Here is a 288,358-nt window from a genome sequence, read left to right as displayed (position 1 = left end):
CTGCATTCTTCCGGATTTGGTCTTCCGAGCCGCTTCACGGCCTCTTTGTAGCCTTGTCCATCTATATAGCCACTACGCTGCCGCCTGGTCACAAGTAACTGAACCTAAGTCTCTGTCTCTTGCTTGGGTCTAGCTACCTCCGAACAGCGGGGAAGTCAATCTTCACTTCTCCCACCCGCGGTCCTCGGCCCAGTGCTACGGAGCGTTTGGCCGAGGTCCGAGACCCCCACTCTCATTCCCTCTTAGGAAAAATCTGCTCTACTCTCCTCGGTGGGAGCATCTCCATCCCAAGCTTGGTCTTGGTGCCTCCAAGGCGTCTTGGCCAAGGAGTCCCCTATCAATCTCTGCGCTGCAGCCGGGACAAGGCAGACACCTGCCCCGCGGCGCTTGTGGGCTGTTGGAAAAGAGCTCTGCTTGCCGGGTTGCAGCTGATCTTCCCAGAAGTTGTCAAAAAGGGGACTTTTGTGCCTCATCCCTTGTCTTACTGCCCTTGTCCGGCTTTGACTGCCCTCCTGGCAGCTGTGGACGAGGCTCCAAACAGAAGAGATCATTGCAGCCCCCTCAGAAAACCGAATGAGCTGCCCTCAAGATGTTTTTTTTTTTTTTAAGCCGTTAGCAGGGTCTAAGGGATCAAGGAGGGTACCAAACTGTGCCTTCTCTGGACTTGAAGGCCAAGGGCTTTCCTTTCAGCCTTCTCTGTATTTGAGAATGGGGGCAAGGATAGGGTAGTGAGCCTTTGAACAGGGTTGTGGCCTTTCTACGCTTAAATGTTTGACCCTGTGATTGCTTCTGTTGCTCCTGTTGGAGAAAGGGGCAAGAGTCAGAGACCCTCAAAGGGAGTTTCAAGGCTTAGCGAAACTTGCCAGACTTGGGAATTGTGTTGTTGAACTGAAATGTACAGGAGTGTGAGTGTGTGCGTGTGCGTGTGCGTGTGTGTGTCCCGCCCTTGTGTTTGGGGCTGGGTACCTTTGGGGGTACATTCTTGACAAAGCTTTTCCCTACCCGCTACCCAGTGCCTAGGCTGACCTCAGTTTCCCCAGTCTCCAAATCTAAGAATCAAGTTAATCACCACCCCCACCCCCACCCACGCCACGGGGTCTCGCGCCCCCTGCCAGCAGGTTCCAGATGCACTAAGAGACCGGTCCAAACAAGCCCAGGGCAGCGTAACGCTGAGTTCTGATTGGCTGCCTCTGACTCCTCCCCTCATCCCGCGTTTGGCTCAAGAGCGCGGTGCAGCTTCGCCAGCGCTGGGTAGGCGCTCTGGTGCGCGCCGAGGACACTTCCTCGGGCGCACCGAGCTCTCCGATTCTGCCTTTGGAGCGGCTAGATTGCTAGCCTTGGCTGCTCCATCGGCCTGCCTGCCCCTTACCTGCAGATGGCACATGAACTTTTCTTCTTTCTGCACACCGTTGTCGTCGGAGTCGTCGGGATCGAGATCGTCGTGGCGCTCATGTGATGGCTTTCGTCCGTTTAGAGTAGTGTAGTTAGTTAGGGGCCTTCAAAGAAGAAAGAAGACGCGATTGGCGCAGAGATGCTGGAGGTGGTCAGTTACTATGTTAGGATCTGAGAATAGGCAAAAATAAAAACCTAGCCAAACCTAGCCGGGGGCGCACGGTCGCCCACAGGAGGTCGACTCGCCGGCGCTTTCCATCGCGCCGAGCTCCCTCCGTCCCTCTCGCCCTCCGCTGAGACGCGAGATTGCGGCGCGCAGCGCAGGCAGCGCACTGACTGCCGCGGGCTCCGCTGGGCGATTGCAGCCGAGTCCGTTTCTCGTCTAGCTGCCGCCGCGGCGACCGCTGCCTTGTCTTCCTCCCGGACGCTAGTGGTAAGTTGGAGCCCCGGGCGGCATTGCTAGCCGAGACCCTAATGATTTAGACGGGGGATGGGTGGGGAGCAGGGACAGGTCCCGGATGGTTGCAGCTTGCGGGACCGCACTGGCCGGGGCGGGGGGTGGGGTGGGACTCTGAACGCGCAGATCGCGAGGAGACTGGGGTCTCTGGAAGGAGACAGGAGCTTAGGGTTCACGGGAGAAGCACCGGAGTCTCTAAGGAGGTGGGGAGCCGCTGGGACTCCAGATGAAAGCGCTGGGCGGAGGCGAGGGTCTGGAGAACCCTGCGCAGGGGAAGCCAAGAAAGAAATGGAAGGCGGGGGTGGGGTCTCAAGAAGTGAGGGGAGGGGAGGAGAGAGATTGAACGCGGGTGTCTCGGGGCGAGGATTGGACTAAGGAGGGTGCTACTGAGTTGGGGGATATGAATGAGCCACATTCTTAAGAAACCGGACTGGGGCCAAGTGGGTGGGGGCTCAGAGCTTGGGATAGTGGGATCAGGTGGGGGGCTAAGGACCTCTGTTATGTTTTCATTGAAACCGACTCTAATTTTTGGTGGGTCTCAATGAACACCCGTAACTCTGAAAGATAGACACTGCGGATCTGTGTCTTGGTCTAACAGCTCTTGGCTGAATTTGAACAGCGCTGCTGATGGTCACGTAAGTTTAAGAGGGGAGTATAAGCGCACCCAACAAGCCTTTTTATTAGCCTACCTAAGTCATTTGGTGACAGTTTTATATTTTGAAAAGGATTGCGGAAAAGTCTCCAGCGCTGCCTCTTATTCCGGTTCCTTTGCTCAGTTTAACCTGACAAGCAGTCTTAACAGCGTACCTCGGAATTGCTAAACATGAGAACAGGTTGCCGTTCCTGATGCCATATAAAGTTCATCACTGCAAAACGTGTCTGTGTGTCTGTTCATTTACTGCGCCGTGCCCTTTGCCTTTGCTTCCTGTTGGGTAGTATGCGATTGAAGTGACAACATTGCATTGTGTTCTAGACCCCCGTATTTTAAGCGACACTGCTCCCCAACTAAATTTTGGCCGACGACATTCAGCATTTAGAGGATGTCTAATTTGGTTGAGAATCATTGCCAGTACAGCGCAGCATCTTCATTAATATTTACCAGCACAAGCCCCATCAAAGGAAGCCTCTGATCACTGAGCAGCTAAGTGCATGTCCCTACCACATACATACATTTTAGGTAGGCTAACCGAGGGAAGCTCACTCTAGGGTGAAATAGGATTGAGCTAAAATGGTTGGGGTTGGGGGAGACGCTGCGCAGTGAATAATCTCTGAGCTCCCCAGTTTTCAGACATTTGTGACCTCACATACGCAATGGTGAAAAATGACAACTGGGGCTGGGGCTGTAGCCCAGAGGCAGAGCACTTGCTTAGCATGTGTGAAGCACTAGATTTGATCCTTAGCACCACATAAAAAATAATAATAATAAAATAATTTTAAAAAATGACAATTGGATTCCAGAGTTTAAATTTTTCCATTAAGAAGTTTACATATATGCCAGCCATTCTGGTAATAAATATACAAATGCAGTAGAAAGGAGGTATTACTGTACTTGGCTACATATTTGTAGACAATATGAAAGGCCAACTGACATGCCCCACAGGAAATTATTTCTACCATGGTCATTGCATCTCTTTTTTCATTATTTAAATCACACTGAATATTGCCCTTTGGGAAGTGTATACTTTCATTGGCACCTTGTTGTTTGGAAATTATCCATCTACAATTCCCCACCCCACCCCGTGGGTAAGGGGAATTTATTTTTTCTATATTTTGTGGAGGTAGGTTATGGGGTATTTAATTACATTTTCACTCCCTAAATATGTTCTTCTGATCCTCTTGGGGAGGGAAGGAAATATTTGTTTCACCGCATGATTTCTTTCCTAATAGCATCTATCATCTACAGCAACAAGCCCAACGCAAGTCCTGAAATTCGGAAGGTGGGTAAGGCTTGTGATTGCAATGTCAAGGTAGGAATTGGGGTGCTTAAGCCAACAATGACAGTGCTGTTCTATGTGCATCAGGTAGAAGAGGTTAATAACCCTTCCTATGCTTTCATGAGGGGTTTATCTCCATCTAGAGTTGTCATGGATGACAGCAATGACTTTTTCAGAAAATAACATGACAGGTTTTGGTGCAGTATGAATTCAAGGTGATAACTAATATTTTTGTGAATCTCCTAGGTGCTTGGCATAAATCCAGGAGCATTTCATATATATCTATTTCACATAGTCTTTGTACCAGCGCAAGACTAGGAAGATAGTATCTTCCATTTTACTTGTAGCATTGGATTTTCCCTCCATTTCTCAAGATATTCTTGTAGATTAATTTAAGGCAAAGGAAGAAGAAATTTTTCTTTGTGCTTGCAAGGCTAACCAAGAAGAATGTATTTCTTTAACAGTAAAAATAAGATCTAAAAAGCCAGTGCTAGGGGTGTAGCTCAGTGATAGAGCATTTGCTTAGCATGTACAAGGCCCTGGGTTCCATTCCCAGGACCACCAAAACAAACAAAGAATTTAGCAGCCATCATATGCAAAGCTGAATGCTAGATGACGCTGCAAAATATGAAAGAAAAGAAAAATTTAATTATGGCTCATTAACTGCCAGGGTAGCCATGAGCAGACTAGGAACACTTGACCATAAATGGGTTAATCAGATATAAAATAAATAGTAATCTAGTGTATTGAGCCTACCTGGTTGTTGTGAAACAGATGAGAATAAAGCACTTTTGTAAAATTTTAAATTATTGCACAAAGAAATATTTTATATTGTATTATTGATCTGTCGGCATTCCAGAATACCTGTTATTTTGTCTACATATTGTACTATCAGACCTGAGAAAGAAATCACTAATGATCACCATCAAGCATCAAAACATTTTAAGAAGAATTGTTCATATACTGAGTGCATTGCTGCAAAATAGTCTAGCAATCTTCATTTTAGACAAATAACATTAGCAGCATTACATTACAAATAACATTGAAACCTACCAAGACATTAAGCTGCACCTTAACCAGTTGCTAACAGGTTTAATATTTTAATGCTGTTTCCTTCAACAACTCATTGGCAATCACTTCTGACATTTTAATGCACGCATGACACAGTTAAAGCAGAATTTCAAATAAAATGCCAGGAGAGGAAACTTAAATCTGTTTTTTTCCTCCCTCTACCCAGCATCTCTACTTCTTCCTGCTTTTAATACCTCTTTTCATCTATGGCTAAGATGGCCATCTGTAGTTTCCTATCATACTATGCTTGTAGCTGACATTAGATTGTATCAGTCTTGAAAATTAGAGTTAACCTGATTTATAGATGACCACTTACATGGCCTAAGCTTTTTGATCACCAAACTTGTCATCTTCATGTCTTTCCACGACACTTGAAATCCTGCATTCAGGGATTTCCTACTTCAATTTTAGTCATTTCTCCTTTAAATACAGATACCCCTTAGAGGAGTAACATATTGTTATTATTGCCTATTAACAACTAAGCATAAAGGTACTGGCAGCTCTCAGGAAGCCTTTAGAACTGCATTGTCCAATATGACAACACCAGCCACATGTGGGTAAATTTAAATTTAATGAAATTTACAAATTCAGTTCCTCTTGTAGGCCACATTCCAATAAGTGGCTACTTATTGGACAGTGCAGACACAGATCACCTTTATCACTGCAGAACATTCTACTGAACAACAGTGTCCTAGAAAGCACAGACCCTTGGCTTTTTCACTGAACATTTTCTCCACCTCCTTGCTGTAAGCCAAACCTGATTTTTTTCCAATTAGCTTTCTTACTTCCTGACAGATCTTTTAAATGGAGTTCAATTCTAATCCTCTTTCTCTTATCCTCTTATCCTCTTTCTCTCCCTACTTCATGAATCTTATTCCTCCTTATACATAAAGGCTTACAGTGTTGATTGAAACTCTTTTTTTTTTTTTTTGGCTTGCAAGACACTGAAATGTAGATTACTTTTATTCAAATAACTCTCTATTGAAATACCATGCCAACATTTCTTTCTTTCTTTCAGTTTTCTACACCTTCATGAAATTTTCTACACCTATTTCTCTAAAGACTTTGGTATCTGGAAAAATTGCCAAATCATGGTCTAGCCTCATAATTCCTTGACCTCTTCTTTTCCATTTTTCTCAGTTTCAGGCTCACGACCACATGTGAAGTGCACAATTTCTAAAATTTTATGTGCAGAAATATTGCTGTCAGATTATGACTCTCGGTATCTCCCCTTCCTCCTCCACTGTAAATGCTCCTTAAGCCCATCAAGACTTCTGGAGCTCTTCTAAAAGCTTCTAGTAACAATACCCTCTCTTGGCTTCACTTCCTATTTTTTCCCAGTCTGACTCTTATTCCAGTCATGTCATTGTTTCTGATCATCAGCCAGAATGCACACTCCTCAATGTCCTACTGCCTCCAATTTATGCCTTCCCCGTTTGGGTTTAATATACCTTATTTTTTACTTTGATTGTTAAGTATTAATGCAGAAAAACTAACACTGCACACTGTTGTCTCCAATCCCAGCTGAACCCTCAGAACTACTCAGCAGTCCTTTTGTGCTCTTGGTCAGTTCCCTTTCCTATGTTTCTACCACTCCTATTCCACATTTTGCTGCTTTTCTCAATTTCTCAATTCCACTCCTGTATCTGCTACTCTCAGCAATCTTCTTGCACACTTCACAGAGAAAATAGGAAGAAAGGAGATGTACAATGTAAAATTTTTCCAACTGCTTAACTCAACCAAGGGCACTTGAGCTTGAGTTTGGAAAATTTATAGTCACATCCTAAATTGTTGATAGACCTGTTTGGTAGTCCCATAATTTTATGTGGAAAATCTATCTTTAGGCTTTGAGGGAGAGAAAAAGCAATTCAACTGTAATAATTCAGCCACAATTTCATCATGTCATTGAAAGGAAATACACACCAGGGATTTCTAAGTATTCCCTTAAAGACATTCATATTCATCTTTACTATGAAATGACAGCCATTGGGAATTTGAAGCAAAAGACCTAATGTTATCACTCCTATTCTTCTGATACTCTAGCTTTAGACTATAAATGCATATTAAAATGTATATCCAATGCTATGAAAAAAATAAGATGGTGATTTTATAGTGCTGCAAATGATAATCTCATTAATACATTTCAGAAAGCTAGTTATTAAAATAACAAAGCTTTCCTTCTGACTAATCAATCACTCAATGTCTTCATATACATGATCTTTATTTTACCCCAAACCACTTCCTAATATGAAAGTTTTTTGGGGCCCCTGGGAAAAGTTTGAAAGTATAGAAGTGATCAGCCGTGGCCATTTTGTCTGCTCCAGGCTCTTAAATATGTTTTTTCATTATTCAGGACTGTAAAAACAAGACATCTTCTGGTGACTAAGAAAGGAAATCCATTTCTGATCAAAGGAGTGGACAGTAGAGAAAGCAAGGGGGAGAAAGTGAGTTCAAGGTATCTCCGGGGCAACCTGTACTACTATACTAGGTAGTTAGCCCAGCCTGGGAAGAAAGAAGGTGAGGAGTATGACCTACAGAAAATGAAGCAGCTTGATTCAGAGTGAGGCAAAGAGGATGAGCATTTGGAATTGAATTTGAGTGTTAATGGCAATAGAAAAGTAAAATAGGAAAACCAAGCATCACTAAAACCAAAGTCAATGTCCACAAATGTCTAGATTAGAATAGCAATGAAAGAACTGACTAGGTTTGTTTTTTTAAAAAATTGATTTCTTCATTAAAGTCATTCATAAATGCTAAGGAGTAAAGGTCACGTGTTCACATCTTTTGGTTTTTTTTTTGTTGTTGTTTTTGGGTTTTTTTTGTACCAGGAATTGACCCCAGGGGTGCTTAACCACTGAGCCACATCCCCAGCTCTTTTTAATATTTTATTTAGAGACAGGTTCTTGCTGAGTTGCTTAGAACCTTGCTAAGTTGCTGAGGTTGGCTTTGAACTCCTGATCCTCTTGCCTTGGCCTCCCGAGCTGCTGGGAGTACAGGTGTGTGCCACCAAGCCCAGCTTGTAAGTGTATTTTAAACTACCTATCTCCCATTTTTAGCTTAGGAATACAGACTCATATAGTACAGCTTTTTGAAGCACAGCTTCTTATAATCAAGGCAAGAAGACTTGTCCAAGTTAGCAAGTAATTATTCTTTATAAGAGAGGAATAAAAGATTATAATAGCCATTTTTAATTGAAAGTTACTCTAAGATACATATTTCTAAGAGGTTTGCTTGTACTTACACATACACCATGAGAAGGTAACACTATTATCCAGTTTGCAGATGGGGAAATGGAGGCATACAAAAAAGTTGAATAACCTGCTTAAATTAAATGAACAAGGCCAAGCATGAAAGCAGGTAGTTTTGATTTCAGAGGCCTTGCTGTGAAGCAATAAACTCTCTTGTTTCTGTTTAGGAATTGGCTAATTTTTCTTTCATACTATAACTGCTAGTCTTTGGACAGAACAGATTTGCATGTGAATGTGAGGATATTATTTCTGACAATGTCCATTAATCCTTAACATGATGCTTGGCAAGGCAATATGATAGACATGCAATATTTCATCTGGAGTTTCAGCTGTCAATAAAAAAAAGTACAGCAAATGAGATGGTACTGTTAATGCTGGGAGACTGAGGGACAAGAGGCTGAGTGAGGCTCAAGGCAACTTATTCAATAAAGATGAAATGAGGGAAGTAACATATAGAAAGATGACTGGACAGGGCACATGGTACTATAGTGAGTTGGACTCATAAGTGTGTGTGATTTGGACTATTTGTGTCACCACAAAGGCCAGTTATATCTCTGGTCACTTAAATGAGGTTGCCCATTTGAAATTCAGACAGGAAAATTGAAGTCCTAAAAGTCAGACTGGAGTGACAGAAGGTTCATTAAAAATTGCTTATCTTGCGTCAGAGAGGTCTGAAGTACTGTCTGATCCCATTTGCCATGTATGACCTTTCTACAGGGCAATTGGGAAAAATAATTTGAGAACTCATTTGGAAAATAGGTACTGTTAAGACTTACTGTCGTTTTTGTTTGTTTGTTTGTTTGTTTGTAGTTTACTGATTTTGAGCTCAGGTACAGAATACAATACTTTAACTAAAATCCCTGCAGGATAAGAACATACTTAGGAAAAATCTGTATGTGTGAAGCTTATTTTAGTTGATTACTTCTATTTATTACCTCAGTTTTAAATGACACAAAATTTATGATTTGTGATTCTAAAATAATTTATTGCTAGACATTATTAGCGTAAGATAAGAAAAGTCAGTACTTTTTAGCTGAGGTATATAACTGTCTCTCCCAAACCTCCTTAAAGTATACCTGATCTTCAAGGTCTGGTTGAAACCCCTTGACTTGAACAGAGCTTTTGCTGACTAACCCACATACATGCAAACTCCTTTCCCATAGTAGGTAATCAATGAACCAATCTCGATTGATTGAATTGCCATTCTTACAAATGTAAGTCCTAATGCTTACAGGTGAAGATAAAAGAAGACCAAAAGTAGAATTTTAGTACACTTGTTCATTCAAGGCATAAAACAGAATTACAGATTACTCTGAAATCATTTCAGGTAAGCTCCCTGGACATATTCTAGGGCAATTAAGAAATTACAAGGCACACATCTGTAATCCCAGCAATTTGGGAGGCTGAGGTAAGAGGACTGCAAGTTCAAGGCCAGCCTCAGCAACTTGGTGAGACCCTGTCTCAAAATAAAACAAAAAGGGTTGGGAATGTGGCTCAGGGGTTAAGCATCCCCAGGTTCAGTTCACAGTACCAAAAGTAAGTAAGTAAATAAATAAATAAATAGAATAGAATAGAATAGAGTTAGAAGTTGATGACTTTATTATTGGTGGAGTTAAACAAGAAGAGCCTGCTAATTCTCTAACAATTTTTTAAAGCCTACTCTAGTTCATTCAATCATGCTTCTGTGAAAAAAAATCACCATATAATTCTACCATATATATACCTCCCGACTCACTTAGGACAACTCTCCATGTCACATTTGAACTTTACACTTCCCTCATTCCTACCAGAATGAACGAATAAAAGTGTCCAACTACTAGGCAGAGCATCTGCCTATTATTGCTTGTGCATAGGCAGAGCATCTATAGGGTTAATAGTAATGAGATGCTAAAGCAGTTGTCAAATGCTAAGATGAAATAAAGGGACTCTAAGGTGGGTTATGGAGTAAAGATCTTCAGATGATGGGAGACATTGGAAAATAACTGCTGGAAATTCTTGTGCTTAATTCATAGGGAAATTACCATTTTATTTGAGGGAATAGGGAAAAAAGGTATTGTGAAAACTATAAAGCCAAAAAGTAATGCTTAAAATTCAAATGTGTTATGATTTTATATGGGCAGGGTAAAAATCGACTAGCTGTATTAAAAAATCATCTAATTATACTCACATACATAAGAAAACTAGTATTTCTATTTCAAATTTTAAAGAAAATATTGCTTGCACCATTTACCTGGCACTGAGCACATTGTGTTGTAGTTTATTAATGTTCTTTGGTTTTTATTTACTCCAAATTTTAGTGCCTCCTATCTTCCCAGCATGGTGTTAAAGGTTTTATATACATCATCTCACTCATTTTAATGTGAGTGTTATCTTTCCTATCAGATTACAAATTCACATAGACAACCCCCAACTACCCTTTGCATATATCATTTCAGTATGTATTTGCTGAATAATTAATACATAAAAATTCACAAGCACTGTGGAAAAGGTTTTTATACTGAAAAGTTAGAGTTAAAGGAGCTGGGGATGTGGCTCAAGCGGTAGCGCGCTCGCCTGGCATGCGTGCGGCCCGGGTTCGATCCTCAGCACCACATACCAACAAAGATGTTGTGTCCGCCGAGAACTAAAAAATAAATAAATATTTAAAAAAAATTCTCTCTCTCTCTCTCTCCTCTCTCACTCTCTTTTTAAAAAAAAAAAAATAGAGTTAAAGGACCTGAGTTCTAGTCTTTTATGACCCTTTATATTCAGGGTCATAAAACTTCCTGTTATGCTAATTCCTCCAAGAAGAGTAAATATATATAACATTTAGAGAATTCCAAGTTTCTTGATTTTGCTCTGATTTTCCTGTATAGATACATTTTTGAGAGTCATCCTAATGTTTATTTTATATCGTCCTTTAACTCTGTTTTCTACTTTATATATTTTTATTTTTTATTGATTTATTTTTTGGTTCTGAGGATTTAACCCAGGAGTGCTTAACCACTGAGCTACATCTCCAGTCTTTTTTATTTTGAGATAGGGTCTCATTAAGTTGCTTAAGGCCTCGCTAAATTGCTGAGGCTGGCCTCAAAATTACCTTCCTTCTGACTCAGCCTCCCGAGCTACTGGGATTACTGGTATATGCCACTGTGCCCAATTTTATATATTTCTTAAATTTTTGCTATTTCCTATTATAATTTTTTTCAGTCTAACAGCCTATTCTTATGTTTTCTTTTCTCCTTTTTTCCTTCTCATTTATCTTATTTTCTAACAAAAGTCATGTATGGCTGAAAACATTTAATAAAATCACAGAACAACCTTATTAATATAAATACTTTTTATACCATAATGAAATTTACATTTATAGATATTTTAGAGTTTAGAATTTTCATATATCTTTCTCATATTTACAATTGATTTTTAATTAATTAGGGCCATGTTATTACACTGACTAAACAAATGAGAAAACTAAAGGTAAGAAAGACGAAATATCTTACCCATGGTCACACAGTTAATTTTATAGCCAGATTTAAACAAAGATTCCATACTTTTTCAGTACTTCTCTCCTCCCTTCATATCATGAATATTTAATTCCAAAGAACTTTAGATGCTCATATATAAATACACAATTTACAAATTATGGTTGGGGGTCTAGCTCAGTGGTAGAGTGCTTGCCTAACATGGCCCTGGTTTCCTTCCTGGGCACTGTGAACAAACAAAAAAAGTTTCATGTAGATATATATGTGGTTGTGAGAGAGAGACAGAAATATTACTCTAAGATGATTTTTAAAAATATGATTCTTTTTCTACAGAGGAGCAGATATTCATTTGCATATGATCAAGCCTTAAATAAAAATAGGCTAATTGATAAGCCTACGACTTTGGTGAAAACCTTAAAAAAAATCCAAATCACTTTCTGTAAAAAACTGGAAGGCTAGTTATCCAGTTGTACTTTAGTGGAACAAGATTTTTTGAAAGTCAGTCAAGCCTGGTTTGACTTCCGCTTCAAATTTTCCAAGAGTGCTTCAACTTATTATGATTTTTTCTCCTTCCTTTTATAACTATTAGCCTTGCCTCTGTTCACATTTACTATGATATCCAGAGCCCAGGTAACAGGGGGTAGCGTTCCTGCTTCAAAAAATTTTCCAATATCTTTCCTTTAAAATAACATTGTGTGAGTGGATAAAGTAGCAATTTTTGTATTAAATACAAGAATTGAAAAAGACTTTTTTTTTTTTATTCAGGAGAAACTCTAACTGGCATAAAGTGATCCTATTCTTTGCTTTAAAAAACTGCTAAAGCCAGGTGCAGTAGTGAACACCTGTAATCCCAGTGGCTCAGGAGGCTGAGACAGGAGGATCCCAAGTTCAAAGCCAGCCTCAGCAACAGTGAGGCACTAAGCAACTCAGTGAGACCCTGTCTCTAAATAAAATACAAAATAGGACCAGGACTGTGGCTCAGTGGTCGAGTGTCCCTGACTTCAATCCCTGGTAACTGCCCCCCCCAAAAAAACTGATAAAATATTAAATTATTTTATCCCGAAGTCAACTTTCAGAGACTAATTTGAAATAAAAATTCATTAATATCTTGTGTCAGTGCTGTCAACTCTTACTTTATGATTGAGCTTCTTGATTAGAAATTGTCTTATTCTTTTAATGTACTCATATTTAATTGAGTGTATCAGCTATTATTTTATAAAAGCCTCAGAAAATATCCATCTAGCAGCCTTTAATTACATTTCATATGATCTTTTTTGCCCCAGCCTTGGAACCTGTCTTATGAGTATTCTGTTTCCTGATTTTATAATCAGAACTCATTTGAGCCTTTGGGGGGTGACCCCAGATTATAGAAAGGAGAAAAGGAAAGGTCATTTATAGCTTGTTCATAACTCCTATCAGAGTTCCCTTTTGATTTCTAATTACTTTCCCTGAAAATAATATCTAGATTCTTTATCTCCATTTTTAACGAATTTAAAGCTGTACCATTTGTGTTGGTAGAAAATAATTTCAAAGGAATTATTCAAACATTGTCTGTAGCCAGATCTTAACCCATAGCACTCAAGCCTACTCTTGATCTGTCTGAGTAGTCATATAGATTTCTATCATCATCATCATCATTGAAGAAATAGTTTGAGGTTTAATTATACCTCACATTGTAAAAGCATGGCAGAGAAGATAGCATTTGTTCTTAGAGTAACAGAACTGTCAAGCCAGGATTTAATGAGCATTTCCTGTATAGTATGATTCCTATCATTGAGAAGCTTGCATTTTATTTGGGAAGATAAGGTATATTGACATGCTGCAAAAATCCAGACATTATAGGGGCTGGGACATAGCTCACTTGGTAGAGTGCTTGTCTTGCATGCACAAGGCCCTGGGTTCAATTCCCAGCACCACAATAAACAGATAAATAAATAGTTTTTTAAAAATCCAGACATTATATAATGTACTAAATTGTGTGCCATATACAAATGAAGAAAGAGAAACAATTAAAGGGATATTTTTTGGAATAGATAGAAACTGATCTGGAGCCTGAGGACAAGTATGATTTAGATTGACACAGAAGAAGGGCAGCATTGCAAAAAGCTGTAGGACTTTCAAGTTCACAGTGTGAGAGATAAATTAAGAACTAGTGGGGCTGGAGATGTGGCTCAAGCGGTATCGCACTCGCCTGGCATGCGTGCGGCCCGGATTCGATCCTCAGCACCACATACAAAACAAAGATGTTGTGTCCGCCGAATACTAAAAAAATAAATATTAAAAAAATTCTCTCTCTCTAAAATAAAATAAGATAAAATATCGTGGCAGTTAGTTTGCCCATATCATTACTGTAATAAAATATTTCCTTTTTTAAAAAAGAAGAACTAGTTAGTTGGGGTAGGAGAATGACCTTTGATTTAGCCATATTTAAGGTAATGGTGAGATATACAACATTGGATGTTCTTTAGATAGCTGAAAATATGATATTTTATCTCTGGAGATAGGTCCTCTGTGATGGTAAAAGAATTTGGAGCGATTCAAGCCATGTTGATATAGATGAATTTCAAACCTTTACAAGGAAGAGAAGGTTATGGAGAGAAGAGAACTGAGGTCCAAAGATAAAGCATTGATTACTTAAAGCTTTGGGAAATGTTTAAGGATTGCATTTGTCTCAGAATTTTCAAAATGAACAGTGTTTTCCCTAACTTTATGAATTATTACACTCAATGTCTGTTAAGGTTCTGCTCTGTGCAAGATATTTATTTGACAGGGCACTTTAGAACCTTCCAGAAGAGGAAACAATACGTAGTTCTGACATTCAGTGGTCTGGAATCTGGTTAGTACCTCAAGATTCAGTTTATGAGCTCTACATAAAAAAAAAAAAAAAAAATTGAAAGAAAAGAGTCACTATAATTTAGAGAAAATTCAAAGAGTAGAGCAGATTTAAAAAAAAAGACATTGAATGAAATGAAAATACTGCTTCTGTTCCAGAGCCCAAAGAAGGAATATCAATTTGAATCAACTCTCTCAGGTGCAATTTTCACTAACACCTATAAATATGGAGTGACCAAATCTTTTTTTTTAAAGACAGAGATTCTCATATGGAAAAGACTTTTGTTAAAAAAAAAAAAGAAAAGAAAAGCATATCTCCATGAGTCTGGACTCATTTGTGCTCTATCCTATTATTCTGCTCATAACTATATTTTAAAATATCAGCTACCAGGAATTGATCACCTTCTGTCTGTCCAGCAATGAATTAGGTTCCTTGAGCAATGTAAACAGAAATAGTAAAATTTGCTACAGGCAGGAGTCATGTGAATTCTTTATTAGCAAGCCCTTAGATACCTGAATTATACCTTGATTTCTGCTACAGGTAAGTAAATAGTGAGCTGTAGGTTAGACTCCCTTATAAAATCAATTACCTGAATATCATGTGACTGTTAATTCCCAATGCCAAAAAAGCCACTTGTTTTTATTAGATTATTTTAGGAGTATTAGCAAAGTTCTTTAATTCATAAATACACTGATAATGTTATGAAAGCAATAACACATTAAGTACTGAGTAGTCTAATAAAGTCATATAACTGAAATATAAAAGTACCATAAATATAAATAAAATAAAGTAATATAACTAAAGTATTGATCCACTTAATATTACTTATGTTTAGAAGAAAACTAAATTAAAGTTTAGAGAGGGCCTCTAACTTCCAGTCATGCAACCAAGTATTAGTAAAGCTACAGAAAGAACCCAAATCTCACTCCAAAGTCAGGTTCTTTTCCTCCATGGTCCACTGCCTCTTGAAGGCTATGTGGCATATTAAATGAAAGCTTTTAAAATTTTGACTGCCCTTGAGTATCATGTCATGCTTAATAAATTCAGAATAAACAGAAAGCACATTTGCATTCTTGGCTTTGAAAATTAGAAAGTTAGTACATGTGTGTAAGTACTTTCATTTTATGACTTTTATCCTTACTGCCATATAGGTAGCAGATATATATGGTGTGTGCGTGTATTCACAAAGGTAAAACACATAAAAGGCAAAAAAAGAAAAAGTATTTTCGAGGTTTAAATTAGATGACTGACCAGCTGACAGTCTGTGTGCACTTATTTATGTTAGCTTTTATTTCCTAATTTGTTTGAGCAACTGAAGTCTGAAACAGCTCAAGGCTGGATGCTTCCTTTCTATAAATTACATCTCTTAAAATGTACAAGTGCAAGCATGAGTCACTAGCTACAGAATTCCAGCTTTAATCCATTATGTCATTTTTATAAGGAAACAAACCAGTGACCTTCATGTACTTTTAAGGACATGTAGTTCACAGAGTATATGAAAGATGAAATCATAACACCAACCATCAAATGAGCTCAATGGGATGATCTCAAAGGTAAAAAAGAAAGGTGCATTTTTACAGAATGAAATCTGTTCATTTCTGTGACTCTTCTTCCTTTATTCATTTGCATGTGTGCCTTGCACATACCAGATTGGTTTGAAACTAAATTGGAACATTCACCTTTCTCCCAATAAAATTTTAAATAATTCACTTTAATTTAGGTGTGCACAAGAAGAAATAGGTCTGAAAAAAAAAATACGTAGTTCAAGATCATCCTCAAAATCTGTTTTGATCAGTGGTTTAAAGTTTGTTTATTTGACCTTATGTTCAAACTTTTAAATTGTAGTATTACTGAAATTGTTTTTTGTGTTTACTGTTTGACCTAGTAGCTACAGGGCAGAATCTCAGAGGTAAGAAGAGGTTCAGGCAAGAACTCATGGGTGCTTCTAATAAAAACAAGAAGAAAAGGGAAAGGAATTAACAGATATTGAGCCCCTACTATACCCTAGACTTCATTTGGCAGAGTAAATCTATAATTTCATGTAATTCTTACAAATGTTAGAAATAGGAAATGGAGACAGAGGTTAAATTGCATGTCCAAACACACAGTAGCTAAGGAGCTGAGCCAGGATTCAAATCCAGTTCTGTCTGACTATAAGGGTAGTGTGTGCTTTTTTCATGTCACTCTGATTAATAGCCTTAAGTTTCAAAAATATGGCAAAGAGTCATGAACAAAACACACTCTTACTATAACATTTACTTAGTCCTTGACATTGTTGTCAAAGTACTAAATGGAAGATGAAGCATATATCTGCTCTACACGTCAAAAATAAGCATATTTTCAAAGATCTTAGTTCATTTATAAAAGTGAGTCAATAGCTATTTACTAGTATAAATAATAGTGGAAAATGTGCAAAATGTCATATAATAATTGGCAATGAAACAGGAAAATGGAAGAAATGAATCATAATATTTTTAAAAGGCCAGAGAGATTCACCTTGAGTTCCCCAAGATCACATTTACTAGGAAAGAAAAAAACAACTATAACTGGAAATATTTTGACTGCATATTCTGTGAAATTCCTCTACCTTTATTTGTTGTAACATAATAAATAATTCTATTTTAATCTAGTTTCATGTATAATAGTCATATATTTTCATAATTTAACAAGTTCTAATCTAAGCATGGCACTTGCATTTTAAATGCAAAGCATATTTAAGTCAAATTTAAAAGCTCCATTTTATGTATTTTTCTAAATTTTAAAATGTTTTCTTCTGCTATTTAACTTCACAGTAATGATATATTTTGCACTGAATTTTTCCTATGATTTTTAGACTGAAACTTATCATTTTAAATTGAGTAAATATAAAAATTCAATGATTTTTCATAAAAATAATGAATATCAAACAACTCCACCTGGTATCTAAGAGTACTTTAAGAATTTATTTTCATATACTATTCAGAGCAAAAGCTTATAGATTATTCAGAAACTGTCACTACTTTTTTCACTCAGTTCTGAATTCATTAGCTTTAACTTTTTAAAAATGGAAATCATAGCCCAGTGCAGTGGCACATGGCTATAATCCCAGTGGCTTGGGAGACTGAGGCAGGAGGATCTCAAGTTCCAAGCCAGCCTCAGTAATAGTGAGTCACTATGCAACTCAGTGAGACCTTATCTCTAAATAAAATAAGTAATAAGGTCAGGATGTGGCTCAGTGGTGGAGTGCCCCTGAGTTGAATCCCCATTACCAATAAATAAATAAACGGAAATCACTAGTTGTATGTATGTCAGTACAATTTAAATAAAAGGAGAGTTGAGAGGAAGAGGCTTGCATAAGAAATTATAGAACCCTCTAAAATAATCTTTAATTATTATCAACCATAAACAGAGAAGTTAAAACAAAGTGTCAAATATAATTTTTACTCATGATAAAGATAGTATGGAGTTTCTTCAGCTTGACCATTTACTAGCTGTTTATCAACCTGACATCTATCTCACCAGAGAAATCACTGGAACATATGGTTCAGGATTAAGATCAGTGATTGAAAAGTTATCCTAAACAAAAAAAAGTTTTCATCATTTAAATTGTACATGAACAGTATGTATTTGCTAGTGTGAGAAAAATAGCAAGATAAAAATTGACCTTTAAATGTATTGAATTAAAAAAAAAGATTTCATAATAATTCAGTTTTCTTTATTCAACATAACTTGAGCTTTTCTTTTTAATGTTCTGCTCCAGCTTTCATGTCATTATACTTGTTGGTACATTTTGTATATACATGTAGAGCATCAGGTATTAGGATTTTCTTAAAATCCATCCTTTCATGAATATCAGATTTCTGAAATGTTCACACAATTAAATGTGAAATCAATGTATTTCCTATGTATTTTATAGCAATACAATCAATTTGTCTTTCAGTTTTTTTAATTATTTATTTTTTGTACCGGGGACTGAACCTAGGGGTACTTTACCACTGAGCTATAGTCCCAGCCCTTTTTATTTTCTATTTTGAGACAGGGCCTCACTAAATTGCTGAGGCCAGCCTTGAACTTGTGATCCTCTTGCCTCAGCCTCCCAAGTCAATGATTACAGGCATATGCCCAGCTCTAAAAAATAAGACCTTTTTGGGAGGCTGAGGCAGGAGGATCTCAAATTCAAAGCCAGCCTCAGCAATTTAGTGAGGCGCTAAGCAACTCAGTGCGACCTTGTCTCTAAATAAAATACAAAATAGGGCTGGGGATGTGGTTCAGTGGCCAAGTTCCCCTGAGTTCAATCCCCAGTACCCACCCACCCCCCAAAAAAATTAAGATCTGTTTTTTCATTTGAAGTCATAGATTCAACCCCAAATGACTTTTGTAGCAGTTTTATTGAGATAGAATTCACATACTATACAATTCACACATTTTAATGTGTATGATCCGGTGATTTTGAGTGTACTTACAGAATTGTACAACCATCGTCACAATATAGAACATTTTCATAACCCCCCACCCAAAAGAAACCCTATCTATAACCATTAGCAATGACTCCCAGTACTTTTTCCACACCCAGATCTAGGCAACCCACAACTCTCTGTCTCTGTTGTTTATTTTAAGAACCTGCAAACTTTTAACAGAGGTGCTTTATTAGGACATCAGAGAGGCAGCTTTATATTAAGGGCTGGCAAATAAAAGAAAATCTATGGTCAGGTTGGAGCAATAGGGTTTTGATCTATCTGGCTAAATCCTTAATTTTTACACATTTCTGAAAGTAATGAAATGAGCTTCTATCATCTTTTGTTATTCAACTTTATTTTAGTACTGCAGAATCAATAAAAAGGAAGTCATCCTCCTGCTCAAAATAAATTGGTTAGGAAAACCTAAGTTTCAGACTCAGGAAAGTTCAATTTCCAGTATGATTATTTTATTTGTTTCCATTTTTCCTGATGAAGATTTCCCCAACACAATTACCTATTCCAGAGAGCAGGCATCTGCCCCAGAAATCTTTTTGTATACATGCTATTTGCCATCCATCGAATGCCATAAAAATCAGTTGATTGGAGCCTGCCACCTGTTTCTTTTCTAAATCTGTAATGAGGAAGACACTTTTTAAAAATTACACCTGCTTAGGGGATTCTTATGAAATAAAATTGCCTGAGATTCTGTTGGGCTTTGCATTATTCTTATGCCATAGTAGTATAGTAATATAACACATTACCAGGAACTTTGAATTGATGTACATTTTAGCTGCCATCACTAATTTTAAAAATATGCAAAATCTGAATATGAAAACTTGGGCCTTCTACCTAAAATGTGGTATCTTTTATTTAATATCTTCCCCATAAAAATAATCTCATATCTAATAATATAAATAGATCTTATTAATAACATCAAAATACAGATTTTAATAGTTTTTTGGCTTAAATGTATGTACTCTATACACAGCAGAATAATGTGTCTGTTATCTGTATCGTCCTAAATATAAGGAGGTGATGGGTAAAGCACCATTTTGTATTTGAAAACTTTCTCCAATGATTTTGTGTTTTGTAATTGCTTCTTTGGTTTGTCAGGTTTCCTTGAACTTCTGTTCCAATGACCAGATAATCAGAAGTATCACTGATAATCCACTTTATTGCCCTTTTGACATGACACTGGACAGAGTAAGTTTAAAGAGCAGGATGTTACACAAAAGTTGAGGTTTTAAGAAGAAATGGTAACTTGAAAAGAAAGTTAAGACAATTTAAGTTAATAAATCAACACAAGGGGCTAGGGATGTGGCTCAATAGTAGAGTGTGCTTGCCTAGCAGTATAAGGCCACACACACAGGGGAAAAAATAAGAAAAAAGAAAGAGATTGTCACAATAAGGCAGGGGGATATATGCCCCTAATAAAATCTACAAATAATATTCAGTTTAAGAAAACACAAATGTCTGGAATGAATAAAGAAGGAAATGAGCCTACCTTATCGTCCCATTTCAATGAACTTCTAAAACTGGGAAAAATAATGGTGATAGAGGTCTGAAAGGCTTTTGGGGGTCAAGGAGCAGGAGAATGGAAATGTGTTATATCTTCATTGGAGTGAGTGCAAACATCTATCAAAACTGACCCAACTCTACATTTAAAATGTGTTTATTGATTTATATTTAAATTGTACTTCACTAAAATAGCTTCTTAAAAACCCAAAGTAGGCAAAGTTACCCCCATACCCTGCATTGTTCCACACCCTATCCATCTGTGATCCAGTTTTAATCCTGAATAATCCTGAACACAAGAAGGCCCCTTCTTTTTAATGAGTGTGCCTATCCATGAATATCCAAAGAAGTATATTAAGCTCTTTCGTAATGTTAGCATTTCCTCATCCTGCTCAGGATTGAGTACCAGCATTTTAATGATGACTCAGCAACAGTAAGATAGGCATTTCTGGAGCTGGGGTTGTAGCTCAGTGGTAGAGCACTCTCCTAGCATGTATAAGGTATTGGGTTCAATCCTCAGCAGCACATAAATTGAAATAAAGGTTATTTTAAAAAAATGATAGACATTTCTTTGATAGACTTCCCACTTCAAAAGCTGCCTTTTCCCCTATTTCAATTGAAGGAGAAATAAAGTAGCAAACCTATCCATTATTAATTTTTCACTGGGTTCTCAGTAGTTTCAATTTATAATTGTGCTTTTTGAAACTACTGTTTTATACCCCCCCCCAGGGTAGGCTGGAAGCAAAATAGCATTTTTTTTTTTTTTTTTTTAGGAAAAGTAGGGTTGAATCTGTCTTAAGTAATTGTAAACTTACCCTTAATGTCACTTTACAAACCAATTATAAATAGTGTCAAAGGTAATAGGATTGCACATGTGAGATTAAAAAAATATGCACAATTTTTTTTTTTTTTTTTAAAGCAGGGCATTACATAGTGTGGATTGACATATAGGATAAGGTTGTGATCAGAGTTATCTTTCTTTTCTACAGCCACTGGTCTACAAAGGAGAAAAATCAAAGTCATTATAGGAATTTTTAAAATGATAGTTCAGTAAGGTGGTGAGAAACTTAAAATGACAGAACATCAATAATGACATCTCAAATTTACATATAATTAGCTGAAAGGAGAAATAGACTGCATGACCGCTTCAGAATATTAATATAAACAATGTCAGGAGGGAGAGACAGATTGAGGAGGTATTTAGTTTTACTTAAGGCATTCCACAGTTTTTCAAAAATTAAGTATGATTTTAGAAATATACCTGAAAAAGAGACATGGGGAAAATATTTGGTTGATAAATTTGGGGGAAATTTTTTTCAAAACTACAAGATTGGACGATTTTTAATTTAAAAAAAAAAAGCAGGAATGCTTAATCCTGTTGCAAAGGGTGGAGGGACACGCATAAACCCTAAATGACAAATGATACAATCATAGTCACATTCTTCTGACTGTGGTAATCACAATTGACCACTAGGGGGCCGTAATTCCGTTCGCACCGGTTTTCTGGCGAGGACCATTTTATTCCCTCCAAGGATATTTGCATAGTTAGGTAAAATTAATGGGAGCTACAACAGGTAGAGTGGATCATTACAGTTTATTGAGATGATATCCGGCTTTATTGCAATGCCATCTGTAATTCTTATTGTACCAATTACTAACTTAGCCACCAACTTCACCAACCATGGAGTCTCTTTGCACCAACGTTACTAGTAATTTTGTTTTTGTTTTGAATCTCTGCTGCTTGAAACATGTTAGGTAGAACCAGTTTTACATCCGGTTACCCCTGGAGATTATTTTTATTTACTATAGGCTCCTTACCATTTTATGAAAATAGAGATGTAATGTTGACCATTTGTTCTCACACAGTCATTTCAATAAATTTTTGCACTATTTGGAGTGGCAAGAGCAGCAAGAAAATACTGGTGTACATTTATAATACCAAATGCGTTTTATAAAATTTAGGTTAAACAGCAAAGTTTTAGCTAAGTTGTTTTCACTAATTTGAAGCCAGAACTATTTTTTACTGTCTTAAGGATTGAAAAGTATAATATTTTTTTGTAATTGTACATTTTATCCTGGATGAGGTAGGAGAAAGTCACATTAAATTATTTAAATTGTGGTTTTAAAATTTATCATATAAACATTTTAAATAAATTTTCAATAAATACAAATACATTAATAAGTATGTGAGCAATAAAATTATCTTAATTTCCTCCAGTAATATAATAATTGACATTTCCTGTGTATTTCTCACAATGTCAATGGCCTTTACATTACTCCATTTTACTTGAGCCAATAGAATTGTTTGCTTTAGAAGTTCAGAAAATTCATTTTTAAGATATTTTGGTCATGTTTTGCATGTTTTGGGAATCTTCTCATGCTTAAATATGTTAAATATTAATTTTACTACATCAAATTTATTTTTCGGACAACAAAAATGTGGTTGGCTAATATTTGTCTCAATCTTATGTTTACATTTTAAATAGATACTGGCAACTGATACTGTTACAATAATTGATAGTAAAATGGTGATTTTCAAATGTTATTTTCCCTTCCAGAGTCTAATATAGCTTTAATACCTATGGGTGAAATACCATTTAACTACACCTGCTCTGTAAAATGTTTTATCTGAAATAATGTTTTGATGTTCTATTTGATTTAGAATTATTTTTCTTTTTTCAGTACTGGGGATTAAACCCGGGGGATATTTTACCACTGAGCAATATCCCTAGCCCTTTTTATTTTATTTTGAGACTAGGTCTCCTTAAGTTGCCAGAGGCTGGCCTCAAACTTGCTGTCAGCTTCCTTCTGGAGTCACTGGGATTACTGGTGTGGGCCATAACACCCAGAATAATTTAAAATTTGGCTGATGTATTCTGGATACTTAATTGATATTTAATCTCTTTAGCAAAAGGACAGTCACTGCCATATTTGCTGTATCAATATTTCAGTTTTTTTTTTTTTAATTTTGTGTATGTTAGACTGTCTTTCTTTGGGAACTTATGGATAGTAGCCCAACTATTTTCAGTCATGTTTTATATATGAAAATAATATAAATACCCAAAGCAACACCTTACTTACAGTGTTCTTATTGCATTTTTCTCAACATTTGCTTTTTAGGGTTATCAGCTAATACCTGCGAGCACAGGCCAACGAGCATGATTCTTTAAAAATAACTGTAAGTATACCCATAAGCATGCTTCAGAACTCTTTATTTTTGCAGTAGTATTCAACTATTACATATAGGTGATTCCTATTATTTTGCTAACTTAGTCCTGATCCTGAGCTACTGCAACATATCTCATTAATGGTTTCCATATCTGAAGAATATTATTAATTGGTAAACAGCATTTTGATGCAACCTAAAAAAATCTGCTTATTTTAATTAACAAATATTGTGCAATAGACACCCTTACCAAGTTAGTTAACCATCACCCCAAATTTATAGTAAACAAATATAAAATAAGACTGTATAAATTGAGAGAAAATATGAATATATAGTGAAGGCAAAATATGAATGTTTCATTTTCTCCTTCAGTGACAAAGTCATATCAATGATGAGGGGTAGGGTAGGAAATTCAAGTATTGGTTTCCTATGATAAATTTTAGAAAATAAAGCTCTTCAAAATATTATAGATGGAAGGGGGCTGGGGTGTAGTATGAGGCCTTGGGTTTGATCGCCAGCACTGAAAGAAAAAAAAAAAAAAAGAAACAAAGAAAAAAATCTTGATGAATAAAACTAAAAATCTCAGGATAAAAGGGAGAGGAAACAATGAACTTTGTTCCTTAAAAAAGGAAAAAAAAAAGGATTATCAGTCATAAATGATAAAAAGTCAAGAATGGGGCTGGGGATGTGGCTCAAGCGGTAGCGCGCTCGCCTGGCATTCGTGAGGCCCGGGTTCGATCCTCAGCACCACATACCAACAAAGATGTTGTGTCCGCCGAGAACTAAAAAATAAATATTAAAAATTCTCTCTCTCTCTCTCTCTCTCTCTCTCTCTCTCTCTCTCTCTAAAAAAAAAAAAGTCAAGAATGGACAACTCCACATTCTATAGAATAATTTTTTTAAAAAAATAGACGGACACAATACCTTTGTTTTATTTATTTTTATGCAGTGCTGGGGCTTAAACCTAGCAGCTCACACATGCTAGGCAAGCGTTTTACCACTGAGCCACAACCCCAGCCCCATAGCATAATTATTTGATTGAATAAATATATACAAGTTAGGCAAAGTGGGTCAAAATTGGATTCTTTATTTTAAAGACGGTGCAGGAACTTCTTAATTAAATTTGTAATTATTCACATAGTTATGTATAATTTTTAAAAATTTTTTTAGCTGTAGATGGACACAACACCTTTATTTTATTTATTTATTTTTATGTGGTATTGAGGATCAAACACAGTGCCTCACATATGCTAGGCAAGTGCTCTACCACTGAGCCACAACCCCAGGCCTCAATGTACACTTTTAATATAACAATATATACTCAAGAAATTAAGCAACAAAAACATAAAATAAAATGGAACTTGGAAACGTATCAAAATTTAAGAGAAGTTAAGGATGGAATTGGGTTAGGAGTGTCTGTTACACACATGATCAAACACTAAAAGAAAGGGAAAAAGAGCTGATTTTGCATAAAGACAGGTGCATCAAAATGTACCCATAGTCAGAATGGTCAACGTCAGACTGTCCTGCTTTCTTATTTAACAAATCACCACTTAAAATGATGAAAAAGGTAACACTTCCCTTATTGAATATGTATGAGGAGTTCTTGATGCTCTAAGCAGCTTTCCTTGGGGGAAAAAATTCAAAAAGGGAATCCACAGGGAAAATTCAAAAAGTGTATAGTATAAAATTTTTAACACCCCAGCAGCTGTATTGAGAGTGCATAGCAGGTAATTTATTGTAAATTTATGAAGATCCAGTGTGCCTACAGATGTTTTCACTGCATTGGTGAAATAGGTCAACATGATGTGCAGGTAAGTTTACACTCTCAAGTTTTAAACAATGCTTACACAAAATCATCTCACCTGTATCCATGGCTTTGTAAGCCCTGTCCTGAGGTGAAGACCAAGGTCAGCCTTACTAGAATGTGAAGTCAGCCAACTTCATCTTCAGCATCTGCCTTTGAACACTACTGTCTTTACCACTTTGTCTCTCCACCTCCGTGTACCAAATATCCACAACTTCATAATGAGTGCTCTTTGCTTCTCTCCCAAGCCTTATGTACCCCTCTTTGTACACATACCTTTTGACATTTGGTTCTTATCCAGCTTGTCAGTTAGAGATCTGATACACAATTTTTTTCCTAAAATGGCAATGTTTGACAAGGCCTATCTCCTCCAGATGGAGACACATTTCAACATTAAAATGTAGCTTCAGTAATTGAACCCCTTGATGGATACAGAGGAAAGATACATCTAAAATCTCCTTATGTACGTATGTAAGGTTTTTGTCTCCTTCACATCTCTGTAAGGCTGGCCTTGTCAGGGTATGATAGTGACATGAAAAATACCCGTGAAACATACCAGAGACTGGCTATGGATTGTAAATAATATTAAATGTATTATTTTTTCACTGTGTATAGAAGAATAATAAGAGTTTTAGTTATAATATGTAAATATCCACAATCTGATATTCTATGAAGCGTTTTGTTTTGTTTTGTTTTGTGGTGTGGGGATTGAGCTCAGGGCTGCTACTCATGTGCTCTAAGCAGCCCCTCCTTTGAGTTTTTAAAATGTGGATCCCTGGTGATTTCTGTGGCTACTTTAAGCTGTACATGATTCGATGGATGTGAATTAAAAAAAAAAAAAGTAATGGGGCTGGGGTTGTGGCTCAGTGGTAGAGTGCTTGCCTAGCATGTATGAGGCACTGGGTTCAGTTCTCAGCACCACAAAAAAATAAAGGGCCATCAACAACTAATCAAATATTAAAAAAAAAAAAAAATCAGTTGACTTTGTTTGTCTCTACTGTCCTTCAAATTTAGTAATAACTTCCCTAAAGCCCTACTTATGCATATACATAGGTATATGCTACTGTAAGATATATTTGTATTTATATTGTGATCAAGGTAACAATTTAGGTAATATGTTCAATGTCTCCTGTGAAAAAATGATCATTTGGACAACTGTGCTCCTCCTGAGCTGGATAAGGTTTGTAATATCAGTAAGTATTAAAGGTAAACATTTTTTTTTCTGTAAAAACATCAGCATTTAAAATTTTTCACAAAATGATTCATGTAACGAAGAAATAGCGTACACATAGCAGCTCTCCACCATCATGGCAGGATTTATACTTTTCACTCTCTTGAAATCTATATCCATAATTCAAGAATATTTTCTTTCAATTATGGGGACTTGTGTTGCTACAAATAAATACAAACTCAATTAACAGAATTTTTTTCTATATGAGTTCTCTGATGTATAACTGAGTACTGTATTTCAGAGTTATTTATTCTAGGTAACCAGAGTACTTTTTTATTATTTTATTTTATTTATTTATTTTTTGGTACTGAGGATTGAACCCAGGGGCACTTTACCACTGAGCTACATCCCCAGCCCTTTTTGTTTTTTATTTTGAGACAGAGTCTTGCTAAATTTCTGAGGTTGGCTTTGAACTTGGGTCCTCCTGCCTCAGCCTCCCAAATCACTAAGATTACAGTCATGTGCCACTACACCTGACTACCAAATTACTTTAATAAAAATATAAATAGACTGTAACAAATCAGTTATTACCTACAAAGATAGTTCCATTACTTCACTTTGCAGTTTATTGTTATTTTTTTATTTACAAATATTCTCATTTTCTATATTTCATAAAATTACTATGTATTTTTCTCTTCAACTCTTTTCTAGGTTAAATTAAATAATATATAATCAAAAACCTATGAAAGGAGCACAGGATTCCTTGTTAAGTAATGGAATATCGGTTGTACTATGTAGAAGTACAGACATTTTTATCACCTGCAGGAATTAACAGAGTGTCTTGCACATAAAATGTTTTTAATAATCCATTTAATAATGACTATTAAATTTATAATTATAAAAATAGTAGCACCTCCAGAATAGAGATATTCAATCAGGCATGCTGTTAATAAATGAATACATACATTTAAAGCAGAAAAACCTGAGACAACAGTTCCACATTCTGAATAGTTTTTTACTTTTATTAATAATCTAAAAAAGGTTTTGTTTGTTTGTTTATTTGTTTATTTGGTACTGGGGATTTAACCTGGGGTGCTTTACCACTGAGCTACATCCCCAGTCTTTTTAATTTTATTTTTAAATTTTGAAACAGGGTGTCACTAAGATGCTTAGGGCCTCACTACATTGCTAAGGCTGGCTTCAAACATGCAGGCCTCCTGCCTCGGCCTCCTGAGTCCCTGGGATTACAGGTTTGAACCACTGGGATTACAGGCATGTATCACTGTGGTAGGGTGATAAACTAAAATTTTGACTGGCCTTTTATAATAACCAGTTGAATTCAAAAAGACATGAGACTATCAAACACTTAAGGAAGTGATTATTGCCTCAGAAATATGTATAATTACATAAGAACAGTTTTTAAATTATTATTCATGAAAAAGTAATTATTTTATATTCAATAATCTAATTGAGCTAGCTGATAACTTGAAAGACTGTATATATACATATACATCTTTACTTGAAGTGGCCTGTGCCAAAATCCAACAAGGCTAACAACAGAATTTAGAATGCATACATTCAAAAATATTTCAAATTCTGCAAAATAAGTGAAAGTAACTTTGTTGTGGTAAAGGAAGTAGCCAAACAGTTTCAAAATAAAATTGAAAGTCTATCCATACTACTGACAATACTATAATAATTTTATATATGTGTTTTCTGTTTTTGAACATACATCTTTCAGAAATATGCTTGGACTTTTAAATTATGCATTTTCAGAACATATAATAGTATTCCCTTAAGTGTAAAAATAAAGGTATACCTTCAATAAGTACAAGTAAATTAATGCATGCCATGTAAGAGGATATCATGATCAAAGAGTTCATGACAAACAAATACTTTTTATTTCACTGTTAAAATATTTATTCATCTTAGGCATACATTACTTCAATTTAAAAACAGTATATATCTTTTAAATAAAATGGAGATATTTTAGTGGCATAGAAGTGAGCGTGTTTTCAAGAAGCTGGAAGTAGACCAATGTAGTGTTAGCATTCATGATGAGGGTGAAAGGGTGCTGTTGAAAAGAATACTTGAATATTGTATCATGTTCCTGTCCCAAAACTTATTTAAAAATCATTCTTCCCCCACACCAAAATAAACATATGGCTCAGACACATAACATACGACTCCTAACAATTGCTTTCTGAGATATTTCCTTGCATAAATGTAGGTACAATTTTCCATTTGGCTCTCTCAAAACCAATCTTTTTTTTTTTTTTTCTTTTGTCAGTGCTAGGACTCAAACCCAGGACTCAGTGCTATATCCCCAGCCCAACACAGATTTTTACAGATACTAATAAACTTGTTTGTTTGGTACTGGGGATTTAACCCTGGGGTGCTTTACCTAGGGGTCTTTACTCATGGTAAAGACACTAGTAAAATATAAAAATCAAATCATATTTGTGGCACATCCATTGAAAGTACACATCAATTAAAATTATTGTAATCAATTACTATTCCATTGAGTAGTTTTATTGATTTCATAGGTTTTCATTTGTTGTTGTTTTTGCAGTGCTGGGAATGGGACCCAGGGCCACATGCATGCTAGACTACTGAGCTACACCCCTAGCCCCTTCATAGAGTTTTAATTATGAAGAAAATAAAAAATAGTCTCATTGCATTGCAAGTTTCTTAGCATCACGGGAAATGATGCCATCATTTGGATAGTTAAATTAAGCAAGGAACTATGAGTCATCCTTGAACATCTTGATGTCTCTTATCCTCCATAACCAAATTTATCACTAACACTTGTCAGTTTTAGCTCCTGAGCATCTTCACTCCATTTCAACAATTGTTGTATCAGTTTGACTTTCCATCATCTCTTGCCTGAGTACTGCAATTGACTTCTAACTAGTTTTCCAAATGATATAATTGCACTCCCAAATCCATTCTCCTGGTTTGTTTTGTTCTTAGGATATGTACCCAAATCTGTATCATGGTTTATAAGAAGCAATCTGATCTACCCCATGTCTATCTCTTTGTCAAATTTTACCCTTTCACCCCCATCATGAATTCTTCCACTACATTGGTACTCTTCCAGTTCCTTGAAAAACACACTCCCTTTAATCGAAGATTCTTGTTGGAAATCATGCCTTCTTTCATGCATACTACCTTGAATTTCCTACTTTTTGGAACACTTATGTCACCAGTAAACTCATATTAAGCCTTCAGAGCATTAGGTAAAAGGCATTTCTTCAGAGTACAGGGAAAGCCTCCTGCTTGCTTGACCCCCTGAGACTAGCATCCTGTTATATACTGTCATGCATAACACCAGCTCACTTTCCACCCCTGCACTTATAGCAGTTGATAATTATACTTTTATTTTTGTAATTCCTTGAGTATTGTATTCTTCTCTCTGAGACGTAAATTTCATGATATCAGGACAGTATTTGCTTTTACTAAATGTTGTATTTTTAGCATCTAGCCCAGTATCTCACATATATCAATGATTCAATAAATATTCACTGGTTGAATAATAAAATGAACAAGTATTCATTATTTGTTAAAAAGTCATTTGTTCAAGGTGCTGTTGCACATGCCTACTATACATCCCAACTACTCAGGAGGCTGAGGCAGGAGGATGGCAAGTTCTGGGTTAGCCTCCACAATTTAGCAAGACCCCATCTCAAAATTTAAAAAATAAAATAAAATAAAAAGGGCTGGGAATGAGGCTCAGTGATAGGGAAACCCCGGGTTCAATCTCCAGGACTGAAGAAAAAAAATCATTTGGGTAACTTATAGTTGATTAGTCTGAGGCTGGTCAATTGTAGAGAATGTTTTTCTACTCTCTCCCCAGTGGCAACCAGTATTGAAACCTGATGAAAAAAATGAAGCCTTGAGCTTGGTCTGTGGCTCAGTGGTAGAGTACCTGCCTTGCTTGTGTGAGGCACTGGGTTTGATCCTCAGCACCACATAGAAATAAATAAAGATATTATGGCCATCCACAATTAAATTTTTTTTTTTAAAATTAAGCCTTAAGGGACTAAGACCTCAACATAGGGTTACACATGTGAGCTATCAACCAATAAATGTGAGAGCAGCAAAACCATTATGATGATTTCAAATATAATGTTAGCTACACAAGCAGCCACTTATAAATGCCGAATACCACATTTGAATTGTGGAAAAGGGATTTTTGAATAGGTCTCTCTTGCCCTGTTTCATGTACTAAGAGTTTCACATTCACATTTTAAGACATCAGATGATGAAATCATATCCCTGCTGTACTTAATTAAGCAAATTCGAATTTCTGACGGTATAAATTGTAAAGTATTAAGGATTATTGCTAATGGGGCTTATATTTTCACACCAGAAAATAGAATATATATACATGCATAAAGTATGAATATATGTAATATATGTTGAATATATATGAATATGATTAAAATGTGATGCTATTAAACGAGTACACTGCACAGTGATATAATTCATATTTTCTCCTGATTAACTAAGCTTTCTTATTGTTTCATTTTACATTGTATTTTTTTGTTGTTTTTATCCACAGAATTGTGCTTATCTATTTTGTAATGACCCCACAAGTGTCTCATGTCATGTTTTCATTTTTCATTTGCTAAAATATCGACGAACAATTTTAAGAGAGCATGATGAGTGCTAGACTAGTGTAACACTTACTGTGGCTGAATCTTCTGCAGATTCTGTTAAACTGCGGATTCTGATTTAGTTGTTCCTGGGAGGGGTCTGAGACTCTGCATTTCCACCAAGCTCCCAGGTGTTCATAGACTACATTTGCAGTAGCAAGGTCATAGAGCAGGGGTTAGCAAACGCTTTTGTAAAGAGCCAGTCAGTAAATATTTGGGGTGTTGTGAACAGTATGGAAGCTACTACTCAGCTCTGCCCTTGTATCTTGAAGTCAGCCACAGACCACATAAATGAATGGGTGAGGCTGTGTTCCAATAAAACTTTATGAACACTGAAATCTGAATGCTTTCAGATTTTCACAAATCATGAAATGTTAATCTTTTGATTTTTTTTTCCAACTGTGCAAACCTGTAAAATCCTTCTTGACTCCTGGATCATACAAAAACAGTCTATGGGGCTGGGGATGTGGCTCAAGCGGTAGCGCGCTCGCCTGGCATGCTGCGGCCCGGGTTCGATCCTCAGCACCACATACCAACAAAGATGTTGTGTCTGCCAAAAACTAAAAAATAAATATTAAAAAATTCTCTCTCTCTCTCTCTTTAAAAAAAAAAAAACAGTCTATGGTTTGCTAGAGTAAAGGTACTGGTGGTTAACTTTGCCACGGGCTGTGTAGGGCAGGGTTGGAAGGTTAGGTTCTGTAGAAAAGATTGCAGTTGAACTAGAAATTGAAGATATGAATCTTTTCTGGACACCCGAGTGGGAGACGTGGAAATGTGAAAGGAAAAAGCAAGGGATGGTATTAGTGTGTTATCTCAACTGAAAGCTTGGAGGGCTGCAGGAGAAAAACAAGACCTTCAGGGTTGAGAAGGCTCAATACAGTGGGATTTCCTTATGTGCATATTCAAATAGTTTTACATTTTAATGAGTAGTGTTATCAGGTGAACCTGTAGAGTGAGCAGTGGGGGATGCTATTAAGTTCTGCATTTTGGAATTTCAAGAGAGGACTTGGTCTGTTGGGAGGGAGAAAGAGAATAGAAATGATGGAGGAAAGCAGGAAAAACTATCTTTGAAAGGTCAGGACTCTCGGAAAGTGGCTGCAAACTGTTCTCAAATGAAAGCTTTGTGGAAGCATTTATATAAATGATCAGGGTTTGCAAATTCATTGATGAAACGTAAAATGAGTATCCTACAGCCAGGCAGAGCAAACCCGCCAAGCCTTTTTCCTATTGTTACAAAGCACACAGCACATGAAAAGGGAAACTAAGAACTGAGGACTGAAGATTAAAAAAAAAAAATGATCTCTACATATGCTTCAGCATCTGCCTGACTTTGCTGATGAGCTACAGAGTAGGCACACATGCTGAGGGGGAAAAGGAGCATATAGATTTTATAGATGATGTTTCTATTCACTCTCTGAAGGTGACAGTGAAGCAAGATGATCGAATATTTTTTTAAAAAAACAGGAAGTATGAAAAAATGGGACATCAAGCACAAAATTAACACTTAACATGATGCCAATACTTTCTGGTACTCTTTTTCCCCAATTCTCTTTCCGTGTTCCATCTCATGGCCCCACTTCCCAAAGCATTTTGTCTTGCTGCTTTGTGGGTGTGTTTTATTGGAATCACTGGAAGTGAGTTAAGATTTTCTGAGAACTTATACACAAGGCACAATTTTTAAAAATTCTCTCCAGAATCTAATAAATGGTGAATTTTGATCAAAATTTAATAGCTGAAGTGAGACTTGGAAGCCTAGTATATTTCTCCAGCTCTCCCTTAAAATAGGCAGTACATTTACCATAGCTGTGGCTTCCTGTAGTAAGCCAGGGTAGAAAAGTGGGAGGTAAAGCAAAAGGTTGATTTCTGTTTTTCCACAATGGGGGGCGGGGGGGGGAGGGATAGAGTTTCTTCTAGATGTAAAGGAAAGATTTGTGTCCAGCTTTGTTCAGATCAAAAACAATCATGTGCAAATTTTGGTTAGAAAATTGTAGGTGACTTTAAAATATTAGGAAACCATGAGAGGAAAGGCAGCATAGCTTTATTAATGAAAGTTAAGAGGAGTAATAAACATAGATGTAGGAAACTTAGAGGTTTTCTTTTGTTTTGACAGTCAAAGTGTTAGAGGGCTGGGGCCTTCTGGAAAACTGAGGCAGCACAAAACCCCTGATTCTTACCATCAAATTAAAAAGATTTCAGATATGTCACTCAAAGTAATAGGCATGAGTTTATTAGAAGGAATAGGAAAGGGCAAAGGGGACACTCTCAAGGGAGAGAGAGAGTTCTTTCAAGAGAGGGGAAAGTACACCTCTCCTGCCCTCCTGTTTGATTAGGTGTCCCAGTAGACATTGATAACTTTCAGCTCTTAAGTAGCATGCACTGGGTAATGAACTTGTTTGTTTACCTTCAGAAAATAGGGCTTGTCAAGAAAACGACTATGGTACAAGCGCCTCTAATCAGCAAGTTAGAGTTTGTGACTGGAAATATTTGGCACATACCCCATAGTTTGTGAGTTTTGTTCTGCCTCATGTACTACTTCCTTTTGCTATTGACCTATAATTTGTCTAAGGACTTAAACCAACTTTTTTTTTTTTTGATACCAGAGATTGAACTCAGGGGTACTTAATCACTGAGCCACATCCTGAGCCCTAGACATTTCTTAATGTTTGTAATTTAAAGAAAATAGCATTACTCATAATACTAAAAGAGTCTACTTCATTCATTTGTTTCTCAGTTCAAAAGTTGACTCTTAATAGTTAAAGCAATGTTCATTGATAATACAGAAATGCTCAACAAATATGTTCAATAAGAATTAGATGAGAGAGCGAATGAATGACTCATTTCCACTATTTGTAATTTTCATATCTATAAACTTCTGCAATGAAAGCTTCCTTCAAATCAGATTTAAACTTAGCTCTGCAAATTTATTTTAAGAAACCACATCATATTCTCTTGGATATAAAAGCACCAATTAATTGGTCATTATTACACTTTATTTTTTACAATTATATTTAAAATTGAGTTGAATACCAGATGTGCACAACTTCCTTACATGTTTGCTTCTCTTTATTTAATATTCACTTTGAAGAATTCTGGCACTCTCCGTGCCTTTAAAGGGTAAGCCACATTTTCAGTCTACAAGCAGATCTTTATGTTATTGGCTAACAGTAATCTCTGATTCTACAACAAAAAAAAAAAAAACATGACTATGTATCTCTAGCATACTGGAAAACCTGCTATTTCAAGGTCTTCTCCAGATTTATCAACTAAAGACAGAACTACAAAATACATTTTTAGAGATAGTGATTCTATGGGGGGAAATTTTCTTGAGTTGGATTTAAAATGAGGAAAGATCAGGTGAAAGAATATTTCAAAGCGTGTTTTGGGTGTAGGGGGAGCACTTCTTGGAAACCAGTGAGCATCTAAGGAGGCAGGGTTGATGGGGCCCTTTTGGCTTATATTCAGAGAAGATAATGTGGGGAAGGTAAGGTGAGGTCAATGTGGAAAAGAAAGCAAGAGGCAGATGCTTATTAGGGGGGCTTGATAATATTTATGGTAGTTCTTCCAAAGGGAAACTCCTGTAAGTAACTGGAAATACAGGACTGGATTTCTCATCTTTGTCTCATAGTTGTGATGTTTTGGTTTAGTATTCAGGTTATTACACCTGCAACAGATATTCCCTACCACCAGGGGGCGACAGAGTCAGGCCTTGCTAGGGAGGTTTTCAGATGTTTGGGACTGGTGTTGGTGAGGTTTTCCAAGTCAAAAATTTTGTAAACTGACAAACTATTTAATGTCCTATCTACCATCTAGATAACCTTTTAGAAAAAGTTTAATTGAGTTCACCCCTTCTCAATATCCACAGGTTTAGGGAATTGATTTATATGTTAGATTCCCAAAAGAGGCACTAAAGCAAATGAAATGGAAGGAATTAATAGGATTTGTATCTAGTTTCTATGTACCCTACATTATAATCCATGACCTGTTTTCAGACAATTTTCTCTGTTGTCATTGTTATCCTGCCAGCAATGACTTCTGTTGTAAGAATAATTTTTATTCCTCTCACAATTCACTGATTGAGATTTCCCATGGCAGAGTTATCACTGTGAGAAGGAATATCATCAAATTAGAAGAAAAGAATAACAAGGCTCTTTGAAGTCTTCAGGGGAAGGTCAGTGGCAATTTGGATAGTAGTAGTTGGCAGAATACAGGTCCAGAGGCTCTGTCTTCATTATACTTTATGATATCATGTTCCAAAGAACATGAATTTTTCTGTTTATTTTTTGGGAAAAATTATATAAATCCAAGATCATTATTTTTGACACTTCATATTAATAGGTAATGCGTTAAGTTTACATTAGAACTAAAAATGATGTAACCTAGTTTTAAAAAGCAAAACACTTGCAATTAGCATATCAAAATACCCCTGTCACAGGGAAAGTATGCTGTTTATTGCTCTAAATTATTCAGAAATTTTCACACAATTTGCTCTAAACATCTGACTGATAGAAAAGTCCAGAACTAGTAGTTGGCGTTGATATACTAAATTTTATCTTTTTTTCTATTTGTGTTTGTGGAGGTTATAATAAAGAACGAGTGAACTAAAGTATCAGAATAATATATTCTTGAGTATTATCAAAACTTTTATGGAGAACTATTATATGATTGTCAGTATCAGGAATTACTGAGGTTGCAGTATTGGCCAAAATCTCTGATTTCTCAATTTACTGACAATATGATTGGTGAGTTAAGATTGATTAACACAAGGCAAAGGAAAGGGAGAATAGTGTGCTTTGAGCAATAAGAATTATGCATGTGGGGCTGGGGATGTGGCTCAAGCAGTAACGCGCTCGCCTGCATGCACGGGGTGCTGGGTTTGATCCTCAGCACCACATAAAAATAAAATAAAGATGTTGTGTCCACCAAAAACTGAAAAATAAATATTCAAAAATTAAAAAAAAAAAAAGAATTACGCAAGTACAAAGAGGTGAGGAATTAATGAAGCCTGCATTTCAGCAGAAGATCATTCAGGAAGTATACATAATAGTCGGGACTTTTTGGCAGGGTGAGACTGCTGGGGTTGCACCTAGGGGTCCTGCAAGCAAGGCAAGCGCTCAAAAACTGAGCTAGACAGTCTACTTCCAATTAGGATGTATGGTATTTCTATTTTCCATCATCAACTTTTCCATCTCATTAAGCAGTCTGTTTTTCTTTCTTTGCTTCATCCAAGCCCTTGCAACTGTACTTTGCACATGGTAGGCACTCCACAAATATTTGTTGCTTGATAAAATAATTTTGTGACAAGTAAGAGCAAACAAAAGAGACATATTCTGGTTTTCTGTCAAATACATAGTTGTCTTGACAAAAGTTCTGTGTTGACCAGGATAGCGTACCTTATCAAAGCTCACAGTGCCCATCTGAAAGTAAAGCTTACAGATCTGCTTCTTGAAAAGTCCATTGCCTGGTGCTATCCTCTCCCAGCTTTGAAGAATGAAGGTCAAAATTAAATGTTTATTGGATTTTGGGAATAATTTTTGTTAACTGGTTTGATCAATTAGTCATGATCTGTAATATGAAGGTTCTATAAAGCCAATAGCTAACTCTTCAGCAGAAATATTTTTATAATATTTGGTATATCCAAAATCTCTTGTAAACATTTAAATAATGTAAATTTACTCTCTTTCTTAGGAGCAGTACTTAAGTTGTATCTACTTTATGCCAAAGAAAAGCAAGAATCTTTTATCTTCATCTCCTTATTTTAAGGAACTATTGTTGGTTAGATATGCTCCTCTAAATTTTTATCCTCCAAATAAATGAAAGACATTGAATGATATTGTTGCGATAGTGTTAAGCAATTACATAATTTTATTAGGACACAGACATAATTAGAAAATGGCACATCATCAAGTGCAGGGATAAAATGACATCCATTAATCAAATAAAAGCCTTGGCTGAACTTCTTGTAGGTGAATTATCTCTACTACAAAGTTGCATTGTGATGTATATGCAAATTGAAAACAATATTATAATTTAGGATTACAGCTGCTAAAATCAGACTTGCATATGAAACAATTACTTTGGGAACTGCAAAAGCTTTTCAAAACTGAAATAATGAACATGTATTTTCTAAATGATGAATTAGGCCCATAAGTTCATAAATGAGTGGTCTTCTAAATGAGATGTAAACTATTCAAATCAACAATTAACAAACAATTAGTCATGTTATTTTCCACCTTTCCATATTTATACCCACCAAATGATCTGCATATTCAAGAGAGTAATATCTTCTAACTGGTTAACCAGCACTCTGGAAATAGATCTCTTTTACTGGAAAAACAGAAACTAGGTCAGGTGCTGTGGCATGCTCATAATCCAGCTACTTGGGAAACTGAAACACATGGATAGCAAGTTTGAGGGTGGCCTGGGTAATTTAGTGAGACCCTGTCTCAAAATAAAATTTTTAAAAGAAGAGCTGGGCATGTATTTCAATGGTAGATTGCTTGCCTAGCATGTGCAAACCTCTGGATTCAATCCCCAACATTGGGCAGGGGGTGTGGAGCCATGTAAGGTGGTGCACACCCAGTGACTCCATAGACAGAAATAGGCGGATTGGAAGTTCAAAGCCAGCCTCAGCACTTAGTGAGACCATGTCTCAAAATAAAAAATAAAAAGGGTTGGGGATAGAGTTCAGTGGTAAAACACCCCTGGGTTGAAACAAGGGTTGATTCATAGTTTTTTCCTCTAATTTAATTTACCACTATTCTATACTTTTAGGCAGGAAATATCTTTTTTTTTTTTTTTTGAGTCACAGATAAGCCAATGCATTTTAATTCCTGGAATAAACTTTCTTTTTCTACTTTAAAATTGGGTACGGCTTATTTTTAAATTGTGTTCTTCCTCCTATTTTTTTTTTAACTTTTAATCAAGAAGGGACTAGAATATCCCCTGTAGTTCTCCTATTTCTGAGAAAGTTTTGATATTCTATTCTGTTTCAAGTATCTAAGAGAAGTCCCAAACTTAACTTTGGGAAAACATCCTTCATCATACAGGAGGGCAGGAAAGATAGAAATGGAAACATTTTATAAATTTATATATATATGTATATATATATATATATATATATAATATATATATATATATAAATATACAATTTATATTCATAAAATTTTAAAGTTTGAAAGAATCAAGCATTTGTAGGAATGTGAACCAGCTGTATCTCTTTATACATTGTAGGCAGAAGTTCAAAGTTGCCCAACTACTTGGAAAACTGTTGACATTATCTCCTGAAATTGAATTCATAATGCATATACAATGTGTTATTTTAATTTTAATGTTTAAATAATGAAGTATTATATCAAGGGAGTCATGGGTGGTGAGATGCTAATGGTAATTCACATACTATTCTGTGCACTTGAGGCCAGACCCTAAGAATTCAAAGGTAACCAGTCACCCAAATAGGCATCATTTAGCAAAGTAGTATGCAGGGCTATGGCGGAAGTAGAGAGGCATAAAAAAAGGCTTGTTTTGTTGGGAAAACTGTTCTATTAGAATAGTGTTTAGTTCATACAATTTTCAGTGAATATTTGCTGACCTAATGAAGAAAAAAAAATGGAGGAAGAAGTAATAATTATTTGAGAGTGCCTGCTTGAGGTGGCAGAGGCTCAATCGTAACCATGAGAAAATAATGGAAGGTGCATCAAATGGCTAGTTTTCCCGTTTGTCCAGTCAAGAATGTGAGATCTTTCCAGATATACAGGAAAGATGTGTCATCACCTTTCACATAATTCAAGGACAGTGATGTAAAAATTCTTGTCAGGAAATGTTAGCCAATTCTAAATAGTACTTCCACATTTCAGCCCATTTAAACAATTAGGTATAAAGCAACTTTTCTTTTGTAAAGAGGGAATTATAAGGAGAGTAGAAATGTGTGGGCTTATTAACTAAAAAATGATTTAAAAAAAAACCATGTTCCTCACAAATGGTAATTTGAAAAAGAGAAGAGAATTGCCTGTGGCAAGTAAGGAGATGTTCCGTTGTGACAGTCGTGATTCTTCATTAAGCAATACTTAATGTTAGACACTGAACGGAAGGAGCTCTGCAGGCTTTTCTTCTAATTCTCACAACAATCAATAAAGTAATACTGATCTCATTTGACATGAGCAAAGAGAGGCTAAAAGGGCTTGAGTGACTTTTCCAAGGTCCCACAACTACTCAGTGGCAGAGCCTGGATTCTGAACAGAGAGACCTGCCTGATTCTCAATTCATAGTCCCTTTCCTTGAAGTTGGCCCTCATGTGTAGCCACCATGATGAATGAATAAAGCAAGGAATTCTGAGATGTTTGCAGGCTTCTCTCCACTCCCTCCCCCAAACTTATTCCTCTGCATAGAGCAAGGGTCCCAACCCCAGCTCTGTTGCCTACAGCACTGGCAAGTGACCCATTGGGCTTCCACCTGACCAATTGGGCATCGAGCAGTGCAAAAGCAAATCCCTCCAAAAGCTGGGAGAGTCACACCGTGGGCTACTCCTGCATGCGGGTGGGTACATATCTCTTGGGTCCTGTGACCCTGCCTAAGAAAATTGAGGGGGTGGAGAAACAAATTAAATCAAGCAGCTCAGTGATTATTACTAGATAAAGATGACTATGTCCATCTCAGGCTAATAGCAAATACTCAATGTTATCCTTGCTATTACATTATTATCATCATTACTAGCTATGAAGCTCTTAGTTTACACAGCCTTTTAGACTCGGTGTTGTAGTCCATAAAAAACGTTTGATGCTTCTGGAATGATCTAATTTCATCATGGTGATTACAAGAAAATATAAACTCATTTAAATTTTCTGACAAATTGCTCATTAAATGTGAGGAGGATAGAGAAAGAAGTGATTTTCTCCTTTTTGATATGATGAAAATAAGATTATAATTATCTTGCAAAAGTTGATTCATATATCTTATCTGTTCCAGATTCCTGACAAATTAGCCTTCCTCACCTTCTTCATCCCCTATAAATAAACAGTAGGCTTAGATCTAGTGCTAACCCAATTCCCTTTCCAATTCTTACAAGTTACAGCTATATCCAAGGACCATTCTTGGCCTCTTGAAGTAAATAAACTTCAAGATACCTTTGAATACTCAAGTCCCCACTAATCTCTCCTTCTAGCACATAGTTTGGTAATGATCAATTTCTCATTTTTAGTATTCGTTTATTATCTTATTAACTAATGGGTAAATTCTTTGAAAGCAGACAGTCTATATTCTCATACATCTTAGCACTTAGTGCTGCACTATCTCAGTGTCTTGCATAAAGTAGCAGCTCAGTAAATCATTATTGATGGATAAATTCATGTTTGTTATCTATGAAGTCGGTCATCAAATTTGTAACCAGAATTAGAGAAAAAGCTCTAGAAAATTAAACGCTATAGTTTTAGCATCATATAAAATAAAACAAGACATTGTTTTGCATGGTAAATAGAGATTAAAAACTCACTTAAAATCTAGGAAAGATTAATTTGTAAAATATGAAATCAATAATAAGTTGTCTAGGTAAAATAGTAATGCTGAAAGGAGACTCACATTTTTCTTGTATTAACTTTCCTTCCTAAGAAATGGCTTTAAGGGTCCTCTATCAGAAAGAATACAGGCTCTTAGGTCTAACCCCAGGTCATATTTATGTCCTGATAACTAAGTCAACATTGCAAAAGATTGCACAACTTGTACCTTTAATAGTAAGATTATGATCTATTATTTTTGGACAATTAGATGAAGTATATCAGTGAAAAATATATGTCTAAATAATTAAACCCTTATTGATCAATATATAAAAACCCAGTAAATATGATACATTTTTCCTAAAAATTGGCAAAGATAAACTTTAATGACTTTTATATCCAGTATCAGGATATATTTTTTAAATCATTGTTCTTTCATCTAAAACCTTTATTAGTACTATTGGATGAAGGACAAAAAGAATTTGAACGTCAAGTTCTTGGGTGATATAAAATGGGAGAAGACAGGCCATATGCCTTCATATAAACCTCCTTGTTCCTGAAGTTCCAAGTCTAGCTTCCTTTTGAGATGAAAATAAATATCTTCTTCCTTAGAAATATGGCAAGGTAGGGTGCTCACATGACCTACTAACTGTGTGAGTAAATGTGGCATATGATAGTTTTATTATTTTACCTTTTTTTAGTATAGAATAAATGCTATTTGAATATCCCCTCTCTCAGCCATACACACAAATATTCCACTGATAACAGCATGTTTTTTAAAACTTAATTTCTTAAAATAATAAACAGATTTTAAAAACTTAATTTCTTAAAATAATATAATCTTGGGGCTTGTCTCAGAGGTCCATGTGGGTAGGTGAGAATCTGTCAACATAATGTCTTTTTCTCAGCATTTTTCCTAAGGGCAACATGCTATTTTGTTTCCCTTGTAATTATTTTTGCTTATTTTTTTTCTTCTGCTGATCTACTTTAATTTCATTTGAAACTTGGAGGATGGAAAATGTGATTATTTAGATAATTTTGTAATATAAGCCGTTTTTGCAATAAAGAGGATGAATTCTCTTTGCTACCAACATCTGCCTATCGTTGAATGAAGTGTTATTTAGTACAGAATGTGATATTCAAAAGAAAGGCCATTTATCTAACAAATGCCTCTTCCCTTGTTGCATCTACCCTATTGCTAGCTTGCTGTATCTGTATGGCCTGTTTTTTTTTTTTTTTTTTTGGGGGGGGGCTGTCAAGTTAGCAAATTTCTATGTGATGCAGATGGTGTAACTGCTATTGTTCAAGTACTTAAAATTCATTCTGCTGCAGGATGTTTTTATCATTAAATGTCTCATTTAACCATATCAATAAATTGAATTTATGGATTATTCTGTCTAGGATGACTAAAGCTTTGTTATATATCTGAACATAAAGTCTATTTATTTATTTATTTATTTGTTTATTTATTTATTTATTTTTGGTACCAGGGATTGAACCCAGATGTGCTTAACCACAGGGTATCACTAAGTTGCTTAGTGCCTTGCTAAATTGCTGAGGCTCACTTTGAACTTTCGAGCCTCCTGCCTCAGCCTCCCAAGCCACTGGGATTATAGGCATGTGCCACCATGCCTGGAAAAATGTATATTTTGATATGAAAATTCTATCAAAAGAACCCCCCCCCCCCTGCAAGATGTGGTCTCACTAAGTTTCCCAGGCTGACCTCAAACTCCTGGGCTCAAGTGATTCTTCAGCCTTAGCGTATTGAGAAGTTGTAACTACAGGTGTGCTCCACCATCATTAAATCTTGGTAGAAAACAATGTTAAGATTTAGATCATTAAGTTTTTTCAAAGGACGGGGCATGGTGTCACACACCCGTAATCCCAGAAATTCTGGAGACTTAGACAGAAGGATTGCAAGTTCAAGGCCAGCCTGGGTAATTTAATGATACTTTGTCTCAAATTAAAAAAAAGAAAAGAGCTAGGGGTATAGCTCAGAGGTAGAGCACCCCTAGGTTCAATCTGCAGCACTTGAAACGAAGAAAAAAAAAAAGACTTTCAAAAGCATTCTCATATAGCAAGATATAGATAATATGATGGTAGATAAATGGCATAGAATTTTAAGTCATTAATTATATATGAATTTATCATAGACTTTAATTGTTTCCTTTGCTAATTCCTCCATAATTTATTTAAAAATAAATTAAAAATCATGATGTGTAATCCATACTTTTTTTAAAATAAGTTGTTTAAATTTAGATATATTTTTAAACTTCAAATTTGGGCCTGTATATCCATAGATCCTAATACTATTCCCCCTCATCCATTCCACATAGAAAGCCATCAGATTTTATATTCTACCATTAGAAAGGAATTAGAGGCAAGGCCAATTTTTTTTTTTTTACTCTCAAGTATATTTTTGATATTGAAATGATTAAAGTTGGACCAACAAAATTTTACATTTGACTTTATCCTTACAGTTTTAAAAATAAGGCAATAATTGAATACTTTGCAGAAATATTCATAATAACTTTTAAAGAAACCATATGTACATATAAGAATTTTATAAATAGAATTCCACAACTTGTCATGACTTTTTTATGCTTACTACCTTAGAAATAATCCTATTCAATATAATACACAATTATAAACAATATCTTATAGCTGGACAATTGTATAATCAACAATGGAATGATTCCAATTTAACATGTGCTGAGAAAGTTCATTACTATAAGAGTGACCATATATTCCAGTTTTTCAAGAAAGGTCCCAGTTTATACTTACTGCACTATTATCAATAGTAATTACTTTGACTCTCAGAAGTATCCTAATTCAGATGCTCAATTACATGCTTATTTTTATGCATCCATATAAAAAGTAGTACATGCTGCCATATATAAAGAAACGGTGAATAAATGACCCTTACCTGGAGGAATATGCAAAACATATTAATGACACTACACACACGCACACACAATATCATTGCATATAATCCCCCCTTTTTTGTAGCAAAACCCTAAATTTGTGGTATAGCCAGTAAGTACTGTCTGTGGGAATTCAGAAAAAAGATGAATGGGTGTGGACTAGTTAGGTAAGGCTAGTTTAATGGAATCATTGTGCTATAGGGTGTTGTAGACATGAAATCAAATGGACAAAGATACAGGGATTGAAATGAATATAATATAATTTTAATTAATATAAAATATACTCTACAGTTGATCAACCAACCGTGGAAAAAGACTGAGTACTCAGAATATATGGTTTCTTGTCCTGGCTTTGCCACTAGTTAACTTTATATCATCAAGTACATTCTTCCTTCATCTGTAAAATGGGGGATTAGACTGGATTTATTCATCCATCATTTTCTTCATGGTGAAACTACTTTGGGCAAGCACAACACTAAGAACTATATAAATGATCTTTAAAGTTCCTTTCCCATTCTAACTTTTATGGCAGACACTTTTGTCACCTGTGTTTCCAGTTTCATAGTTATAAGTCAGTTTGGGATCATGTTCTTCTGTATTTAAGAACATGTCTTGCTGGGTATGGAGGTGCACACCTATAATCAAAGCAGCTCAGGAGGCTGAGGCAGGAGGATCATGAGTTCAAAGCCAGCCTCAGCAACAGTGAGATATTAAGCAAGTCAGTGAGACCCTGTCTCTAAATAAAATACAAAATAGGACTGGGGATATGGCTCCGTGGTTCAATCCCTGGTATTCCCCCCCCCCCCAAAAAAAAAGAAGAACATGTCTTGCAGGTAAGTAACTGTAAAATAACAAATATTTATTGTCTTAAACTGAATGTTTTCATAATTGTATTAGGAACATATTTTCATATTTTCATTCTCTGTCATAGTGATGCAACCCAGAATGGTAGGGGACTCTGTCATGAAAAGTTAGCATTGCATATTTTCATAGTGAAAGCTGCAGTTGTACTACAAGTAACTGAGGTTACAGCCAACTCAGCTGGGAAGCATGAATGTCATGCAATGTTCTTCTTTGTCCCTTTTCACAACTGAGGGCATTTCCCTATTTTTTGGACCTCCCATCCCAGAAATCTTTGCTCTTACTCCCAATGATAATCACCTAACAGGAGAGACCATGCTCTCTGGAGAGGAGTGATAGCAACTGAGCAGCAAGGAACTCTACCAAGTCCAAGAAGTTGAGATGTCGTCTGTGAATCCAGCTGGTTCAAGGCTGCAGGCCCATTTCCCTTGACAGGTTTTTCTATTGCAGGGAGTGGGGAAAGTGGCCCTAAACCATCAAAATGGATTATACATCACTCTTGATGATATGCATGGACACGCCCCTCCATTAACTGGAGAAGTTGGAAATAAATCTAAGGAGCAGGAGATATTATTTTTACTTGTCTGATATTTATTATGTATTTTTAAATTGTGGTGTGAAAAAGTGGCTATATATTTATCCATATATAAAACTAGAGGCTTCTTAATATAGTACATACAAAATACAGGATATTTAAATTGACTCTTTGTTCTTTTACCTTTGTTTTTCAAAGAATAGAGACATTTTGAGAGGCATAGGCAGAACAGAAGTGCCAAAATGTATTGAAGTCCAGCCAGAAACCCACCTCTGACTAATGTTCACTTTCAGTATTGATAGTGGTGGTCCTAGTGCTAGAAATAGGACATTCAGAATTTTATAAAGAACTGCAAAACTATAAGTAAGAAAAGTAGGGTAATAGATGTTGGATCATAAATGATTGCTACAAGGAAAGCAAATGATGGAAATTTAAATCTGAGGATACTTATTTTATCCATATTGCACTTTTATACACAGAACGCTTATAAACATTGCTATAAGAGTTTCTCCTTACATTTGGCATAGTTAGGCAAATGAAGTCCTTTGGGAAAATATTTAAAATCATTCACTAATTTAGAACAAAAGTGAGCTGGGCACAATGACACACCCTTAAAATCCCAGAGACTTGAGAGGCTGAGGGAGGAGGACAGCAAGTTTGAGGCCAGGAATTTAGAGAGACCCTGTCTCAAAATAAAAAATAAAAAGGTCTGAGGATGTAGCTTAGAGTTAGAGCACTTGCCTAGCATGCACAAGCCCCTGACTTTAATTCTCAGCAACACACATAAACACATACAGGTGAATTCTAAGTTATAAGAAATTTCTACTAGTTTTCCACATAGTCCTATCAAAATTTTTAAATTATCAGGTTTTTTTTAGAAAAACTCCAGTACCTACATAAAGCCTTAAATCAGAGATATGAACATCTGAAAATTAACTGATAGCAGCTAGAAATAGAGTTGTAAGTAAACGGCTGGGAATCTGTCTTTTCAAACACACAGCAAGAGAGTTACAAATCCATCTCTGTTTTTTCTGCCAGCTATATTAGACCATTCTACCCCCTCAATTTATAGAGCACTTAAAACTTTGAAAACTTCTAACTAAATTGAGATAAATAGGAAAAGGGCAAGCAACAAGCATATGGACTCAGTTGACAATGTGCTGAAATATTAAGTTGCAGACATTTCTTAAGTATATGTTTAAAATAAAAACCAAATTGAAAGTAGATTATTTATTTTGAAAATGAGCTCAACTATTTCAGGGTCTGAAAGCAAATACAATTCAAATCTCTACTGTGTGTGTGTCTGTGTGTGTATTTGTGTGTGTGTGTGTGTGTGTGTGTGCGCGCGCGTGCGTGCATATGCGCTTAATGTTGTTAAAAATAAGAGTAAGATCCAAAATAAGAGTAAGATCCTAAGGATTGGTGACACCTTACTGAACTATCATCACAAGGGGTCTGGCATAGGAAGGAAAATTAAGATGCTAACTCATACTGGCATCTAAAAGGGGTCAGTCAGCTTTAGAAAACTCAAAGGACTCAGACATTGACCAAAGCACAGTGTTTTAAAATTGTTTTTTAGTTGTAGATAGACACAATACCTTTGTTTTATTTATTTCTATGTGGTGCTGAGGCTTGAACCCAGTGCCTCATACGTGCTAGGCAAGCGCTCTATCACTGAGCTACCACCCTAGTCCCTGCACTTGTTTTTCAAAAAGCAGTGGCTTTGGGTTTTTTGCAGTTAAGAAAGCCAAGATTTCCTAATTACAAAAAGGAAGGAAATTGAATTGAGACCTACAGTATGGTGGGTATTCCCTTTCTTCCTGAAAAGATACTTTTCTAAGACAGAAAGGATAGTAAAAGATAATTTGCACCCATTGTATTACTCGGAGCAACTAACTGGGACCCATAACAAAGTTATAGATAATTTTGCCTTTTTAATATAAAAAGAAATGACTGATTAAATGGAATGCTTCACTGATTTTTCCTAACAACCCTATACATAGAATTTTAGAAACAGGGAGTACTTTCTCAGAGGAGCAAATGTAAACCTACTGGTGTCCCAAATAATGCAGTGAAAACCAACCAAGGGACAACAAGAGTACAGTACAATATAGAAATTCACAAATTAAACAGTGTCCATAAGTAGTGATCTTTTAAGTAGAGATTTAACAACATCTGTCACTCTCCACATTTGAAATGCAGAGACATGAAATGTTATGTTACTAAGACCTTTAGGCTAGTAAACATATAGTTCAAGTATGTTGGCAATGGAATCATTGTACAACCTTACAAAGTGATCATTTGTAATATGCTTTTAACCATTAAGTAATGCTTTATTTGTCAATGGTTTTAGTAATAGTCTACAGGAAGAACAAATATCCTTAATATTTGTGGTTTTGCTTTGCTTGAGTAGCTCCATAAATGAACATTTGATTTGGTATATTTAGTATGAAAAGAAAAATAGCTTTTCTTGTTACAAAAAAAAATAGTTCTACAAATATTTTGATCAAACTTTCTTTGATTTCCATTTATGTGCTAAATCACGGGAAATAAACATTTCAAATACTGTTTATTGATGATTAAATTGTAAATATCGTTAAATTCTATTGACAATTTCTTTGAGGAATTTGGTTTTTAAAGGAAAAACCATATCATGATCATGGTATGGACATGTTGATTAGGCAATTGTTGGTCTTCTCCAGAAGGTTATATTCTGCCATAATACTAGGTGTCCTGGTTTGTTCGGGTAATGTTTTCAATCTAAAAATCTAGGAGGCAGGTGCTCACTTGTCCTCCTCCATGCTTGAAAAATACAGGGAGGAGGCCATAGTGGCAACTGTCACCATGATTGATTTCCTTGGGATAGAAGATTGATCAGCTGGTTGTAATCAATCTCACAACAGTGAAACTGACACACTTAAACTCCTCAAGGCAGAACAAAAGAGTACTGTTTTGAAATTTAAAGATTCATGAAATACAAGATACTTATATCATTTGTTCTAACAACACAATGATCTTTAAGCCATGTGTTGTTCAATGATGATAATGCCGTAGTGATAAAATGTAAACTCCAAAGATAAAAATACATAGTGATAAAAGGACTAACATTCTTTGTTTTAATTTTGTATCCAATCTTGTATAATGTAACCTGAATTTTTTTTGTAAGAGTATAAATAGATCTGAGAAGATTAATATATAACCATGATGTTTTACAATTTCTTTGAGGAATTTGAGTTTGAAGTGTACTATAGGTAAAGCTCAAGCCAAAAAATAAGATCATTTTATGGAACTGTGTGACTCTCAAAATCAACATCTGAAGAGATTGTGGTATAGCATAATATTGAAATCACAATAATTACAAAGTAAATATAATAATAATTAAAATATAAATTTATCATTTATTTATTTGACAAATGTGTATATAACATCTAATATTTTCAAGGTATTTTCTATTCATAATCTATTCTCAATCATAATCATCTCAGCAAATCCAAGAATGGAGGTAGTATTACCTTCAATTGACTGCTGCTTAGTTATTATTAGTGGCCCTTACATGAAAAAATATGCAATCCAAGCAGAAAGGAGAGAATTGGTATAAATTATAACTTCAAGTTTTTAATTAATAACATGTGATATCATTTATATCAAAAGTTCTTAAAAACCTAGGGTTGGGGATGTAGCTCAGTGGTAAAGTGGGCTTAAGATGCACAGGACCCCAGTTTCTTTTTTAAGCACCACCAAAAAGAAAATGTTCCCTTGACTAAATATTTCATTTTGAATCTATTATAGGAATATACAGGTTAGCATTGAGGTTTTTTGTTTGTTTGTTTGTTTGTTTTTTCAGTGCTGGCAATGGAACCCAGCATTTCAAGCATGATAAGTAAGTGCTCTACCTCTGAGCTCCATCCCCAGCCCCACAAGTATAGGCAACATGGATAGATGCCATTCAGATGCATACAGAAAGCATATTGATATATGTTTTTATTTAGCTTTGATACATTTACTTAAGTTTTTCATTGGTTTTACATGGTTTGCTTTATTTGTAGGGCTGCTGTTACTTAACACTTCCTAGCTTCTGTATTTCTTTAGAAAAGTGTAATGTAATTTAGGGCATTGAAGATAGTTTTATAGGAATTAGTTTTGTTTTGTTAAATATTTTTTTAGTTGTAGTTGGACACAATATCTTCATTTTATTTATTTATTTTTATGTGGTGCTGAGGATTGAACCCAGTGTCTTTCGAGTGCTAGGCGAGCGCTCTACTACTGAGCCACAATCCCAGCCTCAGGAATTAGTTTTTAACAAATTATTTTTATAGAGAAAAATTTCTTGGCCTGCTCATGAATTTTCAGTTTATTACTGACAGACACATTCCTTTTCTTGTTAGCAATAAATTTTAGCCCCCAAATTTTTGATATTGAACTCCCAAACTTTTGCATGGTGATATCATTGATGAGTAAATCTAGAAAAAGTTCAATGGATTTTTCAAATAGGATTCATTTTCTAAGAAAATAATTTGAAACAAGGGGACACAATTCTTCAAAAGGAGAAACAATATTATTACTAGTGCATTGGATATGAACTTTGTGTTATCAAATTATTATTGCTTACTTTTTGGTTTATCATTCCATTCTATATAAGTGAAGTTCCTGGATAATGAGTTTTTTCAGTTCACAGAGCACTTAAACAGGTATATCTCTTTTATTTTTCATAAGAGCCTTAGAAGCTAGGTTACTGATTTTGTCTTAGGGGAAGTGAATGCAGCGATATTGATTACTTTATAGTCTTTATTTTGTCTTCTGTAATGTGTTGATATTGTTTATGGAAACTTCTTATTGCCATAATGCTTTGTCAGCTCTTACATAATATTTATTAATATCTTGAGATAACATGAACCGCAAATAAATTGGAAGATTTAAACTGGGCATTAAGGGGGCGGAAACAGGAAGGGGTAGGAGGGAGTCTTTGAGCTCTGACGATCTGTCTTTTCTGCAAAATCCAAGTTAATCAGATTTTGAACAGGCTCAAACCCTCAGTGTGAAAGTACTTTGCTAGGGAATTATCAAAGCACAAGTTAGGTAGAGCCCTGAGCTTCTTGCATGGGCTGACGGTTATTAATTACATTTTCTTGAATTGGCTACATTTTAGGCAATTTACTACTAAACAAACTAAAAACGTTTAAGTTAGTTGTTAGTCTTAAGGAGACATATAATCCCTCAAAGTACCCACCGAGAAATATCTGCTATATAAATTGTAAATAAACCATTGTTTGTTTGTTTGTTTGTTTGTTTGTTTTCGCACTGGGGATTGAACTCAGGAGCACTCAGTCACTAAGCCACATCCCTAGCCCTATTTTGTATTTTATTTAGAGACAGGGTCTCGCTGAGTTGTTTAGCACCTCTCCATTGATGAGGCTGTTTTTGAACTCGAGATCCTCCTGCCTCAGTCTCCCAAACTGCTGGGATTAGAGGTGTGAGCCACCACCTCCAGGAAGAAAACATTTTAGATTTAAATTCTTAGGCCAGTGTTTTTAGAGGTTTTTATTCCCTTTGCTACATATTCCAACAACAATTGTAGTTAGTGGAATAATTTGGAAGTTTGTATACTTTCGTAAGTAAACAGGGATAAATGTGTGTGGCCTCAAACTTGTAATCCTTCTGCCTCAGCCTCTGCAGTTGCTGGGATTATGGGCATGTGACATCATGCCTGGCTGGTTTAAGGTTTTCTTATGTTGAGTTTCTAAATTGTGCTTGGTCCACAGTTGAGATGTAGTGACCCCAGGGCCTCAAATTACCTGGTTTTAGGCAACACACACACACACACACACACACACACACACACACACACATGTATGTATATATGTATATTTATTCATTTATATTTATATATATTATATATTTTTAAGTAATTAAATTTTTGACACCAGGTATTAAACTCAGGGGCATTTTATCACTGAGCTCTTTTCATTTTTTATTTTGAGTCATGGTCTTGCTAAATTACTTACAGCCTTGCTATATTGCTGAGGCCAACTTTGAATTTGTGGTCCTTTTGCCTCAGCCTCCCAAGTCACTGGGATTACAGATGTGCACCACTGCATCCAGCAGCAATAGATATATTTCTGAGAAGTTGTATATAATTAAACTTTTGTCAGTCATATTTTAAGCCCGTAGAAACTATTTAATGAACTTCATGAGCTTCTCAGATTCACATAGGAAGATTACTAGAACTATTGCATTGTTTCCTTTAATTTTTTCCCCTTGAACTGTAATCAGATTAACATTTTATTTTTGAAAAGTAGATAATGTCACTCCTCTCTAGAGGTTTATTAAACTGGCATATCACCTAGCTATGGGATCTGAAGGTTTGGGTACTTGAGCATGTTAGTAAGAGTTGTATGCTTCTGATAAAAAATAAGTGCTGCTAGAGGTTTGGAAATTATTTTCTCAGAATTTGAAGTCTTAGGAATAGGTAGTAACATGTTGTGGAAAATAAGTGAAAAGTAAGAGCATATTAATTAAGGCCTTATTGTTTTTCTTTTGTTCTGTTTTTTGTATTGTTTTATTTTGAGACAGGGTCTTGCCAAATTACTTAGGGCTTCAAATTGCTGAGGCTGACCATGAACTTGCAATCTTCCTGCCTCAGCCTCTCCAGTTGCTGGGATTATAGCCATCTATCTACCACCCCCTCTGGTTAAGGTGTTTTGTTTGTTTTTTGGTACTGGGGATCCAGGGTCACTTCACCACTAAGCTACCTCCTCAGCCCTTTTTATTTTTTATTTTGAGACAGAGTCTTGCTAAATTGCTTAGGACCTCCCTAAATTGCTGAGGCTGGCCTCAAACTTGTAATCCTTCTGCCTCAGCCTCTGCAGTTGCTGGGATTATAGGCATGTGACATCATGCCTGGCTGGTTTAAGGTTTTCTTATGTTGAGTTTCTAAATTGTGCTTGGTCCACAGTTGGGATGTAGTGACCCCAGGGCCTCAATAAGGGCTAGACCTATAGTGAAAAGAAGATGAGTCAACAGAGAATGAAGGCTCCAGAAATTGCCACAGTGCATTCTCTATGAAAAGCAATCCAGGTGGAGAGAAAGGAAGATAGCCTATTCAGGAAAGGACTGTGGGTGAGTTGGAAAGGAAAGACACAAAGGCAGGAATGACTGAAAAAAAAAAAAACAAAAAACCTGAAAGGCCTGTAACATAGCAGTAGTTTTCCTGGGGCCAGATGGGGTGGGGGGGACAGGTTGGTGTGTGGGGTGAAAATAAATGGCAGAGAATTAGGGGAACAATCTGCTTCAGTTAGTTGGAAACTGATTCAGAAGCATAAAGGGTGAAGTCGAAGGGAAAATTTAAGAATTTAGAGAATTTAAGGGAAATCTTGCAAAACTAAAAATCAGACAACCAAGAGCAAACAATTGAAAAGCAGTTGTGGTGGTTAAAGTTCAGGGCAATTAATCAGATTAGCAACGAAGAAAACATTTTTATGAAAAAGGGCAAGATATGAACCAATTCTAAAAGACCTGATAAAGATCAGCCTGGCACAGGGGCACACACCTATAATCCCAGCAGCTTGGGAGGCTGAGGCAGGAGGATTCCAAGTTCAAAGCCAGCCTCAGCAGTTTAGCAAGGTCCTCAGCAACTCAGGAAGACTTGTCTCAAAATAAAACATTAAAAAAGGTTGGGGATGTGACTCAGTGGTTACACACCTTTGGGATCAATCCCCAGAACCATAAATAAATAAATAAATAAATTGAAAGACCTTTATCAATCACTAGATGGGGTCATTTCTTTTCAAAACAAACATGAAGGAGCTATTTAAAATATAGTAAATCTAGGAGGGATAATGAATATTTGTGAATAAAATGACAAACAGAAAAAAACAAAATCAAATTTATGAATATTATATGCCACAAAAGATGAGATAGCCTCATTTTATGTAAAGTCAAAATCCCCAAGAATTTTTATACCTGTTTAAAAAAAAGAATCCTTTAGAATTTTAAAAAAATTTTTGTATGTTATTTGTTTTCAGACCAACTATATTTTATTCTCAAACCATTATGAATATGGGATTGATTAGTTACATTTTTTTATGTCAGTTCAGAGAAGTTCTTCAAAGGTTTAATTCATTGATAACCAATGTTTGAAACTGTTAGAATTGTCTAGGTTACTAAAATTATTTAGACTGTATTTATATTTTTGTGATATTCATAGAGACATGTTTGTTCTGACCATATGTTTGAATATTTTATTTTTAGTGCACACCAGAGATTTGCTAATGAAGAGTAAATTGTCTTTAATTTTGGGTTCCAGTGTCTATCTTATGGAGCTATACTAAATTTAAACTGACTTTGCAATACTTTTCTGAATCCATGCAAGTTTTATTAATTTTTAAATTTTGATTTTTTTGAGACAGAGTCTCTCTTATTGCAAACTCCTGAGTTCAAATAATCCTCCTGCTCCAGCCTCCTTAGTAGCCAAGACTACAGGCGTACACCACACACCCCACTACAATGAGTTAATAATACCATATTTCAAAATAACTTTTAAAAAGTATTTAAAATGTTCTCACCACAAAGAAATAATAAGTATTGGAAGAGATGGATATGGTAATACCTAGCTTAATCATTCCATAATGTATACATGTTATCAAAACAGTACTACATGCCCCATAAAAATATTATTTGTCAATTAAAAATAAAACTATAAAAAAACTTAGAAGGATTCACATTTTCTAAAATGAAAAATAATATTTTAGCACTCAATTTTTAAATCAACTTATTTTCTTCAACTCCACACATCTGTAAATGGTTTGCTTAGCACTGTTCAATTTGCTAACAGTTTAGCCTACAGTGTGCCAGGCTCTGTGCCAAGTGGAACTGAAACAGAATCAATTATAGTTCCCGTTAATTAATTGCTCCCATTCTTTTAGGGGAAGTGGGTGTGCAAATAATTAAAATGAAATTGCAGGAAAGCAACAATGGAAGTTAAGTATGAGGTATGCAAATACTCTAGAGGAGAAAATGATTGGTCTAGTCAGGGTAGGCGTCACAGGAGTTGCTTAAAAACTATTAGGGTTCTGTGTCATAATAAGAGTTGGTCAAGTATAGAAAGAGGTCAAAGTCATTCCAGACTGAATAAATACCTGTGCCAAGGCAGAGATGTGTGGAAACAGTGTGGTCTGTTTAGGGAAGGACAAATATCTTGTCCTTGACCGCCTTATGACATAACTGAGCCCCCCATAATAAAAGATTAACCAAGAAGAAAAGTAAATAAGTTGACTTAATACAGATTCTACATGATAAGGGAGGCTTCATAAAAAAATGGGGACTCAAGGAAACATGTAAGCCTGTGGTATTTTTATCTTAGGATTGGTGGAGAAATGGATAGCAGTGGAGAAGTATGACTAGGTAAAGATGACCTAATGAAATGATCTTATGATGATAACCTGAAGGAATCTCAGCAAGGCCTGTCTGTTCAATACCTCTTGGTGACCTTGTGTCTTCAGAGATAAGGATGTCCCTTTACTTATAGGGAAGGTACCTCTGAAATGAGGGTCTGTTTCAGGGGAGGAAAGTAAGGGGAAGGTGAAAGTGAACTTCCCACTTCTATTTTCTTCAATGTCAATATCAAGGTGCTTTGTTTTGGGGGTGATGTGTCCTGAACCCCATCACTGAAGTACTAGTAGAGCCCTCTTTTGGGGGTTTTTAAAGATATATAAGTTAGCCTGATGCAGTGGCACACACCTGTAATTCTAGCAACTCCATAGGTTGAGGCAGGGGGTGTCAAGTTGAGGCCAGCCTCAGCAGCTTAGAGAGATCCTACTCAAAATAAAAAAAATAAAAAGGGCTGAGGATGGAGCCCAGTAGTAGAGTACCTCTGGGCTCACTCCCCAGTACTACACAAAAATAAAAAATAAAAAAGATATATAAGCTAACAGATTGATGTTATTTATTATTGCTTGCTATGTGCTAAGCTCTAGCATTCTAAAAAGTTTTTTTCCTCCATATTTTCAGCTTTAGGCTAATTTTCAGAGACATGACTGACATACTAATTAGCTCAGTAAAGTTTTAGAATTCTGTCCTTCAACAAATTTTAGATATGCAGTATTTCAAAACTTTCCTTACTAGAATATGCAAACTAATATATACCGAAGAATTCAGTGCAGTGGTAATTTATTGTCTACCGTATACCAGTTTCAGATACTTTAACACAAAAAACCCTTGGCTCCAAGAGAATAATAATACCTCAGTCATTATAGTATTTTCCACATATATTCATGATAACCATAGGACTAAATCTACAGTACCTTTTCAGGGACTTGGGAGGGAATTATACTTTCACCTATCAAATTCAGGGTTTTTCAATATCATTTAAATGCTGTACAGAAAACATTAACAGTTGGCAGCACATTTTGTCTCTGTTTGTTCAACAATACAAAGAATAGTTTTTACCCTTGTGGTTTTTATTTTGATAATTCTAAATAAAATGTGATAGAGTAGGATTTCTTTTAGTACAGAGAAACAGGCAGTATGTATGCTGCTGCTAATGCATTTCTTTTTTCCCTGAAAGAATGCTTTGTTTCTTTGGAATGGGGAACATCAGCAAAGCTTTGAGCTGGAGGAACCTAATGGATTCTCTTGTACACAGTGCAAAGGTGATCTTTCACTCCATTGTCTGTGGTTTTGAAGATTTATTTATGGAACATCACCATCCAATCACTTCCTAATTGAATGGCCGTGAGGAGTAGGAAACATTGTTTTATCCATATACAGAATAACTGTATAATTTGGCCCAACTTCCTGTGAAATGGAAATAGCATGCGCCTGACATGTCATTCTATTTTGGCAGATCTGCAGAATGAGCAGAAAGGGATAGCAGAAGTCTCTAGGTTGACTAAATTAAATGTCAGTCAGTAGTTATTGCAAAGTACCATACAAACAACTAATTAATGCTTCCTAAACAGATGAAAAGAAAATTCCATGTCCCATATACAGATCATTTAGAGGATAAAAGAGGCCCCAGGTGATGCTCAGATGAATGTATTGAAAGGATTCAGAAATTACTCTGTAAACTGTTTATTAATGCTTTTTTTTTTTCCTGGTCTGGGGATTTAACTCAGGGGCACTTTACTACTGAGCTACATCCCCAGCCCCTTTATTATTATTATTATTTTAATTTTTATTTTGAGGCGGGGTCTCACTAAGTTGCTGAGGCTGGCCTGGAACTTGGCCATCCTCCTGTCTGAGCCTCCCAAGTGTCTGGGATTACAAGTGCATACTATTTTGATTGACTTTTAGTGCATTTTAAAATATCATTCCATGGTTAAAACTGTCAATGTCTTTCTACATCTTCATGATCTGATCCAAGACCTCTCTCTCTCTAACCTTCTCTTATACAATAAAAAAAGAAAGAAAGAAAGAAAGAAAGAAAGGGAGGGAGGGAGGGAGGGAGGGAGGGAAAAGATATTGTGTCCATCTACAACTAAAAAAAAAAAAAGTAACTCTGTAGTTGGTATAGATTAATTAGCTCTCCATTTTAAGCTTTTTATTAACCCTGCTTCCAAATTCTAAATTCTACAACCTGGATTCTAAACCCACAACTTGAATTTGCATATTACTTTTATTTTTATGTTTAACTTGTTATTCCTCTTTATATAGATGAAAACTTTGTTAACATTTGTTTAACAGTTTGTTAAAAGTTTGTTAACATTTCACTTGGAGGGTCAAGTTAGCTTTCAGTAGCAATTAGAAACATTTTCTTAGTAACACTATTAAACATATTTGGAAGAATATAGTTCTTATGATTTTTCATCATGTGTTAAAATTTTGTTTGATAACACATCAGATGCATTCTATTTATAATTGATAACTGAAATCACCATAGTATGGTTTTATCCCATGATGATATTGCTGAACTTATCATCTGATAAATCAACTCTCTGATTGTTTCTTTAACCCACTTATTTAAAACTTTCCATAATTTCCACTATTACAATCAGAATCTATTAATTTAACAATTATAAATAGATCATATATCCTTCATCTGAAATAGAAAAAAAAGTTTCCTGAAATATTCGAATGAATTATTTTAGTTTGAAAGCTATGCAATCTTTGCATAAAATTCCCAATATAAAATGGACTTGTGGGCTGGGGATGTGGCTCAGTGGCAGTGTTTGCCTAGTGTGCATGAGGCCCTGGGTTCAATCCTTAGCACCATAAAATAAATAAAAGAATAAATAAATAAATAAATAAAATAAAACTTACATCTGACATTGTCCAGAATTTTTTTTTAAAACAATGTACTTGCATATGCCTGTAATTCCAGACACCTGGAGGCTGAGGAAGTAGGATCGCAAGTTTGAGACCAGCCTCTGCAACTTAACGGGACTCTAAGCAACTTAGAAAAGACTCTGTCTTGAAATTTAAAAATAAATAAATAAATAGAAGCCTAGGGATATAGCTCAGTGGTAAAGTAACCCTGAGTTCAATCCCTAATACCACAATAAAAAAAAAAATTTAGAATTATTTCTTTGCTCTTGTTTGGCATTTTCTTACTTATATTAGAAACCAAAAAGTGAATTTAAGTCACTTAAATACTGTAAATATTTACAAGTACTTCTTTAAAAAAGTTTAGAACATGAATCAAAACTACTATCAATCAAAGGAAAATAACAGAAGTATACTTGGATAAAAATATCCATAGAATGGAGATGGGAAATGGGCTTATGAGAAAAAATAATTTTTGGTGAGGGTTACCAGGGATTAAACTCAGGGGCACTCAACCACTGAGCCACATCATCAGCCCTAATTTGTATTTTATTTAGAGACAGGGTCTCACTGAGTTGCTTAGTGCCTCACTGTTGCTGAGGCTGGCTTTGAACTCACGATCCTCCTGTCTCAGCCTCCCAAGTGGCTGGGATTACAAGGCATGCACCATGGCACCGAGCAAGAAAAAAAAAAATTTAACAAATGCTAATTACAAATACTGGGTCATTTTCTGTAATGTTATAAAAAAAATATGGTCTAATAGTTTTAAAGAAAATGTCAGAACACATTTAACACGTTGTGTTTCCTCATGCCTGGCATATAGCAGGTCTTCAATAAGTATTTGTTGAAAGAATAAATGAACCAACAAGTCTTATTTGAGCACCTGTTATGTGGAGGATCAAAAACTACAACCCAGACAGGGCTTATGATCTATTATGGGAGAGATGAAATACAAGGAAAATACACAAATGACCACCATATAGGAAAGTGTGTGATAAAAATTAGTATATCATAAGAGATCATAAGACAGATCATTTCCCATCCAGTAGAGGGTTTTTTGGAGGGGTACTGGGGACTGAATTCAGGGACACTTGGCCCCTGAGCTACATCCCCAGCCCTATTTTGTATTTGATTTAGATACACGGTCTCACTGGGTTGTTTAGCAACTCACCATTCCTGAGGCTGGCTTTGAACTCAAGATCCTCCTGCTGCAGCCTCCCAAACTGCTGGGATTAGAGGCGTGCACCACTGCGCCTGGCAAGACATGTTCTTAAATACAGACTAAGAGATAAAGAGGTAGTTTTCACAAACTAGTTAAGAGAGGAATAAGTTATAACTAGGAGTCAGAGGGCTTACTAGTAGGATTCCTGGAAGCTTAAGAATTAAAAGGTTGAATGAAATCTAATAGGTGATGGTGTTAAACATTTTTCTTACAGGTTGATAGACTTAAGTAACAAACAAGGGGACTGGAGCTATAGCCCAGTTGGTAGAGTGCTTGCCTTGCATGCACAAGCCCCTGGGTTCAATCCCCAGAAACACACAACAAAACAAAACAAACAAGGCTGACCATTTGAATTGTGTGTATTAGGTTACTCAGACAACTGAGCACTAGGATCAGGCAAATTGCCACTGAACTACTTATTTTAGTTATGTTAAATTGTGTGGTAAAGCATTTGGTTTGTTAGTCAAAATGCGTTGATGTGTTGCAATACTTACTTTATTATCTGTTCTTTTTTTGTGTGTGTGGAATTAAACCCATGGGTGCTTAACCACTGAGCCACATCCCCAGCCCTTTTCTGTATTTTATTTAGAGACAAGGTCTCACTGAGTTGCTTAGTGCCTCGCTAAAGTGCTGAGGCTGGTTTTGAACTCACGATCCTCCTGTCTCAGCCTCCCAAGCTGCTGGGATAACAGGCGTGCACCACAACACTCAGCTAAAATCTGTTCTTAACTAGAATCCTAAAATGTGTTTTCAGCCCATGTTAGGGTATTGTTCATAAAGTATTAATATTTGCTGAATATGCTCATTTTATACTTGTCAGTTACATTTTAAAATGATTCCTCAATTTTTTGTTTTTATATTTTGTTTTATTGTTGTTTGTTTTGGTACTAGGGATTGAACCCAGGAGCACTTAACCACTGAGCTACATCCTTAGTCAGTTATACATAACATTAGGATTTATTTTGACATAATTATAAAAGCATGGAATATAACTTGGTCTAATTCAGTCCCAGGACTTTCGCTTTCCCTCCTCTCCTCCCTCACCCTGTTCTCTTCCCTCTACTCTACTGATCTTCCCAGTCTTTTACTTTTAATTTTGAGACAGGATCTTGCCAAGTTGCAGAGGCTGGCCTCGAACTTGCAACCCTCCTGCTTCAGCCTCCTTCCTGAGTCTCTGGGATTATAGGAGTGCACCACCATACTGGGCCCTTTATCTTCTTATAAAAAATCATTTAACCTCATGTATGAGCCCAAAAAGTCAGTACATGACTTGCCTTATTACATCACTGGAGGAGATACATTTACATTTGCCTATTAGGGGGCTGATAAGGCTACACATGATAGAAATATTTTTTTTATCTCAAATTCCATTGGCTTGTTTAACTGATTCTTTTGGAAAACACTGTACCTAACCAAGTTTTAATGTTGTAAAGCTCTACTCATTTGCATCAACCTGTTAATTATGGTTGCAAAAATGACTGGCTGACTCATAAAACATTTATTTTGATGATTCCTATCCTGGCTTTCTTCATAGTTTCATTATCATTTCAAAAATGCATTTAATTTTTATTTGCATGGTAATTTCAGCCAATTTACCTTCATTTAGGTCACTTTGTGCAAGAAAATGAATTATCTTATTGTTTCATCTACTTGATTGATTTTTGCTTCTGTTACTTTTGAGTAACCTCAAATCTTTTCTGAGTTGCTCTATTATCCTTTTTGAATTTCTTTTATCACAGAATCACCTAATATTTTTTATATGTTCATTTTTTGGCCTTTCATGATTTATTGCCTCACTGTTTATTCTTTAGTGAACTTAAAGATGGGGAAAGAGCAAGACTGCTTAAAATAATCTTTGCCTATACACAGTATTCTTCCCAGAGTTTTGCCTCAACACCAAAAAAATAAATAAAATAAAATAAAGAAATGCTCATTTAATCATCCATCATCCACTTATTCATTTATTTTGTAATTATCTTTACTACAAAATTTCACAAACAGTTGGGCACAAATTAACAGATATGTCCATTATTTTTTTCTTACTTTTTTCTTGTTTTTTCTTTTTTTTGTTTTGTTTTGTAGGGTTCTAAGGATCAAACCTAAAATCTTCTCTACCACTGAACTACATTCCCATTTCTCCATTAGTTTTTATGGTTGCTGTTATTGCTGTTTCGTTCGTTTTTGTACTGGGGATTGAACCTAGGGGTGTTGTATCAGTGAGCTACATCTCCTGCTCTTTTCAATGTTTATTTTGACACAAAGGTCTCACTTTGTTACTGAGGCTGGCCTCAAATTTGCAGTCCTCCTGCCTCAGCTTCTTAAATCACTGGGATTACAGGCATATAGTGCCCAGCCATTGATTTCTTGATGGAATAATAGGTCCTGTTTACATAGTCAGATTCTCTTTTTGTTTTGCCTAGAACTCCTTGTAGTCTAAAATAGGAGAGAGAGAGAGAGAGAGAGAGAGAGAGAGAGCTTAGAATCTAGTGTTGCTAAGAAAGAGTTTGCTAAGGCAAAATCCAGTCTTAGGTGATTTTCTTTCTGAAATAGCCCTTATTTTAAACTAAAATTATCTAGTATAAACAGCCTAGGTTTGACTTTGCCATATGTTGTCATAGACCTTTTATAGAAACCTTTTCATGGAAGGTGAGTAAATTTTTTCAAAGTCACTTTTTAAGTAGCCAATTTATATCATTTCATATAACTTGAATGATGACACACAGATATTTTCATTTGATTTCAATTTTGGACAAAAGACATCTTGATCTAGGAAAGGACATCTGGAAAAGAGAAAAAAAAAAAAAACAACCAAAAGATAAGTATGCTAGCATCATGTTTAACTTGGTAAGGAAAGGTATCGTCCATCTTAAGAAATAAATACTACATAATAATAAAGTAATAAATAATGTTAGCAGTGTGAAGAAGGCAACCTTAACCTTCAAAAATAACTTCTCAAGTTGGGATTATGAAATAATCTTAAAAATATTCAACTGCATCTCAGTGAAATTTAGAAACAGCCTCTTCGGCATAGTTCAATTTGTTGTTTCTTTTGGCACATCTCTTGATCTTCCAAGATGATTACTTTAAAATATTTTCACACTAGTGATGTAGCTCAGTGGTAGAACACTTGTTTATCATGCATGAGGTCCTAGGTTCAATGCCTAGGACCATCAAAAATAAAAAATAAAAAAGGTGGAATATGGTCATACATTTCCTATAACCTGATTGTTCTTTTGTACCAAAATAATGGTAAAAGGAAACCACAAAAACTAGTCTCCCAGAATATATTTAAACCTATGGATTTATTCATTTATTTGCAGTTCTGGCAATTGAACCCAATAACACTCTACCAGTGAGCTAGATCCCCAGCTCTTTTTATGTTTTATTTTGAGACAGGGTCTCCCTGAGGTTGGGCTTGAACTTTTGATTCTCCTGCTCAGCCTCCAGAGTAGCTGGGATTACAGGCATGTGCCACCATGCCTGGTTTGTATGTGGCATTTTATGCATTTATAAATAATTGATGTTTAAAGTACTTACTTTAATTACTTTTTGTCTTTAATTGTTTAAATTGCCTTGAGAAGGACATGACTTTTCTATTTGTTGGTAATTAATAACAGGATGCATGAATACAACCCATAATAAAAAGGATATGTATGCAAGTTTTCCTCTTTATAAATAACTCGTGCAAATTCAGCAATACACCCAAAAATTAATTTTTATAACTTGCATGGAAAACATTTAGTGATATTAAGTAGTAATCAATTTTAATGAATAGAAGAAATCTGTCTTAATAAGATAAATCTACTTCCCTTAGGATACAATTTAACTGGAGCAGGAATGAATGTTTATATACCTCTTGACCCACTTAATCAAATTCAAGAGAGGTAATTATTTTATTTTATGTTCATATTTTCAGGGTTCGTAGTTTCCAGGATAGGAATAGATGATTGGTAACAATAGCTTAAAGCTCTGAAAGAACAAACCAACAGTTTGCTCTTTTCTTTTGCTATCTTCTGTAGAACTATTGACCTGGCCAATTAATTGGTGGTCAGGAAGGCAGTTAATCATGTTATGAAGACCTAATCCATCTACAATAAAACACAACATATCCCAGCCTCAAATCTCTTGGTTATAGGCCAGATACAATGGTGCACACCTGTAATCCTAGTAACTATGGAGGCTGAGGCAGGAGGATCTCAAGTTTGAGGGCAGCCTCATTAACTTAATGAGACCCTGTCTCAAAATAAAAAGAGCTAGGGATGTTGCTCAATGGTAAAGTGCCCCCTTGCTTCAATCCCAGTACCACAAGAAAAAAAAATCTCTTGACTATAATGTAATAATATCTCTGTAAATATTTGGTTATTTGTTTCTGTTCCCTTTATTTAGGACTTAGATGAATAACTGATTTGAAAACATTTTATAGGTATTTTCACATATAATATATTCCAAGGATTTTAAAATACAATGAAAGATACTTTCTTTCTAAATGACTACACAGTCATATACAGAAAGCATTAGGCATTGAAGGGACCAATAACTTCTTTAGCTGGTAATTGTTCACATAGTTTAAAAAACAACGTTAATCTTGCCAGGAAAGATGGACTCTTACTCATTTTGAAATTATCAATAAAGCAGACAATATTTCTATTCTATGCTAGGAATGAGTGAGGAACCAGAGAAGAAGAGACAACTCATCCTAAAATAAAATGTGTACAACTGTATTGTCCTGATTTTAAAGGACTTGCATAAATAATTTTAAAAATTGTGGGTGATGTAAGGGTCCTAAGTTTAATAACAGTGGTTAAATCCAACTACAGGGTCCGCAGTGCTCTCTATAATAGAGAAAGAAAGAAAAAAATATATATATGACTTAATTCTTATAATATATATGAATCATGGATTTCTTTGATTCAGTATTCCACAGGCCTCACTTCAGTTCTTTAACTGTTGTAGATCTTACCTTGCTGATTAGGTTGTAAGCTCTTCTACCTCATCATCTGTCATTTCTTTTGTTTTACCTCCCACATTACCTAGGGCTGTATTGAATTTTTAATCAATAGTCAACAATTACTTGTAGAACCTAAAGAAGGATTTAGTGTATTTGTTCTAGTGTAACACACAGCATGGAGCCGGTTGGATTCATTGTCTTGTGAATTCATGGACAGCAGCAGATGAAAGCACACTATAAGAATTTTATTAAAGCAAAGGAAAGCTTCCTCATCTGGAAGGGGACCTGACAGGGTTGTGAGTGAATGTCCATTGTCAAGGGGTTTATATGGTATCTACAGGTTTAAGAAAGTCAGCCCCAGGTCCAATCCTGGGTAAGGCACTCAGTATCCATGGAATATTTATGCAACCTTTAGTCTGATCAAAATATTGATGAGGGGGGCTTTCCTTCTTTAGAGAATCCATGGACTCCAGGTCACATATGTCCTGATTTTAAAATAACCTCTGTAAGTTTCTCAACAAAAACCTGTAGCTGCTGTTTGTGTTCTGCTTCCCAGGAAGTCACCCAGGGGCCCGTTTCCCTAACTGGCCAGCTTTACCTCCTCCTCCTGACCTCACTAACGACATGTTCAATGTTCCAAGTTTGATTGAAGAGTGGAGATGAAACAGGATAATATGATATAAAACCTTCATTGACATTCATTTTAAGTAAAAGAAGTTAAAATATTAAGTTAACATTTGTATAGGATATGTAGTCATATTCTTTTTTTATTTTTTAGTCATAGTTGGACATAATACATTTATTTTACTTATTTATTTTTATGTGGTGCTGAGGATGGAACCCAGGACCTTGCACGCACTAGGCAAGTGCTCTACCACTGAGCCACAACCCCAGGCCTGTAGTTGTATTCTTTATGAAACTTTTGAGCAAAAGTATGGCAAGGAGATCAGAACTAACTGGCCTTCATCTTGCAATTTTCATTCAAATCTCTCAGTTTAACAAAAACAAAACAGTTTTAAAACTTATTTTCATCCATCTCCTGAAGGTTTTTGTTTTGCTCTTGTTTGGGGTGGAATCATTTTATATGATGCTAAGATCTCTGAAACAACGGGACTGTTTTCCAAATGTAACCACTACCGAGGGAGAAAAAAAAAATGTTTCCAACTTTGTTTGCTTTTAATTATTTATTTACCAGCCTGCCCTTTTTTCCAGAAGACACGCAGGAAGAGCAATCAATGCACTTATTTCTTATGCATTTTTCTCTCTTTTGTCTCTAGCTAGTAGAAAAGGCCCTTGTCTTAGAAGGTAGGTCTCTCTAGGAAGAGGAAGTAGACTGGTGGGAGTTGAATGAAGCAGGCATATACTAAGGTCCTAAGAGTAACTGATAGGAAAACCTCTGACTAGACAGGTCAAGGAGTCTGACAAAAGTGAAGCCCAGACAGGTAGGAAAATTATTTTCAAAAGACCAACCTTTGCATCAGGTATAAGTTACAGTAAGTCAGCAGATGACACCTCTCTCTCTCTCTCTCTCTCTCTCTCTCTCTCTCTCTCTTTCTCTCTCTCAGAAAGGATCCCTTTAGGTTTTCTAGGGTGACCTTCTACTTCTGGGTTTAAGGGATCCACCCTCCTTAGCCTCTTCAGTAGCTGAGAATATAGGTGCACCCCTGTCCCATCTGACAAATGACCTTATTTTGCCCAAGTGCTTCAAGCTGTTCTATAGTTAAAGGTGTAATTTTCCACAACACTGAAAAGTATTTAGTTTTCTGCTGTTGATATTTATGTAGATTTTTGACTAATTTATTTTTTTACAGCTTTATTGAGGTGTCAAAAGACAAAATTACAATACATTTAGTTAGAGATATAATTGGCCTTTATTCATGATTCGTGAAAATTGGGGCAGCCTCCGTACTACAAAACAGAATGAGCACTCCTACTGGGAAATAGCAAAGCAGTGGATTTTATAAAGTGGGGAAAAGAAAAAGGAACAGTAGGAAAAAAAGAAATGGTTTAGTTAATATCAGGTTACTTCAGGTTACTTTTTTTTTTAATAAGGATTAATTCCTGTTTCCAGGAAATTGGTTTGTGTGGGGATAAATCTGCTTTCTTAAAATTTCATTTTGATTATGTGGCATTTAGCATGAGTGACACTATTTTAGTTTTGTCTGTTGAGGCCTATTACAAGAGCTCAATCCAAAATGAAGGTCTCCCATAATTTTTGTTTAGCAAAGGTGTAATTTAAATACTTTCTTTTTGGCATGTATATCATGTAGGAAATTAGTGCCCAATTTCTTCTATTAATATCCATTATATATTATTTCTTCTTTAAGAGAGATTTTTCTTAAAAAATGTTTTCTTTATCTCTCTCTGATGTAACACTGCCCCTCTTCCATCCCTATAATTTATAATGTAATTATTTCTTGGACTAGAAGTTGCTCTTTTGCTTCATTGTTCTTAAAATATTCATAGTTTATGTGCACAATGGAATATTACTCTTTCCAATGTGAATCACAAACCAAAGACAGCTATAGAAGAAATTGGAGTGTGAGTCCTGATTATCAGTCAGAAGTGTGGCCTTTCCTGAAATGCATGACATATTAATTAGATGCTCTTATATTTGTTGAAATCCACAGACTTGGAGCACTAGTGGTGTAATGGGTTAAGTGTGCAGTACTTATAAGAAATCCACAGACTTATTTAATGCTTGAATTAAAATAATCTTAGCAAAATTCATTTATGTACTTTCTTCTTATGTATGGTAAAAAATATTTTTCTCTAAGTGAAGTAAAAATCATCATCAGTATCTGTCATTTCTTGGAAGAAAAAGGATATATGGAAACTTTTATCTCATTAATATAATGTTGAAAAGCTATATGCATATATCCAGAACACAAATATATCTTTGATTTTCTGTAATGGAACTGTTCTGATATAATTGGCTCAGAGACAAGTCCAATGACTTTTTCTTTCTTAGCACTTCTTTCTTTATACAACATACTGCCTTATGTTCTTTCTTTATTTATTTAGGTTACTGGGGATTGAACCCAGGGGTGCTTTACCACTGAGCTATATTCCCAGTCCTTTTCATCTTTTATGTTGAGATAGGGCCTTGCTAAGTTGTTGAGTCTTGCTACATTGCTGAGGCTGACCTTGAACTTGTGTTCCTCCTGCCTCAGCCTCCTGAGTCACTGGCACACATGTGTGCACAGATCTGCCACATCCAAACCACCCTGCCCCACATTTCTAAAGTGAGACTATTACTGGGTTTATTATCCTAGCATAGATGCCTGATCTGTGCTCTTTTTAGCTTAAAATGAATTGTTTCAATAAGAGCTTTGAAGTTTGAAGATACTTTGAGAACATGTCTTAAGTATACCTGAAACTAATGACTAATCATCCTAATTCAAATTGCTGAATGCTAAGAAGTACTATTACACATCACCCACACATTTTTGCTTTAAATTTTTTACTTAGCTCTGTGAGATGCTGTGAGGGAAGCCATCCTCTGAAAGACCAAAAATGCTATAATTATCTTAAAAAGTGTATTTACAGCTAGATTTAAATTCAAAATAGTGGGTGTAGACCTGGAAAAGTATAGGAAAGGGGAATAAAAATAGGTTTTATAGTATATGGTCCATAAGTAAATTCTACTCCATACAATCTCTTGTTACAAATGCTCAAAATATAGAGTCATTTTACTGTATAGTTGTAGTTTATATTTCTCATCACCACTGAAATGATAATATCATCACAAAAATAAGTACTAAGAATTACTTTCTTTGCTTATAGAACTTCATGAAGATACTCCTATATAACCCCTTCTGCTTGGGAAGGTCTAAAATGCAAAATGGAAGGTAGAATGTATATCCACAATTTCTCATGGAATTATTCAGAAATTTCAGAGTGTTATACACCTTGCCACCCCCCCAAAAAACCCTCTATTTCAACTAAAATATTATATATATAAATATATATATATATATATATATATATATATATATAATATAGTTCAAATTATTATCATCATTATTATTTGCGGTGGGGTCATGCTATGTTGTCCAGATGGGTCTTGAACTCCTGGGCTCAAGTGATTGTCCCACCTCAGCCTCCAAGCAGCTAGCACTACAAATCTCTTCCACTGCACCTAGATTGTTTAGGTTAGTTTTGATATAAGTAATTTTCTTGGGTAGTGGCACTGCTGATGTGTCAAGACATGAACAGTTTCTTTCAAATGACTTACTGAGTTCAAAGTAAAAATATATGTTATACTACTGTCTATAATACATTTTTCACATTTGTGTCAATATTTGACATATAAAGGAGAACAAGAATACCTTGTCTTTTTATTGCATTTTCTATCAACAGGTTGTTTTATAAATTTCATTTTAATAGATATCATAAAACTCAATAAAAATGATAGCAGTCATAGGCTAGCTTTTATCTTACAAATTAAGCTGAACTATCTTCACACATAAATAATTTACCAGTAATAAATTAGTTTTCTCAGCATGTGAAATATTACTTTAATTTGATGAGCTGGTTGGTATATTAATGTGCTTTCATTGGAGTAGAAAAACTTCATAAAGCCTAATTCCCTGGTGGTTTATGTAATAGTACCCAAATACTTGCTTATCTCCCTTTGTCTATTAATTAGAATTTTGATGATCAGATGATTAGCAAATCCTTTAATTGAGTATAATAATTATCAGGCAAGGTAGTATTGACTAGACGACTGAATGATTAAATTTATTACCATCAAGAACACAGATTACAACCCTCCCATCCAGTGCTTCCTAACAAAATTCTTTTTTTTTCTTTAATGTTTTCTTTCAAGACAGAAAAAAAAAAGATTATTTCGGTGTAACAATAATTAGTTGTTTCTCACCTCTCCTAACCTAAAGACCATGAATCAATTGAACTTCTGAGCTATCCATTTTTCCGTGCAACACTTATTTCTTCCTCTATTTACTCAGAATCATGTCAAGCAGTTCTAGAGAGATTTTTAGAGTTTATTCCTTATTAGTACCAGAAAAGATGTATTAACCATTTTATTGCATGAGTATATACATTGTTTTGTTGTTGTTGTTGTTTTGTTTTTTTGAGGCTGATTTTGGTTTTGAACTTACAATCCTCCTGCTTCAGACTTCCCAGCCACTAGGATTACAGGCGTGGGCCACCATGCTCAGTTTGTATCTCTAGTTTTTAAAAACTGAATTGATAGAATGCTTTTGGTCAATAAAGTAGGTAGCATTTTACACTGGTAAGAGTATTAATTGAGCCAGGTGTGGTGGTGCATGCCTGTAATCCCAATGGCTCAGGAAGCTGAGGCAAAAAGATTGTGAGTTTGATGCCAGAGTCTCATCACCTTAGTGAGGCCTTGAGCAATTCAGCAAGACCCTCAGCAACAGCAAGGCACTAAGCAACTCAGTGAGACCCTGTCTCTAAATAAAATATTAAAAAGGGCTGGGGATGTGTCTCAGTGGTTGAGTGCCCCTGGGTTCAATCCCTGGTATCCCCCCCCCGCCCCGCCGCCAAAAAGAACATTCATTGAACACTTATTATGTGCCCAGCAACACTCATAAGCATGTATTTCATTGTCTCCAAAAGCAACACTTTGTGGTAAATTTTGTGGCTTTCTCCACTTAAAAAATGAAAGTTACCAAGAGGTCAAGAAATTGGCTCAAGATCACATAGCTTATCAGTGGCAAATCTGAGACAATTCCTTTAGTGGTTTACTCTATAAAGCTTACTATTTTTTTAATATTTATTTATTTTTTTAGGTTAGATGGACACAACACAATGCCTTTTATTTTTATGTGGTGCTGAGGATCGAACCTGGTCCTGCCTGTGCCAGGGGAGTGCTCTACCGCTGAGCCACAATCCCAGCCCCTAAAGCTTGCTATTTTTATGCTAAGAAAATCATTGTTTGTATCTAGTCTTTATTCACTATGTAAATATCCTACTGACTCTTGGCCAAAAGCAAAATGCAAAAATGCATTCTTACTTAAAATAAGTAGTTTAAAAGGAATTGATTTTTTTTTTCTTCTAAGCCTAGCTGCTATTACTAATCTAATAGTGGGAGTTTGATGTGCATAACGAATGTGTACTGATCAAAACTTAAATTTATGCATTACATTAAATTTCTAATTAAATATATAAATTTGTGGCAAAGAGATGATTAATACCTCCTGCAAGCAAGCCTTACACTGTTATAATGAATTTGCTTTTAGGCAGTTTGCCTGAATAAAATATATTCAGGAGAAAAACATTCTTTTCACAATAGTCAGTTTTATAATTAATGCATGAGTTTATCTGAAGAACAGACCTGAATAAAGAATGGACTTAAAGTTCATTCCTATTTAAAGTTACAGGAAATATTCAGTGAATTACCTAGTCTCAGTTTTATAAATATGCATGGTGGCATGCCATGTAAACCATAGATTGGCCTTATAATCAGACTTGTGTCCTTTACTTGACTTGTGAAATAGTTTTCCCCAGTAAAATCTAATGTTTTTCACTTTGCACAACAATTTTTGTATAGTTCTTAATACATGTGTGAGAAATCAAACTGATGTTAATATTTAAATTTTCATGTGTGTGCTTTGGTATACACAGGACAGAAGGAAAATATCTTAGAATGCTTTTTCTACCAAAATTATCTTTACAAATGAATTTCAGCAATTTCAGATGAGTTTAAATGAACACCTACTAAAAACAACAGAAGCAATTACATGTAAATATGGGTACAGGCCTTGTTTTCAGATCCTAGATCCAAGATTAAGTTAAAATTAATATTAATCTCATTAGAAAATATTAAAATAAGCATTTTGCTATTTTACTGGTAAGTTGTACCAGTTTTTAACTAATAGATTGAAAATTCAGAAACTTTTTGGTAACATTTTAATACAAGATTTGGATTTGACATTTCCTTTAACTTTTAATTCAACTTTTTTTTACATTTCTTCCTTGATTGGCATTGCACAATACTTTCATTAAGTTAATTTATGATGACTTTGAAAGTAATATTCCTTAGTGTATAAATATTTCAAAATACCATGAAACTTTCAGAAATTTCTTTGATCATTAAAATTATTATACTATAGTCATTGACTTTATTGATGTGGACTATATTTGTAAGAAACTGGCATGCACAATAATGGGCTAAAGCATTAACATTATTCAGTTGGCAGTTCATTAGAAAGTAAAAGTAAGATATTCAGATACCATTACCATCTCTTCTTTAAAGACAGAAATAGTTGTACTAACTTGCAACTTACTTGAGAATGAATCTAATATGCACTTGTTGAAGAGCCTGTTCTTAAAAATGAATGACATTTCTCAAATATTTATCTTCTTTCTCAATGATAGAAATAAAGAAGGTCACTATAATTTATTTAAATATGTATCAAAAACTCTCAGAATTCCGTTAGATATAAGCAAATTAGAAATAAACAAGGAGGCCAGGTATGGTGAAGCTCCTGTAATCCCAGCCGCTCAGAAGGCTGAGACAGGAGGATCACAAGCTCAAAGCCAGCCTCAGCAATTTAGCAAGGCCCTAATCAACTTAGCAATACCCTCTCTTGAAATAAAAAATAAAATAGACTGGGAAAGTGGTTCAGTGGGTGAGCACCCCTGGGTTCAATCCCCAGTACCAAAAAAAAAAAAAAATGTATTTGCAACATGTACAAATACACACAAACATCCAAAACTTCAAATTCACTTATTCTGTGGATTTTCAAGTAAAATTCTGGGAAAACAGAGCAGCCATATATTATAAATATATTCAGGTTAATATGCAGAAATTGAAATTATTAGACTATGTTAGTTTGTTGTTCTTAACTGTATGGTCAGTGTTTCCTGCCTTAAATTTTCATTATTAAAAAACAGCCCAACTAGGAAGTAAAGTTATCTTAATTTAACTATATCCGGACTAATATGGATCCAGGGATTCATTAGGATTATCAGGATTTGGTTAAAGTTATGCTTCTCCGTGTATAAAAACTGGTCCTTAAAATAATGTGATTCTCTGTTAACCAGACCAGTTTTTTCCCCCCCAGGGTAAAAACTGTTCTACATTTGTTAAATGGATAAATTTGAAACCTGTATGATAACTCTTAAGATTGCTAAAGACTAACTTGCCCAGAGCAATACCATACTCTATCTCACTTTAATAACCTGAATTTACTAGAAATTAATTTCAGTTTGGGGTAACATTTGTATTGAATAATGAATTCCAAGAAAACAAAAGAAAACAAACAAAAAACCCAAATTATTTCACCAAATTATTACATTTTTAAAATTATTACATTGTGTATTTTAAATTTAATTTGTATCTTTGTTTTCCTCTATTTTTAGTGGATTTGATGGTATGGATGTGAATGAATAAAATAGAAATTTATGATATTAATCTAAACCAACAGATTTTGAAAATAAAATTAAGAAATGCAAGTTCATTACACTATGAAACTTCCTTCTTACAAACTTTTTAGAAAAGCCTCTTGAGCACTGACTCTTTTCAGGGTCTCTATCCACAAGAATAGGGATGCAAATAAAATGAGCCAAGAAGAAAGGCATACAGTATTTGCATATGAAGTTTTTTATTTTAATTTTTTTTTTTTTTTGGCAGTGATGGAGATCAAACCCATGGCCCCATGCATGCATGCCAGGCAAACACTTAACCACTGAGTTATGTCCCCAACCCCCATTTGATATTCTCGAATCCTATTGTTCTTTGTAGTATATCCGCCTTCATAGGGCAACATGAAGTTGTATTTTAAATGAAAAACCTTGATATTAAAAACATGAACATAAAACTATATAAATTTGATTTCAGCACTGCAAAAAATATAATATTATCTGTAGGTATATGTGGATGTTAAAATGGCCTGGGGTTTTTCCTTTTCTGTGTTTCCAATTTTATACAATGAATATGTATATTATTTATGAGCAGTGAGAATAATAAATGATATTTTAAAACAGAAACTTCTTTGCTGCAAGTACTAAAAGGAATCTCAAATTCTACTTTAAATTTTTTGGTTTCTAAATCTCTGAAAATACTCACATCAATAATATATTATGTTATAATATATTCTAATGAGAAATCACATCAGCCACTAGCTGCTTTAAGACTATTTGACAAGTCTTTGAACTTCTAACTTGTTATGGACAGTAGCTCCGACCCATGCAGTTGTGTTTTTTCCAAAGATAGTGGCCCAGGTCAGCGTCAAGACACCTCTTAACTCAAGGCTCAGACTTTGCAATCACGGTTCAGCCAAAGCCTCATAATATATCTCTCCACCTATTTCATAGTCTAGTTTTTCAGGATATTCTACTAGCAAAATCTTTAGGGGGAAAAAAAAGGAATAACATATATTCATTCTATCCTGTGTCTGAAGCTGTGTTTCTATGGCAACTGTAACAGCCTAAATGTTAGAATTTGAAACACTCCATAGTTACCATTTTTCATGTTAACAACAAACTTTTTTAGGGAAATTTCTGACCTCGAACAGGTTTATTCTAGAACCTATTTTCCTTAACTATTTCTCCACTTCAAGCCGATTTCTCATTGTGTTTCTGCTCATATTTTCCCAAATTATAAATCTAAAATTTTGAAATAATGTATTGTGATATATAATCAAGGTTGATCAATGCCCTTAAGTCAAAATGCAAAGTATGAGTTACTTTTGCGTAGTGTCTTTAAAAATTATAATATTTATTATTTCATTTAACACTTTCAATGATCCTTTGAAATATGTATAAGAATTATTATATGTTATGGGGGAGTGTCTTACATAAAATCACAGGTGTGTTAAAAAAACAAAAGTGGTTCTAGAACTCTCATTTATAAATTTACGAGTCTACTACCTGATAGTTTTCTTGATGTTATATTCATTACTATGGTCTAGAAAGATGATGAGTCATAGGTCCTGTTTCAGCTTCAATCGTCATTCATAGTAGACCCTGAATGTCAAATTATATTTATCTAAACCTTAAAGAAATATGGAACTGTGGTTAGTTGGATTACAACTAAATATTTCTAGGTGTTGTACCAATTGCCACCTTTTGCTCATACATTGTATCTACAAAACAAGAAAGCTAGAAACTTTGTAAATATTAAATTAACATTTTCTGCAACATAATAATAATATATAATCTAGGAATATAATTACGAGAAAACTCACATATTCAGTAACAAGTGTTCTGTATAATTTATAAAGGGTCATATGCATATAATACAGGTGCAAACATACTCCTTGTTATAAAAATTACACAAGAAAATACCAGCACTTGGTAAATTGGAACACTCTAACAATGGAACTACTGGCTAAATCTTTAGAGTTGTACATTCCTCTAAAATGCATAAATCTTCCATTCTGATTTTAAGTCAAAGATCCAAACTGTCATTTACATTAATGGGAGAATTCCAAGAAATACCAAAAAAGTTACTAAACCTATATTCATGGTTTATTTTTATGTGGTGCTATAAGAGTCATATAAGGTGGTGTGTTCCTGTAGTCCCAGCTACTAAGAGACTGCAGCAAGAAGATCCTCTAAACCCAGGAGTTCAAGGTCAGCCTGGGCAAGATATTGAGATTCTGTCTCCAAAAAAGAAACAGAATAAACTAAAAAAAAGTAGAATGGGACCTTTGACATTGGTGGAGTCTAATTTTTTTTCTTCACATTGTACTTAATCTAATCATACCCATAGAAAGGTTACTTTATATTCTCTACTTGACAGTTCCAAATTAGACACCTTTGACATTTGCATTGTTCTTTTCATTTCCCTGGGGTTTATTGTAGTACAGAGAAATAATGATTCATCATATAATATGTGATGACCTGCAATAGTTGCTGTAGCTTCCCAAAGGTGCCAGACATAGAAATAATTTAAGCTCTGACGTCTTGATTATTTTGTTAAACAAAAATCTAAAGTAGTAGCAGTTGCCAAAAAATAAGAAAAATTCTTGTAATGATTAAGAGATTTTAAAAGTTTTTTAAAAATTGTAGATGGACAGCATACTTTTATTTTATTTGTTTATTTTTATGGGGTGCTAAGGATCTAACCCAATGCCTTACACATGCTAGGCACACACTCTGCCACTGGGCTATAGCCCCAGCCCCAGTCCCAAGAGATTTTAAAAAGTTTTTAAGGGGTAGTTTTGATAGTCACATCTAATGTTGTATAGCTAAATATCAATCCTAAAATTCATTTACTTGCAATCCTAAATTTTGTCTGTAGCTTCCTGACAGATAAAAAAATAAATAAATAATAGATGAGATTGACCAATCTAGTCCAGCAAAATGATTGCAAAAGGCTCCCTCTCCAACATACAGAATTCTCTTTAATCTTTTGATGTAATTACCTTCGATTGTCCATAGCTATTATTCCATTCTGAAAAGGGAAATGCATTCCTCTTTTTGAGATAAGAAAAAACCCACTTTTGATGAGGAAAATAAGAAGACCATTTGGGCTGTAAAATATTTCCATTTTCATGAATATTGAAAAATCTATCAGTAAGAAATCACTTGGAAAGACAGAATTCATTGTGATCTGCAGAAATAACAACTTTTGAATTGCAATATGGATTATTTTTTCTGCATAGGGCTTATCAATTGTCAAAAGAATTACTCATGATTTTTTAAATTGGAATGTGGAGAGTCAAGTCGCAAGTAAAGGGTGCAAATAAGTTGTTATTACAGCCCTATGATGCTCTGTTTTTTTTGTTTGTGTGTTTTTCACTTTTAGACAAAAATAAATAGCTCTGTACAAAGTACTTTTCAATCCTTAGAAAGAACCATCAAATGATCACCCTGAAATTATTTGCTTTTGAGCTAAAAACTATTCAGATAACAGGTGGCCTGAGGGGGTGAGTGTGAAATTCAAGGGACAGAAGGAAAGGAGATTTGCTTACTTGGAATCCTCCTCCAGCTCAGTGAGTGAACTGAATTTAATTCAAACCTGGAGCCATTGTATTTGCTTTTCTCTCTATAGCAATAAAGGCACAGAGGCCTAAAGGTGACTGGCATGCTCAAGGAACATAATATGACTCCTGTTGGATAGGTGTGCATGTGTGTATTGTGTGTTTGCAAGCCAGGCCAGTGTTAGTTGAGGGGGAAAGTGAAAGTAGGCTGTGGGGATTTGGAGAAGCACTAAACAGCTTGGATTTTCCTTTGCTGTCAATATTGCTTTTTTGAGGTGATGGATAACTTGGTTGTATCTCATATAGGAAGTAAACAATGGGCAATAGGCAATGTTGAAGTAGGTAAGAACATAGACGCAGGGAGAAATGTATTCAGACTATTGGAATAATCCAGGTAAAAACTGAACAAGGCAAGAGGGAAAGGAGGAGGCAGATTTAGACACATTTTGGTGAATCAATTCTTTTTTTTTAAATTTTTTGATATTGGGGATTGAACCCAGAGACCCTTTGCTACTGAGCCACATCCTCAGACCATTTTTTCTTCCTAATTTTTAAAATGACAAGGCCTTGCCAGGGGGGTGGCACATGCCTATAATCCCAGTAGCTCGGGAGGCTGAAGCAGGAGGATGGAAAGTTCAAGGCTAGCCTCAGCAACTTAGATCCTGTCTCAAAATTAAAATAAAAAGGGCTGGGGATATGGCTCAGTGGTTATGTGCCCTTGGGTTCAATCCCTGGTACCAAAAAAAAAAAAAAAAAAAACAGGGCCTTGGCCTCGCTAAATTGTTGAGGCTGGCCTTGTACTTGCAATCCTCCTGCCTCAGCCTTGCAAGTTGCTGGAATTACAGACATGCACCACCACACTTGACAAAACAATTTTTAAGTTTAAAACATCTGGGAAAACTACCAGTGTATAACACCTTAATGAAATATTAGTAGCTTTTGTCTTCTCCCTGGAGGATAAACTTCATTTAACTACAAGAATATGATCAGCCTTAAAAAAGAAAAATAAATAATGAAGCACCTCCTGGTATTTTAACCATGATACAATGAAACAGTATACTGGACAGAATTTAGAAAGCTATTTTCAGTCACCAGCTTATTGATGACAAAGCTTTATATCTTAAAAGACCCTAAGACTTGGCAATTTTCAAATGTGAAGAACTCAAAAGGTAATCCCTCATTAATAATAAATCACACTGGCCTTTATGATGCACAAACAATCTTGAGCACTTGCCAGTAAAAGAGAAAAAATAATTACAAGCAGGCTAAACTTTTTGCATTTATTTTCTGACTCCCTAGATAGAATATAGGAGAGCTCAGTCTTAGGTATCCTAGGTCAGGAGAAACGCAATTATTATGTCCATTTCCAACGTCACCACTTTTCCCATTTGTGGCTTGCCTGATCATCACAATGATCCTCTAATGCCACAGCTCAAAAAAGAGGTGTCCTAAAGCACTCTTTGTTTTCTTGTTTTCTGGAACTCTTAGGAAGATAAGGTCATTAGGCACTGCTTTGAAACCATGCCATTTTACAATATAAAATTACTTTTGAACAAGAAAGCCTGATTACTTTCCTCTCCCTTTGTTTCTGGACTTTGAATTATTTTTGGACTCCAGAATAAATCAAGGTAAATAAACCCTCTGTATAGAGTAGGGGCAGAATGATTTTTCCTCTGCACATATAACAAACATTAAAGCTTGATCAGACAGAATATGCTTAAGACCTAGAGACTATTATTTGGTCATACACACCACACACATTCACTCAGAAATGCATTTTTAAAATTTATTTCCGGTGCTGGGGATGAGCCCAGGGCTTGACGCAGGCAGACACTCTACCACTTAGCTACACTCCCAGCCCTCTCAAACACGCTTTTAAAGTCTGATGCAAAACAGACCTCAATTAAAAGGATCAAACTCACCCTTCTCAAGTCCTGTCCATCTTCCTACTGTATTCTTATTTCTGTGTTCTCCCCTCAAACTGGAAAGAAAGTAATAGGGGAAATTATACAATGCTGGTGTTGATGTAGTAGTGAGGGTCAGAGCAATAGAGAGAAACCCAACCTCTAGGATGGCAGTGGTAGCCAAGATTAGCAACCAGACAGTTAAGGGGAATAAACAGAGCCTCAAGTCTAGTTGTTGAATAGGAAAGATGACGTTTCTGCTGCCAACCTCCCCCCACTTCCCTTCCCCCTCCATTAAGATCCTGGTGTTCACCATCTTGTGAGGCTCAAATGTGATAATGAATATCAAAGTGCTTTGCAGACTCTAAAGTACCATCAATTGTAGGACCATTATGCATTTGGGTCTAGGTAACATGTCAAAAGATATAAAAGTTTTCATCTCCCCTCCCCATTTAGTTTTACAGCAACCCACACATCACTTTGTATACGGGGTAAAAGCGGGAGTTCATAATCCACTTGAATCAAACCGTGTAATATGATGTAATAAGAACTATGTAATGTTATGAACGACCAATAAAAAAAATAAATAAATAAATAAAATAAAGATGTCCACCAAAAAAAAAAAAAAGAAAATGTTAGATGTTTTATTTTTATTATGTAACTAGTTAGAAGAGCTATGGATTGAGCTAATAAAATGTTCTTCCTGCCTAAGTAATGTGACAATTAGAAGGGCTTATGTTCACCCACAGATAAGTTATCTTCTTAGACTTCTACAAGAGTTTCCTAAATAAAGGAAGAAATAATAGCAGGGTGTGGTGGTGCACACCTATCGTCTCAGCTACTCAGGAGGGTGAGGCAGGAAGATCACTAGAGCCCAAGAGTTTCATGCCAGCTTGGGCAACATAGCAAGATGTTGTCCCTTTAAAAATAAAATAAAATTGCATATGCAAGGCTCTGGGTTGGATTCCCAGCACCACAACAAAAGAAGACAAGATGTAAAAAGAGAATAAGAAATAAAAACAAAGGCAGACATATAAACTATTAGAATACCCAACCTGCGAAACCACAAATCAGAAACAGAGTCTTAGATGATTTTATGTATGTATGCATGTATTTATTTTGTGATACTGAGGATTGAACCCAGGAGCACTATACAGCTAAGCCACAGCCCCAGCCCTTTTTATTTTTTATTTTGAGAAAGGATCTCACTGAGTTGCTGAGGCTGGCCTCTAACTTGCCTCAGCCTTCCTTGTCGCTGGGATTACAGACAGGTGTAAATCACTATGCCTGGAAGTCAGATGATTTTATGAGCAATTATGAATTGTATCCCTTCTTTAAGCATAGGCTTGACTATTTTCTGTTTCGTTTCATATTTAATGTGCAGTTGTTAAACGTGTCCTTTCTTTTCCTACACAAAAATGCCAGCTTATCCTCAGCAATCTTCAAACAATATTAGTATCAGAATTGGTAAAGTGAAGTCGACCTTGTAAATTGTCAGTGAGAAAATCACATCAATTAGATAGTAAACTCTGTAAATCAGAAGCCATTTCATACTCACAGCTGTACCCCTAAACCTAACAGTATGTGCATAATACATAATAGATATTTATAGAAGGCAAAATTGAATTGTAAAAAAATCTAGATCTTCACTCCTAGCTCAGCCTGCCATCATGACACACACACACACACACACACACACACACACACAACACCACACACATCACAGGGGAGGAAAAATTTACCTGTACCCTAATAGGGCTGGTTTTTTATTCCCCTCCATGAATGGGACTGAGCATTAAATTAACGTAAGATAGAACAACAAAAGAAAAACATACAAGTATATAACACAAACTTTACCTGACATAGGAGTTATCATAAGAAAATGAAGACCTAGTAATCTCAGAAACTCAGGAGGCTGGAACAGGAGGATCATAAGTTTGAGGCCAGCTTTAGCAAACCTAGCAAGGCCTTGTTTCAAAATAAAAAGGGCTGAGGTGTAGTTCAGAGATAAAGCACCAATGGGTTCAATCTCCAGTACCACAAAAAGAAAGGAAAATGAAGACCCCCAAGATGCAGTGAGAGTTGGACACTTACATCCTTAACTAGAGTAGCAAATTGAAAAAAAAAAATGAGATAATGCAGAAAGGCCTGGGCTATGGTAATTGGCTGGGTACAGAAGAGGGCTGGAAGATAAGGGTCAGCCTAACAACATTTGTTAGTACAGATTTCCCTTTGCTTCAATTTCTTGTCCTTAATAATGATACTTTTCTTCTAGGGAGAAAGAGAGGGCATCTTTCACACAATAGTTGTGTCTCCTGATTTTTTTTTAAATTTTTAGTTGCAGATGGACACAATATCTTTATTTTATTTATTTATTTTTATGTGGTGCTGAGGCTTGAACTCAGTGCCTCACACATGCTAGCATTCCACCACTGAGCCCCAGCCCCAGCCCTTGTCTCCTGATTTTAAGAAACAGAAAGAGGGTCATAGAAATGATACTCTTGTATCTGCTGTTTTTCAAATGTCTAACTCAAGATAGTCAATATGAGACCAGCATATTTGGGGATGGCATATCTATAACATCTATGACTCGGAAAGACATGTTCCCTGATTCTTTGTTTAAGACAATCTTTGTTGGTTAAAAAAAAAAAAAAAAAAAAAAGTCTCTTCCTGCGTCTTATTTTGCTCAAAAACTTTGCAATTTCTTTTTTTTTTTTTTAATATTTATTTATTTTTAGTATTTGGCGGACACAACATCTTTGTATGTGGTGCTGAGGATCGAACCCGGGCCGCACGCATGCCAGGCGAGCGTGCTACCGCTTGAGCCACATCCCCAGCCCCTGCAATTTCAAACTTAATAGTTTTCATAGAAAAAAAATGCAGTTGCCTTCTATGGATAAAATACTACCATATAGATCATGGTGCCCTTATTAGACATTTAATTAATTTTTGTGTTGGAACGGAAAGCAATATACTTGTTAATGTTGGTGACAGCGCATGCAAATCTCATTTTGTCTGACTACCGGCCTTGTGCTCCATTCAGAAACACATTTCAATATTGATTAATTTTTTTGCATCTTTCTTTCTTATAACAAAGTAGGTTGTAGCAAAAACTTATCCTCTTTCATATTTCATCCCAAATATAAACTGAGGATAGTCATTGTGTTCTAGTAGAAATTATAATTTATATCTAGATATCATTATCATATTATGTCCCTTGGCCTTTTCCATTCTTAATAATATTTATAATGAACATTTATCGAGTTCTTACTAGGTGCTATGCATTTTGCCTGGTGGGGGTGTGTGGAATATCAGGGATGGAACCCAGAGGCACTTTTCCATTGAGCTATGTCCCCAGCCATTTTTATTATTTATTTTGAGGCAGACAGTTGTTTAGGGACTTGCTTAGTTGCTAAGGCTGACCTCAAATTTGTGATCCTCTTCCTGCCTTAGCCTCCCTAGCCACTGGGATTACTGGTGTGTGCTACCTTGTCTGGCAATGCTTATACATTTTTGCCTACTGGGTTTCGTGTTTCCCACAACTCTTTATTGTCTCTATTTTAAAGATGAGAAAACTGATGCTTCGAGAGAAAGACTTGTCTTAAAGCAAAAAATGGAAGGTCAAGCTTCAGGACAGAGTAACACTGTAAGAAACAATAGAATAAGGGGTTCAAGTTAAGATTTAACATTGGCTTTTCTAACTGCTAGCTGAAAAGAGAAGGAAAAAAAGTATCCAAGTTGCCCTTTTAATGATATTTTACATACATAGAAGAAGTATAACTTGTTCCAATTAGGATCCCATTTTTGTGGTTGTACATGATGTGGAGTTACATTGCTTTTGTGTTTATATATGAAGATAGGAAAGATATGTCTGATTCATTTTACTGTCTTTCCTATTACCATCCCCCCTCCCTTCCCTTCATTCCTCTTTGTTCAATGAACTTCTAATCTTCCCCTCCCTTGTTGTGGGTTAGCATCCATATATCAGAAAGAACATTTTGCTTTTGGTGTTTGGGGACTGGCTTATTTCACTTCGCTCGATGTTCTCCAGTTCCATCCATTTACTAGCAAATGCCATAATTTCATTCTTCTTTAATAGCTGAGTATTATTCCATTGTGTATATATATCACATTTTCTTCAGATAAAGGATTTGAAGATTAGGAAATTTACTTAACAAGCTAACAGTTTTCTTAATAAATAGAACAAGAAGTGAATACATAGAACCATAAGGAAGCAAATGTTAAAAGTATTAATGGAAAAAATATAGTTTAAAATGCTATGGATGAGATTCAATGGTTATAGATTGAAATTTGAATTTTCCTGCCAAGCATAACTTTTTAGATACAATTTTAAAATGAATAGTAGTATTTTAAGTAGAAGTTGCACCCTGTATAAAGCTGGACTACTTAGTATCTATAAATAGTGGGTGGCAACACATTTATATTGAAATTTCGTCATGGTGTTTCCAAGATTATCTTGTTTAATATGCTGTTTTTTAGGATTTTGTCATTCGGAAAAATGGGATTGTCTTGGAACTCAGATTGTGTTTTCTTTCTCTAAAAGGAACATTTAGGGGACTGGAGGTGTATTTGTGATACAGTGCTTGCCTTGCAGAGACAAGGTCCTAGGTTTCATCCCCAGAACTGAAAAATATTTAATTTTTTTTTTTAAAAAATATGAGCAGGGCTGAGGTTGTGGCTCAAGGATAGAGTGCTCGCCTAGCACATGTAAGGTGCTGGGTTCAATCCTCAGCACTACATAAAAATAAATAAATAAAGTAAAGATATTGTGTCCAACTACAACTAAAATATATATATATTTTAAAAAAAGAAAAAAATGAGCAAAAAGAATATTCCATGAGCTTTCTGCTGCTTATTAAGTTTTATAGTAAGGGCTCCTGTCATTCTTATTGAAATAACCCTTTTCTTTTTTCTTTAATCTCAGGAAGGAAGAAAATTCTGCCATTCATTTAGAGAGATGATTTATCTTCCTCATCCCCTCCCTCTTTCATACGTTTTCTTCATGATTCTGAAACCCTATAAGATAACTGTGTATCACAGGTCTCATCCTAAATTTCTCCTTCAGCTTCTTTTAGAAACCACAATAGTCGCCAGGCCTGATGGCACACTCCTGTAATCCCAGAGGCTCTGGAAATTGAGGCAGGAGAATTGTGAGTTCAAAGCCAGCCTCAGCAAAAGCAAGGCGCTAAGCAACTCAGTGAGACCTTGTCTCTAAATAAAATACAAAAGAGGGTTGGGGGTGTGGCTCAAAGTCGAGTGCCCCTGAGTTCAATACCCAGTACCAAAAAAAAAAAAAAAAGAAGAAGACGAAGTGTAAAAGTCTATCAAATATAACTATTCAAAAAGGAACAACTTGTCCTTATTCACTTTAACATTATTCAAATGTTCTTAGAAGAAGCACCCCTTTCTACCAAATTGGAAAATGTGTACCTATATTGATGACACCAGGCAAGCAGAGTTAACTATCTCATTGATGAGATGTCAAAATACAAGATTGTTATTGCAATCCATTATAAAATGATCAGTCCAAGCATGTGGCGATGTCATAACGTTGTATCACTCCTGCAAGTCTGATGAAACACTTGAGCTTAGAAAAGATTGACCTTTATTTGTTTTGTTTTGTTTGTTTGTTTGTTTTGGTACCAGGGATTGAACCCAAGGGCACTTAGCCACTGAGCCACATCCCCAGCCTCCTTTTTATATTTTATTTAGAGACAGGGTCTCACTGAATTGCTAAGTGCCTCGCTAAATTATTGAGGCTGGCTTTGAACTCAAGATCCTCTTGTCTCAGTTTCCTGAGTCGCTGGGATTATAGGCATGCACCATTCACCCGGAAAGATTAAGTTTTAAACTATTTAATCCATCAGTAGTTGTTACATACACAAAAAATAACTGTTCCCTCTCTGATGTTTTTCATAACACATGTTGAAACACAAATGATGAATATAATAGATTGCAGATAGAACCTGTCTTTATAATGCTATTCAATTATGCTAATATGTCACTTAGTTTTCAAAACAAGTACTTTCTCATATGAATGTCTCTGAATGCCATACTTAGATTCAAACATTTTTTTCTGCATTTTTTTTAATCCCTAGAAAATGTAAGTCAAAGTCTCATCTTGGTATTTGAGGAAGGTGAGTTATAGGACTCATCCTCCATCAAACCTGTGCACTGGCAAAGAATAAGCCTTTAGGATTCCCAGAGAGTGGTGACTAGTAAAAGAATTACTTTGTGATAAAACTGCTAGACCTGGAAGAATTATCTTTTTTTTTTTTTTACACTTAAAAATTTGTTTTGAGAATTATCTTTTAAAATAACAAAATTCTCTGTATAAAAGTTCATGCAGCTGCTAAGGCCTATTGGCAACAGTGAAAGTATATGTAATTAGCTGGGTGCAGTGGCTCGGGCCTGTAATCCCAGCAGTTCAAGAGGCTGAGGCAGGAGGATTGAAAATTTGAGGATAGACTCAGCAATTTATTGAGGCCCTAAGCAACTTTGTGAAAATTTTTCTCTAAAAATTAAAGTAAATAGGGCTGGGAACATAGCTCAGTGGTAAAGCACCCATGTGTTCAATATCTTGTACTAAAATGAAAAAATATATATTTAATTAATATAAATTATATTTTAATTTTTAATGACTTAAACAAAGAACTTTATATTGCAAACACTTTGAGATTGATACTGACAAATTTCATAAGCTTCTTAGTTATTGTAACTACTAATTTAGTATCTTTTACATTTTTGCATCGGTTTTCTCTTAGAACTTCACTGAAGTAGCCTAATATATTTTGTATCATAATTATTGCTTCTCATATTTTGTAAAATGGTTTACTAATCAAGATTGGAGAATTCAACAACATGACATTATTCACTGACCTTGAGTAAAGATATTGCTCTAAGGACATCTGGCCAAAAGCTAAATGTAGTTGGATAAGAGTCCAAAGATGATATTTACTTAAAAAGAGGCATTTTCTATTCTAAAATTACAGGTTCTTCAAAGTAGGCTGCTTGTGCTTGGGGTGCAGCTCAGCAGCAGAGCACCTTCCTGCTGTGCAGGAGGCCCTGGGTTCCATCTCCAACACAAAGAGAAAAAAAAAAAGTATGCTTTGAAACATGCCTCATTTTCTTCTTAGAAGCCAGGTATATAATAACAACAATACCTTTCTTATTTCCCAGTCTTAAACCATTTTAAAGATACTCTTATTTAATAGTCATCTTGATTTTTTTTTTTGGTATTTCTAGGAAGGAGGACATGTTTTTTATAAAGAAAAATAGATAATGTCTGTTTTCATGAGACTATTTAAAAACACGCTAAAAATAAGTACAAAAGCTTTTTTGGCATATAAAGTATTGCAGCTTTTTCATCAAAATACCAAATTTATGAAAATGGGAACGGAAGTGGGAGGATTGTATTTCTCCTCACTGTGGTACTTTAAAAATACATCTTTTAAAGAAAAGACTAAAGAAAATACCTTTTTAAAAATAAATGGTATAGGGGCTGGGGCTGAGGCTCAGTGGTAGAGCATTTGCCTAGCATGTGTGAGGCACTGGGTTAGATCCTCAGTACCACATAAATAAATAAGATAAAGGTATTGTGTCCATCTATAACTAGCACTATATATATTTTTTAAAAAATAAATACATAAAAATAAATGGTATAAATTAATTTTCTATTTAAAAAGTTTAATTCAGAATTTCGTGTTTTTATCCAAACCTTCTTCTGTGAAAAGCTTTTTTCTTTAAGGCTAGACAGCTAAGACCTTTATATAAGTACATGAATAGATATAAAGTTTGAATAACTAAAAGCTTTCAATTAATAATGAGATGTAGTCTGATGCATTTGAAAGAATACTAGGTGAACAATAATAGAATTTTTGTACTACAGTCATGATATTTCAATGACCTTCAAATTTGATGGGTATTTATTTTCCAAAGGTTATAATCAAGTTTTTTTAAAAATTGTATTAATTTATACCATAAATACCATTAATTTATATCATTAACAAATACCATCATAATGAATCAGGGATCTTGTTAACATTAGCTATAAGATTGATGAATATTTAAACTTTTATTCAGAGTTCCTAAATGCCCTGAACTAATTAAATGTTCTCATTCCACAAGAACAATGCTTAATTATCTTGACTACACAATTTATAAAAAAAGATATTAATAGAGTATTATTCTCTTTTCACACCTTCAGTGTCATAGGGATCCTATCAATTAAACAATCTCTTTTAACTGGGCACAGTGGCATACTCTTAGTAATCCCATGTCTCTGGAGACTGAGACAGGAGGATCTCAAGTTCAAGGTCAGCTTCAGCAACTAAGCGAGAACCTTTCTCAAAATTTAAAAAAATAATAATAATAAAAAGGACTGGAGATATAGCTCAGTGGTAACTTGCCCCTGGGTTTTATCTCCAGTACCTAAAAACAAACAAAAGTAAAAACAAAACAATCTCTTTGCTTTTGTGACATTTCATTGAACTGAATATGGCTTCTGAATTCATCAATAAAGTGTTAACCTACTAAGGAAACTGGCATAGTTTGTATTTGTACTGTGTGTGCTTTCGTAGGGTGATACACCTTTCAGAACTGGAATTGTTTGCCTAACACAAATAAACCTGAAATTAAAGTATCTCACCTCCAAGGACGTTGTCAATGCTCCAATTGCCTAGGTGTCAGGTATCTCTCTAGCGCCATACCTTTATCTAAAACAGATTATAAATCTTTGTCAGAGATTTGGAAGACTTTAGAAGTAGAAGGAATCTAGTCAAATTGTTTTATTTTCAAGAGCTAATAAAATGAAGATCAGGTTAACTATTTCTACCTGGCCTCTGCTTCTTCATCTGTTAAAAATGTTATTAGGTCAATGGAGCTTAATAATATCAAATCCTCAATAAAGGGCAGTTTATATAGAGCAAATCTATTTCAAAGCAGCAATATAAATTAAGACCATTTTGGTAATTTTCATGGCCCCCTTTCCATTTAGTACTCACCGCTTACTCTAAATATTTCATTATTCTCAGACACAATTTTAATGAATCTTTTATAAAAATTACTTTGTATCTAAAACTAATGACCAGATTAGAGTATGAGAAGGAATACTCTAGGAATATTTTTTAGCTTCCCTACTTTATAGCATATTCTGAAAATAATTCTCCATGGGCTGGCTGTACATTCCTAGAGCTCTTCTTTCATGGACAAATAGAAAGAGAAACAAAGAATGCATGCTGTTTGATGCTACTGAACAAATGCACATTTTAGAAAAAAATTTCTCCCATCAGAAAGTACTTTCATATTCAAAGGGTATTTTCAATCGTAGTTTTTGATGATTTTTTTTTTGTTGTTGTTAGAACATTCATATTCAGTTGAGGCTGGAGTTTCAATGTGAGAATACTTTAATAAGTTATTTCTGAGAGGGCCATGGGTATCTTAGGGTGGGCATGGTTGTTATTTCTAATTAAAAGAATGTTTTGTGAATTATTTTAAGATACAAATTCTTTAAAACAAAGATATAAGTTCTTTAAATGGTCTACAGTTTAAAATATTTCATTTAACTTGGAAAATAGGCAACACACCAAGGGATATAACTGTAAAATAAGTTATGTAGCCATTGTACGACAATATTATATATATATATATATATATACACACACACACACATATATATATATAAATAGAAATAAAGCTTTTATAATGTTTCACATAAGAACAAAATAAATTAAATAATTAAAAACTCATGAAGTTCAATTTGCTTTCATTTTGAAAGAAGGTGGGAAAATTTTTATATTACTTTCTTTTAATATTTGATGTAGCTTCTATAGCTGAAGCTTTTCTTAAGTTAAATAAAATTTGTATGTAAAGTAAGTGACTGAAACATCATTTTGAAAATTACAGTCATGGTGGAGTTCATGACAATGACTTCAGTAAGCTGAGATTTTTAATGAGATTTGTAAATTAAAAAGATTATTCCTGTGATTTACACCACCTATGTTTTCTTGCAGTAAGAGTTTAAAACTTGCTTTGGGAAATGCTGTGCAGAACAGTTACTTAGATATGTCAAAAGATATAAAGTAGGATATATAAATAAAACAATTTTAAAAAATCTTTGTTCAGATGACAATTTGGGCTGTTATGTTGGTACATAAACACAATGATATTTGTGTTTGGGCAACAGACTATGAACATCATTCATTGTTTAATAATGTATCCATTTTATACATTTTATGTCTTTTCATTGATTGGAGAATATGAACATCTTTCAACATCATCATCCTATACCATAGCATTTGATAGTATGTTGCTTATAAACTATCATTCACCCTTTCTTATTTTGTGGTAGTGAGGGTTGAACCCAGAGCCTTGCACATACTAGGTAAGCATTCTACCACTGAGCTACATCTTTCACCTATCACTTAACTTTGAAGGTATCTTTCCTTTTAAAATATTTGTTAATTTTCCATGCGCAGTGACACACACCTGTAACCCCAATGACTCGGGAGGCTGAGGCAGGAGGATCAGGAGTTCAAAGCCAGCCTCAGCAACAGTGAGGCACTAAGCAACTCAGTGAGACCCTGTCTCTAAATAAAATACAAAATAGGGCTGGGGATGTGGCTCAGTGGTCGAGTGCCCCTGAATTCAATCTCTGTCACCTCCCCCAAATTATTTTATCAGAAAATTGGTAAGTGGTTAAAATCTTTGTACTCTATTACCCATTTAAAATTGTTCCCAATTATGATTGGGTTTTTCTAACCTCCAGAACAACCTGGTATGGTTTGTAAAATTTAACAGTATAATTCACAGTAATTACAGTTTTGAAAAGTAGGATTATTTAGTAAACTGTATAACGAGAGAGACAATTCACACATAAATATAAACTGCAATTGAGATTTTTAACATTATGGACTCTTAGTACATAGTTTATTAGCCTTCCTCTATAAATAGTTCAATTCTTGGGCAGTTTTTAGTGTCCCATGCTCTTCCTTCTGGACTCTGCCCCGATCTTCATTAATGTTCTCAGTAGGATGGTTATAAATATTAAAGAGTGGTCATAAATATTGAACTCTGTTCCATTTGCTTCATAAAGCACAGCACTTTTTTAAACCCCAAAAACCTTTGAAAAATGCTGTATTGACACTGTAGCAATTGGCCAATGTTAGCACAAAGCTGCCTAAAATGTGAATTTTGATTATCAGTTAAAGATAAACATATGTAACTAACCCTCACACAGCAAAATGTCATTTTTAAAATTTTAAATCTTACAATTTAAAAGTCAGGTTTAATAAGTTAATACACTTGATTCAGGCAATGTGCATGGGTATCAGCTTTATTTTTGCTACCTGGGACTAGAAAACTTATTTTATCATATTCCTGAATGATGAAAGTGTCACAAAATAGGAGAAATTAAATAATAAATTGGTAAGGAGAATTCAAATTTTAACACATTTTTCTTCCTAGCTATAGAAATGTGGATGTGAATTTCATTCTCAGATGGACTTACTATATGAAAGATAAAATGTTAAAAGGGCAAATACTGAAAGGGCAAAAGAAAAGAAAAAAGAGAAAGGACTGAATTTTCAGGTAATACTCCTTACACTCATCTTAAGTCTCTTTAATAACCAACTCTTATTGGTCCTTTAAAACTCCCCCTACCACAAGGAAGCTTTTCAAAATTTCCTAAGTTTCTGATAGAGCACTTGCCTGGCATGGGCAAGGCCCTGGGGTTGGTTCCCAGAAGTATACAACCAACTGATCATATGTAAATAGAACTACAAATAAAATAAAAATTCCCAAGTCTCAGTGAGACATTTTTTTAAAAAATCTTTATTTTTATTTGTTTATTTTTATGTGGCGCTGGGGACTGAACCCAGGGCCTCATGCATGCGAGGCAAGCACTCTACCACTGAATTACAACCCTAGCCCACAATGAGACATTTTTCTTTTTGGCACTTATGAACAGTTGGTCCATATCTCCATTCTAGAACATGTGTCACTAACTTGCAATCACCCACTTATTTTTGTTTCTCCTTTAGACATTTCCCTAAAACAAGAATCATTTGATCTCCTATCCCCAGAAGTTAATAAATAGAAAACTTCATAAAAATGGCAAAGAACTATTAATTTCTAATAACTAATAACTTACTTTTATTATACAAATTTGTAAAGCAAATACATAGGACTGATATATAGCTTTTGTTAATGTGTCATGGGGTACAATACTGTCCTTACAAACCATGATATCTAGACTTTTCCCAGTTTTCAGTATCTTCCCTAATGATAGTGAATACTAGGAAAAGTCTAGCCATCATGATGCTTCTTGATAAGGTAGTAGAATCTCTGAAGAAACTTCATCAGAGCAAAAGATTACATCAGTCACTAGATCTTTTTAATCAACTCTTTCTCTGAAGTAAAGGATTTTTTACTCAAACGATTGCAAATAGAAAAAAATGATACCTCTCTTTCCTCTCATGAGAGAGCAAGAAACCCAAGAGGAAGGGGGTCACAGCCTTTGAGAATCAGAGCAAGCCTAGTGGTAGTTTATTTAAAATAGTTCTTCTTTGTGTTATAATGGTTGTCTCTCTAAGCCACAAGCACATGGTGTTTGTGACAACTGTTTGTATGTTTGTTTGTTTTAATAATGAATTTAGAAGGGAAAATCTGCAGAAATGCTTATTTTATAAATAGTCTTGAAAATTGAGACAGCTGTACTTTAAAAATAAATATTCCACCAAATAGGGAAAAGAGAAAGAGATAAAGGAGAGAGAGAGAGAGAGAGAGAGAGAGAGAGAGAGAGAGAGAGAGAGAGAGAGAGACTTCAGTTTAAAAGAGCAAGATTTTTGGTGACAACTAGTATGGCAGTATGTATAAACGTGGATGTGTAACCGATGTAATTCTGCAATCTGTATACGGGGTAAAAATGGGAGTTCATAACCCACTTGAATCAAATGTATGAAATATGATATCTCAAGATCTTGGTAATGTTTTGAACAACTAATAAAAAAAGATTTTTGGTGACAAATGTCCTATGGTAGCTCATGATTCAAATTTATCCTCTAAGGTATGGGTAGGATTATAGAATTTCTATCGAAGGTGCACTTTAAGACTAATATAGTGTCATTCTGTATCAGTTAATGCTACATGAATTTGCCTTTCAGGATGACATGAACTTGGATCCTTGAAATAAAGAGATATGAATAGTAAATGGGTTTCTTTCTTTTTTGAGATGGGGTCTTGCTATGTTGCTCAGGCTGGCCTCAAACTTCTGGGCTCAAGCAATCCTCCTGCCTCAGCCTCCTGAATTAGCTGGGACTACAGATGTGTGCTACACTCCCATGTTGAATAGCTTTTTGTTTAACAAATCAGACTCCATGGAATTTTATGGTTCAATTTAGCTGGCACAACTTTATCATTCAAAAGAAAATTAGGAAGACTTGCCTGCCTATGGTGTCCCACACTTCCATTCTGTGCAACTTCAAAGGCAACATCATTTCCTTCCAATGGAGATGAGCATAGGTTTTGTAATATATAAAACAATTCATTATAATCAAAACAATGCAAAGACATTAGGCCATAAATTAGTATTTATTATAATTGTAATACAGCATTAATCCCAATATTAGTAGCCCCAGAGAGTGGAACTACAATATAGTATATGCAGTAATTTTTTAAAGCAAAATTAAGTTTGCAGTTATTGCTGAGAACATTGGCTGTCATTAGTGAGATAACTCATCCCTCATTTTTTTTTAAATCTGTGTTTATAAAAGGTATCAATTTGACAGCTCTGGAGACATGCTTCATTTTTTAAAATTATTCAAATAATAGGAACAGCAATGCTGCAATTTTCTGCGTAATCTCCAACTAAAGCATCTGTCGTGTCTATCACTATTTTGAAAAGTCTGTTTCCTGGGTGAGGGATTATTTTGGTCAGTACATCTGAGCAGCGCTCCCAGAAAGGCCTCCTTTTTCCTCAGAATGCTAAAGATGATCATGACAATTTTTGACTTGTGAGATACAGATAGGCATAGCTGGGGGAACTTGCAACTTGCAACCCAACCATGTCCTCCTCTGTTAGGAGCAAGAATTATATATATTAAAACATGGAAGTTTTTAGCACAGTGCCTGGTATTCAATGCATTAAGTCTGCCTTTCTTTGTTTCTTTTTCCCTCTAGAATATACTAGAAAGAGACTAAAAGTAGCACTACATAGTTTTGATCTCTTGATTGATTTCCATCTGCTTCAATAACCTTCAAGATATTTTCCTTTCTTTAGAATCATTTTCTCCTCTCATTTTCCACTCATCTGTACCCCCAAAAAAATTATGTAGACACTACAACACAATGAAAAAATTTTAATTAAAAGACTACATACATTATAGAAAATAAGTCACAAACAAGAATAAATGATCCATGAGCCATAATAGATTACTTTACTGAGCAAATTAGTAACTAAATAATAAATCATTGATTCTGGTTAATAGAGCATGTGCTGTTTTATTATTTGATGGTTAGCTTAAGATGAGCATTATAAAAGTAGAATGTAGTTAATACAGATTAAAAAACAATAAGCATGAAGTTTTACTTGACTCATACTCTGTAATGAAATCATTAATACTTTAACACAATACTAAGAAAAAAATTTGAGAATGATAAGTTTATTGTGTCAAGAAAAAATAGATGGCCTACAACCTAGACTGATATACTACCTGACATCCTACGATGGACACAAAAGAGTTAGCTCATTAAACAGTTATTCTTACAATGGGTATGGATGCTTTTATTTGATTACCACAATCATATTGATCAAATTAATAATTATAGGTTTTTTGACAGATATCTAATTCTTTTAATAAGTGTTCAGGAATATACAGCATTCCCCTGTAGATTGCTGATACAGAATTTTAGCAATTGTCAGTCATCCACTGTAGGAATGATAATCCATTTCTTTGCTAATGTGATTTCTTTTTATATTAAACCATTTATTTATTCTAATTCATTATATATGATGAAAGAATGCAATTCATTTCATATTACACATATAGAGCACAAATTCTCAAGTCTATGGTTGCACACAAAGTATTTTCACACCATTCGTGTTTTTATAAATGTACTTAGGATAATGATGTCCAACTCATTCCACTATCTTTTCTACCCCCATGCCCTCTCCCTTCCCCTCCCTCCCCTTTGCCCTATCTAATGCTCCCTTTCCCCATAACCATTATGAGTCAGCATCCTCATATAAAAGAAAACACTTGGCCTTTGGTTTTTTGGAGGGATTGGCTAACTTCACTTAGCATCATATTCTCCAACTCCATCCATTTACCTGAAAATGACATGATATTATTCTCTTTTAATGCTGAGCAATATTCCATTGTGTATATATACTACAGTTTCCCTATTCATTCATCCACTGAAGGGCATCTGGATTGGTTCCACAATTTAGCTTTTGTGATTGTTATTGTTATTATTGTGCTGCTATAAACGTTGATGTGCTGTGTCCCTGTAATATGCTGTTTTTAAGTCCTTTGGGTATAAATTGAGGACTGGGATAGCTGGGTCACATGGTGGTTCCATTCTAAGTTTTCCAAGGAATCTCCATACTGCTTTGCCGCAGTCTAGCTGGGCACAAAATCAGGAGCCACTCAAGCAGGAACAAACTTTATTTTTGAAACTGCCACCCATGCCCCGTACGCTCCCGGGGGGGGAAAAAACTGCCAACCGACACACCCGGCGTTCTCCCGGACTCCCACAGAAAGTCCTTCCTCCAGAATTCCCTCCTACCGCACTTCCCCAACCAATGGGAACTCTCCAGGAGTCCCGTAGCAGGCCGAGGTGGACAGCAGGAATCTAATATCCATAAGAATGCAAATCTTAACATAATCATATCATCTCAATGGCTTGCTGGCGTCATCTTTCAACCAAAAATGCCATGCATCATACTGCTTGGCTATGGCTCTTAGCACTGCTTTCCAGATGGGTTGCACCAATTTGCAGTCCCACCAGCAATGTATGAGTGTGCCTTTTTCCCCATATCCTCACCAACACTTATTGTTGTTTGTATTTTGATAGCTGCCACTCTGACTGGAGTGAGATGAAATCTTAGAGTAGTTTTGATTTGCATTTCTCTAATTGCTAGAGATGATGAACATTTTTTCATATATTTGTTGATTTATTGTATATCCTCTTCTGTTCAGTTCCTTGGCCCATTTATTGATTGGGTTATTTGTTGTTTTTGTTTGTTTGTTTGGTTTTTTTGTTTGTTTTTTTGGTGTTAAGGTTTTTGAGTGCTTTATATATCCTACAGAATGACTTTTCTCATAGAAATAGAAAAAGGAATCATGAAAGGCATCTGGAAAAAAAAGAGACCCAGAATAGCCAAAGCAATCCTTAGCAAGAAGAGTTTTGCTGGTGGCATTACTATACCCGACCTTAAACTATACTACAGAGCAATAGTAACAAAAGCAGCATGGTATTGGCACCAAAATAAACCTGTAGACCAATGGTACAGAATAGAGGACACAGAGACTAAACCACATAATTACAGTTATCTCATATTAGACAAAGGTGCCAAAAACATATATTGGAGAAATGATAGCATCTTCAACATTTGTTGTATGGAAATCCACATATAACAAAATGAAATTAAACCTATATCTCTCACCATGCACAAAACTTAACTCAAAGTAGATCAAGGACCTAGGAATTAAACCAGAGACTTGTGCCTAATGGAAGAAAAAGTAGGCCCAAATTTCCATCATGTCAGACTAGGTCCCAGCTTCCTTAATAAGACTCTTATGGCATAAGAATTAAAACCAAGAGTCAATAAAAGGCTTCTTCTCAGCAAAAGAAACAATCAGTGAGATAAGTAGAGAGCCTACAGAATGGGAGCAAATCTTTACACAATAATTATAGTTTTTGTAATTCTCAAACCTCATAACAACACTGTAAGTCTGACACTATTATCAACTCCATTTTGTATAAGAAAAAAAAAACCTCACAATAGGAAAGATAGATATCTTATTTAAAAGAAATATTAGAATACTTCCCTCTAGTTGCCTTAAAAGTTTTTTCTTAGCAGTGAAATACTAATTATAAGGAAATCAATGACAGACACATGTTTGTGAACTAGAAATGAGCTTGTGCCATTCAGTCTTATACAGGACAGGGGCAAAATGGAAATCACACTAACAAATGACTGATGTTTAATGTTAGAAATGACAAAACAGTAGTAGGGATATAGCCAGCTGGACTAAGAAATCAAGCTATTTTGTATTATTATAGACTGACATAAAATGTAATTTAGACAGATTTCTGTATAAAATTAAAGATAGGCACAGTGGTGCATGCCTTGTAATCCCAGAGACTCAGGAGGCTGAGGCAGGAGGATTGCAAGTCGGAGGCCACCTCAGCAATTTAGTGAAGCCCTGTCTCAAAATAATGGAATATTACTCATCTTTAAAGAAGAGTAAAATTATGGCATTGGCCAGTAAATTTTTGGAGTTGGAGAATATCATGCTAAGTGAAATAAGCCAATCCCACAAAACCAAAGCCCAAATATTTTCTCTAATATGCGGATGCTAATTCACAATAAGGCGGGGGGCACTAGGGAAGAATAGTGTTGCCTTAGATTAGGTAGAGGGAGGTGATGGGAGGTGAGGGGAGCAGATGTGGGGATAGGAAAGATAGTAGAATGAAACAGACATTATTACTGTATGTATATATGTGACTTCATGACCAATATGATTCTGCAACATGTCCACTCAGAAAAATGAGAAATTATATCTCATCTATGTATGATATATCAAAGTGCATAAATGCATTCTAATGTCATGTATAACTAATTAAAACAAATAATTTTTTTAAATGGAAGGGACTAGGGATGTAGCTCAGTGGTAAAGAACTCTTGGATTCAATTCCCAGTACCAAAAATAAAATAAAATAAAGATGACCTTGTTATCATCTAACTATTTTTTGTTATTTCTTTATTTTTGGCAAAGCAAGTTTTTGAACAATTATATGAAATTTCTTTTTTATGATTTTGTTTATCTTAAATATTTCTTTAATTCTATATATATTCTTAACAAAATGCTGACTACTCAATAGTTTCTTCATTCAAAAGATACTCACTGAACTATTCTGTCAGGTTCTGTCTTTGGGAATTTAGTATCAAATATTTGCATTGATAGCTAGAGACATAGTTTGTATTCACTTGATCAATTTCATCTGGAATTTTTGCATATTTAAAACAAATTCCCCCCAAACATATTGATACAAAAAAACAGATTGCTTCATAAAATGTGTTTGCCCTGGAGAGCTACTGCTTGTTAGGAAAAAGAACAAAAAGTAACACCTGTGTATCTTGTTGACAGAATTACTGCAAGCTTGGAATTCTTGAAATTTAAGAGAGAAAAATGCTACAACAGAACAATGTTGAGACTTTATTTTCCTGATGAGGAAATATTGTAAATCTTCCCTAAGAGAGAAATATTATATTTTTCCTAAGTTACTGTCTTCATTTTCATAGAGAAAGTACTCTCTCAGGAAAAGTTACTATCAATTTTCTCTCCAAAAGTATTTTTGTACTTCAGAAGTATTTAGTTAGACTATTAGGCAATCCCAGAAAAAGGAATTAATTCATCTCTAAAATCTGATAAATTATAAGTTATATATGTTATTTCCAAAAAAGGTAATTTTAATAGTCACTAGATATCGTTACTGAGCATAATCACTTTGTAGCCAAAAAGAAGGTAGAACATTTTTAAAATACTGACTTCTACCTACTCATTTCATAAGACTTCAAGTAATCCAGGGCCTATTATAGGCAATTAGTTCTATAGTCAGCTATATAGAAAATGTCAATTCTTATGAACACTAGTGAAGAGGATAAAAATGCTTCACTTTTTCTCTTAAAAAAAAATTTAAGTAACTTTACCACATGCTAATGAAAAGATTTAGGGATTGCGGTTGTGGCTCAGTGGTGGAGTGCTTGCCTAGCATGTGTGGGCCACTGAGTTCGATTCTCCACACCATGTGTAAATAAACAAAATAAAGGTACATTGACAACTAAAAAAAAAAAAAAAAATTAAAAAGATTTAGGAATCCAGTATAATGTCTTTTCCACGTATACATTTATTAACTAGATACAAATGACTTGGACATCATGAAAGGAGTTAGTACTCCCATATAGTCTTTTTTTTGTGAAGGGTACTGAGCATTGAACTCAGGGGTACTCAACCACTGAGCCACATCCCCAGCCCTATTTTGTATTTTATTTAGAGATGGGGTTTCACTGAGTAGCTTAGCATCTTGCCATTGCTGAAGCTGGCTTTGAACTTGAGATCCTCCTGCCTCAGCCTCCCAAGATGCAGGGATTACAGGCATGTGCTTCTGCACCAGGCAGTACCTCCATATATTCTTGCAGTTTCCTTTCTCTGCTTTTTTTTCTACTATTACAGTATGGGATATTTTGCATAAACTAAAACTTCTGGTGAAACTTGTTTTTTCAATGTTAATAGTTGTTTTTTGTTTTTTCAATGTTGGGGATAGAACCCAGAGCCTCACACATGCTAAGCATCCGTTTTACCACTAAGCTACACTCTCTGGCCAAAATAGCCTCTTGAGTACTAAATAATATAGGTATTATAAGAATTAGTGTTAGGACTAGAGAAGATCAATGGTCATTCTGCCTAGAAGATAAATTTGAAAAATAAATTCACATACAAACCATTATTAGCCCATTTTCATCTCAAAATACACAGTCCTTTTTTGAAAGCCAGTATCTACAGTAAATTCATCCAGCAAATATTTCTTGAGTTCTTACTATATACAAAGCACTGTACTGAGACTTTGAAACCTAGAAATAAGAGAGGGGAGAATATGAAAAGAACCATGTGAAGAGGCTAAAGGGAGTTCAGTGGTAGGATAGATTATTTCTTGCTCTCAAGCACACATGAATAGAAAGCAGCCTGTTGTTCTGTTATTAGAGATAAAAAATGCAGAATTCCTTCAACTGATTTTTAAATTACTAACAAAAATATAAAAATTTCCGTGCATATGCCAAATAAGGGGAAAAAACATGTTTTTCAGAGTTTTATGTTTGTTAGGTAAGATTAAGGGGACTGAGTGGAATATAGAAAGGGAAGTAAAAAGGATGGACAGAAGGAAGAGATATGGAAGAAAGATAAGAAGAGTTTAGAGAGAAGCATGTCTGTATTAAGGATTTTAAAATAGCCTCAGATGATTAGTATAGTCATGTCCCTGTAGAATGTCCCTGTACTTCCTGTTTTGTTTGTTTATTGCTGAGGATGGAACTCAGAGTCTGCTAAGTAGATGCTCTACCACTGAGCTATACCCCCAGTCAATCCCCCCACCTCTTTATAAAGAAAGTCTATGTTGCCCAGTCTCACCTCAAACCCCTGGACTCAAGTGATCCTCCTACCTCAGCCTCCCAAACATCTAGAACTATAAGTGTGTGCCCCTGGCTAAAAGATGATTCTAAAAAGATGATTACAAAGATCTGACACATGTGAATCATCTAATCAGTACCGACACTGCAGATCCCTCAATAAAGAATTATAATAAAGAAAAAGTCCTTAGGTCACCGGCAAAGTATAACTAAACCAGAACCTTGGCACTACTGACATTTCTGGGCATTATATGTCTGTTGTGGCGGGCTGTCCTGTGCACTGTAGATTGTTTCACAGCATTCATGGCCTTTATCCACCAAATGCCATCAGCAATGACATTTCAATTATGGCAAGCAAAATTGTCTAGACATTGCTAAATGTCCCCCAGGGGCAAAATCATCAACTGAGATCTGCTGACCTAGAAGACAAATATTTCAGGTGGAATGTAGAAGAAATTTAGGGAACTAAGGATGGTCACTAGACCCAGAAGATAAAAACAGAATGAATGCCATAGGAAGACCAGGAATGATTACCTAATCTTGAGATATGCAATTCCTTCATATTCAAGATGGCAAGAATCTAGCAGAGATAGCAAGTTCCCATTTATTGTAGCCCCAAGTTAACTCCCTTTTTAGTGCCAGCCTGACTTGAATCAGGGTGGAAGTGCCAGAAGAATTAGGATGAACTCCTCAAAATATTTAGTTACAATTTGATAAACTAAAATAGTTAAATGTTTTAGTTATTCATTTTTGTCAATTAGTCCTTTTTTCCCTCAACATGAGCTACTAAGATGAATGTTTGAAGTTGCCTGTAAGAGTAAAAGATGTTACAATTAAAAATAAAAACAAGGAGGAATAAGAACCATAATAAGGACATATCATTCTTTTGTGCAGTTTGCAATAACTTACGTGTGAAATTTATATATTTTTTCTACCCATGAAAAGCTAAGCAAATAAGTAAAACTCTAGTCAAGAAAAAAAATGTTATTTTGTGTCAACACATGATTATAATTACCAATCAAATGTGAATACTTTTTTTTTCTTGTATTAAAATTTTAGCAAGGAATATTTTGGGATCTTCTTACCTCAAATTTTGAAGTCTTCTCCCTTGTCATTTCCATGGTAAGATAATGTTGTTTATTTAAAAAAAATAAAATAATTAATAAAATTATTTATTTTCCTTCACTCTTGAAAGTTTGAGGAAGAATAAATTCTATTCCATAATTTTTTTCTTAGCTTCTCTTTATTACTAATTTCCATGTAGTGTAATCCGGATATTTTTTCCATAGATTTTTTTTTCTTTTACTACTATGAACACCCTGAAATAAATTCATCTGCTTGTGTACTATATGGATTGCGTGTTTTCCAAGCCCTGTTCATTTTATTTCACAGCTAAATATTTATTGGACAGTTTTAGTGCAGGAGTGTCCAACAAAAAATATTCAGACACATCAGGGGACATATTGTTTCTCACTAAACACCATTTTGCATACTTAATTACATCATCTATTTTGTTGTTTTATAAACCTAGTCTAACCTAGTCATTGTAAATTTATTTTCATTCCCTTTTCATTTCTTTTAAGCCATCTCCCAAATGAATCACTTCACAAACAACAGCCAACTCAAGGTGATTTATGTGAAATACACAGATTGGAAATAATGTAGTCAGCAAAGTGATTAATTTTAGATGTAATAATTTGCTACTCTTTGAAAGAATTCATTTTCTCAACAAATGCAGTTTTCTTTCTCTGTCAGTTGTGATTGCATTCAACATATCTCTCTTGCAATGTTTATCAATGGTCTAAAAATTTCCATCATGAAATAAAATCACAGTTGTTTGGAAGATTTTTCTTTCCATTAAATGAATTGGTTTTTGTATAGCTGTAGTATTTATTTGGCACTGAATAAGCAAAATTTCTTTCAATTATCCAAGATTGTCTTTGGACATATGTATGTAATGCATATTTCTAGAATTTGCATTTTTTCAATATTTATGAAGTCTCAAAACTTTCCAAAGAATGTCCTTCATCTGAGTGATAGTGTCTTCCCAGTGAGAAAGACTACTGTGAGGTTTTTATAATAAAGTCAGTAGAATATTCAATATTAATAAAATGTTCAATCTTCTAACTCAAGAGTCTAGATTAGAGGTATACTTTGGATTTTCCTCTAGAATATAGGTAAATAATGCTCCTCTTTTTATAAAATGTTTTTATTAGTGCACTATAGTTACACATAAAATATTAAGACTCATTTTGTCATAAAAATACATGTATGAAATACAATTTGCTGCATTTCAGTCCCCAGCACTTCCGTTTTCATGGGACCCCTCCCCCATCTCCTCATTTTTTTCTTCTTATTTTGCTCTAGTTTTCACAGATGAGAGAAAGTGTTAGACCCTTGACTTTCTTATTTCACCTAGCATGGTGTTTTCCAGTTCCATCCATTTGCCAGCAAATGTTATAATTTGTTATAATTTCCTTCTTCTTTATACCTGAGTAAAACTCCACTACATATATATACACCACATGTTCTTTTTTTTTTTAAAAAGAGAGAGTGAGAGAGGAGAGAGAGAGAGAGAGAGAGAGAGAGAGAGAGAGAGAGAGAGAGAATTTTAATATTTACTTTTTAGTTTTCTGCGGACACAACATCTTTGTTGGTATGTGGTGCTGAGGATCGAACCCAGGCCGCACGCATGCCAGGCGAGTGCGCTACCGCTTGAGCCACATCCCCAGCCCGCACCACATGTTCTTTATCCACTTGTCTCTTGACTGGCGCCTGGACTGGTACCATAACTTGGCTATTATGATTTGTGCTGCTATGAACATTGATGTGCCAGTTTCACTATAGTATGCTGATTTTAGTTCTTTTGGATAAAAGGAATTCTCCTCTTAATAAAAGAGTGTTGACCCCCTAATAGTTTTCTCTAAGAAGAATACCAGAATTTCAGCTCAGCTAGAAGAATGTGTCTGCTTTGCAGAAAAATTTAATTATATGTATCATATTCACCACAAAGTCAGCATTAACCATAATTCTATATAAGCATACAAATGTGATATTATCAGAGGCAAATATGTCTTTTCTGAATAGAAAAATTATTTTAAAACTTTCCTGTGACCTTTTATGAAACTAATATTTAGTAAAAATACCATTTATTACTTTTTCTTTGCTTCAGCAGCTTCCTAGGAAGATGTTATCATTCTGGAAATGATAACATCTGTGACGTAGGCACATCATTACAAATTTTCTGATATCTTGGGGTATTCAGTAAACTGTATGTTTAATTTTAAGCTGTTAACAAAATTTCTTCTTTTTATGGTGGACTAAGCTTATGTGAGGAAAAATGGAAGAAATGATACAAATAACTGTACTGCTTTTAAGCAATAATTTCATATCTCTAAATGCTACATCTTCTGATTATTAGCAAAGCCTTAATGAACCATGTTTTTGGAGTTGAGAAAGAATCTAGTTTGTTTTGACTCTCTGTTTTATTTCAACCCAAAGCATGGCCTTCATATTTGTCTCATTACTTTTTTTTTTTTTTTTTTTTTTTGGTGGTGCTGGGGATTGAACCCAGGGCCTTGTGCATGCTAGGCAATGTCTCATTACTCTTATTATTCTGAGAATCATCTTTGTAAGTAAGGAATCTACCAGATATTTTGTCTATTACTTTATTTCTTTACTTTTTTAGTCCCATTTAATCATAATGAATTTTTTTTTTTTTTTTTTGGTACCAGGAATTGAACTCAGGGGTACTCAACCACTGAGTCACATCCCCAGCCCTATTTTGTCTTTTTTTATTTTAGAGACAGGGTCTCACTGAGTTGCTTAGCACCTCACCATTGCTGAGGCTGGCTTTGAACTCGCAATCCTCCTATCTCAGCCTCCTGAGCTACTGGGATTACAGGCGTGCAACACTGCACCCGGCAAAATAGATCATTCTTATATGATGAAAATATAAGTTTAACAGTGGGGAGCAGTGTTTGCTTTATTTTTGATACTATTGATTCAGACCCCTTAGATGAGGGTTGGATTGGGAGGTTTAAAATGTTTAATTATGTGTAAGGACAAGAAACAACAGAGAACAAAAAAGCTCTTCAACTTTCCTAAGGTTGAATATCTGCATTTCCTAAGTAATCAGCTCTCTGTCTCAAATTCATCTTCAACTTCATCATGTTTCTCTTTCTTTACCTTTACAAGTTCATTGTAATAAATACTACAAATTCATTTTAAAAATTTATTCTGTAATTCCAAGCACTGTAATCTTTATTCACTGAAACATTTTGAAGAACTATGAATTTTTAATAGCAGAATTATAAAAATTAATTTCATTCTTCTCCTATTCAGTAGCAAATGTTAAGTGGGAACTACAAATGCTGTGCAAATTATAGCTACAATGAGCAAATAATTCCTTTGAGGTTTTGTAAGCTTTTCACTTGGTTAATTGAACAATTGAGTTATATGCTCACCCTGACTCCCCAAACTCAGTAGGAGAGTTAATATGAGGTCGTTTATTCTTCAAACCGCAAATGTGAAGTGCCATATAAATGCACCCCAATAACAATAATGATGAGTTGCAGTGGAGCTTAATGTTATGCTCCCCACTTAATTATATCTTAAGATTGAATTTAGCAAGTTTTCTTCTTTTCATTAACAGCAGGAATCATATATTCACACTAGGAAATGAATGTCACTAATGAAACAGTTTTGTTCACGTAGTATGTTTTCAATATGTAAGTCAATTTTTCAAAGTCATAAATGAGCATGCTTTTGACAGTATTGAACAGGACTACATAGGCATTAGTCTTTCTCCCTGACTTCAGACAAGACCATAACCTCAGCATATCAGGGAGAGAGAGAGAGAGAGAGAGAGAGAGAGAGAGAGAGAGAGAGAGAGAGAGAGAGAGAAAATATCCATTTTCTAAAGGCTGCAGTCAAATTTCATTTGCTGGTGCCTCTTATTAACTATAATTGTCAGGTCACCCATCATCCCTTGCAACATAGTTCTAGGCTATAGTTGTATCTGCTTTAACTTCTTCCTTCTACCCCTACTTGGAAATAAAATCTATGTCTATTCCATAGCCCATACTAAGAGGATGCTTCAAATTTACTGAGAAGTCAAAATCTATTTGTAGAAACAAAGGAAGTCTTAGGTATGGAACTTAAAATCATGAAATTAAATGGAGCGTTCATCTATACATATGAAAAATAAGATTAAAAACTTGGAAATGTTTTTTGTTCAGCTAAGAAAGACCACAAAGATGGACACAAATAGAAGTTTAAAGAGCAAAATTGAATGAAAGTATACACACAGATTACAGGCTTTTTAGTTTTTTCATCTATCAAACCTGTTGAAAGCAGTTTTATTTTTATTGTCTTAGACTCTGTTAAAGATTTATAACACAGTAACAGGAAAAGGATTTGATAATCATTGACTGCAACAAACAATGTGGATCATACTTCTTATTCATCTTTCTTCTGCTTTCTTCTTAGGTTATTAATTCTATGTGGCTCTTTATTGCATAAATTCTAAAATGAAGAAAATAATGTTCATTGTTGTTTATTAATAGATCTCTATGAAGTAACACTGCAGGAAAAGAATTTAAAAACTTAATAATCCTGCTTGTTCTTTGAGCAGTTTAGATCACAAGAGATGTTTAAAATTTTAGGGCATTCTCGTGGGAAGCCATCATCTCTTTGCCTTTCTTCGCATTGAAGATTTTAATTGCCTCCGTGTCTCAATAACAATTATAGACTATTCCAAAAATTTCCTGTTCATTATCTGACAGCTTGGGGTTTTGATTTCTCAAAGCTTTGCTTAAGCAGGTTATATTCATTATCCAAAGTCTCAGAGGAATTTCAATCTGTGCATTATAGGATAAATTTCCCATCTATTTGCTTTTGATCCATCAGTATTTTACCTGATTCTGTATATTAAGCAAGCAGAACTTTTCAATGTTTCCATTTTCTTCTGTGTCACCAATCTAACAATGTACTGACTTGATCACTTGATTTATTAGTCTACATCAGTCGACATAAAGTGTCTTCTGCTTTTTTGGCATAAATTTAATTCAATTCTTATTCATGCTTATTCAAATCCAATAAAGCTTTTCTGTTAAGATGGATTGGTGCAATGTGCAACTTCTAATTCCTTCTCAAACATCTTTATCCTTCAGAAAATATTTTTAGAAAATTTGGAACCTAAATCTCACATTTGTATTTAGGAAAATACTAGAAAAAAAATTAAACCAGTTGAAATGTAAATTATTTCATCACAACGAAAAAATAGTTTTACCTCACAGAAAGAATAAGCTATATTTGATCAAGGCTTCACCTGCTATATCCTGAAATTCTTTTGTTCTTTATCTCTGCTTTCAACTAGTCATTTTGCTGAGACTCTACTTTTTACTTTACCCTCTTCCTCATACCTTTTCTTAGATGTGTATTAACTGTATGGATTAACAGTATTAGTTTTCCATTGCTAGGTAACAAATTACTGACAACCTAGTGACTTAAAAAGACCAATTGATTAGCTCACTGTTCTGAAGGTCAGAAGTCCTGGGTCTTAACAAGGCTGAAGTTAAGGTATCAGCTGGACCTATCTCTTATTGAGAGGCTCTAGAGAAAAATCTGCCTTCATGATAAATCAAGTCATGGGCAGGATCCGTACCTTAGAGTTGTAGGACTGAGGTTCCTATTTTCTTGTCATTGGTTCAGCTGTAGATCACTGCTTTTAGCTCCAGCCCATGTTCCTTCTCACATGTACCTCTATCTTCAAACCCCCCAACTGCACCTAGAATTCTTTTCATGTTTCACTTCGCTCTGATACCTTCCCAGCTTATAAACCTGAGAAAATAACCTGCTTTTAAAGGGATAAAAGGACGAGATTAGGTTCCTCTGGATAACCCCTTTGGCCATATGGAGGAACAAACTTACAGGAGTGATCTCTCATATTTGCATATTCTACTCACATTCAAAGGGGAGAGGATTATAGAAGGGTGAGGGTCATTGGAGATCCTTCTTAGAATTTTGCCCTCCATACTAATCCATAATCAGGGAAAACTTTTCAGTACCTTTCACATTCTTTTGATTGGCAGCATTAAAATACATTGTACTTTGCAACTCAGCACACACAGACGCACACGCTGAAATTAGGTTTTCACAAATGATATTTATTCTTTGTGCAATGAATGATGCTATTTTCAATTTTCTTCCATTTTATCACAAGAAAAGATTAATTTAACCCACAAACTTTATGGCAAAACCTACTGTTTTTTGTTTTGTTTTTTTGTTTGGGGCGGGGGGCTTTGAACTGGAGATACTCCTGCCTCAGCCTCCCCAGCTGCTAGGATTACAAGTGTGTACCACCGTGATTGGCTGTTTTGTTTTGTTCTAAGCAGATTGGGAAGACAGTCACTTTTGTTCCCCTTTTTGGAAATCCATGTATAATTTTTGATGTTCTACAAAAGTGATCTATCAAAATGGGGATGAGATCACATTTGAAATGAGTTATCTGTTACTTTTAATACTAACTTCTCCAGTTCTGCCTTCCACATCAGTGTCTTTGTGATAGTTAATGTGAAAGAGGCTCAGGAATTCAATTTGCACCTTGGATAAAGCATTTTATTCTGTGTAAAAAACCATCACAATGTCCACCAATATAAATGACCTTTTGTAGTAGTTATTATGGTAGTCACTAGATGGCAGCTCTAAAATGTGTGTTGCCTAAATTGAAAGGTGGCCACAGAAGGGAAGTCTATTTATTTATTAAGGACTACAGTTTTATCTCAGCTATCCTATGTGTTCTTGTTATTGTTCAACAATAAAACAAATATTAATGTGGTAAAGTTCAGAATGTTTACTGTCCAGTGGTTTTCTCTTAGAAATATTTATTATAGTTTTTTTTCTTTAAATTTTGACTTTTTTTTTTTTTTTTTTTTTAACTATACTCATTGCTTAAGTATAGCACCAACATAGCTTTGGATATGCTGGTCTTAGGACTCAAATACAGTTTTTCCCCCAAACCTGTAGGCTGATGAAAAACTGTCATAGCACACATTCTTTGGATCCCAGTTAAATGTTAAGAACCCAAATAAGCTATATTTGAACAATCTATCTATAATAAATTCTCTCATAAGACCCTGTGCTTTCCCTTTTTAGCAATGTTGCTAATCTCTGACAATATTGAACTAATATATTTATATATATTTATATAAGTATATATATTTATATATGTATTTATATATTATATATAATGTATATTATATTATTATGTTATTATTATATTATATATTATATATAATATTTATATTATATTATATATATATTTATATAAGTCCTGTTATACACACTAGATTTATTCTCCACTCAAAGAAAGGAGAAGGTCAATTTTGTCTTTCATCGTGTATCTAGTACTTAGCACAGTGCTTGTCACATGGAAGGCTCTCCATTAGGGTTTATTTAATAAATTAACAATGAATATGAGTAATGGGTTCTTTTCTTTTATCCTCATCAAGTATTTCTGTTAGACACCTTGTTAATATTTAGGTATGTATGAACTTTCACTCAAAGGGTACCAAGGCAAAGAAAAATCCCCTTTGTCATGTTGATTAATATCAATTTAATGGAAGACAACACACATGGGTGTACTTTGAAAGTCTACCTCTACATAAAGTGAAAGTGTTGATTTTTTTTTTTAAATTTCCTGTACTAATAATTTTTATGGAGGAAATGAAATAGCAGCTTCTAGCCAATGTGTCCTTCCTTGCATCTCTATTTTCTGTGATCCATTTGATTTTATACGACTGCCATTTCCCTCACTAAAGTCCAAGGTTGCTGCCACAGACATTGCTATATTGCACTCCTTATGATTCAGTTATGAATTGCTTGGCAAGGAGGTCATGAGTCTACAGACTTGAAAGAATATATAATATAAGCATAATAAATATATCTCCATTTCACTCTAGTAGTTTGTACTGGCAGGTGATTTTGTACTTATTCATATACTTTTCTCTTATAATAGCATAACTAGTATAAGAAGCATTGGATTATTCCTTTAAGTGAAATATGATACACTTAAATGTAAATAAGGCTGACATGTTACCCTAAATCATTATGAATCGATATGAAGACATGTAATTCCACCTGCCTTTATCAATAAAAATGCTTTTTATCATGTTCTAAAGTTTGATGGACATAATAGACTTTCCCTAATTCACTGGATCTTCATTTTATTTTTGTTATTTTATTGGAATAGCAAATGCCTTGCTGAAATAGAAACCTCAGGGATGTTTTCATGATGGGCTTTGACTCAATATGAAGGCTTTAAATGGATTTAACATGCTCATTTCTTTCACACTTGCTTGTCTTGATTTTTCTGAACTTAAAAGTAAAAATGGCACAGGTATTTGACTTTTTAATGCTCATTTCAAAATTCAAGAGCAAAAAAAAAAGTATAAAAATAAGATTGCATAAATCCACTCTCCAGTTAGCTTTATCCTTTTCATAATCAGCTGGATTGTAGTACCATTCTAAAATGCAATCTATTGCTTTTGGTAATTCAATCAAGAGTAAAGGAATAACTAAATAATCACATAATAGTTGGTATAATTTTATAAAATAAAAATATTACAGGGTAATAACTTAAAATTTAATATGTTTTTAAAAATAAGATTATAATTTTTGCTTTTTTAAAGGAAGAAGTAAAACTGTTTATTTGCAAAAAGCATGTTACAAAATGTATGATCAACTTACAAAAATCAATTGTATTTATCTCTATTTTAGAAATGAATAATATAAAATTAAAATTAAAAGTATAAATGCGATTTACAGGAGCATCAAAAATGTTAGGGATTAGTCTGACAAAAGATGAGAATGACCAATATGTTTGTTTTTTGTTTTGTTTTGTTTTTGATATTGGGAATTGAACCCAGGAGCACTCTACCACTAAGCTACATCCCCATCCCTTTTTATTTGTTAATTTTGAGACAGGATCTTGCTAAATTGCCTAGTCTGACCTAAAATTTGCCATTCACCTGCCTCAGCATCCCAAGTCGCTGGGATTACAGGCAAGCACCACCACTCCTGGAAAGAGTAGAAGATTTGTCCAGGTGTTTAAAAAATATTTTATTAGAGGGCTGGGTTGTGGTTCAGTGGTAGAGTGCTTGCCTAGCATGTGAGAGGCACTGGGTCTGATTCTTTACACCATAAATAAATAAATAAATAAATAAATAAATAAATAAATAAATAAATAGTCCATGGACATCTATAAAGTATATATGTATTAAAAAATGATTTTATTAAAAACGACAGAACCAAACAAAGGATTTCAGTTGCTATTATACAGAGAGAGTGACTACAAAGTGTCAATGTCTACCAGCCAGCCCTCTTAACTTCAACCCAGAAAAACATTCTATTAATTATTTATTCTTATAATTTTACCTCAGTGAAATTCAAGAGCTACTTTTGAGTGTATACTATGTGTCTGCTTAGAAAATGGTAACAGATATGAACTTCTTAAAGAAATTTCTATTCACAATATTATTGCCAACATTTAGATTAAAAACAAATATTATGAAACTGTTTTAACTGCATCATGTTGATGAGATTATAAACCCTAAAGATCTAAACATCACTTTAAAAACTATAGGAAAGACCCATCGATTTGAAAGCATGAGTTTATTTAGCAGAGCACTGTGATTGGTTACTATCTTTTCTTTACTACATTGCCAAAAGTTGTAGATTTCAGGTTAGGGCCATTAGAATGCACCCTATTAAAAAATGGAGCTTATTGGAGAGTGGATTTAGGTTGAATGTGCTCTTTCTTCACTATAAGAAGTAGTTTCCCCTTTCTCAGGCCATTTATTCTGATGCTGCAATTCGTGACTTGAGAGACTTTCCTTCCATATAATTTCTCAGGGTATTTGCAACTCCTTCTCATATGAATATTGTGGAAACTCTATTAATTTCAATTTTATTTCAGTACAAAGGCAGTTGATGTTAACTTTCCATTGTTTTTAACATCATAGTATTTAGAGAAATGCTTCCATTCTTTAATGAAGACAAACTTCAAGTTAAAAAAAAAATCTAGGTAAAATAAATTTTTGTTGTAAATTTGTTTCATTAAGAATATATTTAGGAGCCGGGCGCTGTGGTGCACACCTGTAATCCCAGCAACTCCGGAGGCTAAGGCGGGAGGATCACGAGTTCAAAGCCAACTTCAGCAAAAGTGAGGCACTAAGCAACTGAGTGAGACCCTGTCTCTAAATAAAATACGAAATAGAGCTGGGGATGTGGCTCAGTGGTGGAGTGCCCCTGAGTTCAGCCCTAGTAACCCCCACCCCCCAAAAAAAGAATATACTTAGGGGTTGTGTATTCAGTTCTGTGGCAGAGCATTTGCCTAGCACACACAAGGCTCTGGGTTTGGTGCTTAACTCTGTGTGAGGATAAAGTTATCTATCTATCTTATTTGAATTGTAAGTAGTCAATATAACTAAAATGTCTTAATACCTAATCATGTTACTTTAAATATGATTTCAAAGTAAGCAGGTAATTCTTTGGATGAATTTCAGAAAATCCATTTACTTATGAAGTCAACATATTTCTTTATTTTAACATCTGTCAATACTTTAGATTTTTACACAGCAATTTCACATATATCAACTATTGGGTCATGCACCAGATTAAACAAAGGTACAGAAAGAATTAAATGAGTCACGCAAAGATACATAGTTAAGAAGTAAGATAGACTCAACTCTCCAGGCTTGCACCTCAAAGCTCTATATACTTATTCAAGTGCAACATGTTTATTTCATCCTGTAATAACAGTTGAAGCCAACTTATTCAATTACTGCATGTACCTTATCTTGAAGATTTAAAAACATAATGTTTGCCCAGATGGGAACACTTGCCTGTAATCCTAACAACTCCACAGGCCGAAGCAAGTTCAAAACCAGCCTCAGCAACTTAGTGAGGCCCTAAGCAACTTAGAAAGACCCTGTCTGAAAATGAAAAATAAAAAGGACTGGGGATGTGGCCCAGTGGTCAAGCATCCCGGGTTCAACCCTGAGTGTCAAAAAACAAAACAAAAACATGTTTGTTTCTTGACTCAAAAGTTTTGGTATTATTCAGCTTTAGATATAATGGACAAAAAAAAAAAAAATGCCTTTCAATGGGTACTTAACTATATGGCTTACAGGGAAAAGGCATTATTTGGCAACTTTCAAAGAAGGTTCTTCCAAAGCAATTAGTATAACTGACAATGTTAGTAACATCAAAGGCAATGTCAACATTTGAATCACTTGGGTTAATCCTAGAGGATCGACACTAAAAGCTATCTTTCATTGCTACTTTAAACCCTAAGGGTTTTGTTCTGCCTAAGACTAAGTCAATTATGATAAATTTATAAGCTATATGAAAACAATAATCTAGGAATATTCATTGATAGGATTATCTCCATGCTATTTGTTTGGATAAATAAACCAGTATATTTTTCTACTGAACAAAATTTCCTTCTTTAAATATTTGCTCTAGTTATAGAAGTGTTAATTGTACCTAAAATCACTTTGTCCTGGTGCTATTGTTGTGGGTAAATTAAATGCTCATGAAAGCAACTGTGAGATTTTAAAAAGTTTTTACATAAACAACTTATGTTTCAGAATAGTCCTGCCAGCTTATTCCTGCCAGAGTTTGTCCCTGAACAGCTCGTATAATATAACCATGTGGAGCTTCCAGACATGTAGAAATTAATACAGATTGGAGGACAAGTTCTTTTGCCGTCCTTCCTTCTGTTCACTTCTTCCTTCTCTTCTTCCTCCTCTTCTTCCTTTAAAAAAATCTTTCTTCCTGGTCTTTTTTTGCCAGGTCTCCTCCTTTGAATATTTGCAGAGCCAAGGAATGCACAGAAGGCATACCAAAGTAGCTCTCTAATGCATTGAATAGTGTTAACTGGGCATGGTGGCAGATGCCTGTAATCCCAGCAACTCAGAAGGCTGAGGCAGGAAGATCCCAAATTCAAAGAGAGCCTCAGCAATTTAACCCACTTTGTGAGACCCTGCTTCAAAATAAGAAATAAAAAGGGCTGGGGATGTATCTCAGTGGTAAAGTGCTCTTGGGTTCAATTCTACACACACACACACACACACACACACACAAATGTGTGTATATATACACATATATACACAACTAAGTCAATTATGATAAATTTAAAAGCTATATGAAAATAATAATTTAGGAATATTCATTGATAGGATTATCTCCATGCTATTTATATATAGGTATATAGATATATAGAGAGAGTAGTCTATGACATTTCCTTCACTTCTTCTTTCACATAAAGAGGGGACATGAGACAACCGTATTAGAAGTTATGCACAAACTAGTGAGACTCATCTGTGGCCTTTAAGACCTTTTGCTTTCAGTAAGGCTTAGAATCACAGACCTGGAAAAGAACAAGAGGCTGGCTCCTAATCTTGGCATAGACAAAAATTAACATAAGGACATTGACAATGCATTTGTCTCTTCTAGATCAGCTTCTTCAAGTATCAAAACAGGAAGTTGGATGATCTTCAAGTGCCCCTTTTGAACTTATTCCCTGAAAGTATGCTTATTTGATATAAAAATTGACAGTTACAATGTTCAATTTGGAGAATTTTACATTCTTTTACAGGAATTCAAGAAGCACTGTAAAGGATAGTGGTATGGAATAAAACAGTATAGACATAGGTGTGCAACAAATCTGAAGTGGAATCTGGCTCTGCCACTTACTAGCTGTTTGTGGTAATTTAACATCTCAGTTTAGTTTTTAATCTGGTATTGCATTGTTGTCATAGTAAAGATTAAGTGAAGCAGGTGTGTTGGCGCTCTGTAATCCCAGTGGTTTGGAAAGCTGACGCAGAAGGATTGCAGATTCAAAGCCAGCCTCAGCGACTTAGCCAGACTAAAAGCAAACCAGTGAGACCCTGTCTCAAAATAAAAAATAAAAAGGATGTGGCTCAGGGGTTAATCACCCCTGTGTTCAATCCCTGGTACAAAAATAAAATAAAATGAGAAAAGATATATAAAGTAGTAAATTAGTCAGTGTAAGCAATTATTATACATCTACTTTTTTATATTCTTTTTCATGTTAACCCGTTTCTACAGGGACAACTCCATGAAGAATATTTTTTTTTCTTCTCCCTACCTATCTTTGGGCAACAGATGGTATCTTAGATAGTAACACTTCCCAAGGTGTACCATGATGACTGGTTCAGTGGTACGAATTTTACAAAGTCCTATACTAACAGGTGCTCTACTGGCAGAATGCAAGGTATCAAGACAAAAAGTTTTGTGGGAAACTAATGAGTACATTTCCTTAAATATTGGTATGAGCTGGGTACTTGATTCAGGAGTATAACTTCCTAATATTTGGCAAGTTAATTACAATGACTATTTAGAATAATTTCTAGCTTTCTCTGAGTAGCAGAAGTTTTGTGAAATCTGTAGTTTTTGAAATGTTTACATATATATTATGTATATGTAATATAATTGGTTATGAAGGCACTATATTGCCAACTCTTCTATTTTCAGCTTTCCTTTAGTTGTTTCTCTATGCAGATGGCTTTAATTTGGAACAAAATATTTTAGTACTTTAAAATAAGATTTTAAAACTCAAGGAATCTTTCTTATAATAACAAGTAATGCAATAACAACTGATTTTGTTTTAGAGTTCCAATACCAGCAGACAGTAGAAAAAAATAAAGATTGAACAGAGAAGTAGTGAATATAAAATCACAAATATGTTAGGCATTTCCCTTAGAGATTGAGATAATTTGCCAAAAGTAGTTTACATAATTTTCATTCCCTTACGTATAGAAAATATGAGTAAAATCTTGAAAATATTTATAAATTATAATAATTTATTTTTCAGTGACTTCTCACTTAAAAAAAATTAATAATGAAAAAACAATAGTACAACCTCTACATGGGAAAGGTCTTTCCTTTACTCATTGGCATATTTCAAGTGACTGGAATATTGCCAGGCACACAGTAGGCATTAAATAAATGTGTGATGAAAACATAAATTCTACTGTTATTGTTTTCCTTAACACGCTGTTTTTTTTTTTATAATATCCCAAATGCTCTTTTAGATATTAACCTTGTAAATTACTAAGATATATATCTTAAATACTTTGAACCTCACAATTCTGTAAAATGAGTTTCTGTTAAAACTAGGTGAGGGGGCTGGGGATATGGCTCAGTTGGTAGAGTACTTGCCTTGCATGCACAATGCCCTGGGTTCAATCCCCAGCACCACTTAAAAAAACAAACAAACAGGTGAGGGAGGGTGGGAGGGAGAAAGGGGAAGAAAAGGGGAAACTGAAGGAGAGATCAGGAACTGAAATTGAATTTCTTGCACCTATGAGTTTGTAGGGATAAACCCAACTATTATGTATAACTATAAAGCTCTAATTTTAAAAAAAGAAAAAAAAACACAGTTTAATTATTACACCTAACAATTTTATAAATGATTCCTTCCTTAATATTATTTAATATGCTGGCTCATATTCAAATTTTTTCAATTCTCTCGGAAAAAAACATTTAATTTTTTTAGAAAATTAACTTTGGATGAAACAGTAGAACATATTGACATCTTAGCAAATTTATTACAGCTGATTTTTTTTTTTTTTTTTTTTTTTTTGGTGCTGGGGATTGAACCCAGGACCTTGTGCATTCAAAGCAAGCACTTTACAAACTCAGCTATATCCCCAGCCCCTTATAGTTAATCTATATGTTAGAATGAGTCTATGTGATAGGAGACCACATCTCTACTGCTCTCCGGTAGGTGAAACAATGGTGACTGACAATGGATAGAATAATGTCATAGTGAGATGTAAAAGTTGTTGCTTTTATGAAGCATCTGATATTTTATAAACAGGTTATTTTTTTCCTAAAATTTTGATTTGATTTTTTTTGGGGGGGGGATGGTACTGGGGATTGAACTCAGGGGCACTCGACCACTGAGCCACATCCCCAGCCCTATTTTGTATTTTATTTAGAGACAGGGTCTCACTGAGTTGCTTATTAGCACCTCACTTTTGCTGAGGCTGGCTTTGAACTTGCAATCCTCCTGCCTCAGGCTCCCAAGCTGGTGGGATTACAGGCATGTGCCACTGTGCCTGGCTCCACAGATTTTTAGTATTAGGTAGGTTAGTTCTCCCATTTGATAAACAAGAATGAATAAATTCAATCCCCCAAAGGGCTTTGGATCATTGCAAAATGATTTCAACTTAGGAGATTATGAAGATTTGGAAGACAGCAATAATAAAATTCACCTTTCTTTTCATTCCACACTCCCCAACACACATACACATGCACACATATTCATATAAACACACAAACATACACACATACACTTTGAAGTCATGAACAAAAGAACTTGAGGATTTGTATTGCTTTGAACTTCTTGACAGGTTTTATTTGTAAATTGAGTTGTACTGGAAGTACTCTGGAAGAAGAATTAGCCGAATTCTCTATGAAACTAGCTAGAAAATTTAAAAAGTGAAAATATATTATGTATCATTTGTACTCTGATAGTTTAGCTTAAATCACACTGAGGGGAGTTATAAAATAAGTATACATGTTTCTTTAAATGTTGACACTGATTTGAAATTTATGGACTGGTGCAAGAAATAGAGAATTTTCAAAATTGTCATAATGAAGTACTATTTTTCCCTATTGAAAAAAAAAAAAAAGGCAGATGAGAACACAAGGCCATACACAGGTGCTAGCCAAGTACTGAAGTTGAGCTTCAGACAGCCACAAAGCTGGCCGTTACTTCTTATACTTCACTTTTCTGTAGGTATTTTAGGCATAAGATTTTTTTTTAATTAGAAAAAAACAAATAGATAATTTCATCTTAAATTTTTGTGAGTCTGTGTGAGGTTTGTTTGTTTGTTTGTTGTGGAATCAAACCCAGGGCCTTTTACAAGTTATATGAGGGTGTTCTAACATTAAGAATGAGACATGAGGGCTGGGGTTGTGGCTCAGTGGTAGAGCACTCTAGGTGCATGTGCAAGGTGCTGGGTCTGATCCTCAGCACCACATAAAAATAAATAAATAAAGTAAAGGTATTGTGTCCAACTACAACTAAATGTGTATATATATATATATATATATATATATATATATATATATATATATTTTAAGAATGAGGGTTAGGGCTGTAGTTCAGTGTCAGAGGGCTTGCATAAAATATGTGAGGCACTGGGTTCAATCCTCAGCACCACACAAAAATTAATTAATTAATTAATTAATCAATCATTAAAGGTATTGTGTTCATCTACATCTAAAAAGGAAAAAAAGAAAAAAAGAATGAGACATGAGCCAGAATCAGATTCAAGAATAAAGCCATTCTAAATTTGTTCTAACCAAAATCTATCCTTGAGGAAAGGGGCACAGAAAAAGAGATCCAAAGCTGTGTCAATTAGCAATACCTTTGAGAAGCTCCTTGTGTCTACATAATCTCGTTTATGATTCCTGTAAAGGAGCTGTCCCAGGGGAAAGTTTACCATATCCTATTAAAAAAAAAAAAAAAAAACATCAGCATGGTGGGCTGGGGCTGGGGCTCAGAGGCAGAGCACTTGCACACCTGTAATCCTAATGACTTTAGAAGCTAAGGCAGGAGGATTGTCAGTTCAAGGCCAGCCTTATAGGAACTTAGGCCCTAAGCAACTTAATGAGACCCTGTTTCAAAATAAACAAATAAAAAATGAAAAGGGGTTGTATTTCAGCATCCTTTGGTTCAATCCCCAGAAAACAACAACAACAAAATGAGACATGTATTTGTGATTCTTTGAAGGAAATAGAAAGAAGACATGGTACAGAATGCATGCATACTTATTTGAGATATATATAGGCTATTATGAAAATACTCAAATGTCACTTTCTTACTACTTTCAAATTGAGAGGTTTTTTTCAGGGGCTGGGGTTGTGGCTCAGTGGCAGAGTACTCCTCTAAACACTTGTGAGGCACTGGGTTCAATCATCAACACTACATAAAAATAAATAAAATAAAGATATTGTGTCCATCTACAACTAATACACACACACACACACACACACACACACATATATATATATATATATATTGACAGTAACAAGTAGAATCTAATTATAGCTAAACTTAGCTATTTGGAAGTATCTTCTTTGTAAAATAATACATAATAATGTCAAATATTTATTTTAAAAAGTTCACAGGAATTCAGAGTAAGAAGGGGTAGGGTAGAGGTCTCCTATTGCGAACCCTCAATGTCATGGATAAAAACCCTGAGACCCAGGAGAGGTTTAGCCACTTATTCTAAGCCACAAATCAACCAATGATAGAGTCAGAACTAAAATCCATACCTCCCAGGACCCAGCCTAATGACCTACATGCTACCCTACACATATTAAATATCTGAAGTGCTGATTGATACTAGAATGAATTAGGCATTACTGAAATTATCAATTATACAAATTAATTCATTTTCATTTTAAGTCAATTTTCTGTATTCGTGACATATTTTAATTTTGCATTATTAACCTGTTATTGACAGGCATTATTGAATTTTTGAGAATCATATACATTTTATAGTAATAAGTCATAAAACGATGGCAGGGATGGTTCTTTTTTCAGGTGGGACAGCAAAAGCAGAAACACTGATCTTTCAGCTCCGTCGTGGCTTTTTTGTTTGTTTCTCTCCCCTTTATATAGGACTTTCTGAAGCTGTCAAAAGAAGAGCTGTGGGAGAAATGAGGAGTTAAGAGTTCATTCGGCTGTCCAGATGTATCCAAGTACCCAGTTATTTGGCAATAAATACATCCGGGCAACTGATTGAATTTTTCGCTTCTTGCGGCTCGACTGGAACCCTCTACAACCCTAAAGGAAATGTTTGCTAGATCGCCCCTAGTTCGTGATCTCTTAATCCAATGAATTGTGAAGTGAAAGTTGCCTGTGGGGGAGGCGATGCCTTTGTAAATGGGAATGGGAATGCATTTTAGTATGCAGCTAAATTGAATGTAAATGTCTTGGCAAAAGATAAAGATGGTATTATTTTTCTCGCTTGCAAAAATAAAATCCAACGAACAGAAAATTTTAAACTATTCCATTGGTGTTCCTTGTCATGTGCCTACCTCACCAGTATAAAATAACAATTTTTTAAATAACAATTTTAGCTCACAAGAGCCTGCTAATGTTTTTCACATATCATGATATTTTAAAAATATATGGCCTCAGCAAGTCACTATAGTGCGCACCTGTAATCCCAGAGGCTGGGGAGGCTGAGGAAGGAGGATCTCCAGTTCAAAGCCAGACACAGCAATTTAAGGAAGTCCTAATCAACTCAGTGAGACCCTGGTCTCTAAATAAAATAAAAATCCCCAGTAGTATATATATATATATATATATATATATATATATATATATATATATATGTATATGTATATGTATGTATGTATATGTATATTCTCAAGCTATGGCTACATGTATTATAGGTCTAGCTAATGTTTTTCTCCCATTGTTCTTGATTCCATTGTGCAATTTCATTTTATTCACAGCAACTATCACTGAGATTACCCTACCTATTTGTTTACATGTTTATTGCTTGTTTCTCCTACTAGAATGTAAGCCCCATGTGAGCAGGGCCCTTATCTCCCTTGTTTATTATCACATGCTCAGCTGTTGGGTAGCACCTAACTATAATGGGCAATACTCAAATACATGAAAGTACGGTTTACAGTCTTCAGTCGCGCAAATCATTTGGAGTTGGTCTCCAACACAGAAATGTAACATATGGGTTCCCCATTAACTCAGCTCTTGAAAAGTCTTCAGTTTACTCTGCTATTTGGCTACTTATGCTGAGATAATTCAGGGATAGTTCTACTACCACCTATGGAGAAAGCATCTTCAAATTGCTGGGCGTGCTGCCCACTAAGACAGATTTTCTACTGTCTTTACTACAATCGTGGAATAATTTGCAATAGCTACATTAACTCTCTAATTTAGAAGCTGTTCCTCTTTGCAGTGCTATTTTAGGTAAATGGAATAGATCTAGCTGTGTAAAACCTAGGATCTTACCCACTGTAGATTTTATGAGTTAACTGTCTCATTAAGTCTCACTCATTTTAGCAATAATCCCTTTCAAGCGGGGCTGGGGGTGCAACTCAGTGATAGATTACTTGTTTAGTATGCTTGAGGCCCTGATTTCCGTGTCTAGCATTGTAAAAACACACAAAAATAAAGCCTCACAAAATAAGTCAAGCAGAAGCATTTAGAAAATACAAATCAGGAGAATGTGTTTCGTTTTCATTCCAAGCATAAGAGGAATAGTTACATTTGTCTCAACAACCACTTGCATTATTTGGAGAAGAGAGAGGGGGTGAAAGTATCAGCTGAGGAGGCTGAGGTAGGACGATCACAAGTTCGAGGTTAGCCTCAGCAACTTAGGGGGACCCTAAGCAACTTAGGGAGACCCTGTCTCAAAATAAAATATAAAAAAGGGCTGGGGATGTTGCTCAATGGTTAAACACTACTGGATTCAATTCCTGGTACCAAAAAAGAAGAAAGAAAGAAAGAAAGAAAGAAAGAAAGAAAGAAAGAAAGAAAGAAAGAAAGAAAGAAAGAAAGAAAGAAAGGAAGGAAGGAAAGAAAGGAAGGAAAGAAAGGAAGAAAGAAAGAAAGAAAGAAAGAAAGAAAGAAAGAAAGAAAGAAAGAAAGAAAGAAAGAAAGAAAGAAAGAAAGAAAGAAAAAAGAGCACCAGAGTTACCGCAAATTGAACCTTATTATTATGGGAGCTAAGGAACTGTCTAGGAGAGACTCAGAGTCCCAGCCAGTTTATGCTCCCTGCAGTCCGGATAAGAAATTGTAAGACCACAGAAATGAAACTGCATATTGAGAACTGTTAGATTTCCCAATGGTATACCATTGGGAGAAGTGTCCAGTTTTATTTAAGTCCAAAACACTGCATTCTGGAGCAAGTCAAGCAAAAGTGCAATAACTTACCTGCTAGTATGGTAATATCATTAGGTATAGATCTTGTACTTGACTTAGAACTAATTATTTCCATTGCAGTCTATTAGCCTGAGGCTTTTTGGCGACCAAATAATATTTTCTGAGAAAGCAGATGGCTGAACCATGGAAGGTTATGAAATTGCCATTCCTTAAGATTGTTCTAAAGAATATCAGTTGTCAAACTTTTTGAAGTGGCTTAAATGTAGACCTGTCTAAAGACAAGGCACTAGATTATTTAATCACTTCTAATTTTTCAGCCCTGGGAGTTCTGCAAATTCACAATTGTAGAATACATCAAGACCTTTTAATTGAAGATAAGAAGCTTAAATTTTATATTACTTTAGAGAATATATTTCCAAATGTATTTACCACTTTGGAAGATCCCATGTTTACTGGTGGATGAACAGTCTTTAATTTCATTGGTTATAATAACCAGGAAAGGGGCTGGGGCTGGGGCTCAGTGGTAGAACACTTGCCTAGCACATATGAGGCACTGGGTTCGATCCTCAGCACCACATAAAAATAAATAAATAAAATAAAGGTATTGTGTCCATCTACAACTAAAAAATATTAAATGATAATAATAATAACCAGGAAAATTTCCACCAAAATCATAAATAGTTATCTGATTTGATTATATTTGGCACAGGTGAATTTTTACTATGACAAATCTGTTTTTTTTGTGAGATAATCTCTAGAGTACATTTGAAATGGAAAGGAACATTCTTGAAATATTCATTAGTCCCAAGGATAATTTTTTAATTAGAAGAGTATTTTCAAACTTATCTTGTGCTGTATTAACATTATCTTTCCAGGACTATTCTGAACATTTGTGACTAATTCATTTTTCATATAGCCATCTGCTGAAAGCTCAATGGGTATAATATCTAGAGGGAAAATTTTTTAATTATGAGTTCATAATTTCTGAATGGTGAAAACTGACAAAAGCCCCTCTTTTATATGTAATATTACACATCAAATTCTTAAATGCTTTATTATAAAAAGCCAGCCAGGAATCTTCTGTTGAATACATATTCAGAATTAGTCTCTTCAGTATGATAGAAAATAATCTGCCACATCACTAACATGAACTCATGGAATTTCTAGAAATCTAGTGTAAACTCTATCTTTCATGGGTTAGTCCATATTGTCCAATTTTTGTTAAAGCATCAGTAAAAATGCTGACACTTTCTATTTAAACAATTTAATATTATGTTTGTCCAGGTCTGGGTAAGAATGACTAAGAAACAGTTTAAGGACAGAAAATGTGGGGGCTGGAGTTGTAGCTCAGTGGTAGAGCACTTGCCTAGCAAGAGTGTGAGGAATTGAGTTCAATTCTCAGCACCACATAGAAATAAACAAAATAAAAGTCTATCAAATATATATACATATATATAAATTATATATATGCATATATATAAATTATATATAACTTTTAAAAATAAAGTATGATCGAAACATGCCCAATATTTCTTCAATACCAAAGTGGGGAAAAGGTAAAGGTAAAAATGTTCAGGGTTTTCAGGAAAGTCATAAACTTTTATCCTCTCCAGAGACAATTTAGACAAAATAATAGTTCTTCCTTTATCCTACGTAGGATCTCTTGACTTTGGGCCTAGGGATTGAACCTGGGGGTATTTAACCACATCCTTATGCTAGGCAAGCACTCTACCACGGAGTCAGTTTCTATATGAGTCCTCTAAATTCTCACTAAAAATTAGTCAATTCTCTCACAAGTGATTTTTTTTTCATTTTATAAAATTCAGATTTTCCTCAAATTTAATATAGGTATTCTTTTTATGTTTGTACAACTCTGAGAGTTCCATTATGAAAGACTGGAGTCTGAGAGGTATGCAGATCAGAAAGTTTAGAGTGGTTTTTTATTTCACTTATTAATAGACCTTATCAAAGGCTTACAAGATTTTTTCATCCCTTTCCCTTTTTGTAGAATTACTTACAGAACATTTCTCAATGCAAAATATCATACTGACCTAGTTATTTGGGGAAATATATAAGAAAGCATAATTTATGTTACATAGTTTATATAATTTATTCCTGTCATATTATATTGCTAAACTTTTACAATCAGTTCAGAAGCATTTTCTGTCAGGTTTAATCAACTTTTTAAAAAAGGCAAATTTGCAGCTGGGGTTGTAGCTCAGTGGTAGAGCATTTACCTAGCATGAGCAAGGTCCTAGGTTTGATCTTTGGTTCTACCAAAAAAAAAAAAAAAAAAAATCTTTTTAAAATGAAATAAATAAGAGAATACAAACTTTAATAAAAAAGAAAAAACATTTTTATTAGTAAATTGAATATCTATGTACATAATAGACTTTTGTGATTATTATTTGCTCTTAATGAAATTGACACTTAGAAAAATAAATATTTGCTATTTAATCTTTAATCTATTTAATCTTGTCTATATTTCCCAGGAAAATATAAAAAGCATCAATTAGTTGGTTAATTTTTAAGGCAATATAATATTTTGAGTAACAATATTAGGATTCTACCATGGCTGAGAATATGGATAATAATACTTTGTTTAATGAGATGATTATCATATCAAGCTATGAAAAATACAGTTTCAATTGTTTTGTTACAGTGCATTAACACACAGAATATTTTACTCAATCTTTGAACCCTTTTGGATACCTCAAAAATAAATATCAAAAACCATTTCATGACTTTAGCATTAGGAAAAGAGAAGGAGTTAGATATTTTCTGAGAGCTAAAAAGAAAGGGTAAAGAATATTGATATTTATTGGTCTTCCTTCCTTACCAGTTTTTCTATTACTTAGTTTCAGGCCTTCCAGAAAAAAAAAAAAAAGATTTATGTATTGTCTGGCAGGATTTTATGGGCCAAAAATGGCCTAACAGTCTGACTGATATCACTTACTTCCACAAAATATTTTGAGTTCCTAAATACTGGGAGGCCATATTTTATAGGGGATGGTTTTGAGATAGATTTCTTTGTACTGGTACTAACAGAACTGAAAAGTGAATGCTGAGAGATAAAGATGAGAGAAAAACATTACATTGATAGCTAAAATGATTAGAAAAACAGTGCTCTTTAAATGAGATGGGAAACATAGGGAGATGCAGTTTGTTCTAGTGAAATTTTACTTCCAAATTTCTGAAAGGAGCTAGAAAACACCAAAGAAAGATTATCAAGACATATTTTCATTATCATAGGCCTTGAAAACATTTACAAACTAGACAAAATGGATGATTTTCACTGATATGCCACGTTCTCAGTATTCAACTCTCTATCTCTTTGTCTCTGACTCTCACACACACACATACCCCCAAATTCTCTTTGACAGCTGAGTGCGTGCAAATTTAGCATCACAGTCCTGACTCTTAGAATAGCTTTATAATCCCAGAAAGGAATATAGTTAGATATTTGGTGTGGGAAGAGCATGTAATCAAAATCCTAAATAGAAATTAGAGAAAAGACAAAATAGAGAACAGAGATTTAACCACACTATTCCCATTTAGAAATTTCTAAGCAGAAAAACCAAAGTGTCTCCATGTTAGTCACTAGAATTCACAATGCGTATTTCTTCAACGTCGAGGTAAGGATTGATAGTGACAGGTTCCACTCCATAAAGATGCATTTTCACAAGGAGAGCCCTAGAGATTCTCAAAAAATTTGCTTTTGGTCCACTCTTGACCAAAATTCATCACAGTACCAAGTGATGAATAATTCACTATGTAACTATTCAGTTGGGTTGTATGATACAACAAATAACTTTGAAAATAGCCTATAAGAAATTCTTTGGTAAGACATTTGAATTTCATGTTTCTTTCTTGATTATCTTGGAAGATGTATTATCATATCTTTTTTTAAAATTTTTTTATTTGTTTTAATTAGTTAAACATGACAGTAGAATGCATTTATGCACTTTGATATCCATAGATGCGATATAATTTCTCATTTTTCTGAGTGTACATGTTGCAGAATCATATTGGTCATGTAGTCACATATATACATACAGTAATAATGTTGGTTTCATTCTACTATCTTTCCTATCCCCACATCCCCTCCCCTCCCCTCCTATCACTTCCCTCTAACTTATCTAAGGTAATGCCATCCTTCCCTAGTGCCCCCACCACCTTATCACATCTTCTTAAAAATTTTTTTATTTGTTCTTTTTAGTTATACATGACAGTAGAAAGAATTTTGACGTATCACACATACATGGAGTCTAACTTCCCATTTTTGTGGTCATACATGATGTGGAGTTACATTGGTCTTGAATTCATTTCTTTCCACAAAAGAAACTAGAGATTTTTGCTTCAATCATTAGTGCAACTGACCCTTTGTTTGCAATTTTCAATATTACTCCATAGGCTCTGATGGTGACATAATGACTATTGGCTACTAACTGTTCAGTACATAGGACTGTTGCTATATTTAATATAGTAAACTTGATCAATTCGTTTATTTTGGCATAAACCTGTTGTTGCTGCCCTCTGGAGAGCATTGATGGTTAATGCACAAGTATAAATAGAACTTTCCATGTAAATGCAGAATACTTCTCTTTGAAGGAAAAGAAAACTAGAAATGTTGTACAAAATGTGTTTACTTTATAAAAACTTTTAAAATTTGTCTTATTTTCCATGTTACTATAACAAAAAAAACCTTTATCTTTCAGACATGCTAATTAATTATACATTATACATTCTCCCATTGCTTTGCAATTCAAGGATATGTTCTTAATTCCTTTCCCAAGACATTGATTTGAAGCTATATGTACTCCAACAGAAGAAGATTTAATAGAGCCTCATATAAATAAAGTTTATACAAGAAATTTTAGAAAAATTGTGATGGTTGTGTAATGAAAAATAAATTAAAAATCTACTCTTTTCCATTCTTTATCACTTCCAATATAATATGTTTACCTGTTTCCTAAATTAAGTGTTGACTGTTTTTTTAATTACTAAATAAGTGTATTTAAATTTATTTGGTTATTGTACAAGTTCTTTGGACTTTTAACTAATAATCTTTTTCTTTTTCTTTTCTTTTCTCTCCCCAGAAAGGAGAAGATGATAAATACAGTCTTCTAATTTCTTCTCCTCAATTTTAAACTGTGGTTGCTAAAAGACCGAAGCAATCATGGTGAACCTAAGGAACGCGGTGCACTCGTTCCTGTAAGGATGCTATTACTTATTTTTTAAATAAAATTAACTTTTATAATAGCTTTCTTAAAGATGTTAAAAATGCTTCTGTGTGACCACTCAGCAATATCTGACTCAATGTGTGTAAATGACTTGTACATCAAAAGATTAATATTATGGGTGTTTCCTATTTAAATATAATAAATGGAGAAAGACAATAATTTGGGTTCTCATCAAATATTGGAGTTCATAATATGGTGATGATACTCTCAATTCAAATTATCTCAAGTGTCATGATTGGTTTCCCCATAGATAAAACTTAGAAAGGAGGAAGGTTCTTTCCTTTTTCTTCCTGAATGACCTGAGCAGTCAAGAAAATAAAATACCTTTATAAGTATCTGATTTTGTGAAGAATAAAACTGCAAAAATAAAGGTCAGAAGTTAGGATTAAGGGTTGGGGGATGTAGCTGGACAGAAGAAAACAGCACCATCCAGGGAATTCTTGATATAATCCCAGTAGTGAAGTATATAGAATGCAACATAAGAGGGGTAAATGAAGAATCAGATTTGAGAACAAAGCCATTCTAAATTTGATCTAACCAAAATCTATTCGGTGAGGAAATGGGCACAGTAAAAGAGATCCAAACCTGTGTCAGTTCTGAGCAATACCTTTGAGAAGCTCCTTGTGTCTACATGATCTCCTTTATGATTCCTGTAAAGGAGCTGGCCCAGGGAAAAGTTTACCATATCCTATAAAAACCCATCAGCATGGTGGGCTGAGGCTGGGGCTCAATGGCAGAACACTTGCCTAGCATGTGTGAGGCACTGGGTTCGATCCTTAGCATCACATATAAAAAAATAAATAAAACAAAGGCATGCTGTCCGTCTACCACTACAAATTAAAAAAAAAAAATCAGCATGGATCTTCTAGAATATGGACATTGTAGCCCATCTCAGATGGCATTACAGTGATGATAGTCTCAAGTATACGTGATTCCAAGAGAATTAGAGCAGACAATAGAGAAAGGAAAAGATGAAAAACAGTGATAAAGAAGAGGAAAAAAAGAAGTTAAATGCCCCTGGGTTCAAGCCCTTAAAAAAAAAAAAAGGAAAATGAAAGAACAAATCTTCCTCCTCTCTGAGTCTATACCAACTGAGTATCTAAAACCATATGCTAAAATGTAGGGCTGCCTTAAAAGTATTCTACTATGAAATTTAAAAATTTATATACAATTTTTTCTGTTCTCTTGAGAGAATCAGGAGATCATTCATCTCTTCTATTAAACTCCATTGTCATATGTCATGCCAAAGCTCAGTAGATTTAAAATGTATTCAGACTTAGAAATTATCTTTTTATCTACTAAGTGTAAAATTACATTTTCATTAAAATTTTAGTAGCAATGAGTAAATTATTTGCATTGTTCAGAGAGAAATTATGATGTTGAATACATATTTTATGAGATTCCTGTGAGCTTAATAACATTTAGCGTAAGTGAAGGAGCAAAACCTAAATTATTTCTTCTTTGTAGAAGGACTTTATATATTTCACTAAGCATATAAGTATTAAAAATTAGGTTTAATTATAATAAAGCCAATTCTTGATTATAAAACTATAGAAACAGGATGGAAGTGCAACAAAAACCATAAAATCTTGACTATAAGTGGTGCTCAAAAAGACTTTATTGAACTGAATTTAATTGAAACCAGGAAACTGAAGTAAATGTTCTTTCAAAATCTATCCCAGCACCATCAATTTATTTTGTAATGTGTAGAGCAGATAGATTTAAATTCTATATGACTTCTCAGTAATTCAGTATTTCTTTCATGGACTCTTTAATATAAAAGAAAAATATTTTTTGATCAGTAGAGATAGGCAAGAAAACTACTTAAAGTATTTTTCAACCCCCCCAATTCTAAGATATTCAAATTACAAAACTAATATAATTAAATGTGGTTTGTTTCATGTACAATTTTGTTATGTACAATTTTGTCCTGTACTCCTCTACCATTTTTAGAGACGTGAAAATATTAGATGGTTTTAAATTGACTTTGAATATTTGAAGTTGGACTTTATATTTTCCTGGGACCTTATTTTTCTGGGTTTAAGGATACATATATTTGTGGTTCTACAACTGACAACTGAGTATATAGCATATTATTTGAGCACAACTTCACATGAGACTACTTGACATGATCATTAGCTAATTGGAATGAGAAAAAAAAATTAATTCAGTAGGGCAGGTATTTCATCAGCTAGGCCAGAAAAGACACTGGCTTTAAAATCACTGTCTGAAGGGGATGGTGGTGTAGCTCTGTGGTAGAGTGTGTGCTTAAGCATACACAAATTCCTGGGTTCAGTTCTTGAGCACCAAAATACAATACAATACAATGATAAAATAAATAAAAATCATCTGAGCCCAGTTATGCATAGGTATATGTCATCCTGAAATAAAATAAAGACAAATTTTGGGCAAATTTTGATATAGATGAGTGGATATATAGCAACCATAAAATACCTTTATGATTGAAGACAGGCTGGAGGTATATAGCTCAGTAGTAGAATGTAGGGTTAGTAATGTGCCATGTCCTGGGTTTAATCCCCAGCACCAACAAAAACAAAAACAAAAACAAAAATCCCAATTTGAAAGCAGAAACAAGGTAAACCTTAATGTTTATTGAGGTCCTATTATGACACAGGTAGTGTTTTCAGGATTTTACATATATTATATCATTTAATTTTTGCAATCACCTGTGATAGAGACCATCCTTGTACAGATGAGGAAATTGAAATTTTGAAAGGTTAAGTGACTGGTCAAAAAAATCCTAGAGGTCATATGACCAGGACATTGGCCACATGCTAAATACAATGACAGAGTAATTAAAGCTGAGAGCAAATAACTTCTTTCTATTTATTTGGTTCATCATTTCAATAATTTTTATGTATATCAATCACAGTTTAACTATAACACATATTTTTTTGTTTGAGAGATGAGATCTTGCTGTGTTACCCAGGTTGGCCTTAATTGCCTGAACTGTATGTTGGTCAACAATCAGAAGTGCATGAGAAGTAGTTTGGATACGAGATAGGATTGTTGACCCACATACAGTCATTTTGCGAATGTGAGCAGATAGGGAGAGTTCTAAAAAAAAATCAACATGTACTATCCTCAAAATCCATTGTACCTCTTTTCTATCTCTTTCTTTCTTTCAAGAGATTGAACACAGGGGAACTTTACACTTAGCTACACCCCCATCCCTTTTTTTATTTCTTATTTTGAGACAGAGTTTCACTAAGTTACTGAGGGGCTGGCCTTAAATTAACAATCCTCCTGACTTTGCCTCCTAAATCACTGGGATTACAGTCCTATGCCACCAGTTTACTGTGCCTCTTTAGAATACCTTCCTGAAGTTGATCTGATGACAACTTATTCCTTCTTAACTTTGGATCAAAAAAAGGCAACTTTCAATTTTCTTGTCAGTTACTGGATCCTTTAAGAAAATCTCCCTTCATTCCCTTATCAGCTGCCTTAAAAAAAATCTAAAAAAAAATAATTTTACAAAATATAAAGAGTAAGTCATCATTATAAATCAAATAATACGGTGGTTTTGGATTGCAGTAAAAGTTTAAAAGTGTTTGAAATCAGTAAGACCTGCAATGGGCCCTGGCCTGCCATTTACTGGCTAAATTGGCTTGAGAAAGTTACTTAACCTCTTTTAACCTCAGTCTTCTCATCTACTAATGGATATAAATCAGTACTGAGCTCAGTAGTTGTTATATGAAATTAAATGAGTTATCTGTATGTATTTCAATAAACTAAGTGCTTAACTCAGTAGTTACTCCGTAAAACTATCCTTTGGATAGAAAGACACAGAGGTTTCATTAAGAGGGCAGAAATCCTCATCATCATGGATGTTGAAGGAGAAGCAATTATTTTGTTTAAGAAATATATACACAAGCAATATATATAAGTATATATATGAGTATATATTATATATATGTAATCCATATGTAAGCAATACAATATGTACTGATTGAGGTTTTTTTTTCTTTTTCTTTTTAATTTTCAGTGTGCACCTGGTTGGCCTTCTGGTTTGGCAATTTGATATTTCTGTAAGTCCAGTGGCAGCCATAGTAACTGACATTTTCAATACCTCCGATGGTGGACGCTTTAAATTCCCAGACGGGGTACAAAATTGGCCAGCAATTTCAATCGTGGTGATAATAATCATGACAATAGGTGGCAACATTCTCGTGATCATGGCAGTTAGCATGGAAAAGAAACTGCACAATGCCACCAATTACTTCTTAATGTCCCTAGCCATTGCTGATATGCTAGTGGGACTACTTGTCATGCCACTGTCTCTGCTTGCAATCCTCTATGGTAAGTCCAGCTCTATTTGTTTTTTAATCTAATTAAAAATTAGTTTCTTAATCTATTAGTTTTTAAGTATAATTGTATAAATGTGTGCCAAGTAGCATAGTAAACATGGATATAGTTATTTATTTTACCTGTGACATTTGGAAACCTGACACAAGGAATTGGCTGTGTGCATTTAGATTTATTAAATCAGTAGTAGAGTTGTTTCCAAAAAACAACAGACATTGTATAACATGGTAAAATTATGCATAGATGCTCTATTCTTCATTGTCATTTGTAAATATAAATGAATATTTGCCTTACAATATACACAATGGGACAATGACAGAAATATCCTCCACACCTGTGCTTTGGACAGTACACAAACCGTAAGTACCATCTCTAATTAAAAAAAAGAAAAAAGAAAGAAAGAAAAGAAAAGAAAAACAGTCACATCTTCTTCAAAAAAATATTTTTAAAATAATCTTTTTTTTTTTTTTTTTTTGGCAGTGCTGGGGCTATTACTGAGGGCCTCATGTCTGCTAAGCAAGTGTTCTACCACTGAGCTTCCCTGTAGCCCTGAGTGATCTTTTAAAATGTTGACATATTAAGTGTTTAACCCGAAATAGTTATTTAGCAATAGCAATTCTTCTTCATGAAGTCTATAATTCTTGTTTGTACAAGCAGACAGGGGTAACAAAATTATTTAGTAAGTATATAGATCAAGTTCACATCATCACCATAAAAATTAAAGCATTGAGTATTTTAGTATGTTGATTTTAGAGAGGCTTCAAATTTTTCTTTTGATTTTTCTGCCATCTCTTTGTTGTGTTCATGGTAACCTAAGTTTTGTTCTTTGGCTAATATTTATCTTTGGTACTAGGGATTGCACCTAATGGCATTTTACTACTGAACTACATTCCCAGTCTTTTCTCTCTCTCTCTCTCTTTTTTTTTTTTTATTTTGAGACAGGGTCTTGCTAAGTTGCCCAGGCTGGCCTCAAACTTGTGATCCTCCCTCTGGGATTTTACATATGCACCACCTCAGCTGATTTGGCTAATATTTATGATAAACCATCAAAATTACATACAATTCTACAAATTTTTTTAAAAGAATTTTTTTTTAAAGATAGGACCTTGTTATATTGTCCAGGCTGGCCTTGAACCTCTAGGCTCAAGGATCCTGCTTCTGCCTCAGCCTCTTGAGTAGCAGGGACCCTAGAAGCACAACACTATACTCACCTCTCTATAAATATCTTTATTAAAAAGCTGGAGAACCTGGTTTAAATTTAATTGCTGATATGTTCATCTTACAAAGGAGTAAAATAGACTTCCAGTCCCCTGGAGTTTCTAAAGGAACTAGACTAGAAAGAATATTATTAAAAGTTCTCAAATTCTAAAAAAGAATTTCAGCAGGCCTATAAAAATCATCTCTTGTGAAACCTAAAGTTGAATTAGCCTGTTCTAAATACACAGAATACAGAGTGGAAATGTATTATCTTAATAGGTATTTTATAAAGTATTCTTGGAAAATGGGCTTTTCTTATTTTTGCTATTTCAATCATACATTATCTTCAAAGCATCCCTATTTGACCTGCTCAGAGGACATTTTTCCGCTCTACAGCTCCAAAATTAAGTAAGAAATGGTGATTTAAATGAAACAAAACTGTGATTTAGAAGGTATACTTTGTCCTATGGTGTTTGTTCCATTTTGCAAATTTCTCCCTTAAAAAATAATATGTGGAGGGCCAAATAATGACATTAGCATAAATACAAATCTTATAACACATCTACCTGCCATGAAGAACAGCAAGAAGAACAAATAAAACTACAGAGTACCACCACCAAGTCTGGAGAACATTCAAATTCATAATTATCTTTATTTATTTATTTGAGGTGCTGGGGATTGAACCCAGGGCCTTGTGCATGTGAGGCAAGCACTCTATGACTGAGCTGTATCCCCATCCCCATAATTATCTTCAAGTACAAAAACAAGAAATCACACTGAGTTATATTTCAGTCTCCTACTGCATGTTGTTGTATTGTATTCCTCCAGCGAAGCGTTGGAGGAAGAGACCACCAAGAGACTGACTCATGCAATTGCAGAAGGGGATTTATTGGGGATCCATTCCAGCGTGCTCCGTGCTCCTTCACTCATGAAGGGAGAGCAGCCCAGAGCCCCTGGGAGGGGTTGAGCAGTGCTTAAGTACACTTTTTGGGGAGGGCGGGGGGGGGGGGGGGGGCTTTACATACATCAGAACAAATCAGCATGAGGCTCGGGAAAATTGAACCACAACTCTCATACATGATTAGCACATTCATTGGCAGGAACAGGTCGGGTGGGGGTGATTGGTCACTCCTAAGCGGGGTACACATTCAAACTGATTGGTTCGGGCCCTGTATGCCTACGTGACAAGCTTCACAGGGCCCTAGGCTAAATGGCCAGTAGGGCCTTGTCTTAACTGCCTTAGGAATTTCAGGTTCTGTGTGTAGCAGAGGAACTTAACAATACCTGGTCTTTCACTTTTTAACTCAGGCCTTGCAGCTTAGAAACTTTACAATGCCCGGTCTTTTACATTTTAACTCAGGCTTTGCAGCTTAGAAACTTTACCCTTTCAATATTAATAACATAACCAATGAGGTGAATAGTACCAAAAAACCTAATCCACATAACTTTAAAAAATAACAATATTCATACTGTATACACTCAGTTTAAGGATAAAGAAAACTGAAAATGAACTCTAAATACTATTTTTTTTAAATTTTATCATTGATATACAATAGAAATTCTGAAATGATTATTTGTGATCTGGAATTATAAGTAAATAAGCATATTAAAGATAAAAGAAGCCAGGTGTCTCTCTGTTGCATAGGGAGTTAGAAATTTGAAAGGAGAGGAAATAATGGGTCATATAGTGGTGGATTCATGATATCAGTATAAATTTTTGCTGAAAATAGATGATGGATAAATACTTAAGATTGATTTCCTAGCTCTTTCTGTAACTGAAAGCTCAGTCTCTGTCCCCAATGACAATCAATGCCAAATTAATAATGAGGTCACAGTTTTGAGAAAAAAGGGAAAAAAATTTATTGCTCAGAAAAGAAAAGAAGTTTTATTGCTCAGAAACTCAGGGGACTCCAGTCCAAATCTGGAGGGACAGGGAGCTTTTAAAGGAACTTCAAGGGTTACATTCCAGGTGTGCTCTGGTATGGGGGGGGGGGGTGGCAAGGCTCCCTGAAGGCTGTTAGGATTCATTTGTTAATTTGGGAGTTATTCACTTGCACATCCTCAGCAGGCCTCTCCTTCCTGTAGTGGCTGTGTTCAAGGGTAATTAACTAGGGGAAGAAAAGATAACACTGTCTCCCTAATCTTGTTACAGAAAATGGAGAAGGAAGAAAAGAGAAAAAAAAAAACAAAACAAAACATTTTTTTTTAATAAGCCCTAGAGCAATGAGGGCTACATTCAGAAGGTGAAGGGACCATTGTTACATTTTCACTCCTGTGCATAGAACAATGTTACATAAATTAAATGATCACAAACAGGAACAGGGACTCCTTGGAGAAAAGGCTAATTCTGATACCACCTGTTACCATGTTGAAGTACGCCTAGGCAAGCATATAAAGCAGGGTTTATTTTAAAAAGGGTAACATAGACTAAAGCAGGGTTTATTTAAAAAGGGGTAACATAGACTTCGCTTGAAGGGAGAAGGGGGCCACAGCTGATATCCTACTATCCCAAGAAACCAGGTGTTCTGCCCTTTTTATATGACCTAGGATTCCTTTGTACTCCTGCCCTCTTCCCCATATCTCTGTCCTTCCTGCCATGGTGACTGGGCCCTGTAAAGCTCAGTGGGATGGCCTAAAGGCAAGAAGCAGAAGGATGGGGGAAGGGCTGGATGGAGGAGCCCCTTACACATTAATTAACATCTTTATAGCTCCCCATAGGGAGGGACAATCCCTGGGACTTGTTATCTCAAGAATAAGTTGGAGCAGAGGCAGATTCTTGCTAAGACTGGACGCAGGGATCCCAGGAATTAACATTTCAGTCCCTCAGGGGGCAGTCTCCAACTTCCAGAACTCAAATTGGCCTCCTTGATAGACCTGACTTGATTTACCTATCTATACTGACTGCCTGTCTATTCTGGCTTCAATTCCAAAGATGGGGCAGGAAAATTATAACCAAAGACTAGAGCATCTTTTGAGCTAAAAAGTAAGAAAGTACTCAATGAGTAACAGGAAGATTTCAAAAAGACACAGGATCTAACTTAATGGTGCCCCTACAAATCTAGGAACATTTGAAATTAAGGTTAATAATGTAAGCTCTAAAAACAGAGTAAGCGTGATAAAGATTGTCTCTTCTGGTGTATTTAATCAATAATTCTGGGGAAAAAAATCAAAACAACTACTATAACTAAAAAAAAAAAAAGGCAAATAGGGAGACTAATAAAAATTTACAGTTGTAACCTTTATGGTAATGGGGTTTTATTTTTTTTTTTCTCGCTCTTTTTTCCAGTAGCCTTTCCTGGAGGGCAGGACTGTCACATAGCTGCATGGTGGTTGTGCAGAAGTGGTTAAAACTCAGTCTTTCTGGACAGAGTTAACAAAGGGCACTCTGTAGGCCCCCTAATGTAGGGGAAATAGCTCTTTTTCCTCCATTTTTTCTCTCCTAGCTTTGAACAGAGGGAAGACTCTAGTCAGTTACGCTTTAATAGCACATGCATCAAATTTTTGAAAACAAACAAACAAAAACCTGATAATTTTCTTTTTGGCCAGTGGACCAGGAAAGGAGGCCTTTGTGGGCCACAAATTATGGGAGGGAATCCTGTGAAGTAGAGAGCTGAAGAAAGGTTTTCTTAATTCTGTATAAGGACCTAAATAGGTATCAGTCTCAATTCTAAGATACATAAAAACAACATATCCCAAAAAGCATAGAAAAGCTTCAAAAAATTAAATATATTTGAACAATCATCCAAATCTCAGACCATGCCTTCCATGGCTCGTTGGCATTATAGACTCAAGCAGTATAGCTGAGGTTAGGAAAATAGAGAAGATATTGAATTCACTGTCCACAAAGGCAAGATTGAACTTCATTTTTATTTATTTATTTTTTAGTACCAGGGATTAAACTCAGCAGCACTTGGCCACTAAGCCAAGTCCCCAGCCCTATTTTGTCTTATATTTAGAGATAGGGTCTCACTGCATTGCTTAGTGCCTCACCATTGCTGAGGCTGACTTTGAACTCCTGTCTCAGCCTCCCTAGCCACTAGGATTACCGGTGTGTGCCACCACACCCAGCCCTTAAGATTGGACTTTAGATTGAGACCTACCTGGATTAATTGCTATATACAACAAGCAAGTGAACAAAATCAGCATTCTTAGAAGGATTTTAACTATACATAATGTCTATAAACTATAACACTCAAAACATCCATGATACAATCTAAAATTGCTTGACATAAAAAATATCCAGGAAATGTGAAAAATACTTAAAAGGAAATAATTATCAACAGATGCCAAACTCAAATTACTAAGATACTGGAATAATCAGGAAAAACCTTTAGAGCAGCTACTGTAATAATATTCCATGTAGTAATGAATAGAAATTAATGGAAATATGAAAATTCTCAATGGCAAAAAAGAAGTAAACATAAAAAATTAAAACTTTTAGGACAGCTGGGCATGGTGGTGCGGCCTGGAACCCCAGCAGCTCGGGAGGCCGAGGCAGAAGGATCATGAGTTCAAAGCCAGCCTCAGCAAAAACTAGGCACTAAACAACTCAATGAGACCTTGTCTCTAAATAAAATACAAAATAGGGCTGGGGATGTGGCACAGTGGTTGAGTGTCCCTGAGTTCAATCCCCAGTACCCACACCTAAAAAAAAAAAAAAAAAAAAAAAAAAAAGTTAAGACTGAAAAATGTGTTCTCAGATAACTAGAATAACTAATAAGTGTTTAGCAAGTCAGAAGAGCTCATAGCTTGTATACACAAATTGTACTTCTATAAACTAGCAAAGGAAATTGGAAGGCAAAATTAAAGGGCACTATTTATAATATGATCAAAGTCCATGCAAATAGTAGGTGTGAATCTACCAAAATAGGTGATGGAGTTATACACTGAAAACTCCAAAACACTGAAGAAATAAAAGAAGATCCAAATAAATTGAGAAATATATCCTGATTGTGAATTGGAAAAATCAATATTCTTAAGACATCAGTTCTCCCTCAAATGATCTGTATATTCAATACAATTCCAATAAAAATACTAGCACTATTTTGTAAGAAGCAACAAGTTGATTTTAAAGTGTATATGGGAAGGCACAGGAATTATGATACTCAAAACAATTTTGAAGAAAGCAAAATTGAGAAATGTATAATACTTCCTTTGAGGACTTATAGTCAAGCTATAGTAATCATAAAGAATGGTATTTAGGAAAGGTAAATGCATATATGAATGGATCAGAATAAAAGATTCAGAAATTGACTGAATCTGGCAAAGTTATTTCAATGGAGAAAGTAGTCATTTTCACAGATGTTGCTTAAAATATTGGACATTCATGTTTAAAAAATGAATCTCAATTCGTATTTCACACCTTATGAAAATTAACTCAAATGGAGTATAGAGATAAATATAAAATACAAACTACTAAACTTCTAGAAGAAAACAGGATAAAATCCTCACAACATAGGGTTTGGGCTAATAGTTCTTACTTAGCTAAGACATTAAAAATTATGAACCATAAAAATAATGGCTAAATTGAACTTCCTCAAAATCAAAAACTTCTGCTCTTTGAATTTGAGTCATTGAAAGGAAAGACACAGAATGGTAGAGAATACTCAATGATAACATTTCCAATGAGAATTTGTATATAGAATGGATAAAGCACTCTCAAAACTCAAGAAAAATAAACTCCTAATAAAAAAATGAGCAAGAGATCTGAACTGACACTTCACCGAGGATTTGTAGATACCAAATAAAAATGTCAAAGAAAGCATTTATAGTCATTAACCAAAAGCATAGCAAATCATACATTATTTAAGAAAAAAATATCACTGGCCCTATGTTTAATTTCATAATAAATTGGATGCAACCTCAACCTACCTCTTACTTTTCCATGATATTTCATTATATATGCTTTTAGTCACAGAATTACTATTTTCAGATTAAAGTTGCATTATTAATATGAATCCATTCAATTCCCATACACTTAACAGACCTTAAGTTTGAAGTTACATATCATGAAAGCCAGGATTTTTAAAACTTCATATTGTTTTAGGAGGCCAGAAAATACTCATTTTTCTTGTGGCAACTTGACGTGTTTTATTATTTTCTGAGTTTATGCAGCTATGTGTAAGTGCAACTATTTTTGTTGTTGCTGTTTTTTTTAGTTATACATGACAGTAGAATATATTTTGGCAAATTATACATACATAGAATAAAACTTATTCTACTTAGGACCCCACTCTTGTGGTTGTACATGTGCTGCAGGCTGCCCGGCAGGGCCGCGTGGACTCTCCCGAGCTCCGCTCCTGCCGCTGCTGTCGCCGAGCACGCCTGCTGCCTTCCTGCTGGGCGCCTTCCTGCTGGGATGTCAGTGCACGCCGGCTTGCAATCTTGCAAACCGGTTGGGCACAAAAACACAAGCCAGTCAAACTGAAACAAAGTTTTATTTTGTGAGAGGCCGTGTGCGTCCCCTAACAAGCTGGTCCACACTCGTGTGTTCTACCTGAGCTGGGGGCCCCACTTCCCCCGGAACACCCTCCTACCATCCTTTCTCAACCAATGGGAACTCTCCCATTACAAGAGTGACATGAGTAACCTGAGTCCCTTAACGGGCCCAGGTAAACAGCAGGAGTCCAATTACCATATGAATGTAACTTAACATAATCATAATCTCAATGGCTGGCTGGCAGTCACTAAACCCAAAGGTGCCTGTATCAATATTTTTGCTGTGGCTCCTAGCATACATGATGTGGAGTTACCGTGGTTGTGTATTCAAATACAAAGCTAAGAAAGTAATGTCCCATTCATTCTATTGTCTTTCCTCTTCCCTTCGCCTTCCCTTCTTTTCATTTTTCCTTTGTCTCATCCAGATTAAATGGCATCTTCAGCTGCAGAGAAATATGAGTTATCATTGAATAGAATCAGTGCATTTCAACTCATAATGGACTCTTAAAAAAAAAAAAAAGAACAGTTTCATCTCTGCTAAATACTACTTGAAAACACTGAATTTGTAATATTTATCCTGTTATTGTTCAAATAATTTCTGGCTTTCATATCACATCCTGTTATCCTGTCATTGTGTGTATACTTGAGGTATCATGCTTAATGTGTTCTGATTTACATAATTTTAAAGAAATTAAAATATATACCCAATATCCATTTATGTGAATTAATTATATAAAGATTTGTTATTCAGCTCACTGACACACTCTAGAAGCAATTCTCTATGCAAGTTGCAGAGCATATAATTAAGTGTATGTAGCTTTACAAGAAGCTACAATTATTACAGATAATATTTGTTGAGTATATCATTTAGTTCTCACAAACCATAAAATTTGGATTCTGTTATCATCCTTAGTTTACATATAATGTAACAGAGGAATGGAGTTATTCAGTAATTCATAGATGGCCACATAGTTAGGTTACTGTATACCAAGCACTCTTCCTGGTACTGTGGCTGGTATACAAAACAATAACAATGAATAACAATGAATTCCTGGTCTCATGAGGCTTACACAGTATTCAGCTCTGACTTGCTCAACATTACATGAAGACACCAGCTGATAGGAGAATTAGGATTTGAACCTGGATCTAGCTGATTCTAACACTCATCATCCTCATTTTTTTATTATACCATTTTGATACTCATGGTTTACTTTAAAAAAGTCAAGACAGGGTCTGGGAGTTTACAGCTCAGTGGGTAAGCCGTTACTCTTGATGTGCACCAGGCTCCTAGCACTGCCATTAAAAAAAATAAAAAGGTGTGGGGGGGAGTTTATTGGGAGAGAAAAGGACATGGATGGAAGCTAATTTGAAAGAGAATTACAAGTCAATACCCCAGAATGCCAAGAAGGTAAGTCTGATGGTTTAAAATTTTGCTTCCAGGTATTGGCAGAAATGAAGGTGTTTTGTGAATTGGCTCAGTGCCCCAAACATTGGTGTCTAAGGCCTTGGGGTGTTTTTGAGATTATTTAGTTCATAGTATGCTTCAAAATATCTTTGTCTTTGTGAATACATTAAGATTTTTTTTTCCAGGTGTGTATTTTGATGATGACCTTAGGTCTCTAGGTTAAAAATACTGTTATTGCCATAATAATTGCTAGGCTATTACTATACTTTTATTTCTCCCTCAAAACTACCAATTACTTCAAACTTCAGGGATGATATGCTATGGTAATAACTCTACTTTCATAATGAAAGGGAACTTCTTGCAAAGAGGTGAGGAACATTAAATTGAAGAGATGTCAAACAGAGACCTGGGAATGGGTATTGGGGATTGAACTCAGGGGCACATGACCACTGAGTCACATCCCCATACCTTTTAATATTTTATTTAGAGAAAGGGTCTCTCTGATTTGCTTAGCACCTCACTAAGTTGCTAATGGTGGCTTTGAACCCATGATCCTCCTGCCTCAGCCTCCTGAGCCACTGGGATTACAGGCATGCACCATTGCACCCAGCTCATTAAATTCTTAATCCAAGTGAACATATAACATTACATTTACTGAAATTCAGTCAATTTTAATATGATGATACAGAGATTCTCAGATATTAGATATTAGACCAAGAATAAGTTTAAATGAAATGAAGCATTTAAATCAGAAAAGCTTTGGATTTGATATCTTAGGCTGACTTAGCACATGCCTATTTTAGTACAACAGAGGCTAAAATGCACAACTTAGAAGAATGTCTAAATGTATTTGAAGATTCATTATGTAATTTGTGAAAATCCCAGTATTTTTTACTTAGACCAGTAAGTTTTTCTTTTCATTCCTAGGCCACCCTCACATCCCTTTCTAAGCTTAACTTTCTCAAAATAGAGGGTACATGCCCACTGGTCCACTGCACCAGAATTGCATGACTCATAATCAATAACTGATTGACTGATATAATATACCTAAGAACATCATAAACACAGAACAGTTGACAAATAATAATTTAAATTCTATTTTTGGACACAGATTGGCAAAATGCCCTATGGACATTAGCTGTATTTAAATAGCTAACAAGAAAGTTCCAATAGCACCCTATTCTTCCCCCAGCAAAATCCAACCACAAATATTCCCATCCTCAGTTACCAGCCTGGCAACTTCTCCTTTTGTCACTCATGGCAAAATTTCTAGTTTCCTTTACCCACAGTCAGCTCTAGCAAACCAAGAAATCATTTCAAATATCTCTAAGCTCCATAGTATAATTCCTCTAAGCTCATCTTTTAAGAAGACTTTGTTATATTTGATAATTACTAAAGCATACATGGCATAGACAGTGGTGATGCATGGTTATAAGTAATCCCAGCAATTCTGGAGGCTGATGCAGGAGAATCACAAGTTCAAAGTCAGTCTCAGCAACTTAGAGAGACCATGTCTCTCTAAATAAAAAATAAAAAATAAAAAGGGCTGAGGATATGGGTCAGTGGTAGAGCACTCCAGGGTTCAATCCCCAGTACTAAAAAAATCCCAAAGAAACAAATAAAGCTAGATTAGGTTTATGTTTTCCTCTTACTCCTTATTTAAATACAACCAAATTTTCTATGTGGAATTTGACAATTATAAAGCACGCTGAATGTGTAAAAAAATAAATAAATTTTAAAAAAAAGGTAGACTGACTAGGGAACTCAGTACTTGAAGAATGATACTATAGTGGCTTCCCTGGACTTTCTAGTTATCTCCCATTTATCCTAGGCTGGGTTCTGGAGAGGCCTATAACTCAGGATCACCAATAGGCATAAACAAAAATAAATCGAAACAGGGATTTATCAAGAAAATCCATAACCAGTGACAGGTTGGCTCTTCTGGCCACAACAGGGGAAATAGTGGAACCTAGGTATAAGATTCTATGCTTTCCTCTTAAGATTCAGAATAATACAGTTAAATAGACATAAGAAATACTGGTTTGCTATTGCACAATAAGTTGGTTATAGAAAACAATAAAATACTGTACATAAAAAAAACTAGAGAAAATAATTTTTAATGTTTTCACCTTAAATAAGTGATACATGCAAGGTACAATGGTAGAAGCCTGTAATCCCAATGGCTCAGGAGCCTGAGGCAAGAGGATTGTGAGTTCAAAACCGGACTTAGCAAAAGTGAGGCCTTAAGCAACTCAGCAAGACCCTGTCTCTAAATAAAATACAAACTAGGGCTGGGGATGTGGCTCAGTGGTCAAGTGCCCCTGAATTCAATCCCTGGTACCCCCCAATTTTTTTTAATATTTTTTTATTGGTTGTTAAAAACATTACAAAGCTCATGATATATCATCTTTCATACATTTGACTCAATTGGGTTATGAACTCCCATTTTTACCCCAAATACAAATTGCAGAATCACATCGGTTACACACTCACATTTTTATATACTGCCATATTAGTGTCTGTTGTATTCTGCTGCCTTTCCTATCCTCTACTATACCCCCCTCCCCTCCCCTCCCATCATCCCTCTCTACCTCCTCTGCTGTTGTTCAATTCTCTCCCTTGTTTTCCCCCCTTTCCCCTCACATCCTCTTCTATGTAATTTTGTGTAACATTGAGGGTCTCCTACCATTTCCATATGCTTTCCCTTCTCTCTCCCTTTCTCTCCCCCCACTCGTCTTTGTTTAATGTTAATCTTTTCCTCATGCTCTTCCTCCCTGTTCTGTTCTTAGTTGCTCTCTTTATATCAAAGAAGACATTTGGCATTTGTTTTTTAAGGATTGGCTAGCTTCGCTTAGCATAATCTGCTCTAATGCCATCCATTTCCCTGCAAATTCCATGATTTTGTCATTTTTAATTGCTGCATAGTACTCCATTATGTATAGAAAATTAAAATAATTTTTTAAAAAATTAAAATAAAACAAAGCTTAATGGTAGAATGCCCTGAGTTTAGCCCCCAGTACCACAAAAACTAACTAAATAAATAAATAAAGAGAGAAAAAAGTGATACATGTTTGAGGAGATAAATGTGTTTAATCTGATTGAAATATTACATGATGCATAAATGTATAAACATTACATGACATCCCACATACAATTTTTATCTATTCATTTCAATAAATTTAATTTAGCTCAAATATGACAATTATTTATATAAATCATATGCAAATAAAGCCGGTCAAAACTAAAGAAAAAAGAATAAAACAAGGGTATCTGCTCTTGTCACTTATTACACAATACTGCATAGAAAACTCTAGCTACTTTAATAACGCAAAAGAAGAAAGGCATGTAGATTGGTAGGAAGAAATAAAAAAATGAAACTGTTCTATGTGCAGATGAAGATTATCTTTGGCCCCGCGTGAGTGGTGCATGCCTGTAATCCCAGTGGCTCGGGATGCTGAAGCAGGAGGATTGTGAGTTCAGGTGTCTGCAAGACAATGAAATGTTGCAAGAACAGAAAATAGATATAATGGGAAGCATGCCTATAATCCCAGTGACATGAAAGACTGAGGCAAAAGGATCACAAGTTCAAGGCATCCTCAGCTACTTAGCCAGACACTGTCTCCAAATAAAAAATAAAAATAGGGCTGGGAATGTTGCATAGTGGTAGAGCAAGCCTGTGTTCAATCCCCAGTAAAAAATAAATAAAGACATTATTTCATGGAATTTACAATCTAGTTGGAGATGTAGAGGCAGGACAGTAGCAAAGATCTGGGTGGCACACTTACTTCATAAAGGCACATATACTTTGTAAATAAGGAGTGGGAGCAACTGGGAAAAATACTCTTCCCACAATAATAGGCAAAAAGAAAATTATAGTTATTTAAATAATGTACTTGTAGGTCTACATAGCTTTGCAGGTTTAAACTGTGAATCATTATTATTTTTATGACAAATTTCTGTGATTATGAAATAGATATCCTCCAAAGGAAAGATTCTCCAGCCAAGTTCCCACAGGTTAGCCCTTTTCTTGGATAATTTTCACCTACCAGTATTTGGAGCCACCTGATGTGAGTATCCTTTAAAGTAATTGGATGAATTTATACATGTACAGAGAATTAATTCTTGAAGTTCTGATTCTCTACCCAGGCATTATCGCATGATATTTGCCACTGGGTATTTCGATGCTTTAATATCTATATATTTAATTTACCACAATGCAATTATACCACTCCAGGTCCTCCCTCTGATAGTCGTGATTTCTTTTCAGGTAGCCTTGTCTGTAATTTATTTGCAAGATCTCAACCAAACTAGGCACATTGGGGATTTGGGGAAATAGGTTTCTCACTTCACCACTAGCATTCAACTCATGCAATCAAACATCTGTGTACAAAAGTAGATTCTAGGTTATTTAGTGAGGGAATGCATTATCTAGCTTAGCTTTTTTTTTTTTTTTTTTTTTGATACTGGGAATTGAACCCAGGGGCACTCAATCTCTGAACCATATGCTCACCCCTATATATTTTTTATTTTGAGACAGGTCTCAGTAAATTGCTGAGGCTGGCTTTGAACTTTTGATCCTCCTGTCTCAGCCTCCCCAGTCACAAGGATTACAGGTGTGTGCCACCATGCCTGGCTAATTTTTTCTTACTTAAAGGAAGTACTTTCATAACTTGAAAATGACACAATTTATAAATAGCCATTTTATTGAATTAAATCAAGGAAGCACCAATGTAATTCTTTTCACAATTCTTTAAAATTCCTTATAGTTGTTTTGCTTATTTTTCTAAATTAGGGCTAGTAGTAATGATTACTAAAATTCTGAATTTTTTGAAGAGGTAAGTATATTAGGCCTAGCTTTTTTGTTCACTTGCGTCAAGAAATCTAATAATTAGAATTAAGTACGGTAGCTAAAATTCCTGTAAAAGTTATTAAAGGGTCTGTTGTTACCAAGATATAGGTCTGTATGTACAAGAAAATTAACCAACTGTTTAAGTATGTTAATAGGAATTGAGAAGGATATAAGGACCGGAAATGGAGAAAACTACTAGTTGTTGACTAGTAACTCTATAAAGCCCTAGACTATAATCTCCACATTTCATCTTCACATTCATAATATTAGGCTTAATTGAGAACATGCTGTTTCCCCATATATTCTGTGAAGGAGTTTGCATGTATTAACTCATTTACTCCTCATAAAATAATACCTATTATTATTTTTAAAAATATTTTAAATATGAAGAAACTAATGTTTAAGGAAGTAATGTGCCTAAGACTTCAGAACTTGCAATGGCACAACTAATTTTTAAGCACAGACCTAACAAATTCCAAAGCCCTTGTTCTTTATAATTATTTCATTTGATATGTCACTTAGAACTTTTTTTAATACTTTTTTAGTTGTAGAGGAACACAATACATTTATTTTTGTATGGTGCTGAGAATTGAACCCAATTCTTCACAAATGCCAGGCAGGTGCTCTACCACTGAGCCACAACCCAGCCCTAGAACATTCTTTTAAGGAAGAACTGTATTAAAACATGGAACCTCTAAAGTAGCCACATCCCGTTCTCCTACAAAATTACTATGTGTTTCATATACATATAGATAGATAATGAATAATGAATTATCTTTGGCAGTTAATTATTACATTAAAATATAATATATGCTTATAAGCTAATTCTTCTTATCTATCTATCATCTATCTATCTATCTATTTATCTATCTCCCCCCCCCATCCATGCTGGGTATTGAACCTAGGGGCACTTAACCACTGAGCTACATCCCCAGTACTTTCATCTTGATATTGGGTCTCCCAAAATTGCTCAGCACCCTTGCTAAATTGCTGAAGCTGGCCTCAAACTTTTGATCTCTCTGCCTCAGTCTCTCATGTCACTGGTATTACAGGCATGCAGCACTGAGCCTAGCTATCTTCATTTGTTTTGAATAATTATTTTAAAACCTAACTCCATTTTACAGGAGATTTATTTATGCATTTTAGTAAAAGATAATGTCAAAGCCAGGCTATAGAAATACATTTGGGTAAGTGATTTTGGGAATAATTATCAAAAGTATAGATCTACTCTCATATTTTTCAGTGTCGTTCCTGAGGATTTTTAAGAATTACATGAAAACTCATTGAGTGGATTCTAAATTGTCTTACATGTTCTGAAAACATATGTGGTTCATTAAAATAAAACATGATAAATAGAATCCCCTTGATTTATTTGAATTGGCTAACAAATTACAGAAGACAATCTTCTCATATATATTATAGATCTCTAAAATTTATCTACCTACAGTTCATTCTCTGAGTGAAACAGTTTTCTTATTTGTATAAAGGTAGTACCACATTTCTAGATAAATGATATAGTAAGCTGCTTTAGGACATTGGTGGTTATTATTCATTAAATGAGATCACCAAGTAGTTGCCTTTTGGCTGACTTCTGCTTGCAAGTGATTTTTGTTTTGGCCTAGCCAACAATTTTTAAAATTTGTAATTTGAATCTCTTTTAATAATGTGTGAATTCCAATTATGCTGTGCTTTTCACCTCTCCCCATTTTCTCATATCCAGCTGTCTTACTCATTGACATTATCTATCTGGCCTCTAAAAGCATTTAAGTTTATGACAAGCCTCATAGATGTGAGCCCAAAAGAGACAACCTTGATATGGATCCCCTTCTAATCGCCATATGCTAGCAAAGGTCTTCCAGCCCTATAGAAAAGTACACCCAATTCCCACTACGTACTTAAGAAATTACCTCACATGGTCATGAATAAATTAATTTGTAGCACACACTGTTGCAACTTTTCTGGGTTTTCATGGAGCACATATGTATCCACTGTCACTTACCATCATTCATAGTATTTGCAGATCATACATCATATCCCATTGGCATTCATCATCTGCCTTTGGGAATCCTTTATCTGCCACTGGGCCTCCATCATCTCCCACTGGGCCTCCATCATCGGCCACTGGGTATTCATCATCATTGCTGGGCATCTGTTGAGTACCGCCACGTCTGTTGGGCATCCACAGTCTCCCACCAGGCATTGTGGTCTCTGCTGATACTCTGCCATTTCACCACCAGTGACTTCCATGAAAATGCTTCTTACAGCTCCAAGGTTCTGTCACCTGGTGCTGCCAAACCTACAAACCTTCAAGATACCAACGGTGCTGCATTTGCTTCAGTCTTTGTTGTAGTTAGCTATGCTTTTCTTGCACAAATTAGGAAAAGTCCCTCTATAACTATGGCACACTTTGCAATCTAAACATTAAAAAAAAAAAAAAGTTCACGTTCCCCTTCACAAAGTTTCTCTATAAAACAGCTGTTTTTTTTTTTTTTCTTTTTCCACTTTATCTCATCAGGGATTACACATTCCATAGAACTGATCTAGAGTTTATGTACTGAGCCCTTAATTCCTGTCCTCAGGCATTCAAGTAAAGACTTCCCCTCTGAAGGGATAATGGGGACCTTGTTAATCTTTTTTATTTTTTTTTAATAGTTGTAGATGGACAAAATGCCTTTATTTCTTTTTTTTTTTTTTTTTTTTATGTGGTGCTGGGGATCGAACCCAGTGCCTCACACGTGCTAGGCAATTGCTCTGCCACTGAGCTACAACTCCAGCCCCAACCTTGTCAATCTTGTGTACTTGTATATTTAGCATTTCCCTCTTTATCTGGCCATTCAATATTTTTAGTGACTAAACAAAAGCATCCTTTTCTCTTGCAAACCAATTTATGAGGTTAGATACTTTTGATTTCCCAGCACTACACATCTATGTTTGTGAATCATAATTTTTTGGTTAAAATGCCTTCTCCTAATATTCTCTTTCCTTCTATCAATACTCTTAATCATTCCACTGCAGACTCTACCCTACAGGGGAAAAAAAACATTATATACTCTTTTATTTCCTGTGGGGGGTGCTGGGGATTTAATACAGTGGTAAACAGTGGTAAAGTGTCCTTAGGTTCAACCTCCAGTACCGTAAATAAAACAAACAAACAAACAAACAAATAAAATTTTCTGCATTCAAAATATAGCAGAAACAAACCATTCATCCAATGTTTACATAACACTAAATCCCCAAAATACACTTAATGAACTTGTTTTTTTCATGACTTGATGCTTGATCATTAGCAAGATAAGGTTAAATGAGGGTTTTTTTAAAAAATTTGTTCAAATTAGTTATACATGACAGAATGCATTTTGATATATTGTACACAAATGAAGCACAAGATTTTTTTTCTTCCAGTTTTACTCACTGAGAAATATTTAATAAAATAGGTAGTAAAGATAGCATTTTAAAATTATCAGCCTATTTATCTCTATTTCTATTCTTTATTACACGTGATGGGATATTTGGAGTCTTTTTTTTTTTTTGGTACCAGAGATTGAACTCAGGGTCACTCAACCACTGAGCCACATCCCCAGTCCTATTTTGTATTTTATTTAGACACAGGGTCTCACTAAGTTGCTTAGAGCCTCACTTTTGCTGAAGCTGGCTTTGAACTCATGATCCTCCTGCCTCAGCCTCCAGAGTCCCTGGGATTACAGGTGCTCACCACCATACTCAGCTTATTTGGGGTCTTTATGGGAGTACATACAGTTGCAAATTAGCCAAGACATTGTAGATTCTATATTGCTGTTCTCAAAGTAATTGTAGGATCATATAAACTGAATTTTGATTTTATTCAGAATGAAGCAGAAAAAATATTTTGAATTAGTATTTGGAGTATACATGGGAGAGACAGGTCAGACTATGTTGTATACAATAGGAACTTACCTTATTCTACATTAAAATAATTTTTTGAACCCAAAAGAATTACAAAGGCTCATGAAAAACATATTTTCTCTTTTAAATTCAGTAGGGGGAAAAAACTTTTAAAGGGCAATTAAAGTAAAGGCATTTAACATTAAATAAGCATCTTATTTTTCTATTTAGCTTAAGCCCATCTCATACACTTTCAGCTTAATATCCCCTTCACAGTTATAGGGAGAAAGAATATTTATGGACTTTTTATTTTAGTAACAAGTAGAGTGGAAAAAGAGGAATATATACTATTGAACTCATAGCTGTAACTAACTTTCATGTATTTAATTTCAAATAGAAAATGTATTCAAAATATAAGGTATATGAACAATGAAAATAAATTTTTTATGTGCTTTGAAGTGTTTCTCCTGATGGGAGAAATGGAAGTCTGTAATTTTCAATTCCTCAAAAACTTGAGATTACAATCTTTGTGAATATATGAATATGGCCAGTGGGTGGCACATATAAACCATGGTAATGAACCTCTGCGTTCTCTAGATGGGCAATTGGAATTAAAAATCAAGAGGACAAATTATTTTCACTAAACATTGTAGTGTAGTTTGTTTTGTTACAAATAAAAAGGTATATTGTTGGTAGAAAAATTGGGTAAAAGCTAAACATTAATAAGTTAATTATATATCTACTTGACTTTTCATAGTCCTTAGGTATAATGTTGGTGAAGGAATACTGTTTTAACTAAATCTTTTTGATCAATTGACTCTTAAATAATGCCATATAATACTGTGGTTTGGGGCAGCTCATTGGTTATCTCTAAGAACTAGATTCCCTTTTATAAATGACTAGATTTTGTTGTGTATTTTTCATGCTACACATATGCATATACTTCCCAGATATTTGTGAATACTAAAGATTGAAAGTAAAGTGTTTATTAAATTTTTATTCTCTATACATTTATTCTATGTAATGATAAATTCTCCATATAACTTTATTATTACTTTTAGTGTTAGAAGAAACCAAGCCTATATATGCAAGCAGACAGATATCATGCATATGAAAATACAAATTATGCGTTTCCATATGTACTAAAACAAATATCTGGAAGAGTATCTTGAATTAAATATAATATAAACATAATTTATCAGTTTAAATACAGTGAAGGAAGATAAGCATCTTATCATTTAAGTCAAGTAGAAAAATTAAATGGATATTTCTTCAAATTTATTTCATTTAAAAATATTAAGGCAATTTTTGAAGACCACCATTTCACAAATAAATTTTTTACATTGCAGTACTATGACAGATTACTCACTTAGGTTTACTGTGAATTATCTTCCTTAAAGTTTCTTTTTAAGTAAGTCATGATATTATTTTACACAGAATCAGCAAACATTACATTAGTTACATAAGTAACTGAACAAAAAAGGATAAATGCAGTGAGTCAGACTGTATTTAAGTCTGATGCAAAATATTAAAACAAAGCAATTCAGAACTGTCCAATTTATACTTCAAAATATACAGAAAATTTCACAAGATATCACATGTGCCATTATGTGACACTTCTAAACCTACTTGGTGTTCCCTTGCAGTTTTTTTCAGATGTGTTGGAATTACATAAAAAAATAGCTTAAATGTATACAAAAGTGATAGTTAATAGGAAAAATAAGAGTAAAAGAAGGAAAAAATACTAAGAAAACAAAGTTAATCCTAGAGTCACCTTACTTTCTTAGAGTTTTTTTTTTTTAATTCAGCACAAACTAGAGCAAAGTATGGCCTTGAAAACAAAAATTGTATGTTATTTTTTGCAATAACAACAATAAGATTCATAGTACTTATAGCCAAAACATATTTGGTTCCAGCTATATGCCAAGCATTTAACCCTAACACAATTACATAAGGTAGGTGTTATTATCCATCTTTCACAGATGAGGAAACCTAGATTCAGGTTGTACAACTGGGGAGTATAGATTCAACTTGAAATCTTCTGCTTTCTCTAGTCTGCCTGGCTGTGTCACACAAATAATAGCAATAGCTCAGATTTAATATTTTCCTTTATATTGTTCATCAAAACTGCAGAGCAGTTTTTTGTTACAGGTATTATTATCTGTAATTTTTAAATCCGGCAAAAGAGGTGTAGGTGGTAACTTGAAAACAGTATGCTAATATGTAAAAATTATACAAGAAGTTTAAACATTTTTTTCCCCTTAAAGAAGAAGCCAACCCCTCACATAAAGAATAACACATTTGTGGGGAAAAAAAGTCTTATTTTTCTGCATAATTTCTTACTACTGTAGTAATATTTTTATGGATTTTGAAAGACCATCTACTACTACTCCCAGAAAATTCTTAATGATTTTTTTTTACATTTGTCAACTCAATGGAAATGATAGGGATATTTTCTTGGGAAAATTTAAATTTGTTTGTTGGATTTCTAATGCTTTTGTTGTTAATGGTTGCTCTGTGGTTTACAATATAAATCTTTTAATTTTTATATCCCTCCCCCCACTTTGAACTGAGGATTGAATCTAAGGGCAGGGGTATTCTAACACTGAGCTACCTCCCAGGCCTTTTTTAAAATTTTGGTACAGTCTCATCAAGTTATCCAGGCTGGCCTTGAACTTTTCATCGTCCTGCATCAGCCTCCCTAGTAGCTGGAATTATAGGTGTGCACCAGTTCACCCAACTAATTTTTATTAGTTTTACAATTAAGATATAATCTTAATAAAATGAAATTCATCCTTTGAAGTGTACTCTTCTGTGGTTTTGGTACATTCATCAACTTAGGCAACCTACATTATCAAATTCCAGAACATTTGCATCACTCTAAAGAGAAACCTGAGCTAATTAGCAGTCACTCCCTAACTATACATCCTTAAAACAATCTTAATACTCAAATTTCATTGATACATAGAAACTTTGCTCCAATATAATTTCATTCTTTACCCCTCCTTTGTGATATTCTTGTCATGTAAATTACATCTTTATACGTTATGATACACAAAATAATTTGCAACTTTTAAAATAAAATTCTGTCTTTTAAACCATTTAGGAGGCTAAAAGTTTAATTCTTGTAGATTCATATTGTCATCTAGCCTTTTATTTCAGTGATGTTAGGGATTTCAGCTTCAGTAGGTATTTTTTTATATTTATTTTTTAGTTTTAGATGGACACAATATCTTTATTTTATTTTTATGTGGTGCTGAGGATCAAACCCACTACCTCATGTATGCTAGGAGGGGGTTCTACCACTCAGCCACAACCCCAGCCACTTCAGTAGATATTATAGGTCAAGTATGCTGATCAGAAATTTTATGTTTGTTTGTTTAAATCTGGGAATGTCTTCATTTCTCTTTCATTTTTAAGGATAATTTTGCAAGATATAGAATTCTTGCTTAACAGATCTTTTTTTCTATTGGCCCTTTTCTTAATTAGCCTGTGGTCTTCACGGCTTCTCATCAGAAGTCAACTGTTCATGTTATTTGGGTTCTCTTGTACACATTGAACCATTTATCTATTGCTTCTTCCAAAATTTGCTCTTTGTCAATGTCTTTTTACTGTTTTGACTATTAATTGTCTCAGTATGAATCTCTGAGTTTATGCCAAGTGATGTTCATTCAGTTTTTTATATGAAAATTGATGTTTTCCATAAAATTTGGGAAATTTTCAGTCATTATTTCTTTAAACATTTTTTATGTCATTTTCCTTCTGGACTCCTATTTTGCATACGTTTGAAGGTATCCTGCAGGACTCTGATGCTCTATTTTTTTGAAATTCTTTTTTCTTTCTGTTCTTCAGATAATATAATCTTTTTCAGGTCATCTTTTAGTTCTTTCTTCCGACAACTGAAATCTACTCTTAAGCCTATCTAATGAATTTACCATTGTACTTTTCAACTCTATCATTTTTAGTTGTTTTTTTTTAAATTTTATTTATTTATTTTTGTTGGTACCAGAGATTGAACCCAGGGGTGCTTAACCACTGAGCCGCATCCCCAGGCCTTTTAAAAAATACTTTATTTAGAGATAGGGTCTTGCTGAGTTGCCTAGAGCCTCACTAAGTTGCTGAGGCTGGTTTGAGCTCAGGGTCCTCCTGCCTCAGCCTCCCAAGCTGCTGGGATTACAGGCATGCACCATCATACCAGGCTTGTTTTTTTTTTTTAATATAATATTAATTTGTATCTCTATTGTTTTATTTATTTGGCAAAGCATCATCATCATAGTTTAGTTATTTAAATACAGTCTTCTTTAATTCTTGAAACACATTTATTTAGTTGGTTTAAATTTTGCCCAAAAGTCCAAAGTCCAACACCACCACCCCCCCCATACCTTTCTATTAACTGCTTTCATTTCCTCTTTCTTTGTTTGTCTTATAATGTCCAGTTGACAGCTGGACATTTAAAGTTATATATTGTAATGACTTTGGAATCAGATCTCCTTTTCCTCTCTGTGTTTCTTATTGCTACTGTGCTACTGGATTTTTTGTTTGTTTTTCCCTCCTTGCTGTTTACTTTGGTGAACTTCCAAGAATAATTCTGTAGGTTCTGTATTCCTTGGCTGCTATTCTCCTAGCTTTTTTCTTTATTTCTTGTTTATATGTTTAGGCTTGTATAGTTAAGAGTTCCCCCTGAATCAGCATAGTTTGGGGTTGTTCAGGATACTTTATTCACTGCTGTTAAGCCACTTTTTGTTGCACTCTGTTCCAATGGGACTTTTATGAGAAGTCATACCTTCAACTTTCAGAGGTTATAGTCAGTTTTACCTTTTATTGTCCACTTGAGCAGAGCATCAAGGACAGTAAGACATGAGTTATTGGTGTCTTCTCTGAGCTTTTTGTCCATATGCATGCGTGTAGCCTTTTAGATTTCCTGGAATATATTGGAGCATTTAAAATTCCTTCATGTTTTTGCCTTATTCCCGTTACCAAGGTTTTCATTTAAATGTTTAACCAGCATCTCCTTCATTCCAACTAAATTCAGAGTCTTAGGCAACTACAGTGTTACTAAATCCAGCCTATTGATACTGTTTTCTATAATACCCTGAGGATTTTTCTAAGGAATTGAACTCAGAGTCAGGTCAAATAGCCCAGTGCCCTGGGAAGACTAGGATGTTTTTAAAGAAATTGCTGTAGATATTTTCAAAATATTGAGACCATTCTGGGGGGGTGAGATTTTATGTGAGAGTCCCAAAACAAGTCAGCCCCCACTCTACTGGCTGCCAGCTTTTCAGGGCCAATGTCCTCCATTGCTTGGAAATAGACCCAAGTTAAAATAGTACAAATCCCACTTTTCTTACCAATGTTCAGTAAGAGCTTTTTTAATGAATTTTTCTGTGTCTTTGATTAATTCCTGGAATTCTAAAATGGTTGGTTTTTTACTTTTACAAACAGTTTTGTTGCTTTTTTGAGGCTTAGGTTCTCACTCTGCCATCCTGGAAGCCTTGCTCTTGTAAATACTTCTTTATCCAACTTCAATTTTTCTATAGCAACATTGTAAATGCAATATCATACAACTATCCTATCTAATATACTTAAAATGGTTATTTAATATAATCCGCTACCAAATCTATATTCACTTCACAATTGACTCAAAGGACCTCAACAAGTGGCTTCGCTTAAATTATGATTCAAACAAGATTCACACATTACATTTGATTTCTCTCTCTCTCTCTCTCTCTCTCTCTCTCTCTCTCTCTCTCTCTCTTTGAAATAATTCTTTTTTCAATGCAATTAAGAGAAAACCGGAGTCAACAGTTATAAGTGCCAGTGAACTTTAAGATAGGCCAGTAAAAGTATACAATCTAAAGCTACAGGACAAAGTTAGAAAAATAAAATAGTACAAATAGTACACTTTTTTGGACAAAACTAGTTCTTTTAATACACAGAAGAATTTTATTAAATCCCACTTACTGAGGTTAGCAGATGAAGAAGAAAGATACTATGGTATTTCCTCTACTTGGCTCTAAACTCTGGTTGCTTTACTTTATTTAAAATTTTGTGACTTAACTCATCAAGAACAAATATGAAAGACATATTCCAAATACAAAGATAAACGTTTCTATTATCTTCAATGTTGCTCCTTTAACCCCTTATCAAGATTGAATTTCAAAATTCATTTGGCAAGTAATAATGTCAATTATGGGGAAAAAAAAGTGCAATTGCCTGTATTCTTCCAAATCTTAGTAATTTAATTTTCTTATCTTCAAGAGATCATTCTTCCTCTCTCCAAAAGCAGGATTGACTCAATGCTATAGTCTATGGCCTTATTAGGAACAGATATTTCATTGTGTTATTCAGAATTATTATGATATCTGCTTCAGCCAATTTTCTAGATATTTCTTCCATTTTAAATAACATATAGTTCTCTGGAATAAATGTTTCTTACTTATCTCAACCCCCACAGTAGAGAGTTAAGAAATTTTGGAAAATTACCTACCTGCTATTTGCCTGCCTATAATTTCCACATCATGTTAGAAAAGTAATAAATTAATCAAATTATAATCTAATTCAATTTGAAGAGCATTCCTAAATTTAACAGATCCTTGAAGAACTTACTTAGAGAGCAAATTTTGTTTTTATTTACTTTTCCATGTTTTTATTGGTATATTATAGTTGTACATAATGGTGGGATTTGTTGTTATATATTCATACATCACACAACATCACAATATAAGTTGGCCAATATCTTTCCCCAGTATATCCTCTTTCCCTTGCCTTCTCTCTCCCCCTGGTTCCTTTTCTGTACTGATCTCCCTTCTATTTTCATGAGATCCAACCCCCCACACACATACACATACTTTCTTTTCCTATTTCCTCTCTAGGTTTCACATATGAAAGAAAACATATAACCCTTGACCTTCTGAGTTTGGATTATTGCACTTAACATACTATTCTCAAGTTCCATCCATTTTCCTGTAAATGACATAATTTCATTTTTCCTTATGGCAAAATAAAACTCCATTGTGTGTATTTGCTTTCTATGGAACCATTTTTGGATAGGTTTGATTCTGGTCCTCAAAGTGGGAACTTTCATTAGAAGGAAACACAAACTCAAGGAAGTACTTTAATTGTGAAGGAGAGCTGTGCATGTTTATAGGTCCCAAGGAAATCACTACTGTTTCTGACTTACAAAAACAACCTTGTTCATGTCTTGTCTAATAATGGCAGTTTATTCCAGTTTAGCCTGGCATCCAAGAGAAGAAGCAAAAGCAGACTGTGAAAAAATTAATTTTGAAAAGTACAGGTCAGAGAAGAGAGTTAGGGAGGGAGATTGCAACATAAATTTCTTGGACAAGCCATCAATAATATAACTTGGGTTTACTTTGGGATGCCAGACCCTTGGCAGATTACTTTTTCTTGTGAAATTTCTCTATGTTGCATTTTCTTTCCATTGGTTAATACTAAATAATAGTAGAAAAATCATCTTTTTTTTTTTGGTATTAAGGATTAAACCCAGAAGCATTCCACCTCTGAGCCACATCCCCAGCCCTATTTTGTATTTTATTTAGAGACAGGGTCTCATGGAGTTGCTTACAGCCTTGCCATTGCTGAGGCTGGCTTTGAACTCATGATCCTCCTGTCTCAGCCCCCTGAGCTGCTGGGATTACAGGTGTGTGCACTGTGCCTGGCAAAAGATCATCTTTTTATATAAATTTCTACCTCCAACCAATACACAGAAATATACACATATGAACATATATGTTTCCAGCTTTTGCCATTAACTGTGTCAAGGTTGAATGATTCAGCTTCTTTGAGCCTACTTTGATTTGTCAAATGAGAAGATGAAATTAGATGCTTGTACAATTTCTATTGCTTTTGTTTCTAAAATATTATTTGAAGGTTTCCTTTGACAGGTATATGTAATAAAGATTATCTTCAGTGACTGAGCTTATACTTAATGCTTTCCTTATCCTGAAAATCAGGTACCCAAGAACTTCTTTTCCCCACTTTGCCACCAAAACTTGTTTTATGGAACGAATCTTAAATATGAATTAAAACTGGTATAGGCTATATGTTAGTGATATAGAGACATCCCCCTTCATCCCCCTTAATCCCTAAAATTAAGCAACATTGCTATCCCAAGAAACACTTGGTTTATGTAGTATAAGCTACTTTAATAAATGAAACTATCTCAATGAATAGCTTTGTGAATGTTGAAGGAAAATAAAGTCTTCTGCTTCAGAATATCTATGTACAGTTTATGTGTCAATTTTCCAAAAGTTAAAATTTTAGAGTAATCTTGCTTAAATTGGAACATGGACTCTTAAATCATCTCAAAACAGACACTTTTGTAGATAATATAGAGTCATATCTTTTATCAACAATGAAAGTTTTGAGATATAGAACAAATACTTCAGAGGCCACTTTTTGATTAACAGTATGACAAGTCCATACCAAAAACTGCAATTGCAATTACATATTCATTTATATACTTTTTATTTAGCCAAATTTGATAACCACAGAATCTATCCAGGGACTGGAATTAAATTTTTTCTTTATAAACTGATTAATAAGTCAGATAATAGCAAAATTATTTTTGCCCTGTGCACTTAGATTGGGTTTCTAGATGCTTTCTGAAAGGCATATTTAAATAAAATTACAGCATTTATTTTACTCAGAGGCTCTCATCTCACACCACCCTGTGCCCAAACTCTACCATCTTTAACACTTATGGACCCCAAAGTAGCTAGTAAGCCATCAAGATGCAGATATCCTAATAATATCCTTCAAAGCTTATTGCCAAACTATTATAACTCATGGGTCAAGACATAATCAATATAAAGATAGTATCTGCTTTTTGAAGACAACATAGTGATATTTCACAATGTGTTAGTCTTAACCCTGCCTACTATAGAGTTTATAGTGTGATTAGATATGTTCATGTGTGTATATTTCTGTGTGTCAGTTAGAGGTAGAAATTTATATAAAAAGATGATTGATAATGTAAGTTTATATGCTAATGGTGGTCAAGAAGTTCAGAGGAAAAACTTGTCTCCATGGTCAATCCATAAAAATAAGGTTCACAAGGCTAGCATTTAAATGACTATAATAAAGTATAGGAACGTTTTCCTAGTTTCCAAATTAGCATAGAAATAGTTCGTTTCATACTTGCTGAATATATTCATAAATCCAACCCAACTTTGAGGGGAAATAAAGAAACCCAATTTTTATATTTATACATTCAGGATTGCATCTTTCTACCAAGAGTTTATAAAAAAATGTAGTACTTATATCTTTAACTTTTAGAGATATATCCTTAACACAATGTTATCCATGTCTTGTGGGGAAAATTTAGTATAGTTTAAAATGTCATGACAAATATTATGGAATAGAAAAATGATAGCAAAACATTATGATAAAAATTACCAATACATTGATTAAAATATTACCTCAACTAACTTTTGCTGCATTAAAAATGACACCAAAACCTACATAAAATAACCAAGAATAAAATGACCAATAAATGTACCAAGGCCCTTACAAGCACTCTATTCCCTATTAATTATGATTAAGCTTTATCCTATTAGTTAAAATTAAGAAATGTAGAAACTAGGTACTAAGAGTTGACTTTTCCCCATACTTTTCCTGAAATTTTTCTTGATTGCCTTTCTCTGCATTCATAGTTCTTTATTTCTAGTCCAGTTAGTTTTATTTATCTTCTAAGATATGCCTCACTCTGAGCAGTTCGTAGGTTCTAAGAGGTAAATGGCCTTTGAAAGGACTTTCCTGGATTATGTGTCAGTATTTTAGATCACCAAATATTTAATGAATGCCCACTTTATGGTTAGGAGAAATACAGAGGTAAATTGGAAGAATACTGAGGTGAATCCCAAGAGCACTGTTCCTCAAGTGACTTATTCACTTTTAGGAAAATATTCCAATAATTTCAATAGATTGCAATAGTGTTGAATTTTTTAACTAAGGTAAAACATCTGATTTCAACATCAGTCTTTAATAAGTTCTGAAGAATTTTTCAAAACTGGCAATGATTAAATTTAACAGCTGACTAATGGTAGCTACTGGACAGTTAAAATGTTCAGTTCCAACTAAAATCCTTGAGGCAAATAGTGGTTTTGTTACATTCTTTAGTAGACAAGATGAATTGCCATAGAAATGCATAATGCATGTTTATGTGACAGAAAATATTTGGCTGGAAATAAAGTGATATTACTATTTGTTAATGTAGGAATTAGTATTCTTTCCTTTCCCCAAAAGACTTTTGAATAGTGAAAATAGAATGTATTGACAGTACCAGGTCAATTAATCTGTCATTTCATCTATCAATAAGCATGAAAGACCACTAACTCTCCGTGTTATTTTTTGTGGTACTGTAGTACAGTAGAAAATGGGATTTGGTATTAGATGGATATAGTTTGAAATCCTTACATTATTGTATTTTTCTTTACCTTGCAGAAATCACCCTTTATTTCTAAATATAAATTTTTCTTACTTATAAAATGGGGAAGTAATATCTAATAGGCATGGCATTGAGAGGCAGAAGTTATGCATATAAAATATATAACAGTATGCATGTCATATTTTAATTTATTAACAGAAGTACTCCTAAGAATTGTTTTTCTAGAATGTTATTTTAGAAGTCCTAAATAAATATGATCAGGCAATTTTTTTTTTAGTTCACATGCAGCAATTTCTAAGAATGTGTTCTAGATGAATTAAAAGAGAATCAAACAACAAATTAAACAATGAATTAAATGACATCAAACAATAAAGAAAAAAATCAGTATTTAAGTCAAGTACATACTTATAATTTCAGCAACTCAGAGACTGATGTAGAAGGATCACAAGTTCAAGGCTAGCCTCAGCAGTTCAGTTAGACCCTGTCTCAAAATAAAAATAAATAAATAAAAAGGATGGAGATGGATGAATGAATGAATGAATAAATAAATAAATAAACAAATAAAAAAGAAAGAAAGAAGAAAATCAGTACTTAAAAATAAAAAAAGTAGCAAGGAAAACATCCCATAAGTCAACTTGCAAATGGAAGTGCCTTCCAATCTCCTGAACAGTATGTGATTAATGTTTTGCTATGCAACATATATGCTTTGATTTACAGGGTAATGATTATACATACTTCATTTTCCCATTCACATATGTCTTTGCTGTCATTTTGCTATTTTAGAAAAGTTTATGTCTGCCCTTCATTTTGAAAACAGAGCTACCCAGACATCTCCTACACCCTTCCATCACTACCCTGCCCCACCCTCCTCCATAAGAGACAATGACTAATTCTCTGGGGCATAAATAAATAAAGAGCTGTTCTGTTGAGTCAAGAAAATTTGCTATTCCAGATTAGCAAAGGAATGCTTCAAATTCCAGGCTAGTAGTGCTTCCTGTCTTGATTCCCTTTACTATCTTTTCAGCCTCATTTTCAGACTCAAAAGAAATGGAGACTAGGTATGGTTAAATGATGAAACAGAGTTCTGTGTATAAATCTCATGTTCTTAATTGTAGACTGACAGGCAAAACATTTGACAAAAGATCAAATTGCCTTTTGGTGCAGCAACATTTTTCAGTTGTCTCTTAGGAGGCTTTGAGGTAAAAATGAGTGCTTAGACTTGTATCTGATTTTCAATTCAGAAGATGACTTAGAACAGCAGACACACAGGTGGTAGAAGTATGTTATCCGTGGAAAACTGTAGCTGATTCCTTAGATAGTTGAATCATTCTATACACATTATTTCAGTTTAACCTCAAACAACCCTGTAAAGTAGATAAATAAGAAATTTTCTTGAACTTTCAAGAAGGAAAACCAAATCATAAACTTACAGTTAGTATATGGCAGAGCAAGTACTAAAACAAGTCATCTCCCCCGCTTTCCTACAGTCATTAGAACCGTAGAAGCAGTTTTTTCCTGTCTTTCAGGGTGGAGGCAGAGCTAAACTCCTGTTGATCAGTGCTGATGTTATGCATATAATACCTCTAATCCAGTTAATTATTTTAAGCAAAAATTCTTTAAACAGGATAATTGTCTCACATGGACAGGGGAGCCCTGAGCTCATTCACATTCACATCACTACTTTAGAAGACTAGTGGGGGTGTGTTTATAGTTAAGACTAGTAGCTATTTCAAATAAAAACCTCAGCAAGGTGTAGTGGCACACTCCTGTCACCCAGCATCTTGGGAGGCTAAGGCAGGAAGAGTAAGAGTTCAAAGCCAGCCTCAGCAACTTAGATACTGAAGAATTCAGTGACACCCTATCTCTCTATATATAAAAAATGGGTGGGGTTGTGGCTCAAAGGTTAGGCACCCCTGGGTTCAATCCCCAGTACCAACTCCCACCCCCCCACCCACCCAAAACAAAACAAAAAAATCCCTCCATTTTGATTACTCTGCATTTCAGGGCCAGGATTTCTTTTTTTGGAAGTCAATTTATTTGTAAAAGAATTGGAGACATTAGGTATAAGAAGATATTGTATAAGTTTATTTAGTAATGATTTCAGTTTTCTGAAATGTGGCAAACTATTTTTTTTAGCAACAATATCAAGTATATTGAATATTTATGTGTGTTTGTGATTCATATGCATTATATATGTGTGTATAATAATATATGTATGTGTGTACACACACATACATATATGCTTATATAGATAAGATGTTAAGATAGTAAGGGTAAAAGATAGGTCAAAGATGGAACCCAGGTGTAGGTAATTCAGGATTGAAACAGCTTTTGCACTATTGAAATTTACTAAATAAGGGAATTTGAAAATATGTAGACAAGAATTCAAATGGAAATCATCACTTATTAAGCTAGCATGGTAAAGAACTATACCCTAAATATAAGGACTAACCAACCATTAACTCAAGCCACAACCTCACTTCAGGGTCTATCAGAAAAGGTACTTTTGACTTGAGATGTCAAGGGAACTTATTCCTGATCATTTTTAAGCACAAACCAGAACTCACAGTGATTTGTAGTCCAGATTCACATCAACTGAATTGTCCAGAAAGTTCAAGCTATAAATTTGGTTGATAATATTTTTGGAATTTATACCCCTAAGGCTCTGAAAGAATCTAATGCAAATATACTCTGAAAAGCACTCTCACTCCAGATATAATTTTTCAAAGAGAATAAGTAACTCATTGTAGAATAGTTACAGCAACAACTAGGCACACACAAATTCAAGTTATGAAGGATAGAATCAGAAGAACAACAAATTTTAAAAAACGCACCTGATAAAGCTTCAGATATTCTTCTAATCATCAGAATTATAACTATGATCAATATCTATGAAATCTATGAAGTAAAAAAAAAAAAGACAAGACTAAAAATTTCTGCCAGGAATAGTTGTATAAAAATTCCCTAGATTCAGGCAGATTGCAAGTTCAAAGCCAGCCTCAGCAACTTAGTGAGGCCATAAACAACTTAATGAGAACTTGTCTCAAAATAAAAAAAAACAGGAAAGAATGTGGTTCAGTGGTTAAGTGCCCCTGGGTTCAATCCCAAATATATATATAATTTAAAAAGGCAAAAATATGGAATATAGATGTCACAAATACACTGCATTGTCCAAGAGAAGAATAAAGGTGCTATTAACTTTGGACTTTGTTTAAAAAAATAATTTATATAGTTATCAGCAAAATGAGAGACAAAAATGTGTATAACTTTGAAAGGGAGGTAGACTGAAAAATTGAGATGTTAAAAATGATCACTATTTAAAAAAAGATCAAAAAAGGAAACAAAAAAATAAGCTGAATAACTGAATGCATTAAGTAAGGTTGTGGCTAAACAGGCAAATAAATCACTATTTACATGTCAATGGTGGATTTAAATGTCAATAGTCTAAGAGTTCAGGTAAAGATTGTCAAACTGGGTTAAAACAAAATATAAATGAAATCCATGTCTATGCTATCTATCGGAAAATACATCTAAAGCATAAGGATATATAAATATTAAAATTGAAAGCATAGAAAAAGGTATACCACACAAGTAATAATTAAAAAAAGATAAATAGATAAAAAAGCTAAGAGAGTAAAAGGATATTATTAGAGATTCAGGTATTTACTTTATAGTAATACAAGGTTTTATTCACCAAAAATATGTGGAATTTAAAATTTGAATGCACCTTAGTAAATTAAAAAAAAAGTAGAGTCTTTTCATACTCTGCTAATAGCATGACCACAAAATATTTAAAGTAAAATTTGACAGGAATATAGAAACAGTTTCACTAATAGATTGAACAAGTGAGACAGAAATCTGAGTTTCGAAATATAATATATATGAAACATTTTGAAATGTTAATATATAGTATATATTTGAAATATTAATATATATGCTACCCAGATTCAGAACACTATTTTTTAACATACATGGAATATTAATGAAAATTGACTGTTTAATGTATCTTCCTTTAAATTTTTAATAATGTACATCATATGTACATTATAATTATATAGAATAGTGGGGATTCATTATGCCATATTTGTACATGCACATAACATAATTTGATGGATCTCATTCCCTAGTTCCTTCACTTTCTTTCCACTCTCCCCTCCCCCATCCTCTTGCTCTACTTTTCTGATCTTCCTTTTATAATTATTATTTTAATTAGTGCCTTAGAATTGTATATATAAACAGGATTCATTGTGGTATATTCATACATGGTCATAGCATAACTTGGTAGATTCATTCCCCAGAACTTAGTACTTCTCCATGCCCTCTCCCGTCTTCTCCTCCTCCCACCTTCTCTATCCTCTTCCTCTACTTTTTTTTTAATTACCCTGAACTCAGGGGCACTTTACCAGTTTATCACTGAGCTATATCCTCAGCTCTTTTGATTTTTTTTTTTTTTAAGATAGGATCTCACTAAATTGCTGAGGCTGGCCTCAGACTTGTGATCCTTCTTCCTCAGCTTCCCAAGTTGCTAGGATTACCAGTGTGAGCCACTGCACCCAGCCTCCTTCCACTACTCTTTAATAATCATTTTGAAAGTCTCAATGTCAGGAGCAAGCTGTCATTAACATTGATGAAACATGTTTGTGTTTTTCCACGATTTCACAATTTATTGAATCACAATAAATTCACAGGCTACAACACGTTCACCAGTGGCAGTTCACTGAATACTTGTGGGTCATCAAGGTTGAGGCTGATAAGACTCTAACACAGAGTCTCCTCATGCAGGGTATTGCCACAGCAGCCAGGCATCCTGTGTCTTTGCACAGTTTTCCCAGAAGCCAGGCATTCTGTCTTTGCACAGAAACTTCCTAGCCACCAAGCACGCTACAGCATTAAGCTATAGGACCTCAATCCCAAACACAGAACTCCACATAAAATCACTAGAAAAGTGTGTTAATAAACACTTTGAAATTATCTGTAGATTAAAAATCATATTGAAAATTAGAAAAATATTATAAACTGAATATAAATATATGATATCAAAATTTGTGAGATGAATCCAAAGTATTTAAAATAAAATAGAAAAAACTCATGTCTTATTAAAAAACGCTGAAAATTAATGAGCAAAGCTTAAAAGAGAAAGTATGAGAAATATCAGGAATAAAAGAAGGATGTCACTGCAAATGCTACAGAAACTTAAAAAATATAACAAAAAGATAAATAATTTTGTATCAAAAATTAGACAAATTGCCGGATACAGTCATACACACCTGAAATTCCAGCAATTTGGTAAGCAAAGGCAGGAGGATCTCAAATTGGAGGCCAGCCTCAACAACTTAATTCATAAAATAAAATGAAGCTATATATTAATAGAAAAATACATCACAATCAAGTTCAGTTTGCAAAGTTGGTTTAACATCAGAATGTCAATTAATGGATTTCACAACTTTAGCAGATGAGAGAATAAAAACCAAATAATGATCCATAGATACAGAAAAGGATTTGATAAAATTCCACATCTTCTCATGATTAAATATTTAAGCAAATCAGAAATGGAAGGAAATTTCATTAATCTAATAAAGGACATCTTCAAAATGCAAGCAGTGAGTGTCATATTAATGGGATAATAATGAAACCTTTCTTTTTGCGATTGGTTATCGGTAAGGACTTTGGCTCTTCAATATTATACTAGTGATTGCCTTAGTCAATGGAATTAGGTAAAGAGAGAGAGAAATAGATTTAGAGAGATACATACACACATACATAGGCATAGAAATTGAAAAGAAAAAAGTAGTGTTAAATTCACAGGTGAGTCTTGTGCAGTGGTGCAGGCCTGTAATGCCAACAAATTGGGAGACTGAGGAGGAAGGATTACAAGTGTGAGGACAGCCTAAGCAATTTAGTGAGACCCTGTCTCAAAATAAAAAATAAAAAGTTCAGTGGTACAGCAGCCCTGAGTTCAATCCCTAGTACAAAAACAAACAAACAAACCAAACACATGTGATACATTAGTTATATGAAAACCAAAACTTATCTACAGAGAAATTATGACATTTGATCAGGACATGTAGCAAATTTTCCAAATGCAAAATAAACTTATAAAATTCATTGAATTTTAATAAATAATTAAAGTAAGAAAAATAGAATTTAAAATGATTCTATTTTCAATAGCATTAAAGTTTGAAGTGAGTGCCTAAAAATAATTTTAACAAAACTTATGCAAGACCGGAAAATCTCTTCAAATTTCATTGAACAAGTAAAGAAGACTTAAGTAAGTGGGGACATATGCTGTGCTTACAGATGGGAAGTTTTATTGTTTCAAGGATTCCTGTTATCCTAAATTGATTCATAGTTGGAGCATAATGGTAATCAAAGTCTCAACTGTGACTCTGATGGTATGTGGCAATACAAAAGGACTACAAATACTCAAAACACACATTAACTAGAAGAACAAGATAAAAGGACTTGTTTTAACCAGAAATCAAGACATACTGTAAACGTAGAATTGATATTGGTAGAGCAATAGCAAAATAGTCAAGGATCAGAAAAAAAATACAGGTATCCAGATCCATGTAAAAAAAAAATGTAAACTTAGTAGAGAACATAGCTTGATTTTCAGATCGATATGAAAAGGATGGAGTTTTTCATAAGTGATGCCAGAAAAACTAGGTATCAATATGTAAAACTAACATCAGACCACTCTCTCATACCACACACAAAATGAGAGTTGCCTTAAAACCCTAAATGTGTAATGAAAAATTATTCAGATTTCAGAAAATCATATAGAAGAATATTTTATAATATTATAGTAAAAGGATTTAGTAAATGAGTCACAGAAAGCAGTAATTATAACACCGACTCTAACTACATTAAAATAAGACACCCTAAAGTAAATATTTTATGGAAACTATACCCCAATAAACATAGGGAAAATATATAAACTGTGCCATCTGACAGAATCAAATGATAAACCACATATTTATTGTACAACACACCACTAGTAACCAGAGTAAATAAAAAAGGCTGATTCCTAAGGAAATAGTAAAGAATATAATTGGGAAAAGGACAAAAGACTTGAAGAGCTACTTCATAAAAGAAATCCAAATGGTCAACAAATATTTGTAAAGGTGCTCAAACTTCTTAATAATCAGAGAAATTAAAACCACAATTAAATACCAGTTAATACTTACCAGATTGACAAAAAAAATAAAGTGTGGCAATACTTTGGTTGGCAAGCATGGGAAGTAAGAAGAATTCATATACTTCCTGAGGAAATGTAAATTAATACAACTATATTGAAAAGCAAGTAATGTTAGAAAAGTATGTACCCAATGATCCAGAAATTCTTGGGCATATAGCCTAGAGAAAGACTTACACCCAGATACCAAGATACAAATAACAGAATTATTTGTAGCCATATTGCTAGTAAATACCCCAACTAAATTGTGTAAGCAATTGTAAAAAATATTTAAGTTGATGCATTTAGTAAAATACAATTGAATATTGGACAGATGAGGAAACTGAGGTATAAAGGGCAACTCTTAAGTCAAAATGACAGATTTTTAAGTGGCAGTGGTAGGGTTGCTTCCAAGCAATCTAATGCTAAAGCCTTTAGCTATTATACTCTGCTACCTTTTATGTATATGTATATATTTTTTTAAGAGAGAGAGAGAGAATTTTTAATATTTATTTTCTAGTTTTCGGCGGACACAACATCTTTGTTTGTATGTGGTGCTGAGGATGGAATCCGGGCCGCACGCATGCCAGGCGAGTGCGCTACCGATTGAGCCACATCCCTAGCCCTGCTACCTTTTATATATATACCTTAACCTTTATTTATTTTTATGTGGTGCTGAGGATCAAACCCAGTGCTTCACACATGCAAGGAGCACACTCTACCACTGAGCCACAACCCCAGCCCCTCTGCTACCTTTCTTAAATTTGTTCTGGAGGAAAGGAATAAAATTAGATAGAAATTGACATTTTTACAGGTCAATGCAGTTGAACATTAGCAATTTTCTATTATTCTACCTAAAAGTTCACTTTTTTTATAGTCATTTTTTAGTTGTAGTTGGACACAATACCTTTATTTATTTATTTTTATGTGGTGCTGAGGATTGAACCTAGGGCCTCGCACGTGCTAGGCGAGTGCTTTACCACTGAGCCCCAACCCCAGCCCCCCTAATAGTTCTCTTAAAGTTCTGAGCCCTATTTACCTGAAAGCACTTAGATTAGTATTACAGTCTTCTTCTCTTTAGCTTTCTCACTTAATATGAACTGGTTTTTATTGGTGAAAAAACAGTTCTGTTTGCTTTTTTATCCTGGTTTTTATTTTATGAATAATTATGGCCCAAAACACAAACACTAACCAAATGGAATGGAAATGATGACAGTCACTAGAATTTCCTACATCTGCAAAAAATACTGTTTTGGGCATTCATTTGTATTACTCTCTCACTTCTGGACAGCAGAGAATTCCCAAATTCAAAGACCCAAAGAATCTTCTTCTGGGTGGTACTGTATCCCTAAGGAAAATGAATAATCTATCCTTGGACCTGATCCCCCACATGAGCCCATACAATAAAAACCCACCAATGAAGTTGAAAGGACTTCCCAAAATTTCATGAATGCCAATAAATAAACACACTGCATCAATTTATACACACAGAGAAATTTCTCTCAGAATTGTGTTTTAAAGTTTTAGGAAGATAGTAGAACATAGAAGAGGGTCACAAATAGGTCATGAAAATTTTGGTCATAGAAAGTCTTTACAATTTAAGAGGTCAAGAATACTTATCTGTTGGGTAAGAAAAAATATGAATTAAAAGTTTTTAAATATTTGGGAGACTTCATCTGAAGTACAAGAGATTGAATGAAATTAATATGGAAAGATATAAAATGGCCATTTAATTTTGGACTAAATGGATTACCTTTTTCTAAAGATTCAAAGCTGGGTTTTCTTTTCATGAAGAAATAAAAAAAATTAAAAGCTAAATTTGAAATCTGAAAATAATAATATATTAACTATATTAATGAAATATATTGAAAATTTGAAGTATATTAAAAATAATATATTAACTATATTCCCCAGGATATACATTTTTCTATATATTTTGAGTTTTACTAAGAATTTAGAGAGTCAGAAAATTGATACCATATCTACAAACAACATAATACCACATGCATTTTGGATTCTAATGATTTTTTTACCCTTCATCAATGTAAACTTTTCAAAGTCAGAGGAAATGAGGTATAGATTAAGACCAAGTGAAACACATATTTTGAAAATGACATCGTTATATCTCAAATTCAAATTTTCAACTTTCTTCTTTAACTTCTCTTCCAGAAGGCAGCAACTTTATCAATGTTAGTCTTCTCAAAAGTATACGGGTATGTTGGGGATATAGCTCAGTTGGTAGAGTGCTTGCCTCGCATGCACAAGGCCCTCAGTTTGATCCCCAGCACCAAAAAACAACTGGCCATAGTTGTTTCCTGGAAGAACCATTAGAAAAATTACAATTCTCAAGAAAGCTGACACCTCTGTCTTACTGGTAGCATTTCAGAGGGAAATTGTTTGCTGCACACTTTTAGCCCAAGGAGAATTTTGAAGAAAAGATTTTGAGATCACTTATCACTCTTTTGTAGCAATTAGAATGGAAGATCACTGGGGCTTTCAACTGTGTCACAGAACTTCAACTATTTCATGTAGTTGTTATTTTATTGTATAAGAGGTTTATGATTCATGTTTTACCATACTTATACTTACAAGGATGAGAATATTCCAGAGCTCTCATTAACTGAAGGCGTATCCCTTATAAAATGTTTAGTCAGATCTTCCCAGGGCTTCAGTGTCTCTTTGGAAGGGAAAACTTTCAAAGTGTTGTTAATTATTTCTCAGCTGATTCTTTATTGGTTTTGGTTTTGTTTTTTGTCCTCCCAATTTCTTTGGGTATGTTTTGCTCATCTTTTTAAAAAATCAAACTTATTTTTAATAAATAAAAGCATAAAAATTGTCCATGTTAATGGAGTACTTTGCAACGTTTCAATATTTATATGTATTGATTAATGTTTAGATCAGGTTAAGTACCATCCATGTTCTCAGACATTTATTATTTCATTATAAGGAAAATGTTTAACATTTTTTCTTCCAGTTTATTGAAATTATGGTATATTCTTGTCACCTTTAGTGACCCTATTGTGTAATAACTCACCTATTAGAACTTCTTGCTCTTATCTAACAGTAACTTAGTATACATTGATCAATTTTCTCCATCCCCACCTCCAACTCTCCCCAGACTCTGGTAACCACCATTCTACTCTCTCAACTTCTATGAGATCCACTTTTTAAGATTCTACATATAAGTGAGATACTGCAGTACTTGTCTTTCCAGGCTTGGCTTCTTTCACTTAACATGATGATCTCCAGTTACATCCACGTTGTTGCAAATGACAGGATTTCATTCTTTTTATGATTCATTAAGTAATATTCCATTGTGTATATGAGCCACATTTTCTTTATCTAGTCATCACTTGATGGACACTTGGGCTGTTTCCATTTCTTGACTATTGTGAATAGTACTAGTGAACATGGAGTATAGATGTTCTTTTGATTTACTGATTTTGCTTTCTTTAGATATATACCAGTTAGAGGAATTGATTTTTGAAGGAAGGTTAATCTGTTCCATGCTTTCTCAGAAAGGATAATTACCAATAATTAGAATTTTTTTAAAGGGGTGTGTACTAGGGAGTTAACCCAGGGGTGCTTTGCCCCTGAGTTACATACTCAGCTCTTTTTATTTTGTATTTTGAGGCAGGCTTGCTAAGTTGCTGATGTTGGCCTTCAACTTGTGATCCTCTTGCCTCAGCCTCCTGAGTCACTAGGATTATGGGCATGCACCACTATGCCCAGGTAGAAGTGATATGAAGTATTTGGGTTTAAAAGAAAGACAAGGCAGAGACCTCCAAGAACTTGAAAAGTAGGTTTAAGTAGAGCACAGACACCATAAAGGCCACAAAAGGAAATATTACTAATGTACTCATGACCAAAGACAATATTGATAAGAAGAAAGGAGAGAAGAACTTTGTCTCTTTTCCAATGGCTCAGGTACGCTAAAGATTTCCTCATCTGTATGATGGGAATGATAATAGTATGTACCTCACTTGATATGAGGAGTAAGCAAAATGATAAATAAATCACCTAGAACAGATAGTAAATAACATGTAAATATTGCTTACTATTATTGTAAAATTCTATATTTAGCATTCTAAGGATTTTATTTAGTTCCTATCAAGTTATTATGTTTATCTGCAAGTCCTTAACACATCTTTCAAACAATGCTTAGCTAGGTTTGCACACTTAATTGTTTGTATCTTGGCTACCTTTGGCATAAGATGACTTATTTCATTTATTGTTAAAGATACTGTAGATGAGAGAACTTCATTTTTTTGTCTTCAGTCATATTAGGATATAAAATATTATATAGCACATGTAGTTAGATGTCTGTCCCTTTTAAAAATTATCTAGGGACAAAGAGCCCATCCCACTGCTCTTCTTCTTCAGGATAATCAAAAACCTTATGGTATCAAAAAGTTCCACAATCAGAGGCTGGGGTTGTGGCTCAGTAGTATAGTGCTCACCTAGTGTGAGTGAGGCACTGGGTTCCATCCTCAGCACCACATAAAAATAAATAAATAAAAATAACGACATTGTGTCCACCTACAACTAAAAAAATACTTTAAAAAAAGTATCACAATCAGTCTAAATAAGAATATTCACATCTATGTCCTTCCAAGGCCTAACTCTTTCTACCATTCTATTGTCTTAATAATGAGTTTTATATGCAAATACTTCCCTGTCATATGGATATATTTAGTTATATAGGCCTCTATAAGTATTAAATCAAATGTCTAAAGGAAATAAGGTCCAAGAATACCATTACAGAGAAATATTTTACAATGTCAAAAAGATTTCCAAGTCCCAGCCATTGAACAATATAGGTTAGGCAATACTTGAATTAACCACTTCATTGTAGCAAAAATAATTTTTATTATATGAGAATTCATTATAATAGGATACATGATCAATAGATAAAGATAGATAGGAAAGTAGATAAATAGACTTTGCATCTTTACTTATTAAATTCATTTTGTATGTTAAGTTGCAAAATAAGCACACAAACCAATATACACATATATTAGAGGTACAAGGTAGAAAATGAAAACTTATTTTCTTTTTCCCATTTAGAATATAGCACTACTTACTTTCCCACAAATATGTTGAACAGTCTTTGACCCTCATTTTATCTGCATTTAATGAACTATCTGAAGTTTTAAATACAAAAAAATTCTTATGAATCACAAATTTTATGATAGAAACAATATGATATAAATATTCATCATGCTCAAGATTATTTAGTTTATCATGTAACATTTGGAATTTTTTAAATAAGCAAACTAAATGTATAATATAATTTTCTAGCAGTAGCAATAAAAAGACATTGCCAGTATCCCCTTGAATTTCTGAACAAATGAAGCTTTTTAAATTTAACTTTATTTTATTTATTTTTCTTTTAATGTGGTGCTGAGGATCAAACCCAGTGCCTCACACATCCCAGGCAAGTGCTCTGCCATCCCCCAGATATAGCTTTCTGACCATGACAATCAACAAAATCACAAACACATGTACTACACCCATAAATGGGATTGCACAACCCATAATAAGAATTCAGTCACATCACAGACATGATCAGACAGTTGACAGAAAAATTAAGTGGCTAAACACGTTTATCATGTCCCAGTACATTAATCTGAACATGGCTATGAATATTTACATATGAGCATATGCTTGAGTTTAGAAAGGCATACTTACAGAAAATGTGCATACAAATAAATCAAAATTGACATAACAGTTTACAAAAAAATTCTCAGCATCTTTTTTTTTTCTAGTACTAGAATTCAAGCCAGAGATGCTCCACCACTGAGCTACATCCCCAGTCTTTTCTTTTTCTTTTTTTTTTTTTTTAGATGGGATCCACCAATATTGTAGAGGCTGGCCTCAAATGTGTGATCCTTCTGCCTCACCCTTTTGAGCAACTGGAATTATAGGCATGTACCACCATGCCCAGCTTCTCAGCCTCTTTTAAGTTCACTGGCAATGAGAGTAGAATTACTCTAAGAAGAGATAATCCATTGCATTAAGATGAAAGATGGAGGGCATAGGGTAGAAAAACAAATTCTTCCTCTCTTCCCAGAAGACATTGGAAAGCTTTCTTCCCACTCCCAAATTTACAGCTGTTTCATTCCTGATTATAAGTGAGAAAATGGGATAGTTTGAGCCAAATTTTCTCCAGTATCTGCCAATTAGAGATGGATAGTGAATTCATTGATTCAATCAAGTACTTACTGAGTATCCACACTAGGTGCTTGGTTTACAATGCTGAACAAAACCAATGTTGTCCTTAAATTTAAGGAGTTTAAACTCTTGTAGAGAAGCACAGAGAAAAGAAACACACAAACAAATAGGTGCATATAGTGCAAAGGAAGTATTAGTTAATGTTTTGAATAAATAATTAAGAATCACCTAAGGAATTTTGGAAGATTTGAGTTTACCAGTCCATATTTCCAGTGTCTAACCCTGATCTGTGATCTTTAAATGATCATTCTAGTTCATTGTAGCCACAATTCTTAGAACATGACCATCTGCATCAGGATTACTTGGTGTTTGAATTAACCTTTTCCAAAGCTCCTCAGATCATTATAATGGACTCTAAAATTCAGGACTCACTGATCTATGTGACCTTTCATTTATTTGTTTGTTTTCTTATGTGCTTGTGGGGTCTCTCACTCTCTCTCTCTCTCTCTCTCTCTCTCTCTCTCTCTCTCTTTCTCTCTCTTTCTCTCCCCCACCTCCTCTTTTCTGGACATGCTGTGTTGAACCCAGGATCTCATACATACTAAACATGTGCTCTACCACTGAGCTACATGTACCCATTAGAAAGATACTTCCTACTAAAACAGCAAACTCTATCCATCATTGTCCAGACACGTGACAGCAGCAGCACAATACATTTCTAAGGGTCACTTTTTTTTTGTTTGTTTGTTTTGGAACTGGAGATTGAACCAAGGGGAGCTTTACCACTAAGCTACATCCTCAGCCTTGTTTTGATTTTGATTTTGTGAAAGGATCTTGCTAAGTTGCTTAGGGCCTCGCTAAGTTACTGAGACTGGCCTCCAACTTGCCATCCTCCAGTCTAACCTCCCAAGTGACTGGGATTATGGACATGTACCACTGTACCCAGCCTAAGGGTCACTTTCTTTCTTTTCTTTTTTTTTTTTTTTTTGTGCATGCGAGCAAGCACTCTTACCCACTAAACTATATCCCCAGTCCCTAAGGGTCACTTTGTATTATTATTTTCTTGACCAAAATCCCATAAAATAATATAGTCATCTCAGCAGATATAAAAGGGAGTGTGAGAATTTTCATAATCCTTTAAAAATATTTTTAATGTTAAAGGTCTTACGAGGATATTGATGTGTTAGTGATCTAATCTCCATACCCCAGTTATGCAAACTATTCATCACTGGCTTCTCATTGTCCCTTGGGCTTAGGACAATTTACTTTTAATAGGAAATGTTACTAGATAGATGAATAAAGTAAATTAAGTTACTTTTCATAAGAAATTTTGTAGATAAATGTTACTAGATAATTTAAATTAATTAAAGTTCAAATATGAACTTCAAAGTATGAACTTTCATTACCTCTATTACCCCATTTACATTCTCCTTCAGTGGGTAATTATTATGAAAATTATTATGGATTTTCAGTTACCTTTCTCTTTTATTGATAGTGAGTAAGGGTAGGAAGTCAGCAGTCTGGAGTCTAGATCTATATGTACTACTGTATGATGCACAAACACTGGCAAATCAATAAACAACTCCCTCAGTTTTATTCTTTCCGTTATTCTTTATCCATTCATCCATTCATTCCTTCAACCAATATTATATTAAGCACCTTCTTTGTATCAGATACTTTTTAAAAATTTTATGTTGTCATTAGTGCATTATAATTGTAGATAATAATAGGGTTCATTGTGACATATTCATATATGCACTGTATCAGATACTCTTCTAATTACTATGGCTGGAGCAGAGAAAATAGACATGAAATTTATATGCATGGAAAAGATAAACAATAAATAAAATAGAGTGAAGTGCAGAGTAGGTTAGATGCTATTAAGTTTTATGAAGCAAAATAAAATGGTGATGTTAATAGGGAAAATGAGACAGCGAGAGAAAAAAATATACATGTACAGTGTTTTATTAATGGTGCTTAAACAAGATCTCGTAATCCTGATTGATAATATCAGCATTAGGTTTGTGTTTATGATGATTTAAACTATGCTATCCTTCCTCCATGAATCTAAAAATAGCAAAGATTTAAAGAAGACTCATTAATGGATTAAAACCAAAATTATGTAACCAAAATGTCTACACCTTATTCCTAGATGTGTCCCTTGTTGCTTGTGCAAGAGGCAAACAATAATCAACACCTATCATGTTTGTTTTTGCTAATTTGGGGCTGTGTCTTTTAAGCAACAGGATGGAGTCAGGTAATATTCTAAAGAGGTGTTCCTCTTCCATTTATGGTCTAATTTAGCCACATTTCTTTGAAATGTAAGAGGCTATTCTGGCTCCATATCAAACAGGCCACATACCAAGAACAATGGTCTCTGTTACACACTAGAGGAATATTTCTCACAACAAAGAGCTCTTGTGTCTTAGCTAAGAGCCATGGGTGTCAGAATTGTAGAATAATATTACCTCAGAACTAATGATGTTGTTTGCCTTGAGTTTTCTTCTTAAGATGAAAGATGCTTTCTAGCTTATAGAGATCCATTTTAATACTTTCATACCAAGATCTTAAGGTGTTTATTTGCAATGAGAGAATTATGGTTATTGGTAAGTGGTTGCAAATATCTGGAAGATACAATGAATGCTAGAGATCTGATATGCAAATTGCTGACATTTTTCAAAATTCTAATTCACATAAACCTTAAAAGTTAGATATTGGAAATTCATGGAAAAATTCTTGGATTTGTAAAAAAAAAAAAAAAGAATGTCTGTAAACACAAACTGAAACAACTTAGAACAAATAAAAATGAAAAATAAATTCACACTGCATATTCTACACCTATATCTCCTATGTAGCATTAATTATTTTTTTTTGACAGTTAAAAATGTTATGCCTGGATATGGGTATTCCTGGATTCAAGTCCTAATTCCTACTGCATAATTATATTAATTTAAGCAGGTTTAGGTGTCAGGGGTATAACTTAGTGGTAGAGCACTTGCCTAGCATGCATGAAGCCCAGAGTTCAATTCTCAGCACCACAAAAATAAATATTCTTCTGTAAACCTCACCTTTTTAAAAAACCTATAAACTCCAAAGGAGACAAACCACATTTAGTGTAAGCATTACATGTTTAACATAATGATATCATCTCACAAATTTCTCAGGCATGACTATAATTGTTTCTTTCTGTTACCTCTTAAATTAATTAAAGAATTAAATCAATTATTATGCAATCGGGGTTAAATAGGGCTAGTGGCTTTGAAAGAGCACATTGTTCCATAAATGATCTCATTTGAGAAGTTGGCAATAAGTATTTAATCAAGTTAAAGACAATTTTGCCAAGGCCCACAGTGTGCGACTGAAATACCCCTAGTCAGACTGGAAAAAGGTTTGTTCTCATAAATAGAGACAGCACAGAACAGTATAAATTTAAAAAAAAAAAGATGATTGCTGGGATAGGAAGACTAAACGATCAGCAATTGGAGAACAGGAACAATGTGCTTCTGGGACAGAAGAGTAAAATTAGCTTTGTACTTGTCATATATCAGATGATATGGTGTGCATGTAGTAAAATTTCTTTGGAAATTATTTATTTGAAATCCTTGGCCAAATTCTGATAAGGATATTTGCTTTCTTCGTATAGTTTGAAACAGGTCTAAATATAAATCTTGTTATAGATTAATAATGTTGATATAAATTTGCCTGTTAACATAATTTCACTGAGACTATATGAATGATTTAGACATGTCTATGTTCCTCAAATAATTGGGAAGATACCTGTGAGCTATAAGCAAGGTCTGAGAACTAGAAGAGAACTTAAAATTGCTCAGTTCCCTCGTTTTAGGGGTTTGGAAACTAAGGCTCAGTGAGATGAATTGATGAATGACAGAGCTAAATACTGAGCCAGGATTGAAGTCCATTTCCAAGGTCTAACCATTGAAGCTAACTTTTAAAATTAAAAGAGCACAAGGCACTTAGGGCTTCCTAATCAGAGTTGACCTTGGTTTTGTCAGGAACTGACAAATTTACAGTGTTTGGGTTTTAATATCAGGAAGCACCTAATTCTTGACTTAGCACATATTTAGGCATAGGATTTCAGTGTCTAAAGCTTTCAGCTACGTGTAATGATTCATTAAATGGGAATGTGAACAGAAGAATAACTTAAGGGATTTACAGATGTTTCAGGTCAGTAAATTGTTGCCTACACAAAGAGAAGTGTCAAATAATGCTCATGTTCTTTAGAGCCAATTAAGTGAAAACCCACCTTTTCTATACAAAGTCAGATACGTCATGACATGGGTTATCACATAAAAACACTATTTACCTATATTATGCTGCTGTTGGTCATGGTAAAGACAATGTATCACCTTAGCACTAAAAAACAAAACAAAACAAAACTTTCTCATTCTCTACATTTCTACTTTATATTTCTTTATATTTCAAAATCCTGGGCTCTTAAAACTTAGGAACCATTTTGTTTGAATTAAGTAGATATCTACCAAAAGAAGTATTTTGATAAAGACATTTATATGATTTTAAGTACCCCATGGTGTCAGGCACTCATATAGGTGTGTGTGTGTATGTGTGTGTGTGTGTACATATACACATTTAGCTATCATGCACAAGTGACAGAGCGTTGTAAGACATTATTCTTACCCCAGATGTGTACAGAAAGAGATGCTAAGACAAAAACAAGAAAACAAAAAACAACACAATGTAGTCTAGATCAAATGACAAATGTACAATAAGTGTCACGTGAGGTAAGAGAATGAAGGGATGGCTAGAGATTAGTGGTCAGAGAGGATCTTACTGAGACATTAGCCAACTCAAATGACATTTTCTTTTTTTTTATTTTTATTTTTTATTTTTTTTTGTATTTTATTTATTTATTTATTTATTTATTTTTATTGTTGGTCGTTCAAAACATTACATAGTTCTTAATACATCATATTTCACAATTTGATACAAGTGGGTTATGAACTCCCAATTATACCCCATATACAGATTGCTGAATCACATCAGTTACCCTTCCATTGATTGACAAATTGCCTTTCGGGATGAGAGGTGGGAGGGAAAGGGAGTGAGAAGGGAAATCGCATGGAAATGGAAGGCGATCCTCAGGGTTATACATAAGGACATATAAGAGGAAAGGAGGGGTAAGACAAGATAATACAAATCGAAGAAATGATTTACAGTAGAAGGGGTAGAGAGAGAAAAGGGGAGGGGAGGGGAGGGGAGGGGAGGGGAGGGGGGATAGTAGAGAATAGGACAGACAGCAGAATACATCAAATGACATTTTCTTTCTTTCTTTTTTCGGGGGGAGGCTACTGGGGATTGAACCCAGGGTACTTTCTTACTGAGCCACATCCCAGCCCCTCCATATATTTTATCTAGATCCAGGGTCCCACTAAGTTGCTGAGGCTGGCTTTGAATTCCCAATCTTCCTGCCTTAGCCTCCCAAACTGCTGGGATTATAAGAGTGCACCACCGCGCCTCCCTTCAAATTTTCTTGAGCTCAAAGTTGAAACTAGTGAATTTTTTTTTTTTAAGAGAGAGTGAGAGAGGAGAGAGAGAGAGAGAGAGAGAGAGAGAGAGAGAGAGAGAGAGAGAGAGAATTTTTAATTTTTTTTCTTTGAAACTAGTGAATTTGAAGGGACAGAAAACTTTTAACTTTATTTTAAGTATGTTAATTTCTCCACCACGATCATATTATATTTCCCATAAGGATGTTGAAATAAGAAGAAAGAAAATCATTAAGAAATCATTTGCTTCAAAATGATGTAGTATTAAATTGTATATGGCTACTTTCTATCTTTGCAAAAGTTTCAAAAGCCAAGAAAAACTTCAAAGTGATCAAAAAGAATAAAGTACAGATCTAAAGCCCTTCAGCTTTAGTGTATGGAGGCTGAAGCAAACTTATATTACCTACTTTTTAGGAGAAAAGTAGGAGGTTTTGGCTTTTCAAATGATTGCCTACACTAGAACACTATTAAATCACTTTTCAGTGATCTGAAGTGGCAAGTAATCTTGTCTTTCACCCCCAGTGTCCTGTGCTAGTGGTCCTTTAATACCTTCAGCTGGTATTTCCAGGGACTTGTGGCCATAAATTTCAGACAGAAAGCAATTCAAAAAGCTATCAAAGTCCTTGTTCTGGTGTCTCCTTTCCCTCCACTTTCTCCTGAGGCAATCCAACTACTTTCATATTTTTTGTTACCTTCTGCTAATGACACTCAAATCTGAAATCCAGACCACAAGCTTTTTCCAAACTTTGAGCACCTTAACTTCAGCTTTTATGCCAAGAAGAAGGCTTATCTGTTTCTGAAAAAGCATGTCAAAGACAAAAGAAGTTGGTCAGTATCCAGGAAACAAGATATAAAGGTTTCGAGTTAGGCATGTAACCAAATCATTTAATCTAAAGGAAACAGTGCAGAAACTGGGATTCACCATAAATCCAAATTGATTAAATGATATTTTGTCCTGTTGTATTTATCTTAGTGTCTTCCATGGGATATCATGATTGTTTAATTTTATTCCATAGTCATTTTTATTTTTATTTTTTATTTTTCAATTATTATTATTATTATTAGTTACAAGGAATTAAACCCAGGGGTGCTTAACTACTGAGCCACATCTCCAGCTCTTTCTATTTTTATTTTTTTTCATTTAGAGACAGGTTCTTGCTAAGTTGTTTAGGGCCTTGCTAAGTTGCTGAGGCTGACTTTGAACTCCCAATCCTTCTGCCTCAGCTCCCAGAGTCACTCAGATCACAGGCATCAGCCACCGCTCCTGGCTCCATAGCAATTTTTAAAATCTGTTTCTCTTTTGGTTCCTGCTTTCCTGCTCTCATACTTAGTGCCACTGTTGATTCATTATTAGAGTCCTGTATCTGTCTCCACTCTCTTTTCTTCTGTCATTTCCTGTCCTCAATTTCTATTTGGAAGCAAGAATTTCATCCCATCAAAAAAATTTAGAAAAATTCCTATGCCTCACCACAAAGTGATTAATTTATAGTGATTGTCCAGCTAAAATATATAGTTTCTGATTTTTAAAATAAACTTATATAAATATTTTAAATTACATATTAGTGTTAGTCAACTTTCTGTTGCTATGACAAAATACCTGATGGAAATCAATTTTAAAGAAAAAAATACTTACTTTGGTTCATGATTTCAGAGGTTTCAGACCATAGTCGACTGGCTTTTAGGCCAGTGGTGAGAGACCATTATGGTGGGGAGCATGTGGTAGAGCAAAGCTACTCAGCTCAAGGGAGGTGAGAACAGAGAGGAAGGGGTGGGGGCACAATATGTTCTTCAAGAGCACACCCACAATGACCCACTTCTTCCAACTAGGGCCCACCTCCCAAAGGTTGAACCACCTACCAATATTGCCAGAGGCTGGGGACTAAGTCTTTTGCACATAGCCTTTGGGGGATACTTCAGATTCAAATATTAACAATCACATAAACTATGAGTCAATAAAGTGGACAAAATATAATTAAACTAATGAATTTCTTATGTAGGTGTTCTTAGGTAGAATGGCTAAGCCTGTTTTTTGAAGCCTTGGTATTCCTGATGTTCAAAATAGGCCTCTGAGCAGGTATGATTTGAGTAGCACTGCAAAAGATACCTTGTCTTCCTATGCCAACCAAAATGTCTCCCTGTAACCTGTCATTTTTACAACTGCAAATAATAGAAATTTGATTTTAATTTAAAATGCCTAACTAAAATGTAGATATTAGTAATGAGAGAAAGAGATTTAAAAGTACCCCAAAGATCAATTTTGTCTTTTCATAATTTCCTGATACACCATGCCATATGTGTTCTAGAAAGTTAACATGTTAATGTTTATAGAATGCTGTGAAGTATTAAGTTTTTGGATATCAAAAGAATCTTTATGGTGATAGTAATATGATATAATGTTCAAAGAGCATACAGATGTCAAATGTACTTATGGGACACTTGTATCAGGGAAACACTTAAATATTTCCTGTGTTACATGACATTTATCCCTCCATTTTTCCCGGCAGTATCTGTCATATGGAAAAGACAAGGGTCATGGTAATGTTTCTCCATTTCAGGCACTCATTACAAAAATTTAATTCATTGAGAAATATATTAGCATATTAAATCTTCAGTTTGTCTATCAAAGCTAAATGTCATATCAGTATTTCTCTAAATCCATAGATCAACTAGAAGATAGAAGAAAAGATATTGCTGGAAGCTACTTCATGGAAAACTTTGTTATTTTCTGATTAGTTTCTACCTGTACCCAGCATGTGTTTTCATTAGTCATCCATTAACAAACACCAGCTCATTCTCTCAGCCTTCAGGATTCTTCTTGGTAAAACAACCATTTCTTCTTAGTGTTCTCTTTTTTCTACTGCACACAGACACAAAATTTAAGACATTTTTCATCCCACAAACTTCTTTCCTCTCCCCATTCCCCCCCTTTTTTTTGTCCTGGGGATTGAACTCAGGGGTGCTTAACCACTGAGTCACATCCCCAGCCCCCCCGCTTTTTTAAATTTTATTTAGAGACAGTTCTGAGTTGCTTAGGGCCTCACTAAGTTACTGAAACTGGCTTTGAATTGTGATCCTCCTGTCCTAGCCTCCTGAGCCTCTGGGATTATAGGCGTGTACCACCATGCCTGGCTTCTCCCTTGCTATTCTATGAATGTGTTGTTACTACCTCATTTATTTTTCAGTAGAAATAAAGCATTATCTAGAGTGGTAGCCAGCCAGAATTCTGTGGTTTCTTTGTTGGTTATCCCAGTTTTGTTTCCCTGCTCCATGCCTGGTTTATACATTTAGTAAATCTATATTATAGAAACCAGGCTATATCCTATGAAGCCCTCTCTAGTGTCTCAGAGTCAGAATATGTTTAAATAAAATGATGCAAAGGGTATCTTGTTAAACCCCAGTGACCTGGTCGTGAACTGAACTAGTTGATCCTAATTTTCAATCTTTCCATGGAAGATTGAATACCAATTTACAAATTGAATAATGATGGTGAATAGTTGATATTTTTAAAGTAAAAACAGAAATATCAAATAGTATGACAAGTATTTGCATATGTTTACCAGAATGACAAGAGATCCTTAAGCATTTAAGTTTATGATTAATTAGTGATAAAAAACCACATTATAGACTTATAAAGTCAAAAAGCAGCTTCATCTAATTAAATTCTTTGTATTCATAGAGAGTCGCACCACCACTTCACAGATGAAAATCTACCAAAAGACACTTATATACACTCAAAATATATTTCACAATCTCCTTTATTAATGCATGAAAGCATTTGAAACTTTGCCCTTGGTGATTAAATACTGTCAGAAACAGGCTCAGGAAATAAGGATTTGGAAATACTTGACGAAATCTTGGTGGAGGTGGTCCATTAATACCTTCATAAATTTCTTCTAAACTAGGATAAAATAGACGAGCAAAAAATCCTATCCCCATCTGGCAGTCTAGTTCAGTAGATTGAGTCCAAATTCACCAGTCTAAGGCAAAGGTCTACAGTTGAAACTTAGAGTACAAAGGACAGTCCAAAGGAACTGGCTGTGATGTCACATCCTGTGTTTTCAATATTGTTGATACTCAGCCTTGAGAGAAGATATAACCCAGGTGAAAATTTGAATGCAGAGTAATCTGGAACTGAGATGAGATATGGAAAGTCAAAAGTAGATACTCTGCTTCCAAGCAGAACAACAAATTATGATTCTGGTCAGCCAAAGATCTCTTTTTGAAGCAAAGATGCTAGAAGAGCAAAGCAACTGAGAAGTCATGTGGTGAGAAAGCTACTAAGTAGCCTGGCCACAGAAACAGTGTTGGTTGTCAGGAGTTGGTAATATACTACTAGGTCTGTCTCTCATTGGTTGAGAGTCTGGGCGGGGCTGATCATGTCAATAATAATGAAGTGAATTATGACATCATTACAGTATATAAACACTGATATCTATGGTATTAACTTGTCCAGTGGGAAACATTACGTAGGACAAGGGCAGGATATAACCTCAAGAAATTTACAGTCTACTAGGAGATAGAAACAAAATTACAGCACGCAGATATGCAGAGTAAAATGGAAATACATAGGAATGAGTGATTTAACTATATATATATATATATATATATATATATATATATATATAGAGAGAGAGAGAGAGAGAGAGAGAGAGAGTTTTAGAAATGGATTCCCAGGTGAAACACTGTTTCAGCTGGGTCTTTAATCACGAATAAATTTGCCTGTGAGGTAAAATATCAAAGAGATATTTTTACAAGTGTCATTCTGGGTAAAATGGCAAAATGTAAAAGACAAAAGCAGAATACAGCTAGAGATAACACTGGAGTACACTGGAATACGTTGCAGATTGTAGTAGAGACAAAATTTGAATAATTTCAGATGTCGGAATATCTTAATTCTTTATGGCACATTATGACCTCTTTACTCAAACTTTTTCTTGATAGACTGAAGAAATATCTGTTTAAGAATACTTGTAAACCATCATTAATGTTGTAGTTCTCTAAAAGCTAAGCAACATAATCTAATGAAATCCTATAGAATTATTCTCATAACATTGGTAATAGGGATAGGGACTTTTCCTGTGAAGTCCTGGAACCTAAAACTGTGCTTAAGCTGGGCGTGGTGGCGCATACCTGTAATCCCAGTGGCTTGGGAGGATTGTGAGTTCAAAGCCATTCTCAGCAAAAGTTCAATTTCTCCACAAAAATTTATAAGACATCAGATTGCATTATGAGATTAATAAGAAGTCAAAATGTGACTTAAGACTACTAAGAAAACAGGGTATTAGTAATCAACATCTATAATATTGCTAAGTTATAGATAAAATGACAAAATATTAATGAACCTTAAATCATCCTAACCCATACTGGAGCCATGTGTTGTTCAAATTATCAACTCAAAGAAAATCTGTGCCCTTCTATCAAGTTCTACAGAACATATAATATAGAGCATTATATGTGTAATATCTAACATACATAATGTACACATAATCTCATGTAATAAATAGTATTCTAATTCATAGGCAGTTTTCCTCTGCTAAAATAAAGTTTTAACCAACTCATCAGGTTTTTCAAAGAATATCAACTAATAGTTGTCTTTTCTGTGTATCCTTCATTTCTGTTTTTCTTTGCCTGCATTGCCTTATTTCAGTCTATTTGACCATAAGTTTTCATTATGTCTCCTCTCAAAAACCAATGTATACTGTTTAGAACAGCCAAAGAGATATTTCCTGATGCCTAGAAAGAGATGATGGTACTTCCGGCAATTAGGTACATTTCCTTGATCTTTTCTCCCAAGTTCCAGATCACAACTAAGACAGTTCCTTTTTCATTACCTTCAAGTAACGGAGTATATAAAAGTGCTGGAGGCTCTTTAAAAATCTCATATATATGGTGTTTCCATATTTTCCTTCCTATTTGTTTTCAAAATCAGCATCTTTATTCTCTATATTAGTAATATGATTCTAGTGTGCAGAATTTTCTACAAATATAGTTTCTAAACTCTGAGATTATAAAAAATTAGGAAACATCAGCAGAAATGACAGACTAAGGACTTCCAAAATTCTATCCTCCATAAAAGCAACAAGAGGACTGAGGATGTATGTAGCTCAGTGGTAGACCACTTATCTAGCATGAGTGAGACCTTGGTTCAATCTCCAGTAACACATGCACACAAAGCAACAATCCAATTTACAAAGATTGTCAAAACCAATCTTTTAAGGACTCTGGAAATTAACTAAAGGCTTGTAATGACCAGAGAGTATTTAAGAAAAAAGCCCAAATATTGGCAAGGCTATGTATCTCTGTGGTATTTTTAACTTGTCCTATTCCCATTCCTCCTTTCAGGTTTCAGAGTAGCTTTGAAAACCAACCACTCTGCAATCCTGGTGAAAGCCAGAAGCCTAGCAGCTACTTGGGGGGGGGGAGGGGCGGGGAGAGGGGATTACCATTCCTTTAGAGTCTCATTTCCAGAAAATCATCATTTTTTTTGTCTTGTAAAGCAAATTCCCTAGAAGAATTAACATTAATCCTTCCAAAACTCTTCCAAAAAATAAGAGAGAACTCTTCCAAACTGATTCTATAATGTCAGTATTAATTCTGTTATCAAAACCAAAGATAACAAAAGAAAACCATAGATCAGTACCCCTTCACAATGATACATGCAGAAATCCATAACAATATAATAGCAAACTAAATTTAGCAATTCATAAAAAGGATTAAACATCATGATATTGATGTTATTCCTGAAATATAATGTTTATTCAGCATGTGAAAATCAATCAATATAATGTGCCATATTAAGAGTAAAGTATTTAGCAAGGCTCTAAGCAACTTAGTGAGACCCTGTTTCGAAATTAAAAATAAAATAAGAAGGGCTGAGGATGTAGCTCAGTGGTTAAGTGCCCCTGGGTTCAATCCCCTGGTACAGAGAGAGAGAGAGAGAGAGAGAGAGAGAGAGAGAGAGAGAGAGAGAGAAAACTGTCTGATACACACAAAAATCCAACATCCTTTCATGGTAAAAAAAAAAAAAAAGCTAAAAATACAAGGGAAATTCCTCAATCTGATTAAGAGCTTTGTGAAAATTGAAGCTTTGTGTCAAGTGAAGGATGTATACATATGGGTTTGTTGTGTTTATTTGAATTAGAAACTCTTGTCTCCTTTTGAAAATACAGTATCTCAGTGCCTAATGCAATAAAACTCCATGAAATTTTCAAATTCTCTATGAAATTGTTTTAGTGGCTGGGGCAAAATGCTTTTTTTTTTTTTTTTTTTTTTTTTTGGTACTGGAGATTAAACCCAGAGGCACTCAACCACTGAGCCACATCCCCAGCCCTATTTTGTATTTTATTTATAGACAGAGTCTCACTGAGTTACTTAGGGTCTCACTGAGTTGCTTAGGGTCTCACTGAGTTGCTTAGCGCCTCACTTTTGCTGAGGCTGGCTTTGAACCCTCTATCTTCCTAACTTAGCCTCCCAAGCTGCTGGGATTACAAGCATGTGCTGCTGCGTCAGGTGCAAAGTGCTTTTTAAATCCCGTTTTCTTTCCAATAGCAATGTCTTTCAAGAAAGCTAATGGCTATTCTTACTAATTTGCTTATCTCATATAGCTAGAATAGAAACTTTTTTGTATACCTGAATTCTTGTTTCAATCCTCAGCATTAATTCCATCCCTGATAACTTCAAGCAAGAGCACTGATCATAAGATTTCATCATCTCCATCAATCCATCATTCAGCTATGTCTTACCTCTCTTCTTAGCTCTCTGGGTCAGTGGTTGGCTAACTAAATGCAATGGACCAACTCTTTCAGGTTGCCTGCTTTGATAAACACAATTTTATTAGAATACAGCCACACACATTCTTTTGAGGATTGTCTATGATTGCTTTCACCCAGTAGCAGTAGGGTTAAGTGGTTGCATTAGAGAACATACAGCTCAGCAAGACAAAAATCTATACCATTTAGCCTTTTACAGAAAACATTTGCCATTGTCTGGTTTAAGATGAAGTTCTAGAATCTAAACATTTTTGTTTGCTTGTTTCATTTTGTTTTGCTTTTCATTGGGCTTTCTTCTCTCTATATTGCTATTATTGAAAAAAAATGCCCTTCTACTCCATGTATGCTTTCCTTTTGCCTGATTTATTTTTTATCACATAATAATGTTCTCTGTAAAACCATGTTAATAAACATATCATTGGCCATCTGAATCATTATTCCCCTCTATCTAGTATATATTAAGAATTAACTTTATTAAATGCATAAATTAAAGTTACATGGATAAAACCCCTCAAACTAGACACCCTCCCCCACACACAGCATATATAGAAATATTCTATGAAAATGTTATCACTTTCTAGTCCCTTTTAGAAGCTTTGAGGAGTTTCTATATTCTGTTAAAATTTCACAGTCACTTTTAATCTATTTTCATTCTGCAGAATAAACTGTTTCAATAGAGAATAAATTAAAAGAGTAAAAGAGTAGCACATTGGTAAAATTTAGGATGTGTGAATGTTTGCAAATTGAACATGTGAAAAGTAATGAAGAAGCATTGATTTCAACCCATGATACCATAGGAGATCTTGGAAGCATTCACGAATGACTGCAATTCACTAGGAGATGTATTTCCAAGCCTTCAGTGATTACTGCAAGTAAACAACAGGATCACTAACTAGAGAAAAACCATGTGAATAAAGGTTACAAGTAATAAACAGCCGCAAATAAGAGAATCTAACTAAGGCTATAGATGGTGTCTTTGAACTAACAGTACATTGATTGCTGCTTGGTGTGGTGGCACATGCCTATAATTCCAGCAGTTTGGGAGGCTGAGGCAGGAGGATCAGGAGTTCAAAGCCAGCTTCAGCAACTCAACAATGCCTTAAGCAACTTAGCGAGACTCTGTCTCTAAATAAAATATAAGAAAAAGCTGGGGATGTGGCTCAGTGGTTGAATGCTCCTGGTTTCAATCCCTGATACCAAAAAAGTTAAAAAATAAAAAAGCTAGTATCTATAGTATCTATAGCTACTAACTTTGACGTGGATGATTGGTAAATATTAATATATAAATTTAAAATAAATGTCCTAAATATTTAGCTTAAAATTTGCCATAGAAAATAATGTATCCCATCAAATTCCATAGTAAGTTAATCAGTAAGTTAACAACCAAAGTTAAAAACATAGGTCTAAAATTTATTTAGAAATCTAATATTTAACAAAAATCTGCATTTTTTTGTATTTATGAGGAGATTTTTAGAGATTGAATGAATATCTGTAAAAACATTGTTCAAAAGAACACTTTACAGTTTAGTCTTCAGTGGGCAGTAGAATGCTAGAGTAGCTACATTACTTATCATTCAAACATTTGGGAAATGTTAATCCCGCTTGTATAGTCAAGACTAAGTAAATTATAAAGACCAGATATACTTTTTTAAGTATATTTTCTTGAACCAGGAGTGGTGGTGAATTTCTATATCCCAGTGCCTCAGAAGGCTGGGGTAGGAGGATCACAAGTTTGAGGCCAGCCTAGGCAATTTAGTAGGACCCTGTCTCAGAATAAAAAAATAAAAAGACCTGGGGATGTGGTTCAGTGTAAAGTGATTCCAGGTTCAATTTGCAGTAATAACACACACACACACACACACACACACACACACACACACACACACTTTCTTTTATTGATCTGAAAATCACTTTACATCAATGCCATAGTCAAATAGTTTTTTTTTTCTTTTAAAAATAAAATACCAGATTAAGGGTATACTTTATGTAATAAAATTAAACTGACACCAAAACAGGAAAATCTAGAGACAAAATTAAAGCCATAATTATATTTTATTCCTTGGTCTCTATAATTTCTTTTCCCACATTACGGAGAGAGTAGGGCCATGTAGTATAAATATAGCTGAAGTCCTCATTAATGTATACTTGGTTAGGCAGAGAGCACCAGGGAAGAATTCATGATTTCTTCTTTTTTTTTTTTTTTTTAAATATTTATTTATTTTTTAGTTATTGGCGGACACAACATCTTTGTTTGTATGTGGTGCTGGAGGATCGAACCCGGGCCGCACGCATGCCAGGCGAGCATGCTACCGCTTGAGCCACATCCCCAGCCCCTGATTTCTTCTTTGTTTTTATCCCTTTTCCATCATTCAAGATCTGTAAAATTGTTGAATCTTCCATTCAGGTCTAAAGAAAGTATCAACAGGAAATTGGAACTCTTTACCCTTTGCCCATAGGAAAAGGTTTCAGGTCAGCTTGAAAGGAACTAGCCTAATCAGAAATCACACGGAAAGTTTCAAGATGTTGGGCAAATGTCAGAGGAGCAAATCCAAGATGTTTTTCAAAATATATTTGTAAATCATATTGAACCTCTTAGGTGTCAGTTCCTGGTAGAGCTATAGATTCACAAAGTTTTTCAGGTGGAAAAGTTCTCAGGGTTAAGGAGTAATTACATAACGCAGAATTTGCTTAGCTGAAAGGATAGGGCTGATAAAATCTATCCTTAGCTGAGTCTATTTCAGAACGTGGTGGTCACACTGAATAACCATAGAACCTCAGATCTCAGGATGATGTCTCTAGGACTGCATTTTTGGCAACTAACTTGTGGTACATGTGAGATGGTTTGTTTCAACTGGGATAGACTAGACGAAAAAAAAAAGTGTGTTCAGCCCATCTAGAGTCTTCCAGCAATAGAAATGCCTCTGCTGTTACCTCTGACACCTCTGTGCATATTATTTAGAGAGGCAAGCAGTCAGGTTGCCCAAATTGGGAGTGGAGCTGGAGAGTATAACCCACGAAATATCTTGGCACCTGCAAGTGTTGGGAGGATTTTCTCCTTTTACTTAGATTGGTGAGAAATGATAGTTTTGAGATCTAAGGAAGAGGTGGCTTATTAGATATCAGGCTTCTAGATCATATAGGCTATCAGTAAATCACAGCCAGTTTATCAGGAACAGAAGACAAGTAAGTAAGAAGTCTTTGCAACGTCATTCACACAGAAAAGCATCCATCAATGGCAAGTCCTTCAACAGAAACAGCAACTTCACGGTGTGGCAGTTGATCTTCCCATGGGCCGGGAGGTTGAACATCCTGCATAGTGCTGCCAGGAAATCCCTATTTCATACTAAGAGGGGGCCAGCTGGTTGCATATGTAGGATGTCCCATCTCCCGGCCCACTTCGTCGTGACAGATACCAGAAACATCACTCTGCTTCACTGAAGAGCCATAAACTCTACTGGTCAAGGATAAAATGGTTCTGAGCTTCATCAAGAGAAAGGCAGTCTGATCAATGTATTTTAATGAATGAGTATTATGACTTTAGATCATAAGAAGCAATAAATATATGTGTGAATCTGTAAATTAGGGGCCAGCAGGTCTGCACCAAACCATATTAGCTAGCCAAAGGGACGACAGAGCTGTCAGTTACCTCTAGCCATACAGAGAATGTGTCCAGAATTGTGCCTCCTATTCTCTGCACTGTATCATCCTTGGGAGATTAGGAATTAGGGACACAAATTTAGGGTGACCAGAGGCAAAGTAGCTACAGGGAGAGAGAATCAAATTCCTACTTGTAGCAAGAAACAAAGTTTATAGACCAAAAAGTAGAAATAGCAAATAAAAGGAGGCTTGAAGTCATAAGTGGGCTATTTGGGAGCAGTAGTCCAGAGAGGACCTGATAATTCTAAATTGGGTAGAACCTAATTTCAGGCAGGAATTAAATTACAAGGGGCGGTGGTGGATATGATTACAAGGCAGAAAGTTAGTGGCATGACCCCCAATACTTAGGAGATGTAATTCATGTTAGATGCAGACAATAATCAGGTTCAGGGAAACCTGTCAAGGGCAAGGTCATAGGAAATAGCAAGAGTAGGGACTAGTTCTTAAAAACATGGGGGCAGGAGTGAAGTAATAAAGAAAAGTTCAGGCAACCCTTTAATAAGGCCATTTCCAGACTCTGAAGTTCTAAAAAGTATTTATCTGCTGTGCCGTCAAATCTGGATTAAGTTTCTAGTCAACTACCCTGGCTTTGGCATTCTTTAATGGGTGGAAAGTATGCCAATTCTATGCCTGGAAAAAGGCTGACTCAAGTTCAGGAATTTAGAACATTTATTTTCCTTTTAATTTCCTCAGTAGCACTGAAATTTTACTGAATTCTGGGCTTAGTGCATAGTTCAAAAGTTTTGTGGTTTCATACCTAAGGATCCCAAAATTTCATGCAAATGTATGGACATGTAAATGTTCTTTTATATTGTGGAATCTATACAGATATCCCCTCTTTGGCCAGGGGTATTGGTCATTTGTGTCCTCTGCCTTTATTTCTTGGCCAATCTATGTACAGGTTTATCAATTTTGTTGATTTTAGAAAAACATTTAATTTCATTGAACTTTTTCTATTATTGTATTTTCTCAATTTCATTGATTTCTGCTTTTATATTTATTATTTCCTTTCTTCTATTATTGGCTTTAATTGTCCCTAGTTTGTCTTAGATTTTAATTTGGAAGCTTAGATCGTGGATTTGATTTTTGTTTTGTTTTGTTTGCTCTATAATAAGCCATTAATGTTAGAAATTTCCCTTTCACTTTCCACCACACCGATTTTGATATGCATTATTTTCATTTTTTTTTTACTTCAAACAACTTTCTAATTTTATTTGCTTCTTCCTTTTTGAAACATGGCTTATTAAGAAGTGTATTGCTTGATTTCCAAATTTTTAAATGTTTTTAAAATATCTTTTTGTTATTGGTTTCAGGCTAATTTTGTTAGAGAACACATATTGTATGATTGCAATCATTTTAATTTCTTAAAGGTTTATTTAATGTTCCAGAATATGATCTTTACTGGTCAATTTTCTATGAGATCTTGAAAAGATTGTATATTTTCCAGTTGTTGGGCATAGTGTTTTAACAATTAGAATAATTTTGTTGGAAATGTTTTTCAGCTCTTCTATATCATTGATAATTTTTGGTCTTTGTACTTCAATTGCTGAGGGGGGAGTTAATATCTTAAAGTATATTGTGATTATAATTTTGATTTTCTTTTGTTCTATCACTTTTTGCTTTATGAATTTTGCAGCTTAGTTATTAGGTGCATAAATGTTTGGGACTATTATGTTTCCTTTATGAATTGACATCTTTATGATTATAAAATTGTTACCCATTTTATCTGATTCAATAATTTATATTGATCTAACTTAAGTTTCCATCACTCTTATTGTCTCTGTTCTGTTATTAAACTTGTTCAATGATTTTTTTCTTTCAAATATTGTATTTTTTTTAGCTCTTAAAGTTTTTATTTGATTCTTTTAAATTCTTACGAGTTGGGAACTCCTATCTTTCTATTCATTTCAAAAGAAACTCTCTCTTCCTTCATTAAGCATGGTTATGGTAGCTGCTTTGAAAGGTCTTTGACTATAAATTCCAACATTTGGGCCATCTTAACGTTGTTTCTTTCTTTCTTTCTTTTTTAAATTCTCTTTTTCCTTTAAATTTTTTGAAATTTTTCTAAAATTCTATGATATTTGAGTAAAATGTTTTGTATTCTTGATACTTTCAATATTATGTTTTGAGATCATTGGTTTTTTTTTCTTTAATTGATGTGAAATTCACATTCCATAAATTAACCATTACCACTTAGAAGGGTAAAATTTAATGGTACTTAATACACTCACAGCAGTGTCCACTCATCACTTCTTTCTAGTTCCAGGGTTTTGTTGCTGATGTTGTCATGTGTGTGTGTGTGGGGGGGGTGGGTATGTGTGTGTGCACGTGTGCTAGGGATCAAGCCTTGGGCCTTGTACATGCCGTGTAAGCACTCTGTTATTGAGCTACCTCCCCAGCCACATGTTCCAAGACATTTTTATCTCTCCCCCACAAATTCCATATCCATTAAGTAGTTGTTCTATATTATCTCATTCCCCAGCCCTTAGAAAACACTATTCTCTTATCAGTATCTAATAACTTAGTTACTCTGCATGTTTTTATCTTCTTTTGTCTAATTTATGAAAGTATCCATGTCTTGAAGGTTCGTTCATGATGCAGCATTTATCAATATTTCATTACTTTTTAAATCTCAGTAATATTCCATTGTGCATATATACCACATTTTGTTTATCTGTTCATGCATTAATGAACATTTGGATTGCTTCCACCTCTTGACTATTGTGACTACTACAGCTATCAATATATTGAACAAATACCTATGAGAGCCTGCTTTCAATTCTTTTGAATATATATCCAGAAATGGGATTACTGGATTATGTGATAGTTCTATTTTAAATTTTAGGATCCTCCATACTCTTTTCCATAGTAGTTGCACCATTTAACAATCCCACCAACACAGGGCAAGTGTCCCAGTTTTTCCAGCCATTGTTAATTTTTAAGAATTTTTGTAATAGTCATCATAATTAGCATGAAGCAATATCTCAACGGCTTTAATTTGCATTTTCTTGATAATTAGTAGTCATCAGAGCTTGTTGTCCATTTGTATATCATCTTTGGAGAGATATCTATTCAAATCCTTTGCCTGTTTTTCAATCAGGTTTTTAAATTATTTGTTGTTGAGTTGTAGAAATTCTTCATCTATTCTGGATACTAAACCCTTAGATATGACATAAAAATTTCTCCAATTTTACAGATTGACTTTTCACTCTGTTAATTGTGTCTTTTGATGCAAAAAGTTTATAGTTTAATGTAGTTGTTTTATCTATTTTTGTTTTTGTTGCCTATGCTTTTGATGTCATTCCAAGAAATCATTGACAAGCCAAATGTAATGAAACTTTTCACCTATGTTTTCTATTTAAGAAAACATGGTCTGGGCTGTTGTTGTGGTTCAGTGGTAGCATGCATGAGGCACTGGGTTCGATCCTTAGCACCACATAAAAATAAAATGAAGATATTGTGTCCAACTAAAATAAATAAATAAATATTAAAAAACAGAAAACATGGTCCTCTATTCCACTCCATTAGGCTGTTTGTTTCTTTTTATGCTAATGCCATAGTGTTATGATTACTATAGTTTTATAATATGTTTTAAAATCATGAAGTAATGGTCTTTCAATTTTATTCTATTAGAAGTCATTTGAGATTGCATATGAAATTTAGGATGATTTTTTTTTCTATTTCCATAAAAAATGCCATTGGGATTTTGGTAAGGATGGTCTTGAATCTGTACATTGTTTTGGACTTATGAATAACAGAAACTTATTTCTCACAATTCTGGAAGCTTGGAAACCCCATCAGATTTGGCATCTGGTGAAGATCCATTTATGGTTCATAGATGGTGATTTCTCACTTGTTCTCATGATGGAAGGAGGAATGGGTTTTTTTCAAGCCTCTTTTATGAGGCCACTAATCCCATTCAGAGAGACTCCATCCTAGTAATCTAATTTCTTCCCAAAGGCCAAGCCTCCTAATACCATCACTTTGGTGATTAGATTTCAACATATTACTTTGGCGGGGGGGATATTCATAGTACCAGTTCCTTAGTATCAGTTCCTTTCAGATTTTCTCTAAGTTAATCCTTACACTTAGGCTTTTTAAAACTCTTTTTCTACATATCTTTCATACACTCAAGTTAGATATCAGCCCTAGGTGAATCTCAGCATCTTTTCAGTTATTTGGCAAGAATATATTCTGTCCTGAACATGCCCCTGACTTTCAAGAGTCCCTGGAATATGAAGGAACTTTTCAAATATCTCATACCCTCAAAATGTCACTCTTTGAATTTCTTACCAGGCTTTCAGCATTTTCATTCATCTATTTTTTTGCTCCCAAATACACACACACACACACACACACACACATAAATTTTCTTTTCTTTTTTGCCCCAGTTTGTTCATTTATCTTTCAGTATTTATTGTGTGGGGAGGGGTGTTCTGAGTTAAAGGGAAGTCTTTTGTAGCAGTCCTTCAGGGAAACCACAGTCAAATAAAAACAGATGTATCCGTGGGGTGAATGTGCATTGTGTTCCCTCTAGAACAAGGTATCCACATTAGGAATGTGGACTGTCATCTCAAAACTGTCCCCCCAGTAAGGAATTGAGTGGATTACCGTGAGATAAAGTACTTCAAGACCACCCCCCCCCATGATGTTTCATTTAGCTTTCCCCTTGTAAATGTTTGCTTGGTTGCTATAAACCTTTGACTGTTAGAGTTCTAGTAAGGTTGATTTTGACAGTTTTTATCTCTTCTTTGGTGTTTCTTTCAATAGACATCCGCACAGTTCCCTGCTACATCATCTTTGCTCTCCTGACCCTGAATCTTTTAAATATTCCCTTGAGAATATTGGTTTTAAGAATTATAACAGGTGATCAGCCTCATTAGATTTAGAACCACAGTCTCAACTCTTTTTTCTGTGGGCCTTGTTTCCAATGTCAGTGTGATTTTCAAAGCATTTGGAATGCTCCTTGGATCTGTCCCATGGGTGTTATTCAGGGGTCCCATATGGGACCTGGACAGTACTGTATATCATAGTCCAATTTTCATTCTTTTGTTACATGGCTTTGGGTCATTTTTACAAATGTGTAGCTGATAGATGAGCCTAGGATTTAGGTGACCTATTCTCAAGCCTCTTCATCTCCTTGATTTTCACTACAGTGGACATTTCCTGGAACTCTGGTGAGAAAGTCAGATTTTTAGATTCTTCATATTGTGTATTTATTGTTTTGGAGTCTGCTTCAGGGACAAATGTAGGGAAATGAAAGAGAAAAAATAATTGGGCATTCCCTTCACACTCTTCAGACCTTGGTGGTCTTTTTTTTCTAGTTCACATGGTCAAACTGAGAGATTTTTTCTCTCAAAGGTTTAATTACCTGCACAACTCCTCCTGGTGTTGCCACTATAGGTGGACATCTTAGTGATTGGTGCATGCTTTCATGGCAGGAGAGAAAAAGAAGAGCAAAGAAAATAATTTCTCTGTCTTATGCCTGTGTTCTCTGTCCTCTAAATTACCTCTTTACTTTATAGTTAATTGTTTTTTCTGTCCATTGGGGAAAGTATGTTTCTTGGAGGTTTCTTTCTTCATATCCACTACACAGTTCTAATGATTTTGGCTACATTAAAATCTAAGCCAGAAAATAATTTAGGGAGAGGAAACAGGAAAATCACTCTTAATGATCCTTCTTTGATTTTGCCAACAGGTTTTAGTTGTATTCTGTAGGAGAGATCAGGTTGAATGTGCCCCCTCCAATTTTGCCAGAAATGGAAGACTATTAATGGGCAACTTTGTTAAAAATTCAAAAAGTCATTTTATCACTTTTGTTTCTGTGTTATGAAAATAAAATTGATTTTTTTTACATGTTGGCTTTTTATCTAACAATCTTTCTAAATTTACTTATTAATTCTCAAAATGTATCTGTAAAGTTGCTTCATTTTTCTAAGTACACAGTCATGTTTTCATTTTTCTACTTAAATCCTCAATATTTTTATTTCTTTTACTTACCATAGCTTGTAATGAGTAACTCTGGTACAGGGAAGAATGGATGTTGTTATAGTGGACATTCTTGTCTCTTTCAAAACTCAAAGGAAAGACTTAGACTTTTAACTACTAAGTGTAATATATGTTATAAACATTTGGTGGGTTTTCTTTGGGAGATTAAGAATTAAGGAGACTTAATTTAGTTTTCTGAAATTGATTTTATCACGAATCACATTGAATTATAGAAAAAAATGTACATACATCATGTACACCCACAAGAATGGGTAGTTATACTCCATGAATGTATATGTCAAAATACATTCCACTATCATGTATAATTACAAAGAAAAAATAAAGAAAAAACCCACAGTAGGTACAGTGGCCCTACAGCCTACCAAACTAGAGGGGTTCACAAGAAATCTTAATTTTTTTGAAGAAAGTATTTTAATATAGCACACTAATCAATTCAACTCTATATCAATACAGTTATAACATATAATTTTTAACATGAAAAAAGCATATGAATATTGAAGTGCAGGCTTGGGTAAAGTCAATACAATATGCAATCAGTAAAAATGAATAAATAGAAAATAGTAAGAAAAAAGAAAAATGTATATATTAACTTATTCACAGAATAAAATGACACACTTTTAAGCTTTCTTTTCAAGGTTAATCTTGCCTCATGAATGCTGCTGGGAAATAATAATAATCCCTATATTTACCCCCAAAATCTGTATATTATTGATTTTTATGCATATTTGGTACCATAAGTAAATAGATCTGTGTTTTCCCATCCAAAAAAATATATATAGTATGACCTTCCATTTGTTTAGATGTAAATTCATATTTTTTCCATAAGTTTTCATGATTATTTTCTAATATAAGTCTTGAGTCTATCTTGTTAAAGTTTTAGTAAGATATTTTATGAATTCTCTCACTGTTGCTAATGGAGTATTTTGTCTTTATTCCATTTCCAGCCTTGTTCTTAGACTATTTCAACCTCTAGATTATTTTATATTTATCTTGTATCATGTAATTTTCATGTAGTAAATCCAGTACTGTTTTTATAAAAGTGTCAGATTTGCTAGGCCTATAGTCACCCAACAATAGACAACAGATTATTTGATCCCTTGCTTTCTAAAGCATAAGAAAATAAGATACAAATTATTCACAATATTATCTTGGTGAAAATTAATAAAATAATGAGTAATAGGATAAGTTGGCATCCTGTCCATTTCCCAAATTTAATGTTATTGATATGTATTGATAGCATTACTATTTTTAATATTTATTGTTGGTTTTTGGTAAATTACCTTTATCATATTTATAAGAAGGCCCCTTTATCCCTATATAATTGAAATTTTAATTAGAAGTAGTTTCTCCATTTAATCAAATTATTCTTCATTACCTATTAAAAATCATAAAATTTCTTCACAATTGTTAACAAAGAATTTTATTAGTAAATTTCATGGTATTAAATCACCCTTGAATTCCTGGAATAACTCTTGTTTTTTCATGATGTATTATTCCTTTGATATTTTACTGGACTCTGTTAATATTTTATTTGAGATTTTGAATCTATATTATTGAATGCTATTTGTCTCTAATGATTTTTAAATGTTTTTGGAGTTTTGCTATTTACATTATATTGTTTTATGAAATGCTCTGGGGAACTTTTAAATTTTATTATGGTTACTCATTTTTTCATGTATGTTAACTTAAACAAATTAATTATAATTTCTAATTTCCAAGTTCTAGGTCGGTATTACTTCACAATTCTCCCCAAATTACTATACCTTTTAATTATATTGTCAGAATACTGGACTATTCTTTTCTCCAAGGCAAAGATTGTCTCCATTGCTTCTTAGGAATAAAATCTTTTATATTTCTTTTAAACAAAAGAAATGAAAGATGAGAGTGTCATTTACTACATCTTTACTACTTTTTTCAATATTGTTGGATATGTCTGTGATTCTGGAGTTATTAAAAATCATGTACTCTTTGAGTAAATGAGTGAATTAACATATAAAATATGAAATACTATGTGCAATTGTTTCCTCTGAAAATCAGATTTTATTTCATCTAACTATGAATTTACTTGTCCCATGGAAAATGTGCAATAGTCTCTTTGTTATGTAACTCCTTCCAAACTTTCCATACATTCCTTATGTGAAATATACATGAATCACATAAATTTACCCATCATTCCAAGCAGTATGGATTGAATAGTAGAAAAATAAAACAGGCAGTGATTGTTCACCCAATGGAACTTATATTCTAGTGATGATGGCAATAGAATTCTCCCACATAGTAATAGTGAAGACATACTTGTGCATTTAAAGCACAATTGGAAAAGCAATTTTTGCAGATGAAACATGTTGAGTAGAGTATCAAAATCTTCAACACAATCAACTTTCATGATAGATACAATCTGAGGAAGGTACAAAAAACTATTAATAATAATGAGCATCCACAAAAACATTTGATCCAAAGAATTTCTGGTGATAGCTTTTCTTTATTGTACTGGTTAAATCCTACTGATTGGTAGTTTGACTTCTGTTATGGTCAAGTAAGCCGCTCTTGAATCAACCTTTCAGCAGATAAATAAATAAAACACAAAAACAAACTATCTGATTTACTGGAGAATAACCCAATACAAAATTCTGGAGAGTCTAAACACTTTGAAGAAAGTCATAACACTGATTGAGTTTCCAGCTTCCATGATGTGTAATCTAAGTTGAAGACATAGTCTGCAATGATAGGTGGATAAAACTCCAATAAATAATCTTCAGTTTTTGTGGTCTAAAGAACCTGAGAAAATAATTTGAGGAAATATCAACACTGAAAGGTGACAGAGTATCCAGGAATGGGTAGAGATAGAGGGATCACAAAATTTTTGTACAGTATTCAAAATATGCATAATTAAAACTTGATTCTTATAAGAAAAAGATTTTAATTGTAATCCCCAGGCTAGCTACTAAGGAAAAATCTAAAACATTATACAGGGGAAAAAAATAAGAAGTGAATCAAGTAGTTTCTTATAAAAAGGTCAGTTAATCACAAATGAAGGCATTACTAGAGGAAATGATGGTATATATCATATAGAAAATGATGGAAGTAAATCTTTTCTTAACTGTAATTAATTTAAATGTGAAATGTATTAAACTCTAGTTAAAAGGCAGAGACTAACAGAATGAGCAAAAATATATTATCCAACTATATACTGCCAATAAGAAACTCAATATCTCAGGACACCTGGATATTGACAGTGAAGGAATGTTCCATGCAAATAGTAACCAAAGGAGAGTTAAATTAATGTCAAAAATAGAACTTATATGAAAGATAAAGGACATTATAAATTCATAAAAAGGTAAAGTCACCAAGAAGACACAAAACCTATAAACATATATGCACCTAACAACAGAGCCCAACATACACAGGAAGCAAAAAGTAAAAGAATTGAAACAAGAAAAAGAAAACATACCTACAATAATACTTGGAGACATCATACCCTATTTTAAACAATGTATAGACCAACTACACAGATAAATAAAGAGAGAGGAATTAGAAAACTCTATAAAGGGCCGGGAATGTGGCTCAGTGGTAGAATGCTTGCTTACCATGTATGTATGGGTTCAATCCTCACTACTGAAAACACACACACACACACACACACACACACACACACACAAAACTGTAAAGCAGCTAATTCTAATAGACATAGAGAATAATCCATCTAATAACATATAGAATGTTCTCTGAGATAGACCATATGTTTGGCCACTAAACAAATGTAAATTAATTAAAATATTATTATTATTCAAAGTATATTCTCCACAATGGAGTAAAACTAGAAATCAGCATTAGAAAGAAAATTGACAAATTTAAACATATGTAGATATTAAACAGCATACTCACTATTAAATGGCCAATGGGTGAAAAAAGAAATCACAAATAAAATTTAAAAATATTTTGAAAAAGAGTGAAATAAAAACTTACCAAAAATTATGGTATGCAGCAAAAACATAGAGGGAATGTTTAGAGGGAAATTTATACTATAAATGGCTACATTTATAAAGAAAGGGGCTGAGAGTACAGCCCAATGATATATCATATTCTTAGCATATGTGAGGCCTTGGTTCCATTCCCAGCACCACAAAAATAAAGAAAAGGATTGGGGGAAAAAAAGCAGTAAAAGAAAGATCCTAAAGAAGGATATAACATAAATTTATATCCTTAAGATGTAAAATAGAAAAAGAACTAGAATAAAAGAGCAAGCTTCATTCAACTAGAAAAATATGATAAAGACAAATAAAATAGAGTATGGAAAAAATAAAGAATATTAAGAATATGAGAAGTTGAGATTCTTTGAAAAGATCAAAAAAGTTGACAAACCTTTTAGCCAGAATGACTAAGAAACAAAAGTGATCACACAAATTATGAAAATAAGAAATGACAATAAGAGCATTTCTACTGACCTTCCAGAAATTAGCTTAGGAAAAAATATAATGAACAATAGTGCTTCAACAAAGTAGAAACCCAGAAGAAATAGTCTAAAGATAATTATAACAAGTAAAGACTTGAATTAATTACCAAAACCTCCCAACAGAGAAAAGACAAGATGACTTTGTTGGTGAATTTTACCAAACATTTAAAAAATTAACACCAGTCCTTCTCAAACTACATTTTATGAGACCAACTTTATCTTAATACTCAGGCCAGATAAAGACATCACAAGAAAACCATAGACCAAGATCATTTATGAATATAGATGCAAAAATTCTGAACCAAATATAAATGAACTCAATTCAGCATGATATTATGCACTATGACCAAGTGGGAATGTAAGAGCAGAGGGAAGTAAACAAGCCATAAGGTCATCTCCATTCCTGTAGAAAAATGTATTTGACAAAATCCATCATTCTTTTATGATGGAAAACAAAAACACTCAACAAACTAGAAATAGGAGAAAACTTCCTCAACATGATAAAAGGGATTAATGAAAATCCACAGCTAATATCATAATTTCATAATCAGTAGTTAAAAAAAAAAAGCTGAAAGAATTCCCTCTAAGACTGGGAATAAAGAGAAGATACTCACTTTCCTTATTTCTATTCAGTGTTGTATTGGAAACTGTATCTAGAGCAATTAGGCAAGAAAAGGAAATAAAAGAGGAAAATTGAAAAAGAAGAAATAAAATTATCTATATTTTCAGATAACATGATCTTATACAGGAAAATTAAAAACAAAAACAAACCCACACACCATATATATATATATATATATATATATATATATATATATATCTCATATATATGAGATCAATTCAGCAAAGTCACAAGAGACACTATTCATACATGAAAATCAAATCTAATTATATACAAGGCAGTAAACAATCCATAAAAAAAATGAAGTACTGATGCATGCTACAAAATGGATAAACCTCAAAATCATTATGCTAAGTGAAAGAAACCAGACACAAAAGGTTACAAATTCCAATTATATGAGATATCTAGATTAAGTAAGTTTATAAAAACAGAAAACAGATTATAGAGATTTCCCAGGGCTGGAGGAGGGAAGTAATGAGAGAGGGGCTGACTGGTTAATGGGAAGTGATTTCCTTTTTGAATAATGAAATTTTTGAGAATTAGAGAGAGGTGATGGTTGTACAATATTGTGAATGTACTAAATGCCATTGGATTGTACACTTTAAGTAATTCATTTGGGCGGGGCAATAAGCCACGGGGCCTTTTACCACTGATCTACATTCCAACCCCTTTTAATTTTTTTATATTTTGAAAGAGACAGGATCTATCTAAGTTACTGAGGCTGGCCTCCCCGAACCTCCTACCTCCAACCTCCCCATTATAGGCAAGCTCCACAGTGTCTGGCAATTTTATGTTGTATAAAGTTTACAGCAATAAAAAATTATGCAACACTGATAGCATCATCATCATCATCATTATGGAAATTAATGCTTCTGAAATTTCACTTTCTTTAAATAGCTTAGATTAAGAATAAAATATTAGAGTGCTAAAATTGAAAAGTGGATTTAGTGCGATTTGAATAACATATTTTTGTCTTCTCTCTGTTCTCTTTCAGATTATGTCTGGCCACTACCTAGGTATTTGTGCCCCGTCTGGATTTCTTTAGATGTTTTATTTTCTACTGCGTCCATCATGCACCTCTGCGCTATATCGCTGGATCGGTATGTAGCAATACGTAATCCTATTGAGCATAGCCGTTTCAATTCGCGGACTAAGGCCATCATGAAGATTGCTATTGTTTGGGCAATTTCGATAGGTAAATATACTCCTGGCCATTAGAATTGCAACGGCTATGCTCAATACCTTCGGATTATGTACTGTGAACAACGTACAGACGTCGACTGGTAACGTTGTATATGGCCGGGATTGTTAGGAATTATTCTTAACCTATTTATCTGATATTTAGGTTAACAATAATGAAACAAATATGACAAATATGAACAAACAGGATATGACAAATATGAATATATAGGTGTAAAGTTTTCATTTATAGTGCTAAGTTAGTTCTTACTTTAGTATGCCACCGAATTCTGCAACACAGATACAAAGCCTTGTGCATATTTAAAATGCGTTGACCATTACAAGATTAAAAAAATCTAAATCTTGGAAAAGATACATGTATCCCAGAATATTAGCCTTAATGTTTTAATTCTAATTCCACATCCTTTTCAGTAGAAAATTAATAATATGATCTGGATCTTTATGAAGAAAACAGGTCTGAATGTTTGCTAAATTTGTTAAACCTCAAATATACTATTTCTCCTCAGCTTTAATTGTCTTCTTGAATTCTGGTTATACAGAGAGAGGAGAAAGCTATTGATTTCTTTAAGGATTTGGGGAAAAATTTTATTGGGATGTGGAGAAATTTAAAGAGACAGAAATGGTCATGTTATTGCTAATATTTAAGATATTCATAAATACTATACTAATGCTACCATTAAAATCAAGCAGGTTAACTCATTGGATTTAGGGCTTTTACAGCCCCCTTTTTTCTCCTTCCAATTGAGCTTACATTGTGTCCCATTAAATAATTTTTCTTCAAACCTGTTTCTGTAAAAGATTTGGGTAAATTTGCCAACAAGATCAAAACCTCTGCACAATCTTCACTGATATCTTCTAGAAATTTGTCTCTGGGTTTATTGATGAATTTAATTTGGTTAAGTTATTTATTTTAAGTTTTAACATCGTTCTTTGTAGATTGTTCTATCAGTATATACAATACAAACACCTTTGGATAAGAAGCCATGAAATTTTTCACAAATATAAATGGATTCTATATATATATATATATATATATATATATATATATATATATATATATAATTTGACTTAAACTTTTAAGGGTTCACAGATTTTAATGTCTCTACCCCAAGGTGCTCATCTAAAAAGAATCCAGTTCTTATAGTACTTACAAAGAAAGTATATACATAAGTGAAATTAGAATACTAGGGTCATCGGTTTCTAGAAATGACAGACTGGGTAATTTGTAATGACTCTTGGGCTAAAGACAACTAAGTATGAATAAAATACTAAAAGCTCAGATAATCTAATAAAATAGTGAGTGTTTATGTGGCCAAGATTTAGAAAAAGACAGAAGTCCGGGAAAAATTATGACATTTGGTTCACTTTTGCCAAAGATGTAATTGCCAATCTAAAGATATGACCAACAGATTGGGAAACATTTCATTGCCTCATCTTTGATCCACAATGTTGGACCAAAGTAAGATTACAGAGTTTGGCAAGGGTCAGCCAATCTGAATTTAATTTTGGGATCCCAAAGACCTGTAGTCTAGGAATAAAGAAGAAAGAAGATTAAACATCTATGACATGAAATTCAACTCTGGTTCAAGTCATATAGGTAGCCAAGAAAAATCTTGAGCCTTGAAATTGGATTAACATGTTTTCATATTATTCATGTTTACAGCTTATTTGGCATAAGTAACAAAAAAAATCTTAAGCTCCAATTACTTCTTTTAATAATTTTCAAATATAGTCACTGAAGCACAGTGATAAGCAGATATAAAAGAAAAACAATACTTGAACCAGATATGGGACAATAAAATATAAAAGAAATGAACTTAAAGCTATTTAAGATGGTCAAATTATCAGACATAGACTTTAAACAACCATTTGTAAGGTGAACATGGCAATTATAAGCTAAACTTAAATCTTTCAGCAAGAAACTCTAAAGGGTAACATTAAGATCTGAGAAACAACCAGAAAATTTGGAGCTTAAGCATAATATGAAAACCTAAGAATTCAGTGTCAGATTAGACATGGCTATAGAGAGAACTATTAGAGATTTGAAAGAAGAAACTCTGATGAATGAAGCATGGAAAACTACAAGGATAGAAAACAGAGATTAGAGTACAAGAGGATAGTAGACATACAGTATAGAACAAGAAGAGTTGCCCAAGTAGAGAGAAGAAAGGCAGAAAACCAATATTAGAGGAGCTAATGGTTTTTAGAATTGATGAAAGACATTGATTCTCACATTTAAAAGCTCACCAAGTCCCAAACAGAATGAATAAAAGACAATCAACATCTGGAACCATCAGAATAATACTGATGAAAAAGAGAAAAAATTTAATATCAGCCTTAGAGAAAAAAGATAGATAACTTCAGTAGAGCAATCATAAAATGGACAAATGTTTTCTCAATAGCAACAATGAAAGCCAGATGTTGGGATCATAGTGCCAATACACAGAAAAAAAAAAGAATATTAAGCCAGAGTCACATTCTCATCAGAATTAAACCTCAAAAATTAAAGTGAAGTGAAGACAGTATAAGACAAGCAAAAACTGACAGAACATGCCAATAGCAGACTCCTACTTAAGGAAATACTAATGGGTGTGCTTAGAGCAGGGGAAAATGGCCACAGACGGAAGGTTAGATATACAGGAAGCAATTAAGAGCAGTGAAAATGGTAAATGTGTTCTTAAATATAAATAGGTATTGACTGTAGAGCACAATAACAATAATGTCTTCTGGGTCTCAAAGTATTTATGGACCTAAATGCATAAAATAATAGCCTATAAGTAAAGAGCATTGAAAATAGGCTTCTTTCATTGTCCAGGAGAAAGAGAAAAGGTGATATTTAATATTAAACTTTAATGAATAAAGTATAACTTGCACATTAAAGGGCAACTTCTAGTAGAGTAGAAAAAAACATTTAACTTCCAAATTTAAAGTTATAATAAATCCAAAAGGAAGCATTAAAGTTAAAAAAAGAAACAGAGATGGTTGGAAAATAGAAAACACATATTCAATGGCAGAATTAAAACCAAATGCATCCCTAATTATATTAATTATAAATTGACTAAATATTCTAAGAATGGTCAGAATTTGCAAAAAGCAACCAACATATTTAAAGCAAAAGGTAAATAAAAGCTTAAGGAAAGTGAGAGGCCAAAGGTCTTTCACCCAATGGAAATATGGTATAACTATATTAATATTTTCAGAATAGACTTTTTGACAAAAGAATTATTTTGTAGAAGGAAGGTCACTTTGTAATGATGAAAGACTTAAATTTACCTGGAAAATATAATGAATTCATAAGTACATAGTAATATGGCCTTTACATTTAGAAAGGAAACAAGACAGAATCACAAGGACAGACAGACAAATCTATGCTCATGGTATAAGATGTTAACAAAACTCTCCCAGTGATTATATGAGGACAGTGAGCAAATGTGAACCTAGAAGTGAAAAATACATATTCTTGCCATTTGCATACAAAAGACTTATAAAAAATTGGCCACTTATTTGGTCATAAATCAATCATCAATAAATTTGAATGGGTGGGATTCATAAAGTGCATTTTCTTTGTAATGCAAATAAGAGAAATGACTAGCAGGCAGATAACTAGAAAATCTCCATATATTTGTAAATTAAGAAATTATTTCTCAACAAACTTTGACCACATGGATTTAGAATCCATGGATGATTCTTACCTGGCCTATTTATTACGAAGGTGATTGTGCAATGATGATTTTTCTCAATGTTATCATTTTTTTTTTCTGCTTATATTAGTTGGCGTTATACTCTAAGGAAGGATTTTTCCCCCTAATTCTTTGTTATTTATTTATTCATATTAGTAGGGATTTCTAGATTGTTTAATATTCAATGTAGCATATGTGATTTGTTATTGCCTTTAATTATTTTTATGCTCAAATTGTCCCAGATTTCTCCAATGAGAACTCCTTTTGATATGTGTCATCAGTTTTTGAGCGCTTTCTTACTTTCTGACATAAATTATGCCAGGCTCACCTTTCACTTCCCATTATCCAGTCCTAAAATTAGCCATTTGTTTTTTACAAGGAACCATATTAGTGAGCAATTGCTTTATAAACTGGGAAATGAACATTAAGTAGACTTTTCCTTTTGGGACATTATTGCTCCTATTTATCCATGCCTTTAATCACAATCCACTAACATAGAATTCCTCTGCTAATTCCTAATTTCTTATTTTTATTCATTTTTCTCATAGTGAAAAACCTGATTGCAAAAGCATTCATTTGCTTATTTATTTATTTTCAAAAGCCCACAGTGTATTTTAGAATTAATATACCCATACCACTATCAATTTTTAAAAATTCAGCGTCTAAAATTTCATGTGTAAGTATATGTGTCTATAAAATATTTTGCTCTGAAAATTTATAGCATTGTGTTCAAAATTCTAGGGTTAGTTTCAATTCTTTTTCTTCCATGTGTTTTTGTTTTTGGTACCAGGAATTGAACTCAGGTATTCAAAACGAAGCTACATCTCAATACCTTTTTATTTCTTATGTTGAGCAGAATCTTGCTAAATTGCCCAAGCTGGCTCTGAACTTCAGAATCTCTCCCTCTACTTTTCTTATGCCCAGCCCCTTCATATGATGTTCTAAAAGTCAAAACTATGAAAATAATTTAGATAGAAATGTCAGTCCTCTTCTTTCCCTTGATTAACCCATTCATTAATTTCTAGAATATAGTTGTGAGTTTTTTCCTAAAAATTATAGATTTAAACTCAACTAAATCATGTCAATGGCCTAAATACTCGCTTTATAAGCTAAATTCATTCTAATTTTTACACTTTCTGTTACTGCATTGTGTAGATATAACAAACTTAACAAATCTTCTGTGTGTGATCATGTAAATTTCCAACATTTTGAAATTACCCATAATTCTTCTAGGCAAAATCATATCAGTGTGTGTTTCATATTATTTGAAAGTTTATTCTCAGGATAAATTCCTAAAAGTGGAATTAATTGATCAAGGGTTGAGCCATTTCGCATTCCTACCAGCAATGCAAGAAAACATGCTTCTCTAAAACCTTGTTGAGTTCAATTTTTTAAAAATATCTTTAACTAGATTAAGGAAGTTCCCTTTCATTCAATATTTTCTGTGAATTTTTGTAATGAATAGGTGTTAGTTTTCTAAAAGTCTTTTCTCCATCTAGTGGAATGATAATAGAATTTTTTTCTTTATTCTGTTAGCATGGTCAATTGTATAAATTTTGAGTTGCAATCAATCATGCATTCCTGGAATAAATCCCACTTGATAATGAGAGCTTTCTTTTTTCTGTATCATTGGATTCTGTTTGATGTTTCAATTAGAATTTTTGCTTCCATTCTCATGAGAGATTTTGCTGTCATTTTCTTTTCTTTGGTGGTATTCTTGCCAAATTTTGGTTTCAGGATTATGTAATTCTCATAAAATGAATTTCAAACTCACCCTCTCTCCTACCTTCTAAGTCTTTATAGAATTTGTCTTTTTTTTATCTTTAAATGTTTGGAAGAACAAATGAATATAATCATAGAATGGTATAGCCATCTGAGCCTGTAAGGTCATGTGTGTGTGTGTGTGTGTGTGTGTGTGTGTGAGAGTGAGAGAGATGTGTATGTAAAAGGCCTTATTTATTTATTTAATTGCTTCAAAATGAATAGGAATATTACCATTTCTATTTCTTTTCATTTCACTTTTGGTAAATTGTGATTTTCAAGGAATTTCATCTAAAGTTTCTAATTTATTGGCATAAAGTGGTATATCATAAATTGTCCTTTTATGTCTCCACAACCTATAGTGACTTCCTCTTTCATCCTAAGAATGGGTATCTCACTTTTCTCTTTTTTGTTTAATTTTACTGAGTTTATAAATTTTATTTAATTTCTCCAAGAAATACCTTCTGATCACCAATTTTGTTCATTGTCCATTTTTTATACGATTAATGTATGCTCTTATTTCGTTCTTTCAGCCTACTTTGGGCTTAATTTGATTTTTTTTTCCTAAATTTTTAAGGAAAATAAAAACTTGATTGGGTGATCCTCGACCTTTCTTAATGATCTAATACAAACATCTAAATCTGTAAGTTTTCCTCAAAATTCTGTAACCAAAACAAAACAAAACAAAAGGTTCAGAAGTGAATTAAAGAATTTTTTAAAAATTAAAAAAGGTTAGATTATGCTGCTATCAGATGAGGCTGATGACTCCATCATGAGATAGACTGGTAGAGAAGAAACTTTTTGGTAATAAGCCAGCGAGTTGGAAAATGGAAGACTCTTGCTTGGAAAATGGAGGACTCTTGCCTGAAAGTTTCATCTTGCCCAGAGGTCACGGATGCTAAGCTTACATAGATACTTTGCAGAAGTATATTTTTAGCAATAGCCAGGAGGGCGCCAGGGTAGTCAATTAATTCTGCAGCTACCAGCAACTCTGATGTCTTGATGTTATCTTAAAGGTCATGGACCTTCCTGGTTCCTGTAAATCTACAGAAAGATTACTGATTAAGAGTTCTTATGACTGCTGTCTTTCTTGTTGCCCTTTCCCTGACAAAGCTGACTCTAGCAGTTAATTGTTCAGGGATAAGGCACAAGGGAAGCAAAGTGAGAAACAGATTTGCTAGGGACAAGTTAACCCATTCAGCAGCTTCAATTTGCTTTTAATTGCATCCCACAAACTTCACCATACATTTTCATTTTAGTTCAGAATATCTACTAATAGCCTCATGATTTCTTCTTTAATCCCTAGATTATTTACAAGTCAGTGGTTTACTTTTCACATTTGAGGAAAACTTTAAGATATATTTCTTACCAAGTTGTAGTTAATTCTGCAGTGGTCAGAATATCTATCTGTCTATATCTGTATCTGTCTATCTGTATCTGTATAGTATGCTTCCATTATATGAATTATTGACATTGTCATTTGGGCCCAGCATATAGATTCTCAGGATAAATTCTCTTCATTGTGCATCAAAATAGTGTTTTCTGATGTTGCTGAATGTGGTATCAGAATTTGTATTTTGCAAATTTTCTCTCCTTTCTTAAGTTAGTTAGTTCAAGAGTTGTGTTAAAATTTCCATCTGTGATTTGACTATCTCTGCTTTTAGTTCTTTTAACGTTTACTTTATAAGTTTGGGGGCAATGCTATTTTGTTTCTTTAATAAATATGACTATCTCTTCCTATAGGATTGAGGTTCTTATCATTAAGAAATATTTCTTTTTATCTCTCCTAATACTTTTTTCTCCTAATTTTTCTGATATACTAATTTCTTGTCAGTTATACTATTTCCTGTAGCATATCTTCCAATCTTTTATTCTTAAACTACCTATTCTTATATTTTAAGTAAATCACTATAAACAGAATATAGCTGTTTATAATTTTTTTAAAAATTCATTTATTTATTTGTTCTAATCAGTTATACATGACAGCAGAATGCTGTTGGTTTTATTGTACACAAATGAAGCACAATTTTTCACTTCTCTGGTTGTACTCAAAGTAGAGTCACACCATTCATGCAATCATACATGTACCTAGGGTAATGATGTTCGTCTCATTTCACCATCTTTCCTATCCCCGTTCCCCCTCCTCTCCCCTCCCTCCCCTTTGGCCCATCCAAAGTTCCTCTACTGGTCCCATGTCCTCCCCCATTATGGATTAGCATCCATTTATCAGAGATGTTTATGTTATGTTCCCTTTGTGATCTCAACTTAATTCTACTATCCTTAGAGAACTTTTTGTATGATTTTAATTCAGAAAATGGTTGATGATTGTTAAAGTCAAGAGTATGGTTAACATTGCTAAGTGTCTCATGTGCCCCTGGGGAAAAATAAATTTTGCTATTTTTGATTGGATTATATTTGTTAGAATTGACAAATAATTTCATTTGGATAGATTATTCTTTATATATCAATAGTGCATGTTGTCCTATAATGTTGTTGAAGCCTTCTTTTTTGTACTGGATTTCTTTCTACTAATTCCATAGATTACTAAGAGGTATTTAATTCTCTGACTGCATCTGTGGATTTTTCCACTTCTACTTTAAGTTCAACCAGATTTTACTCCATGAATTTTTAATCTATACCAATAGGTGCACAATTAGAACTCACAAAAATTCTTGACAAATTAAAATGTTATGATATTACTATAGCCATTCCAGCTGTTTTTTTAATCTAATTTTTTTAGTTATAGTTGGACACAATAACTTTATTTTATTTATTTATTTATTATTTTTTTAAAATTACACCTGGACACAATATCCTTATTTTGTTTATTTTTATGTGATGCTGAGGATCAAACCCAGTGCCTCACATGTGCTAGGTGAGCACTCTACTGCTGAGCCACAACCCCAGCCCCTCCAGCTGTTTTTTTTATTAATGTTAACATACTAATTTTTTTCATCCTTTTATTTCCTCTAGTTGAGTTAATTCACATAAATTCACACTTTTAAAGTATAAAATTCACAAAATTGTATAACCATCCCCCCTAGCCAAGCTCACAACATTTCATCACCCCAAAGAGAAACTACTTACCTATTAGAGATTACTATTCACTCACCTTTTCTCTAGCCCTAGGCAAATACTTACCTATTTTTTGTCTCTATGAGTAGCTATATTCCAAGCATTTCTTATAAAGATCATATACTATATAGTCTTTTTATGTCTTACTTCTTTCAAGTAGCATATTTTCAAACTCTTCCATGTTTTATTGAATGCCAGCATTTCCTTTGTCTTTATGGCTCTTCTGAATAATGGAATACTATTGTTTGGATATACTACAATATATGCATTCTTCTGTTTTCTTTTCTTACTATGAATAACACTGCTGTGAATAGTCATATACAAGTTTCTGTGTAGACATATAGACATTGAGATATTAGCAATTCTTATGAGTAGAATTCCAAGATTATATGATAACTATATTTTTAACATTTTTAGGAATGCCAACCTGTTTTCTAATGCAGTTGTACCATTATAAGTTCCCATCAATCAAGATACCAATTTTTTACATTCTCATCATGTCCATCTTTATAATTATTTTCATCCTGTTGCATATAAAGTGATATCTCATTTTGCAGTTTTGATTTGTATTTCCCTAGTCGCTAAAGATATTGAGTATATTTTCATAATCATATTGGGCAGCTTTTGTTTCCTTTGGAGAAATGTACCATCAGATTCTTTGTTTAATTTTAATTGGGTTATTTATCTTTTAACTGTAGAATTGTGAAAATTCTTTATAAGTCCTAAATTTTAGAAAATGCTTGAAAGGTATAAGATGCATAAGATATATGCTATTTTATTAGTTGTCCTTTCACTAGCCCTGTCCCCACAGGGATCAAACTCAGGGACTTATGTTCTACCCCTGCACCACATCCCAGCCCTCCTTTCACTTCCTTCATGTTGTATTTGCACCATAAAGATTCTCATTCTGATGAATCAAAGTTATCTACTTTTGTTTCCTCAGTTGACTTTGGTTTTGGTGACATATTCAAGAAGATTTTATCTGGCCCAAGATCAGAAATATTTACTGCTATGTTTTCTTCTAAGAGTTTTGATAATGTTAGCTCTTTATATTTCACTCTTTCATTTTATTTTGTTTTTTATAAACATGATGAGGGAAGGAAGAAACTTTCTTTGCAATGGTAAAGACAGTTTTTCCGCATTGAATTCTATAGGCATTCTCGTCAAAAAAAATTTAACAAAAAGAAATTTATTTCTGGACTCTCGATTCTGTTCTATTGATCTATAATATTCTATTTCAGAACTACACAATATTAATTACTGCTACTTCAGAGTTCATTTTGAAATGGGGAGGCTTGAGTACTCCTAATTTGTTCTTTTTAAATATTGATTTGATAGGGCTGGGATTGTGGCTCAGCGGTAGAGCGCTTGCCTAGCATGTATGAGTATTTTTTATTTTTGATGCTCATAAATGAAGGTGGTTTCTTATTTCATTTTTGGTGATTCAGTGCTATCATATATAAATGCAAATGATTCTTTTTCATTAATTCTGTGTCCTAACAATGGTTGAATGCATTTTCTAGTACAAAGTCATTGCAATCTCCAAATAGCTTTGCTTCTTCCCTTAAAATCTAGATGTCTAAGTTTCTGTTCCTTAATTAAATGCCATTCATAAAATCTGCAGTCGAATATTGAAGAGAAGTGGTCAAAGCAAAGAAACACGACTTGTTCTTAGGAGGAAATCTTTCAAGTACAAAGTATTCTATTAGATGTAGATCTTTCATTATTGCAAATTGAACTCTGGGGTGTTTTACCACTAACTACATCTCCAGCCCTTTTAAAATATTTTATTTGGAGGTAGGGTCTCACTAAATTGCTTAAGGCCTTATTGAGTTGCTTAGGCTGGCCTTGAACTTGTTATTCTCCTGCCTTAGCTCCCAGAGTTGCTGAAATTATAGGCAAGCACCATTATGCCGGGCTTGCATGTGTGTTTTGTAAGATTGGGAAATTCACTTCTTCTAGCATGTTCCAGTGTTTTATCATAAAAATGTATTGGATTTTATCCTTTACTATATTAATATGTTGATTGTGCTGATTAATTTTCACATGTTGACACAACCTTGCATTCCTTGGATGAATCCCACTTGGCCGTGATGTATAATCATTTTTATATGCTGCAGGATTTGGTTAGCTAGTATTTTGTTGAGAATTTTTCTGTATATATATTAATAATAGTTATTGTTTTCTGGTCCCCCCCCACCCCCGCTTGTAATGTCTTTGGTTTGTTTGTTTGGTTGGTTGGTTTTTAGTGGTGCTGGGGATTGAACCCAGGGCCTTGTGTATGTGAGGTCTGCACTCTACCAACTGAGCTTTAACCCCAGACCCCATGTCTTTCTTTTTTGTATCAAGATAATATTGGTCTCCTAGAATGAGATGGGAAATATTCTCTCCTTTTCTATTTTTTAGAAGTATTGGAATGATGGGTGTTCATCTTTCTTTAGACACTTGATAGAACTTACCAAAGAAGCCATTGGGCCTGGGCTTTTCTTTGTGGGAAAGTATTTTTTATGACAAATAAAAAATCTCTTTACTTGTTATAGGTCTATTCAGAGTTTGTGTTTATTAATGATTTAATCAATGCCTTGTGTTTTTAAAAAATGTGCCAACTTTATGTAGATTGTCCAATAGTTTGGTGTTCAGTTATTCATAGTATTCCCTTATAGTCCACTTTATTTTGGTTAGATCCCCTCCTTTATTCATGTTTATAATAATTTGTGTGTTCATGCTTTCTTCTGGTCAGTATAAACATTTTTTGATGCTAGACATCTCCCTGGTGGGGGGAGAATTGTGTTGGTATTGATTTCCTTTATTGTTTTTCTCTTCCAAATTTCATTCATCCTAATTCTTTTTTTTTTTTTTTTTTCTTGAGTGGAGGTACTGAGGATTGAACTCAGGGGCACTCAACCACTGACCACATCCCCAGCCCTATTTTGTCTTTTATTTAGAGACAGGGTGTCACTGAGTTGCTTAGTGTCTCACAGTTACTGAGGCTGGCTTTGAACTCAAGATCCTCCTACTTCAGTCTCCCAAGCTGCTGGGATTACAGGTGTGTGCCACTATGCCCAGCCATCCTGATTCATTTTGGTATTTCCTTCCTTTTGCTTGCTTTGGGTTTAGTTTAATGTTCATTTTCTAGCTTTTAAAAAGGGAAGATCAGGATTGATTTGAGATTTTTTTTAGGGTAAGCATCAGTTATGGGATATATCTTCTAATCACAGCTTTCACTGTATCTCATAAGTTTTCTTCTGCTGTGCTTCATTTTGTTTATCTCAAAATATTTATAATTTCTCTTGTGGTATCTGCTTTGGATCATTGGTTTTATAGAATTGTGTTGCTTCACTCCATTGTACTGCAGATTTCCCAAATCTCCTGTTACTAATTTCCACTTTAGTTCCATTGTGATATGAAAACTTAGCTTGAGTAATTTTGATCCTTTTAAATCAACTGAGAATTGTTTCTGACTTAACATATGATTTTGGGAGGAAAATGTTCCAGGTTCACTGGAAAAGAAAGTGTATTCTGTCGTTATTATTAGGTGGAATATTCTATGAATATCTGTTAGGTCTGGTTGGTTTATAATACTACAGTTCTAGTTCTCTATTTCCTTATTAATTTTCTGTTTGTTAATTCAAACTATTTTAAACTTGGGTATTAAAGTCTCTCACTATTATTGTGGAATTGTCTACTTCTTTCAAATATGTTAGTTTTTGTCATAAATTTTGTGGCTCTTTCATTGGGTAAACATATATCTATAATTAATGTATCATCTTAATGGATTGCCACTTTTATCAGTATAAAAAGCTACATATTCTCTTAGCTTTCATTTAGCTGGGAACATGTTATTTCTTCTTCATTTTTGAAAAATAGCCTGGCTGAATACAGTAGTATTGGTTTACAATATTTTTATTTCAATTCTTTGGATATGCCATCTCATTGCCTCCTCCCCCCTCACCCCTGCTCCCGCCATGCCCAATACTGGGGATTGAACAGAAGTGCACTCTGCCACTAAGCTACATCCCAGCCCGTTTTTGTTTTGAGACAGGGTCTCACTAAGTTGCTGAGGCTGGCCTCTATTTTGCAATCCTCCTGCCTCAGCCTCCTGAATTATGGAGGTTACAGGTATTTGCCACTGTGCCTGGCTCTTATTGTCTTCTGATGCCCCTGTGAAATCAGTTAATTTTGTGGAGTAATCTGTAAAGATAATGAGTTACTTCTCTCTTTCTGCTTTTGAGATTCTCTCATTTTCTTTGGATTTTGACAGTTTTAGTATGCTATTTCTACATGTGATATTCTTTGACTTTTTTCTTCTTGGAGTTCATTGAGGTTTTTGGATTCATAGGAAAATTGTTTTGTTTAAATTAGGCAATTATTTTACAATTATTTCTTCAAATATTTTCTCCATCCCTTTTTCTGTCTTGACTTCCTTTATGGGGCACCCATTTTGCATATTTTGGTACACTTGATGGTTGACCACAGGTTTCTGAAGCTCTCTTGATTTCTCTTGTTTACTCCTTTTATTCATCAGAATGCATTATCTCAGTTGAGCTATCTTTCCATTGCTAATTTTGTCTTCAATATATCATCTCAATGGAATGATGCTTTTATCATTAAAAAAAGCAACAAATTAGCTTTTGCTTAGGTGGGAACATCTAATTTCTTCTTCGTTTTTGAAAAAGAGCTTGGCTGGATATCATATTCTTGGTTTTTTGTTTTGTTTTGTTTTGTTTGTTTTTTTCACTGCTAGGGATTAAACCCAGGGGTGCTTTAAAATTGTGCTATATCCCCAGCCATTTTTTTTTTCATTTTTTATTTTGAGATGGGGTCTTACTAAGTTGCTTAGGGTCTTGCTAAGTTGCTGAGACTGGCCTCAAACTTGTGATCCTCCTGCCTCAGCCTCCCAAGTTACTGGGATTACAGTCATGTACCACCACACCTTGCTCACAATATTTGTAAAATAGCAGGTTCAAATTTGCTATTGAGCTTCTAGTTAATTTTTTATTTCAGTTATTGTGCTTTCAAATTCAGAATTTCTACTTCATATAATTTTATAATTTCTATGTCTTTGTTGATATTCTCTATTTGGTGAAATATCATTTTTATATTTTCTGTTGATTCCTTAAGAAAAGCTTCATTTATTTCTATGACTTATTTTAAATGCCTTTAAGTCTTTGTCTAATGAATCCATCATCTGAAGTTTCCTCATAATTTCTGTTGATTGCTTTCTTCCATTGTATGGGCCATATTTTGTATCACATCTCATAATTTTTCTGCCACCTATACATTATTTTTTGATTTTTATTTTTGTATTTTTAATTGATACATGAAAATTGCACATATTTATGGGATACCATATGGTGTTTACATATGTATATATATACATATATATATATATATATATATATATATTCTGCAATGTTAAAATGAAGTTTAAATCTATCACATCAAATACTTATTTCTCACTACCTCTTGTTACCTTTTTCTTTTTGATAATAGTCATTCTAAATGGAGTAACATGCTATCTCATTATGATTTCATTTGCTTTTCCCCTGATGATTAATGAAACAGAGCATTTTTTTTTATATATATGCTGGCGATTTGCATATCTTCTTTGGGGAAATATTTGTATATATTTGCCCATTCTTTTTTAACATTTATTTTTTAGTTTTAGGTGGACACAATATCTTTATTTTATTTTTATGTGGTGCTGAGGATCAAACCCAGTGCCCCATGCATGCCAGGCAAGCACACTACCACTTGAGCCACATCTCTAGCCCCTTGCCCATTCTTTTAAACTGGATTATTTAAGGGTTTTGTTTTGTTTTTATATTCTGAATATTAACCCCTTGTCAGAAGTATAGTTTGAAAATGTTTTCCGTAATTCTGTAGGATGTCCTTTCACTCTGTTAAGAGGCCACTTTTGTGTAGTATGATCATTTACCAATATTGAGTCTTCCAATCCATGAACATAGGCTATCTTTCCATTTGTGTGTGTGCATGTGCATTTTCTTCAATTCCTTTCATCAATGTTTTATAATATTCATGATGGATATATTTCACCTCATTGGTTTAATATATTCTTAGGTATTTTAATTTTTTCATAGCTATTGAAAATGGAATTGTTTTCTTGTTCTTTTTCAGTAATTTGCTTTTGATGTCTAGCAGCATTACTGATTGTCATATTTTGATTTTTTATTCTTTAACTTTACTGATTTTTTTACAAGTTTCAATAGCTTTTGGCAGTCTTTGTGAATTTATGTATATAGGATTATATCATTTGCAAATGACAATTTAATTTTCTCCTTTCCTATCTGGATGCACTTTCTTTCTTTCTCTTACCAGATTGTTCTGGCTAAGACTTCCCATAGTATGTTGAATAAAAGTAATAAAAGTGGGCACCTTTGTCTTGTTACAAATCTTAGAAAGTTTTTTAGTTTTTTCTATTCAGTGTGTTTACTGTGGGCTTGTTATATATGGACTTTATTATGTTTAGTTTTATTCCTTCTATACCTAATTTGTTGAGTGTTTGTATCACAAAGGGATGTTGAATGTTAACAAATGCCTTTTCTTCATTTATATAGATCATCATAATTTTCCCTCTTCATCCTCTTTATGTGATGTTTCATGTTAATTTGGACAGGTTGAACCATTCTTACATCCCTGGGATTAATCTCCATCATGGCAAATAACCTTTTTAATATGCTTTTGGATTCAATTTACTAACATTTTATTGAGAATTTTTGCATCTGTATTTATGAAAGCTATTGGTGTGTGTTTGTCTTTCTTGCTTGCTTTTTTGATATGTTCTTGTCTGATTTTGGAATCAGGGTTATTTTATCTTCATAGAATAAGTTTGGAATAATTCTCTCATCTTCAATTTTTTAGAATAATTTTAGAAGAATCAGTATTAGTTGTTTTAAAATATTTATTTTGGTACATTATAATTATACATAATGGAGACTCTTTGTTACATATTAATACATGCACACAGTGTAACTTCATTCTCTAGTACCTCCCCTTTCTTTCTCTTACTCTTCCACTCTGATAATATTAGTTTTTAAAAAATCATTTATTAGAACTCAGCAGAGAAACCATCTGGTCCTAGGCTTTTATTTAATGGGAAGCTTTTTTATTAATGATTCATTCTTGTAACTTCTTATTGTTTCATTCAGAATTTCTTTTTCCTCATATTTCAGTCTTGGTAAGGTGAATGTGTCCATGAATTTGTCCATTTCCTCTAGGTTATCAAACTTGTTGAAATATTATTATTATTAATAATAGCCAATAACCTTTGGACTTCTATGCTGTCTGTTGGAATATCTCCTTTTTCATCCTCTGGTTTTATTTATTTTAGTGTCTCTCTCTCTCTCTCTCTCTCTCTCTCTTTTTTAATTTAGCTAATTTATAATTTATTTAGCTAATAATAACCTTCCTTGTCTCCTATTACTGTCAATTTGGATTCTTTTTTAAAAAATATTTATTTTTTAGTTGTAGTTGGATACAATATCTATTTATTTTTTATGTGGTGCTGAAGATAGAACCCAGGACCTCGCCTGTGCTAGGTGAGCACTCTACTGTTGAGCCACAACCCCAGCCCCACAATTTAGGTTCTTTAAAAAAGGAGCCCTTCATTCTGTTGATTTTTTTAAAATAGATTTGTAGTCTCTATTTATTTATACTCCAATCTTTTATTTTTGGTACTAGGGATTGAGCCTAGAAATGCTTTACCAGCAACTACACCCCCACCCATTTTATTCTATTTTTTTAAGTTTTGAGACAGGGTCTAAGTTGCTGAGGTTGGCCTCAAACTTGTGATCCTCATGCCTCAGCTTTCTGAGTCACTGAGATTGTATGGAACGCCATGTCCAGCCTTCTAATCTTTATTATTTATTTTCTTCTATTTTTGTTTGTTTTCTACTTCTTAAAGTGCAACAATGGTTGTTTATTTGAGATTCTTTCAGCTATTTCAATGCAAATCCTGATTGTGTTATCTCCCTCTTTTACTACCTTTGCTGCATCCCATGTTTTAATATATTGTGTTTCCATTTTCATTTATTTTAAAAAGATTTTTAATTTCCTCTTTAATTTCTTCTTTGTTCTTTTGGTTGTTCAGAAATAAATTACTTAATTTCCATGTGTTTTATAGTTTCCGGTGTTTTTTGGTATTGATTTCTGGTTTTGTTGCAGTTGTCAGGAAGGATAATGGATATGACAATTTAAAAAATTGAGACTTGTCTTCTGCTCTATGATTTGATCTATCCTAGAGAATTGTCCACATATTATTGAGAAGAATGTGTATTCTGCCACTGTTAAATGAAATATTCTGTAGATGCCTTTTAGGTCCATTTGGTCCATGGTACAGATTAACTGCTATTTCTTTGCTTATTTTCTGTCTGAATGATGTGTCCATTGTCAAAAGTGGGACCTTACAGTCCTCTGTTATTACTGTATTGGAGTCTATCTCTTTTTAGATCTATTAATATTTTTATATATTTAAGTGTTCAGATATTGAATATGTATATATTTATAATTATTGTTTCCTCTTGCTGAATTTGTTCCTTTATCATTACCTTCCTTGTCTCCTTTTACTGCTTTTGATTTAGTCTATTTTATCTGATAGAAGTGTGACTAATCTTTTTTTGGGATCTATCTTTTTCAATCCCTTTACTTTCATTCTTTAGAGATGAAGTGAGTTTCTTGTAAAAAGCATATAGTTGGATATTTTTTAATCCATTCTGTCACTCTATGCTTTTTAATTAGAGAACTTAATCCATTTACATTTAAGGTAATTGTCAATAGATGATTTCTTACTACTGCCATTTTGTTACTTCTTGTCTAGTTCTATTATAGTTCCTTTCTCTTTCCCTCTCTTACAGTCTTCTATTATGGTTCAGTAATTTACTATTGAGGTGTGATTTGTTTTTTGCTTATTATTTTTGGTGCAGATGGTAGATTTTTGCTTTTTGGTTATCATGAGGCTTTAAAAAAACTCTCTTGTTTTCAACAAGCTATTTTCAAATGGTAGTTACTTAACATTGATCATAAAAATAGAGAAACAAAAAAAGAGAGATTAAAAAAATACTAAGAAAACCCTGCACACGTACACTCCAAACCCGAATTTTTGATATCTTACATCTTTATATTGCCTACCTCTTAACATAATAGTTATTATTTTAATTTTTTTTATTTTTAGTCTTCACATTAAAGCTATAAATTGTTTATGGACCACGTGTACAATATTAGAACATTCTGACATTGCTTATATTGTTACTCTTACAAGTGAGTTTTATACTTTCTGATCTTTTCTTCTTACTCATTAGCATCTCTTTCAGTTTGAAAAACTCCCTTTTGCATTTCCTGTTAAACAAGTCTGATGATGTTCTCAGCTTTTGCTTCCTTGGATTATCCTTGTCTTTCCTTCTCTTTTTTGAGGATAGCTTTACTGGGTACTGCATTCTTAGCTGTCAGTTTTTCTCCTTTGGCACTGTGAAAACTTTATCCAACTACCTCCTATGGTTTCTGCTGAGGAATCTCTTGTCAGGCTAATCAGAACACTGTTATGTTACATGTTTTTTGTTTTCATCTGTCTTGATGTCCTGAGAATCCTCTTCGCTTTTAACTTTTGAAAGCTTGATTATGTGTAGGGTAGACTTGGTTGAATTAATCTGACTGGGGAACCTTGACCTCCTTGTACTTGGATATTTGTATCTTCCTCTAGGTTTGGAAAGTCTTTTGTTATTATCTCCTTGAGTAAACTTTCTACTCTTTTGACATTCTCAAGCCCCTCTTGAATCCTTAAAGCATGCATTTGCTCATATATTGCTATCCCAACATTACTGTAAGCTTTTTTACTTCTTTTTTTTTCTCTTTTTATTGTAAAATAGCCTGCCTTCAAGCTCACTGATTCTTCTGTTTAATCTGTCCTCCTATTGATGCCTTCTATTATGTTTTTAATTTTTCTTAGTGTACTTTTCAGCTCTAGGATTTATTTGATATTTTTTTTACAAATAACTTCAATCTTTTTATCAAGCTTCTTTTATATAATACTGACTCATTTTTCTGTTTTATTGAAGCTCTATTAGTTTACTTAAAACAGTTATTTTGAATTATCTTAAGAGATTTCACATATTGGTTGCTATTTAGTCAATTCCTGGGGCCTTATTTTGTTAAGTAAGGTCAAGGCTCCCTGAAAGTTCTTAATGCTTGTTGGCACCCAATGTCATCTGCACATTGAAGGATTAATATTTAGTCCAGTCTTCATAATCTTTGCTAGTGCCTATCCTTCCAGAAATTCTAAGCAGGCTGTTTATTTTCTAAAACTCTGTGTGCCTGAGGTTACTTCTGCTTTTTCAACACTTGATGGCACACCAAGTCCAAGTTTGCTATGAGCACACAGTTGGCATCTTGTCACTCAGCAATAGAGGAAGCCCCAATCCCAAATATGTCCTAAATCAGCAGTTGTTGTCTTGTTCAGGATGAACTAAGGGAATGCTTTAAAAAGGGTAGTCTGTCCTCAAGCCTCCATCTGGGACCAGCCTTCCTTATGTACATGACTTTCTAGATTCCAGGAATGATTTTTAGGTTTAAAACAACCCTATAACTAATTAGAACAGTTTTTTGTTTGTTTGTCTTTTTAAAGCAGCCCTCTGGACATCTCATTCTACAACTTTTCTTTTAAGTTTTTTGTTCAGCAATCTTTTTTCCCCCTTCTGTGGAATGAGGTCTCACTATGTTGTCAGGCTATCTTCAAATTCCTGGACTCAAGGGATCCTCCTGCCTCAATCTCCTGAGTAGTTGGCATACATAGAGATGTGTGCCTTTGTGCCTGGTGTATTCGTGTCTTTTATAATTTTATCAATTTCTTAGTTTTCAGGGTACAGACATGTCACATTCTTTGTTAAATTCACTCCCAAATATATTTTTTTATACTATTGTAAGTTTTTTTAATTTGTTTTTTGGTTAGTGCATTGTGCATGTCTAAAAATGTAACTTTTGTATGTTGATTTTGTGTCCTGTGACTTTATGGGATTTGTTCATTAGTTCTAATAGATTTTTGATGGAGACTAGCATTTTCTATAAATAAATCATGCCATTTGCAAACAGAAAGCTTTATTTATTCCTTCATAATTTGGATCTCTTTTATTTCTTTTTCCTTCCTTATTGCTCTGGCTAGGACATCCAGTCCTATATTAAACAGAAGCTATGAGAGTGAGCATGCTTTTCTCACCCTTGAACTTAAACAAAAAACTTTCAGCTTTTCATCATTGATCATGGTGTTAGTTGTGAATTTATCACATATAGCCTTTATTATATTGGGGTGCATAAGGATGCTGAATTTTATCAAATGTTTTTTCTGCAACTATTGAGATTATACAGTTTTAGTCCTTCATGTATCAATTTGGTATTTCACTTTTATAGATCTGCACATATTGAACCATCCTTGCATCCCAGAGATAAACTCCACTTGATCATGATGTATGATTCTTTTAATATAAATGTTTGATTTGCCTTTCTAGTGTTTTATTGAGATTTTTCATCTATATTCATTAATAATATTGGTTTGTCATTTTCTTTTCTCATACTGTGTGTGTGTGTGTGTGTGTGTGTGTGTGTGAATATTTGTTAGGCTTACAATTTTGGTGACTGGAAAACAATGTCGCTATAGCTTCTGGTGACAGCTCCAGGGCTTCATGACAACATGGTGGATGGCATCACATGGCAGGTGCACAAGACAAGAGAGAGAGGAAAAGAAAAACGAAAGAGAGAGATGTCACAGGCAAGGGAGGAAGTCAGAGTGAGGCCAGGCTGACTATTTTATAACAACCTGCTCCCTTGAGAACTAATTTACTACTTCTTTTTTTTTCCCCCTCGTACCATGAAATTTTTTGAGACTTGTTTTATGTCACAACATGTTTCAGTTTTTCCTGGCTAGTATTGCATAAATACTTGACTAGAAATTAACAATTATAAAACATTCCACACAACAGCAGAATATGATTTCTATCATGTTTTGAATGGCTTCACAGTACCTATCTATTCATTCTATTACTTTCTTATAATTTAATATTGAAAAATCCCAGTGCAATTCTGACTGGAAACTAGGGGAAAGAGAGTCTTGTGAATTTACTACATAAATCTGAATAGAATTTCTGTCTCATTGAATTGGAAGAGAAGGAAATCATAATAGGTTATTAATTGAACACTGTAGACTCACCATTCATACTGAGTTTTAGTAGATTTTCTTTTAATATTTTTTTAGTTGTAGATGAACACAATACCTTTATTTTATTTATTTATTTTTATATGGTGCTAAGGATTGAACCCAGTGCCTCACCCTTGCTAGGCAAGTGCTCTACCACTGAGCCACACCCCTAAATCCATAGATTTTCTTGAACAAATGTTTTTCCATATATTGTACCATTTCTGGAAACTTTCAATTGTCCTTTTGCAATTTTTACCACTTTTTCTGGAGAGGAAATCTGTGGAACTTCTCATGCGACCATGCCAAAAATGGGTCTTATTTCACTCTTTTTTTTATATCTGAATAGTATTCCATTCTATGGATATACATACTTACCTTCAGTTAATTGGACACTTTAAAAATAGCTTATTTAGGGCTGGGGATGTAGCACAGCCTACCATGTGTGAGGCCTTGGGTTTAATCCCCACCACTCCTGCTTCTACATACACACAAATCTTCTTAAAAGTCCTTGCCTAGTCTGATATCTAGGCTTCCTCAGGGATAGTTTCTATTGATTGTTGTTCTTGCTATGTGTGAGTCACACTTGCTTATTTCTTTGAAATTCTTATTTTATCATCATTATTATTACTTTTTGCAATCTGGACTTTAAAAATTTTTTTTAGTTGTTTATGGACCTTTACTAATTTATATGTGGTACTGACAATTGAACCCAGTGCCTCACACATGCTAGGCAAGCACTCTACCACTGAGCCACAACCCCTGCCCAAAAAGGTTTTTTTTTGTTTGTTTGTTTTGGTTTGGTTTTTTTGGTGCTGAGGACTGAACCAGGGCCTTGTGCATGCAAGACAAGCACTCTACCAACTGAGCTATATCCCCCGCCTATAATCTGGACATTTTAAATGTTATGCTACAGCAGTACTGGAAATTAGATTTTCCCCATTTCCCATAATTTTTGTTTCCACTATTTATTGTTCATTTCATGACTTCCTGAAGTAATTCTATAAAGCATACATTCTTTGTCAGTGAACTCTCTGCTCCATTAACTTAATGACCAGCTAATTACTGGTTAGAGATTTCTTTTAATGCCGGGAACCAATAAATTCCCCAGTCTTTGCCAAAAGCTGTATTGTGGTTGGGGCACATCTTCAGCACTCACACAGGCAGTTTACAAATCTGCTATGGCCTTCACTTCCTGTTTGCACAGAGCCTCCAGGTTTAGCCAGAGTGAGACTTTAGGGCCTTCTCAAGTCTTTACCAAGCAATTGCATACCCTTCCTTGGGAATGCACCCTACACCCACACCCACAGGTTTTCCTCTAAATAATGAGGAACGTGTTGGAGCTTTTTAAAACCCTTATGGACATGTTGTTCTTCAGGTTTTTTCCCCCAACTTTGTATGTCTATTGTTCTACCCAAATGTTAATGCCTTTGCCAGCTGGGATGTTAAAATATTTGCCAGTAAATGTTTCCCAGAAATGTCCCTCAGGGACAGGTTTTAAGGACTGAGTGGTTGAGCTCCCAATCATACTCAAAAAATGACAAGCCTTTTGAGCTGGGTCATTGAGGATACTACCAGAAAAGTCAAATAATGACAATTATTTGGGTCCATAACTTTAAAAGATGGATTATTCCATTTTACCTCCTCCAGTATCAACATATCAGCTGTTATTTTTCATGGCTGCCACTGATCTGAAGAGCAGGCAATGGGAGAGGATTATTTTTTACTAATACTGAGACATTTTTCTTCAATGAATGTTTCTTATGTTGCGGCAACTCTTTGGTCAGTCTCCATAATTATGAAAATGTTGGCTGTTTTTTTCCAAGTTATCTATTGTTTTTATGGGAGGGGCAAATTTTTGAACATCCTAACTCTGCCATTTTCATAGATATCACTCCTAGTTTCCTTTTATTTTAAATACATTTGTTAATAAGCCATTTGAATTCCACTATTAGGTTTTTAGGCATATTTGTCTGCATTGTTTTTAAAATCATTATGCTAGAAAATGCAAAATAACTTTTAATTTACCTGAATCTACTAAATGTTAGTCTTGATTTACTTACCAGAATGAGAAATACAGTACGCTTATAAAAGTATAGTTACATTTAACCATCCTCATCATTTGTATGTTGTCAAATAAATGACATGTATATGTTATAAATACACTTATAGAATATCATAAATTTCACTTCAGATAATGTTTTCATAAAATTAAGAGATTACATATATTATATCATATTTAATCACATATTCACTCACCATTTCTTGTGCCTTTTATTATTTCTTGTCATACCTTTTATCCTCGAGGACTTGCTTTAGCATTATTCATAATGCAGATCTATTACCAATAAGTCTTTCTTTGTTATTTGAAAAATGTTTCCATTTCACTTTCAATTTTGAGGGATAGTTTCACCGGACATAGAATTATCAATTGACTGTTATTTTGTTTCAGCTCTTCGAATTCTGGGAATTCTGGCTTTCATATTTTCTGATGATGTCAGCTGATAACTATTGTTTCCCTGTATGCAATATATCTTTCCTTATTGGTGCTTTCAAATTTTTCTTACTATCTTTTGTTCGGTTCATTAGTTTGTTTTGCTGTGCTGGGGATTTAATCTAGAGCCTCACACATACTGAGCAAGTGCCATACTGCTGAACTATACCACCAACTCACTTACTGTCTTTTAAATTGAGTAGACTACGATGTTTCTAGGTGTGACTTCTTTGTTTATTAGCTTCTGAGATCAGATGAGATCAGGCATGTTCAGGGTGGTACGGCTGTAGACTTCTTTGTTTATTATAGTCAGAGTTCATTCAGTTTATAGAAATGTAGATTGAGATTTTTTTACCCATTTGTGAAATCGCCAGCCACTATTTATTCAAATACTTTTGCTGCTCTTTTCTGTCCTTTCTATCTGTGTGTTTGCACTCAGGTTTTATTTTTCCTTATCCTTTCACTCTCTGTTCACTGATTATTTTGGTCTTCAAAATTTGCAATTATGTTGTCTAGTGATTCTTGGGTTCACTAGGACAGCCAGTCCCTGCTTGGGATTTATTTCCCTGTTACCATAGTCAAGAAATACCTCCAGGTAGAAAGAGTGGGGTGTTCATATGTGTTATGTTTTCCCCTTCTAGTTAAAATCACAGTCCCATTCCAATTATTGCCAATTGTGTGAAAAGAGTTGTTGCATAATGCCATTAAATTTTATAGTTGTTTTTGACAAAATGACAAGTGTGGTAGCAGGAATTCTGTCATGGATAAACACATGAATTCAACTTTTAAAAATTATTTTTATCATTGTGCTTACATTTTAATGAGTTTTATTGATCTTCAGATTTACCAATCATTGCCTCTATAGTTAATCCCATCCATTTTTGTTTTACTTTAAAACAATATATTTTTGAAATCACAAGATTTCTTTTTTTTTCTTTAGTTTACACATCTATCCTGAAATTTTCATTTCTACAACCACTATATATTTTCTGGTGAATTATGTAACATTTATGATAAAGTTATTGTCTGTTGATTTTATCCTCCTGGTTATGTGTGGATCTGTTCCTATTGACTCATCTTCCTCCTTATTATGGGTTACATTTTTCTGTTTGCTTTTTGTTGTTGTTGTTGTTTATCTAGTAATTTTGTAAAATGTTCTTGAGAAAGCCTTGATTTTTACTTTTTGCTTTTTCAAAATATTCTTTAGTTGTCAATGGACCTTTATTTTATTATTTATATGTGGTGCTGAGAATCGAACCCAGTGCCTCACACATGCCAGGCAAGTGCTCTACCACTGAGCCAAACTCCAGCCCTCTATTTTTTGCTTTTTTTAAAGGTGGGCTCCAGGTTTGCACTTAGTCTGAGACAAATCCTATAATCTTAAGAAATGGGCCTTTCTCCTAAGGCATTCTCTTTCCTAGGATCAGTGAAAAGCCCAAAGTGTTTACTGAGCTCTTCTAATTTGATGTGATGCAAAGTCATAAGTCTGTTTCTCCTGCAATAAATAATTGTTAACAACTCTACTAAATACTTTAAATCTTTCAAATGTTACTTGCTGTATGGGTTCCTTGGAGCCTTGCTCATAGGAGACAGGTATCAAGCAATAATTTGAGGGAACTTTGTGTTGAAATTCAAGCTCCCTTTCCCCTATGACTTCTCCTTTCTCTGATTATACCCTTCAAATCCCAGCTTTCTGGCAGCCTTTTACTTCTGTCCTCTAATTTCTCTGTTCAGTTGGACAACAACTTTCTCCTTGAGCTCTAAATCCATGCTATAGGACACCCTCAGAAGAGACATACCAACTTCAAATTCAATGAACACGATTCCCATCTTTTGGTATTGAGTCTTGTGGTTTATTCCTACTTCTTGCTCACTTTCAGTACCTTCAAATAGTTTTGTTGTGGTGGTTCTCAAGTTTGTTCAGAGCTTATGATTGCTAATAGTATGCTCTTTCATAGGCTCTTCCTCCATTATTATAAAATGATAGTCTTTTGTTACCAGTTTTTATAATTGTTTATGTCAGGAAATTTAACCTGCTTTTGACACCAGCTCCTGCATCATAACTATAACTGAGAGCTTGTGTGTAGCCAATAATTGAAATGGGAGACTTGCCTCAACTACAAATGTAGACAATAACACAGAAGTGAAGTATCTATATTACTATCACCAATAGGAACCATAGGTATTTGCAGAACATTTCAGTTACAGCAGACAGAGTGACATTTGAGAGATATTCTTCACTATTTCCAAATTTCAATAGTTATTAGATCCACTACTAGAACTTGATATTTAACATGCTAGTTAAAAAGCACATATAAGGCTGAAAATGTAGCTCAGGGGTAGAGTGCTTGCTTAGCATATGTGAGACGCTAATCATGAGCACTTTCTCTCTCTCTCTCTCTCTCTCTCTCTCTCTCTCTCTTTCTCTTTCTGTCTCTCTCTCTCTCTTTCTGTCTCTCTCTCTCTCTCTCTCTCTCTCTCTCACACACACACACATACACAAACAGTACATATATAGTCATTTGATCCATCATTTGTAAACTTTCTTTTCTGTGTTTTTAAGTTCTTCCACTCTACTATATTACCTTTAAGGAGTGAGCTCCTTGTGATACATTAAAAACAAATTTCCCTTCATCTTCATTAGCTTGCAAATAGTAGTGTGGTCATATTTCAGTGCTACTTCACATTTCACTTCCTCATGCCCTCAGCCATATTGCATTTGAATACCAGAACCTCCCTCATCTACTCGCCCCTCTCTCACCTACTTGCCCCTCTCTCACCTACTTGCCCCCAGATTTCTATCAAGCATATTTTACGATCCCTGGACATTTCTCTTGTCAGCTCATGGACTTCCCTTTCTCACACTCTCCTGGTTATAGTCATCTTGTTTTAGGTCAAATTCCTCCAAACTATTTAAGGACTTAGCACTATTGTGGTGGTCACTGTCATTTATTCATACATGCCTAATGTTCCTACTTTTCCCAAACTAAAAATCCTTGAGGTTCAAAGTTGAGTATGAATTCCTTGAAATTCTCACCATGACAACATGATACCAAATTATTGATCAAAGCATACAAAGTGCTTCTTTTTCCAACTTTTAATAGCACTTTAGATAAAGTGTTTTATCTATCTGAGATAGCCCTACTTGTCTGTTTTGTGTCTGTGTTCTCTGAAAGTACTCCTTCATCTTCTGCTGTCAATTAGTATGTTCAAGGGTCTCATTTATGACTCTGTGAGGCAATGGACCACTCAGGTCAGCCTGATGTCATATTTTCCTCCTAGGTCTATTTGAGAAAAATTCCTCTCTATGCCAAACAACTCAGAAAAAGAGATACCTCTGAGGAATCTCTGCAGTTCAACAATAATTACCCTAATCTGTATTTCCTTTTTTGATATTGGCTAAGATGTCCTAGGAAATTTATTCCATTGCCTTTCATATCACCATTTACTTATTATTCATCTCTTGGTAATGTTTTCTATGCCACCATAGTTGTTCTCTCTATAATCAATAGGCACCTCCTTGTTTTCAAAGACAGAGGAAATGTTTCAAATTCTAGACTCCTCTGTGACATCTGAAGGATTTTCTTCAGAACCCTCTCTCCCTTTGGCTGTTACAACATAATTTGTCATTTGCACAGAATTATTACCATGCTGCACAGAATTATTACCATTTTAAATAAAATGATGATTCATTTTATTTTAAATCATTTTGCAAATTTTGCTGCAGTGGTTTTGATCTTACCATAAGATGTCAAAAGAAGGTTTTCAGCCCAGGTTTACTAACAATGACAACTATTTAATGACAGCTACCTGGCCAAAAATACTTGCTAGACACTACCATTGTAAGATGCATCCTAAGTTCAAAGAGATTAAAAATTGCAAGAAACATGAATTTTAAAATCATGGGCAAATCGTATTATTATTTGATGGTTTGAAGAAAACTAATCTGTGTTGCTTGAATTCAAGGCTTTAGGAAACAATAGGAACATCTTTATATATTTTTTAAAGTTAGTTTCTTTGCAGTAAAAGAACTTCATTAAATAATGGGCTTTTGCAGAGATTTGAATTAGATAATGCATGTAAAGTATATAATGCAGATAAAGTTTAACTATAAACACTTATAATAAGCAGTCAATGAATGACAGTAGTAATAGCAGTAGCAGTAGAAGTAGTTTTTGTAGTAGTAGTAATAGCAGTAGCAGTAGAAGTAGTTTTTGTAGTAGTAGTAATAGCAGTAGCAGTAGCAGTAGAAGTAGTTTTTGTAGTAGTAGTAATAGCAGTAGCAGTAGAAGTAGTTTTTGTAGTAGTATAATATATCATATTTTCAATAAAATAGTGGTAGCAGTAGCATGAGATACTTTTAATAAAATTTGATTATATATTATTGAATTTAATGTTTTTAAAGTGCTAAATAAGACTTTATATGTTTATTGAAGATACTTTTTTCTGAGTTTAAGTGGCCTTAATAAAAAAAATAACCATTTTTTTAGGATTTTGCAAGAACTGAAGAAGATAATGCATGCAAATATTTGATCATTTATTATTTGAAGTAGTACCTGATATTTGCAGCAGGATATGAATTATGATTTGTTTTGTTGCTTATAAAATTCTAAGGAAGATGATATAGAAGTTATTGAAGTTAATCTCAGAAACATTAAGTGATTCCACTTAATAATTCTTAGTGTGTTTTCTGGTCTGGGTTGAATAAAATAGTTTGTGAAAGTACATAACAATTATAAAATACCTGGCTCAGTGTTTGACAAATAGGAATCACTAAATAAAAGGTAGTTATAATTATTCCAATTGTTGTTATTGGTACATGATTTTTTCAATGGTAGTTCATTTCTACTTTTTCTCCTTGGCCAAATCAAGTATTTAAAAAAATAATTTAAAAAATACTCCATTATATTTGCTTATTTCACTTAACTTTTCTGAAGTTAACTTCATCTAATAATATGTGCCTTTCAAAATTTTATGGAAATGAGTGATGATGCATTTAAAGTGTTTTATTATTAGTATTGCCGTGGTTTATACTTACCTGATATTTTCGTAGCACATGGATTACTATTGCTTGATATTATCATCATAGCAAATGAATTACTATTGTTTGAACTTAAAATGCTAAGGAAGATTTACACATTTGCTGGGTTGATTCTTCAGAGCCTCAATAACTTTATCTATTAACAAAGAACAGCAGTTCTCAAACTTTTTGGTGTCAAGACCCCTTTACACCCTTCAAAATATTTGAGTACTACAAAGAAATTTATTTTTACATGGGTTGTACCTATTGATATTTATCATATTAGAAATTAAAACTAGAAATGTTTAATGTTTTGATGATTCATTTTAAGTAACAACAGCAATAATAGTTGTGTTAATGTTAACAATTTTATGAAAGGTAACTATAATTTCAAAAAACATCAGAAGACGGGGATTTTTTTAAAGAACTTTATTTATTTATTTATTTATTTATTTATTTGGTGCTGAAGACAAATGATTGGAAAAGCAAAAGCTAAAATACTTTCTGAAAATCTCTGAGGCCCTAGGGTCCTTGAAACACAGTTTGAGAACTGCTGGTACTTACCTTTTAATTTTTTTAAGGTATTGAATAAGAGAGTCTATGCATGATATATTTGTCGTTAATACTGCTTATATAGTTGTTATTGTTATTTATAATCTGATATTGCCAAAAGATATTGAATTTCTTCATGTTTGTTGACTGCATTCATGGTTTCTAAAAACAAAAGTTATTATGGTATAGACTTGGTAAAGTGGTTAAGCTACTTCACCAAATATTATCTGACATACAGAGTCTTTACCCAAATCGAGATAACACATTTAATTCTGTGTTGTCCATATATATACCAGGATCAGTGCCTGGTAGAGAAGATTGGCAACTCTTAACCTGGTTAAACCCTTTCAACTGGGTGTGATAGTGCATGCCTATAGTCCCAATGACTTGGGAGGCTGAGGCAGGAGGATTCCAAGTTCCAGAACAACCTAGGCAAAATAGTGAGACCCTGTCTCAAAATAAAAAATAAAAAAGGCTGGGGATGTAGCTCAGTAGTATGGTGCCACTAAGTTCATTCTCCAGTATGGGGGTGGGGGAGAGGAAGAATCACCCTTTCCTCAATGTACAAAAGTTATACAAACAGAGGCCAGGAATAAAATTGGCCTCACATATCCAATAACAACTTCAGTTCACCTACAATGACTCTGTTCCCCTCTTCTGTTGTCCCTTGACAAGGTCTACTTTTAGGTCCAAGAGTCCTTTATGAAAGTGATTAAATCTTTAACAGAAGCAAGCTAACACTTTTCTAGAGCTGGGCTCTGAGTGATGCTGACTTCAAGATTTTACAGCCAGTATATGAGGCCTTCCCCCAGAGACTTCAGGTGTCTCTAGGAATACCTAGAAGATGGTGCAATATTTCCTGTGGGAAGTTGAATCTCCACACCTCAGTGTATCTACCCTAGTGAGGGTACCTCCAGAGTGAAGGCAAATTCCCCAGCCTCAGGGTCTAGTTTCCACATTGCTAGGAGGGAGGAAGGGGCAGGCACTGGAGAGGGTACTCACCTCTTTTACACCCTCTGCTGCTCTTGCTGGAGGATTCTGGGAAGGAATAATAGGTTTCCAAAAACGTTTTGTCAGAAAATAGCCCTCTTCCTTATGGTTTGACCAAAATGCTAAGTGTTTCTACTCAGGGTCCAAGTCTTTTGCTCTACCTATCATCGCTTCCAAAGGTAGCAGTGGTCACAAAGTCTTGGGGACTTTTTTGGTCTGAAGTCTTTTTCTTTTTCTTTCTTTTTAAATATTTTTAGTTGTCAGTGGGCCTATAATTTATTTATTTATTTTTATGTGGTGCGGAGAATTGAACCCAGTGCCTCACACATGCTAGGCAAGTGATCTAACACTGAGCCACCACCCCAGCCCCCACTGAGCCACCACTACAGCCTCTAAAGTCTTAATAGACATGTTTATTGTCTGCTTCAGAGAAGACGTCTAGATCTTCTTATCACTTTTTTACTTTTTAAAAATTATTAAACTTTTTGTAATGGAGATTTTTCAAAGATTACAGAAGTAGATTTATATAATAAAGTACTCATCATCTAGTTCCAGTATTAATTTATCAGTTTATAAACTATCATGTTTCATCAATACTCCCATCCATTTCTCCCTCCCATATTATCTTGAAATGAATTCCAGGCATCATATCATTCTTAAATATTTCAATATGTCTAGCTGAAAATATAAAAGCTATTTTTATAAACAAGTGCAATATTAACACCTCACCTAAAAACTGGTGCACAATAACTATTAATCATATAATTGAAAGGCTAATTGTCCAAATTCCCAATTATTCATGAATATTTTTGTTTGCATCAAGATCCCAAGCAGGTCCACAGTATAATTATTTAGTAGTTTTTTTTTTTTAGTTGTAGTTGGATACAATATCTTTAATTTATTTATTTATTTTTATGTGGTGCTGAGAATTGAACCCAGTACCTCACACATGATGGACAAGCACTCTACCACTGAGCTACAACCCAGCCTCTCCTATAAAGTTTTTGAGAACCCATTTTCTCTTTTTGTAGTGCTGGGGATTGAACCAGAGCATTATGCATGCATGGCAGGCACTCTACTCTGAGCTATATCCCCAGTCCTCTTTTCTTAATATGCATATTAGCTTCCTTAACTCCAGAAAACTTCCAGCAACCTAATTCTTTGCTAAAACATTTCATTAAGGATAAGCCAATACTGACTTCTTTTAGGCAAGCTTGATCTATATTCTTTCTAGAAATTATCTTATATTTATGACTTCTTCAATATAGGATCTAGCAATACAGCTGGTAGCTTTCTTACCTGTTTCTTTTACCTTAAGAAATATAAAAAAATACAACCCACGTGGTTTTGCTGTACTTTATACTCCCAAGTGCTCCTGAAATTCTCACAAGTGTTTCATCAAACTTGGTGAAAAATAACCTTCTCTATTCCCCTTCTGATACCTGTCACTCTTCCTAATCAGTGTTCAAAGTTCTCCTTACTAGTATGGAGCATTGTGTTACAATGTCTCCCAGAGACTTCAGGTCTTTCTTACTTTCTTGAATGGCATGCCTAGGTTCAGAGATGTAGGTAGGAATGGACTCTAATACTCAAAGGATTCTTGTCACATCTGCTGCTCCTCCTCTTTACACTGTGTCTAGAAATTCAATGTGTGAGGAAGAAGCCTTACAGATCATTATTCAAACACTCTTTCTCATATCTTGCTAGGGATTAAACACCAACCAACATCCTCAGCAAGCTGTAGCAAAGAAATATTGACCATTTTTTTTTCTCCTGGACCATGTAGCTCAACATTTTAGATCGGACTAGAAGTGTTAAAACAACAAGTAGGGCCTTTCAGTGCCAGGCTCCCCAAACTTTTTACGTGTTCCCTGAAGTCAGTATCTATCTCTGTGAGCACACTGTTTCTGTCTTCTCTCGCGGTTCATGATGTAGAGACCCAACAGCCCAGGATTCCTAAGGCTCTCAAACCACCCCACAATTGCAATCTGAATCTTCTCACCTTCAACTTGCTGTGGACACAAGATAGGGTAAATTAACAGTAAAATTTGAATTTTACTTGCAAGTTATCACAACTCACTGATACAGGATCTCTTCCAAATCTACTTGAGTTCTTTCTGAAAAATTTCTAGATTTTATACTTAGGCCTAGGCATAAGATCACCTTCTGCCCCAATGGCCTCATAGATAATTTCTGCCTATTTACTGAAGGAAGTACTCTCTTTCAGTATTCTTATAAACAAAAATGCTCAAAATTCGACCTTGAAATAGGAGAACCATATCTCTCCCAACTTGGCATTTCTCTCCCTCCTTCCTCCATTCCCCTAGGGATCTAATCCCCAGGGCCTCTTATTCATAAACCCATATTACCACTGAGCTATACCCCCAGCCTCTCTCTATCTCCTGACCTTGAAACAAATGCTGCTTATGCCCAGATATTGAAAAACAATCAAAAAACCTTACTAAAAAGAGAATATTTTTGGTTTCTGCTTATATTTTAGCATAATGGTCAGATAGAGTCCAGTCAACCCTTAAATGCTATTATAGATGATATACATGTCATTTTTTTAGCGAATTTGGAAGACATATGCTTAAAAAAAAGAATGATCGGCTTGGTAATGTCATTGCAAACAGATATGAATTTATTCCTTGTTTCAACAAATATCCATTGAGTGCCTTCTGAGCTGCAACAGTCCTAAGAACTGGAAATATGACAGAGCGGACTCAGTCTGCTCTTAGACATAACCATATAGAATACTTTATCTCAATAATGGTGACTCCATGCCTTCTACAGAAATTTAAGGAGAAGGCATTCCTAAGAAGAAGAAAGCTATCAATCATTTTCTGTTATCATTCTGCTACCATTTCATGAGACTATCAATTATGCCATGAATAGCTGTCAACAAACATCCCCTAAATTTCCTTCAGTGAAATGCAAATGAACGTTATCCTGATGCACAAATCTGTTCAATCCTTCCATATGCTTTAGCAACATCCCAACTTCTTTTTATTTCTTCAGGTGTCTCAGTTCCCATCCCCGTGATTGGACTGAGGGATGAAAACAAGGTGTTCGTCAACAACACGACGTGCGTGCTCAACGACCCAAACTTCGTTCTGATCGGCTCCTTCGTGGCGTTCTTCATCCCGCTGACGATCATGGTGATCACCTATTGCCTGACGATCTACGTTCTGCGCAGACAAGCTCAGATGCTGCTGCAAGGCCGCTCGGAGGAGGAACTGCTGGGAATCGGCTTGGATTTTCTGAAGTGCTGCAAGAGGAACACTGCTGACGAAGAGCCCCCGGCGAACCCCAATCCTGATACGAATGTTGTGCGCAAAAGAAAGAAGAAGGAAAAGCGTCCCAGGGGCACCATGCAGGCGATCAACAATGAAAAGAAAGCGTCGAAAGTCCTTGGCATTGTGTTCTTTGTGTTTCTGATCATGTGGTGCCCCTTTTTCATTACCAATATTCTGTCGGTTCTTTGCGAGAAAGCCTGTAACCAAAAGCTCATGGAAAAGCTTCTGAATGTGTTTGTTTGGATTGGCTATGTATGTTCAGGAATTAATCCTCTGGTGTACACTCTGTTCAACAAAGTTTACCGAAGGGCTTTCTCCAACTATTTGCGCTGCAATTATAAGCCTGACAAAAAGCCTCCTATCAGGCAGATACCCATATCGAGAGTTGCTGCCACTGCTTTGTCTGGGAGGGAGCTTAACGTTAACATTTATCGCCATACCAACGAACCTGCTGTTAGGAAGCCTAAAGCCAGTGAGCCAGGTATAGAGATGCAGGTTGAGAATCTGGAGCTCCCAGAAAATCCCTCCAATGTGGTTAGCGAGAGGATTAGTAGTGTGTAGGACAAAGCAACACAGTCGTCCTACAGTGAGGCTACACGTGTAGGAAAAATTTCTTCTCTAATTTCTGTCGGTCATAACTAATGTAAATATTGCTGTCTAAAAAAGTGTTTTATATATAGCTTTGCAACCCTGTACTTTACAATCATGCCTACAACAGTGAGATTTAGGGTTCTATATTTACTGTTTATAATAGATGGAGACTAAGTTATTTTGATTCTTTGATGAATAAAGTGTTTGTGTTTTTCATTCCCTCCCTCCCTTACTTCCTTCTTTCCTTTCTTCCTTCCTGTCTCTCTTTCTCTATTTCCTTTGGGCATGTGGAAACGTTGATGTTCTTCTCAGGTGGCATTTGCAGGAGACCAGAATGATGCACTTGACAGTGGTTACATTTCAACCACACCTAAATTGGCAAATTCAGTGGAATCTCTTTCCCGGTTAACAGTAAATATGTACTTTAAACTCTTGCTCTGCTTCATCTACACACATAAACACAGTCAAATAGGTTCTGCCTAGTGCAACATCCATCAGTGAGTCAAAGGCAGAACTTAGCCTTGATGTTATATATAGGGGCAAAATTTGACATTGTCGGAATGTTGTGTCGGTATTTTGCTGCAATGTCTGTCCCCAAACATAGTGGTATTTTAACATAGCAGCTGGTTAACCAGGACTACAGAAGTGGAAGGATGACAAAGAGAAATATACACCAAAAAGCTTTTCACTTCTTAAGGACAATGTTCAAATTCTGATTCTTACGACAAGCAAACTGGAATTAGTGTTTTCATTCTGGTCCTTAGTAAATACCTAATTCCGTAAATAAACTGGGAAACGAGACCCCAGAGTTATTTCCCATTCCAGGATTCAACATCAATTGGGTTTTGATCTCAGAATTCTGGAAATTCGTGTGCTACACACAAAGTGAAATTAGCATTTTGAGCCTTATTAAAATATTTTCTTAATTATGGTACCTCTATCTATAGGACCCAATTTAGCAGTCCGTTTTTAAGTAAAACTTGTATAGGAAGGCGTAGACAGTGAGAACCTGGGAAGTTTTACTTGATCAAGGACTACCAAATTAGGCCCTTAGAATGTGAAAAAAGTAATTAAAAATACGCTTTTACTGAACTCTGGGAATAACAGAAATACAGAGTTTCCATTGGGATTTTAAACAAAATTTATCTCATTTTCAGATCCTTCCAAACTCTCTAGTGCAGGAAAAGGCTGCAGCTTATTTGTGAAAGTGGCAAGCTCTTCATTGTACTGCAATTAATGTACCAGAAATTTAAATCTTTGTTCAAATATAGTGTTGTGCTATAATAAGTGTTGGCCATTGTTTCATTCGTGGGCCTGCTGCTCTCTAAGAATTCAGTACCATTTTAGTAGTTTGTAAACCACCAGGTTTTCAAGCATTGCTAAATTAAGACCATTAAGTCTATGCTGTGTGCAGAGTATACGCGTGTTTGCAGTAACTGTGTTTCCATGTGTGTCCATTTCACACAGCTGTGGATAAATTTCTGAAGAATTCATGATGCTATTTCTTATGCCTGACAGTTACTTGCACACCTTGGAGTGTGCCTCTTAGTATCTTAACATTGGTGAATGCAGAATCTGAATTTCCAAAACCCCTGGTCTGTGTCCTCAACACACAGCATAGAAAAATCCAACAGTTCTGCCACTGGGGCAGTGGAGAGCGGCTGTATTCGAGGAAACTCATACAGTCTCTATTTGATTTACAACACTGCCAGATGTCAGTCAATTGCTTGAGCATGCCCAAATATAACATGAAAGTCAAGTCTACCTGCCTGTTAGGTCAGTTGAACTGCATGTTAAAACAATTACCTGAATTTGAATGAGGTGATCTAATTCTTACTGAAACGAAGATGTCTGAAGACCCAGCATGCATCCAGCATGAGTTCTGCATATACAGATGGTGCCCTGCATGTACGCCATGTATGTTGCATGAATCCATTGATTTGTTTTAATGTAGGGCAGAGTAGCTGATTCAAAAAGGACTGAAGAAAATCTTCCGGCAGTCCTTTCAAAGACCGTGCATTCAGATCTGAAGTAGCATAAGTAGGAGAGAAAATTGGAAACATCTGATTTCTTAACTATCAGGGCAAGCTCATAGCACATGTTTTAAAGAGAATTGGAATATAAATAGTGGATTTCTAAAAGCACTAGCAATAAGTTGAATGATAATAGCTTATAGCACATTTGTTAATAATTCTTATGTCATCAAGTAGTAGTACTTAATAGTACCCAACACAGTAATTTTCCTCAAATTGTGTGCTATTCGTAAGTTCTGTGCAGTTTGGTATGAAACAAATATACTCATTTGGGATATAAATCTTACAGTTCAATGTTAAACCTACAAAATTTTATAAATGTTTTAAAAAAAAGTCTGTGTGATAAATGTAAACGTGGTGAATTTACTGTCAAACAAATCATTTTGATGTACTATTATATATGTATAACTGTTAAGACACGTGCAACAGACTGCCTTATATTATTTCCTGTAATTCTTCTCCTTTGTCAAATGGTACTTTTTGTGAATGGTTGCAAAGTGTTGTCTTATTCTTGATTCCTGTATGTTATCCATTCCAAGTTTTTGTGATACTTCCTATTAATTTATTAAATTTATTAAATGTTCGCTAAGACTTCATGTGTCTTTTTTTCCCGCGAACCGTTCAAGGAGAAAATATACTCCTTTACTGCAATTTCTTTGAAAAGGAAATTATCAAGACAAACACCAACAGAAAATATTACTTTTTCTGACTCATTATGTATGTACTTAAAAATCAGGGGAAAAACAATGAAGAAATGTCATTGACGCAAGCTCTATCAAAAGAGCATCTCCAATTCCTCATGAGGAAACTAGCTGCACTCCCAAATTATCCTACCCTCCTTCCTTGATCAGAGGCTGGGTGGCTCATGTTCTCTCCTTGCTGAAGGAATCATTACTGTCTTCGCAACAGACTCTAAGGTCCCCAAGGGCAGAAAGGACAATATGTCAGTGGATGGTTTTATCTCCAACATTTAGCAGCTACTTTACATTCAACAGATATGCATTGAGCATTAATATTGGTGGACATTGTATAATCTCTTCCTGTTGCTAAAATGGGCCTTACAACTCCCTGTTGTTCAGTCATGCAGTGTGGCATAGTCACTTTCATTGAGCTCTTATCTCAGATGACTTTGGATACCTCTGAAATCATCAGAACCACAATGCTAAGCAATTCTCTTCCTCTGTATCTTGAGTCAGGGATGAACAATATGATTGGCCTTTTCTCTCAAGGTAAATACCTTCCTAGTGCTGGGTGAGCCTCTGTGATGCTGATGTGACAATGGTGGCCTGAGAAAAAAACAGCAATATCATTCCTTTACCATGAGTAGGTTCCCAGAAAGGTCGAGAAATAAAAGCTGAACTGACACTTGAAGCAATTGTCACTGCTGCCTATGGCCAGAAAGATCTTGTACCATAGTAGCTAGAGTCTACCCATGCCCAACACTGAAGTGATGGAGAGGGGCTGAAATTTCTTGATGGGCCCTGTACTTAATGGCCCAGTACCACCAGTGAAAGAAAAGGTGGGTGGGAGGATACTGAAGCACCTCCATTCATGACACTGGAAGGTCATTTATGGTCTGAGGAAAGGGAGAAAGATGCTTCTTGGCATCAAGTAGCAGTGAGTTTCTAATATACAGTTTTCCATCTCCAATTTTGTCCAGTGCAATTTCCAAAGATGAGACCCATTTCTCCTTGTATGTGTCACCTACACATATGTTAACATATGACCTAGAGACCTAAATATATTTAAAAGAGATATTTTTTGCCTACCAATGGGAGTAGGTAGCATTATAGTGGTTCTCAAATATCACGGGATCCATATCACACACTTAAAACACACATAGCTCTGTGTTAGCCAGCTTTTCATCACTGTGACCAAAAGGCCCAACAAGAACAATTTTAGAGGAAGAAAAGTTGAGTTTGAGCTCATGGTTTCAGAACCAATTCATTACCTTAGGCCTGAGGTGAGGCACCACATCATGGTGGAAGGGCATGGCAGAGGAAAATTGTACAGCTCATGGCAGCCAGAAAGCACAGAGAGAGAGAAGAGCCATAGACAAGACATAAAATCCCCAAGGGCATGCCGCCAGTGACCTACTTCCTCCAGCCATGCCCCACCTGCCTACAGTTCTCATCCAGTAATCCATTCAAATTCTTAATCCAAGCCGGGCATGGTGGCGCATGCCTGTAATCCCAGCAGCTCGGGAGGCTGAGGCAGGAGGATCTCAAGTTCAAAGCCAGCCTCAGCAATTTAGTGAGGCCCTAAACAACTCTGTGAGACCCTGTCTCTAAATAAAAATATAAAAAAGTATATTTATATAAAATATATAAAAAACTCATTTTAAATGCCCCAAACAAATCCTAATCCTTTTTCCTCCTTGAAATTTCTAACATTACCTTAACATCTTTCACAAGATTTGACTCAATGGTTAAGTCCCCCTGGTTTAAATCCCTGGTACAAAATGTGTGTGTGTGTGTGTGTGTGTGTGTGTGTGTGTGTGTGTGCGCGCACAAGAATCTATTAAATGGAGTAGTCCACTGATGAGGTTAAGGTTCTCACAACCTCATCATTTTACTTCTGAACATCCTTGCATTGTCTCACACATGAGTTTTGGGGGGACACCTCAAATCCAAACTACAATAAACTCTTAAAATGTAAGCTGGGTTCTCTGAAATGTAAATTCTGAGGTAAAGAGAAGTGTAAAGGATGTTTATTGGAGAGAGATAAGAAGATTAAGAAATATGAACAACAAAAACAGTCATTCTTGGATTCCCTGAGAAGCTTTGAATTGGGGATACCCTTTCAATGTGTTTCTAAGTTGAGGTGAGGGTGATAAACACTTTGTTCATGTTTACCAATTTATTATAAAGGACACAAATAAATAGCCAAAATAAGAGGTGCAGAGGACAAGGTCAGAAGGGTGCCAATGCTTTTAAGAGAAATGTGAAACCTTAGGTCGGGTTCTCCTCTTCATCAGAGGCAACTCTCAAAGAGAGCTGTCAGTCCATAACCATCTCAGCACTTGGGGTGACATCTTGGCAGAGTATCTCAACATCCATGACAAACAAGGTATTTACTGAGTAGAAGATGATTCATCACACTATGGTTTGTTTTTAACAAGACTTGACTCCTGACAACAAAAGTGTGGTGTTCCATATCAAATGATTCTCCAATTTTCTATATACACCTGCCACATAGCCTACATTTTAATTCAATTCTGAATTAAAAGAATAAAATCAATCTATCAGAGAACAAAATAGCTGACCAGAACAGTTTAGAGGAGGGAAACATGTTGGGGTTTATGGTTTCAGAGGTTTTAATCCATAGATAGCTGACTCCATTGCTCTGGGCTTGAGGTGAGGCAGCTCATCATGGGAGATGAGCTCAGCAGAAGAAAGCTGCTCAGTTCAAGGCAGGGTCTGGAAACAAAGAGTGAGAGAGCCAGAAGGGGCCACAGGCAAGAGGCACCCTTCACAGGCACACCCTCAATGACCCATCCACCTCCTTCAATTATGCCCCACCTGCTGATAGTTACCATTTAGTCAGTCTGTTCAAACTAAGATGGACTGATTAGGTTGCAGTTCTTGCAATACAATCACTTTACCTCTGAACACTTCTGCATTAACAGGAGCCTTGGGGGACCTATATATCCAAACATAACAATTTGTTGGGAGTTTACTAGTGCTGGCAAAAGTTAAGTCATCTTGTAAGAAAGAGATTGAGTGTGGTTTCAGTTTGTGGGTAGTTTGGAGGAAAGGAACCACTGTACAGAAAGCCAGCAGGGGTAATCTGTGTTTCAACTTGCATGGAGGTGAAGTGATGAGTATCTGTAGCCCAGTTCAAAGGTTCAGCAGCAGAGAAGTCTGAGATCTGAATAACAATGGCTCCCCAACTCTATTTTTTAAATGCCCCAAACAAATCCTAATTCATTTTCCACCTAGAAATTTCTAACACTACCTTAATATCTTTCACAGGTTAAGGGCCCAATCCCACAAGATTGCCTCTTTCCCACTTCAGATACTGCTTGCAAATATTGAGTACCTAGATTACCCACACTTTCATTCACCTTGGTTACAAATTGAGGGTTCCCATAACCCCCTCCCTCCTCCTGTCATAGCTCATAAAATTCACTGAAATGCTTTAATCATGTTTACCAGTTTATTATGAAAGATATAAATGAATGGCCAGATGAAAAAGTATATGGGACAAGGTTTATCTCAATGAAGTTAGGGTGCCTGACATATATATGAGATCACCAATATAGAATTATCTGAATCTTATTGTTTAGGAATTTTTATAGAGGCTTCATCTCATAGGCATGATCAATTATTAACTCAATTTCTAGCCCCATACCTCTTCCTGAAGGACAGTGATATGGGTGAAATTTGAAGGTTTTTATTCATGGCTTGGTGTTTCTGAGGCCATCCCCCCATCCTGAAGCTATCCAAGAGTCTACTAAGAATTGCATCATTAGAATAAAAGATGTTCCTATCACCCAGGAGATTCCAAGGGACTTCAGAGTTCTGTATAAGATGTTCCTATCACCTCCATTACTCAGGAAATTATAGGAGTTTGCATAGCTCTGTATCAGGAACTGAAGGCAGAGACCAAATTTGTGTTTTTTATTATGTCACAACTGTTATAGTTAAAGCAATGTCCTGGGGTTTCATAAATTGACTTCCAGACCACTCACATATAATGGAATCAAGCCTTTATTGAAGCACACTGGTGGCAACTGACAAGAACATAAAGCTGTTCTCTTGATCAGCCCCAAACAACTGCAAGGGTGCTCCTTATAAGCCTGAAAACCACCAAATGGATGTTTGGGGGTCCAGCCAATGCAAGCAAGCCAAGTAACAGCAGCAGGAGAGTGCAGTCAGGCGGAGGGATGCTTAGCCAATCACAATTAGCCCAGTCACCCCAGTTATAGAAACAGAATCTTGTTACCCTAATTACAGAAACAATGCCCCATTAGGTAATTCCGTGTTTTTAAGGGTTTATACAACAAAAGGAAAAGAACAACTTGCCCCAGTCATGACCTTTCCATTTAGCATGGTTGTAGTTGTTTTACAAAATGGAGTCACTTTTGCTCGACTATCACACAACCACCTAGTTCATCACCTATATAACATGAAACAAACTGTTTGGTGGCTACTTCAGTCAAAATCAAGGCAAATGGAGGTGAAAGGAAATAAACTATTTTGTTTATGATTTCTTCTTAAATATGATTTCACTCAGCAGCTTGACAGGATTCTTAGATTTATAAATGCACTTGAATAGTTTAAGCTAAACTGCAGTTACAAAAAAATCTCAAACTCACATCAGCGTAACAAAAATAAAATACTCATTTCTTGGTCCAATGTGGACCACAGGGAAACCTCTCCTTACAGTTAGTCCAGGAAAAACACTGACAGAGGCTCTCTCTTTACATGTGTGTCCACATAGTAGAGGGAATTTTATGAACTTCTTTGTTCCACTAAAGATAATCCTACCTTTAATTTTCAATTTAATGTTAAATCTATTCATATCCTAGCAAGATGTAGAGGCACACATTGTAATCCCAGCAACTTAGGAGGCTGAGGCAGGAGAATCACAAGTTTGAGGCTAGCCTCAGCAATTTAGGGAGACCCTATCTCTAAATAAAAAATAAACAAAAAGGACTGGGGATGTAACTTATGGGTAAAGTGCCGCTGGATTTAATCTCCAGAACTCATATATATATATATTCATATTCTCATACTTTAACTATGATTTTATTTCTATTCTTAACCTTGTCTTTAAACCTATCAGTATATGTAGTCCTACCTCTGCTCTTAATCTTAGAAATAATCTTAACCCTATTTTTTCCACATTCTAACATCACCTCTATAATCTTGCCTTTTCTGCATGTGCTTTCTGCAAATTCTAACATTACAACAATCCCCATCCCTATCAAGATTCAATGCTTCCCCTGCTAAATCCTCCCTTAGGCCCAAACAAAGGAACTTCTAAACACAATTAGGTCTAAGCTCTATCACCAGGTTAGTCAACTTTTCATCACTGAGATGAAATTAGTGGAGGAAAGATTTATTTTGGATCATGGTTTCAGGGATCTCAGTCCATGATCAGCCAACTTCATTGCAGAAACATTATGGCAGAAGAGAACAATGAAGGAAATGAAAGCTGCTCAGCTCATGGCAAGTGGGAAGTGGATGGAGGGAAGGGGCTGGAGAGAAAATACATTTTTCCAGGGTACACCCTGGTGACCAACTTCCTTCAACTAGTTCTCAATTCCCATTAGTCCATCCAGCTATCAGTGGATTAATCCATTTGACCAATTGATTTTTTTATAAAGTCAAAGCTCTCATAATGCAATCACTTTCCAAAATTCCCACCTCTTAGCTCATGAGACTTTAGTGGACATTCCAGATCCAAACCATAACAAGCACTAATTATTTCCATCTTATTCTAGAACTTGTGTGTGTGTGTGTGTATGTGAAGATCTTTTTTTTTTTTTTTTTTTTTTTTTTTTTTTTTTTTTTTAGAAAAAAGGGGGAAAAAGATTTATTGCTTTGCCAGCAAAGGAGAAACACAGGGGAGTCCTGTCCCAAAGGCTGTGATTCTGCCCATCAGCAGGAACAGGGGGCTTTTACAGAAGTGATTCAAAGATACATTCTACATGTTCTCTGTCTGGAGTTGTAATTCACTTGCTAATTTGGGACACATTCATTTCTAAGATCTGGTACCATCCCCCAAATCTGGAATACTTCATTCATATGGTGGGTATGTACTCAAAGACAGAATAATTCTAAGATGGAGAATAAAGGTAATCCTGTTTTCCCTGAAATTAGGGATGGGGAGAGGTTAGGGAGGAGCAGAGAGAGAGAGAAAGAGAAAGAAACATGTCCATTTTAAAAATTAGTTGCAGTGACAGAGCAGCAAGGGCTATATTCAAAGCATAAAGTGGGCCACTGTTCCATTTCCCCACTGTCAATTTCTACATTCCATTTCTATGGAACAATTGGCAATGACATCTCAAGCTGAAAGAGGGAGAAGTTGGGAGAAGTTTGGGTCACTTTGGGAAGTAACCCAAAGATCTTGTTCTCTATTAGATGGAGTGTGGACCATTAAGGGTGTTCAGCATCAAAGCAGTTCAGAAGTCTACAGAGGCAGACAGCAAGTGACTGGACAAGGCATACATAGGTCAGGGATCATGCTAAGACAACAATAAACAAGACAGCAAAGCATTACATTTTTGTAAACAATTAGCACATAAGAAAATATTAGTATTTCAGTCAGTCTTTGCAAACCATAAAGACAGTAACTCATATCAGTGGAAAACAGATCAACTTTATCAATGTGGGAAGTTAGAAAGATTTGTAGGTCTATGAAATCAGACTCAAATTAAATCAGAACAAACTTGTGACTCTAGAATCCTTTATGATCATTATTATTAGGCACTCCAAAACAAGAATAGCCTTCAGCTTTACTTATTTTTGGTAGGGCTGATACAAGAGTACATCTTAAGTTACATTTAAAAGAAAATGTTACATGTAGGACTGTGTTCAGGCTATACTGTCCTGCCAGGTGTTTAAGACCAAGTTGGTCAAAACTGACCTTGTTCCTATCTACTCTTAAGAGTCAGCTGAGATTCCTCAGAGATCACTCTTGTGTATGTGTGCAAAGACTCTTGGCTCCTTTAGCTTTCCTCTACCAGTGGTGCCATCTTTAAGGATGGGTTAGGATCTTGGTCTGACCATATGTGAATTCTCATGGAAGCACTGAGGATATTTCCTTCTCCAATGACCCTCCTCTTTGCAGAATGTGTACTGGTTGACTTCCTGTTCTCTAGGGTCCTCTCGATCTCCCTGATCAGCAGATTGGGTGACTCACCAGAGTTTTAGGGGCCAGAGAGCATTCTCATCATTCTCTGGGTCCTGGTTGACCTTAGATGGCAAGGATCAAAATGTTGGCTGCTTTTTCCATGGCCCTTTCACTTCCTTGATTTTGGTCTCAAGTTTTTGGTTTTAAACACCCAGCAACACTGTTTCACCAGTTTTAAAGTGGGCATTAACAGGTTATAACTTTAATATCTATAATTTTACAGTTGCCACTTTCATTTAATTGGGTCTAGTATTAGTACTGGAAGTCAGCATTATATACTACCCCTCCTGTAGGTGATGGCTTATTATCTCCAATTAACCCATGTTGAGAGTTTTTTAGAAGCTTACCTCTGCAAAACACTAACAAACAACAGTTATAATGTTTACAAGGAAAAATATGAAATGAAATTAACAGAGTAAAAACATTCAGTTTGTGTAATAGCTATGCATCAAGAAAAATAATTTTTATAATCTTGAACTGTTAATTATATATTATATTCCCTGCTTGAGATCACAGTAATCTTTACAACAAAAATCAATCTTTTGAACACTACGTTAAATGAGCTGAAATCTAGCCTATTTTGGAACCCTTTTACTCCATGTTAGAATGGAGTGAGGTGGGAGTCAGAGTCTTATTTCAGGTAAGGTGGGGCTCTTCGAAAATAACACAATACAACATTACATTTGAAAAGTGAATCAAAGAAAGGCTAAGACAATTTTAACTCTTTTTGTGGATAAAGTGGCAGAATGCCTCCATATTTTACTATGTCATCTTTAAACAGACCAGGCTTTCCTTATTATCTTTCAAAATGCATTTAAATTCCAATTCCAGTATGAATAATAACACAAAATTGTATGCATAATTTATTGACAACAATTACTGATTACTTTATCCAGCTATAAAATATCCAATGACATGAATAAATATCAACCATATTTGTTATTTATATATAAATCTGAGACTTTTGTTAGAGATAATTTTAGTTTGGATAACCAACTTGACAAAGTGCTCTCCTAAGCTTAACATTTACCTAAATTTAACTTTTAAAGTACAATTTAGAATTCAAAGTGTATAATAACAATAATCACAGATTTGCATGGGTTAACAAAAATCAAAGGACAGCCTAAAATGTCTTACACATTTAGGAAACTATTAATGATCAGAAATTGACTTAGTCAAAGAAAAAAGATGTAAGGCAGATCTTCAATGACAGTGTGGCTCTTCTATGTCAGACATAATACATAAAAGAGAGCACTTATTGGTTATCTTGCCAGTAAACTTACATAAGTTTTTACTTTATCGACCTTTACATAATACTTAGACAAGGGTTAGAAATATATACTTCTCAGATGCATACATATACTTAGTAACATATATTTAGGGTGTCAACTATATTGTTATAACCTAAGTAACAGTTGTTTGTTTAACTAGTTGCAAAGTAATCATTTATGACTTTAAAATAGGTACCAATGCTAATTCCTTTAAGACTTAGTGTTCTCAAGTAATAAAACCTAACAAATACAAGAAAATTATCTGGATAGATAATTTTGCTTTATATAAGTACATAAAACTTCAAATCACTTTCACTGACTGTGCTAATTATAACCAATTTAATCACAAACAAAACCTTTTTGAGATTTACCTTTCACAAACCTTCTGTGACTTACTTAGACATTTACAACTTTATATCCTTAGTTTCATCCTTTTTCATCTTGGACTTCAGCCCAAGAATATTACTTTACCAGACAAAATACTCTTTCATCCAGAAACATTTCTTCTACCTTCTAATTTTCTGAACTAGAATCTATTTCCATACCTATAACTCTCTTTTATCTTTTCTAGTTTTGGACCCTTTCTTAAATTTACATTCTCAAATAATCCTTATGAATATTATCTGTGCATTCAATTTACACAACAAATTTCATCCCAGGAGAGGGATCTGACAATCTGGCATATACAAAAACCATCTTAATCTTTTCTCTACCAGGTTGCATTCAAGGGGTTGGAGCACAAGATATTTTTGAGCCTGACCTGTCTGCCTAGTCATTATCATAATGTCATCAATTTTAAGCGAGTTTCTCACTTTTAATTGTACCCAGAGGCTCCTTTTGGGCCTTTTTTTCTTATACTAGGCATACTGATATGCAATGGAGGAGGAGGCCCTTTCCATCCTTTTCTTTTCTTTTTTTTTTTTTTTTTTTTTTGTGTGTGTGTGTGTGCACGATGCTGGGGATTTAATCCAGGAACTTGTACATGTGAGGCAAGCCCTCCACCAACTGAGCTATATCCCCAGCTCTCACTTTCCATCCTGTTTTTTTTTAGGCTTCCTTGAAGATCCTACAAAACATGGGTTGGCCTTTGTTTCTGTCTTTTTCTTTTCTGGGTGCAGTTATTTATTCTGCCAATCTCCCTAGGCATTTAGTTTGATGGGATACTGTTATAGGAAGAATTGCTCTCCCCCAGTGATGAATATCCCCTGGCCAAAAGGGGAAATTTTAAGATTTTTAAAAGAGAGATTATTCCTGTTTCCAGGGTATAAATTGACAATTCTGAAATGTATTTCCCCGTCCTTTGTGGCCAGTAGCCTCCACCCTCTATGGGCAAAAGGGGCTGGAAGGTAGGACAGAGGCCAGATTCTCTTTGGTCATTTTTCTACAGCCCAGGCAGTTTTTCTGGGATTCCCCCACCCAGTTTAGGGCTAGTGTCCTTGACCATAGTGAGATGATCTACAGCTAGCTGGGATCAGGCTGAGAAACAGTGCTAGGAGTACTAACACTGGGCCAAAGATTTATTTATTTATTTATTTGTACCAGGGATTGAGCCATATCCCCAGCCTTTGTGTGTGTGTGTGTGTGTGTGTGTGTGTGTGTGTATGCTCACATTTTATTTAGAGACAGGATCTCCCTGAGTTGCTTAGCACCTCACCTTTGCTGAGGCTGGCTTTGAACTTGAGATCCTCTGCCTCAGCCTCCCTAGTTGCTGGGATTACAAGGGTACACCACCGCACCTGGCAAGATTTAAATATTTTTAACTCTTTCTTCTGGTTTCCTGCTATCCTTGCACACCAGAGGCAGTGCCTTTTGGCACTTTCAACTTACTGACAGTTCAGACCCCTTATAATGCAACTGCATAAATGCCTATACATAGAAAATTTCTTTCATATACCTTACCTCTGAAAGACCAACTTCAATATCAAGATTGTATAATAATCCAGAAAAACTATTCAAAGGCCAGACTGTTTCAGTAAACCAGGCTGGTAGGTTTTGTCTCAGGCTAGTTTCTATTTCTTGGGAATAAGAACAGTATTCATAAACTGGGGGTGGGAAAAAGGAAGATGGCTGCAATTATGCTAACAATTACTATTTCAACAAATTTATCCTAACATTAATAAAATTTTCCTGGCTAAAAACTCTGACTTTAGGGCTGGGGTTGTAGCTCAGTGGTAGAGCACTTGCCTAGCACATGCAAGGCCCTGGATTCGATCCCCAGCACCACATAAAAATAAATAAATAAAATAAAGGTATTGTATCCAACTACAACTAAAAAAAAATCTGAATTTATTTAAATGTTTAATTCAGTAAATATATACTTTTATGCAAAAAACAAGTTAAGCCCTATTAACTGGAATATTCTTTCCATGTAGGAGAATATAACAGAGGCAGTCAATGCAAGGACTTAGAGAAAACAAAACAAAACAAAACAAAAAAATCAGGATGCTATAGTTTGAATCTGAAATGTCTCACAAAGATCCATGAGTTAGAGTCTTAGACCCAACTTCATACTACTGGGAGGTTGTAGAGTCTTTCAGAGGTAAGGCCTAGTATGAGGTTCTTAGGTCACTGGGGGCATGCCCCCAAAGTGGATTGTGAGACACTGGCTTTTTCCTCTTTGTTTTTGATCCTTAGTTCATGATATAAGCAGTTTGGTTTCATTATGTGCTTCTACCACAGGACCAAAGCAATGGAGCAAACTGATTATAGACTGGAACTTCCAAAACTGTGAGCCAAAATAAACATTTTCTCTTTATAAGTTGATTATCACTGGTGTCTTGTTATAGCAATAGAAAACTAACGTACAGATGAAACATTAAATTCCCAAACCTACTAGGACATTAGAATATGGAACTGGCAATAATTTATGCAAAAGCTGAGGCAGGAGGATCATGCATTCAAGGCCAGCCTCAGCAACTTAGCAACACCCTGATTCAAAATAAAAATAAAACGGATTCAAAATAAAATGTATTCAGTGGTAGAGTGCCCCTGGGTTCAATCTCTAATCCCAAAAAGGAAAAAAGGACATCAGAAGACCTCAGAAGCATTCTCAGACTCAAAGTCTCTTTCACCTGTGTCATTCTCCCCAAGAGTGAATCATAAAACCAGAATTATTCTTTTCTCAGGCAGGTCATAGAAACTAGAACTTCTTTTCCCAAAGCAAGTCATAAAGCCTAAAAATATCATTCTAATCTTCCCCACATTTCTTTCCAGGAGCTTGCAATAATAAATTTCTCTGATCTACCCTTCTCTGGTAGTAGGTCAGAAGACCCTGGTTCCAGAGGGGTCCTGCCTCATACTTTGGAGGAAAAAATTGTGCTACAAACGAGAGGCCAAGAATCTGAACAGACAAGGTTTTCTGGGTTTCCCCATCCAGTATATTAGATTGCATCCTTTGTGTTGGGTGCAGTGGCACACTCCTGTCATCCCAGCAGCTCTAGAGGCTGAGGCAGAAGAATCACAAGTTCAAAGGCAGTCTCCACAAATTAGCAAGACCCTGTCTCTAAATAAAAAAAAAATAAAAGGGCTGGGGGTGTATCTCAGTGGTTGAGCATCCCTGAGTTTAATCCCCGGGACCAAAGAGAAAGAGAGAGAGAGAGAAGGAAAGAAGGAAGGAAGGAAGTATAGATTGATTCTTTGTGTCCAATCACATTTCTTACATAGCTGTACCTGCTTCACTGAACCTAAATACAAAATGGGCATTTCCCCCTGTATCTTTATATCTTCATTCTGAAGATTCCAGCATCACATAAAACTATGATTAAACAAACCTGTTATGCTTTTCTCTTATTAACCTATTTTTCTTCATAAAGTTATTGGCTATGACCATTATGGTGTCAGGGGATACCCACTTTCTGACTTTTTGTTCTTAAAGTGTGAACTACTCCATTTTCAATCATCTCTAAGTTCCACTTGCCCACAAATGCTCACTCCTTTCTTCCTTTTAATCTGTAGCACAGTTTTGTTATAATTTTATTTTTTAGCAATAAATAAAATCAACATTGCAGGAAGCAATACAGGACAGTATTTTATTTGGATTTTTTTCACAGTTGAGGTATACTCTACAAGTGTGGGACTAACAGCAGGAGTGGAGATAGATAGCAAATAGGTATGAGGGAAATGGGGCATGTTTTAGTCAGCTTTTTTGATTCTCTGACTAAAGGATCTGATCAGAAAATTATAGAGGAGGAAAAGTTTATTTAAGGGCTCACAGCTTCAGAGATCTTAGTCCATAGAAGACTGGCTCCATTCTTCAGGGCCCAAGATAAGGCAGAACATCATGGCAGAAGAGTGTGGCAGAGGAAAGCAGCTCACATGGTGATCAGGAAGCAGAGAGAGGGACTCCACTTGCCAGACACAAATAGATACCCCAAAGCCACACCCCCTTTACAACTCCTCCAGCCACACCCTACCATTTCAGTTACCATTCAGTTAATCTCCATCCAGGAATTAAATCAGTGATTGGGTTAAGACTCTTACAACCCAATCATTCCTCTTCTGGACCTTCTTGCACTGTCTCACATGTGAGCTTTTGATGGACACCTCACATCCAAATCATAATGGGATGATGGAAAGATTCTAAAACTGGATTGTGGTCGTGGCAGCACAACTCTAATAATCTACTAAAAATTATTGAACTATACGTTTAGAACAAATGTCTATATTTTGAATGAGTGCTCTCTGAGCAATACACTACTGAATCCAAAGACACACTCATAGTGGTTTGGGCAACCTTTGGGTTAACTACAACCCACTTTTCCACTAGAGCCTCATGACAGCCCGAATCTCTTATCTAAATCAAAACTAAGGATTTTAGCATTTCCGTTGGTTTCTCTAAAATATTTTCACTTTTTTATACTAGATTACTGTGCTCCTACCTTCAGGGTTTTTGAAATGGACATAAACCAACCAGTTGCCTTCTGGTTCTGATGTTCAATTCAGAAATGAAACTTCAGGAATATGGTGACTTTAACAACTGGATTGAGAGCCAAATACCTAGGAAGCACTTGAACTAAAAGTATCTGAAAAGTACACACATTTCTACACAGCTTCTCAGTCCTTCCTCCTAGCCTTCCAAGTAATGCCATGGGACAAAAGCTATCTCAGAGAGATATTGTCTCAAGAGAAAACACTGGATTTTTCACATTGTTGTAGAGAACACTTTTTGGTTCAATTTGTGAATGTCTTGTCTCATTTCTGTGCCATAAATCAACCACTAGTTCTACTCCCAGGTGTATGCTACTTTCCCTTAAGTAATTAAACTACAGAAAATAACATATTACTTGCACATTAATAATAAGATGTGGTCATTGAGTTTACACAGAAGTCTTTTTTTTGCTGGCCAGCTGTTTAGAAAAGGCTGATAACTAAGTGAAACCAGCAGCAACAAAAGAAATAGTAGACCAGATAGAGTTTAACAGAGCCAGAAAAAGATACATAAAAAAAGGCCCTAAGAGTACACTCATCTGGAGGTTCTGGAAGGCTACTCATATCTGGTTGGCTGTACCAACTCAGGAGTGACTACAGTGGGCACTTGAGGGCCTCCTGGTCAACATGGGACACACATAAATGTGTTCCCCAAGCTATACACACATTTCTCTATAAAGGCTAGATGTTTTACTGGCTCAAAGAACTGGAGCAACAGCTATGACAGATCACTGGCAAAACACTCAGCTATGTTGACCCTAGGGATGATTTCTATGAAACCAGGCATAAAAATAAAGAGGAAAAACTATAGTTGTATCATCAAAGGCTGCACACTGTGGGAAAAATTGATTTAACAGAAAAACCCTGGATAAGCCATTGAGAAAAATTGTTTGCATGCAAGCAAACAAACCCTCGAGACCTAAGGGATTATTAGAATCCAGAGTTGCTACAATATATTATGGAAAATATCCAGGTTGCATGCAGTGGCACATGCCTGTAATCCCAGGGCCTCAAGATGCTGAGACAAAAGGATCACAAGTTCCAAGTTAGCCTCAGCAATTTAGCAAGTCCCTGTCTCAGAATAAAATATCAAAAGGGCTCAGTAGTAAAGTGACCCTATGTTCAGCTCATGGTATCAAACAAAAAAAAAGAAAGAAAGAAAAGAAAAGATCCAGTTATCTCTGTGTGTGTGTGTGTGTGTCTGTGTGTGTGTGTGGGTGTGTGTGTGTGTATGTGTGTGTGGAGAGACAGAGAGAGAGAGGGAGAGAGAGAGAGAGAGAGAGAGAGAGAGAGAATGAGATATTGGGAGGAATACATATGTGTGTGTGTATATATACATATATACACACACACATATATTTTTTCATATATATATATATATATATTTTTTTTAGGAGATAGAGAGACAGAGACAGAGACAGAGACAGAGAGTTTTAATATTTATTTTTTTTAGTTCTCGGCAGACACAACATCTTTGTTTGTATGTGGTGCTGAGGATCGAACCCAGGCGGCACGCATGCCAGGCAAGTGCGCTACCGCTTGAGCCACATCCCCAGCCCCACATATATATATTTATGGCTATACTTATCCATAGCAAGGCAGAAAGAAATATATATAGCAAGCCAAGTGACAGGATCATATGAACCGTGGTGAGGAAAAAAGTAGGCAATAGAATTTAACTCTGTGGGAGCTCAGATGTTAGTCAAAGTGCAAAGCAAACAAACAAAAAAACCCACAAACTTCCAAGTTGCTAGAATAAATCATGCTATGAATTTCTAAACTAGATGAATATTACTGCTCTACAGCTGGTCACATGGTGATGATAGGGGTGAGGGGCCTCTCTAGCCTGCGGCGTATTTATGGTCCCACCTGTAATGTCCAGCTGCCCTGACCCAACCCCACCCAGTTCTACCCAGCCCAACCCATCTCGAGTATATGGCACCAAAGGAACTGGCTTTAGGGTCCCCATAATGAGCCTGTCCTTGCAGCTCCTGGTGTGAGGTTCTCCCCTGATCTGAGAATGGCTACCTTACAACATGAGCCAGCAGCTGTGCCTATGGGATGGAGTACAAAGCCTGTGATCCCCACAGTGGCCCTCGAGAGTGTGAGAGTCCCCAATAGAGGAGGAGCTGGAGGTGACCTTCCCATCAGCACAATTTGTGAGGTGGCCTTATTGAAGCGCCTGGAGGCTTTTGGACATCCCAATGTTGTCTGGCTGATGGATGCCTATACCACTTCCCTGACCAGGAAATCAAGGTGACCCTAATGTTTGAGCATGATGCCCAAGACCTAAGGACCTATCTGAACAAAGCAGGCACCGCCACCAAGCTTTCCAGCTGAGGATCTGATGCGCTAGTTTCTAACAGGCCTAGATTTTCTTCATGCCAATTACATCATTCATCAAGACCTAAAGCCAGAGAATATTCTGGTGACAAATGGTGAGACAGTCAAGTTGGCAGACTTTGGCCTGGCCAGAATATACAGCTACCAGATGGCCCTTACACCTGTGGTTGTTATAGTCTGGTCTGTGCTCCCAAAGTTCTCTGCAGTCCACATATGCAACCCCTCTGGACATGTGGAGCACTGATACATCTCTTGTATCTTTGCAGAGATGTTTCCTCAGAAACCTCTCTTCTGTAGAAACTCTGAAGCTGATCAACTGGGCAAATTTTTTTTTTTTTTTTTTTTACCTGACTGTGCTAGAGGATGACTGGCCCGAGATGTATGTCTACCCCAAGAGCCTTTCCCCCCAGAGCATCTAGTCCGGCGCAGTCAGTGGTGCCTGAGATGAAGGGGTCTGGAGCTCACTTGCTGCTAGAAATGCTGACTTTTAACCCACACAAGAGAATATTTGCCTTCCGTGCCCTGTGGCATTCTTATCTACATGAGGAAGGTGATCTTGAGTGAGCACTAGACTGGCTGCCACAGAAGGAAGAGATGCTGCCATCCTCCTCCTTCTAGACATTGAGTGGAGAGAACTCCATTGAAAAGGCAACCTCTGCCTTTCTCTCTGAGGTGTGAAGACTCCAGCTTTTTTTTATAAATATTTATTTTTTAGTTGTAGTTGGACACAATATCTTTATTTATTTTTATGTGGTGCTGAGGATCGAACCCAGAGCCTTGCATGTGCTAGGCGAGCGCTCTACCGCTGAGCCAAAATCCCAGCCCCAAGACTCCAACTTTTACAGAGAAGATTTTGCTGTTGGAGTCCATACATTAATTATGGGTTTGTTCAAGCCATTAAGGCAGGGAAGCTGCTTCTCTGGGTGAAATTCCCCAGTTAGAGTAAAGCCCAGATCTTGCTGGTGCCCTGACCTTGCTCACAGTCTTAGGATCAAACAGCCTCCCAGAGATGCCAGTAACCTGCCAAACACCAAACAACCTGTTACTGCAAGACCCCTGCCACACCAAGAAACAAGCACCAAAACAACACACCTCCCACACTGAAACTTTATCCCTGCCTTTGATGTACTTCCCCTTAAATAAAGAATTAGGGCCTTTTCCAGTTGCTCAGTTCCAGTAATTATCAGGGCTAGAAGACCCATCAGAAGCCCTGCTTTTTAAATCTAATCTTTGGCTTTGGCTTTTATTTCTTGCTGATTATTTCCGACTTTTTATTTTCTCAGGCCACTCACATCTCCTGAGCAGGAACATGCTCTGCTGGGGTGCTGGTCACTCCATCATTCTGGTGCCTTAATGACATTTTTCACCCACCCCTCCTTTTGAGACTTATCCTTCTCCTGCCCTGCTATTTCTATACACTAAGGGGTCTATCTCTCCTCCCCTTCCCTATCTTGATATTGGGGTCCTTTTTTAAATACAGGAAAACAAGACAAACAAATATGGTCTTTAAAAAAAGCCAATAATACTGCTCTAAAAAAAAAAAAGAACGTCAATAAACAAAATAGAAATAAGAACCAAATAGAAATTCTAGTTGAAAAGTACAAGAACTGAAATAAAACATTCACTAAAGGGATTTTGACAGTTTTTTAACAGAGTAAACACAAAGTTACAACATGACCATACACAGCAAACTTATTTGTAATAGCCCAAAAGTGGAAAAAATTCAAATATCCATCAACTGCTTGTATTATGTCTATAAAATGAAATTTTGGGCAATAAAAAGGAATGCAGTACTGCTACGTGTTACAACATGAACCAGCCTTGAAAACATGCTGAGAAAAAGAAGCCAGACACAAAATATTACACATTGTATGATTATGTTTATACAAAAGTCCAGAATCAGCAAACCCATAAAACAGAAAATGGATTAACTGTTGACTAGGGCTGAGGATAGGAACCTGAATTAATTATAAATTGGAAATGTGATCTCATACCAGGACAAATGAAATACTAAAAAAAAAATTCAGTTATACACTTAAAACTAGAAGATGGTGAATTTTATGATATATAATGAAAAATCAAGAAAGCTTATTAGAATTTACATGTATTTTGTCAACCTAAAATGAAGAACAAAGAGACTGACTCTTCAAAACAAAAATTTAAGCCAGGCTTGGTTGTGCACATGTGTAATCCCAGCAGCTCAGGAAGATTGCAAGTTTCAGGCCAGCTGGGGCAATTTAGCAAGACCCTGTCTAAAAATTAAAAATTAAAAAAGACTGAGGATGTGGCTCAATGGTAAAGTGCCTCTGGATTAAATCCCCTGTACTAAAAAAAAAAAAAAAAAAAAAAAGGAAGAAGAAGAAGATTTAATTTTTGGAAATGACAAGGGATGCCATGGGGGGCCATGGGCATATCCAAGGAGGCACAAGAAGGTAGAGGGTTTTTTAAAGGTAAAATGAGGAATAGTGCCAAAATTATCTCAAAACAATAATCCTTGGCTACAAGATCAATAAGAAGAGTGGTGTCCATTGTGAGAAATAGAAAGTCCAGTGGTCCATTTTCAGAATATAGTATTTAGCCTTCAATGTAAAATCAGAAGGTAAGAAAGGCAACCTGTAGCCCACCTCGCTAAATTCCTGGATCCATTCTCTAGATGATAGTCTGAATGTATCCAATTCTAGCCATTTTGAGGTTCCCAGCCTGCATCCAATATTAGCCTTTTTAACTATAGCCCTTCCCTTTGCCCACCCAATTTTCACATTAGCCAATTGCATAGATTATAATCCTGAGCTCCTCCTATCAGAGCAAGGGCACAGTGCTGCCCTTAGGGATAAAAGCAGGTGAACTGCTTGCTTGCAAGACTTTGTCCCATAGCACAGTCTTCTATGGAAGTAAAGTTTGTGTTCCCAAGCAAATTCCTTGCAGCACCCTAGTATTTCTAACAAGTCCAAGGTGGAACAGGCAGATTCTGCGTAGGCACCCTCACAGAAGTGTTGTTTTGGTGGTGGATTTTGTATAAAGTTGTGGATTGGCAGTCTTTTGTGATAACTTTTGTTATCAAACTGTGATAGTCCAGCAAAAGTGACTCCATTTTGTTTAGTAACTCCATTTTATAAAACAACCACACCAAATAGAAAGTCATGACTGGGCAAGTAGTTGTTCTCTTTTGCTATAGAAACCCTTAAGAACATAGAACTACCTAATGGGGCATTGTTTCTGTAACTAGCAGAACTTGGGGCTGTGTATCTATAATTGGGGCGACTGGGCTAATTGTGATTGGCTAAGCATCCTGCCGCTTGACTGCACTCTCCCACTCCTGTAACTTGGCTTGCTTGCATTGGCTAGACCCCCAAATGTCCCTTTTGCGGTTTTCAGGCTTAAAAGGGGCACCCTTACAATTGTTCAGGGCTGATCAGGGAAACAGCTTTATGTTCTGGTCAGTCGTCACCGGTGTGCCTCAATAAAGGCTTGATTTGATTATACATGAGTGGTCTGGAAGTTAATTTATGAAACCCCGGGACATTGCTGTAACTATAACAAAACAAATATGCATAAGGACTTCTTTTCATGGCCTCCAAACTTCATTTTGTAATAGTTTGACATAAGTGACTCCATATGATTCTAACAACTTACATAACACAGACATACATAAAAGGGAAGAAAAAACTAATTTCCCTACTAATATTCATAGTCCTTAATTGGGATGAACCTCTGTAATAAAAGCAGACGGACAAGGCAAAAACAAACAGCAGTTCCTTAACATGTATAGCTAATATATAGTAAATATAAGGAGACACCCAGAGAAATAAGTAAAACTTCAAAGTGATGGCTTTGAATTCAAGCTTAAATATCATCTTCAACCAAAATAAAGAAAAAAAGCATATTGGAGAGGCCAGTAAAGGAGAGGTGACCAGGAAAATCAGGATTGAGCCATGAGAACATGAGGTTAAGGGGAAAATTCTATAAAATGGGCCCACTGTGCTGACCACCACATGCTTTTAGTTTTAAAAAGCAATTTACCTGAAGCTCTGCCTGGTTTAAGTGAACAGGATATATTACTTGCCTCATCAAACTACCTGTTAACTTCAGGAGAAATCCAAGCACAGAATAATGATGCCAGTAACAGGAACCCAAGTTACCACATACATTTGCATAAATGTGTTGAAGTAAACTCTAATTCTTTTAAATTCTTTCCTATAATTATTTTCCCATATTTGGTTCCAATTAAGTTTATGCTTTCTCCATAAACTTCTTGACAATTTTTGACAGCTAGCTACTTCCATATTTAACAAATTATATTTCTTTAATACATTGATTTAATTCAGGCACTCTTTTTCAGTATTTATATGAGTTGGTTTAATTTCCTAATGCTTATTTTAATTTTTAAAAATTTTAATGTGTATTTCTCTCATGACATGAATGAAGAATACTTTTTCCTTTGTCACTTGTAGTATGAGATACAAATTTTACTTTTTAGTCTTTCATTTTTATTTGCCTTCTAACAAACTTTCTTGACTATTTTAAGGAGTTTTGATATACATATTGTTATTGGTACCCCAGGCCAGAGGCTTTGCTAGGGTTCCTGTGAATTAGATTCTGCTGGCTGCCCACACTAGAAATAAGAAAATCAAACAAAAAACAAAAATTGAATTTAATCACAGTTTGGCCAAAACTGGAAAGGCAGCTAACTTGCTTCTGCCCATTTTACAGGAATGTTAAAATGTATAAGAACTAAAACCAGGAAACACACATCTGTAGATTTAGCCAGGCTGTGCCAGTCAGAGAATATAATTCCAGTTTTCCAGCCTATTTGGCTATTTTTTTTGAGAATATAATTCCTGTTTTCCACCAGGCTTTGGGGACTGTTCCTTAATTTCCATTCCTGGCATGAGAATGGTGAGATTGGAATATGGGATGGAGAAAAATAATCAGTAAATGAAAGAACAAAAACCAATTGGAGGCTTTTCATTTCAAAGACCATATTACAATATTATAAATTTCTTTCGTACATTATCTAGATTCTATGTGAAAGTGTTTGGGGCATTCATATTAATTTTCATAATCTTATTTCATTATCTATTAATACTAAAGTTTACTCATTTTATTGAGCAATGCCATTGCTTTAATGCTATGTTCTTATTTCTGAAGCTCTTGATTTAGTTCCATTTTCAGTTTTCTAAAGTTTTTCTTTTTCTTTTCTTTTTTTTCTTTTTTGTACTGTGCATTGAATCCAGAGATGCTTTACCACTGAGCCCCTACCCCACCCTTTTTATTTTTTGAGACAGGGTCTAGATAAATTGCCCAGATTGGTCTCCAACTTGTGATCCTCCTTCTTCAGCCTCCCAAGTCAATGGGATTACAGGCGTGTGCCACCACAGATCACAGTAGATTTTACAATCTGAAAACACAAGTGTTTTTGTCACCATAGGGGGATCCAAAGAAATATCAGGAGTGGAAGAGACCGCTATTTAGAAATATGTCACTGTATGTGCATCGAAGAGGTCTCCAGTAATGATGGAGACCTCTACTTGGACCTTATATACTGCAGGAAAGAGTTTAAGGATGTATCAGGTAGGAGTAGCAGATAGTTTTATTATAAAAAGAAAATACACACTCCAGAATGGTATTGCAGGCAAAAAGAGAGCATGTGTGCCACCTAGTCTTCCTCTGGGGTTTTAACATTTATAGAAGGACAGTAGCTAAGAGTCTGAACTGAATGGAGTCAGAGCAGGGTTATGCAATTTTGTACCAGTTTTTTTTTTAATATTTATTTTTTTAATTGTAGTTGGACAGAATACCTTTATTTTATTTATTTATTTTTATGTGGTGTCGAGGATCCAACCTAGGGCCTCGCATATGCTAGGCGTGTGCTCCGCTGCTAAGCCACAACCCCAACCCTTGTATCAGTTTTCCTTGTGTTTGTACATTGCCCTAGCATGTTCTAATCCTGCATTTTAGCTCTCCACCCAGGGGTGGGGTCTTACTATTATAATTAGGGGAGAGTCATTTCTCTATTGCTGAAGTATTTAATGTGCATGCTCCCTAAAGGAGTGGTTCCTCCAGATGCCTTGTGGTTATCTAGTTATCTTATGATTTTGTTGCCTTTTTTTCAGGCAGGAACAATGAGGATACAAAGACACAGGATGGATTGCTCACCAGTTGTTTGTTCTGCATTCCAATAGCTTATGGACACTTCTCTTTTGAGACTCAGTGTTCTCTCTGTATCCCTAAATTCTTATTTCATTTTTATTGCTAAGGAAAAATTTTCCATTATTTTTTTACTGTTCCTTCTGAGTCATCTACTCTATTTTATATTTCTAGGATGCCTGTAATAGGCATATTAGATGATCTGTACCAATTTTCATGTCTCATCCTTTTATTCATGATATTCATGTTTACATCCTTTTTTTTTCTGACTGATCCTCAAATTACTCACACTGAACTTTGATTTACTGATTTTATGTTCTCAATTAACCAACATATTATGGAGTGTGTTTTTAAATTATTTTTAGTTGTGGATGGACACAATACCTTTATTTTATTTATTTATTTTATGTGGTACTGAGGATCAAACCCAGTGCCTTACACATGCTAGGCAAGCGCTCTACCGCTGAGCCACAGCCACAGCCCTGGAGTGTATTTTTTTTTAATATTTATTTTTTAGTTATAGGTGAACACAATACCTTTATTTTATTTTTTTATATGGTGCTGAGGATCAAGCCCAGTGCCTCACACATGCTAGGCGAGCGATCTGCCTCTGACCCACAATCCCAGTCCCCCTGAAGTGTATTTTTAAATTTGTGTTTTTTATCTAAATGTCATTATCCAATCTCAAATTGAGATTTTTGTGGATGCAATATTCTCTGGTGCATTTTAACTGTGCAACACTACCCAGAATTATTAGAATGGTTATCTAACCAGTTAGTGCACTAGTTACAATGTTGTATAAATATTTTAGTTACCTACTCTTACCTTATTTAACAATAACTTAGATTTAATGAAAGATTGTGCTTTGGGACTGGGGATATAGGTCCAGAGTAGAGGGTTGCCTAGCATGTGCAAGCCCCAGGTTCAACCCTCAGTAAAAATAAAACTGTGTGGTATGGGACATTTATTTTTCTGTAATACATATATCACATTATGTCAAAATGTATATCCTGTAATTTAATTTGACTGGATTTGAGAGGGCCCTATCAGCTTCAGGATACACGACAAGGACAACCACACATGTTCTCTAGGATATCCCTGAATTAACTGAGAAAGTATACAAGGCCACAAAGTTGCATGACTCTGGAAGACTAAATGATAACGACTCCTGGAGTTGTGCCCTGCAAAACTGCTGAGTCAGGTATGATGGCTATGGTAAGACAATCCGAGACAAAATGGTAGATAAACTCTCAGGCCTCAATGCATAATCTGTAACCATCTAAATATCTTTCCTTACCCTCTCCACTCCTTGAACAACCTATGAAATGTTCCTTTCCTCACCTTCCTATTTTTAATCAAATTGACCACAAAGACCAGGTGTAGGTTGGTACCAAGATGCCTCCAAGGATCTTCCTCCACCTCAGCTCCTCAAGAAAAGGCTAGCCCCTTCTTTTATTAAGGGTTCAACATGAACTTTTTCCTCCATCATAGCTGTTTCCCTTGTCCTCAAGGTGAACCCTTTCCTTTTTCTCTCCGCAGTTGATGCCTTGCCTGTGTTCATGCTCTTTGACTGGATTTCATTTCTATAGTCATTAGGTTAGATTTCTCAACTCCAATATCGATGACAGTAAGCCTCCTATTTAATTGGCATGCTTGTTCGCAATTGGGAATCTATTATAACTAAGGATCTCACTTTAGTTATTATGAGTTCCCATATTGAATATCTTGCTAAAATCTGGAATGCCTCCCTACTTTATTCTGGATCCATCTAATTCTTTGACTGGAAAAGATAACCCCAATGTCAGACTTCATAGACAAATTGTGCTGGTAACTGCTTTGAAGGGACAATGTTCTGAGGATGACTTTTTTTTTAATATTATTTTAGTTGTCAATGCAACTTTATTTTATTTATTTTTGTGTGGTGTTGAAAATCAAATCCAGTGCCTCACACATGCTAGGCAAATGTTCTACCACTGAGCTAAAACCCCAGCCCTGATGTTGACTTTTCTAAACTGAGGCAGGATTAGTTGACAATAATAAAATTTAGTTTTTCCATTTCACATTTCACATCTCCCAAATTAACAATAAATTACAACTCCAGACACAGAACATGTGGAATGTAGCCTTTGAATCACCTCTGTAAAAGTTCTCCTATTCCTGTTGATGGGTAGAATCACAGCCTTTGGGACAGGACTTCCCTGTGTTTCTCCTTTGCTGAAAAAGCAATAAATCATCTTTTTTCCTTTTTCTCAAAACTGTGACATCACTGGGTGCAGTGGCACACATCTGTAATCCCAACAGCTTGGAGTCTTAGGCAGGAAGATAATGATCACAAAGTCAGCCTCAGCAATTTAGTGAGGCCCTAAGCAAATCAAGCCCTGGTACAAAAAAACAAACAAACAAAACAAAACCCAACCCTCATGTCTTTATTATTGGATTGGCATCAGGGACAAGGACCAAGCTTTTGGCAAAAGTATCACTGAAAAAAATCACTATAAAATGTTATATATTTGATCACATAATGTTCTATTATACATAAAACAATTAGAGTAATTATAGGAAATTCATTGATTTCCAGTTTAGAGTATTCATATAAAAATCAACAGGCACACTGAAGATGTCCCTCTATGATAAAGTGTTTGCCTGGCATGTGTGAGGCCCAAGGGTTTGACACCCCAGTACCACAAAAGTAAAAGAAAAACAAAAAAGCAAAAACTAAATAGCTGTGAGTGTATCTCAATGGTAGAGTGGTTGCTGTACATGCACCCTTACTAGGTTCGATCCCTGGCACTATTAAAAAAAAAAAAAAAAACCCAAAGATTAAAAAAAAAAAAACCTAAAGAAAAGACTACTATGTAGTCCTAAATTCTAAACTTAGATGATCATATTTTTTTCATTCTTTATGTCACTAATAATCTGTTATGCATTGTGGCCAATTCAATAGAGGATTGTGGAGAGCAGTGACTGAGATTGGGGGTCTCTGATGACCTCATGGCTGTGGCACGCCTGGTGCCTGAGAACGTTTCTGTGCAAGGGTACAGGATGCCCAGTTGCTATGGTAATGCTCTGCCTGAGGACACTCTGTACAAATTCTTATAGGCACCAACCTTTATCTCAGGCATATAGCTCCCAAGAATAGAGAAATTCTCATGCTACACAACCACAATGTTTCACCAGCTCCTCTGCTCCTGAGGCTGCCTGCTTAATAGTAACTTTAAAAAATGAACCTCCTTGAGCACTACACAAAGCTCAAACATTGCACATTGCAACTGTGGAAAAGCTGCATAGATGTTTCTGATTCTATAACTTTCCTGAGTACAATGAATAATGCTTGCATAGTCTTTAACCTGATAATGAGACATATAAATAAAAATTGCTGGTGTAACTCTTGAGATGTGCTTCTCCATCAGAGAGCAGCACTCCACCCTGATCCCAGCTTTATCTTCAAATCTCTGCGTGTGAGTCTTTATTTTCTAATTCCCCATTGCCCCTTGCTGGAACCATGAGTCTGGCTGTGCTGCTTGCAGCATAGGATTATACAAAATATTTGACATGACAAACTATACAGATTGCTACTCCCTTACCAGTTGAACTATTGGAATTCTTGGGCCAGTTTGTCAAAATTCTCTTCAAACTACTTTAAGACTGTTTTTGTTAACTTAATTTCATTGTAACCAAAGTACCCAATAAGAACAACTTAGAGGAGGAAAATATTAATTTGGCTCACAGTTCAGAGGCCTAAGTCCATAGATATCCAACTCTATTGGTCTGGGCCCAAAGTGAGCAGCAGCACATCGTGGGGAAAGCGTATGGTGGAGGAAAACTGTTCATCTCATGGCAGCCAGGAAGAAGAGAGAGGGAAGGAGGAAAGGGCCACAGAAAAGATGCACCCTTCTGGTCCACAATCTCAGTGACCCACCTCCTCCAGCTATGTCCCACCTGCCTAAAGTTACTATCCAGTCAGTCTGTTCAAACTAGGATGAACTGATTAGGTTATGGTTCTCATGCTCCAATCACTTCACCTCTGAATATTCCTGCATAAACAGGAGCTTTGGGGGAAACTATCATACCCCAGCTATAACATTTGCACTGGTAGTTAAAAGTTAATTTCAGTAAACTCTGTGATTGTCCACACATCTTCCATGTGAGGTGTTAGGAAAGTTGATATCAATGAGTAAAAATTCAAATTAGTATTAGAAGTACATTTGTATATAATCAACTTCACTATGTAAGATAGTGAAACAGTCAAGTCACTTGAAACAGTCAAGTGCATGAGATTTGCATGATAATGTGTTCAAGTTCTCACAAAAACCACAATTTCACATTTTATGATGTGACAGCCAATTTCCTCTTTGGAATTACTCTCTGGTAGGTCTCCTTCTCCTTCTCCTTCTCCTTCTCCTTCTCCTTCTCCTTCTTCTCCTTCTCCTTCTCCTCCTTCTCCTTCTCCTCCTCCTTCTCCTTCTCCTTCTCTTCTCCTTTGTGCTGGGGATTAAATCCAGGGCCTTGTGTGTGAGAGGCAAGTACTCTACCAACTGAGCTATATCCCCAGAGTGGTTATTTTCTTCTTGACAAGACAAAGATAATCAAACTGTTTTTAAAAATTCACATTTAGCTTTAACTCAATAATCATGTATTTATTTATCTTACTCAACAAACATTTGTTGAACAATTACTATTTGCCTGACACATATTAAGGTACTGGGGATACAATGTGAATGAAACAGACAAAAAAATTTTATGTAGTCTATACACTCCATTGAGATGAAACTTTTTTCATGGTACTGTGGATGGAATCAGGGCCTCATGCATGCTAGACAAGTGCTCTACCACTGAGCCACATCCCTAGCCCTGAGATACATACTTTTTTTTTATTAGTGCATATTAACAACACTCTAATGGATTTCGTTGTGGCATGTTCTTACAAGGCATATTTTTAACTAGGTCACACAGCACTTTATATAACAACAACTGTGGGTAGGGTATTCATTTTAAAATAAAGAGAGATATACAGGGTTGTGGTAAAGGAGTACAATGTATGTGTTAGAGGACAATTCTGGGGATTGAACCCAGGAACATTTTATCACTGGACTACATTCTCACCACTTTTTATTTTACTGTAAGACAAGGTCTCACTAAGTTGCTGAGGCTGGCCTCTAACTTGTAGTCCTCCAACTTCAGCCTTTGAGGTCCCTGTGATTACAGGTGTGCACTCAAATGAAACTCAAAGATCAGAGAAAGCAATATTTGAGAGAGAGAGAGTGTGTGTGTTGCATTAGGGATTGAATCGAGGCCCTTAAGCATGCTAGGAAAAAGTTCTACTACTGAGCAACATCTCCAGCCCAGTTATTTTTATTTTTCATTCTGAGACAGAGTCTCACTAACTTTCTGAGGCCCAAGTTACTGAGAGTGACATTGAATGTGTGATCCTCCTGTCTCAGTCTCCGGAGTCACTGGGATTATCGATGTGTGCCATAATACCACACTAATATATATATATATATATATATATATATATATATATTTTTTTTTTTTTTTTTTTAAGAGAGAGAGAGAGAATTTTTTAATATTTATTTTTTAGTTTTCGGTGGACACAACATCTTTATTTTATTTTTATGTGGTGCTGAGGATCGAACCCAGCGCCCCGCGCATGCCAGACGAGCACATTACCGCTTGAGCCACATCCCCAGCCCAACCAGATATATTTTTAAGTTGCAATCTGTACATCAACTTTCCCCTAAAATCAAATCCTGCACTTCCTACCTGTTTGTTCTGCTTTCTCTTCTCTGTAACATGGATCATCCTATAACACAGAGTATTTACCAACATTTTATTGTGTAATTTAATCTAATATAATATAGGTCTGAAGTAGTGCTTGACACAAAGTAAATGCTTAAATAAGTACATGTTGAATGAATTAACAATGCCAATCACATTAAATTTATGACCACATATCTCAAGTGGATTATCCATAATGTCTAATAATCCAACTATGCTTTTACTGTGTTTTCTCCCGTATTTCAAACAATTTTCTCACTTTTTTTTTTTATACTGGGGATTGAATTCAGGGGCACTCAAGCACTGAGTCACATCCCCAGCCCTTTTTTAATTTTAGAGACAGGGTCTCACTGAGTTGCTTAAAGTATCGCTAAACTGCTCAGGCTGGCTTTGAACTAGCAATCCTCCTACCTCAGCCTCCTGAGCTGCTGGCATTACAGGCATGCACCTGGCTTTTCCCACTTCTTAAATATTCAAGATTCCCCTTCTCTCACCTGATACTTGATTCACATTTATTTGACAAAATAGAAGCAACCATGCCAAATCAGGGCTAACTACCCTCAAATCTTGCCCAGGAGCATGTAAGCTACCTGAACTCTCTGTTTTGCTGCAATATCCCAATAAACTGGAGGGCAGGAGAGGTGCACTGCTCCTTTCCTTTCTGAGGGCATCCTCTCTCTTCCTCGAGAGTGTCCTCTTTTCCCCTTTCCTATCCCTTCTAATAAACTCATCCTTGTTACTCTGAGTGACATGTCTGAAATCTTTGACTTGATCACAAAAATCAGGGTTTAAAGGGACTTCTACGCACTCCTCAGTTTCCTAGAAGGCCCAAGCCCTGCAACAATCTCATTTATGTTTTATTTGAATTTTCTAATTTGAAGATGACACCATTAATTGGCCAATTGAACAACTCATTTTTTTATGTGTCAGGATATTAGTTTATATTTATCTGTAGGCCCCTTTTCTATCATGCTCATTCCAAATTTTTTTTTCTCAAGTTTACTTTTTTTTTTTTTTTTTTTTTTTTGCTGGAAAAAGCTTTTAATTTTTATTTGGTCCAAGGCTTGGGAGGGGCTCCATGGTGGTTAAAAAGCTGCCTACGGGTTAGAGGGAGAGACTTAGGCCAAAGCCCTGATGCCAGGAGATGCAAAGGAGCCCCATCAAAGGCCACTGTACTCCAGGGCCTCTAGTCATGCTTGAGGGTGAGTCTTTCGAAGAGATACTCGCCCAGGCCAGCCTGGGGGCCCGCCAGACGGTGGAGGTTAGTCAAGTGGTCCCCCATCTTCTTGATGAGCTTCACCTCCTCATCAAGGAAGTGGTTCTCCAGAAAGTCACAGAGATGTGGGTCTGTGCGGGTAGAACCCAAGGCATGAAGATCCAAAATGGCTTGGTTCAGGTTCTTCTCCAGAGCCAAGGCAGCTTCCATGGCGTCCAGGGTGGTGCCCCACTCATCTTGAGAAGGTTTCTGCACGTCCTGGAAGAGGGCGCGGCCGCCGCGCTGGTTTTGCATCTTGAGGAGACGCTCGGAGGCCTCGCGCTTTTCCTCAGCCAACTCGCGGAAGAAGTGGCCCACGCCCTCCAGAGCCACATCGTCACGGTCGAAATAGTAGCCCAGAGAGAGGTAGGTGTAGGAGGCGCACAAATGCAAATTAACCAGGCGGTTGACGGCAGCCTCCACCTCGGTGGAATAATTCTGACGAATCTGGGAGGTCATGGTTGGTCGTCAAGAAGGAGCTAACCACAAAAAACGGAGTTGCCTGGTCCTGGAAGCAGGTTCTGGGCGAGCAGATGGTCCCGGAGATTGCAAATGGAGATCAGATTGGAAGGCGGTTGGAAGCTGGAAGAAAAGGGAGTCCCCGACTCTGTTCCGTCCAAACACTGTTGAAGCAAGAAGCAGATCCGTGGGACCTCCAGGCTCGTTCTCAAGTTTACTTTTAAATTGTAATTTTTATGGAATTTGAGTCCAAAGACATTTTTGATTTTTATGATCAAAGATACTTTTTCATTACTTAATAGCTTTTGAGATGTCAGTGCTTTAACAAAAGCCATCTGCCCTCTAAAATTACTTGAAAATATGTTTTGCCAGAATTCCTACCCAAGTTTTAAGGTTACAGTTTTTAAAACATAAACCTTAGATTTAACAAATCCTTGTGGCAGAACAACACAATAATTTCAAAGAAAAACAAACAAACCAAAAACAAACAAACAAACAAAAACATGAAACATAAATATCTTAGAAAAAAATGGTAAACATTCTTTTAATTCTGCAGTTTTTAAACCAGGCTGCTGATTATAATCATGTGGGGAGCTTTTTAAAAGGATGGATTCCTTGTTCTCAGCCCCTGACATTTGGATTTAATTAGTTTGGGGTTGGAGCCAAACATCAGTATTTTTTAAAAAACTCATCACATGATACAACACTACCGGTGTTGATAACAACTGTTTCAAATGTATAACAGCACTCCAAACAAAAGATAGACCAGTGCTACCTCAAACTGGGACCTATGGCTTCCCTGAGAGCCCTCTCCATTGCTGTAGTTATGAAACCTGCAGGTTAAATATCCTGCTACCAAAGAAATAGGAGATGATGCCTTTGTCAAACACAAGGTGGGGAGATAAGAAAAGGTTGACAGTTAAAAAAAAAAAAGTTTACTAACTATTTACTAAAACACAAGGAGACAGACAGGTAGACACACACACACACAAACCTACCGTAGATAATGATGGTATTATTGAACAAGGACTTCCTGCCTTATGGGCATAGAAGGCAATGCTAAGACACCTGGTTTTGCAAAAAGAAAAATTTTATTGTGTAGTCAACTGGCAAGGAGACTAGGAGCTATAAAGCTCAAATCTTCCTCCATGATTGCTTGGTAGTGAGGTAGTTTTGGGGAAGGAAAAGGGAAGAAAGCTGCTTGGGTGACAAGAAGGGCTGCATGTTCCTTTTCAGGATGAGTTATTTTTTGCATAGGGGATTTTGAGCTTGTGACATCATTGATTTGGCCACCTGGCTTCTGTTTGTTTCTTATTTTATTTTGGGGGCCGGGGGGTGGGTACTGGAGATGAAACCCAGGGCACTTTACCACTGAGCTACATTCCCAGCCCTTTTTATTTGTTTATTTGTTTATTTATATATTCTTTTGAGACAGGATCTCACTAAGTTCCTAGGGTCTTGCTAAATTGCAGAGGCTGGCATCAAACTTGTGACCCTCCTGATTCTGCTTCCTGAGTCAGCAGGATTATAGGCATGTGCTGCTCCACCTGGCTTCATGTCCATTCTTGAAACATGGGTTCCAAACAGTAAGAATCATTAGGGAAGGACCTGGAGACTTTTCCTGGAAGACAACTTAAGGCATATGTGTCTGGGTGTGTCCAGGCCTTAGTCCATTTTGATGGTGTTCAGGACACACTACATCAAATACATCACCTTAATATTTAAGAAAACAGCAGAAACAGGAAGAACAACTGTTATAAATGAATAGGTATATAGATAAACATATATGTGTGTATATATACAAATACATAGTTTTTGAACATATGAGATAATAGAAATAAATAATATTTAGCTAGAAATAAAATTCTGAGTCACAGAGATGACTCAGACTCTCTGACCTTTTCAGTCTGGTTTCTCCTAAAGCAGATTTTCCTTGGAAGTGATCATGAGACAGGGACCAGACATAAGACAAAAATAGCAAATAAACAGCCAGGTGTGGTGGCACACACCTGTAATTCCAGTGACTCGGGAGGCTGAGGCAGGAGGATAGTGAGTTCAAAGCCAGCCTCAAAAACTTAGTGAGCCACTTACCAACTCAGAAAGACCCTGCCTGTAAATACAATACAAAAAAGGGCTGGGGATGGTAGCCCAGTTGTTATGCGTCCCTGGGTTTAATCCCTTTAATCCCCTGTAAAAAAACAAAAAATAGCAGATAAACTCTTGCATCTTCATTCATAATCCCTACCTACTAAACATCTTTTCCTACTCCCCCACACACTGTGTATGGAATGTATCTCTTCTTACCCTCCTGTTCTTAATTACATCAACAGTAAGCATCAGATGTAGGGCCTTACCAAAAGATACGGAAGAGTCTCTTCCACTGGAAAGAAATTCCTAAAGGAATTATCATAAAAATACCCAGCCTCTCAATAAAAAGTTGGGCCATTCTTTTGTTTGTTTGGGGGCAATTTTGACTACTCTATCAGTCTGGACTGTCCCTTACACTGGAAGAAGCCCTCCCCCTCCTTTTCTTTTTCAGATTGAACCTTTACCTGTATATTCATACTCTCTTGGTGTTCATTTTTTTTGCCAACACCAGGTCAAAAGTTCCCATGTTCTCTATAAAGAAGACCCTTATTCTGGAGGTGTCCATGCCACACCTGGAGGGAACACCTTTACCTCTGAAGAAACAGGAAACACAAGAGAAGAAGCAGAATGAGAAGACCTTGCTAAGTTCCCCCTAGTATTTACCATTGGATCATACCCTCTGTTCAATCATGCTAATGCACATCTGTCTACTTGTTAGGAGACAGACAGATGGGGATGGTGGGAACACGAGGTTAAGAGAATAATTCTATAAAATGGGCCAACTGTGCTGAACCCAACATGCTTTCTGGACCCCCACATGCTTTCTTTGCCAAAAAACAATTTACCTGAGGCCCTGCCTGGCCTAAGTGGACAGGATATGTCACATTCCTCAACAAATGACTGCTATCTACAAGGAAGTAGGCAGGAAATAACATTGATAAGAGGAAGTTACTTTGAAGGGAGACACTTTGTGACCCTTTTCACAGACCAGATCCCTGAAGATAAGGATAATTCCTCCTAACCATAAAACCTATAGGAATGCATGGTGTAGAATCCAATTAAAATTACCAGTCAGCATGGGCCAAAGTGACCTAGAGTTGTCATGACAATAGGTACTTGAAAGTCTGGTGTCAACTTGCTGTCAGTCAAAAGTCAAGAGGTGGGCTGGGGATGTGGCTCAAGTGGTAGCGTGCGTGCGGCCCGGGTTCGATCCTCAGCACCACATACAAACAAAGATGTTGTGTCCGCCGAGAACTGAAAAATAAATAAATAAATAAATAAAATCTCTCTCTCTCAAAAAAAAAAAAAAAAAAAACTCTCTTCAAAAAAAAATAAAGTCAAGAGGTGGACATGGTGGGACTCTCTGGAAACTTCTCTGGAATCCCCAATAAAGGAATGCAGGAGATGCACATTTGTCCCTCCCCTCTGTGAGAGGACCCACTCTCTCCCTTAAGAGTGTCCCCTTTCCCTTTTCCTATCCCTTTCAATAAATTCATGCCTGTTACTCTGAGTGACATGTCTGAAATCTTTGTGACCTGATCACAAGAATTGGGGTATTAAAGGGGGTCTTTGCACTGCCTCAGTTTCTTGGAGGCCCCAGCTCTGCTACACAATCTTCATAAAACCTAAGCATAAAAGTACACAGGTTTTCCTGTCTATTTGGGTCTTCATTTCTGGTGCTTTCCATGTCATTGTAATTTTTTATTAAATAAATTTGTATGCTTTTCTCTTAATAATTGTTTATTACAGTTACTTTGGCCATGAACTTTATGATGACTGAGAAAAATACACAATTTTGTCTTCTTTATAATATTTATATTAATAGCTAGCAAAATATACTTTAATAAACTGGGTGTATAGCTCAAGTGGTAGAGCACTTGCCTAACATGTACAAAGCCCTGGATTCGATCCCTACCACTAAAAAAAGAAAAAGAAAAAGAAAAGATAAAATGTTTAATTGGCTCAGAAAATATAATGATCCTAATGAAATTGACTAAATACATTAGCAACAATGAAGGAACTAATAAATTTATAGTCAGTTATGATTTTGATATCAGGTGTCCCTCAAAAGTCAATGTGTGAGACAATGCAAGAAAGTTTAGAGGTGAATGATTTGATTATGAAAGGTATAATGTAATTGGTGCATTAATTCCCTGATAGGGATTAACTGAGTGGTAATTGTAGCCATGTAGGTTGTGGATGAAGGAGATAGGTCATCGGGGGCATGTTTTGGGGGCACATATTTTGTCTTTGTTGAGTGGAGCTCTCTCTTTCTCTGCTTCCTGGTGCCATGTTCCTGGCTGCTTTCCTCTGCCATACTATTCTGCCATGATGTTCTACCTCACCTCAGGCCCCTAGGAATGGAGTCAGTCAAGTATGTGATAAAGGGCTGGGGCCTTCTGGGAAACTGAGACAGTATGAAGACACCCCACTTTGAACCCTGATTCTTGTGATCAAGTCAGAAAGATTTCAGACATGCTGCTCAGAGTAACAAACACGAGTTTATTGAAGGGATTAAAAAGGGAAAAGGGAACATTCTCAAGGGAAAGAGTGGGTCCTCTCACAGAGGACCTCCCACTGTCCCTCTCCTGCACTCCAGTTTCATTAGGGATCCAAGATCCTAGAGAAGTTTCCAGAGAGTCCCACCCAGGTCTACCTCTTGACTTTTCACTGACAGAAGAATCACATCAGACTTCCAAGTCCCCACTGCCATGACAACTCTAGTTTACTTTGGCCTGTGTTGACTGGTTCTAATGGGATTCTTAAGCATAAATTTTTACAGATTTTATGCTTAGGAGGAATCATCCTTATCTCCCTGAGTTTCGGGATCTGGCCTATGAATAGGGTCACAAAAGGGGCTGGGGATGTGGCTCAAGCTGTAGCACGCTCACCTGGCATGCGTGCGGCCCGGGTTCAATCCTCAGCACCACATACATACAAAGATGTTGTGACCGCCAAATACTAAAAAATAAATTAAAAAAAAAAAAAGAAAAGGGTCACAAAAGTCTCCCCCTTCAGAGTAACTTGGGTTCTTCTTATCAACGTTATATTGGGCCTGCATTTCTCTTGCACATAGCAGTATTTTGCAGGTGAATGTTGAAACAGAAAGATAGACCACTCAGAGGCAGCCAGGAAAAGGGTCTCAGAGAAGAAAAGGAAGCAGAGAGAATAGGGAAGTCAAGTTTTTGACCCCAGCTATTCCTACTCACAAGGATAGTTCCTGAGCCCCTAGAAAAGACGAACTACAAAAGGTACTTTCTCTTGGACCAGAGACCCTCACCTTCACTCTTATGCTGATTAAGGCTTAGAAATCACTTTTCTCTGGATTTGCTGAAGAAGGCAAAATAGAGTTGATTGGCTTCCTTTCTGAATCCTTATCCTATCAATCATCTACAGAAACAGGTCAAGTCCATAAAAAACCCTAGATGACACACACTCATGGACATCTCTCTCTTGAGACCTCCTTCCTCTTCTGGAGCTCTGCTTTCTTTCTTTCTATTATTCTAATAAATCCTGTTACTTTTCTCTCACCCTTATGTCAATAGATTTCATTCTTTGAATTTGTGAGGCAAAGAACACACCTGACATCCATGCTCTGTGTTATAATGTGACATAACCTGTCCACTAAGGCCAGGCAGGGCTCCAGGTAAACTGCCTCTTGTAAAAGAAAGCTTATGGGGATCAGCACAGTTGACCGATTTTATAGAATCATTCCTTTAACCTCATGTTTCCAACACTCACATCTGTCTGCCCACTATCATGTGGACTGAGTTCTCTGAAACTGTGTGTTCCCAAATTAACTTTTCCTCCTTAACATTGTTCTTGTTAGGTCTTTTGGTCTCAGTGGTGAAAAAGGTGACTAAAACACAGTGTTATGGTTTGGATGTGAGATATCCTCCAAAAGCTTATGTGTAAGACAATGCAAGAAGGATTAGAGGAGAAATGATTGGGTTATGAAAGCCTTAACCTAATCAGTGTGTTAATCCCCTGATAGGATTAACTGACTGGTAATTGAAGTGGTAGGGTGTGGCTGAAGGAAGTGGGTCTTTGGGGGGTGTCTATGGGGTATATAGTTTGTCTTTATGTGTATGTGTGTGTGTGTGTATAATCTTTTGGTCACAGCAGTGAAAAATCTGACTAAAATACACAGTCATGTGAAAGAATACAAAGTGATTTCCTAAATTGCTGATGATTTGAGCAGAAAAAAGATTTGAACGACACTAGAAACAACCTTTGTTCATATATACAACTCAGTGTTCATATATATATATATATATATATATATATATATATATATAACTAAACACTCCAAAAATATGGAATTTAACTTCTCAAGCATACATGGGTTATTTACAAAATTGATTATGTGCTAAGTGATAAGAAAGTTGACACAACATTTAAAATAATTAGTTTTGCTCAATCTCAGATAAATCTAACTCAATACATTAACAGATCAAAGGAGTGAAAAAATCTCATCATCTTGTAAGGAAGGAGGATGACTTTTCTCTCCACACTTGAGAGTTCTTAGTTGGAAAAGACTCCTGTAACAAAAGAAAGATTAGCATGAGAAAACGAAAATAACTTTATTACATATTTATTTAAGATCTACCTGGGAGACACCCAAGAATTATTCACAAAGAGCTGGCTTTGAGTTCCAGGTTATATAGTATCTTCAACAAAGAACAGTACATTTTTAGAGAACTGACAAGGCAAAATAGAAGGACTCAAAGTGTTTAGGGGCAGCAAATTGTTGGAAGGCAAATAAATGGGAGACGAAGGTTAGTTGGTAAAGTATGTGAACGTAGATCCCTCAAACGCCATCTCCAGGCTGGTGAAGGTCTAAAGCTATTTGCAGTGATTAGTCTTTGTGTACCCTGGCAGAGGAAAAGCAGGATACTTTTTGATTTGGGAGAATTATTAAATTATTTATTTGTTTATCTATTTATTTTGCAGTATTGGGGATCAAATCCAGGGTTTCCTGCATACTGGGTAAGTGCTCTGCCATGGAGCTACATCCCATGCCCTGTCTGTAAATTTATCTTCTGCTTTTAGGCAATAAAGAGAGGGCAGATAGTTTTCATCCACCTGTTTCTTCTCAATTGTCTTCGGGTCAAAACAATCCTCATGCCAAAGAAGTGTATTTTGGGGTGACTTATTCTGGTATCCCATAATCTCAATCAATGAAGAAAAAACATCTGGTAAAATGCAGCATATTTCATGCAGAAAATGAACAGAAAGAAACTTCCTTAACTTCTTAAGCATATCTGTCAGTTTAGGGACACCACGATGGTGGAGGCAGGGTACAAGAAAAATGCCACTGGAGGACAAGAAAGGGAAATGAATCATTATGGCCCTGTTTACTATATGTCCCATTATCATGACAACTCTGGCCACAGGGTCAGTATTCTAAAATAAACATTGGGGATAAAGTGGACAATATTCTAATTAGATATCATACGGTAACCAACTGGAGCAAATGGAGTAAGTTCTTCAATAAGGTCTATGCAGGGAGGAAACTGCCTTACAGCTCAGCATATAAAACAAAAATTCCTAGACATCATGCCCTTAGACTCCCCCACCCCTTTCCACTTTATCTTATGGAGTGCTACTTTCACCTTCACCTTCACCTTCAATAAATCTGTGTTTTGTCCATTACTTCTGTGTGTCTTGCTCAATTCTTTGTTCAGAACACCAAGGACCTGGACCACAACTGGATATCCCAATGATAACATACTACCAAAACTGTATAGAAGGGGCTGGGGATGTGGCTCAAGCAGTAGCTCGCTTGCCTGGCATGTGCGAGGCACTGGGTTCAATCCTCAGCACCACATACAAATAAAATAAAGATGTTGTGTCCACTGAAAACTGAAAAATAAATATTAACACATTCTCTGTCTCTCTCTCTCTCTCTCTCTCTCTCTCTCTCTCTCAAAAAAAAAATTATAGAAAACATCATTCTTATGAGTGTAACATGATAGCCACTCCCTTTAAAATCAAGAAAATGGTAAGGATGTATACTATTACTGCTTCTATTTAATATAAATCTAATTAATATGAATCTCAGCAATTTAGTAAGACCCTAAGCAACTTAGCAAGGCACTGTCTCAAAAAAATTTAAAAAGGACTAGGGAGGTGACTTAGTGGTAAAGTGCCCTTGAGTTCAATTCCTAATCCAAGAAAATAAATAAAACAAAATTAATGCAGAAGAATAAAGGATCAAAATGGATAAGAAACATCTAAAGAAGAATAAATAACCAGCATGATATAACAAAAACAATTAAAAGATATGAAATGAACAAATTATTATTTGAAACAACATGATTTCTACATTAAAAACCCAAAGTTATATACATAATTAGTTTTGGAAATCAGAAGAATTAACAAGGTGGCTAGGTGAGTAAATTCAAATAAATTTTACTCATTTCTAGCAACAATAAACAATAAAATTAATTACTTGAAAAGATGTCACAGAAAATGCTATTATACCAAATATATGATGTACCTATAAATAAATCTAACAAAAAATGTGCAAGTCTGGTATGGAAGAAATTATCTCATTGAAAAATATATAAAACACAAATAAATACAGAAAAAAAATTACAAAGAGCTTAGTTCTACCCAAGTTGATCTGCAGAGTCAAGCACTTCTCATCAAAATCCCAACAGCATTATTTATATAACATGACAAGATGGTTCTAAAGTTAATGTTGAAAGCCTGATATGGTGGTGCACAGTAATCCCAGCAACTCTGGAGGCTGAGGCAGAGAGATCGCAATTTCCAGATCCTCCTGCCTCAGCAATTTAGTGAGACCCTAAGCAACTTACAAGACCCTGTCTCAAAATAAAAATTAAAAAAGGACTAGAGAGGTAACAGTGTAAAGTGTCCTTGGATTCAACTCCTAGTTCAAAAAATAAATAAAACAAAATTAATGCAAAAGAAAGGATCAAAAATGGATAAGAAAAATCTAAATGCATTCGTCCTACAAGACATCAGGTCATATTATAAAACTATAGTAATTAAGATTCAGGTGTTTTAGACCTGATGCTTACAAGATTCATGGGGAACAGGGGAACTTCATAATAATAATAAATAATTTAAACTATTAAATTAGGAATAGAAACAAATGTTTATATGAAATGAGAAAAATCAAAAGAATTCAAAACTTAAGCTGACATGGTAAAACTCATAGTAATAATATGATATTTTAACAAAAACTCTTTGATGCAATCTTATAATTCCTCTTTACTACTTTTTTTGATCTCATATCTTTGATTAACCTTTTTTATAACAATAATTGTGATATATTATATATGGTTATGATATAAATGTGCATTTGATATATATGATTTGACTATGATATATTTATTTATTTATATATGTTTTACCACTGAGCTGCATCTCCAGCCCTTTTTATTTATATATTTTTATTTTGAGACAGAGTCTTGCTAAATTGGCTGAGGATCTCTCTAAATTGCTGAGGCTGACCTGGAACTTGCAATCCTCCTGCCTTAGCCTCCTGAGTTGCTGAGGTTATAGGCATGCCATCATGCCTGGCTATAATATTGTTTTCTATAGAAAGTATAGAAAGAATTCTCAGTCATAGTATGGTTGGTAAAAGTGTTTTTTAAAATAAAGATCATGTCCAAGTATAACTAAAAAATATTTAAAAACAAATATTATTTGAACTGACAAAACTAATTACCCAGAATAATTCAAAAGCATTTCAAAACCATTGCTCTTGGATTGAGCTACACAATTATGTAATCAAGTAACTCTTATACTACATACATTGATTATTAATGAAAAGGAGTTTTTATCAAAAGGAAATTTTAGGGCTGGGGCTGTAGCTCAATGGTAGAGCACTTGCCTCACACGTGTGAGTCACTGGGTTCCATCCTCAGCACCACATAAAAATAAACGAATAAATATATAATGTCCATCTACAACTAAAAAATATTGAAAAAAAAGGAAAATTTTATCAATGGAATATTTTCTATAGGCTATTTTACTGGCTTCCTGGCAATTTTTGTATTATTTTTTCTGTCACTGAGAGACTTCTCCAAGATATGATGCATAAGATGTAAGATGATCCAATGTAGGATGAATAAAGAATGCAACTTTTTAAAATTTACTATTTTAATTTTTAAAAATATTATTGTTAGCCAGGCATGGTGGTGCATGCCTGTAATCACAGCAGCTCAGCAGACTGAGGCAGAAGGATCTCAAGGTCAGAGCTAACCTCAGAAATTTAGCAAGGCCCTAAGCAACTTAACAAGACCCTGACTCTAAATTTAAAAAAAAAAAAAAAAATAAAAAAGCAGCTAGGGATGTGGCTCAATGGCTAAGTGCCCCTGGGTTTAATTCCTGGTACAAAAAGAAAAAAACCCCCAAACAAACACACACACACACACACACACACACACACACACACACAACTGTTATGTGTTGGTACCTTATAAGAATTCTAATAAATTGAGGCTGGGATAAAGCTCAGTTTGTAGAGTGCTGGCCTTGCATGCACAGGGCCATGGATTCAATCCCCAGCACCACTAATAATAATAATAATAACAATAATAATTTATTCTGGTAAATTATGTTTATTGATTACAACTAAAAAAAGAAAAAAACAAATATATAGTGCATTTCTAATTTTGTATACTGGATTATCTAAGGAGACAATGTTAATTTAACTAGGTGTTGATGAGAACTGAATTCTCCATTCAAGATCTCATACATCTATAAATGGAACATACTTTACAGACAACATTCTGATATACATTACAAACAGTTTTTCCTGCAGAGCTCAGATAGCTCCGTTATCAGAAGCCATAGAATATATTCATACAGCAATATAGCTGTTGGCCCACATCTTCCTTTTATGATACCAGATAAATCAATAGCATGGGCAATAAAGATGTTCTCAAGGACAATAGGTATATTTCTGTAATATTGTATAATGTTATGCAATTCATGCATAAAAAGCATTTGAAAAAATTAATACACATTTATGATTTTAAAAACTTTTAGTTAGAAGTAGAGGAATATTACAAGTTAATAAACTTAAAAAGAGTATCTACTGCTTGGTTTGGTGGTTCATACCTGTAATCCCAGCAGCTATAGAGACTGAGGCAGGAATATTGCATGTTCAAGGCCAGTCTCAGCAATTTAGCAATAACCAGTCTCAAAATTAAAATAAATAAATAAGACTGGAGATGTAGCTTATTGGTAAAGCACCCTTGGGTTCAATCCCCAGTACAAAAATAAAAAATCTACAGGAAATATACAGCTAATATCATATCTCTAAAATCAGGAACAAAGCAAAAATTATCATTCTCACCATTTGTTTCCCTAGTACTGGAATTATAGGTGCGTAACACTGTACTACGCTCCATTCTCACTACTCTTACTTAATATCATATAGTAGAAGTTCTAGATGCTACATTAAGGCAATAAACAGAAATGTGTACATGGAAATAAAGAACTAAAACTGGAGCTGGGGTTGTGGCTCAGTGGAAGAGTGCTCACCTAGTATGTGCAAGGCCCTGGGTTTGATTCTCAGTACCACATAAAAATAAATAAATAAAATAAAGTAATGTGTCCAACTACAACTAAAAAATATTTTTTTAAAAAAGAACTAAAACTGTTCTTACTTGCAGATGGCATTGCTACATAGAAAGTCCCAAGAAATCTAGCAAAAAGTTATTCCTAGAACTACTAAGTGCATTAGTCAATCACAGGATTAAAACCACCACACACCAAAAAGTCAGTCACATTTTAATATACTAGCAATGAACATGCAAAATTAAACATAAAATATCAAGTAAAATTGCTGCAATGAAAATAAAATATTTAGGTATAAACAATAAAATATTGTATGGTGAAATTATAAAATGCTAATGAAATAAATTAAAGAAGCCAAATAGATGTAAAGAAACATATTCTTCTCATGAATTGGGAACCTCAGCACAAAAAAGATGAAAATGCTTCCCAAATTGACATACAGGTTCAAGGCAATTGCTTTTAAAATCCCAGCAAAATTTCCTAGAGATACAGAAAAACTTATTCTCAAGTCTATATATAAAGATACAAGAAGGCACCAGAATAGCTAAAACAGTCTTGACAGGTCCTAGAATAGCTAAAATCAACTCAACAAAAAAGAATAAAGTGGGAGGAATGATTTAACCTGATATTAAGGCCATCTATATAACTACAGTAGTCAAAAAAAGTGGGGGCATAGGCACATGGGTAAACATGACCAATGAAACAGAATAGAGAGACCAGAAATTGACCCTTAAAAATATGTCCAGTTGATTTTTGACAAAGTGCAAAAGCAAATCAATGGAAGAAGGATAATTTTTCCAAAAATCTTTGCTGGAACAACTGGACATCAATAGGTAAAAAATATCAACATTACCCTAAACTTCCCATTTAATCAAAAATTAACTCAAAATGTATCCGGGGCTTAAATATAAAAACTAAAACTATAATATTTCTTTCAAAAAATAAATGAAAATCTTTATATTAGGCAAAAGCATCTTATACTTGATAACTAAAGCAAAATTTTAAAAAGGAAAAATTGATAAACTAGACCTCCTCAAAATTAAAATTTTCCTCTGCAAAAGATCCTGAATGTTAAAAGGATAAAAAGACTAATTACAGTCTGGGAGAAAATATGTTCTAATTATATTTCCGACAAAGACTTGTATCTAGAATATATAATAAACTCTTATAACTCAAGAGCAAAACAACAAAAACTAAAGAATCTGTTTTATTCAGTTTTTAATTGCTGTGACCAAAAAACCTGACAAGAACAACATAGAAAGGAAAAAGTTTACTTGGGGGCTCACAGTTTCCAAGGTCTTAGTTCATAGATGGCCAACTTCATTCCTCAGGGACAAAGATGAGGGAAAGCATCATGGCGGAAGAGTGTGGTCTAGGAAAGCCGCTGGGAACGTGGCACTGAGAGAGAGAGAGAGAGAGAGAGAGAGAGAGAGAGAGAGAGAGAGAGCGCAAGGGAGCTTCACTCAACAAGGATAAAACATACCCCCAAATGTTTCCCCCAATGACTTACCTCCTCCAGCCACACCCTACTTGTCTATAGGTACAATTCAGTTAATCCCTATCAGGGGATCAATGCACCGATTAGGTTAAGGCTAAGGTTTTCTAACCCAATCATTTCACCTCTAAACCTTTTTTGCATTGTCTCACATATAAGCTTTTGGGGACACCTCATATCTAAACCATAACAGAATTCAGATAGAAAATGGACACAATATATGAAGAAGTATTTCACTGAAGAGTGAAAATAAACCCATCAAAGATGCTGAATATCATTTGCCATTAAAGAAATACAAATAATAATGCACCAATAAAAATGTGAAAAAAAATCTATTTATAAAATAGATTTTGTATTTATAAAACGAAATACAAACAAACCCACCACAAGGAGATATAACTACATACCTCTCAGATTGGCTAAAATAAAAAATAGTGATAACACTAAACGTTGGTGAGGATGTGGAAAATGTACGCTCATGAATTGCCACTAGGAGAAAAAGAAGAGCAAAACAACAGCAAAAGAAGTAGAAGGCAAGAAATAATTAAAATCAGAGCTGAAATTAATGAAATTGAAACAAAAGAAACAATTGAAAAAATTGACAAAACTAAAAGCTGGTTCTTTGAAAAAATAAATAAAATTAACAGACCCTTAGCCATGCTAACGAAGAGAAGAAGAGAGAGAACCCAAATTACTAGCATACGGGATGAAAAAGGCAATATCACAACAGACACTTCAGAAATACAGAAGATAATCAGAAATTACTTTGAATCCTTATACTCCAATAAAATAGAAGATACTGAAGGCATAGATAAATTCCTTGAGTCCTATGATCTGCCCAGATTGAGCCAGGAGGATATAGACAACCTAAACAGACCAATAACAATAGAGGAAATAGAAGAAACCATCAAAAGACTACCAACTAAGAAAAGCCCAGGACCGGATGGGTATACAGCAGAGTTTTACAAAACCTTTAAAGAGGAACTAACACCAATACTTTTCAAGCTATTTCAGGAAATAGAAAAAGAGGGAGAACTTCCAAATTCATTCTACGAGGCCAACATCACCCTGATTCCGAAACCAGACAAAGACACTTCAAAGAAGGAAAACTACAGACCAATATCTCTAATGAACCTTGACGCAAAAATCCTCAATAAAATTCTGGCGAATCGGATTCAAATACATATCAAAAAAATTATACATCATGATCAAGTAGGATTCATCCCTGGGATGCAAGGCTGGTTTAATATACGGAAATCAATAAATGTTATTCACCACATCAATAGACTTAAAAATAAGAACCATATGATCATCTCAATAGATGCAGAAAAAGCATTCGACAAAGTACAGCATCCCTTTATGTTCAAAACGCTAGAAAAATTAGGGATAACAGGATCATACCTCAACATTGTAAAAGCAATCTATGATAAGCCACAGGCCAGCATCATTCTGAATGGAGAAAAATTGAAGGCATTCCCTCTAAGATCTGGTACAAGACAGGGATGCCCTCTCTCACCACTTCTGTTCAACATAGTCCTCAAAACACTGGCCAGAGCAATTAGACAAAAGAAATTAAAGGCATAAAAATAGGAAAAGAAGAACTTAAATTATCACTATTTGCAGATGATATGATTCTATACCTAGCAGACCCAAAAGGGTCTACAAAGAAGCTATTAGAGCTAATAAATGAATTCAGCAAAGTGGCAGGATATAAGATCAACACGCATAAATCAAAGGCATTCCTGTATATCAGCGACAAATCCTCTGAAACGGAAATGAGGACAACTACTCCATTCACAATATCCCCCCAAAAAATAAAATACTTGGGAATCAACCTAACAAAAGAGGTGAAAGACTTATACAATGAAAATTACAGAACCCTAAAGAAAGACATAGAAGAAGACCTTAGAAGATGGAAAAATATACCCTGCTCATGGATAGGCAGAACTAACATCATCAAAATGGCGATATTACCAAAAGTTCTCTATAAGTTCAATGCAATGCCAATCAAAATCCCAACAGCATATCTTGTAGAAATAGATAAAAGAATCATGAAATTCATATGGAATAATAAAAGACCCAGAATAGCAAAAACAATACTAAGCAGGAAGTGTGAATCAGGCGGTATAGCGATACCAGACTTCAAACTATACTACAGAGCAATAGTAACAAAAACAGCATGGTACTGGTACCAAAACAGGCGGGTGGACCAATGGTACAGAATAGAGGACACAGTAACCAATCCACAAAACTACAACTATCTTATATTTGATAAAGGGGCTAAAAGCATGCAATGGAGGAAGGATAGCATCTTCAACAAATGGTGCTGGGAAAACTGGAAATCCATTTGCACCAAAATGAATCTGAATCCCTATCTCTCGCCGTGCACAAAAGTTAACTCAAAATGGATCAAGGAGCTTGATATTAAATCAGAGACACGGCATCTGATAGAAGAAAAAGTTGGTTATGATCTACACGCTGTGGGATCGGGCTCCAAATTCCTCAATAGGACACCCATAGCACTAGAGTTAACAAATAGAATCAACAAATGGGACTTACTCAAACTAAAAAGTTTTTTCTCAGCAAAAGAAACAATAAGAGAGATAAACAGGGAGCCTACATCCTGGGAACAAATCTTTACTCCACACACTTCAGATAGAGCCCTAATAACCAGAATATACAAAGAACTCAAAAAATTAGACAATAAGATAACAAATAACCCAATCAATAAATGGGCCAAGGACCTGAACAGACACTTCTCAGAGGAGGACATACAATCAATCAACAAGTACATGAAAAAATGCTCACCATCGCTAGCAGTCAGAGAAATGCAAATCAAAACTACCCTAAGATACCATCTCACTCCAGTAAGACTGGCAGCCATTAGGAAGTCAAACAACAATAAGTGCTGGAGAGGATGCGGGGAAAAGGGCACTCTTGTTCATTGCTGGTGGGACTGCAAATTGGTGCAGCCAATTTGGAAAGCAGTATGGAGATTTCTTGGAAAGCTGGGAATGGAACCACCATTTGACCCAGCTATTCCCCTTCTCGGTCTATTCCCTAAAGCCCTAACAAGAGCATGCTACAGGGACACTGCTACATCGATGTTCATAGCAGCTCAATTCACGATAGCAAGACTGTGGAACCAGCCTAGATGCCCTTCAATAGATGAATGGATAAAAAAAAATGTGGCATTTATACACTATGGAGTATTACTCTGCATTAAAAAATGACAAAATCATAGAATTTGGAGGGAAATGGATGGCATTAGAGCAGATTATGCTAAGTGAAGCTAGTCAATCTTTAAAAAACAAATACCAAATGACTCCTTTGATATAAGGGGAGGAAACAAGGACAGGGTAGGGACGAAGAGCTTGAGAAGAAGATTTACATTAAACAGGGATGAGAGGTGGGAGGGAAAGGGAGTGAGAAGGGAAATTGCATGGAAATGGAAGGCGATCCTCAGGGTTATACAAAATGTCATATAAGAGGAAAGGAGGGGTAAGACAAGATAATACAAATGGAAGAAATGATTTACAGTAAAAGGGGTAGAGAGAGAAAAGGGGAGGGGAGGGGAGGGGAGGGGAGGGGGGATAGTAGAGAATAGGACAGACAGCAGAATACATCAGACACTAGAAAGGCAATTTGTCAATCAATGGAAGGGTAACTGATGTGATTCAGCAATCTGTATACGGGGTAAAAGCGGGAGTTCATAATCCACTTGAATCAAACCATGTAATATGATGTATTAAGAACTATGTAATGTTATGAACGACCAATAAAAAAAAAATAAAACAATAAAAAAATAAAAAAAAATAAAAATAAAAAAAAAATGAATTGCCACTAGGAATGTAAAATGGTATAGCTACTCTGGAAAAGATTTGGGCAGTTTCCAATGTGACCCAATGATGGCTTAGGTTTACCCAAAAACCTGTGTAAGATCATTCATAACAACTTTATTCATACCAGCTAAAAACAAGAAATGACCCTAATGTCTTTAACAGGTTGTGATGGTTCATTTTATATATCAACTTGGCCTAGTGTATTTGTCCATTATTTGGTCAAATATTAGTCTAGATATTGCTGGAAAGATATTTTGTAGATATTATTAACATTTATAGTTAGTTGACTTCAGTTTACCCTTAATAAGTTTTGTCAGAGTAAAGCTTATTAAACTATGTAGTTTTAAGAGTAAAAATTGGTATAGGAAAAAAAGAGTAAACAGTGACACTTCACAGAAACCCTGAAACAAACTCTACTGCCCATGGAAATTTGCTATATGATAAAGATGGCATTTCAATCAGAGAGGAAACATTGATTTCTTAAGAATTGGTATTAGTATAACTCAATCTCCATAGGAAAACAAAATTGTTCCTGTTACTCACAAAATACACATAAGAACTTAAAGAAAATATAAGAAATTTTTCTGTCACCTGGAAATAGGGAAAATTTTCCAAAATTATAACTCTTAAACAATAAATAATATTAATTAAAATTTTTTTAAAAAGCTTACACAAAAAGAAGAACCATAAGCATAGTTTATAAAAGACTAATGAAAAACTGGAAATAGCCAGGCAGGCTTGTAATCCTAGTGGCTCTGGAGAATCAGGCAGGAGGATTGTGAGTTCAAAGCCAGCCTCAGCAACTTAGGGAGACCCTAAGCAACTCAGTGAGACCCTGTGTCTAAACAAAATACAAAAAGGGCTGAGGATGTAGCTCAGTGGTTAAACGCCCCTGGGTTCAATCCCTGGCCAAAAAAAAAAAAAAAAAAAAAAGAACTGGAAATAATACTGTTTTCAAGGTATATCAAAAAGAAAAGTTAGTTAACATTTCTAATATATGAACAGCACTGAGAAGAAAACTAATGATTCCATGGAAAAACAGATAAAAGATATATGAGGAGACAATTCACAGAAAAAGAAATTAAATGATCCTTCACCATATAAAAAAGACTAACAACTTATTAATATTAAGAGAAACTTAGGGGGCTGGGCATGTGGCTCAAGCGGTAGCGCGCTCGCCTGGCATGCGTGCGGCCCGGGTTCGATCCTCAGCACCACATACCAACAAAGATGTTGTGTCCGCCAAGAACTAAAAATAAATAAATATTTTTTTAAAAAAAAAAAGAGAAACTTAGGCGCTGGGATTGTGGCTCAGCGGTACAGTGCTCCCCTAGCATGGGTGGGACCAGGGTTCGATTCTCAGCACCACATAAAAATAAAGGCATTGTACTGTGTCCATCTACACCTAAAAAAATAAATTAAAAAAGAGAAATTTATACTTTTAACTTTTTCTTATGGAAAATTTCAAACATATATCAAAATAGAAAGAGTATAGTGAACTCCCATGTAACCATTATTCAGGTTCAATAATTATCAAGAGAAATGCTGTGGTATACACAAAAGCGAGCCATCCAGATCAAAATCCTCTTCAATTTCAGGACTGAATCACTTTTTGAAATGACAACTGAAAACGGAATGAATCCCTTTGCAGGAATTGCCCTCAGGGTTTCGATAAATTGCTAAGGTTAGCTTTGAACTTGTAGTTTCTCCTTCCTTAGTCTCCCCAGCTACTGGTACTACAGGTATGTCCCCTTGTCTCTGGCTAATAACCCTTTTCTGAGAATAACCCACATTCAATGATGATCAATGAGGAGATATAAACTTCTGACCACTTACTTCAAATCAGAACCCTCCTTAAAGGTAAGCTCAATTCTGGAGTTTTCTCTGAGAGTTGTTGAGGCCTTTGTTACATAAGCATCATAGTAAAACTTCTTCCTCTGCCCAGCCCTTTTCTATCAATTCAGAATCTGTTTCCTGGGGAACCAATCTGCAACAAATATGAATCAAAATACATTAAGGAGCTGTTTCTCATTTATCAGATTGGCAAACATCCAAAATTTTGACAACACACTCTATTGGCAAGTATGTAGAAGAAATGGTTTATTATGCATTGGTAGTGGTAAATCAAAATGATACAATTCATCTGAAGAGGAAATGGCAACGTTTAGTAAAATTCTCCATGTATTTATCACTTAACACAGAAAATACTAGTTCAAGCAAATTATCTCAAAGATAAACTGAAAATATGGCATGATATGTACATAAGACTTTTTTTTTTTTTTTTTCAGTACTAGGGATTGAACGCAGGAGTTCTCTACCACTGAACAATATCCCCAACCTTTTTCATTTTTTTTATTTTGAGACAGGGTCTTGCTAAGTTGCCCAGCTGCCCTGGAACTTCAATTCTGCTGCCTAAATCTCTGGTATTGCAGGTGTGAACCACCACACCTGGCACAAATTTATTCTTTGTAGTTCCATTTGTAAGAGCAAAAGTCTGTAAAAGACTCAAGTATCCATGAATACAGGGATTTTTATTTTTTTTATTAATGTTATTTTAATTGACATATTGATTGTATACATTTATGGGTTATAGAGTGACATTCTGATGTGTGTGTGTGTGTGTGTGTGTATAATGTGGGATGACTAAATCAAGCTAATTAATACTTCAACTTGAATAATACTCACATAATGAAGTATTAAACAAAAAAGAAGAGTTCATTTCAATGAAGGGATCCCCAGGACACATTGTTAAGTGAAAAAACCAAAGCGACAAACAGAATGTGTATTTCCTTCTATCTAAGAAAAAGGAAAGACAAATCTATATATTCATTTGCTTATCTTAAAACATGACTGAAAAATATTAAAGAAAGCCTAAATAGAGGGAGAGATACCTTGTGTTTATAGGTTAGGAAGACTCATAAACATGTTAATTCTTTTCATATTGATATGCAATTATAATACAATCTCCCAAATGAGATTTCAAAAGGCTTTTACTTACAATGTCATAAGCTAATTCTAAATTTCTTATGGAAATGAAAAGGACCCAGAATTGCCAAAAACCTTTGAAAAATCACAAAATTGTAAAACTGATACTACCTGTTTTCAAGGATTTATTGTAAATATAGGCAAACAAATCAATAAAACAGAATAAGAAGTCCAGTATAAATCCAAAAATGGGCAACTGATTCTTGATACAGGTTCAAAAACGACTCAGTGAAGAAATAATAGTCTTTGGGGGCAGGGGCTGTGTGAGGCACTGAGTTCGATTCCCAGCACCACATATAAATAAGTAAAATAAAGGTCTATCAACAACTACAAAAATTTTTTAAAAAAAGAAAAGAAATAACAGTCTTTTAAACAAACTTTGATGGAGTAATTACATATTTGTATAGAAAATATTGACCTCAATTCATAATTCACATCATATACAAATATTAAATTATTGGCTAATAATCTAAAACCTTAAACTATAGGCTTTTAGAAGAAAACATCAGAGAAATAATTTGCAATTTTGCTGCAGGAAAAGATTTCTTGGATACAACACTAAACACATGATCCACAAAAAGACAAATTGGACTTCAGTGATTTTAAAAACTTATACACTTTGAAAGACATGCTCTTTTTTCTTTCTTTCTTTTTTTTTCGGTGCTGAGGTTTGAACCCAGGGCCTCACACATACTAAGCTCACACTGTTAGCACAAAATGACCAGGCCAGAGGGTCAGCTCAGCTTTTTCTTTAGGAATGGAGTGATACCTCTGATGGACCCACTTTCCTCGTGGGAAATGAGGCACTAGCCAAAGGAGAAGTATAGGCTTATATAGGTTACACTGAGAGGTGACTTAATAAATGAGCATGTCAGTTTTGGCACTCAGAAATTTGGGGTCAGTTTTACTGGCAGAAATGGGAGGGGGTCTGGGGTCAGTGGTCAGTATCTGGGATTTATCTTACTGGGCCAGATGGAGGGTCTGCGTCAGTAGCTGGTATCTGGGAAAGAATTTATTTAGAAAAAGATCAATGCTTTGGCCTCTTCCCAGAGATATTTCAGACTTAATGGATACCTACTCCCTGGGGCCTGTTTCCTCACTTGGAAAGAATGTATTGGGAAAGGATCAATGTATTATTGTCTTCTTCCTCATCCCTTCTCCCCAGGCTACACTATTTTGGGGTTTGTCATTTTCCATGCTCTGCCACTGAGCTATACCCCAGCCTCTGAAAAACACTGTTAAGAGAAGGAAAAGACAAGCTATAGACTGGAAAATATGTTTGCCAATTGCAAATCTGTTGAAAGACTTGATTCCAAAATACATAAAGAACTCTAAAAACCTCAATAAGAAAACAACCTAATTTTTAAAAAGACAAAAGATTTAAACATACCTTAATTAAAGAAGATATATACATGACTAATAGGTGCTAATGTAATGCAAGTTAAAAATCACAATAGAATCTATACCCCCCCATACCTATCAGAATGGCTAAAATGTAAAACACCAAGCACACCAACTTTTAGCAAGGCTGTGGAACAATTAGAACTCTCATACACTTCTTGCAGGGATGTAAAATGATACAACAATTAAGGAAAACAATTCAGCATTTTTCTCAAAAAGCTGAACTACCATATAATCAAGCAATTTTACTCTAATACAAAGACTTTTGCACAGATTTTTGTAGCAGCTTGGTCATAGCCAAAACCTGAAAACACTCTAAATGTTTATCAACAGGTAGATGATAAAAAAACTTTGGTATAACCATACAGTGTAATAAAATCTGGCAATAAAGATAAACTATTTATACATGTTATGTCATAGAAGTCTAACAGTAATGTTTCTATAATGAATATATGATATGCTATATAGTTTTCTATTATTGAAAGTTAGTCAACTTGCTGTTTTATTTTTTAAAAGTGTTCTTTTTATTTTCTTCTCAGTCCAATTAGAAGGGCAGTCATCAAGAATATAAATAATTGGGCTGGGGTTGTGGCTCAGTGGTAGAGTGCTTGCCTAGCATGTGTGAGGCCTTGAGTTCAATCCTCAGCACCACACAAAGATAAATAAAGGTATTGTGTCCATCTACAACTATAAAATATTTTTTAAAGGAATATAAATAATAAGTTGGGTGCAGTGGTGCATGCCTGCAATCCCAGCTACGTGGGAGGCTGAGATACCCTATCTCAGCCTCAAGTTCGTAACTAGCCTTGACAACTTAGCAAAACCCTGTTTCAAAATAAAAAATAAATAAAAAGGGTTGAGGGTACAGGTCAATGGTAGAATGCCCCTTGTTCAGTCCCCAGTACCAAAGGGGGAAGATACATATATGTGTGTGTATATATATATATATAAATTCTAGCAAGGATGTGGGGGAAAAGGATTATTTTGCACTGTTGGTGGGATTGTAAATTTAGTACAACCACTATGAAATCAGTATAGGGGTCCCTCATAAAACTAGGAATGGACCCACCATATGACCCAGCCATCCCACTCCTTGGCATTTTTTTTTCAAAAGAATTAAAACCAACATACTATAGTAATGTATGTATACCCATGTTTATAGCAGCACCATTCACAATAGCCAAATTACAGAAATAGCCTATGAGTCCATCATCAAATGAATGGATTACAAATATGGCATAAATACACAATGGAGTTTTACTTAGTCTTAAAAAATGAAATTATGTCATTTCCTGGTAAATGGATAGAACTAGAGAACATGATGTTAAGCGAAATAAGCTAGACCCAGAAAGTCAAGGGTCATGTGTTATCTCTTAAATGTGGAAACTAGAGAGAAAAAAGAAAAAGAAAGGTGTTATCTCATGAAAATCAAAGGGTGTGGGCCTGGGATTGTGGCTCAGTGGTAGAGTGCTCGCCTAGCATGCGTGAGGCACTGTGTTCTATTCTCAGCACCACATAAAGAAAAAATAAAGATATTGTGTCCACCTAAAACTAAAAAGAAAGAAAGAAAGAAAGAAAGAAAGAAAGAAAGAAAGAAAGAAAGAATAAAAAGAAAATCAAAGGGTGATCAATAGAGTAGAGGAAGGGGACCAAGGGAAGAGAGAAAGAGAGGGCAAAGGTGAGGTACTTGGGAATGAAATTGAGCAAATTATGTTATGTGCATGTACAAACATGTGACAATGAATCCCAAATTATCTAGTACCAATTAAAAAATTTAAAGGAGAAAAACTTCTCAGCTTTCACAACTCCATAGAAAAGGAGTCTAATTATTCTATGTATTAGTCAACCTTGCCTCATTACAACAAAATACCTGAAGTGGCTGACTTTATAAAGAGAAAAGGTTTATTTAGCTCACAGTTTTGGAGGCCAAAAGTCCAAATAGCATAATTCAGGTTCAGTTACCACCCCTTGGTTGCTTTACTTCATGGCCCAGAGAACAATGGTGGTTGCACATGCACAGACAAGCAGGAGATGTCTTTTCCAACTAGGATCAAAGAGAGCTGGGTGGGACCAGACTCAGGCTTTTTTTTTTTTTTCCCTCAGTTCTGGGAATTGTTGTGTCACTCTGGGTAGTTCCACCACTGAGCTATATCCCCAGCCCTTTTACTTTTTATTTCAAGACAGGGTCTTATTAAGTTGCCAAGACTGGCCTCTTGAACTTGGAATCCTGTCCAAGCCTCCTGAGTAGCTGGGATTACAGGTGTGTACCACTGTGCCCAGTTTAAACTCAGGCTTTTATAACTTTTATAATTTTCAAGAGAATTACCAAGGAGTCCTATGAGAAATACCTTTTCA

General features: G+C 35.0%; 2 protein-coding genes, 1 non-coding gene and 1 pseudogene across 3 annotated transcripts; 3 read left to right on the top strand and 1 right to left on the bottom strand.

Moving 5' to 3' along the window:
- The first annotated feature begins 39,565 nt into the window (after positions 1 to 39,565).
- On the top strand, positions 39,566 to 39,693 carry LOC113198318 (small nucleolar RNA SNORA35). The gene has a single exon (XR_003302827.1). It is a non-coding gene; the product is annotated as a small nucleolar RNA SNORA35 (small nucleolar RNA).
- An 84,080-nt stretch (positions 39,694 to 123,773) lies between these two features.
- Htr2c (5-hydroxytryptamine receptor 2C) lies at positions 123,774 to 232,526 on the top strand. Its single transcript, XM_026410991.1, has 4 exons — positions 123,774 to 123,808; positions 127,844 to 128,157; positions 198,696 to 198,896; positions 231,688 to 232,526. Exons 1-4 carry the CDS (start codon positions 123,774 to 123,776, stop codon positions 232,524 to 232,526), a joined length of 1,389 nt encoding a protein of 462 aa, XP_026266776.1.
- Positions 232,527 to 250,669: 18,143 nt separating this feature from the next.
- LOC113198317 (cyclin-dependent kinase 4 pseudogene) lies at positions 250,670 to 251,556 on the top strand (annotated as a pseudogene).
- Positions 251,557 to 263,952: 12,396 nt separating this feature from the next.
- Positions 263,953 to 264,830, bottom strand: LOC144250785 (ferritin light chain). The gene has a single exon (XM_077793888.1). It carries the CDS (start codon positions 264,629 to 264,631, stop codon positions 264,104 to 264,106), a length of 528 nt encoding a protein of 175 aa, XP_077650014.1. The 5' UTR covers positions 264,632 to 264,830; the 3' UTR covers positions 263,953 to 264,103.
- Positions 264,831 to 288,358: the final 23,528 nt, after the last annotated feature.

The sequence above is a fragment of the Urocitellus parryii genome, chromosome X, assembly GCF_045843805.1.
Source record: "Urocitellus parryii isolate mUroPar1 chromosome X, mUroPar1.hap1, whole genome shotgun sequence".
Taxonomy (NCBI): domain Eukaryota; kingdom Metazoa; phylum Chordata; class Mammalia; order Rodentia; family Sciuridae; genus Urocitellus; species Urocitellus parryii.
This window is presented reverse-complemented; position numbering and strand designations above follow the sequence as displayed.

Coding starts and splice junctions, on each gene's coding strand:
- Htr2c (XM_026410991.1), top strand. CDS start 123,774: ATGGTGAACCTAAGGAACGCGGTGCACTCGTTCCT. Junction 123,809..127,843: donor AACGCGGTGCACTCGTTCCT/GTAAGGATGCTA, acceptor TTTAATTTTCAG/TGTGCACCTGGTTGGCCTTC. Junction 198,897..231,687: donor TGTTTGGGCAATTTCGATAG/GTAAATATACTC, acceptor TTATTTCTTCAG/GTGTCTCAGTTCCCATCCCC.
- LOC144250785 (XM_077793888.1), bottom strand. CDS start 264,631: ATGACCTCCCAGATTCGTCAGAATTATTCCACCGAGGTGGAGGCTGCC.